This window comes from Myotis nattereri, assembly GCF_964212035.1.
Source record: "Myotis nattereri genome assembly, chromosome: 1".
Lineage (NCBI taxonomy): Eukaryota > Metazoa > Chordata > Mammalia > Chiroptera > Vespertilionidae > Myotis > Myotis nattereri.
In genome coordinates, this window is record NC_138075.1 from 27,531,579 (window position 1) to 27,791,619 (window position 260,041).

The window sequence follows — 260,041 nt, forward strand, 5'->3', positions numbered from 1 at the left end:
GGGATCACAGGGTCAAATGGGAGTTCCATTTTTAGTCTTCTGAGGTAGCTCCATACTGTTCTCCACAGTGGCTGCACCAGTCTGCATTCCCACCAGCAGTGCAGAAGGGTTCCTTTTTCTCCACATCCTCTCCAACACTTGTTGTTTGTTGATTTGTTGATGATAGCCATTCTGACAGGTGTGAGATGATAACGCATTGTCGTTTTGATTTGCATCTCTCGTATAATTAGTGACTTTGAGCAGGTTTTCATATGTCTTTCTGCCTTCTGTATGTCCTCTTTCGAAAAGTGTCTATCTAGGTCCGTTGCCCATTTTTTTATTCGATTGTTTATCTTCCTTTTGTTAAGTTTCATGAGATCCCTGTAAATGTTGGAAATTAAACCCTTATCGGTGGTATCATTGGCAAATATGTTCTCCCATGTAGTGGGTCTTCTTGTTGTTTTGTTGATGGTTTCCTTTGCTGTGCAAAAGCTTTTTATTTTGATGTAGTCCCATTTGTTTATTTTCTCTTTAGTTTCCATTGCCCTAGGAGCATTATCAGAGAAGAAGTTTCTTCGGCATATGTTTGCGATTTCGCTGCCTGTGGATTCCTCTAGTATTTTTATGGTTTCCCGTCTTACGTTTAAGTCTTTTATCCATTTTGAGTTTATTTTTGTGTATGGTGTGAGTTGGTGATCTAGTTTCATCCTTTTGCATGTATCTGTCCAATTTTCCCAACACCATTTATTGAAAAGACTGTCTTGACTCCATTGTATGCTCTTGCCTCCTTTGTCGAATATTAATTGGGCATAGTGGTTTGGGTCGATTTCTGGGGTCTCTATTCTATTCCATTGATCTATATGTCTGTTCTTGTGCCAGTACCAAGCTGTTTTAAGAACAGTGGCTTTGTAATACAGTTTGATATCTGGTATTGAGATCCCACCTACTTTGTTCTTTCTCAGGATTGCTGCAGCTATTCGGGGTCTTTTTTTATTCCAGATGAATTTTTGGAACGTTCGTTCTAGATTTGTGAAATATGCCGTTGGTAATTTAATGGGGATTGCATTGAATCTATAAATTGCTTTGGGTAGTATGGACATTTTGATGATGTTGATTCTACCAATCCATGAACACGGTATATTCTTCCATCTGTTTATGTCTTCCTCTATCTCTTTTTTCAGTGTCCTGTAGTTTTCAGCATATAAGTCTTTTACCTCCTTAGTTAAGTTTATTCCTAGGTATTTTAATTTTTTTGGTGCAATGGTAAATGGGATTGCTTCTGTAGTTTCACTTTCTGTAAGTTCACTATTGGTGTAAAGAAATGCCATGGATTTCTTAGCATTAATTTTGTATCCTGCTACATTGCCGAATTCATTTATTAAGTCTAATAATTTTTTGATGGAGTCTTTAGGGTTCTGTATGTACAGTATCATGTCATCTGCAAATAAGGACAGTTTTACTTCTTTTCCAATCTGGATGCCTTTTATTTCTTCTTCGTGTCTGATCGCAATGGCTAGTACTTCCAGTACTATGTTGAACAGGAGTGGTGAGAGGGGGCATCCCTGTCTTGTTCCTGTTTTTAGGGGTAATGGTTTTAGTTTTGGGCAACATACATTTTTGAGAATAGCTTCCAGGAGCTCATATTTTATCAAGATAGAGGGACAAAGACTTATTATAAAGCAGATTAAAAGGCCATTAGTGCTATAGAAACACAAATAGAACAGGGTGAGGCGCATTGGGGTGAGGGTGGAGCAGATGACAATTTATAAAAAGGCAGTCACAGGAGGCCTAATGGAAGACTTTGGATCCAGACCTAAAGGAGCAGAGGGATGTAGGGGAAGGGCATTCTAGACACAGGGACAAGACACAAGGTCGCTTGTTACTTACCTTATAGAAACCACACTGTTAAGTCAGCTCTAGCTTAGAAGGATTAGAAATGAAACCAAACAGAGTAAGGATTGCTGGCTGTTTGGGCTAAACCTATATACTGTATATACATTTTTTAAAAGTATTTTTATTTATTTCAGAGAGGAAGGGAAAGGAAGAGTGAGATAGAAACATCAATGATGAGAATCATTGATTGGCTGCCTCCTGCACACCCCCTACTGGGGATTGAACCCAGGACCCTTCAGTCCCCAGGCCGATGCTCTATCCACTGAGCCAAACCAGCTAGGGCCTATATTTACATTTTGACCTCAAGGCAGCAGGACAAAAGGGCCGTTGCTTGTAATGCTGGCTCGCTAAGATTTCAAAGGCACAGGAGGTATGTAGGCACTTTCCCCAAAGGCTTCTGTAAGAGGTGGCAGCAATCATAGTGCATGTCCTTTTCACCTATTCATGAGAGGTTTCAGAAAACATGTACCTCTGGGCACAATCTTTGTAACTTACGGTAGCACACATGATACATAAAGAAAACCAGCACAAAGTGGACCAGTAATAAATAATGGAATCTAATGACTAAACATACAAACTGCATATTTAAGAGAGATATTGCTGTAAAAAATGCTTATCTGTATATGAGTTAAAAAATGAGCTTCAGTACTAAAGTCCACAGAGAAAGAAAATATCAAGTTTACAGATTGCACTTCTAAATAAACCTGTTCCCAGGGTCAATTGTCCACAGCCCCCATGTCCTCAGAGAGAATAGCTTTACCCTTTGAAATGAATCCCTGTGATTGGGACCTGTTGCCTGCTTCTCCTTTCTGGGAGTAGATAACTACCTTCATAAATAATATTTGCTAACAACAATAGCAAAGCCAAAAAAAAAAAAAAAAAAAAAGGAAACTGCCAATGAATTGGTATGTTTGCGGGGAGATGGTGTATGGAATCCTTAGTGTCCCCTCCCCATTTCCTTCCCTCCTTCTCTAAAGGACGTGCACTCACTGGGTACATCTTTCCTCTGCCCTTCAAAGCTCTTCATTACCTTTTCTGCTGTTCAAATGTGGGTCAAGTCTGGTCATCAAACAGAAAAAACAAACTGGATAATTAATGAGCTACTCACATAAGGTATGCACTAATAAAATTTTAATATCAGAAAACAGCAAAAAAATTTTTTAACCATTCACAATTAAAGTGGAGAGACAAAATTATAAGGCAGCCATACATGGAATGATTTCATGTTTACAAAGGACCCAGAAAATGGGACATTTAAAATCACTGTTCAGGCCACTGCACCAGGGGAACTGCAGTGTATCTCATGAGTCTCCCAACTTGCTAGAAGATGCTATCAGAAAAAAGATCAAAGCCGAGCTCCTTACGTTAGGCTGAGCGTATCTGAGCATATCCCTAATGGCTGTTTTGTCCTTTCCTACAAGTCACAAATTTCCCTCGGGTCTCCGGAGGTGAGTCTAGATGTCTCAGGTACAAAGGGGCCACGTCAGTGGTTTTATTTCATGGCATCTCCAGCAGTGCTCTCTGGGTGATGCGAACCATTCTGTATTGAGCAGAAATTCCCCTGCAGGACACCCACAGAGGGTTCAGCAGTTTTGGATGAATCTGGTCATTATTCTCGGTCTATCAAGGGATCCTGGGGCCCCATATGCAAGAACATTCTTTGGGGTCTTGTGCTGTTGACATACAGTTCCCATGCTTAGTACTAGCTACCATGTGTCTAAGGAGCTTAATACACTCAATGCTGGTGTGTCCTCCTAGTTCTAATCCTTGAAAAGGAGACAAAACCAGGCAGTGACACTTCGTAGGAGGCCGGTAAAAAAACGCAATTACATTTTCTCCTTTTTACAAAGAACTGACCACTCAAAATGGCCACCTCTCTCTTTTTTCTAAAGATGATTCAAAATATAGGAACAAGGCTGACTCAGATGATTTGAACAGGGGGGAAAAAAGGTGACTTGGGGTGGGGTGGGAAGAGAGAACACAGCCTCTGTAGATGGTACCGTTTCTAACACTACACTCCAGTGAAGAACCTTTGCCTAAAGAAAAGAAATCGGCACTAGTGTGCACAGGAAGCCACCAGACCTGGAACATTGCTGCTCTGGAGAACGAGGGCCTGAGAAGCAATTCACTGGAGAACGAGTGACGGGAATGGATCAGTAGAATTTTTTCAACTTAATTTGCCACTTATGTGGAATCGGAAGAAAGTCTATTCCTACCAAGGAAAGGGAGTCAAATTGCAACTAAGATTAACTCTGGTTATGGGGAAGGAAAGGACTATACTTTTCATCATCAATTGCATCTTTGGTAGCCAATATTTCCATCTGTGATCATGGCAGCCACTTAAGTATCGCAAATGTTTTCAAATGTGTGAGAGCATTAAGGCATCCACATCTAAGGAGGCAGTTTAAACAAGACAAATGGAACTGAAATGTGTCAGTAAGTGATCATCGATGTGGCCTCTCCTGGGACACTGCCCACCATGGGCAAGTTCCTCCCCCAGGGAAGGGAGGCCTCTGTCGCGCTGCTCGGTTCCGTGCTGCCTGAAGATGCATTTGAGCCCTATGAGGTTAGTATGGCTATTTCTGTCTGCTGACCAGGAGAGAAATGAGTAGTTCCTGAGGCAGCAGCTTTAAAATCTGGGAAAGCCCACAGCTTCAGAGAGCTGATAGGCCTTGAAAGGTTTGCCTGTTAATGTGAGGTCCAGAGAGGAAGGCAAATTTGGAAGTTACATGGTTCAATCCTTGCCAGAGTTCAAGGCCTTAACCAGCAATATATTCTAGCCAAACTTTTAAGTGTGATGGCAAGGCACTGCTGAAAGGAGCTTTGGCCAGCAGAACACATTTCTCATCACTGCACACAACAATATGATAGAAAGTGCTACCATCCAAACCAGACACTAAAATACCCTACTCATTTAACAAAGTAAATATCCAGGGAGAATCAAGGCAACCATGTCATTCTGAAGGACCAGGTGAAACTCCATGACTCTCATAACTCAGTGTTATTGGGAAAGTCACTGAGACTTTCCGTACTATACCTTCCATTGGTTTTAAGATTGTATGCAATGGTTGCCAGCCACTATACAAAACTTAATCCTATTTATACTACTTTGGTCTACAGCCAGCAGAGGGCTCACAAGTTCTACAGCTGCTGACCCAGTGACAAATCTAGGAAGGAAAAAAATCATAGGCATGCTGGCATATGCGTCATAAAAGAATTTTTTACAAACTCCTAAATCCATTGCCCTTAAGAAAATATTATGGTTCCCTCTTTATGCAATGTGTTTTGAAATGGTATAGAAAATCAAAATAAATAATATATTATTATTATACATTTGTTTGATAACATAAGGTTTACAGGGATATTGGCAAAGACGAAAAAATCATCCTAGTTTTTTTAAAAACATTTTTACTATCTCAATTGTTTAAGTTACCAGAATATTAATGATTGTGTCATCTCATCTGAGAGAAAGTGCTATTTTAAGGGTTTAGCAAAACTGCATTTGACACAAAGGAACTTCATTGAAGGGAATAAGAATAAGGAATAGAGACAGTATTATCTTCATCATCACAGCTCGAGAAGTGGTTGTCCTGATGAGAACTGAACTCACACAACTACTGACATTGCCACCAGCAGTAAGCAGCAAATTGTAGGGAGGAGGGACTGGAGGGGAAAGTTAGAGGAGAAAAATATGGAAAAGATGAAGAGACAAAAGACATTATTTCAATAAGCTTTAAATGAACAGGCCAACATTTCCCATTTGTGATACATCTTGACTTTCTTCACTGCTGCAGGTGCTGAGGTGACGCTGACTGAGCACCCCCCAAGAGAAACCCAGTATTTTGTCAGAGGGACTGCTGGTCTGCTAAGATAAATACTTAAAAACAAAAAAGGACAGCTTAGGTTTTGATAATCTTACTTTTAAAAAGACTGTTACAAAGATGTCAGTAACTATCCAAATTCACTTAAAATTTAACACCACTTAATTTCCAAAGATACTTTGGGATCTGACTGTTCTTGAAGGAAAGCCTGGGCCTGAACCTACTAGAACTTGGCTCCTCATAAGAATGTGTCGGAGGCAGGTGTTCTGCAAAGGAGAACTTGAAAAGAAATGCTACTAAGTACTAGTCACCTCTTTAGAAGCCAGGCCACTGCTGTTGCTCTATGGCAGGCTCTCTTCAAAGAGGCACGTGCAGAAGGAGGTTAAAGTCCTCCAGACATCCCCTTTGCAGGGGATAGCTCTTGAGTATAAAGTCAACTTTCAATGTGTCCTGCCATCATTCTTTTGACTCGAGCCCCAAATTAACTACAGTTACCTTTAGCATCTCAGACAGCAGGCATTATGACCTTCTATCAAGGCATGTGGCATAGATGCTAAAGCACCAGTTTTACACGGTGAGACCCATCTTAAAAATCAATGCATAAAGTGGCAGAGCCTCTAAATGAAGAGATTTCGCTTAATTACAGAACACTGTACTGTCATAATTACTATTTCATTGTATGAAGTTCTCCACTTTTCCTTAGAACTGCATTCCATCTTCCCTGAGAATAGGGTTAAGAGAAACATCAAAACTCAAAATGCCCAGGGCCTTTTAAAAGACAACACAATGGAATGTCTATATCCACTTGCAATGTGTTGTTTCTATTCTAAAAGCTTTCCATTACTCCAGGTTTTAATCTCACCTCCCTCCAGACTCTAGGAATACAGGTGGAGATGGGCAAGGTGAGACAAGAGACTGAGAAAGTGAGCAGCTGTTCTGTCGACTGTTCTCACTGGATGGCAAACGGCCATGGACTGAGGTTGGAACCTGAACATTTAATGCTGGTGTCCTACTGACAGAATGAGTGGGATGATGCAACCCAGAACCAGGGCTGCCACCTCCAGGCGGCTGAGGCCTCTCCCTCCAGTGGCATCGGATTTGTGACTGTGCCCCATTCCGCCCACCTCAGGGAGGACATGTACTGTGGCAACATAAAGAAATGTCCCGGCAGAGAAAAGCATGGCCACTCCAGTGGCATTGACCTCTGAAAGGGCTTCTTTACTGCTCTGTGAATTCAGAAAGAGAGAGAAGAAAAATTAAGTCAAGTCTAGTTCAGGGTCAGGAAGAAATCCCAATGAAAAACCACTCAATATTCATGACTAGTGCTATCTGGGGACATCCTGAGATGAGAGCAATTTTATGTTATTTATGGGAAGCTTCCAAATAAGGTTTTAAGGCTATTGGTAATGTACAAACTCCAAGCCTGGTTGAACATGGTTAGCCTGTATTATTCATAAGATGGAATCAACAGCATTATTAATGTAGATATTAAATTTCATACACTCTATTTCATTTACTAATATTTAACAAATACTGCCTATGTACCAGGCAGTAGGCCAGCTGCTTGAGATACAGTGGCAATCAAATGCATACCTGCCCTCACAGAGCCTAGAAACATCTCATAAGCTAATTTTAGCTTTTCTATTTAAAAAGTGGACCTATGGACTGAGACAATTAAAATTTTAAGAAAAGCCCTAACCGGTTTGGCTCAGTAGATAGAGCATCGGCCTGCAGACTGAAAGGTCCCAGGTTTGATTCCGGTCAAGGGCATGTACCTTCGTTGCGGGCACATCCCCAGTGGGAGGTGTGCAGGAGGCAGCTGATCGGTGTTTCTCTCTTATCGATGTTTCTAACTTTCTATCCCTCTCCCTTCCTCTCTGTAAAAAATCAATAAAATATATTTTTTTAAAAAAGTAAATAAAATTTTAAGAAAAGATCATGCCATAAATATAACTCCATGCCTCCAGAATTATCCTACATTCCTGTCAAAAGTTCTAAAAACTTACACTCACCAATCAAGTGATAAATAGGGTACTACAGTATTTTAAAAGGAACTCTATATTGTTCATGGACTGAAAAAAGGCTCTTCAGGTGAACTGGAAAGGGCTTTATAGCACCTCATTTGATGGCACTCCATCCAGACCAACAAATTCTTGATTAACAGGAGCTTAACCACTCTTTAACCATCTCATTTCTCATGTTCCTTTTAATACAAGTTTTATTATATCAAGTATGAATTGAATGATACTCAGAAGACTCAATGACCTTCAGAGAGTGTAGGGGGGAAAACAGTTCCCATGAACCAGCCTTGAGTCAGTTTGGTTCTAAAATTTTCTCCTATTGCCTGACAGTTGACATTTCAGTAAAATGGGGAGGGTTGCCGCTAAGAACTACAGCCCTAATAGGCAGGATTATAAGGCATGGGAAGGTCCATCTTGAACAACAGGGTCTGAGCTGACAAATGACTCATGCCACTTCAGGTGATAAAGAACTGGATATTTATTTACTAGGGGCCCAGTGCATAAATTTATGCACAGTTGGGGTCTGGCCAGCCTGCTCCGATCAGGGCTGGGGGAGGGGTTAGGGATGCAGGAGGTTGGCTGGCCGGCCCCACCCCCGATTTGGGAGTGTGGGGCAGATTAGGGGCGGGGCCAGCCAGGGGGAGGGGCCCCAGGTGGTTGGGCTGGCCCCGCCCTACCCCCTTGTTAAACTTGGGTTGAACTCCTAGTCAAGGGGACAATTTGCATATTACCCTTTTATTATATAGGAGGATTATGTATCATTGGTATATAATATTGTATTAGTTTCAGGTGTACAATATAGTGATTCAACATTTATATACCTTACAAATGTAATTGCCTCATCAAGTCTAGTAATCATCTGTCACCATGCAAACTGATCACATTATTATTGACTTCATATTCTCCATCACCTTTTTCAACCATCCCCCCTACTCCCCTCTCCTCTGGCATCCATCAGCTTGAGCTGTTTCTATGAGTCTGTTTTTGTCTTATTTGTTCATTTGGTTTCTTAGATCCCAAGGCACTGGATATTTGATATTCAGTGGTATGAGAGCTGGGAGTAGAAGAACCTGAGTCTTAGCTGAATGTAGACATCTCTGCTCATCCCCTACTCTTCTCAAAGATGCTGCATGCTTGTCACTCACACTTCATGTGCCTACTTAAACATTAAGTATGCATTGTGATTTATTATGTATCTGTCAAATAAAATTAGCATGTCTGGTTAAGTTTAAGTTATATTATTTTATAGGTCATATAGGTCATATATTTGTGCAAATATTTTTGGAACTTATGGGAAAAATGTTTTCAAATTAAATGAATTAAGGAAATGCTCTAAATTTATGAAGAGATCTGGAATTAAGACATTTACCTTGTACAGGTTTTTACTCCTAATTTTATCTTGCTTTCTTTCCCTTTTTCTTTTATTGATTTTGTAGAGAGAGGTAGGGAGAGAGAGAGGGAAACATCGATGTGAGAGAGAAAAATCGATCAGTTGCTTCCCATATGCCCCCGGAATGGGATATATGCAAATTGGGATATGTGCCCTGATCGGGAATCAAACTCGCAGCCTTTGGTGTACAGGACAACACTCCAACCAACTGCGCCACACTGGCCAGGGCCTAATTGTATCTTTAGTTTGAGGGACTAATTTAATTAAAAATTCAATGTAAGAGACCGTAAGTTGTAGTACATAACAAAAGAATAGGAATGAGTTAGACTTACCTTACTTAGTCCTAGGAATGTCACCATGGACATAACTGGTGCTGCCAGTGCGAAGACCAGTAAGTGCTTTCTGATTCGATTCCGCTCTAGGCCAGCATGCATTAAGAACGAAACCAGCCCAAAAGCAGCTGGTGCCTGGAAAAGAAAATTTGCCCCTGATTACTCCCGAAGTATGGACTGCTTCTACATGAAGAAGTACGTGTCATTTGACTCAATTTTCATACAAAAAAAAAAAAAATAAGACTGACTAACTTTTAGGAATTAATGTTCTAACCTAAGAAAATATCATATTTGTGTGTGTGCATGTGTGCGTGTGTGTGTGCATGCATGTTTTTGGATAGCAGAAAAAGAGAAATAGTCAAGAAGAAAGTACAAGAAAAAATATTTATAAACCAAAATTACTATAAAATACAGAAATCTAGAGAGAATTTAACAGTTTGTGTAAAACCACAATAAATAAAACCCTTTTGCCCAGCTGGTGTGGCTCAGTGGGTTGAGTGTCTTCCCATGCACCAAAAGGCCCCAGTTCAATTCCCAGTCAGTGCACATGCCTGGATTGCAAGCTTGATCCCCAGCAGGGGGTGTGCATGAGGCAACCAATTGATGTTTCTCTCTCATCGATGTTTCTATCTCTCCCTCTCCGTCCATTACTCTCTATCTAAAAATCAATTACAAATATTTTAAAAATACAAATAAATAAATACAAATAAAACCCCTTTAAGTGAAAATTTAAGAAAATAATAGCAAAAAAACAGCTAGGACAGACTTATTCAATTCTCTAGAATGAACTGCAATCATGAAAATAACTAAAAAAATTTCCCATTCCAGAAAAACATTATGACCAAAGAGAAATTTTAATTATGAATATATTCAATAGTAAATCTTACACCAAAATTTTGCTTACCTTATGTAGCATTATTGCCACAAACACAATTAACTGGACACTAGTCTGTGAAGTAGAAGCTGCTGCTCCCAATGCAACACCATCAGCTAAATTTGAAAAAAGCAAAACATAAAGCACTATATATAACAACAACTATAAATAGCAACAACAACTATACAGTGTAGTGGTTGACTGTGTGGGCTGCAGATCAAATAGAGCTGGATTTAACTCTAAAGTTTATTTAACTTTTCTAAACCTTAGCCTTCTCATCTCTAAAATGGGTTCAATAAAGTGTGTATTCTTAGGGTTTTCATGAGGGTTAAATGAAGTAACATATGTAAAGAGCTTAGCACCGCTCTAACCGGTTTGGCTCAGTGGATAGAGCATCGGCCTGACTGAAGGGTCCCGGGTTCGATTCCGGCCAAGGGCATGTACCTTGCTTGCAGGCACATCACCAGTAGGGGCTATGCAGGAGGCAGCTGATCAATGTTTCTCTCTCATCGATATTTCTAACTCTCTATCCTCTCCCTTCCTCTCTGTAAAAATCAATAAAATATATTTTTTTTAAAAAATTAAAAAAAATAAAGAGCTTAGCACCTGGCCCACAATATTTGATAAGTCAGCTATTACTGTTGATGTTACTGGAAAAAGTATGATACTCAAAAAATCCACTGATAAGCCCTGGCCAGGTAGTTCAGTTGATTAGAGTGTCATCCTGACACACCAAGGTTGCAGGTTCAATCCCCAGTCAAGGCACATACAAGAATTAATCAATAAATGCACGATATGAGTGGAACAACAAATCAATGTTTCTTTCTCTCTCAAATCAATTTTAAAAAATGCAATGATAATCAAATTGTAATAACATAATATCAAAGAATTTCAAAGGAAGCATCTCTGCATCTTGCAGATCCAAAAACAAAATAAAGACACAAGACTCTGCATAGTTGGTATATACATAATGAGTAAATGTTGGTTGAACGAATAGATTTTTTGTTAAAAAAGCATGTGATACTAGAAAGGTCCAGATAATAGTGTGCCACCTTCCAGTCTCTGTCACTGACAGAATCCTACCATGGGATCGGTTTTGGGTTATGATTCTAAGGCAGCTGTGGGCAAACTATGGCCCACGGGCCGGATCCGGCCCGTTTGAAATGAATAAAACTAAAAAAAAAAAAAAAAAAAGACCGTACCCTTTTATGTAATGATGTTTACTTTGAATTTATATTAGTTCACACAAACACTCTATCCATGCTTTTGTTCCGGCCCTCCGGTCCAGTTTAAGAACCCATTGTGGCCCTCGAGTCAAAAAGTTTGCCCACCCCTGTTAAGGCATGCCCAGTCAGCAATGCTGAGACTTCTGCACTCTACAGCCCACTACTGATAAAGTGACACTTTGGGTATATACTGGGCAGCAGCGCTGTTCAGTATAAAAGTGCTGGGGCTCTTTCAAGATGACATTCTTGAGCAAAGATCAGCAAACTTTTCGTAAAGGGCGAGATAGGAAATATTTTAGGCTTTGTGGGCCATTTGGTCTCTTGCAACTACTTAACTCCACCATTATTGTACAAAAGCAGCCACAGATAGATAATATGGCTTTGTTCCAATAAAACTTATATATGGACACTGAAATTTGAATTTTATGTAATTTTCATGTGCCATGAAATAATATTTTTCTTAACTATTAAAAAATTAGAAAAAAAATACTTTTAAGTTGTAGACCTGACATGAGTATACCAGGGCTTGTACTTGTGGTGGTGGGGGCTTCATTAGGTAACCCTTTCCCTGAAGGCCAGCCCAAGAGTGGTTCATGTGGATGGTCCCTGTGATATAAACACTAAGTCTCCCACTATGCAACAGAAAAGAAAAGGGTTCCCTACCTGCAGCATGGACGACCAGACCCAGCGTGGTGGTGATTTTGGAATTGCTAGGCCTTGCTGCTTCTGGATCTGAGGGTAAAAATAAGCAAGGCAGCCATTAAGCAATGTGAAACAAAAACCATTAGATGCCCCCTAACCCGGAGGTAGATGAATCCTTTGAAAGCTCTTAAAGTAGATTATTTTTCTCACTACTGTCTTTTGTCTAATGCTTCAAACACTTAGAAGTTTTGCCTGTCCTGAAGAGGTGGATAAGAGGGAAGTCTTCATTTGACCCTCCCAGCAGTTGATGACTGCTAAATGTAGTAAAAACAGGAACTCACCTAGTTTCAAGTGTTGACTAGGGAGTCAGAATTTGCCTGCTTTAGGTCATTCTCCTGTGTCTAGTTGTTTTTAAATTTTGTCCAGAGTTTAGTTATCTGTAGGGAGGTTGGTCTGATAGGAACTTACTTGCCTACACCAAGAGCATAACACCAATGCCATTAATTTTGATCATCTAGTCAAGGAACTGTCTACTTTCCTCATTTAGTTACTTCTTTCCCCCTTGTAACTAAAAAGCAAATCAAAATTTACCCTCTGTGCCCTAGCCAGTTTGGCTCAGTAGATAGGGCAGGAGCCTGCAAACTGGAGGGTCAAGGGTACATGCCTGGGTTGTGGGCTCGATCTCCAGAAGGGGGCATGCAGGAGGCAACTGATTGATGATTCTCTCTCATCACTGATGTTTCTATCTCTCTCTCCCTCTCCCTTCCTCTCTGAAATCAATAAAAATATACGTAAGAAATAAATTTACCCCCCCCCCCCCAGATTTAACATTCATTGATGATACTTGCCTGAGACAATTTTTACTATGAAGGCTGCAAAAATGATAATTTTCCAACTCCAGCATTCTTTCTACATTTACCAGTTGGCATTCAGCATTCCACTGTTAAGTACCCTCCTTTCTCCTTTTATTTCCTTTCTCCTACCTCCCCCATCCCCTACCTGACCTACTTACCTACTCCTCCACCCCTCAGATGGGCTCATTGATCCCCATTTTTTCAATGCTTTACATTTCATTACTATTCTTAATTATTTTGGTGCTCTGATTGTCTTATATTTGGCCAGTGGGAGCCTCTTCAAGCTGGTTCATAATACATCCTGTGACATGTTTCCAACTTCTTTCTTCCTGCTTTTTTTGACCCTTAGATGTCCCAAGCTCATTTTGTAGCTTCCTTGCCCCTGTCCTGGAATTAGCCATTTCTCTGAAAAGCCTAATATGCTCATTGCTATTGGGGTATCTCTCTTTCTAGGCCCTCCTGCAGACAGAGCTAGGAGACACATACATCCATGTACATAAACATCTACAATAATAAAAGAGAAACATGCAAATTGGTGTCACTCCACTACACCCACCAGCCAATCAGAGCGACTATGCAAATTAACCCAACAAAGATGGCGGTTAATTTGCATGCATAGGCACGGAATGAAGACTGAAGACTGAAGAGGCTTGGCTTCTCTGCTGCGACCGGACCAAAGGCCTAGGTCCCGGGTGCCAGAGGAAAGCCGGTGCCAGCAGCCAGGGGAAGGAAAGCTTATTGCATGAATCTTCATGCAATGGGCTTCTAGTGCCATATATATTCCCCAAAAATGTATACACACTTTAAAGCTGATAAATCAATTTTCACTCTGTTTCAGGTTTAACTGATTTGAAATAATGGGTGAAGCCAGATTTAGCTTTGAACAAAGAAAATTTATGTGCCACTAGGATAAATGTAAGATAAAGTTTACGGTATAAAACCAACAATAGCCGAAACCGGTTTGGCTCAGTGGATAGAGCGTTGGCTTGCGGAATGAAAGGTCCCAGGTTCGATTCCGGTCAAGGGCATGTACCTGGGTTGCGGGCACATCCCCAGTAGGAGATGTGCAGGAGGTAGCTGATCGATGTTTCTCTCTCATCGATGTTTCTAACTCTCTATCTCTCTCCCTTCCTCTCTGTAAAAAATCAATAAAATATATTAAAAAAAAAACAACAATAGTTGACGAATTGAGGGCACACAAATACCAAATGAAATGATTCTTGATGTTTGCAATTTCATTGCTTCGAGTTATCAGCAGTTCCTGGACCAGTGCCTGAAAACAGGCATTGACTAAAATATTTTTCATTTCTGTAGATTCTTTTAAATTTTAAAAATGAACTGTATGTTAACAAACACTGACATTATAATCATTCAAAGTATGTATACCTTTTGGGGGGACACTGTATGTGTGTGTGTGTGTGTGTGTGTGTGTGTGTGTATGATTTCCATTTTATTTTTCTAATATGGAGAATATTAACATGTTTCCAAAAGTCAAAAAGGCATGCCCAGGAAGTGTCACACCTTCCTAAAACCATTCTGTCCTATCATGCCCTCCCATCCTACTCGATTCCTTACAGGGAACCAACTATGTTTTCTAGCTGATCCTATGTTTCCTTTTTTAAAAACAATAAACACATGTATTCTTGTTTTCCCTTCTTTCTTACACAAAATATAGTATATGATAGAAGGGAATTTACATTTTTGCTTTTTTATTCACTTAATAATATCTCCTAGAAATCTCTCCCTATCAGTTCAGAGATCTGATTCCTCATTCCTTTTTCATAGTTACACAGAACTCCATTATATGTACACACCACACTTCATTCAACCAATCTCCATTATTAGACATTTATGTGGTTTTACAATAATAAATAGTCCTGCATTGAATAAACTTGTACATAAATATTTTCATATTGGAGCCATATTATTGGAATAAACTACTATAGTGGGATTTTTGAATAACTACATATGTAGTTTTGTTAAATATTGTCAAATTCCCCCTCACAAGGACTGTGCCATTTTGCATTCCCACAGCAATAGATGAGAGCCTCTGTTTCACCATAGCTTTGCCAATAAAGTGTATTGTCAAGCTTTTAAGTTCTTGCCTGACAGGTGAAAAATGGTATCTCAGCAGAGTTTTGATTTTCATTGTTCTTATTTTAAGTGAAAGTGAAGAATTATCTCTTCATATGCTTAAGGACCATTTTTATGAACTATCTGGTTGCCTGATTTTCTACAATTCTTTTTAGGCCAAGGATTCTTAACCTAGGGTCCAGAGGAGAACACAGGTAGAATGCAGGGGTGACTGTGACCTTACCTTGAAAAAAATGCATTTTTATTTTTACTAACCTTTAATTAAAAATCAGCATTTCCTTTAATTATGAATGTAGACAATAAACCACAAATAATATGTGCACTATTTACATTTTGCCAGAACCAGAATTTCATATTACTTTACAGCTGTAGATATCTTGATACTATTGCTCTCACTCATCACTACTTTAAATTAAGCATGATTAGTCTTCCTGTCTGTAGATGCTCATGTGATAGAGCTGGGCAACTATCAGGCATCTCTGCACGTAACAGTCATTCAGCCGCCAAATGGTAAAAGTCATGGGATCGCTGCCCACTAGGGACCAAAATATCTACGCTGCTTTCCAGCAGTTCCTATCTGCAAAATTCTCTGTCAATGTATTTGAAAAGAGATATCTGTAAACCCCTATGTCTATTACAACTCTTTCAAGTTTATTTCTATTATGATGCTTTCAAGGTTGTATCACCGATCAAAGATGTTGTTGACTTCACCAAAGATGAATTCGGTGACCTTAAGACAAAAAAGTGACTATGACTGGCGTTACATTTTAAAAGTCTTAGAGAATTCTAGTTGTTCTTGAAAGACGCTTATCTTTCCTTGATAAGCAAGCCACCAATATGCCTACATATATTTCTAAGAAAATCTTTGTGAATCAGGGCTTTTTAAACTAGTGACCATAAAAGCAAACACCCAAATAACTGGATGTTCAACTTAACACTCATATTGCCTTGGTAAAGCCCATCTGACAATTTAATGTTTTTAGTCAAGCTAAGCAACAGTAGTAGCTGTCATACAGATATCCTAAAAAATAAAACTTAACCCTGCTTCTGATTTAAATGAATTATCTCATTATTTAATGCATTGATAAGGAAGACCTATATTACTAAATCACAAATTTGTTTTAATGTTTTGGTAACCATAATTCAATATAATTGGTTTTCTCTGTAACCCTACGCCAGTGATGGCGAATCTTTTGAGCTCGGCATGTCAGCATTTTGAAAAACCCTAACTTAACTTTGGTGCCGTGTCACATATAGAAATTTTTTGATATTTGCAACCATAATAAAACAAAGAATTATATTTTTGATATTTATTTTATATATTTAAATGCCATTTAACAAAGAAAAATCAACCAAAAAACGAGTTCGCGTGTCACCTCTGACACACGTGTCATAGGTTCGCCATCACTGCCCTACGCACTATGCTTTACATAATAAAACCCAAATATGCAAATTGACCGAACGGCAGAAAAACCAGTCGCTATGATGCACACTGACCACCAGGGGGCAGACAATCAACGCAGGCGCTGCCCCCTGGTGGTCAGTGTGCTCTCATGGGGGGAGCGCCACTCAACCAGAAGCCGGGCTGGCGAGCGCAGCAGCGGTGGCAGGAGCCAAGGAGCCCCGGAATGTGAGATGGATGTCTGACTGCCTAAGCCAGCAGGCGGACATCCCCCAAGGGGTCCTGGACTGCGAGAGGGCGGGCTGGGGACATCCCCGCCCCCCGCCTCAGTGCACAAATGTCACATACCAGGCCTCTAGTGCTTTACATAATTAAAAACATTATTCCCAAAAAAGGTCCACAGGCTTTTTAGAGCTCCATGGCACAAAAAGATTTAAGAACTTCTGCCCCAGTATGCACATATGCATAACCCATGCACACAGACAATAGGGTGATGAAGGCCTGGGATAAGGGGGTGAGGGTAGGGAGAGTGTCAGCAGGCTGGAACTAGAAGGGATCAATGGGGGGGGGGGGGCATATGTAATACTTTCAACAATAAAGGTTTTAAAAAATAATTAAAAAAAGAAAATTGATGAACCACTGTTACATGTAACTATATGGATGAATATTACCAACATATGTTGAGTGAAATATGCCAAATAAAAAAATACAGTATTTAAAAAAAAAAAAGACTCTGCCCCAGACTTTTAACTAAACTTGAATGTTTTAAGATAACCAGGGCAATACTCAATAAATACTCTCTTGTGTCACATGTCGCCACTCACTAGCTCCCCCAACTGAATAAAATGCTCACACAACTCACTAAGTTCTCCAAAGGAATAAAATGTTCACAGGAACCTGAAGACAAGTTTTAGCATAAATCAGGCCAGTGACATTAAGTTATTCAAGCATTTGTGCTTTTCTAAACTGCAAATTTAATGCACTGCCCAGAAAGCCTTGGAATCACTTACCATCAGTAGCATACACGTGGGAGCTGCCAATCTGGTCCACCAGCAACATGAAAACAAAGCCCAGTACCAGGGAAACACCAATATAGGCATGCAGCTGTGTGTGGTGGTCATGGCTGTGCTCATGTTCATGGGCAACTGGTATTACTGCTGCTTTGTCTGATGCAATCACATCCTGTGTTTCACTCCCTTGGTGGTGTTTTCCTAGAGCACAATGAACCATAAAGAGAAAAAATGTTTTCCTCTTAAAATGTTTTCACATAGAAGCTTTCATTCTTCTGTATTTCAAGCTCTACTTACTTTACTGCAAAATCATCCATTTCCTATATTGTAATCCAGCCAAATTCCTTCAACTTAAAGTTCATGATGAAAAAATTCCCAAGTGTCTTCTGCTTTCGGCATGCAGACTTTTTACCTGCCCTTTATCTCAAAACCTAGGAAGTGGAAGCAAATCACCAAGCAAGAAAGCAATCATAATCCCAAGGGATATTAATCTCCAAACCTTACTTTTAAGCTGAGAAATTCATGCCAATCTCATTATAAATCACAGTAAGTTTTATTCTGATAAAAACAGGCAAATGAAGAGCAGTAACAAAAAATAATTACAAATTTATCTAGTTTTATATCTTGGTCATTATAAAAGTTGCAAACGAAGAGCAAATTGAAAATAAAATTTAGCTTTAAAAAATGTCAGGGGGCAATCACTAACTAGAAACCAAAAGGGGAAGAGCAGTTTAAAAGAGGCACATCCTGCCCTGAACAGTGTGGCTCAATTGGTTGAGTGTCATCCCATGCACCAAAAGGTAACCTGTTGAATTCCTGCAGGACACATGTATGGGTTGGGGCTCCATCCCAGTAGGGGGTGTGCAGAAGGCAGCATCTCTCACATGGATATTTCTCTTTCACATGGATATTTTTTCACTCCCTTTCTCTCTAAATTCAATAAAAACATATTTTAAAAAAATAGAGGCACATCCTGCAGTCTAAATTTAGTTCTAGAATTATCATGAGATTCGGAATTACAGTAAATAACACCTGGCTAAGTAATACTATTAGTTTATATTCACATATATGACACGCAAAACAGAAATGTGTCAAGGCAAGAATCCTTATCTTTGTTGTGTTTCATAAATAGAGGCTGTACTAGACATTTATCATTTATAATCAGATTAAGCATTTTTACCTTTAGTTAAAGAAACTGAACTAGCAGCCTGTTGTAATATTTTAATTCTTTAAAAGTCATTTTTGAGGGGCACAAAGCACATGTCATCTGAAGGTAATAAAAACCTATATATTTTCCTAATTACTGAAAGATTTTCTTGTTTGTTTTTATAGCTTTTTTTAAAAGCTTCTTTTGATGTGGTAAATATACATAACCAAATCTACCATTTTAACTTTTCTTTTGTTGTTAATCCTCACCCAAGAATATTTTTCCATTGATCTTTCAGAGAGAATGGAAGAGGGAAAGACAGAGAGAAACATCGATGTGAGAGAAACACATCGATTGATTGCCTCCTGCACGCGCCCCAACCAGGGCCCGGGCCAGGAAGAAGCCTGCAACCAAGGTCTGTGCCCTTGACGGGAATTGAATCTGGGACCCTTTGGTCCGTAGGCGGACGCTCTATCCACTGAGCCAAACCAGCTAGGACTTGCCATTTTAGCATTTTTAAGTGTATAGTTCCCTAGCATTATGTACACTCAGACTGTTTTGCAACCATAAGCACAATCTATCTCCAGTATGGTATGTATTAAGTGTTAAGTGCTCACTAAATGTTCAGGAACGTAGTTATATATTACATGGAATTCATTTGGGAGAATCTTTTTTTTTTTTTTTTTTTGGTAATATATTTTTATTGATTTCCGAGAGGAAGAGAGAGGGAGGGACATAGAAACATCAATGATGAGAGATAATCATCGATGGGCTGCCTCCTGCACCCCCTCCCCTCGCCCCCGCTAGGGATCAAGCCAGCAACCCGGGCATGTGCCCTTGACTAGAATCAAACCTGGGACCCTTCAGTCTACAGGCCAACACTCTATCCGCACTGAGCCAAGCCAGCTAAGGCTTGGGAGAATCATTTTTAAACATTTTATGTTAAATATTTCACCTGAATATCTGGTCACATACAATACTTAGCAATAAAATAATGCTGGGGGAAAGGAAGAGGAGTGGGCAGGGAAAAAGCAGACACCAGGCATTTTAGCAGACAAAATAAAAGGTAGAGGAGATAGACCTTATTAGCCCATGATCATCCATGTTTTATTTTTTTTAATTTTATTTTTTTTACTAGATGTTTCCTGCATGGTTTGTCTCCTCAGTCATCGTCCACAGGACTCTGAGAAGCTGTAGGAATATGCAGATGCAGACTCTAGGCCCGGCTTTCTCTCCAACGTTGTGGAAAGGGACTGTACATCACGGGGCAGAGCCCTATGCTCCCCTACGCCACCTGGACAAAGCCCGGGGAGCGTGACCTCCCGGGGTATCCACGTTGGGATCATCCATGTTTTAGAATCCTGAGAGTAGAGCAGTGAAAATCGCCTGGTGTGCCACAAAATTTTTAAAACATGCAATACCTGACCTCTTTCCCCTTAGGTTGTCAAATTAAAAAACGACAACAGCCAACATAACAATAGTCGTCTGGTGTGAATGAATCAAAATTATAACTTTTTTTTTTGTCAGATTGGCAAAAAAAGTAATATATTTTTTGGTGTGCCTCAGAATTTTAGTAATTAATTTATATGTGCCATGAGTTGAAAAAGGTTGAAAATCGCTGGAGTATCCCTGGCAGGATGGTTCAGTTGGTTGGAGCATTGTCGTGTTCACCAAAAGGTTGCAGGTTTGATTCCCTGTTAGGGCATATTCCTAGGTTGCAGGTTCAACCCTTGGTCAGGGTGTATACCAGAGTCAACCAATTGATCTCTCTCTCTCTCTCTCTCTCTCTCTCTCTCTCTCTCTCTCTTCTAGTCCCTTCCTCTCTCTCGCAAATCAATAAAAACATATCCTCAGGTAAAGATTGAATACTGGTAAAAAAGAAAATTGCTGGAGTAGAACATAACAAGACTCTTAAAGAGCTCCATTCTTATTAATGAACTAGAGGCCCAGTGTATGAATTCGTGCACGGGTGTGGTCCAGCTGGCCCAGCCTCAATTGGGACAGATCAGGGTCAGGCCTGTCGGTAGGAGACGGCTGCGGAAGGTTGGCCAGCTCACCCCGATCAGATTGGGGCCTGATCAGGGCTGGACCGGCTGTGGGGAGGGGGCCAAGGGTGATTGGCCAGCTGGACCCGCCCCCAAATGGGGTGGGGGGGCCGATTGGGGGTCAGTGGCTGGGGGAGGAGCTGTGGGAGGTTGGCTGGCCAGCCCCACCCCCGATTGGTGTGTGGGGGGCCTGATCAAGGGCGGAGCTAGCTGGGGGAGGGCTGCGGGCAGATTGGGGTGGTGGGGGCCCACTGGAGGCGGGGCTGGGCGGGAGGAGGGGCTGCAGGAGGTTGGCTGTGTGGCCCCGCCACCTATTGGGGTATGGGGTGATCATGGGTGGGGCTGGCCGGGGGAAGGGCGCAGAGGTGGGGGAGGGTTGGCCAGCCACCCCACCCTCGATTGGGGTGGGAAAGGCCGATCAGGGGTGGGGCTGGCTGGGGGGAGGAACCGAGGGAGGTTGGCCACAGGCCCCACCCCCCCAATTGGGCGGGTTTGCTGGCCACAGTGGGCATCATAGCGACTGGTCGTTCTGGTTGTTATGGCATTATGGTCGCTGGCTTTATATACACATACACACACACACACACACACACACACACACACTAGAGGCCCAGTGCATGAAATTCATGCACTGGGGAGGTGGGGAGGGGAGGTCCCTCAGCCCGGCCTGCACCCTCTCACAGTCTGGGACTCCTGGGGGATGTCTGCCTGTGGGCTTAGGGATCGGGCCAAAGCCGACAGTTAGACATACCTCTCACAGTCCAGGACCCCTCACTCCTTACTACCCGCCTGCAGTGGAGGCAGAAGCTTCTGCCACCACCACTGTGCTTGCCAGCCATCAGCCTGGCTTCTGGCTAAGCAGTGTTCCCCTGTGGGAGCACACTGACCACCAGGGTCAGCTCCTGCATTGAGCATCTGCCCCCTGGTGGTCAATGCGCATCACAGCGACCGGTCATTCTGCTGGTCATTCCGCTGTTCAGTTGATTTGCATATTAGGGTTTTATTATATAGGATATATATATATATGATAGGATAAGAGTTAATTAAACATACTTGCAAATATAACCCAATCCTTTTATTTAAGTGTAGAACAAAATGACAGAGAAAAGCCGTAAGATGATAAGTGTACCTCTCTAAAGAATCTAGTATGTGGTATTCTCGGAGCAATTCATGGGAAATCTATCTTGAACCATTCCTGATGACAAGTTTTGATGATTATCTATTTACTAGAGGCCCGTTGCACGAAGAGATTCCTGCAATAGGCCTTCCCTTCCCCTGGCTGCCAGCACCGGTTTTCCTCTGGCAGCCGGGACCCAGGCTTTCGCTCCGGCCAAAGCCTTCAGTCTTCACAGCTCCGGACGGAGCCTTCAGTCTTCACTCCGCCGCTTCGCCCTACGTATGCAAATTAACCGCCATCTTTGTTGAGTTAATTTGCATACTCTCCTGATTGGTTGGTGAGCATAGCAGAGGGATGGTTAATTTACATGTTTGTCTATTATTAGGTAAGATGGATACATCACATTTATATTTGGGTCTTTGACCCAATAGCCTGCTTTCCTAAACATGTTGCAAAGAATTATGATGGTTTCAAATTTTAGCTGTACAGTAAACAAGCACTGCAGTACTCAAGAAACCATGTTCTTAAGACTTGTGTCTATAAAAAGACAGTTTTCTCACATGAATGCTGATAATCACCTCATTCCAGTGATTTTAGAGCTATAATTATAGAAGAACATGTGAGGTTCTTTTTTACATTAATTAGTATTTAATAGTGCTTATTAAAGTGTCAGAGCACTCAGTTAATTAACATGGTATACTGAGCTCTGAAAAAATATCTGTTAATTATCATAATTGCAGGGTCCACAAAAGAACTGAACCATGGACTGTTGCAACATGTAAATAAACTTCTTTATTGAAGTTTAGAGAAAAGTTGGTTTGATCTACAAATAAAGAAAGAGAGGGAAAAGGTGGGGGGGGGAGATAAAGTAGTAGAAACAAATTATTATGACTAAACTCATCAGTATGAAGAGAGATGTGGAAAATTTGGATAATTTAACTTAAATAAGCAAACATCATGGTTGAGCTACCACAAAACATTTTCATAGAGTGGAGTATGTGTATTTAGTATTTACTTTTTATAAAGAATGATGGGACTTGTGGTGCTAGCCAAAAGGTAGTGAAGTTACTATAAAGAGATCAACCAATGAACTTGTATGTGTTTACGCATAATCTGGGACACAGACAATGGGGTGGGGGGGGAGGGTGAAGGCTGTGGGGACGAGAGCAGGATGAATGAGGTTAATGGGGGGTAAAGGAGGACCTATGTAATGCTTTCAATAATATAAAGTCACTAGAGCCTTAGTCATGTACTGATTAAAATAAATATTCTGTTCAAAAAACATCTAACTATCTGAAGACTACATAAAGTAAACAATACCAAGAGGAGAGAGGGCAGCAAAAACTTCAAAAGAAACCCTGTCCTTCTGGCCAAAGAACCAGAAAAAGGGGCTGGTGAGAAGTATTGGTGGGGAGGGGAATCCCCTTTCCCCCTTTTTAAAAAAAAAAAATATTTTATTGATTTTTTTACAGAGAGGAAGGGAGAGGGATAGAGAGTTAGAAACATCGATGAGAGAGAAACATCGATCAGCTGCCTCCTGCACACTTCCTACTAGGGATGTACCCACAACCAAGGTACATGCCCTTGACCAGAATCAAACCTGGGACCCTTCAGTCCACAGGCCGACGCTCTATCCACTGAGCCAAACTGGTTAGGGCCCCTTTCTCTTTTTTTCTCTCCCCTCTTCTCTTTTCTTTCCCAGCCCTGACTTAAAGGCAGCCCCAGTTGCAGAACTGCATGGCAATAATGTAGTAGTTAAAACTCCAGAAAAAAACAAAACAAAACAACAAAAACACCATTTTTCTGGCACAGTAACTGGAAAAAATGGCCCCAGTGGTCTAAAAAGCATGAGGGAAATTCAGTTATTCTGTTTGTTCTCTTTTCTCCTGTCACTTTGCCCTGAGGGCAGCCCAAGTTACATGAACTATGCAGTGACAGTACAGGCAGCTAAAATTCCTACAAAAACTTTCTGGCCAGAGAACTGAGTGGTGGTCCCCTGGGAACCAGAGAATATGAGAGAAATACTGGAAAGAGCTGGGGGGGGGGCAGTGTTCCCCCTAATCCTGTGTATAAATGATACAAGTTCAAGAGGTACCCCACCCCTGAACTGAGTAGGGACATGACAGACCCAAAGCAGTATTGCAAAGGCTTTAAAAACTAAACTAAGTCCGGTGGCTTGGCTCAGTGGTTGAGCGTTGACTTATAAACTAGGAGGTCACGGTTCCATTCTGGGTCGGGGCATACACCTGGGTTGCATCTCTCATCACTGATGTTTCTATCTCTCTCTCCCTCTCCCTTCCTCTCTGAAATCAATAAAAATATTTTTAAAAAACTGAATTAAAATTAGAACCATCACCCAAAAAAGGCAACAGAGAACTGGCAGTCTGACCAAACCAGGTTAATTGCCTGCTAAAACAAACAAAAAACCCCAACAATAACAACAAAAAAAACAAAAACAGCCCTAACCGGTTTGGCTCAGTGGATAGAGCGTCAGCCTGCAGACTGGAGGGTCCCAGGTTCGATTCAGGTCAAGGGCATGTACCTTGGTTGCAGGCACATCCCCAGCGGGGGAGGTGCAGGAGGCAGCTGATCGATGTTTCTCTCTCATTAATGTTTCTAACTCTCTGTCCCTCTCCCTTCCTCTCTGTAAAACATCAATAAAATATGTTGTTTTAAAAAAAACCAAAAACCCAAAAACAAACAAACAAACAAAACATTCTTCAGAGGATTTTGAGAGGACCCAGAGTCTCAAATTATAATATTAAAAATGTCCAGGATACAATAGAAAATTACTTGACATATAAAGAAAAAGGAAAATATGGCCAATTACCAATGAAAAAGATTACCAACCCAACCCCAATATAGCTCAGATACTAGAATACTCAAAAGGCTTTAAAGCAGCTATAACTATGCTCTCTGAGGTAAACACCCTTCAAATAAAAGGATGTCCTCAGTAGAGAATTAGAAACTATAAAAAGGAATGAAATAGCAATTTTAGAACTGAAAAATATAATCTGAAACAGTAAGTTCACTGGATAGGTTCAATAGCAGAATGGAGATGACAGAGGAAAGAATCAGTGAACTTAACCACAAGGGCAGAGTTGAACAGTACCAATAGAGAGCACATGGCTCACAAAGTCTAAAATGTTCACTATCTGACTCTTTACAGAAAAGGTTTGCCAACATCTAGTTTAAACACACAAATTAGGCTCTGGTCAGGTAGCGCAGTTGGTTAGAGCATCGTCCCGCAGGTTCAATCCCGCCAGGGCACAATGAATGCAAAACTAAGTGGAACAGCAAATCGACCTCTCTCTCTCTCCCACCCCCTTGTCCTTTCTCTCTCTCAAATCAATCAATAAGTACAATTTTTAATAAAAATAAACACCCCAGTTAGAAGACAGAGATTGTCAAATTAAATTTAAAAAACATGATCCAACTATATATTTATAAGAAACCCACTTTAAATATAATGAATGACAGGTAGATTAACAGTGAAAGGATCCAAGAAGATATACCATGTAAACACTCATCAAAAGAAAGTTAGAGCCTAGCTGGTTTGGCTCAGTGGATAGAATGTCGGCCTATGGGACTGAAGGGTCCTGGGTTCGATTCTGGTCAAGGGCATGTGCCTCAGTTGCAGGCTTGATCTCTGGCCCTGGTCAGGGTATGGGAGGCAACCAATCAATGTGTGTCTCTTATATCAATGTTTCTCTCTCCCTACCTTCCACTCTCTAAAATTCAATGGAAAAATATCCTTGAGTGAGGATTAACCAAAAAAAAAAAAAAAAAAAAAAAAAAAAAAAAAGGAAAGAAAGAAAAGAAAGCTGAAGTGGCTATATTAATATTATATAAAGTAGACTTGAGAACAAGGAATATTACCAGGGATAAAGGGGGACATTACATAATGTGAAAAGGTCAATTCATCAATAAGACACAGCAATTCTAAATGTGTAGACACCTAACCAAAGAGCTTCAATATGCATAAAGCAAAAACTAATATAATTGAACAGAGAAATGTACAAATCCACAACTGTACTTGGAGACTTCAATACTCCTATCGCAGTAATCAATAGAACAAGTAAAAAATCAGCAAGGATATAGAAGACCAATATTATCAAACAGCTTAATCTAACGACATTTATAGAACACTCTACCAAATAACAACAGAATACACACTCTTTTTAAGTGTACAAGGAACATTCAGCAAGATCAACCATATTCAGGTCCATTAAAAAAGTATTTAAAAATTTATAAGCATTCAAATCATACTAGATATGTTCTTTGACCACAATGAAGTTAAACTAAAACTCAGTAACAGAAAAAATCTGGGGAAAGAATTGGAAATTTAATAACACACTTCTAAATAACACATAGGTCAAAGGAGAATTTGGAAGGGAAATTAGAAAATATTTTGCACTGAATAAAGATAAAAATATATCAAATTCCTGGGATGCAAATAAAATAGTGCTTAAAAGGAATTATAGCAATAACTGCTTGTACTAGAAAAGAAGAAAGATCTCAAATCAATAAGCTTTTACCTAGAAAAACTTGAAAAAGAAAAGCAAATAGGTGAAAGAGGGTATGGGGGGGAGGGGGAATAAACAATGATGGAAAAAATATTAAATTTAAATTTAAAAAGGAAGAGCAAATAAAGCCTAAAGCAAGCAAAAGGAATAAAGAGCAGAAATCAATAAAATGGAAAGCAGAAAAATCAACAGAAAAAAAAATCAATGAAGTCAAATGTTGCCGGGAGCCGGTCCATCCTTGCTGTTTCAAGGGACCTGGCATATATGGCATACTGTTCTTAATATGTTTGCTCACCTTCTAGGCACTATGTGTTTTAACCAAGGTCTCTGAGAAAGGTTGTTTCCCCAGGTAGGGATTTTCCCCTGAAGTTAGGGAGGGAATAAAACCTCTTAATAAGTGCCAGTCGGGTAATTAATCACTTTAACTATGAACAATCATGCTTAAGCTACATAATCTTTACTCCCTGGAATGGAGATAAGAAACGCCCTAACCTTTGAAATAGAGATTGATAGGATTGGAATCAACTGGTATAAATACAGATGTAAGAAGACAGGACAGAGAGAGACAGAACCTAGGCACAGAACCTACACAGAACGTTCTCTAGAGACAGAAGAACTTCGCTGGAGAGAACATGGCAAAAGATCCTGGACAGAAACTGGCCTCAGAACCTAGAGACAGAACCTAGCGAGAGAACATGGCAAAAGATCCTGGACTGAACCTGACTACAGAAATTGGCAAGAGAACCTGACTAGAACCTGGTGACTGAACCTGGCTGGAGAACCTGGACAGAACCTGGCTGGAGAACCTAGTGAGGAAACATGGCTACAGAACCTGGCTGGAGAACCTGGAGAACCTAGCAAGAGAACATGGACACAGAACCTGGCTGGAGATCCGAACCAGAACTTCGCTGGAGATCCAGACCAGAACTTGGCTGGAGATCCTGGCTAGACTGCTGATCAACTGAACACTGTCTCCGTGTCCTTCCTTCTTCGCCGACTCCGTCCACACCTTTGGGGACCCCTGGACCCGCTGGGGTTGGACCCCGGCAAAATGTAGTTCTTTGAAAAAAAATAAAATTGATGAACCTCTAGCCAGAATGGCCACATTAAAAAGAGAGAAGACAAATTATCAATATCAGGAATGAAAGAGAAGAAATTACTACAAATATCAAAAGGATAATAAAAGATAACTATAAACAACTTTATGCCCTAAATTCTTCACCTTAGAAGAAATGAATCAATTCCTTGAAAGACACAAACTTCCAAAGCTACTCAAGAAGGAATAGAGAACTTGAATAGTAGTCTCATATCTATTAAAGAGACGGAATTTATAGCTAGAAGCCTTCCAACATAGAAAACTCCAGGCCCAGATGGTTTCATTGGTAAATTCTAGCAAACATTTTAGTAATATATATATATTATTGATTTCAGAGAGGAAGGAAGAGAGAGAGAAGAGACAGAAACATCCATGATGAGAGAGAATCATAGATCAGCTGCCTCCAGCAAGTCTCCCACTAGGGATCAAGCCCACAACCTGGGCATGTGCCCTTGACTGGAACTGAACCTGGGAATTTTCAGTTCACAGGCTGATGCTCTATCCACTGAGCCAAACCAGCTAGGGCTAGGACTAAATATTTTTAACTCTATGCAGTCTCTTCCAGAATACAGAAGAGAGAACACTTCCCAATCCTAAGGACCCAGTGTTATTCTAATAACAAAAACCATACAAAGATATGGTAAGGAAAATCATAAGCCTATATTCCTCATGAACTGAGACACAACAATCCTCAACAAGATGATAAAAACTCTCAGCAAAGTAGGAATAGGAAAAAACTTCCTTAACCTGAAAAGGGAATCTATAAACAACCTACATCTAACATCATAGATAATGATGAAAGACTGGCTGAGAACAAGCGACACTGTCCACTTTCATTCCTAATGAACCTCATAATGGGTGATATAGTCCATGCAATAAGGAAAGAACAAAAGCATATTGGAAAGGAAAACACAAAATTGTCTTTATGTATAGATGACATGCTTGTTTATGTAGCAAATCCCAAAGAATCTATAAAAAACTTCTATAAAGAATAAGTGAGGTTAGCAAATTCTAAATACTAGAATACTGAAAAGAGAAAAATTTTAAAGTATCATTTACAACTGTACTAAAAACTTGAAATATTTAGGTATAATATTAGGTAACAAAATATTTATAGATCTATTAAAAATGATAACACTCACTAAAGAAATCAAAGAAGACCTAAATAAATGGAGATATATATTATGTTCATGGATTGGAAAACACAAAATTCTTAAGATGTCAATTCTCCCCAAAGTAATCTACAGATTCAATTCAATCTCAGTCAGAATCCCAGCATGATTTTTTGGGCAGATATTCACAAACTCATTCCAAAAAATTTCTATAGAAAGGCAAAGGAACTAGTTTAACCAAAACAATTTTGAAAAATAAGAACAAGGTTAAAAAACTCCATTGTCTGATTTCAAGATTTGCTATAGTGCTACAGTCTTCAAGACAAGGTAGTATTAGCAAAGCACAGGCAACATATATAATGGGGAAAATAGAGAGTCTAGAAATAGACCAAACACAAATATGGTCAATTGATTTTTGACAAAGGTGTAAAGACAATTTAATAGAGGAAGGAGTCTTTTCAACAAAGACTACTGGACACCTATCCATATGTAAAAAGCTAACCTTCATTTTGTATTCAAAATTAACTGAAAATGGATCATAGACCTAAATGCAAAATCTAAAATTATGAAACTTCTAGGAAAAAAAATAAGTCCAGCAAAGGTTTTTACATATGACACCAAAAGCACAATTCATTTAAGAAAGAACTGATAATTTAGACTTCATCAAAATTTAAAACTACTTTGTGAAAGAAGCTATTAAGAGGATGGAAAGATAAGTCACAGGCTAGGAGAAAATACTGGCAGATCACACATCTGATAAAGGTCTTGTATCCAGAATACATAAATAACTCTCCAAACTCAATAATAATAAAATTCAATTTTTTAAAAATGAGCAAAAGATTTGATATCACCAAAAAAAAAATATAACAATGGCAAAGAAGCACAGGAAAAGATGTTCAACATCATTCTTAATTAGGAAATTGCAATTTAAAACCACATTGAGATACCACTACCCTTCTAATAGAATGACTAGAATAAAAAACTAAAACAAAACAGACAATACCAAGAGCTGGCAAGGAAGAGAACCAACTGGAACTCATACATTAATGATGGCAATGCAAAATGGTACATCCACTTTGGAAAAATTTTGGCAATTTCTTATGATGTTAAACACACGCACCCAGCAATTTCACTTATAACTATTTACACAAGAGAAATAAAAACTCATGCTTACACAAAGGCCTGTACAAAAATGTTTATGGTGACTTTATTCATAATCACCCAAACTGGAAATAACTCATATGTCTTTTGACTGATGAAGGAATAAACAGATTAAGGTTCATCCAAACAATGGAATCTACTCAGAACTAAAAATGTACAAACCATCCTATATAATAAAAGCCTAATATGCTACGTGTCCGTAGTCCGTACAACCAATCAAAGTGTAATATGCTAATGATATGCTAAGGCCACTCAACCGCTTGCTATGACATGCACTGATCACCAGGGGGGCAAACAGACAACTAGTCGGTCAGTCGCTATGATGTGTACTGACCACCATGGGGCAGATGCTCTGACAGGTAGGTTAGCTTGCTGCTGGTGTCCGGCTGATTGAGACTGAGCCAGATGGGCCAGACACTCCCTGGAGAACCTCCCACAGTCCCTCCCCGGTTGGCCAAACTCCCACGTCCCTCCCCGGCCCCGATCGTGCACTGGTGAGGTCCCTTGGCCTGGCTTGCACCCTCTTGCAATCCAGGACCCCTCAGGGGATGTCAGAGAGCTGGTTTTGGCCCGATCCCACAAGCCAGGCCAAGGGACCACACTGGTGCACAAACTCATGCACCGGGCCTCTAGTTAATACATAGAACAATATGACAACTCTCAAATGCACTATGCCAAGTGAAAGAAGCCAGACTCAAAGGCTACAAGATTCCATATATATGACATTTGGAAAAGGCAAAACTATAGGGACAAAGAAGAAATAAGGTTTGACTACAAACGGGCAGCATGAGAGAATGTTTTTTGTGTGTGATGGAACTGTTTTGTATTTTGATTGCAGTGGCAATAACACAACTCTATGCATTTGCCAAAAGTCATAGAGGTGTACACGAAAAAGAGTGAATATAAATATCCTATCTAATAATAGACAAACATGGTAATTGACCATACTTTCGCTATGCCTCCCATTGGCTAATCAGCCCAATATGCAAATTAACTGCCAACAAAGATGGCGGCTAATTTGCATACTGCAGGCAGGGAGGGACAGCGCCATCCTGCCTGCCCTGCCGCCATCTGGGCCTGCTATTTGCGACCCGGGGCGGTGGGATGGGACAGTGCCATCCTGCCTGCCCTGCCGCCATCCGGGCCTGCTATCTGCGACCCGGGGTGGCGGGCGTCCCGTGTGTTGACCCGACCCGGGGCGGCTGGGCAGGGCAGCAGTGATCAGCCGGCCCGCCTGGGTGTCCCGTGTGCGACCTGCCCAGGGCAGCGCCCCAACCCCCGGATCGGCCCTGCCATGTGTGCGACCTGGGTGGTGCCCCAACCCCCGGATTGGCCCTGCCGTGTGTGCAACCTGGGGCGGTGCCCCAAGCTCCGGATTGGCCCTGCCGTGTGCACCACCCAGGGTGGTGCCCCAACCCCTGGATCCGCCCTGCCATGTGCGTGACCCGGGGAGGCAGGGCAGGCACCAAGGGATCGGGCCTGCCATCTGCCACCTGGGGAGCAGGCCTAAGCCAGCAGGTGGTTATCTCCCAAGGGGTCCCAGATTGTGAGAGGGCACAAGTGGGGCTGAGGGACACCTCCCCCCTCTCCTCCTCCCCCATCAGTGCACAAATTTTTGTGCACCAGGCCTCGAGTATGTAAATAAAAACATTAAAATAAATTTTAAATGATGGCTTACAGCTGGAGACTAATCCATGATGAAAGGTTAAAGAGACAGGAACGCTTATTTTTAGAAAAGTAGGTTTATAAAGTATCTATTTTCAGATGAATCAACAAAAATATTCTGAGTCAAAATCAGAAAAACTGAAAATAAAGGGATATAACCCAACACATAATAAACATTAAAACTATATCTGAAATATGGTATGTGAATTATATCTCTAAAACTATTATTAAAAAACAACAACTTATACCTTAACACATTGTTTGCGGGTAGTTTTTATCGCGCGCTAACAGGTGGCGTGAGCCATTTTTGCTAATTTTTTGCGCAAATGGCAACGTTCAGTAAAATTACGATAACTTTAGTTTTACATATTTTTTTCAATGAAACTTTTTGTGATTTACTATAAAATGTATACTGAATTATTTTTCTTAGAATAGCACTGAATGCATGGCGAGGCAGAGAATTGTGTGAAGGGATGACTCCATGCAGTTGAATAGATTACCATTATACCTGGAAGTACATACATAATTCACCATTGTATGTGTTAGAGACCCAAATTTTGTCCTTTGGAATTCGAAAATCTGCATGTTAGCATCCCTTTAGAGCAATAAAAAAGTATAAAAATAAACATATTTATACGTTACCCGCATTCTACCGCTAGTCTATAAAAAACGTATTAATACGTGTCCCGCGCTCTACTACCAAAGTAAAACATATAAATATGTTTCCCGCATACAATGTGTTAAGCACTTCTTTCCTTTACCCCAGTGTTTCCCAAACTTGTCTAATAAGAATTATTTGGCAATTTGTTAAAAATAGATATACCCAGGCCTTTTCTTTGGGGAGGCCAAGAAACTATATTTTTAAAATACACACCACCACCCCCAAGGAAATTTTATTATCAGACAAGTTTAGAAAACAACCCATAATTCTTTCTTAGCTACAAAGCCAAGAAAAAAATTGTAATTGTCTATTTAGTCATGGTCTGAATGTTCCCTAGTATACCAGGATATTGATCACTACAGTGGAATAATTATACTTAGAAAAATTCAAGCTGATCCACTGGGATATGAAAGAAAACTTTGACACATATTTACTTTAAATCTTAGTTTAAACTTTTCTATAATTTTAGGTATGAGTTTTATAATGAACACAATATATTAATAGAATAGTACACATATATCTTTTTCCCCAATAGGATGTGTGATAATAAGGACCACTGCTCTAAGGTTCCTTATTATTTTTCTCCCCCCAAAGCTGACAAATCCTCAGCCTGTTTTATTTTACAATAAGAGCCCTATAATCCTTACTCTTTACCATTTTGCCCATATGCATGCCCCAGGTATAAGAGATGTGAATAACTATTTGTTATAATGTATCTAGTAAAAAATATGGAAGGTGCATACCTCTTTATACTATTCTTAAAAGTCCAGTCGACTCTTGGCATTAAAAGATTCAGCTCACCAATTTAACAGCAGTGGTTCCTAATCCTTACAGGTATCTGTGATGTTTCATGACAAGTAGCAGTCTGACTTTGCTGAATCACAAATTCGAATCAAGTTATGTTTTCAAGCTGGTGTGAAGGACCAAATTATTTAGCAGGTGAGTGAACCAAGAGGACTGTCCAGCATTTGTTCTCACACAGGTATACTGTTCTCTGATTGTTATCAGTTAGTTATTAGTTAGTTATTAGTTCTCTGATTGTTATTGTTATTAGTCAGGAGAGTCTTCTTTAGATATTTAGTTGTTTTTTATTCTTTACTGCAGGGGTCCTCACCAATTATCTAAAACAAGCATGTCAAACTTGCAGCCCACGGGCTACAGGGAGCCCACAATGAATATTTTTGTGGCCTAGCCAATATAACGGTATGTAAGAAACGTTTTAATAAACATTTCGTAACTTAATTTTTACAATATCCTGTTCTACATAATTATTAATAATGAACTACAATGTTCACTAATGACTGATTACTATAATCATGTTGCATTCATTTCCCTTATGCGCCTTACGCACAGGCGCACCATTCCCCTCTACTAATATTAGCAGCGAATATTTTAGCAGCTGATTGCCATGTAATGCAAATTGATTTATTTGCATCACGCTTATTAATCTGTGCAGTTATTCAGTGTCTGGTAAGTTAATGTTCAAGAAAAAATATTAATTTTTATTAAAATGTTCTATTATTTTATGTTAACGATTACTCATTTATTTCAGCCCTTTGTGTTCAGCATGTCTCTATTGAAATAAACCTACGTTTCTATGAAAATTGAAGTTTTTGTTTTTTGCAGCCCACATAAACTTAAACCTTGTTTATCTGGCCCATGTTAGCCTTTGAGTTTGACATGCTTGATCTACAAAGTTTACTATAAAGAGTCCTTAAATCCAAATGTGTACTAATATATCTACATAGTTTTTCAATTAAAGAATACTAAAACTACCCATCATGTAGGATTTGGGGAGTTTTTAAGTAGGCATTAAAAAAGGTCAGTCAGACTTTGAAAGACTGAAATTCATGCATTATTGAAAATAAATCTTAAGTGGTACTCATGAATTGGGGCATTCAAATCACATACTGCTAAGGATGTGTTCAATGTAAAAAATGTCAAACCATCTATTTTAAGAACTCTTTTTAGAGTAGACTTCTATGGCAAATGTCAATTGAGTTCAGAAGAAATACCATTAAGCTCCTTTCAACCCTCCATGTCAATAACATATTTCAAAGAAGGCCTTTCTCTCTCTCACCCTCAAGAATATCTTCATAAAGTGCATGTACTCCTTCAGGCACGATGACTGCCAGTGCAGTTCCACAGAGAAGGCCGGCACCCAAAACAGTCACCAACTTTAGTCGCTCCTGGAAATAAAAAAAGAAAGAAAACTGTTGAAAAGATTGATGAATGAATGGGAAAAAATTTCTGAAGTATCTAATCAAAATTGTGAGCTCTGCTCATTTGTGAAACCAAAATCTACAATGGCTAGTGAAAATAAAATAGGGTCAGCTTCATGAATAATTAATGCCAGTTAAAACATAGAGATGCCATTTTAAAATTTACCAGATTTGCAATGATGTTGGAAAATTTTTCTACTATCCATGACAGGGAGAAATGATCATACTTGTCTAACACTGGCTATAATGTGAATTGCCACTACCTACCTTAACCAGAATTTGGCAATTTAGATTTAAAGTCTCAAAAATGTGAATTCTTTGGTCCAGCAATTTCACTTCTAGAAATTCATCCTAAGGAGTTATGCCCGGGTAATGTGGCTCAATGACTGAGCGTGGACTTATGAACCAGGAGGTCAGTTTGATTCTGGTTAGGCACATGCCCCCAGCTCAATCCCCAGTGGGGGGCGTGCAGGAGGCAGCTTATCAGTGATTCTCTCTTATCATTGATGTCTCTCTCTATCTCTCTCTCTCTCTCTCTCTCTCCCTCTCCTTTCCTCTTTGAGATAAATAAAAATATATATTTTTAAAAAAACATCATTGCCATGGGTTGTCATTTCAGTTTTTATTTTTTCTTAATTTCTTAACTACCTACATCATTTTAGTTGCAATCAGACTTATTTTAAGCACTACATATGTGGCTCCATGTTATTTATATAGATTATTTGTTCACATAATTTCACAGCTTGGGATTCAATCTCAAAACTGTATGTTAGAATTAAAATGCTGACAGGGTCTCTCTTTTGCTTATGGTAAATCACCAAAAAGGTGTATTTGAAGGAAGAACTACATATTCCAAGTGCAGTTCAAAATGAAAAGTGAGTTCCCAAAGTGATAGTTTCTGTCAGAGAAATGAAATATTTGCTCGAGAGGCATGAACACTGCAATGCATTGGTTTTATGATCTTATCTTACAATTTCACAGCTGTAGCCTGACTGAGCCAAAGGACTGACCAGACATATTATTTAAAACAACAGCTTGTACTCATTGCAATTAACTATCAGCTCAAAGCTTTGAAGTCAGTTTAATTTTCTTGGCAGACACCAAGACAGTTAAGTAGTTTTTCTTTCCTTGTTCACCGAAACAGTCAACAATTTGTTTGGTCACACTAAATATAAGTCAATAATTTTTAAAGCTCTTAATATTGAAAATAGTTTATTTCAACCCCCCTTGTACCATGCTCATTTCAGTATTGAACTCATCAACTGTAGTTTCCTAAAAAATTAAAGATGCATCCTTTGTTATAAAACTAATCCCTTCAAGGCTCTATGCACTGAAGAGATGAAACATTTAGGGTAGAGACTAAACTCTTGTTCAAGCAACAAAAGCTTTCTCCAGCCCTAACCAGTTTGGCTCAGTGGATAGAGCGTCGGCCTGCGGACTCAAGGGTCACAGGTTCGATTCCGGTCAAGGGCATGTACCTTGGTTGTGGGCACATCCCCAGTAGGGAGTGTGCAGGAAGCAGCTAATCGATGTTTCTAACTCTCTATCCCTCTCCCTTTCTCTCTGTAAAAAATCAATAAAATATTAAAAAAAAAAAAAAAAGCTTTCTCCATATTCTTACAAACAAACCTAACAAACCTGCTTTAAGGAGATACTTCCTAATGTCAACTTAACTACTACACTATCAGCTAATGAAGGAAAAGAAGGAAGCTCAAATACGAACTTTGTTTTTCAAGTCCTTACATCTGAGACAAGATGCCAAAAAGTTCCCTGCCTCTGAGTAGTAGCTGTGTGACCCTGAGCAAGTTCAGTGTCCTCTATAAGAAGGAGCTGAGCCCTGGCCAATTACTCAGTGGTTAGAGCATTGGCTTGATGACCAAAGGGTCTCACGTTCAATTCCGAGGAAAGGGCACATACCTCAGTTGCAGGTTGAATCCCTGGCCCTGGTTGGGCATGTGTGGGAGGCAACCAATTGATGTGTCTCTCTCAGTTAAATGTCTCTCTCTCCCTCTTCCCTCCCTTCCACTCTCTCTAAAAATCAACGGGGAAAAAAATATCTTTGGGAGAGGATTAAAAAAAAAAAAAAAAAAAGGAGCAGAGATGATGACTACTATTACTATTATTATCATGTAGGAATAGTAGCACACAGCACAAAGTGACTGCCATTATTGCTTATCTTTAACAGCCTCAGCAGCATGCAGAGGAAAGCTTCTAAGCCACAAGAACAACAAAGTAAAACCCAGATACTTGGCTAAAAGTTCAAGTACACAATGCTGTATTTGCCATTTTGCCAGCATCAAATAGGCTTTCCATGTCCTAATGCAATTGACACAGAGGTAATAACAAACAATACTTTATTAATGCCACTACCTCCAATCTTGGAAAACAAGACTAATTCCTTTTCTTTTTGTATAAGAGTCCTTTCTAAATATAAAAGAACTAAACAAAAGTGGAAATCCTATAAGACTGTTCAGTGTGACTACAAAAACGAAAACAAACAAAAGCCCATTGGGAAAGAACCTGGGAAAACATTGGCAATAAATATTGTTATTACTATATAAGATGTTCAACTGAACTGAGAAAATTAAAATAACAAAAATGTGTTTTTATCTATCAAATTAGTAACCAAAGCTTTAAAATTAACGATAGTACTCAGTTTATGAGACTACAGTATCGTTTGCATTTGGAGACGGGGTGAGGGCAGAATGCATTTTTAAAAAACTGATTGCCCAGCCCTACCCGGTTTGGCTCAGTGTATAGAGCATCGGCCTGCGGACTAAAGGGTCCTGGGTTCAGTTCCAGTCAAGGGCACATGCCTGGGTTGCGGGCTCGATCCCCAGTAAGGGGCGTGCAGGAGGCAGCCAATCCATGATTCTCTCCCATCATTGATGTTCTTCTCTCTCTCCCTTCCTCTCTTAAATCAATAAAAATATATTTTAAAAAAACCCCAAAAACTGATTGCCCAGTCAGCATGGCTCAGTGGTTGAGCGCGACCTATGAACCAGGAGGTCATGGCATTGCCGGTTAGGGCACATGCCCGGGTTGCAGGTTGGATCCTGAATGCCCCGGTTGTGGGGTGTGCAGGAGGCAGCTGATCAATGATTCTCATCATTGATGTTTCTCTCTCTCTCTCTCTCTTCCTCTCTGAAATCAATCCTATATAATAAAACCCTAATATGCAAATAGACCAAATAGTGAACCAGTCGCTATGACACACACTGACCACCACAGGGCAGATGCTCAATGCAGGAGCCGCCCCCTGGTGGTCAGTGCACTCCCACAGGGGGAGTGCCACTCAGCCAGAAGCCAGGCTCATGGCTCCCTCTCCCGCCTCTGAGGCAGCGCTAAGGACCCCTCCGGGGATGTCCGACTGCCGGCTTAGGCCTGCTCCCCTTACAGGCCAGGCTGAGGAACTCCCCCTCCTACCCTCAGTGAATGAATGCCATGCACCAGGCCTCTAGTAAAAATATACTTAAAAAGTTTTCAGCCGAAACCGGTTTGGCTCAGTGGATAGAGCGTCGGCCTGCGGACTGAAAGGTCCCAGGTTCGATTCCGGTCAAGGGCATGTACCTGGGTTGCGGGCATATCCCCAGTAGGAGATGTGCAGGAGGCAGCTGATCGATGCTTCTCTCTCATCGATGTTTCTAACTCTCTATCTCTCTCCCTTCCTCTCTGTAAAAAATCAATAAAATATATTTAAAAAAAAAAAAGTTTTCAAAATCAGTACTGAGAATAATGTCAACATTTAAAAAAATCTTTATGTTCTAAATACAGTGTTAAGGCCTATTATTTCACTACAGGCCCAGTGGATGAAAATTCATGCACTGGAGGGGGGGTCCCTCAGCCCGGCCTGCCCCCTCTCACAGTCCAGGAGCCCTCAGGGACGGGAGGTGACCTGGTGATCAGGGGAAGGCGATGCCCCGTCACACCTCTGCTGCTGCCACTGCAGGTAGCACAAGCCTCGGCCAGCCCTGGTTACCTGAGCCTAGGGCGGCCCTGGGCAGCTGGGGGACTTAGGGGACTTGGGGACTCCAGAGGCAGGCCCACCGGTGGGGCTGCGTGGACTGGGAGCAGTCATCTTGTGGCTGTGGGTGCCGCCATTTTTGAGGGTGGGACAGTCAATTAGCATATTCCCTCCTTATTGGCTATGGGTGCCGCCATTTTTGAGGGCGGGGCATCAATTAGCATATTCCCTCTTTATTTTTATTTTTTTATTTTTTTGTTTTATATTCCCTCTTTATTAGATAGGATTATATTCTCAAAACAATCCTATTAGGTCATTTAACAGAGCAGAGTTGGATGTTAAATAACTTGTTCAAGTAGTGACACTGATTCTGAACTATACTACCTGTCTCAGATAGTTCCTTTTGAAATTAGTGGCCATTATTAATCATCTTAAGTTCTTTATTGAAGTTATCTGCATACCTATGGATTTATACTGTTTTAACACATAAATAATGTGTCATCATAATCCAAACTAGTCTGCAATGAGAAAAGTACGAAACTGAGAGAAAGCCTTCAAAAATTTTATAGCAATACGATCATTATAATTACTAAAGGAGTTATTGTATGTCTCTTCAATTTAATAGCACTGCATTTGGGCCTGCATTTTACACGTTCCCCCTCCCCCCCCCCCCCCCCTTTATACTCTAAGTATTTCATTTTTACAAATATATTGGGTCTTCAATGAAATGGAAATTAAAAACAAAGGCTGGTCATTTACCAGATAGCTTGAGGAATATTGCCCTAGAGGTCTAGTGCAAACATAGCTTGTTCTCCCTTACCAGCTCTGTGACAAAAAGAAGACATGCTCAGATAAATAACAATCCTGAGATAACTGATCTAAAAATCCCACTTTAGCCATTGTTAATATCTGAACTTCATCATCAATCAGAGCACCTGCTAAGCTGGGTTTATACTTGGCAATGTTAAGTTGTAGGCTCTCAACACACACATGTAGTATTTCCATTTAGAGTCAAAGAAAACTGCTCATTAACAATTGATTCTAAAAAAAACAATACAATATACAGATGATGTATTATAGAATTGTATACCTGAAACCTATATAATTTTATTAACCAATGTCACCCAATACAATAAAAAAGAAAAAAAAAAGAAAAAAAGAAACAGCTCTGATTCTAGCATACTTCATTAATTTATCCAAGTTACATAATCTGAGTCCTCATCTGTATCTCACTGAGTTTTTAAAACAGTTAGGTAATGTATGCATTAAAGAAAAAATCAGCTCAATGTTGGTATTAGATACCAAAGGGAAACTGAAAAGAAGCAGCAGCAACTCAAGCCTCCCTTCCCCCTGGCTGTGGCGTTAACTATGCCGCAAACTCACAAGGCCTAGTCCCACCTCCTTTCCCATCACAGCCTATCTTCAAGGCCTACCTCACACCTCAGCTGTAACTTTTCCTTTCTACTTCAGGCCCTTCTGCTTTTCCCTATCCTGGGAAAGCACTTCCAGGACCCGCAGTAAAACGGCCTCTTTTACTCAACTCCAGGTCATACTTATGAAATCCTGTCGCCCCCAATGTAGCAGTTTTTCTCCCTAAATCTTTGAGCTCTGTGCACGTTGCGCACTCTTTATGGCAACCTGAAGAACCCATCTCCATTTTCATTGAACAACGCTTTCATCAGTCTTCCTTTCCCCAGTTAGTTTGTTCAGGTAATGACAATTAACCAAAATTTAAAAACATATTAACAAAAATTTCACTTCTAAGCAAAGAGATCTGAAAACAACTTCAAATATCCATTCCAATGCTCTTCTTTAAAAGGAAGTGTGAGTGAAAAACAACCTAATTAAAGTTTTTTAAAGAATATTTTCTTTCTCCATTCTAACACGGGTATCCAAAACACCACCTCTCTTAAAAACAAACACAAAACTATGCTTGATAGTCTCCAAAAAAGAAGTTATGTTGACATTAATTCCTATGAACAAACAACATTCGCCATTTGCATTTCTTCAGAGCAATCCGGAACCTTCATTCCTTGAAACTTCTGAGAAACCAAAAGAATGTTAGTTGGTGCCTCTCTCCAGGGAAAATGCACCGAGCTCCGGACTTCCGGCTGCGGTTCCAGGGAGCTGGGAGTGCTCCCGGACCTGCAGCGGATCCACCCACCCGGGCCCAGCACTCGGAGGCTGACTATAAGGCTTGTTCCCATTGTTAAACGTTGTGCCCCTTTTAAAAAGATGGTCTTCCTTAATAAGACCTTTAGCCCTGGGATTAACTGAGGCAGCGGCTTTCCTTCACCGCTCCCACTACTTCCCAGCGGCCAGCCGGCCAGCTGTCGAACAACTGCGAACTGCTTACCTCCGAGAAATTAACAGCCAAGGGAATGATTCCAGCCACGTAACACCCCGCCAGCATAGCCAGAGACAGCAGGCTGATGGAGACGAAATCATCCATTCTGCCCTCCTGTACGCGCCCACCACCACCGGACTACGGATTTTCAGCGGCTTCCACGGGTTCTTACACGCGCGTCGCGGCTCCAAGCGAACGAGAGGGACTTTCCAGTTCTTCCGTCCTCCCTGCCGGCGGAGGTGTTCCCGGAGCGCCTTTCTCCTGAGCGTACCTGGAAACAGCCCCTGTGGGCTGATGGTAGCATCAGAGAACTTTCAGCAATCTTAGGTCCCCAGCCCCTGAGTTTTCAGACTCCAGTCCCTGGATTCCGGTGCGTTAACAGAGATGGGAAAAGTCAATGGGGGACAAATACGCCGAGAAGCGATTCCTTCAATGGTCGGAATGAGAAGGGCACGATGGGCCCACTCTCTCCACAGACAAGTTGCAGGCGGCAGCAGGAAAAGGAGAAAAGCCCAAGCGAACTTGTTCGTCCTCCCGGCACCCCTCGGTCTTCGGGGCACCCTGCTGGAACCGGTGATCCCCCCCAGCTGGAACCAGCCCACCGGTCCCGGCAAACTCTCCTTCGAGTTTCGAATGAGGAAGGGAGTCCTGTACGTCTCTAACGACGAGGCGGGAGCTCAGCAGCGAATCCGATACAAAGCTCCCTCCGCCCTATAGCCGATGCTCCCCATATCACTCCTCTCCGCTGGGCTTTGACCCGGAGCCACAGATACTACCGCAGCCATGGCCGCCAAGTGGCACCTCTTCAGTATATCCACTTCCGGATTGCCTCATCGCCCCCGCCTTTAAATGGGTTCTTCCGGGTAACAACTGACCTATGGCCCGGCATTCTTACGCTGCCGCCATTTTTGAGCAACTATTTCCGACCCCCCTTTTTTATTGTGTGCTCTGCCTTTTAAATAGTGACTTGTGTCACTATTTACATCTGTGATCACGTTAGCCGTATGTCTCACAATGAGAGTAAGGCCGATAAGCGTTTTGGGGGGAAAAAAATTATTTTTCACATTCCAGAAGTTTCCCTGTGTAGCTCGTCGCCCTTATCCAAGATGGCTGAAACAGGGCCGGAATCCGCTCTAGTTGCCGGAAGTAGGTGAGACTCTATGGTCCCATTGGCTCTTTCGCGCTGCGCCTCTGACGACTTCCGGCGGCTCCTCTCGCGGGGGTTGGCTGTTGGCGGCGTTGTGGTTGAGCTCGTGTGTGGCGGTGTGTCTGCGGCGGCTGCAGTGAAAGAGTTTGGCGCGATGGTAAGAAAAGTCTGAGCGGCTCCTCGAGCCCCCGGCCTCCGGGTGACTCTAGCCCCGTCCATCTTAGACCTAGCCGGTCTGGCGCGAGCGTGCTGCTCCCCGGCCCTCCGCCTGGTGGGTCGACCCTTTCCCTTTCCCTTTCCCTTCCCGCCGCGGAAACGCTTGGCCTGGCCGTAGGCCCCGAGCCCGGGTCCGCCCTGCGGTTGCGCGCCCTCCTGCTGGCTCCGGCGGGGCGTGCGGGGCCCGGGATGCGCTTGTTTCTGACTCGGTAGGGTCACACGTAGGGATGCTGCTCTTTCCCTTCTGACGCCTCAGCCTTCGGTAGGAACAATGGCGAGGGAATGTCCGGAAACCTGTTCCCAGAGCTAACCGTTTGAATTGATTGCAGCCAGGGTTTGGGCCAGGAAGGGGCGTCTTTGCTTAGTAATGTGCTTTCGCGACGATTCTCCCCCACCCCCGCTTTTTTCATTCTGTGCTCTACCTTTTAAAAATATATGTAACTCTTTCTCTTTCCCAGGACCCTTGGTGCCTGGTCTGGCGTTACTCTCAGCCAGGGGTCCTCAAACTACGGCCACATGCAAATACAAATACTGTATTTGTTCCCGTTTTGTTTTTTTACTTCAAGCCTGTTCTTAGCCGCATTTACGTTCTGTTGGAAATGGAGGCTGAAAAGATAGGCCCGGGTAGTAGAGGAGTGGGCGGGCGGGCGGGCGGGCGGGCTTTTTTTTCCTTCTTTTTTTTAATCCCCAAAAGGGAGATGCTCACGGGGATTAAGGGGCTACTTCAACTTTCCTTTTCTGGCTGCTGCAGTTACTGTTCACAGGCTATGCCGCTGTTGTTAAGAAGGCACTTTTTCAGGTTGTACTTTTATGAATTAGGATATTTCAGTATTTGACCCAACATAGCCTCCCAAGGAGGACTACTCATTCGAAAATTGGGTTTCCAGTTCCTGTTTTGTCATAAGTAGCTATGTGACCGTGGGCGAGTCATTTTATCTCTGAGTTTCCTTCTTTCTCTACCTTTTATGTCACTGTTGGGTATTGTGTTACAGTGCTCAGGTCAAAATCTGAAAAAGTGGCAGCAGTTAATATTGACCTATTCTCGTTGGATAAATATCAGTGATGATTCCTTATAAAATTGAAAATTGGAATTCATATTTAAAATGAATGATTACTGCTTCAAAAGCCTTAAACACCTTTGCTTTTTAGTTTCTTTCAAAGCTAATGAGCAAATTGTATGTAATGTAGTATTTCTTCCTCCGTAGAATCACTGAGAATCTAGGGTTCATGTCTGTTAGAGTTGAAAAAAAGTAACACAGCCGGATTAACATTCATTAGAGTGAATCATAGCTGCTTGGTAAGCAGAGAAAAGGGATTTTATTAAAGGTAATTCTGCATAACTTTTTTTTTCTGATTAGGTTTCACAATCTTATTTTTCTATTGTGGCAGATATATTTATATAAATACGTATTTCTATTTGCCTACATGTAATGTTGACGTAAAAAAAAAATCAAACCTGTAAAGAATTTTTGTGAGTTTACTTGAGCCAAACTGTTGACAGTTGCCGGGAAGCAGAATCTCAACGTAATGGGATTATGCTCTGGAGCAGGGCAGTTTTTTTTATCTTGTTATATACATTACAATCAAAAGAGGGGATGTGAGTGACATGAACTCCATTGGTGATAGATTAGGGAGGCGGCAGAAAGCAAAGCGTGGACCTCTGGGATGGGATTCTTTTACTTAGGTGGGTGCGGGATAGTTAAAGTCAACAGTTAATAACAATGAGGGGTTTGTGGTCTCTGCAGAGCGGTGTCTGTGCTTTGAGGGGTCCAGAAAAAGGGAAATTACTTTGACACTCCATTGATACGTTATTGTAGATTCAAAAAGCAATAGGCTCAGTTTAGGTAAAGATTGACCTTTGTTGGGGAAGATAACCAGCCCAGGACGTGACTACCCACCATAACTGCTTTTAGTTAGTTTTAATTTCAGGCCGTCCTTTATGGTTACTTCAGGTCTTTGAGTTTGGGAGACTACCATGCAGGCCTTCCCTGAGCTTGTTACGTTAGTACAGCCATGGGCAAACTATGGCCCGGCCCGTTTGAAATGAATAAAACTAAAACTAAAAAAAAAAGACCGTACCCTTTTATGTAATGATGTTTACTTTGAATTTATATTAGTTCACACAAACACTCCCATCCATGCTTTTGTTCCGGCCCTCCGGTCCAGTTTAAGAACCCATTGTGGCCCTCGAGTCAAAAAGTTTGCCCACCCCTGGATGTGGCCCCTTTTTTGTCCACAGTACTTACAGTTTGTGTGTGTGTGTATATATATATATATATAATTTTTTAAAAATGTACATTTTGCAGTGGTGGTTCTCTCTCTCTCTCTCTCTCTCTCTCTCTCTCTCTCTCTCGAGAGAGAGAGAGAGAGAGAGAGAGAGAGAGCGCCATAAGGAAGCCACGGACTAAATCAGGGGTGGGCAAACTTTTTGACTCGAGGGCCACAATGGGTTCTTAAACTGGACCGGAGGGCCGGAACAAAAGCATGGATGGAGTGTTTGTGTGAACTAATACGTGTTAACACTGCTGCTGGTGAAGGAGCGGAGGGGAGAGCAAGAGAACCCTCCGCTCTTTCGGCTCCGCGAGCCGGATAGAACAGCCGAACAGGCCGGATCCGGCCCGCGGGCCGTAGTTTGCCCACGGCTGGACTAAATCTATCCAGAAGAAGGGAAAAACTGTAAGATAAATATATTGGGATTTTTAATAAAACCAAAAAGCTCCGAAAATAGCTCTAATAAGAAGAAAGTGACCAAAACTGGTTTGGAAAGTATTATGATTTTAAACTGGTTAACAGGAAAGCACTACCACTTAAAAAATAATCATTTTCGCCCTGACTGGTTGGCTCAGTGGATAGAGCGTCAGCCTGCGGACTGAAGGGTCCCGGGTTCAATTCTGATCAAGGACACATGCCTGGGTTGCAGGCTTGATCCCCAGTGGGGTCGTGCAGGAGGCAGCCGATCAATGATTCTCTCTCATCATTGATGTGTCTCTCTCCCTCTCTCTTCCTCTCTGAAATCAATTAAGATATATTAAAAACAATAATAATCATTTTGACTACAGTTGTAAATTTGGTCATTTCTTAGTAATTTTTAACCCTTACTTTTGAGCAGTAAGTATTGAAAATAGATTTGCCATGAAGGACTTTATATCATACTCTGAATTTCTCAAACATGATTAGAACCTTATATTGAAATCACATTTTTCCCTTGCAGTCTCACACTATTTTGCTGGTACAGCCTACCAAGAGACCAGAAGGAAGAACTTATGCTGATTATGAGTCAGTGAATGAGTGCATGGAAGGTGAGTTTAAACACTAATCAGGGGGTAGAAATCATTTTCCCCTGATATTCACTATTAGAATATGTCTCATTTAGGAATTGGGTTTGTTTTGTCCTCCAGATTTCTTGGATTCTTCATTTGAGCAGCAGAAATAGATATTTAGGGATGTTGTTAGAAATAAAAATTACCTCAGAGAATAAAGGCAAATGGAACCAAATCAGTGCAATTTGTTGTGTATTTGATAAGCTTATACTACTGCAGTGATAGTGAGCCTATGACACGTGTGTCAGAGGTGACACGCGAACTCATTTTTTTTGGTTGATTTTTCTTTGTTAAATGGCATTTAAATATATAAAATAAATATCAAAAATATAAATTTTTGTTTTACTATCGTTGCAAATATCAAAAAATTTCTATATGTGACACGGCACCAGAGTTAAGTTAGGGTTTTTCAAAATGCTGACACGCCAAGCTCAAAAGGTTTGCCATCACTGTACTACTGTGAAGAGAACTATTAGCCCTTAGTGTTTCTTTACTTGGTAAACCATTAGATGAGAGCATGTAGATTACAGTCACGGATTTTCATTCTTATATTTAATCATATATATAAGCCTAAAATGCAAAGTGTCCCTGCTGGAGTTTGACTGACGGGGAGTTCGATCACTTGCTATGATGTGCGCTGACCACCAGGGGGCGGCGCGGAATGAAGGAAGGCCCCAGCTAGCAGCTGCTAGGGACCCTACCCTTACACGAATTTCATGCACTGGGCCTCTAGTTACATCATAGAAACCAGTTGTACATGCCCTGTACCCTTTCTAGTAAATAGTCCATTGTTTTCCTATATGGATTTTATAGTCATCTTTTAGCTGCTGCTAGGCATGCCTCTGGATTTGTTGCTATCTAATGCTAACTGGATTCTAATTAAAATGTTCGTTGGGAGTCAGCAATGGGTAGACCTATGAAAAAAGGCTACTTATAATTAGAGACAGATGCTAGGTAGCTGGCACCATGCTTTTTGCCAATTTTTTAATTGAGTTGTTTTCTTATTGAGTCTTAGGAGTCCTTTGCATATTTTGGATAACAGGTTCTTTATCAGATATAAGTACTGCAAAGATTTTCTTTTTCAGTTTGTGACTTGTCTTCACTTTTTTTATTTTTATTGATTTTAGAGAGGAAGGGAGAGAGATAGAAACATCAATGATGAGAGAGAATCATTAATCAGTTGCATCATGCACACCCCACACTGGGGATTGAGCCCACAACCCCGGCATGTGCCCTGACCCGGAATTGAACCATGACCTCCTGGTTCATAGGTCAACGCTCAACCACTGAGCCATGCTGCCCAAGCCTTTTCACTTTCTTGATAGTGTCTTTAAAGCACAAAAGGTTTAAATTTTTATGAACTCTGGCCAGCAACTCCAGTACAATGTTGAATCCAAGTGGCAAGAACAGATAGATATTGTAATGTTCTTCCTAATCTTTGAGTGGGAAAGCATCTAGTCTTTCACTGTTAATTATGATGGTAGTTGTGGGTCAGTGCAAGTATTTGAAGCGGAAATGGACCGAAAAGGTTATGCTTGCATTTTGTAGGAACAAGAGAAGAGTGTGTCACTGAATAAAAAATAATGTGCCTTTTAGATATTTCTGTTAATGTAGGCTTTCTGTCAGTGATTTTGCTTGTTTTATTGTATTTTTATTACTTATATTTGAGTACTTATGTGCTTATTATTGTGCTAGTCGCTTTTTATGCGTTATTTCATACACTGTTCACAAGAGCTCTATGAAGGTACTGTTATCTCCATTTGACAGAGTTCAGGAGATGGAGTCAAGTCTGAATCCACAGTCAAGGATGTTAAATACTGTTATGATAATCTCTTCCTCGTTGCCTATTTTGTTTTGTTTTGTTTTGGGGGGGGGGGTGTTGTCTGTGGTGTCTTTTTTGCATTGTATCAGATTTTGAAAGCAAAATAGAAAAGCATCTGTTTGTCATCTATCATTCCTAAGTGGTGATTTCCTTTACTCTGAGGCTTTAGGAATGTTTATATTAAAAAGCCTGATAAGACCCATTATTTAGTCCTCACTTGTTGGAACCATCATATGATAAGTCTTTAAAGTCCTTTTAGATCCAATGGCTTGTAGTTATTTTATTATTAAGGCACAAAACACCAACATTTTGGTGAATTTATAAATTTTTTTAATATGGAACATTTCACAAATTTGTGTGTCATCCTTGTGCAGGGGGCCATGCTCATCTTTGTATTGTTCCAATTTTAGTATATGTGCTGCCAAAGCGAGCACTGTACTTTTTTTTTTTTTTAATGAAATAGCTGGTGGTAACAGGTAAAACAAATGTAGCCAACTTATTTTCCCAGCCCAAGTTTATGAAAATAAGTATTGTAATATCATATAACACTATTCATATTTAAAGTTTAAACAATTGGCCAAAACCGGTTTGGCTCAGTGGATAGAGCGTCGGCTTGCGGACTGAAAGGTCCCAGGTTCGATTCCGGTCAGGGGCATGTACCTGGGTTGCGGGCGCATCCCCAGTGGGAGATGTGCAGGAGGCAGCTGATCGATGTTTCTCTCTCATCGATGTTTCTAACTCTCTATCTCTCTCCCTTCCTCTCTGTAAAAAATCAATAAAATATATTTAAAAAAAAATAAAGTTTAAACAATTGTAAAATCTTGGTTTCCTCCCTCCCCCATTCTCTTAGGCGTTTGTAAAATGTATGAAGAACATCTGAAGAGAATGAATCCCAACAGCCCCTCTATCACATATGATATCAGCCAGTTGTTCGATTTTATTGATGATCTGGCGGACCTCAGCTGTCTTGTGTAAGTATTTACCACCATGTATCTTAAGTTGTATTTTTCTGTTGTTTATTCATCTATTTAAGGTGGTTTATGGTGTTGGGAGCTCACTCTGTGCCTGACACTGATCTTTGCATTCTGACTGCTAGGTAGTAACTAATATTTCCTCTACATATGGCTTATAAGTTATGTTGGCAACATAAAGACAGGAAAATGTAAGAACTTTGCTAATTTGATGCAGAGAGGATGCTAACTAAGAAGTTCAAAGTTGTGATTCTTTGTTCCTTAAACTAAACAATCTTTTTTCTTAGTTTTTCCCCCCTTGTGGTCTTTGTCCTTAAAACAAAGGCTTTGGCCCTAACCGGTTTGGCTCAGTGGATAGAGCGTCGGCCTGTGGACTAAAGATCCCAGGTTCAATTCGGTCAAGGGCATGTACCTTGGTTGTGGGCACATCCCCAGTAGGAGGTGTGCAGGAAGCAGCTGATTGATGTTTCTCTCTCATCGATGTTTCTGACTCTCTGTCCCTCTCTCTTTCTCTCTGTAAAAAATCAATAAAATATATTTAAAAAAAAAAAAACCAACAAAGGCTTTGGATTAAAACTAGTTATTTCGTCTTCATAGCACTATTTTTAAAATGTAAATATATGCAAGACTGAAATGGAATTTAATTTTAATCCTACCCAGTGTTAACCATGTATATTTTGGTATGTTAGAATGTGAGATTTTTTAGACCCATATTTTCTATTCTCAGATTTTTTTCATGCCAGACACTGTGCTAGAAGTAACTGGTTTTTGGTGGTGAAAAATATGTATGCCCTAATTCTAAAATAAAAAGCTTGGAAAGCTATAAGAGGCCAACAAAGCTGCAGGTATGCTAACGAGAAAAGAGGAATTGTAGGCAGCCAACAAGGAGAACCAAGAACTGATGACATGATCTAGAGTGAGAAATTGATGACTTTAGTTAGGATCATGGACAGTTCAGTAACAGTAAAGTAGGGAGTGCATGCAGATGTAGAAGTTGGAGAAAATTGTTTTCGTTTTGCCAGGAAAATAGGAAGCATGGACACCATTTAGAGTCAAGGGTGAGGGAGAAGGTAGTGAAGGTTTATGGAAGGTAGGAAATAATCCAGGAGGGTGAAGGGGTTAGGGAAATGTGTGATTTATGAGATATCTGATAATACATTTAAAATGAAATAAATCATTGTGATAATGGGTTTTTTCCTAGTCTTTTTTTAAAAAAAAATTTATATTGACTTTAGGGAGAGAGAGGGAAACATCAATTTGTTGTTCCACTTATTCATTCATTGATTGGTATGTGCCTTAACAGGGCATCAAACCCAAAACCTTGGCATTTCGGGATGACACTCTAACCAACTGAGCGCACCTGGCTAGAGCCTAGTCACTTTTAACCTGATGGTTACAGGTAGATAATTAGTAAATACACTGTTAAAAGTTGAGGGTATATGCAAGTGAGTATTGTGCAGGGGACTGAATGACCATGAAATAAATGTAAGTGGGGTTTGGGGTGAGGTGGAGACAGAAATAGGATCAATTAATTATAGGTCACAGTGGGGTCAAAGGGTTGTTGAATGAAATGCTTGAAATTGGGTTATTGATGTTGATAGTAATAAGGTAAAGTAAAACCTCTTCAACATCTACCATCTGGAACAATTTGGTTCTCAACAAAGTTGTTCACAAGACAGAAAAAATGTAAAAATGTCTCCTTTGGGGTTGACAACCCTTTCAGCTGATACATCAGCATGACAAAAAGCATCTCTCAGGACATCTTGTTGTGAATATTTTTGGGTTTTTTTGTTTTGTTTTTTGCTTTTGTTGCTGGCAAAATGGACGATTAGCACAATTTTAAAACATGAGGCCATCAAGAGTGCTGATGTTGCTAAGGGTGTGAAAGTGCTCTGAAACAGCTATCACAGACAATTGAATAAGTAGAGAAATTGTTAATTTGATAAATCAACCTGTGATAGCATTTAGAAGGAAAAAGCGAAGATGCTGCATATTGACTTCTTGTAAGACAACCCTACATTGAGTGCTAAAAGTGATTCATTTAAGGCTAGTAGGGGGTGGGGTTCGATAAATTTAAGAAAAGCGTTTGTTTATAGATTACAAACAGTACATTAGACATGTACTATATATAAGAAAGGTTAAAATGGAATCATTTGGAGGTCTTACATTATTTCTAATGGGGGAAAATGATTCTGTTTTCAAACAAATCCTTTTTTGAACAGCCTTCTGGAATGAATTAAGTTGGAGAACCCAGGTTCGACTGTAAAGGGATCTGGTCAAAGAAAGGGAAGGGACAGGATCATTGGAGGAGAAACGTTCAAGGCACTGAGAGGCCCAGATGTTGGCATTTCATGTACTGAATATGAAATCACCGATACCATATATTTACTTTCTAGAATTTCATGTGAGAACAGGGAGTAGGATGCTGAATTACTTAAATTTAAGGCTCATGCTTTAGTCACCATGAGAGGTTTTGGTTAAGAGCTAGCTGGAGTTTCAGAATTAGCCATAGCTATGCTTGAATGCTGGCTCTGTCTTTGGCTGGTTACCTGGGGCAAGTTAGTTTAATATTGCTAATCCTCAGTTTGCTAATTTGGAAAATTTAGATAAATTTACCTCACAGGACTACCTGTGAGGATCCAGTGCTTGCTTAGCACAACAGTATTGGCTAAATAACAAGAACTCCATTTTTAATCCTCACCCAAGGATATTTTTCTATTGATTTTTAAAGAGAGGAAAAGATAGAAATATCTATGTGAGAGAAACACATAGATTGTTTTGCCTCCTGCGCGCACCCTGACCAGGGCCCAGGCCAGAGAGGCACCTGCAACTGAGGTACATACCCTTGGCCAGAATCAAACCATGGACCCTTCAGTCCACAGGCAGATGCTCCATCCACTGAGCCAAACCAGCTAGGGCAGGAACTCCATTTTTAAATAGAGTGACAAAATTAGGGCAGGGTTTTTATTTATTTAATATATTTTTATTGATTTCAGAGAGGAAGGGAGAGGGAGAGATAGGAACATCAATGATGAGGGAGATTCATGGATCGGCTGCCTCCTACATGCCCCTTACTGGGGATCAAGCCCGCAACCCGGGCATATGCCCTTCACTAGAATCGAACCCAGGACCCTTCAGTCCGCAGGCCAATGCTCAACCAGCTAGGGCTAGGGCAGGTTTTTAAATTACAAATCGATTTATTATTTAAAATTTGCCACAAATAAGATGATAATTTTGAAATGCCACAGTTGAGTTAAATTGTACTGTTAACTAATAAAAAGGTGTTGGGGTTTTTTGACAGTGAAAATTACACAAAGTAAAAATGGTTTTAAGAGATATACTGCAGCCCTAGCAGGTGTGCTCAGTGGTTGTAGCATCAGCCCACAGACAGAAGGGTCTCAGGTTCAATTCCTCTCCAAGGGCATGTACCTGGGTAGTGCTGGTTTGATCCCCTTGGTTGGGGTGCAGTTGGGGTGCATTGCAAGAGGGAGCCAAATTGTGTGTCTCTCTCACATCGCTGTTTCTCTTTCCCACTTCCCCCTCCCTCAATTCCACTTTCTCTAAAACTCAGTGAGGAGAAATCCTCAGATGCGGATTAATAACAAATAGACACAGTGCAAGTATGTCATTATGACAATTAGTACATCCTGCCCCTCCCCTTTTTCTGGGATTCTGTCTTGGGCTGTTGTTTACTCCTTAGGCCAGGAATTGAGTTCAATTTTGGTTTGTTGTTCTTTTGTTTTTTTTAAATATTTTTTTTATTTTTATAGAAAGGAAGGAAGGGGGAGAGAAACATCAACGTGAAAAACATAGATTGGCTGCCTCCTGCCCACCCCCTACTGGGGATAGAGCCTGAAACCCAGGCATGTGCCCTGACAGGGAATCATACATACTTTCAACCTTTCAGTTCACAAGAGGACACCCAACCAACTGAGCCACAACAGCCAGGGCAAGCCCAATTTTGGTTTGTAAATTACTGTGTACTCATTAAGTTTATTTGGCAATGACAGGACTTTTTATAGGATGAAAGTAACAGCTTTTTAAATATGTAGGCTGTTTTTGTTTAAAGACAAAAGGGACATTTTTATTCTTAGTTATTGTAATGAGGAGGTACTCATCAGAAAGACAACCTGAAAGCAGTGAAGACACTGGCTGATTTCAACTCTCAGCCCCTAGCTTCTATTCTATAAACCTGCAGTCTGAGCATAACACTAGGCTAAATGATTCATCTGTGCCAACAACTTGGGATTTTATAAATGTACTTAACATTTAATTGTCTCATTTTCAAGCACCAGTTAGCAGCCATCAACACACAGCTTTCCATAAAGAAAGCGTTATTACTTTTTCTTGAGTTGAAAATAGTGTGCAAGTTGATGAATTCCTAAATGTTCACTACCAAAGTGATCTTATTGGGGTGAGGGTGTAGTCTAAATAAATAAGGCTGTTCCACCCAGATATTAGAGTTCTGAAAATTCCTATTCCTTTTTTAGTTCTTTTCCAGTGTTAATATAAATATTTTAGTCTATTCTGCCATACCATGAAATAGACTAGATTAGTACTTAATTAGGAAGGGGGGCGGGATTTATTCAGCCTGGCCAGCAGGACTCAGTGGTTGAGAATCAACCTATGAATCAGGAGGTCACGGCACATTTTTAGAGAGAGGAAGGGACGGAGACAGGAAGGGTCAGGGCACATGCCCAGATTGCAGGCTCTATTTTCAATGTGGGGCTTGCAGGAGGCAGCTGATCAATGATTTTATCATTGATGCTCTCCCCTTCCTCTCTAAAATCAATAAAAATAAATATTTTTTAAAAGAATATTTAAATAAAATTGTTTTACTTTTGTAACATACGGACATTAATAAAAAGCCAAGTGTTTATTTTTATTTGGTTAAGCATTTTATAAAAGAAAGCTTGTTCATTTTTAATAAACCACTCAAGGGAAGACTATGACAATTCCTTTTGAGTTTCTCTAGCCAAAAACTGGAGTGCAGTGGTACCAGTGAGGACTCTACTCTCACAGGGTTGTAAAAAGGATTGAATTTAATTTTTTGCTGACTTGACAAAAAAAAAGGTATAATTTTGATTCATTCAAAAGGGATGGCTATTGGTGTGTTGGCTCTTATTTTTTTATTTGACAACTAGTGGCCTGGTGCAGGAAATTCGTGCACATTAAAAGGGAATTAATTAGAGCAGCGGTTCTCAACCTGTGGGTCGCGGCCCCTTTGGCGGTCGAACGACCCTTTCACAGGGGTCGCCTAAGACCATCCTGCATATCAGGTATTTACATTACGATTCATAACAGTAGCAACATTATAGTTATGAAGTAGCAATGAAAATAATTTTATGGTTGGGTCACAACATGAACTGTATTTTTTTTTTTTAACAGAGAGGAAGGGAGAGAGATAGAGAGTTAGAAACATCTATGAGAGAGAAACATTGATCAGCCGCCTCCTGCACATCTCCCACTGGGTATGTGCCCGCAACCAAGGTACATGCCCTTGACCGGAATCGAACCTGGAACCTTTCAGTCCGCAGGCCGATGCTCTATCCACTGAGCCAAACCAGTTTCGGTGAGGAACTGTATTTAAAGGGCCAGAAGGTTGAGGACCACTGAACTAGAGGAAATATTTTAATATTGCTATTCGCCTTTTCTCTATAAGTGTCAGAGATGAAAGAAAATTAGTAAAATGTATATGAAAACCTTCCTCCTGTCAGAGTCTGGGGCTCGCTGCAGGACCCAGAGTCAAGTCCCCACCCAACTGTGCATGCCCCAAAATAGCGCGAGACCCAGACCTGGCTGGCCCCACCCCCATTGGGAAAGATCCAGACCCATCAAGTCCCACTAGGCAGGAAGTGCAGCCTCAGGTCCCCCATCAAGCCCCACTGGGCTGGGGGTGCAGCCTCAGGTCTGCTGTCAAGCCCCACTGGGCAGGGGCACATCCGCAGGTCTCCAGGCACACCCTGAGGTCCCCCAGCCCAGCACTGGGATGGGGGGCCTGTCTTGAGGTCCCCCGTCAAGCCCCACTGGGCAGGGGGCACAGCCTCAGGTCCCTGCTGATTGCTCGTTAAGGCTCGTTATGGGAACTTGGCCTCCACGGTGAGCTCAGCCATCTTGTGTTACGGAATCCCTGCCTCCCCTGTGGGTGCAGCCATCTTGACCGTTATGGTGTGACAGTCAATTTGCATATTCCCGCTTTATTAGATATGATATAAGGGAAAAGAGGTCAATCAGGTATTGCGTGTTCTAAGAATTGTTGGGGCATACAGTTGAAAATCGCTGTCCTAGGGGACCCCCCCCCTTTTTTTAGGCAAACTGCACCTTTGCATCTCTTAGATGCCATGCAGTGTTTCTACCAGATGGTACACATAGCTTAAAAATTCAACGTGTAATCAGCTCTTTTACATTTTTTAAAAATATACTATTGATTTTAGAGAGGAAGGGAGAGGGAAAGAGAAAGAAACATCAATGAGAGAGAATCATTGATCAGCTGCCTCCCTCATGCCCCCTACTGGGAATTGAGCCCGTAACCCAGGCGTGTGCCCTTGACTGGAATCGAACCTGGGACCCTTCAGTCCACAGGCTGATGCTGTATCCACTGAGACACACCAGCGCCCTTTCACATTTTCATTAAGTTCATGTATGACCATGTGTGTATCTGTGCCAGCATTGGGTAGTTATAATTTGAAGTTTAAAAAAAACAACCCAAAAACACATGACAATTATTGTTTATTACTTTTCTGTTCCTCAGTTACCGAGCTGATACCCAGACATACCAGCCTTATAACAAAGATTGGATTAAAGAGAAGATCTACGTGCTCCTTCGTCGACAGGCCCAACAGGCCGGGAAATAGTTGTGCTGGAAGCATTTGGGGGTTGGGGGTGGGCTTGGAACACAGGTGTGTACAGCTGTCTGTAGTGAAGTTTTGTATTATAGTAATCCTGTTTCCATTTTGGTACACTCTAGCCAGGATTGAATGTGTTAGATGATATGTGAGGATCTTGTTCAATCTGAACTCCCATCACCCCCCTTTTTTCTCTTTTTTTACTTAAACATTGTTTTGATGACTTAACTAAAAGTTTTTCTTTGTCAGTTAATGTTGATTCCAATCCTTCATATCTGCTTTATAACATTCACTGTACTAACCCTTCTTCAAGTTGGGGTGGGGGGTAGTGACAGTTTAATTATGTGCTAAGATAAAGTCTTAGTGAAAAACAAATAAATGTTCTTTAGTTATATTTTTCCCCTGGTTGCTTTTTATTTTATTTATTTATTTATTTTTCTACATTTTTTGGTCTCTAAACATGAACATTGAATTTTCTTGCAAAGCATTAGTCTCAAAACTAATAGCCTGCTACAGAATTTGAAGTTGAACTTGATGTGATTTATGTAATGCTAACAAGCTTTTTCTGGTCTTGTGAGTCTCATTTGTAGATTCAAGGTTTGCACTTACTGTGGATGCAAGCATTATGAAAGACTCTCTGGTGACGTGGCTTATCTGTAGCAGCAGGCCGGTTAGCTCCTTCTCAGCTTTGCTTATGTGCTCTCAGTGGGAAGTCCTGTGCCCTCTCATAGCCTTCAGCATTTGAATGGCACTCTTGTATGGCAGTGTAAGGGTAAGGGAAGGACATCAGAAAAATACAGGATAATCTTGCTTTTAATGTAGAATGTGGTCAGATTTGACTTGAACATACAGTATATTGTACCTCCAGTCGTCAAGTACGTGGACATTTCCTGATTCTGCTATTATGACTGATAGCCAATAGTATCTTTATGCACTATGAGTTTGGCAGGGTTTTTGGAGGCTTCATGAGTGCCCCTATATTCTCCTTGTCCCCAAACCCATTTCTACATTAGGGCCAAATTCTAAGTTAGTATTTATATGTGCACACTTTTTCTACAGAGTAATTGTTCTATCAATGTCATCACTGTATCAAAGGATTATTAAAATTAGGGTGCCTTACCAAAATTATAGCTGTAGTTATTTCATGTGAACCAGCCAATATTTTTAAATATGTGTTTTTAATTAATTTCAGAGAGGAAGGGAGAGAGAGAGACAGAAACATCAATGATGAGAGAATCATTGATCATCTGCCTCCTGTAAACCTCACACTGGGGTTCGAGCTCACAACCCAGGCATGTGTTCTAACTGGGACTCAAACCGTGGCCTCCTGGTTCATGGGTTGACACTGAACTACACCAGTTGGGCTGAACCAGCGAAATTTTAAAGCTAAGATATTTTCACAGGAAAAATAATCCAAAAGTAAATCAGATTGTCCTACTTCTCACTTGGCCTATCCTATTAATATAGTTTTATTTCTCTAACAGTAGAAATAAAACTATATTAATAGGATAGGCCAAGTGAGTTTTTTAATTTTAGTTTTTTTCAAAAACATTCTGAGCACATCTGGAAAGAATGGAATCCCTTGATTTTTAGATACAATACAGTTTCTATATTGGACTTAACAGAGGAAAATAAAATTTACTGTGGAATGTGAGAAAATATATGGGTCCTAGATATTGGGTGATGAGAGCAAAAAGGAGGGATGCATTATTTTGAGTCATACTTTATAAGGCTTAAGGTAGAATAGGATTGGAATAAATATGGAAAAATACAAATTTAACTATCTAGAATTACACAGAAGAGGAGAAGTAGCTTTTTCATTGTGAAGGTAAAGTCTGATGAAACTTAGTGGTCTGGCCAAGCTACAACCACTGTTATGTCAGGGAGTTGGAGTATTGATTGTGTGGCCTTTCCCCAACCACAGGTAAAACAGGTTTGATTTCTGTTTATAAAGTGACATTTTATACTGCTACATAAAGGTAAAACCTACCAAACAAATTAAAAAGTTCCTGGTTCTCTATTTCACCTGGTTTTACATACCTGGAAATTTCTATAATATTTACTGGCAGTACTATTAGCATTTGATCTAAGAGGTTTCTGGAGTATAAAAGAGAAATTTTAACTATCTCACTTTACTTGCAGTTCTGTGGCTTAAAATATTTCAGCAATTCACTAAATGCCTTAGGCACTGTTTGGATAAGTTATATATCTTACTCCTGTGTTTGGGTGGAAATGGTGGTGAACTGTTTACTTTCACCAAGGGATGAGCAGAAAATTTTTTGTCCTAAAAGCAGACCAGACTTTGGGTTGGAGGAAAAAGAGCAGGGCAGTTGTTAGTATGACACCAGCTTCATGTGAGTGTGGCACATCCTTTATTATAGGTGGAGAATGTCCAGCCTGTGGGCCATATAAGGCCCTCAAAATAATTTGGTCTGGCCCTACCAAGGCATTAAGGGTGGGTTAATTAAATGTTTGACCAAATATAGCAGGCTAATTTTTAAGTTGATAACTTCGTGTAGCTCTCAAATAATGTTATAAATATCCAAATGGCCCTTGGTAGGAAAAAGGTTCCTCATCCCTGCTTATCAGATTGCTAATTTTTGAAGATTGGAATGAAAATTGGGATTAATATATGAACTGTTTAAAAATAAATATTACTATATTTGTAGAGGTACTTTAGAAGAAGAAATATTAATTTATATATTAGCATAATGATAATGGCATTTACTAGTTAGGAAACATTTTTACATATTTAATCATCACAACAACCCTTTGAGGTAGGAAAAATTATTCCTCTATTGGTGAAAAAATAAGTTCAGATTCTTCAAGGTGTTCACCCAGATTACACAGCAATACCGCAAAAACTGTACTAAATGAAAAAGACATGGTCTTAACCTCAAAGATCTTGAGTGTTGGGAGCCTCACAAAATGAATAGTTGTGAGGTAAGTGATGGATCTCTGATGCCTATCAAAGGAAACTTTAGATTCATCTGGATTCATAAATACATGAATAGGTCACATTTGTCACCTATTTACTCAAAAGTAAACAGGAGACAGCTCACCAACCCAGCATCATCATTAAAAGTTTCTCTTCCATGGGAGTGAGTAGTCTTCATGGCAGTTTACACAGCCATCCAAGATTTATTCTCTGGACACACCACAAATGATAGCTCAAGTGCAAGAAATAAGACCGGTAAGTTTAAGAGTTAGCTTGGCTTAGAGACCTCGTATAAAACAGGTGCCACAATCCTATCTAATAAGAGAGAAACATGGTAATTGGCGTATGACCGCTACCCTTCCCATTGGCTAATCAGGGTGATATGCAAATTAACTGCCAGCCAAGATGGTGGCTGGCAGCCAGGCAGCTTGAAACTAACATGAGGCTTGCTTGCTTCAGTGATGGAGGACTCCAACACTCCCCGCCTGCCGCTGCCGGCCTCTGAGCTGCAACTCTAAGCAACTATGTAACAAATATAGAAGCTAAACAAAACCCCAGAAACCTGCATTAGTCCGCCGGGCTTCAGCCAGCAGGATCGCAACATTGTAAGCAAAGGCCAGAAACCTTTCAGCAGTGGAGGCCTAAGAGTTGGAGCCAAGCCTCAAAGCTAAAGCTGGCCCAGAATAAAAAAAAAGGAGCGGTTGGGAGCTTCAGTCACCCCCAGCCTGAAAACAGCCCTCAGCCCCTCACCCAGACTGGCCAGGCACCCCAGTGGGGACCCCCACCCTGAAGGGGGTGTGACCAGCTGCAAACAGCCATCATCCCCTCACCCAGGCTGGCCAGGCACCCCAGTGGGGACCCCCATCCTGATCCAGGACACCCTTCAGGGCAAACCAGCCGGCACCCACAGGTGCACCAGGCCTTTACCCTATATAGTAAAAGGGTAATATGCCTCCCAGCACCGGGATCAGTGGAGCCGCGAGGCCTCCCGGCACCGGGATCAGCATGACAGGGGGCAGCGCCCAAACCCCCTGATCGCCCTGTGGCTCTGTGTGTGACAGCGGGTGGGGCCACAACCTCACTATCCACCCTGCTCTGTTCGTGACAGGGGAAGGCGCCCCAACCCCCTGATCAGCCCTGCTCTGTGCCTGATAGGGGGGAGCTCCCCAACCCCCTGATCGCCCTGCGGCTCTGTGTTTGACAGGGTGCGGTGCCCCAACCCCCCGATCGGCCCTGCTCTGTGACAGGGTGTGGTGCCCCAACCCCCCCCCCCCCAAGGGCCCTGCTCTGTGTGTGACGGGGTAGAGCCATAACCTCCCCATCGGCCCTGCCCTGAGTGTGTGAGTGTGGTGGCGCCCCAACCCCCTGATCGGCCCTGCTCTGTGGGTGATAGAGGGTGGTGCCCCAACCCCCTGATGGGCCCTGCTCTGTGCATGACGGTACAGAGCCCCAACCCCCCTGATGGGCCCTGCTCTGTGCATGATGGGGTGGCACCACAACCCCCCCATTGACCCTGCCTTGAGTGTGACAGGGGATGGTGCCCCAACCTCCCAATCGCCCTGCTCTGTGCATGACGGGGTAGCGCCCCAACTCCCCAATAGGCCCTGCTCTGAGCCCGACCAGGGGCTGCACCTAGGGATTGGGCCTGCCATCTGCCACCCGGGAGCAGGCCTAAGCCAGCAGGTTGTTATCTCCCAAGGGCTCCCAGACTGCGAGAGGGCACAGGCCGGGCTGAGGGACCCCCCTGCCCCCCAAGTGCACAAATTTTTGTGCACCGGGCCTCTAGTCTAAAATAAAAGCCTAAGTGACAGTTAACAATGGAAGGACCAGAACAATTGGCCGCTATGATGTGCACTGACCACCAGGGGGCACTCAATGCAGGAGCTGCCCCCTGGTGGACAGTGCACTCCCACAGGAGGAGCACCGCTCCGCCAGAAGCCAGGCTTACCACTGGCGAGCACAGTGGCAGTGTTGGGAGCCTCTCCCGCCTCTGGCAGCGCTAAGGAGCAAGCAGGTGGGCGGTTAGGGGCGAATGGTCCCAGATTGCGAGAGGCCTTCCCAGATTGCGAGAGGGTGCAGGCCGGGCTGAGGGACCTCTCCCACTCACGAATTTTGTGCATCGGGCCTCTAGTCGGTTATAACTCCATAGACATAGCTTCTATGTTGCTGCAAAAAACATACTCCAGTTAAGAGTCACTACATTAGAGAAGCACAAAGCTATTTCCACCAGGTATTTACAGTTTTCACTCAACCTAGGTATAAATTACCCATTAGAGGTCATTTGTACCATATGCAGTCTTTTTTAAAATTTTTAATACATTTATTACTTTGCAGCACCAGTTTTCCACTAATGAAAACGACAAAGACATAATATAAAAACAGGTGCCGAAACCGGTTTGGCTCAGTGGATAGAGCGTCGGCCTGCGGACTGAAGGGTCCCGGGTTCGATTCCGGTCAAGGGCATGTACCTGGGTTGCGGGCACATCCCCGGTGGGGGATGTGCAGGAGGCGGCTGGTCGATGTTCCTCTCTCATCGATGTTTCTGACTATCTCTCTCCCTTCCTCTCTGTAAAAAATCAATAAAATATATTAAAAAAAAAAAAACAGGTAATGAGTCATAGTGAAATAAAATATATTAAAATCAATAAATTTTACCAATGGAAAATACAAATGTGACAAAGTTTGTAACACGTTCATTGCCGAGACATAGAAGCAATTCAAATATGTTAAGAAAAATTAATAAAAATATAGATACTTTATGAGATGACTATTCCTGGTGTCCAATGATGCCGCGAGAAGGGGGTCAATTCTCCGAGTCCAGGGAATGCGATAGGAAAAGCACGGGAAGCCGCGAGTCACAGATGTGCACACTCGAAAAGCTCGCCCAGTCCTACCGGTGCCAGAGCACGCCGCCAGGAGGAGCGTGGAGGCTGGGCTGGGTCCTTGGGAAAGTTCTGGGCAGCAGCTCTCCAGTGGATGCAGCACCAGCACTGAGAACCGGCGGCGAGGTCACGTGCGCCCTAATGGGCTCAGCCTGGACCTTGGAGAGAACAGGTGCACGCCACGCGCATGCGCAGTGGCCACCAAGGGGCAGAGCCCAGGCCACCTCCCCAAGGTGGATGCTTAGAGGTGCGCCGACTCTGCACAAGAGCAACTGGCGGCCAAGACGCACTGACCAGCGCTTCTCGCACCCGCGTGGGCACACACCTGGGTCCCCTCAGATCTCGCGGCATCTGCAGGACTTGGTGGGGACAGAATCCCTTAGAGATCCAGGAGCTTGTAAGGATCCTCCTCATTCTCAGCCCAAGGCTGGCGGGAGGAAAAGTGCCCCTCCCAGGAGCCTTTGGGTGAGCGCAGCTCTGTGACTCTCGGGGTCACAACAAGGTTGGTAGAGCAACTTAAGTCGTAGGGGCCCTGAGGCCAGACTCTGGCCTGGGCTGGAGCTGGAGCAAGTGCAGCGGGGACCGCGCCCTGGACGCCCTGCGCAGGGCTCCAGCAGGCCTGGCTGTAGCTGAAGGCGCAGTGCTCTGCTTCAGGGAAGACTTCGAAGGGGCTGTGCGGAGGGAGGCTGCAGAAAGCTGGGCCCCCGTGGTGCAGGGGCGCGGCGGGGAGCACAGGGCCGGCTGGGAACACTGGCTCCTCAGGGAACACAGGTGTGGCAGGCAGCACGGGGCTGGCAGGGAGCACAGGGTCCCCCTGGAATGCAGGGCCTGCAGGCGCAGGCTGAGGGGCGCGGACTCCCGGTTCTTGGGGCGCAGCGTGGACTCCCTGGCCTTGCTGCCCGCGCAGTCGCTGCAGCCTGCAGTCTTTGGCCCTGCGGTTCTTGAGCCACACCTGCACTTGGTGATCCTGCACGTTCACCTGCTTCGCCAGGGTCTCGCATTCCTCGTAGGTCCCGTAGCGTTTCTTCTTGTAGAATTCCTCCAGCTGCAGCCGCTGTTCTATGCTGTACACCCTGTACACCGTCCGCTGCTTCCTCCGATGGGCTGGGGAACGTGGAGAGCCCGGGGGCGACTCAGGGCTCATCCTGGATGCTGCTGGGTCCTCTGCCCTTGAAGCTCTCCGTACCATATGCAGTCTTGCCCTGTAATACATTCCATCATTTCTCCTTAGAAACACAGCCAGAGCTAGAAAATTAACCCAAGGTCAATTTTTGTTAATCTTTTATCCACAGGATTTAAGAAAGATGTCACATCTAGCTGGTTTCATGAAAGAGGAAATATTTGAGCTGGGCCTTGAAGAATGGCTAAAATTTGCAAAGAGGAATAATAAGGGGGTAGTAAAGAACTGGGGATGTTTGAGGAACAGCAAGTTAAGTCCCATGGCTGGAATAAAGTATTTAGGAGAGTGATGGTATAAAAGCCAGGACAGCTAATATTGGAGTGCCTTGAATGTGAAGCTATAGGGAGTTTCATAGGCTGTGGATAGTGTAAAGATTTTTAAGGCATTGTCAAATCTTTGCATTTAAGAGGATTAAACTCACTGCTCTGTGTAGACTAGATTGGAAAAAGAATATAATGTCCCAGAAGTCAAGAGATTTTTCCAGTGAGACAGGTAAGATGAGGGATTATAAAAAGGCTTTAGATTTGAAATTTAGGGAGTCTTCAGTAGTATAATATAAAGACAAAAACCAAAGAGTAGGGGAAATGGAGTGAGTAAGTAAGTATAGGCAAGGAAGGCAAAGTTCACTGGAAACTAAAAAGAGATTGGTAATATGGATGGAATTAAGTTGGAAGGACATTTTTTAAAAATACAATTTGTTCATATATAAAAACTAGATGCCTGGTGCATGAAATTCGTGCAAGAAGGGGGGGTGTCCCTCAACCTGGCCTGCACCCTCTTGCAATCCGGGACCTCTCGGGGGATGTCCAACTGCCAGTTCGGACCTGCGGGATTGGGCCTAAACCAGCAGTCAGACATCCCTCTCACAATCCGGGACTGCTGGCTCCTAACCTCTTGCCTGTCTGCCTGATTGCACCTAACCACCTCTGCCTCGGCCCCCACTGCCATGGCTTCATCCAGAATGACACCAGGAAGGTTGTTCAGCTATCGGTCTAATTGGCATATTATGCTTTTATTATTATAGAGATCACATTCTTTCCACCACAGTAATAGATCCCAAATGTTGGTCTACCAACTGATACTCCACAATCACTTTGGAAGCTTTTTAAAATCAGATTCCCAGACCCTTCCTCTGGATTAGGGGTCAGCAAACATTTTGTGTAATGGGTAAATAGTAAATATTTTAGACTACATGCCATATGTAGTCTCTGTCACACATTCTTTGCATTATAACCCTTCAAAGACGTAAAAACCATTCTTAGCCTGTCATCCATACAAAAACAGACTAGGCTGGATTTGGACAGTGGGCTGTAGTTTGCCAACCCCTGCTCTTGAGAATCTGATTCAGTCCATGTGGATTAGGACCTGGGAGTAGGAATTCTTAAAAAGCTCCCAAGGACTTCCACTTCTATCCATACAGAGTTAGGACCAGACTTAAGTGGCAAACGACAAACTAAGTGAAGGGACTTTTTCAGACATTGAGGAGGTAGCAAAGATACAGAGCGCCTGAGAGACTAAAATCAGGAGGACATTTGGGAAATGGAGAAGTTGGAAGAAGCTAGATGATGGTCTAAAGCAGTGGTCGCCAATCTTTCGGACTTCACACACCACCGTTTGGAGACCACTGGTCTAAAGGGAATTTCAGCAACAGAAACCTGAGAAGGGGGATTTCTTAGTGATTCACTTTGTCTCCTCCATTACACTGACTTGTAAGCCTGATCTAAGAAACATATTTTACCTTCAAAGGCAATAGTAATCCCTTCAGCTACATTTGGAGATCCTGTGTCAACTTATCTAGCACACTCCTTTCTAGTTGGTAATTATGTGTTTCAACTGGATGTTCAATTTGAGACATATTGGGAAGAGCTTGGTTTAAAAGCCTCTTCTGTGCCAAAAGTAATTTTCTTTATGCTTTTCAAGAGAGTAGGGAGAAGGCTAATGAGGACAGATTGCATCACTTACCTGAGACAGGCCCTCTATCCTTGTCAAGAGATGTTTGAATTTAAGGTTTGAAGGCTGTAATTTAAGAGAAATGGGCTAGATCATGGTTTCTTCCTTGGAAGTCTGAGGGGCGGGGGGGGGGGGGGGGTGTTGCCATGGTAATGCTAACTCCTACCTTCACCTACAGAGTAGGGGAGTACCTGCTATGTTCCAGGACCCCCCCAAGCGTGACCAACTATATTGCCCCTCTAGTCTTAGGGGAAAAGAGTATGGTTGAGTCTTTTAGTACCTGCTCCAGGGTAAACAGTTTGAGGAGCACCCAATAATGCTGGGCCTCTTCTCTCCAATGGCCCTGGCCCTTCCAGAGATACCTTTGTCCTTTACACTCTGAGCCCAGATGCCTGTTAGAGGCATGGTTACCCTACTTCCTTCCACGTATGAAGCAATTCCAGGAAGGATCATCATAATGCTCTCCCCAGTTATTAAGCAAATCCCAACAAGAGGTTACCGTTGTGAGAGAGGGGGATTGCTTCACTCCCTTCAGGAGTGTTATGAAAGGATTTGAAGGCACAGGTACTAAAAGACTGTTGAGGACAAATGTTCATTAGCATGAAGTTGCTTTCTGTTAATCCTCACCGAGGATATTCACACACACACACACACACACACACACACACACGTTGATTTCTAAAGAGAGGGAGGGAGGGAGGTGGGGAGAGAGAAACATTGATTGGCTGCCTTCCACACAAGCCCTGACCAGGCTGGGAATCGAACCTGCAACCCTTTGTTGTGCAGTCTGACATTCCAACCACTGAGCAACACTGGCCAGGGCTAGCATGCAGTTTTGATGCAGCTATAAGGGGTTTAAGGTGGAAAGCCTTGATATCCCCTTTGATGGCTTCTCCGAGCCAGCAGACTCTCAGTTATCTATTAAAATGGTTGGATTGAGAAATCACATCTTTCCTGCATGTAAAAGGCTAATGATCACACTTAAAACAACAGAGTATTTGAGGCCTGTGTGACCTGTTTGTGAAGTGACCATCGCTGTAATATTGACCTGGCTTATATACTGGGATTATAGTTTTTATAAAAGATTCAATATCACCACTTTAACACACCACCCAACAGTGAGTCAGTGTTGGTGCTCAACATGGAACATGCTGTCCTGAGCGCCCGTGGATAGTAGGATCACTGGGTCCCCCACATGGACAGCCTCCTCACCCCACCTGGGCTCTGAGGCCCTCCACCCAGCCACCCTCTGCACAGATATCTCCCCCTACTTGGTCCTGACTCCCCACTTCAGGCCACTCCTCATGGGGGCGCCCTTCCAGTCCTGCTCATCCACAGAGATGATTTCACATGGTAAACATTCATATGATTGGCTACCCTAGTAGCAGCTGTTCTGTTTACATCTCATTTTCAGTGGTTAACTTAGTCCTCAGGACAAACATAGAGCTCAGTCAGTGAAAATTAATATAAAGTAAGTGAACTTGAGAGTTTTTGTGCACTCTTCTATACATATTATACTTTAATAAAATTTGTTTCCCAGAAACATCTCATACTGACGTGTTAAAACATCACTACCAGAAGGAAGTCTAAAATATTTGTTACCACAAAGTTACCCCTGCACCTTGGTAGAGGCCTCAGACCCTACAGCAGCCTGGCAACCAGCTGATCAGAGAAGGAACACTTTTCTGTTCTCCAACGGCTTGTCCTTGCCACACTGGGTAGTGACAAAAGGTTATTAAAAACACAAGGGTTGCCCTAACCAGTTTGGCTCAGTGGATAGAGCTTTGGCCTGTGGACTGAAGGGTCCCAGGTTCGATTCCGGTCAAGGGCATGTACCTTGGTTGCGGGCACATCCCCAGTAGGAGGTGTGCAGGAGGCAGCTGATTGATGCTTCTCTCTCATCGATGTTTCTAACTCTCTATCCCTCTCCCTTCCTCTCTGTAAAAAAAAAATCAATAAAATATATTTTTTAAAAAACCAACATGAGGTATCCTTTTACCTTCTCTGATAGGCTACTTCAAGGAGTGTTTTAAACATATGCTACCAGAACGATCCAAGTATGGGCAAATCTTGCCTTGATCCTTAGTCTTTTTCAAGGCTTTCATTTGACACATTGTTCCTGTTAGAGATCAAGAAGGGTAGAGAAGGTAGTACAGGAAAGATTCCACCAGTACAGTATTAAGGAATTATTGTCAAGTGTTGTAGGTTTGATAATGAATTTGTTATTTTTAAAGAGCCACGTAATGAAATATTTACAGATAAAGTGACATATCTGTGATTTGTTTCAAAGGAATCAAGTGGAAGTATTAGATGAAACAAGATTAGCCACATGTTGATAGTGGTTGTACCTGGGTGGTGGGTATTAATCTGTCCTTTTTGATATGCTTGAAGTTTTCATAATGGTAATGCACGTATGACCTGTCTGGACTGCAGCACAGCTGTTGTGCTGAAGCCAACATGATCGTTTGGGAGGCTGGCGATGAGCGCTTGTCCCTTACTCCTCTTAGTGCTTTGCCGTTATTTACAGCATCTCAGGTTCACCACTCCATTCCACCCGGATACTCTGCCCAGCTCCCTCCCCACCACCTAAGCTCAGAAGAGAGAATGAAGCATTCTCAAAGCAGCGCATATTTGGGTCACACAAATCTTTGCTCTGGACTATCTGGCTTCTCAGGCAGGAGGCACTTACGGGAGCTGAGCTAGTTGCAGTGAGTGAGGCTGGGATTCTGCGAGCCTGGAGCAGCAGGGCAGTGTGGAGCCGCTGAGGCTGCATTTCTGACACGTGCTAATGAGCGTCGCCCAGGGATGTAAACAGGCACTTCAAGCTAAATTCTGGTGGAACTGAAACCTCTGCTTAACCATCTCCCTAGACGGCTTCTGACTGGACATGGAATGCCGAAATAAAAGGGGCATTTCCCACTTCTAACAGCTTCATAACGCCGGTTTTTAAAAAGCTGCCATCTATACCCAGCCTCCGTGTGGGCATCCCCAAAGGAGAAAAGCAAATGTGTTTTCTGAATACCCAATTTCAAGCTTCTCAATTCATCTCCATAATCTCCCCTAGTCTGGCTGGGAAGTAAGCTGTCATGTAGGGACCCTCGAGAGCTGTGCTGGGAGTCAGGAGGATTCATTAGGCTGACACTGACAGCTGATCTCGTCAGACTAACTTCAGGCTGTTCCTAATCAAGGACCGCCAGTCCCTGAGGCGGTTGTGATCATTGCTTACTTGCAAATTTAGGTCTTTAGCGGGTAAAGAGGCTTTGGTCGCACAGTTAGTTATGTGGTCAGAGCCAAGGAGGCCAAGGACAGGGATGAGTTAACTCCTCTGTTCCCTGAGACCAGCCACTAGACTTGAAAGCACATTCCAGTCATTCAAAACAGAGCTCATTACCCCAAATGATGGACTCTTGCCCAATGACTCCATCCAAAGCAGCTCTTCCTGTCTCAAATAGGGCTGCCAGCCAGGCAGCCAGTAAGGTTGTATGTCTCCCTCTTTTGGTCAGCAAGTCTTGCTTTTACTTTTGTCTTCCTGCCTTCATTCATTCATTTCATCATTCATTTCCACAAATACCTACTGATCACTTTGTTATGTGCCAGGCACAATTTTAACCTCTGCGGCTGCAATGGTGACTAAGACAGTCCCACATGATCCCTGCCTTCAGTTCCTATATGCTCGCCCGTTGGGCCCTCATCGCCATTCCCAGGGCCCGAGCTCAGGCCCTGACCGGTTAATTCTCACCTGAATTACTGCAATAGTTTCCTAATTGACTTGGCTGCCTCAGGGCGAGACTCTGGATCCATTAGCTGGTTGTCATTCTCTTGTTAAAAATGACAGAAACCCACCTTGAATTAGCTAAGGCAAATAGTTTATTGACTCCTGTAACCAAACTATAGGAATGCCCAGAGCACAGGTTAAACCAGGGACAAATGGAATCCCAAAGTGTGGGCAGTCAGGAAAGCCTACCATTTCTGGTCTCTGCTTCCCTTTAAGCCAGTGGTTCTCAACCTTGGCTGAACATTATAATCACCTGGGAATCTTTTTAAAATCCTGATTTCTGGGCCTCATCCTCCGGAAATTCTGTTTCTTTGTTATGGGGTGAGGCCACAACATTAGTAACAAAGAAACAGAATTTCTGGAGGATGTGGCCCAGGAATCAGGATTTTAAAAAGATTCCCAGGTGATTCTAATGTGCAGCCAAGGTTGAGAACCACTGCTTTAAGTGTTGGCTTCATTCTTCCCAGGGACCAGCTTCTTCCACTTAGTGAGAAACAAGCTTCCCCATTTTAGAGAGATGCCTTCCCGCTAGCAGAGCTCACAAATCCTGGTAGAAGTGCCCTTGTGTTTTCCCATCCCTTCAGAACACATGCTCCTCAGGGCCAGGGACCTTGTATGTATTGCCTACTGCTATATCCCCTGTGCCTAGAGCACTGCTTGGTATGTAGGAGGAGATGAATATTTATTGCATTGGTTCATTCAGTCAGTTAGCAGTTTTTTAATGTCTTCATGTGGCAGACCCAATGCCAGGTACCCAGATAAAATGGACACTGAGAATCCCAATGCAGGCAGCTTCATGGGCCTGCAATCCATGCAGTTGTACAGGGCCCTGTACTATCATCATTTTTTAAATTCTTAATAGTTTATGAATTAGGTGACCCATAATTTCATCTTGTACCAAACCCCACGAAGTACATAGCCAACCCTATCCTGACAATAACTCCAGAAACCTCCTTAGCACATTCAGATTTGAAAACAGTTTATGGACAAGTCAGTAGCCCTTGTTCATTACTGTTAATAATTTAACACACTGCCTTATATATATTAAAGCTATGTAAAGAGAAAGTGGTTTACAGAGATAGTATAGTTTAGAAATATAATTCTGGGACAGGCCCTCCGCAGTCCCCAGATCTGTCTCTTCAGTGTTTGGACAGAACAGAACCTGGGACACTCCTTCTTCTAGCCTCCTACCGCCCTCCAACCTCTTTTCCAGTCACCATCGTCAGAACCAGCTCGGCCATCCTTGGCCTCCAATATCAGCCAACACCATTTTTTGAGTTCAACTCCTCATTGCTGACCAACCATGAGCTCCCAAATTCATCAGAATTATTCCACTGACGTGGAGGCTGCCATCAACCGCCTGGTCAACCTGCACCTGCGGGCCTCCGACACCTACCTCTCTCTGGGCCGAGGGTCCCGAGCCTCTTTTTGAAGATGCAAAACCAGTGCGGCCACCACACCCTCTTCTAGGCCGTGCTGAAGCCTTCCCAAGGTGAGCAGGGTAAGACCCAGGACACCAGGGGAGCCGCCGTGGTCACGGGGAGGAACCTGACCAGGCCCTTTTGGAGCTGCAGGCCCCCCTCTCAGTGACCTCCTGGAGAACCACTTCCTGGGTGAGGAGGTGAAACTCATCAAGAAGATGGGTGACACCTGACTCACCTCCACAGGCTGGCCGGCCCCAGGCTGGGCTGGGCCATATCCCTTGGAAAGGATGATTAGCAGCCTTTGGAGCCCAGAGGCCTTTGAGGGGCCCCTCTGCATCCCCCTGGTGTCTGCCTGAGCGCCTCCCCAAAACCACTAGGCAGCCTTTTAATCACCCTGGAGGGCTCTCCCATGCCTTGGATCAAATGGAAACAATATAGCTTTTTGCAGAAAAAAGATAAAAAGAATGTAATTCCAAGAGCCACAGAGTTAGCTTCAGAATTAATCAAAGTAATACTGTACTTAAAACACTTAGGTCAGCCCTGACCGGTTTGGCTCAGTGGATAGAGCATCAGCCTGTGGATTCAAGGGTCCCAGGTTCGATTCCGGTCAAGGGCATGTACCTTGGTTGTGGGCACATCCCTGGTGGGGAGTGTGCAGGAGGCAGCTGACTGATGTTTCTCTCTCATTGATGTTTCTAACTCTCTATCCCTCTCCCTTCCTCTCTGTAAAAAATCAATAAAATATATTTAAAAAAAAACACACAAAACCCACTTAGATCAGGTTCTGGGTGTGCCCAGCTACTTCCTTCTCTGCTCTCCCTTCTTTGGCTCCTTCCACTCTCCTGTAGACACTCCTGGGGTGGAAAATCTGCGTCAACATTAGTGGCTGCTGAAAAGAATATTGAGAAAAACCAAGGAATTATAGCCTTCAGGGAAGCAATAATATTTTACTTAAAAATTGCTTGAGCTGAAGACTTTGTAGATGATTGCAATTTGTATGCAAATAAACTATATCCTGAGCAGAGACATGGCCCTGGGCGAAAACTTCAGGAAGACCAGGGCTTGGACCTCAGAAAAGCCTTCATCAGTTTCTCTTTGCTGCCAGTTCAAACTAAAGCCATAGACAATCCCAGTGCTGCAGTTTTCACTGCCTTAGCCTAAATTCAACGAATTCATTAGTATGTAAGCAGTTTTCTCACATGGTAGATGCATCCCCGCCTGTATTTGCTGCATCATCTCTGCTGTGATGTTTTTGTTTTCGCATTTGTTGTCTAATCAGGCACTGACTTGGCATTAACTTGCAAATGCTGGGTCTCCTGTGCCTGAGGAAAAAGAATAGTCACTGGTCAAACCTCACCTGATTCCTGGAAAACCCAGATCAGCGGACAGGCTTGAAGAGAGGCTGAGAACAAACTGCCATGCATCCCTGTGTCCCAAGACCAGACTCTCAGTCAGAACTGAGGGAGAACAGCAGTTTTAATTTACACAGCCACTCACTCCCCACTCATTACTGCGTACCTACCATGCACTGGGCACTGTACTGGCTGATGTGGACCATGCAGTGAGCAATCTAAGGGAGTATAGGAAAGTGCAGTCCAGTCCAGTCCAGCCTTGATTTGAGGTAAAGGGGGGAAGTATGGATACCCAGGGAACCCCTAGGAAGGCCCCTCCCCCAGTGGCTAGAGTTGGAGACGGAATCTCAGGGAAGCTTGAGATTGTTGTTCTTGCCCATGAATTACATCCATTTGTCCAACTCTCAACTTCATGCCCAACAGGACTCCTCTGTCTGCAAAGTTAACAAGCCTGATGTGCACCTATCTTGAACACATGCCCACTTTGGGAGTCCTGGGGCCCTGGGCTGGAGTCATGAGCCAGAGAGGCTCTTTTTCCTCATACAGAGCTACACTCTTCATTCATTCATTCATTCATTCATTCATTCATTCACAAATACTTGTTGACCACATCCTCTGTGCCAAGCTCTGGGGCTCCATCTGCAAACAAGGCAAATACCTACTCAGAGTCTGGACATTCCTTTGGCACCATGTCCCCTTTTCTTTACTCCAGCCCATTCCCAAATGTCGCCTCCTCCAAATCCCACAACATCCCTAAGGAGTAGGTAGTATTATCCCTGTTTTACCGGCGAGGGTCCTGAGGTCCAGAGAGGTAAAGTAACTTGCCACACGTCGCCCAGCTGGTAAGAGAAACATCCAGGCTTCCACCCCAGGTTTGGCTCCACTAAGCACCTCAGGTCCCTCAGGCTGACAAAGCCACAGGGGCAGGTAGGCCTGCCAAAGGGGAGTCCACCCGAACAAGCACAAAACTAGCATCTGAGGAGAAATGATGCCGAACAGAGAACCTGAAGGCCAGGGAGACGTTTGTGAGAGCAGGTTCCTGGCTGGGATGTGGGAGAAAGCAAGCATGGGAGCCCCGCAGCCTCGGCCTGTGGGCGGGATCGTGCAGGGGTGTCACCCTCCAGAGCTCCGGAAGAGACACCTGGCGCCAGGCAGCTCATCTGTCGCTGTCCTGTTCGCATCCTGACTTCTGGCTCTGGGACTGTCAGCCTATTTCTCCTGTGGTAGAGCCAACCCTGGTCCACTCTGCCTCAGGTTTCTGAGAATCGCTTGTAGGCAGTTAGACAGACAGGAGCAGAGCAAGAACAAGGACGGGTCAGGCACAGAAGGTCACCAGGGTGGGAAGCCCCAGGTGCCCGGCAAGGGGCAATCAATTGTAGGTGGGGCCTCGCCCCAGGGTGACGTTTCCTCCCCTAGCATATCGTTGGTCCTCCTGACCTTCCTGTCCTGGGGATAACATCCAGGCCTCAGTTGTATTTTGGCTCCAGGCCCAGATTAGCAGCAAAACCTGCCAGCTGCATTGAATAATGACCGTGCAGGCCAATCAGTGGAGACCACAACCCTGAATGCACACCTGGAAAACTGCTGAATATTTTATGGAGATCTTTCCCTGGGACCTCCCCTAAAATCTCCATCTTCAAAACCCTTGGGACTGAGGCCCCTGGTTGTTCTCTCTCCAGGGAGTCTTATCCTCCCCCCATCCTCCTCCCTCTCCCTCTCCTCTTCCCCTCCCCGCCCCAGGCACTTTACCATTACCTTCCTCACTCTAAACTCCAAAGGCCCTTCTTTTACCTCCATAATTTGTTTCCTAAGCCCATTTCTTCTAGGAATTACTTTTTCTACCTCTGTGATTTACCAAATAAATGCTTCTTACAGTTTAGGTCTTGGCTCTGAATTCTTCCCTAGACAGAAACCTAGTACTGAGGCTTGTGAACCCAGGTTTGGACTGACCCCCACCTGTCAGACACATGGTGCTGTTCCTACAACAAAAGGATGTGTAGGGGTGCAGGGGGACAAGCCTTGGGCTCCCGAGTGAGAAGGAGGGCTTTGCCTGGGACCCCATTTCCTTAAGTGCAAGATGGGAAAATAATACAAGTGTCAGAGTTGGAATGAGGATCCTGGGCCAGAATTCATGATTTTACATCCAGTTTCTACCCCTTACTAGCCTGGTAATCTTGGGCAGGTGTGTAAACCTCTCTGGGTTTTAATTCCCTAGTTTGTAAATGGGGTGACAATGAAAATACCTACCTGGTAGAGTTGTAAGGATTGAAGAAACTAACGGGTGGGCAAACTTTTGACTTGAGGGCCGCAATGGGTTCTTAAACTGGACTGGAGGGCCAGAACAAAAGCATGGATGGAGTGTTTGTGTGAACTAATATAAATTCAAAGTAAACATCATTACATTAAAGGGTATGGTCTTTTTTTTGTTTTATTCATTTTAAACGGGCCGGCCCGCGGGCCGTAGTTTGCCCACGGCTAAGCTAGAATGTGTGCACCTCAGTCACTGGCGGGGAAGTGATAGGGCTGGCTGTGAGTGTCCTCGGTTGGATGACCTATAGAAGAGCCTTAGCCACATAACCCCCGGGAATGTGTGCCCATCCCGAGCGCTGCGAGGCGCACCACTGATCCCTTGAGTAATGACTCTTCTGGGGCGGAAGCTTTTCTATAATGAAGTCAGCCGTATGTGGCTGGTGTTGGGAAGAAACTCATCAATCACACAAAGCAAGGTTGGCACGTGGCATCTGGCCCAGCCTCATGCGCACTGTCCTCCTCCCTGGAAATCCATCACAGCCCAGAGCATGGAGGCAGCCTGGCTAGCAGAGGCATGGCCTGCAGCACACAGCGTCTGCTCTGAGCCTTCTGTGCCAGGGGTGACCCATGCCCTCCTGTCAGGGGACCAGGACTCATCTCAGTCACCAAACCTGTGGTTCTCAAACCAGTGTGTGCCAGAATCCCCCAGGGGACTCTTCAAACTCGGATGGCTGAGTCCCACTCCCCGAGTTTCTGATTCAATTGGTCTGGGTGGGGCCCAAGAGTTTGCATTTTTACTAAGTTCCCAGGTGATACTGCTGGTCTGTGGGACCACAGTTCGAGAACCACTGACCTATACTTCCATGGGACTGAGCATAAACCTTGCTATTTGTCCTTGGGCAAGTTTCTTCTCCTTCATTAAGTGGGCATACCAGACCCTACCTCGGGGGAGGTGTTAGAGACTGAATGAGAGAATGCACATGGTACCAAGTTCTGGGTGCCCAGGAAATGCTCAATCCGTGTCAGCCCTTAGCATCCCCAATGCATGGTTGTTGAGGGCTTAGAGAAAAGTGGAATTGTGAAGATACCAAGCTTTTAAGAAGTGAGAGGAGCCCAGCCAGTGTGGTTCAATGGTTGAGCATCAACCTAGAAATCAGGAGGTTATGGTTGGATTCCCAGTCAGGACACATGCCCAGGTTGTGGGCTTGATCCCCAGTAGGGGGTGTGCAGGAGGCAGCCGATCAATGATTCTCTCTCATCATTGATGTTTCTCTCTCTCCCTCTCCCTTCCCCCCTCCCTTCCTCTCTAATATCAATTTTTTAAAAATTTTAAAAAAAGAAGTGAGAGGAAAAAAAATGAACAAATATAAACTAAGTGCTTTCTGAATGTAATGCACTAATTGCTAAGTGCTTTATCACACACACACACACACACACACACACACACACACACATACACATACACACCCCAAATCCCAGCTAGAATCTTTTATTTCGTTCATTCGGCAAGCCAACAATTACTGGAAGTCTGAGAACTACGCTCTGTGCTGTGGCTGTGGAAAGTATAGGGTGTCCCAAAATTCACGCACGATTTGAATTTTGCGTGAGCATTAACAACAACAACAAAAAATAAAAGCCTAATTTTAATTGAGTAGGATCAAAACCCACGAGAATGTTGTAAACATCTTGACCACGCCCTTACTTTGCCTCGTGGAATCTGGCTATAAAATAAAGACACGGCTTGCAGTCCGTGGCGCTGTTGCTAGCTCTCCACCAGAGAGGACAGCTTCCCACCCATACACAGCTTTTTTCTCTTGCCTGTCTTTTCTCCATCCTTCACAGCCCCCTCTCAGGGTCACTGAACCTGAGCTGGTGTGGCACCTAAGGCGCCCTGGGGCTGAGTATGCCATGGCTGTGCTCCTCATCTCCCGCCGGCCATGGGTTTGACATGCTTGAGCTAGAGGGTCTAGGCCAGTCATGGCGAACCTTTTGAGCTCCACGTGTCAGCATTTTGGAAAACCCCAACTTAACTTTGGTGCCATGTCACATATAGAAATTTTTTGATATTTGCAACCATAGTAAAACAAAGACTTATATATATATATTTTTAAATATATCTTTATTGATTTCAGAGAGGAAGGGAGAAGGAGAGATAGAAACATCAATGATGAGAGAGAATCATTGATTGGTTGCCTCCTGCACGCCCCTCACCGGGGAACGAGCCCGCAACCCAGGCATGTGCCCTCGGCCGAAATCGAACCCGGGACCCTTCAGTCCGCAGGCTGACGCTCTATCCACTGAGCCAAGCCAGCTAGGGCTAACTTATATTTTTGATATTTATTTTATATATTTAAATGCCATTTAACAAAGAAAAATCAACCAAAAAAATGAGTTCGTGTGTCACCTCTGACACGCGTGTCATAGGTTCGCCATCACTGCCCTAGACCCTCCCGGTTCTGCCTCAAGGTCTTTGCTAAGAGCCTGGCAGCGAAGACCTCTTAAGATGAGAGAAGCTGCCTGGGTCCCCTCCCTTCTGGAGGAAACTGACTCAGAGCATCTTAGGGGACACAGAAATACCAGATGCTTAGAATATAGTCAGGAACGAAGCTGTGGACGTTATGAAGTCCAGCCTTTCCCTTCCAGGTTTCCTGTCCTGTTCACCTGGTGGGAGAGGACCACACCCCATTCAGTGCTGGAAGACAATCCGCAGGCCTGCCAATGGGGAGCCTGAGGGGCCAGAGAAGAGTCTTTGTGAAAACAGCCAAGTCTCAGAGGCCCAGGGATGGAGGGAGCACTCCCTGCTGGACAAACCGGAGGCTGGCCTCAGAGTGTCCCTCCTGCCCTCCCCACCCCAGGTGCTCTGGGAGCCTTGCTCTTCTATCCTGTCGGGTTCTGCTAGGCCTGTTGTTACCGGCCAGCCAGGGGGCGTTTGCTGAGTCCTCCGGGAGCTGGCTAAAGGCTAACAGCCTTCGTTTGCAGGAAAAAGAAGGGGAGCGGGTGGGAGAGAAAATGGGCCTTAGAGAGGTGCGTTTGGAGAAGGCAAGAGCGTGCCTCTGGCGAAGCAGGACCAGAGCCCTGCAAGGTGGGAGTGAAACAGATGGAAGTGGAAAGCTGGCCCAGCCTGGCCGGGAGGGAGGCCCACGAAGGCGGTGGGCAGCGGGCTATGCTCCTCGAAAGGATGGACGATGGACAGACTGCAGCCAGAGTCCTGCAGTAAATTGCCACCTTTGCTCGGCTGAGCCCAAGCTGGGCTCTGCAGCCATGCTGTGTGCTGGAACTTGGCACCAGCCAGCGCTCTGCTCCAGGCCCTCAGGCCTGGGGGGTCATCAGTTCTGGGGAACCCAGATGAGCAGCCCTGAGCCAAGGAGGGGACAGGGACGAAAATGGCCGCATCCAGGAGAGGGTGAGTCTCCCACTACAGTTCACACGTGCACCCAAGTGTTTATTTCTACCTGGGCAAGTTCAGCTTCTGATCACACAAATGGCAGGGCTTTCTATTGGTTTCCATGGAAACATCAGGCAGAGCATCTGCTGCCTGATCAAACAAGGCTAGGCTGGTAGGAGTCTTTCCGCAATTATTTTACTGTTTCTATCCAGGAAATGGTCCCACCTGCCTTCTTACCACTGCCTTCTTGTGTGGCGGGGGCAAAGGGCAGTTCAGAGCGGCTGGGGCTGGCGCTCAGGGAAGGAAAGGGCTGGCAAAAGGCAGCATTTGGAGAAGCCCCTTGGGTACCCACCCATTCAAAGCCCCAAGCAGTGTCTCTCAGTGAGGTCCCAGGAGCCTGGCTCTGGTCCCAGCCTGCCCCACCAGCAGGGCCACCTGCCGGCTCCACCCAGAACAGCCTGTCATCCAGGAGGCCCTGGGGTACCACAGGCAGGTAGGCCGAGGAGCAAGCTCTCAGGTGCAGGAGGGGGTGAGCCTTGAATAGAGGCCCCAGCTTCACTCCGAGGCAGGGGAGGGTGGCTCGGAGGGGCTGGACTCTGGAGTCAGAAAGGCACTGGTGCACGTGTCGGTGTGAGAAGTGGTTTTATTCCAGGCGTGTGTTTCATAAAGACGAGGTCCTCAAGGACAGTGAGTGGCACATGCTTTGGTCAAGAAGAGGAAAAGCAAAAACAGAACAGGGCTGAGGCCCACAGATGGTGGCTGACAAGTGCCGAGCCTGGGCTGGCAGGGAAAGAGGGGCCTTTCTGAGCCGCTCTGAGCTGCAGTCCTCTTACATCCAAGAGAAGCCCCCACTCCCTGGCCCCAGAGGTCCACACTGCCCGCCGGGGTGAGCACGCACCACGGAGATGGTGGTGGCCGAAACACCACAGCAGAGGATGGGAGAGGCGCGGCCCCCACGCTGTGACCATGGGGTGCACGCTGGGGCACAGGAACACTGCCGAGTGGATGCCAGTGAGAGCCAGGAGGTGAGGAAACCATTGAGAGTCCTCCGGGTGGGTCCTGCCCCAAGGGCTGCATGGAGGGAGTAGGCGACAGCAGCTCAGGCGCACAAGGGAGAGAGATGGGCATGGCAGGTGAGGCGCATGGCAGCTCCAGTCCAGCGCCCTTTAGGGGTCAAGGGCCTCTGTAAGAAGCTGGGGAAGCCCATGGACGCGCTCCTCGGGAAACTGCGTCTATGCACACACATGCACGATTTGGGGGACAATTTCAGGAGATTCCTAGGCCCTCTGGAACCCATGAGCTCCCAATGCTGGCCTCAGGCTGGTTTGCTTTGGGAGGGTGACACCAGGGTCCTGGCACCACCAGTCTTTTGTCCAAGATCACACTGCCTGAGCCAGTGAGGTGGGAGAAGAGGAGCACGGGGAATAACAGAAGTGGTTCCGAGACCAGGCCAGGGGTGGGGGCAAGGCCCAGTGGCTGTGAGAAATACCGGGGACCTCGCTACACAATCGGGAGTCACCAGCCAGCCTTCCGCCCACTGCAGTGACTGACCTTCTGGGGCCTCCCTCCTGAGGTGCGTGGGGGGGGGGGGGTGTGTGAGGGGAGCATGAGGCTGGGCCTGGATGACTTTCTCCCTAATGACGTAGGGAGCGCTGATGCTCCAGACAGAGGTCCCATTCTTACGGGCCCCCCATTCCATCATGCTCTGTTTACAAAGGCAACGGCTTTGGAGAAGGCAGCGTCGCTGCAAATGCGGACGGGGCAGCTCAGTGGTGCATGGCAGGGTGGCTGCCTGTCCTTACGGGGTCTTCGTGGTGGGCCCAGACGAGGGGCACAGGGCGCCAGCAGGTCAGTAAGGCCCAGGGGGCGACGTCTTGTCCTGACACATGACCAAACAGAAGTGGGATCTGTGTAATACACAGTGTCCCAAGGCTGCCCCTGAAGATGGCCCGGCAGCCTCTTCCTAAGAAGTGGGGACCGGAGCACAGGACGGAGGCAGGCACAGTGCCCGGGGGCTGGTGCGGCCTGGGAGGTTGGGTGCCCGGGAAGAGACCCACTCTTTGGGTGCTGTGCCGCTTTCCTGTCCACGTCCTTCCGCAAATCACCCATCCTCTGCTCCCGACCCCATCCCTCCCACACCCAGCCCAGCACCTGCCTGGGACAGGCCACTGAGCTACTCACTTCCCTCTGGTTCTCCACCCACACTGCAGGCTGCCCCTCTCCTCCCAGCCTCAGTTTCTCCATCCATGCCACCTACATCCTCTCCCATGATCCCACAAACAGGGCCTGTGACACAATGGGGACCCTAGGCGGGCTTCTGTCCTTGATCTACCCAGACAACGACGGGAGGGCACCCAACCCACTGCCCAGGCGCCCAGGAAGGAGAAGGGAGGGGACAAAGATGTGAGGGCACCTGCCCAGTCTCTACCCAGTAGCGGTCCAGCATCCTGGCCTTCTTCTCTCCCGGGGTGAGGGCAGGTCGACAGCCTGGGCATCGAGGCACACCCCCTGCCCGCCCTGTGCAAGCTCTGGAGAATGGTGTCTCATGGCAGGGGTGTTTGCTGATGGTTCCGGCAGAAATGTGAGGAGATGGGAACGGCCCGCTTTACACTCCCCCACCCTAACCCCTTCCAGTCCCAAAGTCTCATGCAGAAGGTACAGGAGGCCCCGGGCTGCCGTCATGTGTGTGGCTGCGGCAACAGCTGCCACTGCTGGGCGGGGGCGTCAGCCTGGCACTTGCTGGTCACCAGCTGGGTGGGCTGGGCCTCCAGGCAGAGGCCGCTGACCGAATGCTGGATGAAAGAGGCTTTTCTCCTCCATCTCTGGGGGGAGAAGCAGGGGAGGCGGAGAAGGAGAAAACAGTGATTAACAGTGAGAACAGTGCTCACACCTTCATTGCACATGCATATGCCCAGGACACCCCTGCTCCCTGTTTAAACAGCCTGTGTGTCCCTTTCATAAGAGGCCCCCTCCGCACACAAGCTTTGAGCCGAGCCTCCCAATGCACGCTTGTTCTGTAGTTTGGCACGAAGTCAGTGTCTGGATCAGAGGCGCATGGGCTGAATCTAACCCAGAGATGTATTTTGTTTGGCCTGCACAGCGTTAATTTAAAAGTTGGCTTAGTTGCCACAGAAGAATCTGCATTTCCAGCTTCCCTTCATGGCTGCCTGGGGCTGAGGGAGCTGCTCGGCTGTAACTGGACCGTGACCTCAGTTCACCTGAGCCCCGCCCCGGCTTCCCCACTGCTCCCTGGGGACACTTGAGCTGGAGTTCCTGGACCAGGTGAATCTTTGACTCCTTCGGACGAGATTTCTTCTTCCTGCAGCTCTAAGCCTCGCCTTGGCCTATGACTGTGCAGCCGGGACCTACACCCCATTCGTGGGAACTGGCAGCCATCTCCGCAGAGAGGAAGAGTGAGGCCAGGGGGATGGAGGGGGCCCCCGAGTCCCCCAAGAATCATGGAGGGCCTCCGGGGTCAGTGCCTTCCCCTCCTGGGGCCTCCTCTTCCCCAGGCTTGACAAGGGGAAGGAGAGCTGTTCCCGTAGAACATTTTGGAAGTGCCTGGATGGAGGACGAAGTGTGGCTGGCAGGACAAGTTGGAAGTCACTCTGCCTCTGTGTCCCCAGTCAGCCAGCAGTCAAGAAATACTTACTGAGCATCGACTATGCGCTGGGCTAGGACTGTGGGCGAGGCATCACACTTACCCGGGTTTCACTCCGAGCTCCACCCCATCCCAGCTGTGTGAGCTAACACCGATCTCTCCAAGTTAGGGAGCCTCGGTCTTGTCCCCTAAAAATGGGTAGTGCTAGAGCCTTCGTCGGGGGTTGCTGGGAGGATTAGATGGGATGATCCATGTAGAACTCCTAGCAGAGCTCTCAGTAAAAGCGAACCTTTATTTTGGCTGTGGGGTTGTCAGAGGCCAGGGACGGTGCTGCCAGAGTCTGCCCTCATTCAGCTCCCAGCGGGCAGGGCAGACAGTTAACAAATACTTGCCTGAAGAACTTCCTCATGAGTAAGATCATGGATTTGACTCGGATAATGACTGAGGCCTGCACAGGTCCTCATTCCGGAGGGTTTATTGGAGTCTATGTCTCAGCCTGAGGTTCCCCTGCAAGGGGCTGCCACCCCCACTGCCTGTCTCCCTGCACATGCTGGTCATCCTGAGCCCAGGGACGAGGAGGCTTACCTGTTTGCCTTCTCTCGGGTTGCACGTCTGTAGTCCCACCGGGGACCCAGGGGAGATGGAGGCGGAGGTGGAGGTGGCGGTCAGGCACTTCCCCTGCTGCTGGATGAGGTGGTCACTGAACAGCCATGCCTGCAAGACAGGGATCAGGAAGGCTGAGTCAGAAGCACAGCGATGGAGCCCTAGCTGGTTTGGCTCGGTGGGGATAGAGCATCGGCCTGTGGACTGAAGGGTCCCGGGTTCAATTCTGGTCAGGGGCGCATGCCTCTCCCTCTCCCTTCCTCTCTGAAATCAATAAAAAAATATAGTTTTAAAAAAGTACAGCGATGGATGGGCAGGTTGGTTATGTGATATAGCAAATATACTGTATATTGTGGTAGAGTTTTCTAAAAGGGGTGGGTGTATGGGTATTCACTGTACAATTCTCTTAACTTTTCTATATGTTTGAAATTTTTCATAATAAAATAGGAGGGGAGCCTTGCTGGAGCTGGCCAGAGGGCCATGGAGAACGACAGGGCATGGGAACAGGGCAGCCATGACAGGGGCTCCGTGACCTGCTCTGGTTTTGACCTGGGTGCATCGGCATTCGTATTTTGCACACATGCCCTGCTCCCGCCATAAAAGCTGACCACAGCTGCGTCCCAGGAGAGAACTGGGCGCTGTTTGGGCAGCATTTCTCCCTCTGTAAGGGTACAGTGGGCGGGGCACAGAGGGCAACTGTGTCACAGGCTGGAAAGGAGAGGCGAACGTGGCAGGAGCAGACAGACGCAAGGAGCAGAGTGGGAGGACGGCTGGCAGGGTCCCTGGGAAAGTGGGTTTGTGGAGGGTGTAGGCAGAGAGGATGAGCATGAGCGGAGGAAACCCCCTCCCCCCACTCTGGGTCCTAAGCAACTTACCTGGGGTGCTGGCGGGTTCTTGGCAGACCCCCTGCAGGTCCCCACTCCAAGCAGGAAGTTACCAGCTGTGTCCTGGCCCTGGGATTCCAGGCAATTAACTCCTTGCTTAATGATGCTGGGGAGCACTTCCTTCACTGGGACCCTGAGAAAAGGCAGGGCCAGGCTTGTTTCCTGCCCTCCTCAGGGCTTGCCCACGCTTGCCCAGAGGGCAGCCCCTGAGCTCCTGGGGCATGGAGGTGTCAGGGGAATGGGGCACTGGGCGGGGGACAGACCTAGCTGGCAAGGAGGGGAGAAGGGGGAGAAGGGAGCAGGGATTTCTCGGGGAAGACAGGCCTGGGCCCCATTGGGTTCTGGGTAGCGCCAGGAGCCCAGGGACTGCCTGGAGGCTAGATCTGGGAGGACCCTGGGGGAGAGAGCTTAGGCCAGAAACCCAGGACTCCCCAGTCCAGAAAGAGGAGAACCGGGGAGGAGGGGACCTGAATGAGGGCTCAGTAAGCAATCTCAGAACAACAGGGAAGGGGCACTTTAAAGAGGCCAATCCTATATAATAAAATCCTATGCACACTGACTACCAGGGGGCAGATATTCAATTCAGGAGCTTCCCCCTGGTGGTCAGTGCCAGGTTCAAGGCTGGCGAGCACAGTGGCAGTGGCTGGAGCCTCTTTTGCCTCCATAGCAGTGATAAGGACCCCTCAGGGGATGTCCACCTGCAAGAGGGTGCAGGCCGGGCTGAGGGACACCCCCCCCCCAGTGCACAAATGTTGTGCACCAGGCCTCTAGTGTAAAATAAACAAAACAAATATGAAAATGTGTTCAATCTCACTAACCAACCTTAAAGAAGTACAGACTGGACAGCACTGTTTGATGACCACATCAGTATGTACATGTGTATTTATATACATATAAAATATAGTATATACATATGTAATAATACATGCAAATATATATATACTTAATATCAATGCCCAGTGTTGGCACTAGCTGTGCGATTGGATCATCTCATACTCTACCGGCGAAAGCACAAACTAGCCTAACTGTTCTGGAAGGCAATGTGTCATTACTGTTATGTATCAAAGGCCTTACAAATGTGCACACCTTTGTCCTGGCCGGTTCTTCAGTGGTTAGAGCATCGGCCTGTGGACTGAAGGGTCTCAGGTTTGATTATGGTCAAGGGCACACACCTTGATTGCAGGCTCAGTCCCTGGTGCCAGTTGGGGCATGTGTGGGAGGCAACCAATCAATGTGTCTCTCATATCGATGTTTCTCTCTGTCTCTCCCCCTCCCTTCCAATCTCTCTCTAAAAAAAAAATCAATGGAAAAGCAATCCTCTGGTGAGGATTAACAACAAAAATGTGCACACCTTTGACCTCATCATCCCCACTTCAGGAAACTGAATATCCTACGGCAATAATCGTAGATGTGTGCAGAGATTTAGTTTAAAAGACATTCATCAGTGCTCGCTTCAGCAGCACATATACTAAAACTGGGACGATATTCATCAGAGTGGCTGAGTACATGAAAACATTGAAAACCTGCAGATATCCAACAATAGAGGGTGGGCAAAGAAAACGGATTCATCTGCAAGATGGAAAACCCTTTAGCTATTAAAAATGACTGTGAAGGAATATCTGCTAATGTGGGCAACTGTTAAGTAATACAGGCATTTCAAAATACTGTATCATTAAAACACTTTATATGCACAGCAAAAACATGCATACACACACACACACACACACACACTGACATGAGACACAGCGTCTTACCCTGTGGGCAGTAAACCTAAGAAGGTGCCGGCCCAGCAGAAGCAGGTTTGTATACGTGGGTTTAAGAGGTTATACACGATCTTGGATTCTGGACCCATGTGGGTGATGGGGAACCAGGGGGGCTTAGAGTCTGGCCACGTGCCTAACCTTATCTGCCTCCTGTCACCTTGGTCAGGAAGAGAACTTGGGCAGGGACAGGGGGGACAGCAGAGCACTCTGGCATTCTTCGATGCAGACATCCTCCTATAGGGTCTCGGCCAAACCAGGTCTCCTTTCCTCAGCGTTTCTCTCCCGCACCCCTGGCAGCCGTGTGGGCAGCTACTAGAATCCCCTTTGGAAGGAAGTTGGTATCCTTAGGGCCAACTGATCTCCTTTCTAAGCCCTGGCCTCTCCCCCTGAGAACTGGGGCATGAGCAGTGGACTGGGGAGAACTCATCCGGATATGAATGAGGTGTGTGTTTTCTACCTTAACAGCAATAAATCATTTTTTACTTTCACGCAGTGACAGAACAAACAGAGGCTGACTTATGCTCCTCATTTAACACAGCTGGTTTCATCCACTGGCTTGCCTTGGGATCGATCCGTCCAGGTTTCTGACAGCTATAAAACACTTCTTCCTCTTGGTCCTCGGGGGATGACGTGAGACACTCTGTGGGGGGACTGGGGTGTGGACTGGAAGGACACCTTCGATCCCCCCTCTCCCAACTCCTCCCCAGGCTCCCCAGCTCCCACCAAGGCCTGGAGTCCATGGCTCCATCACATGCGGTGTGAACGCCAACAGAATGTAAAGAAATGGCTTTTCCCTCAGAAATGACACGTCTGAATGAAACCATCCCCTCAAAAGCGGTCACTTGAGGAAGTTGTTTATTATACTTTTACAAATGCATGTTCTTCCCTTCACAGCTATCATCCAGGGAGCTTGGCGTTATCCCAGTTGCCAACTCTGTTCTGAGGATGCTGCCATTGCTCAAATGATTTTGGAATTCCTTAGAAACTGCTCCCAGTGTCCATTTACTTCTGTGACTTGTTTCAGTCTTGTCACACTGTATTTGGGGCCCAGGATGATCTTATCTGGGTTAATCTAGCTTATTCACTAGTCTTGCCTCTAATGTAACTATGGCTGTTTTTCAAAAATCAAATCTTCCCTTCATAGATATGCAAGCTCTGGGGGGGGGGGGGGTGTGTTCTGGAAAGCTGCCCCGGCATCTTCAGGAGAAAGCCTCACAGTGGGTAACCCGCTTCCCAAGCTGACAGCTATGGAAGGAAGAATGCTAATTTCTAGGTTATTATTGAGGCTTATTGACTATGCAATTCATTCCATCAAAAATATTTATTGAGAGCCCATTCTGTGACAGACACTGTTCCAGGGGCTGGAGATAAAGCAGTGGAGGAAACAGATAGACACCTCTACCGTGGAGCTTACAGTCACGTGTGGGGAGAGGACCACAGAATTACCTGGCCAGGTGTGTGCCAGGTAATGGTGAGGGGACAGAGGAAAACGAAGCAGGAGTGCTGGGGACGGGTGTTCAGGGGAGGTATTCCTGAGAAAGGGACATTTGAGCAAGACCTGAAGGAGGTGAGAAAATGTGGATGCAGCCAAGACACTCAAAAGGATTTTGAAATAAGAAAGAAAGTATGGCTGTAGCCCGGCCAGCATGGCTCAGTGGTTGAGTGTTGACCTATGAACCAGGAGGTTACAGTTTGATTCTTGGTCAGGGCACATGCCCGGGTATGGGCTCGATCCCCAATGGGGGGCGTGCAGGAGGCAACTGATCAATGATTCTCTGTCATCATGGATGTTTCTATCTCTCCCTCTTCTCTCTGAAATCAATAAAGATATATTTACAAATAAATAAAAATATTTTTAAAAAGTGGCTCACGCCATTTTCAGGTTGCTTCCAAATTTGCTAGAGCAAGCATTTCCCCATGCCTTTCCAGTCTTTACAATTCTACTGGTAAGGGATGCATGATATTTGTCTAAGATTGATGAATCATGATTCACAGGAACCCAGCCCTCATTGTTGGTTGCTTCTTGATTTCTCCCCCGCAGCAGAGAAGCCTATAGTGAATGTGTACTTGTCAATAGTTTTTTGTGATTTTTTTTTGCTTCAGTTGCTTCATGTCCTTAGAATAAACTCCCAGGAGGGAGAGAACAGAGTGAAAGGGCATGCGGATTTCTGTGGCCTTTGCTACATAATGCAGTGTTGTTTGCCTAAAGAGACAATGTCTGCTTCTGGCTCTAAGACCCAGTCTGTTAACTCCTGGTAACATCCTTCCAGTTCCCCCTCAGCCTTCACATGAAGATAAACACGGACAGCTAGAAAAGCCAGCCGGAGAGCCTGGGATGGGGAGACTCGGGGTCGGGGGGGTCCCCCAAACTGCCGGCCCCCACCCAGGCCAGATGCACAGGCTGATGGCAGCACTCACGTGAGCTCTGGGTAGACGTTCTCCAAGTACCAGCGGAAGGACTTGCAGTTCATCTTCTTCCTCTGCTCGATCCTCGAGGCCACACTGCAGGAGGAGGCCAGGCTCAGGCTTGGGCCAGTGGGCACGGGAGGAAGCCCCAGGGAGGACTGGCCGGGCTCCCTCCTTAGGGGCCAGGCCAGGAGGCTGGGTCTCAGCCGGCCCTCCAGCCTCTGCCACCTGCCTCAGGTCATTCTCTGACTGTTGACTTCACCCAGGTCTCCTGGCCACTCCTCATTTCTCTCCTCAAATTCCTGCTCACCTTTTAAGATCAGCCCAGCCTGCAGGGGGCCCAGCTTCAGGCTCCTCACTCCTGGAGCCCTCAGTCAGCGTCACACATACCCTCAGCACAGGCTCTTACCCCCACAGAGAGCAGAGCCCTAATGAACTCGAGTTTCCCTTCTGTGCACAACAAGAGGAACAGGCGGTAGAGGTCTCGCGGGAATCCTAGCCAATCAGACCGTCTAAGGTGTTGGTGGGCACACAGGTTGGTTTCCTCACCTTCCTCAGCGACACTGACCATCACGGCCACTGACATGCCCCTCACCACCTCTCTGAGCTTCAGTTTCTTCTCCAGTAAACTGAAGCCGTAACCAGCCACCTCAGGAGGTTTTGGTGAGAATCAAATAAATGAAGGGATGTAAGTGCTTAGCACAGGGTAGATCCTCATAAAGGCTAGCTCCCACTAAAAGAAGTAGTCCGTGATAAAACTCTTTTTTTAAGAGATAGCTACAAGTAAATAGAGGGAAGAAGATTCATTGATGATCACTAGTAATTCATTCTGACCAAAGCCTTAAATAAGAAATAGATGCATCTTACATTACGATCCAGTTTCCCTATATGCAAACACACAGACGCGTATAACTGAAATAACTGAAATATCGCAAAACACAACACCACCCTCACTGCCATAGCCTGTTATTTTCTATTCTGTTCTGTACTGATCTCCAGTGTTCTCAGTCCCTCTCGTTTTTTTAAGACAATGCTAGTGACAACCCACTAAATTGATTTCATAACCAATCTGCATGTTGGAAATGCTTAACCAGACTGTAGTCATAACAGCCGGAGACAGTAAAATAGGCTAACAGCTCTCAATCATATTGGGAACAACAGGGGGTGGAGACAAAACCGAAGTGTTTTCTGCAGACAGTTCATCCCTAAGCGCTCCCACAGATGTCCCTCTTCCTGCAGGCGGCTTGTGCACAGACACTTTCCACAAACAGCCCTCTCTGCTTATTCCCGCCCCCCCCCCCCCCCCCCACGGACTGCATCCTCTTCAAGGAACAGTGTCTTGTCTCTGCATTGCACACGGAGCAGGGGCTCCATTACTAAGCACACTGAGTGCCTACACGCTGTACTCTGCTCTGGCTAAAGCTGTGCTAACCTGGGCGGAGGGAGGCAAACAGGGCTGGGGGAGGGCCCACCTGCCGAAGGCCTTCCCGATGGCCGAGGGCCGGGCCTCGTAGTAATATTGCTTGTATTCGTCCATCCACACCTCTGCAGTGCGCTTGGTATTCCTAAAGGAGAGGAAGGAGCAAAAGAAGGTCACCCAGGTGGCGACAGAGGTAGGGTTAGGACCAAGATCAGCTCTGTGCATTGATGAGACCATGGGATGGTGAAAATCTCAGGAGAGGATGCAGAACAACACTGATTGGGATGGTATAAATGAGCATAATCTTTTTGGAGAACAATCTCTCAATATCCACCAACTTATGTATACTCTTTGATGCTTCACTCCCAGGAATCTATTCTACTGACAGACCTGCATGTGGGCAAGAAGGACATGTACAAGAATATTTGTTTAATAAACATTGGCAACCACCTAAAGGCCCATCGGTGGAGGAGGATGAACTACTTCTGCATGACGGAGTACTGGGCCACCTTGGAAAACAATGCCACGCTTGATAAGCACTGATGGGGAAGGATGTCTGTAATTCAGTGGTGAGTGGCAGGACAGCGTGCTGCATAAAATCACAGAGCAGGGTCCATTTACATAAAAACACAAGCCCACGGTGTACATGCGTGTGTCTCTCTCTCTCTCTCTCTCTCTCTCTCTCTCTCTCTCTCTCTCTCCATGAATTGTAATGTGAAAATGTATGAAAAGGCCTGTGGCTAGGGATATGGATGGGCAGACGCTGACCAAGTCAGAGTCAGGACATGGCGTCCGTGCCATGTGAGTGGGGGCAGTTCCCAGTCGGTCATTTGGCTGGTTTTCCAAGACCCTCAAGGACAAAGATAGTCAAGGCAACAGCCCAACTTCATCCTTCCACCCTGAAAGTACCTGGGAGGGGAGGTGGGGGAACCAAGGCCCAGAGAGTGGGTGGCTGCCAAAGTCATTGACAGGACTGGCTCCCAGCTCAGAGCTCTTGGTTCTGTGACCTACCTGATGTAGGTGAGGGCGTTGCCCTCGGGGAAGTTGTAGGGATGCCGTTTCCTGAAGACGTGGCCCACCCGGCTGCAGGGCACGATCTCCAAGCTCCCTCCGCACATCCACACCCTGAAGGAGAGCTCTGCGGGAGAGGGGAGGGGAGAGGGAGCGTCAGGAGGGGAAGGAGTCCGTGGGCAAGTCCCTCTGAGTGAAGATGGGGAGGGGCTGGCCTCCCTTCCCCTTGTGTCTCACTGGAGGCACCTGCTGGGGCGGAGCTCCTGGGCTGTTCACATAGGTGCACTCACTCCTGACCTCACCACCCGCCTGTGCACACACACCCTCCCTACATAGCCCCCCAATACACACACCCTCCACACACACACCCCCCACACATATCCATCCCCCCACACCCTCCACACACACCCCCACACACATATCCATCCCCCCACACCCTCCACACACACCCCCCCACACACACCCCACACATACTACACATACACCCCCTCCACATATCCATCCCCCCACACCCTCCACACCCCCCCCACACACACCCCACACACACCCCCTCCACATATCCATCCCCCACACCCTCCACACCCCCCCTACACACACACCCCACACACTACACATACACCCCCTCCACACACCCCCCCCATACCACACACACACACACATACCCACACACACCCCCTCCACACATATCCATCCCCCCACACCCTCCACACACACACCCCACACACAATCCCTCTACAAAAACACCCTCCACACACATCACACACACACCCCTCCACACATATCCATCCCCCCACACCCTCCACACACACCCCACACACACACCCCCCACACACACACCCCCCACACACCCCCTCCACACATATCCATCCCCCCACACCCTCCACACCCCCCACACACACACCCCCCACACACCCCCTCCACACATATCCATCCCCCCACACCCTCCACACCCCCCCCACACACACCCCACACACACTACACATACACCCCCTCCAAAAAATCACCCTCTACACACATCACACACACATACTCTCCACACACACCACACACATCATACACAGACATCTTACCCACACACCCTCCACACACTCTGGGCTCTGGGGGAGCAGGGGGAAAGCTTTGAAGGAACACAAGACCACAAGTAGAAGGAAAAGTGAATCAAACGGCAGCATCACTTCCAGCCTCTGTCCAGAGAGCCCCCGCAGACACAGCCACATCTGCTCATCGGCCTGTCTGGGCACCTGCGAGGTTGGAAGACCAGCCACCCACTAAGCCGGCTGGCTGCCCCCACTCCCTCCTGCCCGGGGTTTCCACGCACAGGCTGCGGGCCCCCTTCCTGTGGGCGTGGTGGTGAGCTGAGCGAGCTTTGCACATGAGGAGAACCCAGTCTGTCAGGTGAAGGAAGTACAATGGAGAAAAGGAGGCCTGGGGGGTGGGAGCGGCGAGCGGCCCGGGGTGGGGCGACAATTGTAAGTAGGCTGCTTAGGGAAGTTTAACTAGGCTGTCCCTGAAGGGGACGTTCGCACTAAGGCCTGAAGGAGGTGAGGACGAGTCCTGCGGCTCCCAGGGGAGGGGCATGCCGGCAGAGGGAGAAGCAAGGGCCAAGACCTGGAGGGACGAGCATGGCCGGCAAGGTCGAGGCTCAGCAAGGAGGCCGGCGGCGGGAGCGGAGTGAGGTCGGAGTGAGGTCGGGCAGAGCCGATGGTGTGTTTGCCGGGGAAAGGCAGGCGTCAGGATTTGGGTTTTGCTCTGAGTGATGCAGGGGCCCCGGCAGGGCCTTGAGCAGTGGAGTGACAAGATCTGACTGCGCTTTGAAAGGATCCCAAATCTAACTCCCAAGGATTTCATATCCCCACGCCGCCCCCAAAACACACACACTCACACACTCACACACTCAAGGCGGACTCTGGCTCCTGAGTGTGGCTCTCCCAAGGCACACAGGAATGAGCCTGAGGTTGGGCAGCTCCCTTTCTTCAACAAAGAAACAAAATGAAAGGCCCCAACCACCAGCAGCAGGAGTCTCCCAGCTCAAAACTATGGCTAGCCAGAAATTCCTTTGAATTTCTTCTAAGAAACAAAACCGGCTCCAGAACCCTCCCCGTTCACCTTTCAAGTCTCCCCACCACTGAGCCCTTGCCTCAGGCAGAGTGTGAAGTTAGCTATTAGATCATTCCCTTGTTTCTCTGTCAGACCCCAGCCTTAAAAAAAAAAAAGAAAGAAAGAAAGAAAAGAAGAAAGGCCTCTGGACGCAGGAGTGACCCTTTGACCCTTGTTTCTCAGTCTGTAAGTCTTTACAGGAAACTGGCTTCACTTAGGCCTACCATGTGAAAGGAGGTCAGGATGCAAGGTTCACTGCACCCCAGGCCCTAAGTTACTCCTGGTTTTGGGTTGGGATTGGGCCTGGATTTTTGTTGTTGTTTTAACAATTTCTTATTGATTTCAGAGAGAAAGGGAGAGGGAGAGAGAAACATCAATGATGAGAGAGAATCATTGATCGGCTGCCTCCTGCACACCCCCCACTGGGATCAGAGCCTGAAACCCGGGCATGTGCCCTGACCTGAATCGAACCTCCTGGCCATGAGGAGCCACGCTGACCGGGTGGGATCAGGCCTGTTTTAAGCCCCACTGCTCATCTGTTTCCTGATCAGGGAGAGAGAAGAAAGACCTGCACCTCACGTCTCAGAAACACAGACTGATTGATCACACCTCCCGGCACTGAGGAGGCTCTGGGCTGGGTGTGCCACACACCTGTGAGACATGGAGTTTCCTGACTGAAATATGGAAGGCAGCGTCCACCTCAGTTTCCTCACCTGTGAAATGGGTGAGATACCACCAGCCCTATTTACTTCGGAAGAAGCCCTGGGTAGGATGGAAAAGAAAGCAGTGAGAAAAAGCGCTTCCCAGGACCAGGTCCCTGTACTAGAAAGAGCAAGAACAGGCCTCTGATTTACAACCTCAAAGTACCTGCCCTGCTTCTTGGACACCTGTAGGATCCCTTGGCGCCTTCTCCACCTGCTCCTAGTCCGGGAGGCTGCCTGTGTGGGCTGCACCACTGGGCTTCCTATCTGCGGGGCTCAGGTTCAGCCAGCAGAGGCACCAGCAGGAGATCAGAAGGGGGAGAATGAGGTTGGGTGTCCTCCCCTGACCTGGGAGCTGTGGGCTGGCTACAGGTGCCCCAAGACCACAATCGCTGTTGGAGGGCGCTCCTCCCCATCTTTCAGACCTGGGGGTGGTGACCCCTCAGGGGCAGTCCCCAGCCTTGCCCAATACCAAGCTGCTCCTGTGGTTCTCTCTCTGGCCCACACTATCCTTTAATAACCCCCTTAAATCATCCACGTCGGGCGTTCCACCTTTCTCTGGCCTTTATCTAACCCGAGCCTCACCAGCAACCCTGGGAATTCCCTGGTTCTTCCCTTTCCTTCTGGGGTTAGAGTTCCTACAGCCGCAGAAGTAGTGATAATGGCTGTCAGCACTGTGACATGCATTTATTTATTTTAAACATTTGTACTGATTTGAGAGAGAGAGAGAGAGAGAGAGAGAAACATAGATGAGAGAAACATCAATCGGCTGCCTCCTGCATGCTCCCTCCTGGGGATCGAGCCTGCAATCCAGGCATGTGCCCTGACTGGGAATGGAACCAGCGGCCTCTCAGGGCATGGGACACTCAACCAATTGAGCCACACTTGCCGAGGTGCCACGCATTTTAACTCATCGTCGCACTTAGTACTCATAACAGCCCCTTGAGTAAACTGAGGCTTAGGGAGGCTTTAAGTTGCCCAGGGATGAAAGCTTGTAGGTGATAGGATTTTCACCCAGTAACCTAGTAACCAGTAACCCAGGGTACTGGTTAAATGTAAGTGGTGGGATCAGATGGCCAGGATTTGCACCCAGGCTTACATTTAACCCGTGCCCTCTACTGAACACACTCCCAGACTTTCTGGCAGGGAAGCAACAGGTGTTCAAGCTGTGGTCCATGATGCAGCCTGTATGTTCTTCCACATACATATCTAGCCATATGGTCACGGGCTCCTCCTAATGACCCAATTCTCTTTGTTTATGAGCTGTGTGGTTCTGGACAAACTACTTAACCTCTCTGTGCCACAGTTTTTTAGTCAGTAAAATGGGGATAATAGTACTTTACCTCAGAGGGTCATTGTGAGGATTAAGTCCTTAGAACAGGGCCTTAGGAATAGAAAGCGCTCAGAGTTACCCGTTATTAATATTGCTGTTAACATTTCCCAACTTACCAAAGTTCTCTCCCCCCCAGATATCCATCTGGGCATCATACTTTCCCAAGTGGTTAAACCAGGACTTGTCGATCACAAAGATTCCTCCAGCTATGACGGGCGTCCTGGGAGCAAGGAGATGAGAGAAGCAACACGTGACCTTAAGAAGCTGGAAGCCCCTCCACATGGTCCCAGGGTCCCAGGACCCCAGGCATTGGCCCCAGAATCCCCTGCGTGCAGAGTCCCTGGGGCCTCTGCCCTCTCTGTCCCTGGGGCCCAGAACAGAGTGAGCACTTAGACTGTACAGCCTCAGAAGCCCCGGTGACTGATACGGCTTCCCAGCAGCCCCCCAGGCCCCTGCCCCAGGGGAAGAAGGCTCTCTCCGGAGCTCACAGTAGCTCTGACCTTATGGGCTTGGTGGGGTCTGTCCGGGCAATCTTCTGCTCCAGAGGGATCTGCTCCCACTTGAAATGCAGGCTCCAGTCGAATCCTAAGGGACAGACGAGGGTGAGGACGGAGCTCAGGGCTGAGCCTTTGGTGGCTGTTGCCCCCTCACTCTACCACCCCTCAGAGTCTCCCGTGTTCCGAGCCCAGCTCACAGAGGGCCCTGGAAAATTCGTGCAGTCGTTCCTTCATTCAGAATGAGACAGGTCTCTGCCCCTGTAGCGCTCCAATCTACTGGGTAGGATGGAGACTACAAGATCAATCAATGAATGGATAATATGTCCGTCGGGAGTGAAAAGTGCTAAAAAAAATAAAGGAAGGATGCCCATAGTATTCTGGTAAGGGCAGTCAGATGTTGCTCTCTGTTGAAGTGACATTTGAATATAGACCTGAATGAAGGACTGATCCATGCGGGTTTCTGGGGGAAGGGATTTCCAGGCAGTAAGTGCAAAGGCCCTGAGGTGACTTCCCAAAGGAGCAATGCCTGGCTCCCTTGAGAATCCCACTCAATCCCAAGAGCTAATTAATGGTTATGTCCACTTATTGGAAGTTGGGCCCCAAATATAAAATCCACTCTGCCCACGCGCTCCCAGCAATAGATTCTCTGGAACAGTCTGTTCCATAGAACTTGCTGCAGTGATTGACATCTTCCATGTCTGCACTGTCCAATATGGTGGACACCAGCCACCTGTGGCTACTGAGCACGTGAAATGTGACTAGTGCAACTAAGAAACTGGATTTTGGATTTTATTTATGTTTAATTACTCTAAGTTTAAGTAGCCACATGTGGCTTCTGTCTATTGTATTGGACATACAGCTCTCCAGTCTTGACCAGTGCTGTCCAAAGGAAATATATATAATGCAAGCCACAGTTGTAATTAAAATTTTCCCAATAGCCATATCAAAAAGCAACAAGAACATATGAAATTAAATAATACATATTTAACAAAATATATCCAAAGTATTATCATTTCAACTTGCGATCAATATAAAAAGTTACTAATTAGATATTTTACATTCATACTAAAACTTCGAAACCTGGTGCGTATTTTATACTTATAGCACATCTTAATTCAGACTAGTCCTATTTCAAGACTGCAATAGCCCAACTTGGCTTATGGCTACCATATCAGACAGCACAGGCTACTTCCAGGGAGTCCGTGTTAGGAATTCACGTAAGGTCGAGGGTTCCCCTCCCCCACCCCCAAACAGCTGTCATATCATGTCCATCTACCAGGACTTGGCCATGGTTCCTGGGCTGGCATCACTTGGGAAGGGTGTGCCAATGTTTGGGGGGAGGAAGAGACTGGCTTGACTGCCACTGATCATGCCAGGAGCCTGCCACTGCTGGCTCGGCCCTTTGTCCCCACTCCAGGGCTCAACCCAATCCTTTTTCATTTTCTGGAAGTAAGGGTATCATGAGATCCTCTGGCACAGCTGGGAAGAAGAGCATCACGCCAGGGCTGTGGCCTGCCCTCACCTGCCTGGTTTCTGGTCTAGAGCCCCTCCCTTGGGAGCAGGACCCACCTCCGCGAAGGTCAGCCGATGCAGCAAGGTAAGCAAAATTATCCAGGCTGATGACGTCAATGATGGGGCTCACCACGCGGGTGTGGTCCTAGGAGAGAAAAGGTGAGATGGTGTGAGGCCAGGGACTCTATGAATAAAGGGCCAGCTGCGGCTCTGGGAGGCGAGGCCTAAGGCCATGTACTCAGCATTTCCTGCAGAATAGTTCAGGCTCCCGGGAGGGGTCCTTATCATCACATCCAAGCTCCTGGAGGGTCCCACCTGGGTCCCACGGGCGCAATGCTCTCCCAGCCTCTTCCTCTCATGTCATGTTGAGCCTGCTGGAATCTCACCCCCTTGCCGAAGCTTTCCCTGATTGCTCCAGGCGGAGGATTTCTTCCTCTTTAAAGCTGCTCTCACAATTACAGTCTAGACCAGCCGTGGGCAAACTACGGCCCGCGGGCCGGATCCGGCCCGTTTGAAATGAATAAAACTAAAAAAAAAAAAAGACCATACCCTTTTATGTAATGATGTTTACTTTGAATTTATATTAGTTCACACAAACACTCCATCCATGCTTTTGTTCCAGCCCTCCGGTCCAGTTTAAGAACCCATTGTGGCCCCTGAGTCAAAAAGTTTGCCCACCCCTGGGGTAGACAATTCCCGGGACAGTGAATCACATGCTGCCTGAGGTAGTTCTTCTGCTGCTGGTTTGAACTGTTGTTTTATTCATCGCGCCCACCTTCATACATGTTTGGGTTGGATCTTCCCAACGGGGCCGCCAGCAGCTTGGGGGCAGGGACCCTGTGTTCCGTGGGTGTCACTCCTTTCATGCCGCATCCACTTCAAGGTCAGACTTACTACTCCCTTCGTCACCTCCAAAATGTCGGTGGGTAATGCCAATTTTACTAAAGTTCCTTTTTAAAAAAAATACTCACCCAAGGAGTGAGGATATTTTATTTTTCCCACTGATTTTAGAGGAAATGAGAAGGAGGGATAGTGGGGGTGGGGAGAGGAAGGGAGAGAGGGAGAGAGAGAAATGTCTATGTGATAGATACATATTGATTGGTTGCTGCCCACAGGTACCCCAACCTGGGACTGGGAATGGAACCTGCGACCCTCTGGGCGAAGGCCAACATTCTAACCATTGAGCCATGCTGGCCAGGGCTAAAATTCTTTTGGGGGGGGGGTAGTGGTGGTGGTGAATTTTCATATAGCACATGTGAAGCTTAGCACCTTCTGTGGAGGGAATGGGACAGAGCCCCTTCTTTCTCTCCTTTCTCACACTCTGCACTGACCCTGAACATCCTCTTGTCTGAAACTTGGAATCCAGCCCCGCCCCTCAGTTCACACCCCGTCTCAGGACCACAAGCCTGGGGGGTGGAGGATCAGGGAGACCACTCATGGCTTCTCTGTGGGGCCTCACCGTATTCTTCTTAGAGACTTTTATACTGAGATGTAATTCCCATTGTTACAGCAATTTTATTAGATATAATTGATATACCGTAAAATTCACCATTTAAAAGTGTGAAATTCAATATTTAAAATTTTTATTTATTGATTTTTAGAAAGAGAGGAAGGGAGAGAGAGAGAAACATCGATTTGTTATTCCACTTATTTAGGCATTCATTGGTTGATTCTTGTATGTGCCCTGAGCGAGGACTGAACCCACACCCTTGACGTATCCAGATGTAGCTCCAACCAACGGAGCTACCGGGCCAGCACTCAGTGGTTTTCAGTACAGTCACAAGGTTGTGCAACCACTGTCTAATTCCAGAACCTTTTCATCACCCCCACAAAAAGCCCTGGACCCATTAGCAGTCACTCCCCCCTACCCCTGCCCTCCAGCCCCTCACAGCCACTAATCCACTTTCTACTTCTATGAATGTGTTTATTCTGGCTATTTCACATAAATGCAATCATATAATATTTGTTCTTTAGTGACTAGTTTCTTTTACTTAGAATCAGGTTTTCAAAGTTCATCCCTGTTGTAGTATGTATCAGTACCTCATTCTTTTGCATGGTTGAGTGACATTTTATTGTACGGATATACCACATGTTGTTTTACCGTTCATCTGCTGTTTCCATGTTTTGGCTATTCTGAATAATACTGCTCTGAACACTTGTGCACAAGTTTTTGTGGGGATGTTTGCATTTCTCTCGGGTTATGTCCAGCAGTGGAATTGCTGGGCCGTACGGTAACCCTGTTTAAACATTGGAGGAACGGCCACACTGGTTTCCATAGGGCTGCACTGGTGGACATTCCCACCACCGATGCGTGACTATTTTTGTCCCCGTCCTCACCAGCACGTGTTACTGTCCATCTTTTTTATTATAGCCATCCTATTAGGTATCTCACTGTGGTTTGGACTTGCACTTCCCTAATGACTAAAGACTGTTGAGCATCTTTTCATGTGCTTGTTGGCCATTGTGTATCTTCCTTGAAGAAATGTCCATTCAAATCCTGTGCTCATTTTTACATTGGGATGTTTGTCTTTTGATAGTTGAGTTGTAATCACCTCATCTGTCCAAATCCTCCCCATTCTAGGAAACAGCAGGCACATAGGAGGGGCCCCCAGCCCTCATCTCTCCTTGAGAACACTGCTCTCTCCTCCCTCCTTCTCTGGCTTCCCAGCCTAACCCACCCACCCCCACCCTTCCCTGCCTCCCCGGGACGAAATCAACCATGCCCTTTTCTGTAATACCTTTATAGCTCACTCAGGTTTTCCTCCCGTTTAATCCTCACAGCAACCCGGTGGGACAAATATTACAATTATCCCCATTTTCAGATGAGAAGCTCAATGAGGTGGTCACTCAGGAGGTAGCAGACCATTTAGGCTCCTACTCTGCCTGCCCAACGCCAAAGACAGTTCACACACCCTCATGCCAAGAACCTGGCGGGCACATCCCCGAGCCAGAGCTCCCCCGGGGACAGACAGACTCACCTCCTTCACCCGCTGCAGCAGGGGCTGCAGCCACTCGGCGTTCACCTCACAGTGGCTGTCCAGAAAGGTGAGGACGGCGGCTGCGGCCACGTCCGCCCCGCGGACCCGGGACCGGATCAGCCCTGCAGGGGCAGCGGAGGGTGGTGCTGAGCCCATGTGCTGCCCAGCCATCCCACAGTCTCGGGGCGCTCCGCCCGCAGGAGCACAGGTTTCCGAGTCACCGTGATTAAACTTCACTTTGTACTTGTTTATTTCCTCTTTTTCTTTCTCTCGTCCGTCCAGTAAGCGCCATTACTCCAAGGCCATTCTCAGAATGCCCTCGGTATGCTAGACACTGTGCTGGGCTCTGGGGACCCACTGGTGAACAGTCAGAGATCAGGGAATGGGAATTACAATAAAGTGTGGTTTGACACCAAAGGAGAACCAGGAACCAAAAGCCTTTCCCCACCTCCGGGAAACGCACGGTGGTCCCCTGCAGCCGCACCGTCATGTGTGACGTGGAGGGACTCCTCTGCACGAGGACAGGCTGGAGTGAGCACGCACCCCCTCACTCACCTTAAGCATGTTATTTACCTGCTCTGAGCCTCAATTTATCACCTTGAGATTCAGAGAGAGCACAATCCCTGCCTGTCGGGGGGGGGGGGGGGGGAGGGGCAGTGCCTGATGCCCAGGAGGCCTACATGTGCTAGGTTCTGCCCTGCGTCCACCCCTTTCCCCACAGGCTCGCCCACGGCTCACCAACAATCAGACAATAGCCCGGTCAGGGGTGGGGAATTACCTGGTGAGGAGAGAGGAGGCCCCGCTGGCCCCGCTAGGACAGGCGGGAGGGAGTATAGCTACCCACTCCAGAGGTAGCTATAAAGCACCTAATTTAAACCTCCTTAATTTAATTACATACATTCACATCTATGTTGGGCAAAACCCCAGGGAATAGCACATTCCCACCTAAAGGCACCTCACAACCCTGTATAATAAGTCCTCACTTAATGTAGTACATAGGTTCTGTAACTTTAAGTGAAATGACATATAACAAAACCAGTTTTTGCCATAAGCAAGAACTAAGTTCCTATAGCAACTCATCAATGTTATAATGAAACCACATTATTTGAGGACCTACTATACTTAGAGATTTCTCTCTAATGGTCCATTCCACTGTGAAGGTCCCCTCAGCCTGACTGGCCTTTCTTAAATACGCCCATCACATAAACCCATCTCTCTCTCCCTTCTCTCTCTCTCTCTCTCTCTCTCTCTCTCTCTCTCTCTCTCTCTCTCTCTTTCTCTCTCTCTCTCTCTGACACACACACACACACACACACACACACACACACACCCCTACCTTCAGTGGCTCCCTACCATCTGCCTTATCAAGTATAAATGCCTTTCTCTGGCTTAAGGTCCTCTGTCATCTACCGTCACTCCGCCCACTCCCCCTGCTGACCGGCCGGATTCTCCTGGGGAGGGAGAATGAGCGGAAGGAGGTGAAGAGGCTGGGCTTTGGGGTGATCCCTCTCCCTGGGTTGGGATCTGGGCTCCTCTATTCATCCCCTCCCTGGGGAAATTACTGAACCTCCTCAAACCCGTTTCCTTATCTACAAAATGGGGGTTATGGGCTATTATGAGGACTGACCATGAAGAGCAGAAAAAGAAAACGCCTGCGACAGGATGAGCGCTCGCGCGGGAGGAGGGCTACTATATTCCCTGTGTGCCTCCCCGACCCTCGCCTCTGCCTGCAGCGTCCGGAGCCTGGAAAGCCCTCCCTTGCTCGCTGTCTCACAGCGCCCCTCACCCAATCAAGGCCCACTCCCTGGTCACCCGCCTTCCTCCGGCACCCTCTCCTCTGAGCTCCATCCTAATAATTATAACCAGCCTGTTGCTGTGAATTATGACTCCTCGGCTGCATCAAAGCTCTCCCAGGGTAGGGACCACGTTTTAGACTTCTTTTGTGTCCCCTGGAGAGCAGTCTTATGCTGTCGCTGATGCCTAAACACCTCCTGGTTAGAAATGAGGTCCGTCTGCTTTATTCTGCCTTTGACTGTCCCGAAGCATTTCTATGTGGCCTATCTCCATGCAAGGCAGAGAGGGGACTGTTATTATCCCCATCTCTCAGTAGAGCAACTTGCCTACAGTCATGCTGGGACAGGGGCGGACCTGGGAAACAGGAGGCTCCTTCTAGGGACTTTGGTTCTCGCCACAGGAATGCAGCAGGGCCATCCTGGTTTGCATGACACAACACCCAAAGGGAGTGGGGCGTGCAGGGGTCTAGGCCAACAGGGGTCTGCGCTGGCACCAGGGTCCAAGAGCTTACCTTCCCTCCGGTCGTTGCGCAGGCACTTGACCTTGGGGATCCTGGTCAGGAGCAGACAGTCTTCCGCTGAGGGTGGAGAGAAGGAGGCTCACTCAGATCACAGGGGGACTGGCCACCATTGGAACTGCCCAGGCCCAGGGAAAGGGCTGGGGATGGGCGGCATGGAGGAGCACGGTCATCTCCAGTGGCCCTGGGTCCACTCCCAGGCCAGACTAAGGACTGCCTGTACTTATGGCTTTGCCCCCAGGGACGCCAGAGAGCGCCAGCACCATCACCAGTCTAACATCTGTGGAGCTAGGCTGACAGGACAATCTTCTCCCCGTGACAGCTGTAATAAGGAAGGAGGCTGCTGATGCTTCAAATGTTTAAAAATGTCATCTCGCCATAACCGGTTTGGCTCAGTGGATAGAGCGTCGGCCTGCGGACTGAAGGATCCCAGGTTTGATTCTGGTCAAGGGCATGCACCTTGGTTACGGGCACATACCTGGTAGGGAGTGTGCAGGAGGCAGCTGATCAATGTTTCTCTCTCATTGATGTTTATAACTCTATATCCCTCTCCCTTCTTCTCTGTAAAAAAATCAATAAAATATATTCTTTAAAAATGTCATCTCATTGGTGTCCCATCAAAACAACACCACTCTTTCCCCTTTTTGCGGTACTGGGAAGGGAACTTAGAAAAGACTAAAGACTCCAGGGATTTGTGGGGGGTGGGCAGAGGCCAGCAGGTGATGGTCAGGGCAGCCTCAAGAGGGCTCGCCTCGGCATTCTGGGGAGATGGGGGTTTGGAGGGTGCAACGAAAGAAGGTGGATACTTACGATCTGAACTGAAGTCATCCACTAAAATGATCTCCTGGATCAGGCTGGCAGGAGTTCGGTTCAGGACACTGGAGCAGTGACGGGGACAGAGGAGCCCAGATTTAGGGGCCACTTCTGTTTACTTCTCCCGGCCATGGGGCTCCCCCCCACCCAGCTCGGCGGCCAGCACACTGGCCATGGGCAGCTGCTTGCAAACCTTTGGGCCCTGATCAATGAATGAGCAGCACCGTGTTCCTCAGGCTCTGCTAAGGGCCCGCTGACCTGCTATCTGGCCCCTCAGGCACCTGGAACGCCCCCCCCCCCCGGGTGGGGGGTGGATACTGTCCTAGTTTGGTGGTTGGGGCAGGACCTGCAGCTGCGCTGGCTGCGTCCGGGGGCCCAGCTGGACGGAGCTGCTACCTGGAAGGCTATTGAGGCTTGTTCAGGCCTCATGAGTCAGGAGAAGTGTTTTCAGGAAGCCCCCCAACGCTTTCCCTCCCATCACCCCCACCTTCCTCTGCTCCCCGGGAAAGGAAACCCAAGCTTCTTTTTCCCTGGAATACCACTGGGCATGCCTTTTGGGATCCTATTCTCACTAAGTTCATTAAAGAAGCAGGGTGGGTAGGAGTTAGACTTGACCACAGGGCCAAGCTCAGGAGGACAGAGGGGCACCTGTCTCCGAATCACTGACAGGCGCCGACTGAGCTGGCATCATCCACCCGAGGCCTCACGTCCAGCCCTGCCTCTCCCCATTCCTGACCCTGAATTTCTGCCCTCCTCCTAGGAACCTGGTCTTGTGTGGGGCTGTGCATCTGCTAACAACTGGACCTCTGGGGTGTCCCCGACCCTGATTCACCAGCCCCGGCTTCTCAGAAGGCAGGACTCCCCCTCCCAGGGCCCGCTGGTCTCCACCCGTCCAGCCACGGCACCCCATCTCAATGTCCTCCCCCGCCGAGGGCTCAGCAGAGCACCGGGCCTGGGGAGCAGGCCGCTGAGAGCGGTCCCGGGGGTGGGGGGGGGCTCACCTCTTCACCGTGCGCAGCAGGGTGGATCGGGCCTCGTTGTGGAAGGTGATGATGACGCTGGTGGCCGGCAGGTCCGAGGAGTAGGACAGGGATGGACAACTGGGAAGGGAGCAGAGAGGTCAGAGGGCAGCTGCGGGAGTGTCCTCAGGGCAGGTTTTGAGGCTTGTCTTTGTCCAGCCTGCTGCCCCCCGGAACACCTCTGTGGGACAGAGAAATAAAGCCTGCAGCCAGGACGTGGGTCTTGCCCCTTCACACCCACACTCCACCCAGCCTGGAGTCCTCGGAGGGACCCCACAGGCGGGGACCCTCATCAAGGTTTCGGCCATGTGCCCCAGGTCTGGTCCCACAGACAGAACTCCCTGCTGATGGAGCAGCCAAGACACAAGACGCAGGGGGGAGGGGGGGGAACGGGGGGGGGGGTGCGACTTTTGTTTGTCTCTGACACCCTGCAGCTTCTTCCTTCTTACCCCCCACTCCCAGTGACATTTGGTAGGATCTGGAGAGCAGTCACCCCCAGCCTGCTGTGCTGTGAATTCCTCCCTCTCACTGCCCGACCTAACAGCTGCCTGCTGACACCGGGCAGGGAGCAGCCTCGCCTCGCCTCCGCCTCTGCCTCTCCGGGGCTCCTGAAGGAAACTGGCCTCTGAGAAGACAGCAAAGGCGGCTCCCGCCAGCCCACTCCCTCCCCAGCTGCTCTTGCTCGCCATCCCCAGACACCACATTTTTGGCCCTTGGCTCCCCCTACCCCCCACCCCCACCATGAAAAGGGAATGAAAACACTCAAACACTCCACTCCTGCCAGCCTTCATCTGTCTTTCTGCGAAGGCGTTATTCACACTCCTGGGGCCTGGGGAAGGCGGCCACGGGGCTGGTTTTCATGGCAATCTTCTTTATTACAATTGCTCTCTGACTATTCCAGCAGTGACTATTTTTTCATTACAGCATTCATTCCACTGACAGCAGCTTACAGCCAAATTCCCAGGCCCATTTCTTGCAGAGCAGATGGGAGGCCCACCAGCCTGGGGCCCCCATGGGAGGAATCCTGAGAGGCGGCAGAATAATTCTCCTTGAGGGGGAATGCGGGGGGGGGGGGGGGGGGGTAGGAGAGGCAGGTGAAATTCACCAACCCACCACTACCTTGGCTTTGAAGAGCCTCATCTTAAAATGTGTGAATCCCCAAGAGGAATCTCTCATGTAAGTTCTTAGTGAATGACCACTGAGAGGTTCCGAGTGGGGGCGGGTGGGGGGGGGCAGTAGTGACTCGGGCAGCCTCTCAATTCACAGATTGGGACAGCAGAACCTCCAGGCCCGGGGTCTAGGTTGGCCATGGTCAGGGCTGCCCATAAAAGGCCTCTGAGTGGAGCTGCATGGACATAACCTTGCAGGCTGGTGGAGAAAAGGGGAGACTGCCCAGGACTGAGAATTCCCAGGGCCTGTGCTAGCCGTTAGACCTGGGCGGGGCCTTCCTGAGGAGCGGACCGCTGCCCTGTTTGGTAGCATGACTTGTTTCTGGAGGCCGACAAGCCTGGCTGGGGTTAAGGACAGGGAGGACAGTCTGGGGCTCCCCCAACCCCGCATTCATCTCACCTTGCACAGGCTGCCAAGCCCACTGGGCTTCAGGCACACCTCCATGCGCGACAAGGCAGGTCCCCTTATCTCACACGTATCTTTTATAGCTGCTTCCGCAGAGCAACTGACCCGAGTTTTCTCTCCCACCCTCAAACAGGGCCAGCCTGGCGCTGGGTGCTCGCTCACCCTCAAACCAGGGCCGGGTGCATAGCTGGGTCCAACACGGCCCTATTGCCATCCAAAGCTGCAAGCACATGGGCGGGTCAGCTACGACAGCCCCTTGCTGCTCTGCCTGGTGTCTGCACGGGGAGCAGAGAAGGCCCCCTTACCAGCCTGGCTTGGCAAGGAACCCTCCCCAGAGAGAGGACACTGAGGGGAATCATGAAGGTATGTGTGCGTGGAGGGGGTTCAGGAGAGGAAACAGTATAAAGGCGAGGAGGGCGGTGGGAAAGGCATAGGATGGGGAGCATCAGTGAAAGGAGCAGAGGCTCCGAGGGGAGAGGGGGCGGCTCCCACGTCTGGGTAAGGAGCTCAGACTGTTCCCGTAGGTGAGGGCAGAAGAGGAGAGACCGGAGGTGGCGACTCATGTAAACGAGACAGGACACAGGGCCTGAACCAAGGAGGGGGCTGACTTGCCCAAGGTCCGTCACTCACACTGGGCGGAGTCGGAGCTGGGATTTAACGGGGGAGGTGCCCTTGGTCCTGGTCTACAGTCTCTCCCAACTGCTACCCTGCGGGAACTAAGAACAAGACTGGGAAGCTTTCCTGGGAGTTTCAAGGAAGTGAGGGCAGAGGGGCGGGAAAAGAGGAAGGAAAGGGATGCCGTGGGCCATGCACAGCACCCCACGGTTTGCAGTGTGGGCAGGGCTGTGGCCTGTTTTCACCTGGGGCACCCCCAGCAGGGCACCAGGAACACCTAGGGGTGGTCCCCTGGCAGGTAAATCTCACTGGGACTTCAGACTGAGGTGCTGAGGGGCCTCCCTGGTCCCAGCTGGGAAGGTCTCCTTGGGGCCACAGGAGTCCATAGCCGAGGGGGAGGGTTTGCAGTCTCAGTAAGTAGACCGAGTCTGAGGAAATCTCCCTCATTTCTGAAGTCCATGTAGCTGAAGAAAAACAAGCTAACTGGGGTTGGCCCTTCCCTCCACCTTCCTTTCTCCGTCGGCACCCTGGAGGCCACACCTGTAGTGACGGGTGTCCCGGATGGGTCGGTCTGAGGTCAGCTTGTCGCTCTCCAGCTGGTTGAAGGCGTGCTGCCTGTAGGGGTCCTCTCCGGGCTTCAGCTGCTTGGCTGCCAGATACGCCTTCTCATCAAAGCCTCTGGAGGGTGTTCCTGTCACCTGCGACAAAGGTCAGCATCAGAGGGGCCCCAGGACAAAGTAGCCGCTGTGCAAGGTCCACTGACTGCCAGGCGGGAGCCAACAGCAAGACCTCATTTGCCCCTGACCCCAACTCCGTGAGCAGGAGATCATCGTTCCCCCCCATTGTACGGATGAGGAGACTGAGGCTCAAGAAGTCAAAAACAGTATTTGCATGTGTGTGGGCAGGGAATATATGGGAACTCTTTGTACTTTCTGCTCAATCTTGTAAACCTAAAACTTCTTTAAAAAAACAGACTAAAACTGCTCTTTAAAAAACGTAAAGGCTATTTTTAAAAAAGACTGCCCTGGCTGGTGTGGCTCAGCTGGTTGGAGCGTCACCCCATGCACCAAAGGGTTGTGGGTTGAATTCCCAGTCAGGGCACATACATAGGTTTTGTGTCCGATCCCCAGTCAGAGTACCTGCAGGAGGCAACCGATCAATGTTTCTCTTTCACATCAATTTTTCTCTCTCTCTTGCTCCCTCCTCCTTCCTCTCTCTTTAAAATAAAACATATCCTTGGGTGAAGATAAAAAAAAAAAAAAGATCAAGGTCAGACCTAGTAAGTCACAGGTTCTTGATTCCAACTAGTCGTTTTAAGTCTGAAACCCATGCTCTTTTTTTCTTTTTCTTTTAGGAGGGAAATAAGGGGGAGAGAGAGAGACAGAGACATTGATTTGTTATTCTGCTTTTTAATGCATTCACTGGTTGATTCTTGCATGTGTCCTGACTAGGGATTGAACCCACAAGCTTAGTATATCAGGATGATGCTCTAACCAACTGAGCTACCCAGCCAGGGCTGAAAACCATACTCTTTTGTTAGTTTGTTTATCTTCACCCAAGGATATTTTTCTATTGATTATTAGAGAAAGGGAAAGACAGAGAAATATTGATGTGAGAGAAACATATCGATTGGTTGCCTCCTGCACGAGCCCGGACCAGGGCCTGGGCCAGGGATGAGCCTGCAACCCAGGTATTTGCCCTTGACTGGAATTGAACCCAGGACCCTTGGGTCCACAGGCTGACGCTTTATCCACTGAGCCAAACCGGCTAGGGCCTGAAACCCATACTCTTGACCACTTCTGTATGCAGGATATGGAGAGAATGACTCTGAAGCACACCCGACCCCCAAGATGTGGTGTCCTGAGGAAATCGCCAGGAGATTGGAGGTTGCCAAGCTACCAGCAGATTGACAGTCTCTTAGGGGTGAACTTGGGCCTGACACTGGGCTGGGTCTGATCAGTAAAACCCAGGGCTTCGACAAGCTGCTACACAGAGAACTACCTGTGAGGACAAGCAGGCTCTCACAGGCTAATGCCAGAACTGCTGGGAGTCAAGTGCACAGACAATGATGCATCTTCTCAGGGACTTGCACTTGCTGCTGAAACAGCCTCACATCAGACCTACTGGGCCCACGGTGCTAAGTGCCGGGCAGTGATAGATGACAGATGCCATGGCCCAGACTGCCTCCTCTCAGCCACACCCTACTCTGTGCTCCCAAAGTCCCCCCCGAAAGACACTAGGGAAGAACACATCTGAGACGAATGGATGAATCCTGACATCTCATTATTTGAGCCAAACTGCTGGCCAGGCATTCCCAGAATGCCTTGAAATATCATCAGCTGTGAGCACCTTCCGACTCCAACCCTTCCAGCTGCCCAGCAGCCTGGGCTGGAGCTAGGGGTGCACAGAGGCAGCAGGAAGTCGTATGAGAATAGTTCATGCACAAACCCCTGCAGGAGGACTCTGTCCCAGGCCTGGTCCCTAGAGAGATGGTCCCAGGAAGGCAGCTGGGCCTGTGGGACAGGAAACCAATGTATTGGGTGAGGCTGGGGAACACCCACCAGCAGCCCAGGGCCTCTCCATGTTCCCGAGAGCCCAGCTCCCAACCTCACGAGTCGGAAAGCTCCAGGGAGCGCTGATCTCCCTGAAGGGCGCCACTCTGTGGTGTTCCCGCCCCCAGTTGCATCCCATCCTAAGAGCCAGTCCCTGAGCTCCCTGAGGTCAGAGCCAGGAGGGAGATTTCTTCCTGCGGCCACTGGCCCAGCCAGCCCCAGCTACACATGGATGCTCAGGGTGTGACAATGGCCACGCCTGTCGCACTGTGATATTCTGAGTTGGTGCTATGCCAAGGGCTGGACAGACAGCAGAGCCTGAGTGGTTTAAAAATCCATTTCAGGAGAGACTGGCGGAGGAAAGGAAGGAGGAAGAGAGAATGTTCTGATATGAACCCAGGATTGCTGGGAGGACTAAACTGTCCAACTTGAGAGTGAGAATGAGAGAGATCCTCTGTGCCCTTCCCACCCAGGAAAAGAATGGATGCTACCTCTGCCCCCTCTTCCCTCCTCCCCCCTCAGGGTCAGGGAGATGGAAAGCACCTCCCGCTGATGGTGGAGGAGTTATACAAGAACAACTGCAGAAGCTCCCACAGGGAGAGGATGCCACTTAATTATCCTTCAAGTTGAATGTGGGAAATAACATTTATTCATTCAGGACTGATGGTCACTCTGTGGGCTCAGAACACCTCCGAGCCCTCTTTTCACACCCACCCATCACCCAATCAACACTGACAGAGAGCCACCACCCGCCCGCCACGGGGGCAAGCTCCTGGGGGCTCCAAGGCACTGGAGCACCCGTTCATTTGCTTACAAGTGCTTGAATTCACTCCCTCCCTCCCTCCCTCCCTCCCTCCCTCACTCACTCACTCATTCACTCATTCATCCACCCATTCATTCAACAAAGGTCCTCTGAGCACCATTCACGCATCAGGAAGTGGAAGGAATACTTCTGAGACGGGTGTCCCACCCACGGCCTGCTGTCCTGCACCTCATCCACAGCTTCCGAGGGGCCACAGGGAATGCTGTGGAAGAGCAGCTGCTCAGGCCGCGGCTCTCGAGAGAAGTTCCTCTCGGGCCTTAACACTAAGCTAGATGCCCTCAAAGATGCTGTCAGGAAACCCTGCTGCTCCCGCCCGCAGACCCATCACCCCCAGGGGTCCAAGCCTCCTGTGAGCAGCTGTGAAGAAGGGTGCCGTGGAAACACCAGGCCCACCCCCTCCCAGAGGCCTTAGCCCTGCTTTCCGTGACCCAGCAGACCCCAGGGTTTGGAGCTGAAACTTCGCTTGGCCCTGTGTCTGCCAAGTGGAGGGAATACTGGGGAAGGGTGAGAGGTGACGTCGGCAGGGCTGTCACTTCCTCTCCATCCAGCGCCTTCCTGGCCTCACGCCAGTCACCGCCCAGTGCTCCTCTTCCTCGGACATCTAGCCCCAGTTCACACGCCCACACCACCGCTCATTCCCTCCCAGCTCGCCAGCTCTCCTTTCCCGTTGGCCCTGATCTTTGATCTGGAGACTTCCAGGCCTTTGAATGTCCCCTGGGTGCCACTAACTCAACACCTCAAAATGAATTCCTCACTGATCTCCAAAGCAGCTGCCTCTCCTGCACGGCCTGCTGCGGTCCCATCCTTTGGGTCCTCCAAGCCACAAATCCAGGGGCCCTGATGCCCTCCCCATGCTCCACAACCTGATTTAGACCCCTGTCCTGGGTGTCCATAGGCAGTATCCTAGGGGCATCCCACTGGTATTAACACATAGTTACCGAAAGCCTGCTATATGCAGTCACTGTGCAAGAGGCTATGAAGACAGAAATAAACAAAAAGCAGTGTGGCCCCCAGAAGAGGAATCTAGGAAACCGGCCCCCTTTCCGCCCCAATCCCACGTAAGGCTGGCCACGGAGGGTCATGAAGAAACACCCACCTCCAATGTTACTATTTTTTTAAAATATGTTTTTATTGATTTTTTTTTAGAGAGAGAGAGAGGGAGAGAAAGAAACATTGATGAGAGAATCATTGATCAGCTGCCTCCTGCACACCCCCTACTGGGGCTCAAGCCAGCAAGACTGGGAATTGAACCAGCAACCTTTCAGTGCATGGAATGATGCTTAATCAACTGAGCCACAGCGGCCCTACCTCCAGCCCCAGAGCACAGGTAGTCGGAGAACTACTCGAGGAAGGTCACCCCACGCCAACCCCAGCTGGAGCAGGAGTCTGGAAATGGCTCTGGCCCACGGACTGGGTGCCAGTAAATGCTGTTCCCCTTCTCCGCTGTCTGAAAGGGGAAGTGTGCTGCTTCTATCCCCTTTTCCCATCCATGGTGCTTACTTAGCACATAGGCATGCGAGGGGTTAATGCACCCTGTGGCTCTAGGCTGTGGGACCATGAGAAGCTATATCTGGATCAGCCTGAGATCCTGGGCTTGGAGCCACTTGGAACCGCCACTGCTGCCCTTTCTGGAGGGGGTGAGGGCACTTGAGGCTGTTTGTGGAGTTTTTGTATCACACGGCTCTGACATCTGTGTTTACTTCTCTTCCTTTTCCACTAGATGGTGGGCTCCTCATTTTTGAGCTCCCAGCACCTGGCATATAGTAGGTATTGAGCAGGCATTTGCTGAATAAAGGAATGAATGGGTGAGCGAGTGAATGAATGAATGAACACCTAAATGTCTCTCAACTTATTGATAATCAACCGAGGAGAAAACAGCAAACAAGTGGGATCCTTTGCCACATCACATGACTTTTGGTGGCTTTCACTGTCCCTCAGGGCAAGAGCCCGGGAGCTCACAGTGACCAAGAGACTGTATGTGGGCACCCTGTCACCTGACTAGACTCAGCTTATACTGTTGACCCCTCTCTGGTTCTGCCCCAGCCGCACTCACCTCCTTGTTCCTTGAGCCACTGGCACCCTTCCCCTTTGCCCTTTTGTTCCTTCTGACTTCTTTCTGGAAGGCTCTTCTCCCAGATGTCTGCATGGCTCCCTCCTTCACCCCTGCAGGGCTCTGCTCAAATGTGGCCTCTGTGAACCTGCCCCACCATCACCTGTAGAACTGCGACCCGACCCACCCTCAAATTCCCTATCTGCTTTAGTCCTGCCCTACTTTATTTTTCCTACAGCACTGTGTGCCATTCTGTGTGTATTTTGCTTGTTTATTTTATCTCTTTGACTGTTTCTTCCCACAAGAGTATAAACTTCACTGGGACATGTATTATCTATTTTGTTTAATGCTGGATCCCAAAGACCAGAGCAGTGCCTGAGTGATCACAGGACTCAAACACAATGGCTGATGAATACATGAACGATGAGCCATCATGACCTCAAGCATCTTCACCCCCTGCTCCTCACACACATTCTTGTCTAACACAACACTCGGAGCTGAGGTGGACCAAGGAGGTGGCAAGGTAGTTTTTGCCTGCCTCACGGATCTCCTTGCCTATTCACATGCTCCTGGCAGAGCTGTCAATCACTGTCCCCTGTCCCACCAACCACCTCGATCACTTCCACAGGGGCGGGCACAAGACCCAGGCTAGGCTGATGTTCTCACTGCACCCCCAGACACAGGGGTTAGTTCAGGAATGGTCATTTGACTAACTCTGAGCCAATGAGGATCTTCCGTGAGACTTTCCTATAAGGTAAGATCTTTTTATCAGCACTGCTGAGTTTGACAGGCGAGGGGCTTCTTGCCAATCACATGGAGAAAGCTTGTCTATATAATGTACAGCATGGGGACTTACTGTATTGTATATGTGAAAGTTGCTAAGAGAGTAGATCTTAAAATTCTCATCACTAGAACATGATTTGTAACTATGTGTGGTGATGGATGTTAATTGGACTTATTGTGGTGATCGTTATGCAATAATGTTCAGGGTGTCCCCCAAAAATGTATACACACTTTAGTAGCTGATAGCTCAGTTGATGTTTCTTTCTTTTCAGATTTAACCCATTGGAACTAATAATTATTCAAAGTGTGTAAACATTTTTTGGGGGACATCCTTTATAAATATCAAATCATTATGTTGAACACCTGAAACTTATATATTGTTATATGTCCATTTATTTATTTATTTATTTATTTTTTAAAATATATTTTATTGATTTTTTACAGAGAGGAAGGGAGACAGAGATAGAGAGTTAGAAACATCGATGGGAGAGAAACATCGATCAGCCGCCTCCTGCACATCTCCTACTGGGGATGTGCCCACAACCCAGATACATGCCCTTGACCGGAATCGAACCCGGGACCTTTCAGTCCGCAGGCCGACGCTCTATCCACTGAGCCAAACCGGTTTCGGCTGTATGTCCATTTAAAAAAAAGAAAAAATAGCCCAGCTGGTGTGGCTCAGTGATTGAGTGTCAACCCATGAACCAAGAGGTCACTGGTTCTCTTCTTGGTCAGGGCACATGTCGGAGTTGCAAGCTCGATCCCTAGTAAAGGGTGTGCAGGAGGCAGCCGATCGATGTTTCTCCCTATCCCTCTCCCTTCCTCTATCTCTAAATTCAATAAAAACATATTTAAAAAAGAGAGAAAAATATTGTCTGGAAAATGAAACCAAGAAGAAACAATCAGAGCCCAGCGATGGAAAGAGCTTCAGTGATATTGTTTGAAGTCAGTCATATCCATTCCAAATTTACTCCGGCTTGTTTTTTAAAATATTTATTTACTTATTTTATCCTCACCCAAGGGTATTTTTCTTCTTTTAAAAAAATATATTTTTATTGATTTCAGAGAGGAAGGGAGAAGGAAATAGAGATAGAAACATCAATGATGAGAGAGAATCATTGATTGGCTGCCTCCTGCATGCCCCCAACTGGGGATCAAGCCTGCAACCTGGGCATGTGCCCTTGACCGGAACTGAACCTGGGACCCTCCAGTCCAAGGCCAACGCTCTATCCACTGAGCCAAACCGGCTAGGACTACTTTGGTTTTTTAAAAAAATCTATGTATATATGTATCCTTTAAAAAATATTTTTATTGATTTCAGAGAGGAAGGGAGAAGGAGATAGAGATAGAAACATCAATGATGAGAGAGAATCATTGATCAGCTGCCTCCTGCACACCCCCCATCAGGGATCCAGCCCGCAACTCGGGCATGTGCCCTGACCAAGGAATCGAACCACGACCTCCTGGTACATAGGTCGATGCTCAACCACTGAGCCACACCAGCAGGGCTCTATTTTTTTCTTAAACTAGTTTCAGCTGAATGTTCTTCTCTAATGACCAAAAGTTCAGAGATGTCAGTCCTTAGTCCTTTCAATGAATAGAAAACCATTATCAAAAAGTGAGAAACAAAATCAGAAACAAAATGAGCCATTAATCACAATGACATGCTGTAGGTGGCAGCCATTCATTCCAAGATACCAGGCTGGTCTCTGGCATCTGGCCCAGTGACTTGAGCCAGGAGATGGGTGGGGCATTCCCAGCCAGCAGTTCTGTGGTCAGGCTTTGGGGGGGCGGGAGGTTGGGGGGGTGTTCCATCTGGACCACAACTTAAGAGGCCCTTGACTTGCCATGGCCAGGAACAAGGGTGGGGAGTCGATGAGTGACAGCCTGATGAACCTCCCACAGCCCTCCAGCCTTCCCTAAGCATCCTTGGTTGACATTTAGGCAGCAGCCTCCCCTCCAGACTTTGTTCTTTCGGGAAGTGCCAAATCCAGCCCTTCCATGTCCAATAAGGTCAATCACATCTGAAGTTGTTTAAGCTGAAATAATGACTCTGCTCTATAAAGTGAGAAGAATTATTTCTCTTCTTGGAGATTCTTCTTTTCAGTCCGTCACTTCAATTAAACTTTGAAACATGCCTGACTTGCTTCACTTTTTTTTCTAGCTAGATCTGCATATTTCTTCCTGACTTCTAAATTTAGAAAACAAACAGCAAAGGGGAAGGTTTAAAATAAGAAAGGAAAATATTTTCCATGTCATGTTCATAAAAAGCCGTTCAACCCAAATCCCCAGGCCTTGTAAACTTCCTTTTAAAACATACATGTACCCCTAAATTTTAGATTTAAATAACTCAGACCCCTTTTTAAATAACTGCTGTCCAATTTCCTTTTACTGCCAGTAAAACAGGTACCTGCTGGGTTTGCCTTTCGCTGAGTTTCAATGGAACTGCAAATATAAAGGCTCTGGTCCTATTTTATGGATGCCTCCTGAGTCTGCTTTAAACCCAAAACACCTGGAGAATAAAATGTGATTCCCTACCACTCCCCTGGGAACAAAAATCTCATCTGATGCTATGTCTGAAGTTGAAAGACTGCCATTCATTTTGAGAGCTGGGAATGGTAGGGAATCATGATTCGCCATCTCTCTGAGCACAAAGTCTCAGGTTCCACCTTTCCCAAATGAAAAGACAGGACCCCCAGGGCCTCCCCATGAGTCACTGGGTTCTGGGGAAAGAGCCAACCCCACTTGGCCTGCCAGCGTTCCTCCTATCCACAGGGTGGCACAGGGCCGGGAACCTCAGTTTGGGGACAGGGGAAACTCACTTAGGGCCTGCCCCAGATCTGTCCCCATCTTCCTCTTCACAATGCCTCCAAGGCTGTTATTATAGGGATTACCAGCCTGGGCTTTGAAATCTGACAGCCCTGGAATAGAACGCCGGTGCTCACTGCTCTGACCCTTTCTGAGAAGGCTTCTTCACCTGGAAAAATGGGAATTCATGGGAGGATTAAAGAAGAGAATGTAGACAATGTACTTGGCACAGTATCTGGCACATAAATTGTAATTTTATTGTTAGCTTGCCTGCCTTTTGCCAGTGGTTCTCAACCTTGGCTGCACATTAGAATCATTTGGGAAGTTTTAAAAAATCCTGATGTCCAGGCCTTTCCCAGGACTGATTAAATCAGAATCTCTGGAGGTGGGACACATGCTCCAGGAGTTCTTACAGCTCTCCAGGAGGCTCCAGTGCGCTACCAAGGCTGAGCTGCTGCTAGTCATGGGCGGTGAAATCACAGGACCAAGAACCAGGAGGGTCCCTGGAGCCCATCTCCCCTGGTCCCCTTCCAAGGACCCTCACCATGAGTCTGCTGTTTGGCGTCTATTTGTACTGACCCAGAGCTATACCCTTAGCAGAGCTGACTGCAACTCAGCTAGTTTCCATGGCTGCTATGGAAACCACCACCTTGCACCACCTATGCCCACAAGCCCAGGGAGCTCTAGTTTAATTACATACTTGGCAGCACAGGGTAGGAGTTGCCTGGGAAGCTTACCTCTGGCTCCCAGTTACATTTCCCACATGACCTGACTGTTCCAGGAGCGCTGATGACTCCACAGTTTTATGACACAAGTGGTCTCACCAGGAAAGAGGGGGTACACTGCCCATTCCCTTAGGGATCTCAGCCAAATAGGGTCCTCTATTCAAGGCTGGCCCAGGCATCAGGCCCACCATTCCAGATGGTCTCTGCTCAGATCCAGGGTCCAGGTCAAAACAAGCTCCCCAGGTCTCATTTCCTATGTTCTTCCCGCCCCAGAGGACCCCTAGGGAAGAGGGACTTAAGGGTGGTTCACCCTAGGGCAGGGGTCGGCAAACTGCGGCTCACGAGCCACATGGGGCTCTTTGGCCCCCTGAGTGTGGCTCTTCCACAAAATACCATGTGCAGGCGCACACGTACAGTGCGATTGAAACTTCGTGGCCCATGTGCAGAAGTCGGTATTTTGTAGAAGAGTCACACTCAAGGGGCCAAAGAGCCGCATGTGGCTCGCGAGCCGCAGTTTGCTAACCACTGCCTAGGGAATGCATGGTGTGACAGCTCAGTTTCTACTTGTTTATCAGTTTACCCAGCTGGAGCAGAGCATTCTTCGGTCTGTGAAGGGTACCCAAACCTTGCCTTACCCTCCCAACCGTATCTCTGCAGAGCATGATGAAGACTTAGGCCTTTTCTACAGAAATGAGTCAGTGCTGACTGCTTGCTGAGGATCTGCTCTGAGCTGGGGCTTCACTAGGTGCTTATTTCTGACTCCAAGCAGCCCTGCCAAATAGATGCTCTTGTTCTCATTTTCCAGGGTTTCATTTTCCTGAGGCCTGGAGAGGTAAAACAACATGCCCAAGGTCACACAGCTGCCGCGGGGCTGGGTTGGGACTAGAACTGAGGCTGTCTGGCTGCAGAGCCTAAGCACAAAGCTTCCTCTGTGTGCCTCAAACGACTCCTGGGCCCAGATGTGCCTGGCACCTCCCTTCCAATTCTGGGTCCCTTGGCTCCAAAGGAAGCTGGACACTGGTGCCCAGAACACAACCAGGTCCTGACAAGTGCAGCCTGGAGGCTGCCTCCCTCCTGGGCTCAGGGTCAGAGCATCAGTTCATGGCTCAGATGGGGGCTTGCCCAGGCCTGTCATCTCTTGGCCTGACACGGGCATGGAAACTTCTCTGCTTATGGCTAGGGAGGCTATGGAAAAAGTGAAAAGTACAAGAGTTTGTATTACTCAGACCAAAAAGCAAACAACCAGATATCCTTGGGTCAGCCCAGGCCCTTGTTGGTCTTCCCAGTCAGGGACACCCTCAGGGTCCTGATGACTTTTGCTGCAATCATAGCAAAAGGGGGAGACAAAGCCGATGCCTGTTTAGGTTCCTGTCTGTTTGATGGTACCAGCCCCCCAAACTACATTGCCATTCTCTGCAGCTGCGAGAAAGGAAACCAGTCCATAAACTGCAGAGGCGGGCAACCCCAAGGCTCCCTGGGCCCCAACAACACCCTCCTGGCCAACATATGGTGCAGGTCACCACCCGTTCTGCTCTAGTCGCGCAAGTGTAATATGTCAATGTTTATGCGCTAGCATGGCACTTCAGGTGTTTCATTTCAGAGTCTATTGAACTTGAACCTGCCAGATATTAACTGGAAAAATAAAAAGAATAATGGGCCTTATAACACACGGAACACATACAGTATGATTATTTCAAGGGTGGCGACAGCCTCCTGCCTCACCCACTGAGGTCGAGACCAGCTGGGCCAAGATCAAATTCAACCCGTTAGAACTCAGAAGAGACCCTGATCATGGGCTGGGCATCTCAGTTTATAACACTTTTTAGAACAAAGAATAGTAGCTGAGCCTGGCCAGTGAGGCTCAGGGGTTGAGCGTCCACCTATGAACGAGGAGGTCACGGGTTCGATTCCCGATCAGGGCACATGCCTGGGTTGCGGGCTCAATCCCCAGTGTGGGGAGTGCAGGAGGCAGCCGATCAATGATTCACTCTCATTATTGATGTTTCTATTACTCTCTCTCTCTTTCCCTTCCTCTCTGAAATCAATAAAAATATATTTTTAAGAAGAATAGTAGCTGATGCAGTACTTTATTGGTTTGCGGGTCAATTGTAGAAGTACATTTCCTATGGTTTATGACTAACACTTAAACAGGTTCTATCTACCAATAGGAGAAAGCATAACAGAGGCTGACTTTTAAAATCAGATTAAGCAAAAAAGAAAAAGGAGGAGGGGTAAGGGGATTGGGAGATAGCAGCCTGCCTTGGGAGTGATTTTCTTGGAGGGCCACCTCGGGGGCAGGTACAACTAGTCCTTCAAGAGGGGTCATGCCTCTGGTCTGGCACCTCCCCCTGCAGCCCAGCATTTTATTTAGACACAGTACAAAAACTGGTCATAACGTCTCGAGGCAGGAATAATACTAATATTTTCAAAGGATAGAGCCTTTTGATTACTTCTGGGATGTACCAAAGATGCAGTTTTATTCAATGAGAAATCAGAGACACAAGTCACCTAATCACAGTGCATCACAGGTACACATGCTGGGGCCAATGGAAACTCAGCATTAGGCATCACATTCACTGCAGTTTTTGCACAGGGCACTGAACCATAATTGTTAATGAGCAACAACACAATGACTGTGTCATGTTTGTAGGATAATCTAAATAAACCACTTATTATATACTAGAGGCCCGGTGCATGAAATTCGTGCACAGGGCCGGGGGGGGGGGCGGTGTCCCCTCAGCCCAGCCTGCACCCTCTGCAATCGGGGACCCCTTGGGGGATGTCTGACTGCCGGTTTAGGCCCAATCCCCTGGATCGGGCCTAAACTGCAGACGGACATCCCTTTCACAACCTTGGACAGCTGGCTCCTAATCGCTCACCTGCCTGCCTGCCTGGTTCCCCCTAACTGCCCCTCCTGCTGGCCTGGTCGCCCCTCACAGCCCCTGCCCGCCTGGTTGCCCCACCCGCCTGGTTGCCCCACGCAGCCTACTTGTTCAGTTGTTTGGTTGTCCCTCACTAACCCCCCTGACGGCCTGGTCATAGGCAGCCATCTTGAGAGGGCGTGAGGGTTAATTTGCATATTACCGCTTTATTATATAGGACTAGAGGCCTGGTGCATGACATTTGTGCACTGGATGGCGGGGGTGGGGTGGGGGGTGGTGGTCCTGTGCCCTTTCGCAGTCCAGGAGCCCTCGGGGGATGTCAATAGGACATCCTTACTGCTACCACGGAGGGGGGAGGGGCTCCCACCACCATCGCTGTGCTCGCCAGCCATAAGCCTGGCTCCTGCATTGAGCATCTGTCCCCTGGTGGTCATAGCAACCAGTTGTTCCCCCATGTGGTCAATTTGCATATTATATAGGATGTTCTTCATATATTCTCAGTGATATAAAGATATGTCCTCCCTGACTTCATCTACAAACTCAGTGTAATCCTGATCAAATAACAACTGTGTTGGGGGTGAGGGAGGGTTCCACTGGAAGAGTTCAAATACGAGCGAATAATCAGGGGAAAATCCGAAAACATCAAGAAAGGGAACTGGATGATCTCTGAGGGCTCCTCCGCCTGGAACATTAAGTGATCTGTAACAACATCCATTCACTCCATCAGTCTTCAGTACCCACTTACTGCAGACCACGGAGCACCTCTGAGCGCTTTGTCCTATGGGACCCGCCAGTGTGCTTGACACACAGTAGGTGCTCAGCAGCGTGTCACATCAAGAGGGTGTGTGCACTGTGCTCCAGGGACCCTGGTTCCCCCGGAACTGAAGGGAGAGGTCAGCAGCTCTGAGTGTCATAAAAATGGTGCTTCCTCCCTCTGGGGTCCTGAGGTTTGCACCGGAGGTAAGAATACAAAGGCTCTCTACATGGGGAGCTGCAGAAAGCAGGGCAACCTGGGCCCCACGGGCGGCTCCTGCCAAGTGCCTGAGCTAGGCAGATGGGCATGCTAGCTTTGGGCCTGGGAGGGACAGAAATGGATGCTTCATTGTGATTAAAGAGTCCTTTGTGGGAATGACATTACTGTGGGTTAATGGTGGATAGTGGTTTTCTTCCTTGACTAATATCTTTGAATATTACATTAAATTGTTTTTAAGCCACTAGAATGGTTATTAAATTAGTACCCTTTTGGAAAACAGTCTGGCAGTACATTTCTAGTGCTATATTTTTTGGCCCACAGCCTTTTCTGTTTTATTCTGCCCATTATCTTCCCCTAACCACGGTAGGCTGCCAATTGGGCCCCACATCTCCCATACACCCAGAAGAATTAAATTTAACCTTTGGAAAGGGAGTGACATGTGTAAATGTGCCACTCATTTAGGGTTCCTATTTTAATCTTATAACTAACGATAGACAATTATTAGGCGTAAAGATGTTCGCGACAGTCTTATTTATAAGACTGGAAATTTGAAAACGATCAAAATGTCAAGAGTAGGGAAATAAATAAGTAAATTATGTTCTGTGAACTGAAAAGAATATATGGCAACCATTTACAATAATTGGTATAGGCTGTGGGGAAATAAGTACACTCTTATGCATTCCTACAGGGAGTCTAACCTGGTATAAATCTTCTAGAGGTAAATTTACCAGTATGTATCAAGAGTCTGAAAAAGATGTGTACCTATGATTCAATTTTAGGAATCTGTCCCAAGGAAATGATTAAAAATGGGTGCCATTTACAGTAGCAAAAGATTGTGGAGGAAAAAACCCCCCCCAGATTTCCAGTAATAGGAAATCAGGTCAATGAATTATGGTACACCCCTTCAACAGAATACATTGCAACTATTTAAAAAGACATAGAAATGTATTCTGTTAAACAAAGAAAGATGTTCACCATCCACGGTTCAGTGAAAAAAGGCAGGCTATAAATTATTATGTGCATTGTGATACCATTTTTGTTTATCTGGATGTTCTGATTTGTCTTAATGAATAATTATTATCTGTGAAACCAAGAAAAAAAATAACATTAACCATAGTAACTATGAAAGCTCTGTAGCAGCACAGAAAAATGCTTGCTCAATAATGAGAGAAAAGAGCAGGATGAAAATTGCATATGCTCTGTGATTGCAGATATGTAAAAATTATGGACTGTGACAAGAAGGGAACACTGAAAAATAAAAACAGCGATTTGTTAGGATGGAGAGATTACGGGTGATTTTCCATCCTTTCGGTTATTACGATGTTTATGTCATTTTTATTTTTTTAAGTGGAAAAAAGAAGCCCTTTGAGACTTTTCCTCTCTAGCCTCTCCCCTCCTTGGAACAGTTGTCTTTATGGAACACAGGCTGCTTACTAAAAAGAATGCCTTACAGTGAGCCTGCCTCTTTACAGCTTGTTTCTACTTCTTGGTGGGAGCTGTCACTGTGACCTCTTCTCCTCTGACCGTACCACACACTTCTACCCTGTCTTATCAGCCCTGACCCTTGACCCAAAACACCCTGATAGTGTTGGACTAACCATCCCCTCTTGGGCACCCTGAACCCCACCAATCAAATTTGCCAGCACTGAAGCTTAATATCTCACCAGAGGCTCACCAGGGCAGCAAGCCAAGCCAACATAAACCACTCGTAATGGATTGATGCATATTTGACCCTCCCAAAACAGGCGCTCATATACATAGCTCTTGGGAGTATGTTCCTTTGTGGAAAACAAATTTGCAAATAAATCAAAAGCCTTTAACATGTTTACAACCTTTGGTCTAGCGATTATGATTCTAGGATGTTATAAAATAACTAGTGGCCCAGTGCACAAATTTGTGCACATTGAAAGGAAATTAATTAGAAGAAATATTTTAATATCGCTATTTGCCCTTTCTCTGTAATAGAAGTGTCAACCAAATTCATGATCAACATTGACAGATCAAAACACATGTGTGCAATTGGCACCAGCAAGAGCTTTATATATATTGTGCATGCATGAGTCAACTTAGCCTTTTATATATATATAGAATAAACTTGCTTAATTAGACCTGCTTTCTAATTAGGTAAACTTTTTCCAGCACAGTGAAGAAACCCAACTTCTCTTTCAGGTAATTGTCAGCAACAGAGCAGTAAATATCAACACAAAGCAAATTATTATTGTAGATCATGCAAGAAGAACAAAGGGTAAAATATTTAACTGCAGCAGTGTCTGACTATGTTATGTGCAGTGAGAAAACCTGAAGTCATTTTCAGGGTCCACTATTTCTTTTCAGCTGGGTCAAGTTTCCAAGCTTTCTAAATCTCTGTTTTCCAGCTAATGAAAAGAAAATAGGATTCCATCGAGTCTCCTATCTACTTACTCCAGGACTTCTATGAGGATCAAATGAGATGAGGCAGGGGAAAACACTTCACAGACATTTGGTTAAAGTGTAAAATGTTTCCACCTGGCTATAAAGCAAGTTGTGTTCCTGGGCTGAAGAAACTCCAAAGAAGCTAGTTGCTAGGGAGAAGAGGCCAGCCTTTGCTACATGACATCATTACCCGGCACCCACAGCCATCGTTTCTGGGCTGGGTTGGGCTGTGGGCCACATTTTGCACCATGGAGTCTTGGCAGTGCCGGCTGCAATTTGGTGGGCTGTCACTCTGGGGTGGTGGCGGGGCCTGTGTCCCACTTGGGGGAAGCCAAGTGTTGCTTTATCCAGGTCCGCGGTGCCGTGTCTCTGTAAATGGCCAGTGTGCGTCACGGCAGCTCCTGTGTTGAGCGGCTGCCCCCTGGTGGTCAGTGCACATCATAGCGACTGGTTGGACGGTCAGACACTTAGCATATTAGCCTTTTATATATACAGATAAGTATATGAGATGTGGGTACAAACATATACCACTTCATATTTTTTATACCAGTAAAACATTGGAAACAATCTAAATGCCCAACAATGGAAGCTTGGTTAGATAAACTATGGCACATCATAAGGTGGTCATGTAAAATAGAGGCTACCCAGTTAAATTAGAATTTCAGATAAAGAACAAATAAATGTTTTTAGGATAACTATGTCCCAAATATTGCATGGAATATACTTATTCTAAATAAAACCTGTTCATTGCTTATCTAAAATTCACATTGGAATATAGTTGTACTAAATAAATTATTCGTTGTTTATCTGAAATTCTAATTTACCTGGGCATCTTATATTTTTATTTGCTAAATTTGGTCACCTTGCACATCCAATAATAGAATATAGCTATTAAAAGTCATGTTTTGAGGCAGTGCCCTTGTGATCCCGGATCTGTCTCTTGCTTCAACAGTGTTTGGACAGAACACACCCAGGGACACCCATTCTTCCAGCCTCCGGACACTCTCCTCCATCTTATTGGGTCACCACCTTCAGAAACACCTCAAGGACCAGCCAACACGCCATTTTATTTTCTACCTTAACTCCTTATTGCTGAACAACCATGAGCTCCCAATTGGTCAGAATTGTTCCACCAGGGTGGAGGCTGCGTCAACCGCCTGGCCAACCTGCACCTGCGGATCCCGTACACCTACCTCTCTCTGGGCTTCTATTTCCACCACCACGCGCTCTAGGGTGTGGGCCACTTCTTCTGCGAGTTGGCGGAGAAAAAGCTTGAGAGCATCTCTTAAAGGGGCAAAACAAGCACGGCGGCCGCATTCTCTTCCCGGACGTGCTGAAGCCTCCCCAAGGTCAGTGGGGCAAAACTCACGACGTCATGCAAGCCGCCCTGGCCTTGGAGAGGCACCTGAACCAGGCCCTTTGGAGCTGCAGGCCCGGGTTCTACCCGCACAGACCCTCAGCTCTGTGACCTCCGGAGAACCACTTCCTGGATGAGGAGGTGAAATTCATCAGGAAGATGGGCCACCACCTGACTAACATCCGCAGGCTGCCGGCCCCCAGGCTGGGCGAGTATCTCTTCGAAAGGCTCACCCTCAAATTCGACTAGGAGCCTTTGGAGCCCAGAGGGCTTTCAGAGGCCGCTCTGCATTCCCCAGGTGCCAGGCTTTTACCTGAGCCTCTCCCCGAAACTACTAGCCATTCTTTTAACCACCCTGAAGCCCTCTCCCATGCATTGGACCAAATGAAGCAATAAAGCTTTTTGCAGCAAAATCAAACAACAAAAAAACCTCATGTTTTGAAAGCAGTGGCTTTCAAATTGTGTTTCTTCTCTCCTTGTACTCTAGCTAGAACTTCTCATCTTTCATCTATTTTATATTTTAGACTTCTACATAAGATTTGGTTGAAATCACATAAAACAGTAAAAAAAGAGTTTTAGGAAACAACAATAAGAGATGGTGCTCATAAAATAATATGTAGACAAAAATCATGTTAAAAATCAGTATGATTCTAGGTTTGCATCTACTATACATGTACATATGGAGAGAGAATGAGATACAGACAGATACCAGACATTCTAAAAAAAAACACAAAACAAAACACTAAAAAAACCAAAACACCCAAACAATTATTATCTCTGGGTGTTGGAATTGTAGTTGAATTTTAGAAGATTTCCAGAAGACTTTTCCAGATTTTCTGCTATGAACTAAATGCATTTACATTTTGAAAATAATTACTATTACAAATATTCCCTCTCAGATGACATTAATACCTTAACGTCATTAAGCCTTCATACCTATGATTCTTAAATCGGGAAGCCATGAACTCTTTGGCGATCTAATGCCATCTCTGTGTCCTCGTCTCAGGTGTATTCACACAAAAGTTTGCATACAGTTTCCCCGAGCATCTCTTGTTAAGATCCCCTCCCTAGATTCTAGAATGCCATTTCTTTACTTTGCCTGCTTTTGAAGTAGCTACTCACTCTGTGCCTGTGGCAGTGGTTCTTAACCTATTTGGGGTAGAGGTGAACAGCGGTCACACACCTGCTCTGCAACCCCGTTAAAAGCAGCACCCATAAACCCACACGCTGCTGTAGGCGGCTGAGGCTCACACACTCCCTGAAGTCCACTCTTGGGCTCCAGGTTCAGAACCTCTGGTGCAATCCCAAGCCTTTGGCACTCACTGGAGCCCTGACTAAGCTAATTCCCTTTAGGACCAAACTGATTAAATATAGATTTTGAAAAAAGGGACAAAGCCAGGGATAGAATCTAGCTCAGCATTTCCAGGGCACTGCCACACAGCAAGCACTTCTAAAGCAGTGTGTGTGAGTGTGAGAGTGTGTGTGTGTGTGTGTGTGTAAGAGAAGATGATGCCAAGGAAGAATTTCTTTCTTGTTGGTTTGTTGTTGTTTTTTGTAGGAAGAATTTCTTGCACACTGAGTACTGCTGAAAAGCATTGGAGTTGGGAGGGTTCCACAAACAGGAAAAAGAACCAGAAGGGAAATCCAAAGTAAGGGAAATCCTTACTTTGTATGATGCCTTGAGATGGCTGAATGGGGCAGGGAGGGGATGGTGGGGTGGGATACAGGAGTATTGTGCCAACTCCAAGCTGGCTGTCCACTCCCTTAAATAGCTCTCTCAAACAGCTGTACCATGAACCAACCTCATTTATGCTGCCTGAGAACCATGCAGGGGCCAACTGACAAGGGGAGGGAGACTGCTGAGCACCTGGGAGGACAACCTCATGGAGGGCTGGGCAATTTGGCAATAGCTAGTGGAATGTTAAATGTGCACGCCCTCCTATCCAGCAACTCTACCTCTTGGTATCTCTTAAAAACAAACAAACAAAAAAACCCACAAACAAAAAAAAAGCTTACCTACATACCCAAAGAGGCATAGACAGGGTGTTTTTTGCAGCATGTTAACCAACACAAATTTATCTCTGATCCATTTTACATTTTAAACCAAAATATAATCACCAAACTCTATGAATATAATGTGATTTAGACTTTGCTTTGGGCGATGGGCGCATGATGCAGTGCGCAGATGATGTTTTACTGAGTTGTACACTTGAAACCTGAATGGTTTTGCAAACCAATGTCACCCCAATAAACTCAATTACAAATATGTATTTGCATTTATTTTCCAAGGGGAAACCACAACAGTATTCTGCACAGGTAAGTCCTAAGCTCAGGCCCACGCTGCCTTTGTCTTTTTCTGCTCTGTACTCACAGGATCACAAGGCCAGTAGGTGCCTAAAAGAGCCTTTGAGCGGTGGCAGGCGCGGGCCTTCCAAACTCCGGGAAGACGAACAGCGATGCCGTTCCGGTGGGAACAACGCTCGTTTTCTCTCTCTTTGCTTTCATCTTAACAAAAAAGATTTTTAAAGTTCATCTGGAAGAACAAACATCCGAAAAGAGCCCTGCCTCTCTCTAGTCCCTCTGCTCCCCAACCCCCAAAAAGAAAGTAAAAAAAAAAAAAAAAATGTAAGAGGCTTGCCTCGCCAATTATTAAAACTCTTAGAAGAGCCGTTCGGAGCAGAGAAGGTACTCGGAGAAAGGCAAAAATAGCCGTGGGGTGTTAAAAAAAAAAAGGTTAAAAGTATGAGAAGATTTGGAAAAGCCTGGAATCAGGGAGACAGCAGGGTATCGAGGAAGGAGTGCCCGTGACCTTTATTCTGAGGAGCCAAAGCCAGCCTCCCAAGCAGAGGGAGCCGGACACATGAGGAAGTAATGACACCACCACCTCCTCCATTGGGCTTCCCGATGGCCATGGCTGTGGATTCTAAAACTTCCGCAGATGAGGCATTAGAGCTGCTGAGGAATTTGCCAATATTAAATAGGAGGAGGGGGTGGAATTGGAATTTAAACCACTTGTACTTATAGTACTAAATCAAAACTTATTCTTTATTCAAAATGAACTGGCTGATTTTGGATTGGCTTTTTAAAAACCACAGCTTTCACAGCCACAGTCAGAGTGCCCAACACTGCCCTTCCTTCGTGGAGAGCAGTCTCGGTAAAGCTGCATATAATTGGCAATAAGTAAATTAAGTGGTTGTACACTATTCATTTACTATGAGACACTGGACAGAAGTAGACGGCGCTGACCCGGTTGTATCTGGACAGGGCCACTGTAATAGGAATGGAAGTGTTACAGGGTTGGAAGCCTTAACTGATCTTTTTGAGGTGTGATCTTCCACTGAATTCCAGGTTAATATGATAGATTGCCAACCAGGTCATGAGCAAGCTACCCCGGCCCAGAGTATGGTTCTTGTTGTGACCAGTGGAGCTGTGAGGCTTGCTGGAAACAGACAGTCCTTCTTCAATCAGAACTTCCTGCTCAGACTACTCCTGACAACACTGCGTGGAAGACCCGTTTTCAAGAGTGGGCTAAAGTAGCCAATGGGGGCAAAAGTCCATTCTCCTTTGGTCCAGTAGTTTCAGCAACACAGTTTTATGTGAATTAATTCATTTCATTGTGGTTTTAATTCCTAGCAGCACCTTCTCTAGCACCTGCCAGTTTGGGCTATTGCCCTTGATGGCTTTAACAATAGTTTTTTACATGCCCTATATACCAGTGGTTCTCAACCTTCCCAGTGCCGCAACCCTTTAATACAGTTCCTCAGGTTGTGGTGACCCCCAATTTCATTGTTACAAATTGAACATAATTAAAGCATAGTGATTAATCACAAAAACAATATGTAATTATATATGTGTTTTCCGATGGTCTTAGGCGACCCCTGTGAAAGGGTCGTTCGACCCCCAAAGGGGTCACGACCCACAGGTTGAGAACCGCTGCTATATACATTTCAATAATGACATTCTTATAGTAATATTATAAACCCATGATCTCTGTACTAACATACTTCACTGTGAGCCCAGCCTATTGCAAAAATGAAATCCTTTTTATTAAAGTACATTTTTATTGATTTCAGAGAGGAAGGAAGATGGAGAAAGAGAAACATCAATGAGAAAAAACCATTAATCAGCTGCCTCCTGCACACCCCCCACTGGGGATCGAGCCCACAACCTGGACATGTGCCCTGACTGGGAATTGAACTGTGACCTCCTGGTTCATAGGTCGATACTCAACCACTGCACCACACCAGCTGGGCAAAAATGAAATCCTTTTATAATACTATCTATAGGATGTCAGCACAACATAACTCTCTGAAAGGACGCGGAGTATTTTTTTTTTTTGATTAGGTTAATTTTGTAGTGGAACACATAGGTATTTTCAGTAAACATTGGTAATACAGTTTTGGTATAAGGCTTTTTCAAATCAGTTCAATGAAAATATTTCTACTTTTGGTTTGCATAACTACTCTGACATATTAGAATCCTAGGTAGAGATGTTCAGTGGTCTTTTTTCATGTTACCTAACGTTTTCTATGTTGACATGTTCTTATTAAGTGAATTAATCTACTCGAGAGGTATAACATGTTCTTAGTTGATACCTGAGTATTGGATATACTCAGTGACTTAAAAGCAAAACTTGCTAAAAAGATTTTTCTTGGCAGCTCCAGGTTTATAACTTTAGGTGATGCATGGTAACAGCTTTAATGGAAGAATAGGGAGTGAGAAATAACAAAGTAGCCCTAGCTGATTTGGCTCAGTGGATAGAGAACTGGCTTGTGGACCAAAAGGTCCCGGGTTCGATTCTGGTCAAGAGCATGTACCTCAATTGCAGGCTCCTTCCCAGCCCAGGCCCTGGTGAGGGCTTGTGCAGGAGGCAACCAATTGGTGTGTTTCTCTCACATCGATGTTTCTCTGTCTTTCCCTCTCTCTCCCACTCTCCCTAAAAATCAATGGGAAAATATCCTTGGGTGAGGATTAACAAACAAACAAAAAAAGAAAGAGATCACAAGGTTGGCCAAAAGTTAGGAGGGGTGGCCAAATGGTCAATTTTTGGTACTTGTTAAGATAATAAGTATTGCCAAAGGGTCATGACTATCACTTCTGTTTTACAGATTATTTTTAAAGGTTTTTCCAGCCCGGCTGGCATGGCTCAGTGGTTGAACCAGGAGGTCATGGTTCGATTCCTGGTCAGGCAGGACACATGCCCAGGTTGTGGACTCGGTCCCCAGTGAGGGGCGTGCAGGAGGCAGCAGATCGATGATTCTCATCAGTGATGTTTTTATCTCTCTTCCTCTCTGAAATCAATAAAAAAAATATATATATTTTTAAAAAGGTTTTTCCAGTTCACCTCATACTTACCACCAATATAAGTCTCAATTCATTCAAGAACTTATGGAGGTGAAATGTCAGTAATAACCTGACCCTGCAGCAGGGTCTGCCAGGAAGCCTGGAAACAAAGCCATTGCTCTCTCTTTGGGACACCCTGAACTACTACTGCTTCTTCCTCTTTTTGTTAATCCTCACCTGAGAATATTTTTCCATTAATTTTTTAGAGAGAGAAGGAGGAAGGAGGGATATAAGGAGGGAGGGAAAGAGGGAAACATAGATGTGACAGAGACACATCGATTGGCTGCCTCCCACACATGCCCCAACTGGAGCCAGAGGTTCAAACCCGCTGGGGATCAAACCTGCCGCTAACAGTGATCCTACTTCTAGGAATATATCCCAAGAAACTAGAAACACCAATCAGAAAGGACATATGCACCCCTATGTTCATAGCAGCAAACAGCCTAAGTGCCCATCGGCAGATAAGTGGATTAAAAAACTGTGGTACATCTACACAATGGAATACTACACTGTGGTAAAAAGAAGGAATTCTTACCATTTGCAACAGCATGGATGGAACTGGAGAGCATTATGCTAAGCGAAATAAGCCAGTCAGAGAAAGATAAATACCATATGATCTCACTCATTTATGGAATATAATGAACAATATGAACTGATGAACAAAAACAGATCCAGAGACACAGAAGCATTGATCAGACCGTCAAACCTCAGAGGGAAGGTAGGGGAGGGTGGGGGTAAGGGGAAGAGATCAACCAAAGGACTTGTATGCATGCATATAAGCCTAACCAATGGACACAGACCACAGGGGGGTGAGGGCATGAGTGGGGGGGGGGGGTGGGAGGGCAATGAGGGGATAAGGACACATATGTAATACCTTAACCAATAAAAAAAATTATTTAAAAAATCTCAATTAAACACATACACACACACAAGAAAACAAAAACAAAACAACTTGACCGAGGATTGACCCTATGACCCTTCTGTCCGCGGGCCAAAGCTCTAACCACTGAGTAATCGGCCAGGGGGGGACACCCTTAACTTCTAAGTTTTCCATGTCAACTTCAGGCCAAAAGTCTCCTCTGTGCTCTCCACCCTCAGAGTCAGTAATTTCTTTCCTGTGTTTTACACTGTGAACTACATTATCCTTTCTTACTCATTAACATTTATTTAATTTTATGATTTGTTCTTTTATATGGCATTGTGAGCGCAAATAGAGTTGTTTTAAAACGTGTTCTAGTTATGTGGTTAAGACTTTGTCTTTTTAACAAGAAAACAGAGAACAGTAGATCTTCATTAGCCCATAAACTTCAAAAGAACAAACTGATTCATTTTATGTCTCAACATCTAAAGAGAAAGAAATATAGTTTCCGTTTTTGGTTAAACTTTAAATGTATTTTCATTCTTGAATTTGTTGTTTTAATGTTTTTAAGCTAGATGTACCAACTTTGCACATTGCAGCTCAAAGTTAATATTTCTTTTATATATATATATTTTTTATTGATTTTTTACAGAGAGGAAGGGAGAGAGATAGAGAGTTAGAAACATCGATGAGAGAGAACCATCAATCAGCTGCATCCTGCACACCCCCTACTGGGGACATGCCCGCAACCCAGGTACATGCCCTTGACCGGAATCGAACCTGGGACCCTTCAGTCCGCAGGCCGATGCTCTATCCACTGAGCCAAACCGGTTTCGGCAATATTTCTTTTTTTAAATATTACTTTCATTTTTGTCTTTTTTAAAAATTTAAATTCCTTATATGTCTCCTTTATCCCCCATTGACCTCTCTTCTGGCTGCTCCCACCCCCCAGCACATGCCCTCACCCCCTACTGTCTGTGTCCATTGGTTAAGCTTATATGCATGCATACAAGTAATTTCTTATCACTTTATTTGAAAACCAGTAATTCATTTACTTTTCTCTCAAACAACACATTTTATTTCTATATATTAACAAAATGGAATTAAATAGGAGGAGGGGTGGAATTGGAATTTAAACCACTTGTACTTATAGTACTAAATCAAAACTTATTCTTTATTCAAAATGAACTGACTGATTTCAGATTGGCTTTTTAAAAAACACAGCTTTCACAGCCACCGTCAGAGTGCCCAACACTGCCCTTCCTTCGTGGAGAGCAGTCTCGGTAAAGCTGCATATAATTGGCAATAAGTAAATTAAGTGGTTGTACACTATTCATGAATGGAATGTTTTAAGACTGTGTAGGAACTGTTTTTTCCAAATTCTGTATCATTTTTTAAATGGCTAGAACTACGCTTCTATGAACTAGACTGTATTTTTGACATGCACATATTTTTGTAACTTGAAAAAAATAAAATTTGCTTTGACAAGTTTTCTAAGAAACAGAACAAAAACAACCACACGAGCTCTAAAGCCACTATACTAAAAAAACAATTTGGTACTGGCTGAGCATGAGACAAACAGACCGGTGGGACAGAAGATAATCCAGAAATAACACATACAAGAACTCAGTATATGATAAATTAGCATTCTAATTTGGTGAGGAAAAGGTAGTTTGGCATAAATAGTGTTGGCATAACTGGCTATTTATATGGAATAAAGCAAAATTAGGCTCTCACTTCATGATAGATACTAAAGTAAATCTCAGATTAATTTAAAATATAAATATAAAAATCAATAAAAATATTATAATAAACCTTAGCACAATATCCAGTGTGGAAGACCCTTAAAGAGGGTAGGAAATACATAGCCATTAAAAAAAAAAGTAGACTGGATTATCCAAAAGTTAAGAATTTTCCTATGGCAGAAATACTATTAAATTCAAAAGACAAATGAAATATCATGTCAGACCTCAATATTTATAGCATGTTTGACAAATAAAAGGCTAATCCCTTACTTTGCCAACACCATGATCTTGGGATTTCCAGCTTCTAGAGCTATGCAAATTAAAACTCTGTTGTTTGAGGGAAAAAAAAAATAGGTTAATCCCTGAAATATGCTACGACTCCCTCAAACTGATATGAAAAAGGACAAACAAGCCAAATAATAAACAGACAAAGGCTATGGACAGCCCATTAAAGAGGAGATGCAAATTGCCAATGAACACACCAAACAACTGATCAGTAGGAAATGAAGATAAAGGAAGATGCCATTCTCATCCATTGAATGGGCAAAAATGAAGAAAGAATAATGATCTCCGCAGCCGGTGAGGATACAGGAAACACAGCAGAGGTATTCGTTTCCACCACCTTGGAGACCAATCTGGAGACGTAAATTCAAATTTAAGATAAACGGAGTTTTCATCAGAAATCCCAGTTTGGGAGCTTACGCGACAGAACTAAAGGCACGAGTATGTAAAGTCCTGCATAGAATAGTGTTTGTGTAGCATTGTGTGTGTTGGCAAAGGCTTGGGGCGCCCTGAATGCCCGTTAGTGGGCAATGGTTAGACAAACTGTGGTAGGGCCATTCCACTGGAGGAGGGTGATCTAAGCACACTGCCCTGGAGAGATGTCCCCAATATTTAAGGGAAAAAGCAAGTTGAGGAATCATTTGTAAGGTACAATTCCATTTTCTGTGTAAAGAGAGGGCAAAGGAGAGAGAGAGCTAGCTTTGTATGTACATATGCATTTCTATGATCCTAGAAAAAAGAATAGGAAATTACACGGCAGGCTGTTAATGTTTAGCTCAGGGAGATGGGATTGGAGAGGGGTGGGAAGAAGGGGCAGGGAGAGAGAGTTTTAACTTTTTCTTTAGAAATGATTTCTCTGTACTATTGCACTCGTAAAAACAGGCACGTGCTGCTTTTGCGACTTGTAAAAATCTAATAATCTTTTTAAAAGAATGTGGCTTTCATTCTTGGTTCTGCCCTCATGTTAGCTGGCCTTCTCAGAGGTGGGCAAATGCCCTTGGCCTCTGCCACTGGGCAGTTCAGGGACTCCACACTGAACCACTGCCCTTCCTCCACCTCCACCTCCTACCACCCACCAACAGCCTAGTCCTCAGCCCTCTTCCCAGGGCCCCAAACGCACTCCCAAGCCCTTCAAAAGTCAGTGAAACCCAGCAGGTCGTGTCTAAGGCCAACCCACCCCTCTTCCTCCAGCTCCACAGTGGATGCTGTGAAAATCCTACGGATGCTTCAGTGGCCATCCCCCCACTCTACCTGCAAAGCCTCTCCTGCCAGCTTCACCCATCATGCTGGGCAAAAGCAACAACAGTTTTCCCAGAGGTGAGAGAATGTCACCTCGCTTCCTGGAAAAACAGCAGCTCTTGGAGGTGGCCCTGGCCGCAACAGCATCCCCAACAGCCCTGAGCCCAGGGACAGCAAGGGTGAGAAAGGCTTCACTCCAGTCTGACTCTGGTCAGGGCTTCCCGTTCCAGGTCTGCATGCTTGTATGAGTCATGGTTGTACTGTATGTGTGCACATGGGCCTGTCTGTAAGTAGCATGGGTGTGCTCATGTATGTACATGGGCATGCTTGGGTGTACTGGGACGTACATATATATATATGTGTGTGTGCTGGTGTGCTTTAAACATACAAGCTCTTCGGGAAGGCAGAGGGGTTCACCCCCAAGGCTGTAGATTTGCTTATTTTGGCATTGACGTGTGTGTGTGTATGTGTGTGTGTGTGTGTGTGTGTGTGTGTGTGTAAATGTCTGAATCACCTGTGGCAAATGGCAGCCCCATAAGAAATGTCCGTCCCTGAAAGTGGCCTCTGGGACTGTTTGCATTTCATCACCTGAGAGTAGCTCCCTCAGACCCTGATCCATGGCCACCTTGGTGTCTTAAGAGGAGACAGAGAGGGTCCCTCTGGCACCACCTTCCACCACCCCAACCCCCACCTGACAGCCGCACACTGAAGCTGGAGGAGCTCAGCAGGCAGCCCCGGGGCACCTGGAGATAAGGGCGGGAGGAAAGGATGGAGACTGGGGGCAGTTGCTCCAGGCCTGGGTGCTGGGAAGGGAGAATCTGCTCGCCTGCCCTCATTCTCAGTCCCCAAATCTATTGGATGAAAGGATCGGTCAGTGCTTCTCAAAAGCAAGCCCATGACCCTCAAGGATATGAGGTTATCCATCCAGGGATAGGCACAGACATGAGATCATCACTGTGCATCTTCCTTTTGTGCAAAGATTGGGGAGACAGGACATTATTTTCCCATTAAACAAGAGGCAGACAAACTTCTCAGGCATCTTCAAACAAAACAAGAGACCCCCACAGCTTTGTGGGGCCTTAGGCCCCCACCCCAGACCTTGGGAGAGATGTGTTCCCTCTCCTGGGGGGGGGGGGGCTGGGGACAGAAAGGGTGCATGCTGGGGTGTCAGTGGTGAGGGTAGTGACAGGGCTGCAGACCGTGGCAGGGTCTCCAAGGGACCTGGCCCCAGAGTTGACTCAACATGCTTCTTAGAAACTCTACAAAGCAGAAGTGAGCCTCGGGTTCTGGGAGGCAGCCAGACTGGGTGCTTGAATAACTTCACCCAGACTCAACCTCTGCCCCCGAAAAACAGGGACCATGACAGACCTCTTCCATGAGGGCTTTATGAGAATCCCATGAGCTAATTCTCGCAAAGCACAGTGACTGGCACTCACAGATCCCAGATCTCTCACATCAATGTTTCTCTCTCTCTCCACTGGCTGAAGCCTTTGCTGCAAGAGCATCACAGTTCCACTTCTCCCCCCGTACCCCTCATGCCCAGTGAACCTGCCGCATGCAAGTCTCCGGCTCAGAGCCTGTTTCCCGGGGACCTGAGAGTCTAGGTGAGCTCCTTTAGGGAGCGAGTGAAGGGAGAACAAACAAGAAGACCAAGTCCTGAGTCAGGCCTGGGCCCTCCAAAGTGTCAGCATCAGGGAAGAGGACGCCCCAGTACAGAGAAGGGGAGGGGATGGCTGTCACCTCTCGTCTCTCGGAAACCAAGAGGGACAAGAAAAAGAGAGAGTGACTGACAGTGGCAACAGCAGCTCACAGAGCCCCAGCTGGGGTGGCTCAGGTGGTAGGAGCGTCGTCCCGCACACTGACAGGTAGGTTGTGGATTGGATTCCCGGTCAAGGGCACGTACATGGGTTGCAGGTTTGATCCCTGGTCCCGGGACAGGGGTGCACAGGAGGCAACGGATGGATGTTTCTCACATCAATGTTTCTCTCTCTCTCCATTCCCCACTCTTTAAAAATCAATGAAAATGTCCTTGGGTGAGGGTTAAAAAGAAAAAGTAGCTCATAGAAAAGAAGGATGAGGACCGGGACGTAACAAGGGGATCTAGGCCCAGGGAGGTCATGGGTGACCTTGACAAGAGCACTGAAGAGAAACGGTAGGGACAAAAACCTGCTTGGAGTGGATCGAGACAGAGTGGAAGGCCAGAGGCAGCACAGCAAGCACAAACCGCTCTCTCCAGGACTTTTTCGATTTTAACTCAAGTACAGAGACTCGGAAACAGCACGCCGCTTCCCCAGGCCACCACACGCCATGTAACGGGTCCCCAGGGGTGGACACTCGCCCTGCCCACCTCAATCTCGACCTCACACAGACGTCTAATACTTTGTCTAGACTTTCCTGTTGTTTTCAGAGGGAGGGCTGCTCTCATGCACCAAAGCTGGAGGCGGAAGTGCCAGCCCGTGGCTTCGGCTGATGCCTAGAGCTGAACCGTGGCATCTCTGAGGACACAGGATGGGCCTCCCATCCCCAGAGACAAACCTCTGCAGGACAAAAGCCTCCAGCCTCCTCAGTCACACCCTCTGTCTGTGCCACAGGGCCACAGAATGTACCCAATACAGCCTCCACCAGATCTCCCCCCTGGGCCCCGGAATTTGGCTTATTAATTTGTCTTCTGCCACAAGGACTGCTTACTCACAAGAACTGTTGCCACGGCAACCAAACAACCAACCTGCTGTTCTAACTAATAGTCATGAGCCTCCTGCTGCTACTTGGCTTGGCTAAACCCGGGGGAGGTACCCCCAAAGTCTGAGAGGCTGCAACAGGGAGGGATGTGGGAAGTGAGGGAGGGGAACAGGAGGGCATTCATGAAGGCAGAGTGCAGTGTTTCTGCTGTTGTTTCATAATTCCGCAACAGGTTGGGGCTGGGAGAGCTGCAAAATGACTCCTGCCAGAGGGGCCCCCACATCCTCTAGTGATGTTAGCCATTTTTCCACAAACACATCCCTCACTCCCTCCACTCCCCTCCTGGTAGCAGAAGGAGGGGGAGGCCCTCCAGGGGCAGAGAGGGGGCCACACACCACCAGAAAATCCTGCAAATGCAGCTGATGGATCTGAGACAGCCCCCCTCCCCCCCCCCCGCCACCTGGCCCCCACCAAGACAGAGTGGGCCCTCTGGAGCTGGTGGTGGTGAGCCCCAAAGTTGCTCTTGAGGGACTGTAACCCCTGTGTCCTCCTGACTCTTCCCCAGAAAGGGGTTATTTCTTGGAACCAGTCCCGAATGTCTTTAACCTGAGACGTATTTTAGTGGCCAGGGGTTCTGAAGCCACACAGATAAGAATTCAAGCCTTGGCTCCTCCGCGTGCTACCTGTTTAACTTTAGGCAAACTACTTAACCTCGCTAAGCCTCCGTTTCTTTAGCTGTGAAATGGGATGAGCACAGTACCAATATCACCAAATTATTTCAAGGAATAACTGAGACTGAGTCAGGTGTGCAACACGCAGTGCCTGGCACACAGCAAGCTCACAGTACGCAGAGTATTATCATTGGCATTTCTATTATTATCACCATGAATGATGACTATGTTGATTAACAGACCTAGAGGTCGAAGATATAAGTGAGAGACTTTAAAGAACTGAAAAAGAGCCTGGCTCAAGTGGCTCAGTTGGTTGAGCGTCGTCCTGTGCACCAAAAGGTTGCTGGTTTGATTCCCGGTCAGCGCACACACCTGGGTTGCGGTTTGGTCCCTGTTTGGGGCCCGTACAGAAGGCAACCGATCAATCCGATCAATGTTTCCCTCTCACAGTGATGTTCCTCTCTCTCTCTCTCTCTCTCTCTCTCTCTCTCTCTCTCTCATCAATAAAAACATGTATTTTTTAAAACTGAGAATGATGAAAGCAAACCGCAGCATAGTATATATGTTTAGTATCATTTTTGTTTTAAAGAATTAACAGTAGATATCTTTTGACAAAATATATTCTTATTGATTTCAGAGAGGAAAGGAGAAGGAGAGAGAGACAGAAACATCAATGATGAGAGAGAATCATTGATCGGCGGCCTCCTATACTGTAACCGAGGCATGTGCTCTGACTGGGAATCGAACCATGACCTCCTGGTTCAGAGGTTGATACTCAACCACTGAGCCACCACGGCCGGGCAACAGTGGATATCTTTAGAGGATGGCACTATGGTTATTTTTCTTGGTGGTTTTTTTTTTTCTTCCAAGTTTTTTGGACTGAATAGGTATAACCTCCTTAATAAAAAATTTTTTTCTAAGAGCATTTAACAAAAATAAAAATTTAAAGATTAGAAATGAGCATTAAAAATGAGCTACAGATTAAAAACCATTGAAGGGTATATTTTAAACAGGTAAATTGTATGGTATATGAATTATATCCCAAAAGGATTGTTAACAAAATGCCTTAAAAACGATTCAAGGTGTGCAGGGAATAACCCATTCAAAAATGTTTTACATAAAAATGTATAAGCTAAAGCAAAATAAGAAGAGAAAGAAATAAAATGAGGCAAGAACTAAAAAACAGAACTATTATGTAAAAGTTAAAAAGTTGAATGACTCATTCCATCGGTGAGGCAATAGAAACCAATACTTGTGTATACTGCTGGTGGGATATAAATTGCTGCAACTTCCAAAGAGAGAAAAATCAATGAAAATTACAAATGCTACCAAGGCATATACTCTCTGACTCAGCAAGTCCTTTTTAGGAAATTTTTCCTATAGTTATTCTACTATGAGAAATGATGGACCACAGCATTGCCTATAATAGTAAAAAACAACACTGGAAATAGCCCAAATGTCCACCAGTAGGTGGCTGGTGGGATACGTTATGGTACATCCATACAATGAAACAATATAAAGCTATAAAATAAAAAGAAAAGAATAAGAAAACTGATGATCTTCTGATATGGGAAGATTTTTAAGCTATATGATTAAGTGCAAAAAAATCAAGGAACAGACAGGATATATAATAGATATGCTTACCCTTTAAGTAAAAAGTGGGCAAAGACTATAGATTTATATTTCCTTACATATGCATTCTGGAAAAATACATAAAAATAAGAATAGCTGAATGGCACTGATATTTATTTTATATATTATCAAACTGAGCAGATGGGGGAATAGAAGTTTCCAGAGTGAAACTTTTCACTGTATATCTTTTTAACTATTTGATCTTAAAATCTTATGAACATACTACCTATTAAAAATTAAATAAAACTTCATATGCTTAAAGGAAGAAGCTAAAGAGTAAAATGATACGATAGTTGGGAGGGGTCTGGATGAAACAGAAGGGCGGATGTTAATGTTAAATGTTGAAGCTGATCTGTGGGGATTTGTGGTACGTTTGAAATTTTTCATAACAAGTTATTAAATATTTAAAAGGTCTTCATAATAGTCTAAAGATAGAAACAATCTAAATGCCTATCAACTGGCAAATGAATAAGGAAAATGAGGTCTCTCCATACAATTATTTATCGATAAACAGGAATAAACTACTGATCCAAACTACAACATGGATGACCTTCAAAAACATCATGTGACGTGAAAGAAGCCAGACACGTGACCACACACTATATGATTCCATTTATATAAATGTCTAAAAAAGGCAAATCCATAGAAACAGAAAGTAGATTAGTGGTTGCCTAGGGCTGGGGGTGGGAAGGGGAAGTGACTACTGGTATGGTCTCTAGACCAGTGATGGCGAACCTTTTGAGCTCGGCGTGTCAGCATTTTGAAAAACCCTAACTTAACTCTGGTGCCGTGTCACACATAGAAATGTTTTGATAATTGCAACCATAGTAAAACAAAGATTTATATTTTTGATATTTATTTTATATATTTAAATGCCATTTAACAAAGAAAAATCAACCAAAAAAATGAGTTCGTGAGTCACCTCTGACACGCGTGACATAGGTTCGCCATCACTGGTCTAGACTTTAAGGGATGGAGAGAGGAGAGAAAAGTCAACACAATTCCTAATGTGTACTTAAGTGCCTGGGTTTCTTTGCAAGACAGTGGGGCAATAAGCTGAGGAGTTTAGAGCCCAGGCTTTGGAGCAAGATAGAATATGGATTAATCATGGCTCCTCTACTGCTTTGGCCATCAGATCAATGACAAGATACTTCACTTCTGTTACGTCTCAGCTTCCTCATCTGTAAAATGGGTTGCAAAAAAAGGTACCAGCTTGAGGGGTGTAAGGATTACATACTGTAATATGTGTACAGTGATCAGCATGTAATTAGGGCTTAATAAATGGATGTGATTGTCTTCTATCTAATTTTCTTGTTGCCTACAGATTCATTTCTCATTGCAGATCATTAAGGAGGTATTGCACTTGGTTGAGGACAATTAACCAAGCTCCCAGCTCTATGCTCCAACTCTCTACATTGGGACCAAGCTGCCTAGTGGACCAACCCTGTCCTCACCCTGGAGGGACGATGCGAACTGCAGCCACTGTCCCCAAAAGGCATCTGCCAGCCTCTCCACAGGGACCTGCAAACCAAATGGGAGATGGGGAGCCAACCTCACTAGGCGAAAGAGCAAAGGCTGAGGGGCTTTGGGTAGATCTGTGAGTTTGGTAGAAGAAATATTATTATGGGGAGGATGGAGTAATTCTCCCCAGAGTGCAGAGAAAGAACAGCTGGGTCTAGGTTGGGGTGGGAGGCTGGCTGAGTTCAACATAAAGAAGGACTTCCTGCCCTGGCCAGTGTGGCTCAGTTGGTTGGGCATTGTCCTATGCACCAAAAAGTTGCCAGTTCGATTCGCAGTCAGGGCACTCAGACCCGCTCCCCAGGCTCTGGGCTGCTGCTCCCACTCCCTGCCCTGCCTGCCTTGGCTCTGGCCTCCCCTCCCAGGAGGAAGAGGGCCCAGCACAGGCAACACCACTAGGCAGCTGGCCCGCCTTTCCCCTCCATCCCAGGACAGAGATCATAATGGGAAGCACAGAGGTCTGGTTAGGGCTAAGAGCACTAAATTAAGAATGAGACAACCTGGAGGGCGGGGGGAACCCCAGCTCCGCCACTTATTAGCTGTGTAGTGCTGGACAAGTTACCTATCCCGCAGGGATGTTGGGAGAAGAAAGTGACATCATGTGTGTAAAATGCTTAGCACGGTGCTGGGCACATCGTTAACATTCCACAAACTGCAGGTATTAAACTAATGTTAAGGCTGAGAGAGTCACCACAGGTCCCCTTTCCCACCCCAGGTTCCTATGTTAAAAGGGACACATCAGGACACCACCCGGTCTGTGCCCGGGAGGGGCATCCAAACCCCTCCCAAGGTAGCAGTGCCTGTGGGGCCACACCCATTACAGGGCTGGGCCCCCTCTGCAGTAATGACCATGCTTCCTTAGGCTTTATGGCACTGGATGTTTTGTAAAGCAGTGTCGCATGCACTATCTCATTAGAGAAGCCTGTGTGTATCATCATAATAGCCATTTTACATATTTTAAAAGGCAGAGATTCAAGAGGGTTCCCAGCTGAGAAGAGGGACTGACACCCAGGGCATTGGTCTCCTGGTCCGAGTCATTCTGGGCCTTCCTGGCAGAGGCGAGGTTCTGTCCTGCCCTGTCACACTCTCTCTCCTGCCTGAGCGTCTGTGTTCAGTGGTCAGGCCAGGGTCAAAGTCAGGGCCTGGTGGATGTCTGTGGAAGGCACACCCCCTCCCACTGCCTTGGCCAAGAGCAGGAGAGGTGGGGACGGGTTCTGGTCTCACTGGGTTGCATCCTCACCAACTCAGCTGTCTGCACAGCTGGTACCTGGGGTCATCCGTGTAGAGATGTGGGGAAGTCGGTGTGAAGTCCCACCAGTGGACTTCGGGGACAAACCTCATACTAAGTAAACTTTTAAAATATTAAGTCTTACCAAAGTAACAAAGACAAGCCCTTCCAAAAAGAAGCTCCCTGCCCAGCCGGCGTGGCTCATTGGTTAGCTTTGACTTATGAAGCAGGAGGTCACAGTTCGATTCCCAGGGCACACGCCCGGGTTGTGGGCTCAGCCCCTAGAAGGGGGCATGCAGGAGACAGCCAATCAATGATTCTCTCCCATCATTAATGTTTCTGTCTCTCTCTCCCTCTCCCTTCCCTTCTGAAATCAATAAAATATATACACTCCCCACCTTCATTTTCAAGGGCCGGTAATTTTCTGAGACCAATACCATTTGGATGGAGATTTTGTTCCCAACCCAGACGTGAGGTGTACATGGAATTTCCCCCAGCAGGGCTGAGTACTGGAGGTGCTCTCAGGAACCACATTCTTAATATGAATCTTTCAATCACGCTCCACAACAGCATCTTGGGTCAATGAGAGCCTTACTATTTTTATAACCTTTTCATTTGCTTCTGTGAGTTTAAAATCAACAGAGAAACCAAAGGGCAACGCGCATTCCCAAGTCTTGTTGTCTCAGCTCCTCTGGGGAGGCACCAAAGATGGGTGACATGGAGTCTGCCCCTGCAGAGCTGTTCCCAGTGCAGGCGCGTTCAACTCTGATGTCTTGGGATAGTTTTCTGTCCCCCCCCCCCCCAACATCCCCGCCTTCCTGTGTGCCTGCAAGGCAATCCAAGATGTTGGTTTCCTGAGGCAATAGATGCTTCTCCTGGGAGCAGTGAATTGGGGTAGAAGGACTGCCTCCCAGGAACTTTGCAAAGATGGGCGAGATGGCGTGGGACAAAGCGCAAACTTGAGCATCTGATGCTAAATCTGCACACCTGGGTAGGCAACGGTAACTAGCAATGTGGCACTGTCTCTGGCTTTTAGGAATCTTACACATTAGATCACTGACACTGACCAACAAAGCACGTTTGTTAAATTAATTATAAAAATGGCCCAGAACAATTTCTACAAGGGGCACAAACACCAGCCTTTGTTTTGGGAAGCCCAGCATCCGTTTCCCCTTCCAAAGAGTACCCTGGTTTCCTTTTAGAGAATTCTCTCTTTTTATTTTATTTTTTTTATATATTTTATTGATTTTTTACAGAGAGGAAGGGAGAGAGATAGAGAGTTAGAAACATGGATGAGAGAGAAACATCAATCAGCTGCCTCCTGCACATCTCCCACTGGGGATGTGCCCGCAACCCAGGCACATGCCCTTGACTGGAATTGAACCCGGGACCCTTCAGTCCGCAGGCCGATGCTCTATCCACTGAGCCAAACCAGTTCCGGCTCTCTCTCTCTTTTTAAATTTTTATTGTTGAAAGTATTATATAGGTCCTCCTTTCCCCCCCATTAACCTCTTCCAGCCCGCTCCCATTACCTCCCCCCCTCCCAGGCCCTCACCCCCCATTGTCTGTGTCCACAGGTTATGCATATACGCCTACAAGTTCATTGGTTGATCTTTTCCCACCCGTCCTCCCCTGCTTTCCCTCTGAGGTTCAACGGTCTATTCATGCTTTTTATGTCTCTGGGTCTATTTTTGATCATCAGTTTATTTGGTCCATTAGATTCCACAAATGAGTGCGATCATGTGATACTTATCTTTCTCTGACTGGCTTATTTTGCTCATCATTAATACTCTGCAGGTCCATCCTTGCTGTTGCAAATGTTAAGAGTTCTTTCTTTTGTATTGCTGCATAGCATTCCATTGTGTAGATGTACCACAGTTTTCTAATCCACTCATCTGCTGATGGGCACTCGGGCTGTTTCCAAATCTTAGCTATTGTAAATTGCACTGCTGCTATGAACATAGGAGTACATATATTCTTTCTGATGAGTGTTTCGGGTTTCTTAGGATATAACCCAAGAAGTGGGATCACTGGGTCAAATGGTCTCTAAGAGCAACCTCACTGGGGTGGGAAGGGGACGTAAATCCAAAGGACTCACCCCTCTCACCACCAACATCACCATGGTCCTTGCAGGACCCTTTGAAGACCTCCCACTTCTTCCCACCGAAGGGTAACCACAGGAGTACGCTGGGCCAACAAGGCCCTCCCAGGCCTTGGGCTTGAGACCAGCAACAACTATAGTGTCTAAGCCTTCTTGCAAAGTGAACTTGCAGAGGTTTTGACCACCTGAAGCAGCTGGTTCCCAGCCTCCCAGTGCCCCAGCAATACAGTCCCCTAACACTTATTAGTAAGTTTGTCATGCTAACTCCAAAACGGCGGTCCCATCAAAGCAATGATTCCACACAGGCTCAGCCATCCTCAGCCTCTGCCACCGCAGCATCCCTCACTGGCCCCCAAGGGAAAACAAAGACCTCTGCCCACTGCTGACCTGGGCTTCTTATCCAGGAAAAAGCCATGTCAACATCAGACCCAAACACGAGCATGGGTCACACTCGCACGCTCCCTTTCCCTGGGTGCCGACTTTCCCAGACCCTGGGTGAGTTTTAAGTTTCTGATGCTACAGAGACTGACTAATTTCCAACCCACAGACTTCTGGGTTGATGGAAACCTCCAGAAACCTCCTGATCCTTGAGGATGTACCTGTGAGGTCCCCTGAATCTCCGAGCGATCCCAGGTGGTGAACTCGTGAGGTCTGGGGCGAGGCGCTCTCAGTGAGGAGGAGCGAAGGCAGTGCTGGCCCTGCTGGTGCTGTGGTCCCGTGGGACCGACATGTCGGTGTGGGTTGGGTTTGGTAGCCTCTCCACTTAATTCATTCACCACCGATTGCGTCAGCGGCTTCTTCACAGCTGGCTCGCAACTCATTCTGATTGCGTAATGGTTTGCCCTAATGCAGAACAAATGTCCTGTGCTTTTCTAAAGAGGAAGCAGGGTTTGTTGCGAAGAGCTGTGGCTGGGAGGCCTGGATCCCAGCCCTCATCTGCCCAAACAAGAAACAAGCTGTGTGACCCTTTCTCAGTCATTTCCTCCCTTTAAATCAGGCCACTAAGGGGCCTTCCAGGTCATTTCCTCAGATGCTACTGGCCCTTCTTCCAGTCCCTGCGGGAAGCAGGGTGTGGGGGACTGGAGAGAGGCAGTGGCAGGAACCTCTGCTAGTTTGCTGTGGACTTGCAGGATCACTGATTCCAACAAACATTTTGGTTTCTTAGCACCACAGTCTTTGAGGACTCAGGAGATTTCAGGGACAATTCAGAGTTCCTGGTCTATGAAGGGGTTTCCCCGAGTCCTCAGAATTAGTCACTCAATACCCAGATGTGGATCAAGTGGAGACTTTTCTAGTGGATTTGGGCCCTGTAGTTAGGTTAGTGTATCTCACTTAGAGGCAGTTGCATCATCTCATACTGATGAGTCTGCCGTTTTGGAGTTAGCAGATCTGAGCACAAGAGGTAGTGTAGCCCAGGAGAAAAAAACTGTGAAGGTAGGAAAGGCACGGTCTGTGTTGGCTTTGCTGCTGACCAGATTGCTGTTCACCTTCAGGCAAGTCACTTAACCTCTCTGAGTCGTTTTCCTCAACAGCAAAATGAAAGAATTGGATTTCTATTCATTTATTTATTATGTATTTCCTGTATCATTCAACACAAGGAGACAAGAAATTCAGAGTTTTGGAAAGGAGGGACTGGATACCCCCACTACCATTGAGGGACCCCAGGCTACCGGAGCAGTTGGAATTGCCCTGTTGAATTTCTAGCTGCACCAAAATGGAAGCACCGTGAGCTGTTCGGTTCTCACTGTTCACTAAAAGGAAGCTCACCCATCCGTCAGGAGAAAGAGGCTTCTTTTCTGCATTGAATTCTACAATCTGCTCAAACTTTCATTTAGACAGTGAACATTTACTGAGCATCTGGGAGAGGACCCTGTACTGCGCCTGCAACAGCAACCAGCCCGGAGGCCCAGGTAGGGACGGTGATTTCATCTTGGGGATTCTCACACAGTTGAGTAAGACAATGATGCCAATGGTGATCGTACAAAGAGGCTGTGCCAGGAGCCGGTCCATGCTTGCTGTTTCAAGGGACCTGGCATATATGGCATACTGTTCTTAATATGTTTGCTCACCTTCTTGGCACTATGTGTTTTAACCAAGGTCTCCTCTCTGAGAAAGGTTGTTTCTGGTTCTCCAGCCAGGTTCTATGTCCATGGTCTCTTGCTAGGTTCTCCAGCCAGGTTCTCCAGGTTCTCCAGCCAGGTTCTGTAGCCATGTTCCCTCGCTAGGTTCTCCAGCCAGGTTCTGTCCAGGTTTTCCAGCCAGGTTCAGTCACCAGGTTGTAGTCAGGTTCTCTTGCCAATTTCTGTAGTCAGGTTCAGTCCAGGATCTTTTGCCATGTTCTCTCGCTAGGTTCTGTCTCTAGGTTCTGAGGCCAGTTTCTGTCCAGGATCTTTTGCCATGTTCTCTCCAGCGAAGTTCTTCTGTCTCTAGAGAACGTTCTGTGTAGGTTCTGTGCCTAGGTTCTGTCTCTCTCTAGTTCTGTCTTCTTCTGTCTTGTTACATCTGTATTTATACCAGTTGATTCAATCCTATCAATCTCTATTACAAAGGTTAGGGCGTTTCTTATCTCCATTCCAGGGAGTAAAGATTATGTAGCTTAAGCATGATTGTTCGTAGTTAAAGTGATTAATTACCCGCCTGGCACTTAGTTGAGGGGTTTTATTCCCTCCCTAACTTCAGGGGAAAATCCCTACCTGGGGAAACAATCTTTCTCAGAGAGGAGACCTTGGTTAAATCACATAGTGCCAAGAAGGTGAGCAAACATTTTAAGAACAGTATGCCATATATGCCAGGTCCTTTGAAACAGCAAGGATGGACCGGCTCCCGGCAAGGCTGAGAGGGACTCGGTAACAGTGAGGGTGTGACAGCAGAGTTGTAAATCTACAAAGACTTCCCAACAGCGAGCAAAATCACAGATCACTGAAGGGTACGCCAGTGACCTGGCTTGATGTGGGGACTTGATCTGGAAAACCAGGAGTGTGAGCGACTCACAGGTCCTGGAGACTCTCTCAATCACTAATCAACTCCTCCAGCTTTTGACAGGAGTCAGATACTGGTCAAGAGATGCTGAGCGTCCTGCACAGGTCTGGTCCTAGGGCCTGTGCTTTTGACTGGAGAAAGAGCAAATCACATAGACTGATGCACAGAAATAGATCCAGAGACAGAGGAGCAGCGAACAGACCGTCAGACTTCAGAGGGAAGGCGGGCGGGGGGGGGGGGGGGGAGTGGGGGGGGCGGGTAAGAAATCAACCAAAGGACTTGTATGCATGCATATGAGCATAACCAATGGACACAGACACTATGGGGGTGAGGGCATGTGAGGGGGCTGGGGGGGGGCAGGGAGACGTCAATGGGGGGAAAAGGAGACATATGTAATACTATATGTAATGCTTTAAACAATAAAGAATTTAAAATTTTAAAAAATAACACTAAAAAAATAAATAAATAAAGAGCAAATCATGTTGCAGTGGCAGTCAGTGCCTGCCTTTCCTTCTTATTAAAACTTTTACATTTTATTATAAATATTTTCAAATGTGCTGAAAGGTTTAAAGAATTATATAGTAACCACCAAGTACCCACGACCTATAGTCTACTATTAGCGTTTTGCTGTATTTGCTTTATCATATATCTATCCCTCTATCCACTCTTTCATCCATCAATTAATCAATCCCTCTTAATTTTTTTGGTGTATTTAAAAGAAAGCTGTAGACCTCAGTATACTTCATCCCTAAATACTTCAACATGCATATCATTAGCTAGAGTTCAAAATTTGTTTTGGCAAAATATATTAATCTTAAGAGTGCCTTTAGATGAATTTTGATAAATGCATACACCTGTGTAACGTAAATCCCCACCAAGAAATAGAACATTAATGTCACTCCAGAGTTCCCTTGTCCACCCCTTTTTAAGGCACTCTGCCCATGCCCCCCCCCCCACCACCCACATGGCCCCTGCTTCCTAATCTGTGTTCTGTGCCCCGTGATCCTGGTCACTTCGCCACAGCTTGACCAGGGTGGACACCTGATCCAAAAGTGGTCATCCAGGTGTTGGCTAGTGGACCTTTAACTTCTGTGCCGGGCGCAGTAGGATGAGCTGGGCTCAGAGTCTCTCTCAGGAGGTGGGAAATGGAGAGACTGCCTGGCTGGGCAAGGACCCTGAGCTGAAGGCCATGAGGCCGATCTGGGGCTGGGTCACCATGATCACGGACCACATGCAAAATACAGGGAAGCCAGAGCTGGTGGGGAACTTGAGGGGACACACAGGGCCTCTGTGTGAGGGTCATGGCCCCTGAGGGAGGGACGGGGGAGAGGGCCTCCGTTTCCTTTGTCTGCAGCTGCAGGTCCAGGCGTCTTCTCTGAGCAACTGCCACTGTCCCCCTAAAATGGAAATGCAGATGCTGGCACATAGGACAGTTGATATGAAAATTAAAGAATCTTAAATGAACACCATCCCACTTTCATTGTTGATGGCACGGTGGCAGCAGCTCTGCTCCCTGTGCTGCAGAGCAGGCACCCTCCTTTGAGGAACCACAGTAGGTGTTGGGATGGGAGATAAGGAAGAGGTTGGGGTCTCCAAAGTTCCCTGCAACCTCTGAGAAGTTAGGGTGATCCTAGTCCCAGGAGAGGGTCAGAGATGGTGCGGGAGGGCAGGCGGGAGCACCCTGAGGTGGGAATCTACTTTTTCAAACCAGGAGGGGCGTGGCTGAGCAGAATCAGTCCTCTTAGGTACGTCCTCCTGGTATTTTTCTTTTTAATCCTCACCCAAGGATAAGCTTTTTTGATTGATTGATTGAGAGAGAGAGAGAGAGAGACATTAATTGGTTGCCTCCCATGGGCCCAGACCAGGGACTGAACCCACAACCTGAGTATGTGCCCTGACCGGGAATGGAACCCACAACTTTTCAGTGTATGGGATGACACTCCAACCAACTGAGCCACCTGGCCAGGGCTGTCCTCCCTGGCATTAATCCATGCCTCTGTCATCATCTATTCCCCCTCAGGACTGCAAGCACCTTGAAGACAAGGGCCAGGATGCCTTGTTCACCTCTGATTCCCTGGCACCCTGCAGGGTTCTTGATGCAGGGTAGGGGTTTAATGAACATATCTTAAATGAATGAGGACGCCACACAGGGAAGCTGAGAAATCAGAGTACATAATTAAGGTAGCACTTACTAAGTGCCAGGCCCCATTCTAAGAAACTACTTTTAGTAAATAATCAAACCCTTGTATCTACCCTGTGATGTGGGTACTGAGGCACAGAAAAGTTAAATAACTTGCCCACGGCCACACAGCTAGTAAGCAGTGGAGCTATATTTGAACCCAACATTTAGACTCTGAAGTCTGTGGTCTTAACTCCCGTGATGACCACCGTCCTATCTTTCCTGGAAAAGCTTCCTGGCATATTACACCAAGCTCCTCACCCACCTGAGCCCAGAAATCAGGACCTGTAGGACGCCAAGTATGAAACTGGCAAATACATCAGCAACCTGGCAACCAAGACATGGGTGACACAGCAGCCATACTAATCATGGTCAGCCTCCCTCCAGTTCAGTCAACATATAGCTCATGCCCGTTAGGTGCCCATTAGGTGCCAGCTCCTTAGATGTCAACAAGACAGACATGTTCTTTACTCTCTAGGAACCGAGTGAATGGCATTAGCCATCCATCATTTGCGATGTGCCTGCTCTGTGCCACACCCCATGTACCTTGAGGCACCAGCTCTTTCTTTCCTTTTAAAATGGTTTTAGATTTAGAAATGCCCCATATTAAAGACAAAGAAATGCCCCGTATTAAAAAGAAAAAAACTCTTTTTAACATGAGCCTCGTGACTAGTTATGCCCATTGTACAGATGAAGAAACACGGGCTCAGAGAGCTTAGCGGTCAGGTCACCTGCCCCATGGTACCTACACATATTTACAGGTGTCTGAGGGCAGCCCCTGCTCTGGTGGCACAGAAGTGAGTAGCACACACAGTCCTTCCACACGTGGGCTGTGCATTCTAGTGGCGGGGTGAGAGGGAGAGCAGTGAACACAGAAATAAAACCATTTCCAGGAATAAGTGTGGGGAAGGCTGGAGAGAGGGATGGAGAGAAGAGCCAGCACGGTCAGCTCCGGTGTGGGAATGGGGGCGGGGGGGGGGGTGGTCTGGGCAGAAGGGACGACCTGTACAAAGGGCCTGAGGCAGGACAACTTGATGTGCTGAAGGGAAGACAGGAGGCCAGTGTGGCTGGAGCACAGTGAATGGAGGGAACAATATGAGATCAGCAAAGTGGGGGATTCAAACCCAGGTCTGGCTGACTCCAACACACACCACCGTGCCCAAGCTGCAGTGTGCGAGGGGACTGCACAGGGATTGCCTTTAGAAGACCCGGGTGGCCCAGGTTCCAAGGCCCTCCTCTAAGGGTATGGAACCTGACCATGCAGCTTGAGTTTTCTGCATGTAAAGAAAAAAAAAAAAATCATTGCCAATTCTGATGCCTCTCAGAGGTCTTTGGGGGAAAACCCCATCAGGTAACTTATGAAAATTAATAGTCCTAACACTTGGTCTTTGAAGTGGTCTTGGTATGCAAGTACTCACCAGCAGGAAGCCATTTCAGAATTTAGCGTTTCTCTAATAATCATCACTGATGTCTTGGGGTTTTGACAGGCCCTGGGGACAGCTCAGCTCCTCCCCCACACCCCCACGCTCACTCGGGCAGAGGACAGTGCCTGCAGTGATAGGGGACTGTGAAATATCAGAAATGCCACAGGCCTGTGTCCTGGGAGAAGAGACAGCGATGCCAATGTGTTTGAGCAAGCCATGGCTCCTGGGTCATGTGGGCATGTGCCGGGGCACAAGGAGGAAGGGCCAGGCTGGTGGCATGACCGCATAGCCCGGCTGGGACAGAGAGGGTGGACTTCCACCGCTGAGCGCAGAGCACGGGAAAGTGGGGAGCGTACACACACAGAGCACGGGGGTCCACGGGCTTGGCGGTGCCTCCGGCCCTCCACTGCCCTCATTCTCCATCTTCGTGCAACTGACGCCCAGCAGCCTTGAGGTACCAGCTCTTTCTTTCCTTTTAAAATGGTTTTAGATTTAAGATTTTTTTTTTTTTAATTCCCCAAAGTACAAACACTAAGGATCACCTGGTCTGCCACCAGAATTCACAGTTTAACATTTTGTCAGATTAGCGTCAAGCCTCTCCTTTAAGAACACAACTGAAATCAGCGTTACAAATAAAGTCAGACTCCCTGTTGGTCCCCTCCCCGTCTCTCTCCAGCAACACTCGCTGCCCTGCTGTGCTGTGCATCCTCTTCGGTCCATTGTTATACTTTAAGATACACACACACACACACACACACACACACACACACACCCATCCAGGAACAAGAGACACAATTGTTTTGTATTATTCCAATTTGCATAAATGTATGATACTAAATTATCTGCACTCAGGGGTTTTCCCCCTCTGACATCATGTTTTTAAGCTCCATCCATGCTGATATATATTGCTTTAGTTCATTTATTTTATAACTGCAAGGTATTCCAGCCCAGGTGGGTGGGCCTGAGTCCTTTGTCTGGAGCTCAGGTAACGCCAAGGCTTCCCCTGACCTCAGAGGTTCTGCTAATCTGAGAAACTTAAACCAACTGCAGGGACTCTGCCCAGACCACATCCTTCTAGTCCATAAAACCCTCCAAACCCCACTCCCGCCCCTGGATCATCCCCCCAGCTCCTGCCCCACCCCACTGCTTTGTCCAACCTGTGCATACTTCTTTGACTTTTTTAGGTTTTCCATCCCAAATTCAAGAAATGAGGAAATTAAAATCCTTCACAAGTCTGTTTCCCCCCATAAGCCATGCCAACAGGTGGTGGGATCCTGAGAAGTTGGCTCTCTGCAGACTCTGAGGCCAGACAAGCCTGACTGAACCCTAGCTCTGTTGGCAGGTGACCTGCCCTCCCTGAGTCAGGCCCCTGTTTTGTAAAGTGAAGGTAGCAATACCCAGGTCACAAGCCAGCTGTGACAGTTACAAGGAAAAGTAGATGACACACAACTGGCACATAGCAGGCAACCAAAAAGGGCTCTGCCTTTGCTCTTCTCCTGTCTCTTCTCAAACCCGCAGTCACAAGGGTCTCTCACAATGCAATGAGATCACATTACCCCTTTGCTAATGTGACTTCCCAGATTAGGTCAAGAAGGCTTTGCAGAACCTGCCTTGGCCTCCAGGGGTGCTTGTGCTGGGGGAAGCCAGCCACCACGGCATGAAGACACTCAAGCAGAGAGGCCCCTGTGGAGAAGAACTGTGGCCTCCTGCCAACAGTCAGCACCAGCTTGCCAGCCATGTGAAACGGCCACCTTCGATCCTTTCCATGACTGCAGCCCCAGCTGACAGCTGACTGTTACCTCATGGAGAAACCCTGAGCCAGGACCACCCAGCCAAGCCACTCCCAAATACCTGACCCACAGACACAGTGAGGAAGAAGAGATGATTACTGTTGATTGAATCCACTATTGATTTGTGATGCAGCATTAAATTAGTAATATACAAGTTAACGTTTTGTCAGATTGGCTTCGAGCCAAAGACAAGTTGTGTTGTTATTACTAACTTGTGTATGAATGCTAGTATCGCCCTATGTGTTAGACCAGCGGTTCTTAACCTGTGGGTCGCGACCCCTTTGGCGGTCGAACGACCCTTTCACAGGGGTCGCCTAAGACCATCCTGTATATCAGATATTTACATTACGATTCATAACAGTAACAACATGACAGTTATGAAGTAGCAACGAAAATAATTTTATGGTTGGGTCACAAATGAGGAACTGTATTTAAAGGGCCAGAAGGTTGAGAACCACTGTGTTAGACACTATTCTAAATATTTTATGTGAGTTAATTCATTTAATCTTCATAGCAACCATCTGAAATGGGAAATCTTAGTATCCCCACTTTACAGGTAAGAAAACCGAGGCACAGAATGCTTAAATAACTTGCTAGTAAGTGGCAGAGCTGGAACACGAACCCTGACGCTCTGGCTCCAGCCGCTGTGCCCAAAACCACTATCTCATGCTGCATCCGTGAACAAAGCCATAATCAGACATGTGGCATCAAGAAGCAGGAAATGATCTCAAATTTACAGAGGCCAATTTCAAGGGAGGTAAGATGAGGGAAAGAAAAGAAAAAAAGCCAAACCTTTTCTCTTTCCCCAGATCTTCCAGATTTCTATCCTTCTCCTTGGATTTCAGCTCTAACCACCTCCTCTGCCACCAGTGGGCTGGTCCTGGACCAGAACCAGCTAACTCACCTCCACCGAGTAAGTAAAACATGTTACACAATGTCTACACGGTGTTTTAAAGCTCTTGTCGCATCTCCTTAGTTAGGGTTCCGATCCATGGAGGTGACTACTTTCCCCGCTGCCCATTTGCTGATTCAATGCAAGTCTCGTCCCAACTTCTTCAAATTGGCCAACGTCTTAAACCATATCAGGTAGAGCAAAATCACTCAAAGAAGACAACTTCATCAATGCAGGATCCGCAAATACAAAGCACACGTTCTCCAGGCCCCTTCCTTGCCCTTTGCAGACATGGCTAGTCAATCGCCTCTTTCCCACTCAGTCTGGATGCAGAAGCCTTCTGCCACCGCGCTCCCGACTGCCACTTCCACAGGTTCTGAGCTGGCAGGAGAGCTGAGGCCTATTTGTCATTCTGGCTCTAACAGGACAAAGATGAAACACCAAAAGCAACGGACTGGAACTAATCTCTCTCCTTCCCAAGGGAGTGAAAGGCTTCCGGTCTCCACTGCCCTTACTCCTCCCCCCAAACCCACTGTCATCACAGCCAGAGCTTAGAAGGGATTTTAAAAAGAGAGGACACTACAGAAAACATTGATCTGGGTTATAATGATGGGATGCGGACAAGGGCCCATGCTGAGAGGTGCCCCGTGCCCGTAGAGCAGGGGTGGGGAATGTCCGGCCCGCGGACTGTATAAGGCCAGAGAAATCATTTGGTCCAGCCCTGCCAAGGTATTAGGGGTGAATTAACTAAATTTTTGACCAAATATTGCAGGCTTATTTTTAACTTGATAATTTTGTATGGGCCATGAATTATGTTATAAATATCCAACTGGCCCTTGGCAGAAAAAAGGTTCCCCACCCCTGCCATAGATGCTAGTGAATTAAGAACTCAGCAGCAGATGGACCAAGAACTATCCTGAAGTCAAGGTAAACCAGGAACGCAGCCACATTCTTTATAAATAACTTTCCACTGAAACTTCTGAGCACTTTTTTTTTTAATATACATGTATTTTTATTGATTTCAGAGAGGAAGGGAGAGGGAAAGACAGAAACATCAATGATGAGAGAGAATCACTGACCAGTTGCCTCCTGCACGACCCCCATGGGGATCAAGCCCATAACCCAGGCACGCACTCTTGACTGGAATCGAACCTGGGACCCCTCAGTCCGTAGGCCGATGCTCTATACACTGAGCCAAATCGGCTAGGGCACCTCTGAGCACTTTAGAGAATGGCTGTGAACACATGAGAGACAAGAGCTGTCCAATGGAAATACAGTGCAAGCCACATATATAATTAATATTTTTCTACTAAACATATTTAAAAAGTAAAAAGAAACAGGTAATATTAATTTTAATAATAGTTTATTTATTTAGCCCAATATGTTTAAATATTATCATTTCAACAATACTCAGTATTTTTTAAAAACAGAGGTATTTTAATTCTTTTTTTTTTATACTAAGTCTTTGAAATCCAGGGTGTATTTTACACTTACAGCTCATTTCAATTTAAATACTAAATTTTCATCAAAAATACTTGATCTGTATTGCGATGTCATAAATTTACATTTGGAAATATAGATTTCACATATTGAAGTTCTTCTAAACACTCCTAAAAGTTTTCCAATAACTGAAATGAGTGTCTGTGTTTAATTTAAATCAATTAAACTTAAATTAAATGAAAATTTCAGTTCCTCCTGTTGCACTAGCTACAGTTCAAGTGCTCAATGGGCACATGTGGATGGTGACTAATGTCAGGGCCACCGCAGGTCGGGACCATGGGGGGCTCTGCCTACTCATGCCAGACGCTGACCTCCCCTCAGAGCCCCTGTGCCTATGCTCAGGGAAACGAAGGTCTGGCTCCTCTGAGCACTCCTGCTCAGGCCTGTCATCCCACAGCTGGCTTCACTCTCTGACCAGGCCCTTTCTCACTCTCTCTGCTTGGCTTGCCCACAGCACTGCACCAACACTGGCTCTCAGATCTCTGCAGTTCTCAGGCTCGCCCACCCCACCTGGCTCCAAGCCCCAGCCCCAAGGCCCTGCCTTATTGGAAGAGCTGTCCAGGTGATGCTATCTTCTCTGCTATGCAAACCAAAACAAAACAAAAACCAGGGTTGGCAACCATGGGGTGCATCCAAGAGGAGCCATTTCCTTTTGGTGTTTGGAAAGAGGGCCCTTACCATTTCATGCCCCCAAGGTGGCACCAAGGCTGTACTAAAGCATCAGCATGGGCAGTTTCTACTCTACCAGCCGAATTCCTTTCGGCTTTCGCTCCAAAAGGTCCTCCATCACCTTCCGCGGTCCCTGCAGTGTGTCTGCTCTGTCCCTTGGTTCCCTTTCTTCCTCTGGTCTCTGGGGCTGGTGAACTAGGTCAGGGCTGTGGTTCAGTCCTGACGCCTCACTCCTTCAAGGCACCAACACCACCGCAGACATCACTCATGGATCACATGTTCTTTCTCCTGAGCCTCTGGCTGGGCTCTACCTCAAACTCTGGGATACTGCTTCAGCCTCCCACAGTCCCCCCCAAAACCCTCATCCCAGTGACAGATTTCACAGGGAGGGGAAAAGATGGCTTTCAATGAAAAAACCTGGTCCCAGACATCTGAGGCACTAGAACAGCCGTGGGCAAACTTACGGCCCGCGGGCCGGATCCGGCCCATTTGAAATGAATAAAACTAAAAAAAAAAAAAAAGACCGTACCCTTTTATGTAATGATGTTTACTTTGAATTTATATTAATTCACACAAACACTCCATCCATGCTTTTGTTCCGGCCCTCCGGTCCAGTTTAAGAACCCATTGTGGCCCTCGAGTCAAAAAGTTTGCCCACCCCTGCACTAGAAGCTAACCTCCTAGAACTGACCACAGATTTGGCACCTTTGGAAGGTCTCCTCTGGCTGTGGCACTCCAAGGCCAGATTCTCTGGAAATGAAACACCTTGAAATGTCAGACGCTGTTTATTTAAAGAAGCCAAAAAACCAGAGCTGCTGTGAGAAGATAAGGGATGAAAATCTGAACTCTGAAAAGCACACCTAAAGGGGCGTGACCGGCAGGAGTCTGGGACTGAGTGTGTACTAGTATGACCTGAACCACTAACATAGAGCGCCCGCCTCCGCCGGGGACCCATGAAGCCATATCATACCAGTCACCAGGGCACCGGGGAAGCCACCTGAATGTCTCAGACACAGCCTCAGACAGGCCTGGCAGAGCCATCTTCCTGACAGCAGCCCTTTCGCCCACTGCCTGCCTGAAGAAAGCTGTGTGGGGTCCTTGATCCTGCCAGGCCTGGGTGCCCACCCCGGTGCAGGTGCCCACCTCTGTGCCCGAGAGAAGGTCTGGACACTTCTGCCTTCAAGGGTCTGTGAGTGCAGAAGGGGAACCTCCGGCAGGAAAGGCAAGAATTCCAGGTTACCACATGGCCAGGAAACATCCCTTCCAGAGTCCCAAATGCACGATGAGCCAGCCGAGAAGCACAGGGCAGCTGGATCGGGTACCACCGCACAGAAGAACTCTCCATCCCACACAGATCTCTCCCTCTAGGGCAGCGGTTCTCAACCTGTGGGTCGCGACCCCTTTGGCGGTCGAACAACCCTTTCACGGGGGTCGCCTAAGACCATCCTGCATATCAGATATTTACATTACGATTCATAACAGTAGCAACATTACAGTGATGAAGTAGCAACAAAAATAATTTTATGGTTGGGTCACTACATGAGGAACTGTATTTAAAGGGCCAGAAGGTTGAGAACCACTGCTCTAGGGGCAGAGCCCTCCCTATCCATACCTCTCCAAAATTTCAACAAGAAGGCCATTAACTTTTGACTTTTAAATCTCTTCAGGCACCAGCACCCACTATGCCCCCACACCAACTTCACACTCACACACACACACAAACACACACACACACACACGCACACGCACACACATGCACACAAGTACCACATTGATCTCACATTATAAAGAAATGAAGTGTTCGGCCATGGAACATTTCTCAAAGAGCTTAGGTGTACCTGTTTAAGGACCGACACTGTTTGACCATACTGCTGGAAAATTTCCTGAGCTGAATGACATAGGTCCCGGGTGTACCCAGCCCGTACACGGAATGTGATTTATCACTTCCTGGTGACTCAGGGACATGTTTCTGAGCCCGTCTTTACCTCAGCCTGTGAGGCCTTCCACTTGGGCCACTTTTACCCTTGCTTACGCTGTGCCAGCCAAGCGCACCAAGCACACGCCCTGCAGCGATGTGCCCACGGCTTTGGCTACCTGGCACACTCTCTCCCTAAATGCCTGCAGGGCTCACTCTTTCCATTCAAGCCGCGGCTCAAACACCATCTTATCGGAAAGGCCCTTCTCGGCCATCTTCCTGTCCCCTTCTACTGCTTTCTTTTATTATCCTCCATCAACACCCAGCTCAGGTACATGTGACCCGGCATTGCCCTGACACGCAATGGGCAGGGCCCTGGAAGGCAGGACAGGCTACCTGTAAACACTCCCCAGGTTAAATGAGGGAAATGAAAGAAGGGGCTATGGGACTGTAGGACTCAAAGGGCCTCAGAGGGGCAGGAAAACCTCTGTGGGCCTCTGTGCCCAGGAGCAGGGAAGATGCTAACGACCAGCACTTCCTCCTTCGCAGCTTTGCCTCTGACCAGCCTTGGCCCCTCTCCTTCCCGCTTGGCAGCTCCGAGGAAGCAGGGAAGGACAGCACAGCAGCAGCGAGGGGTTTCTTTCAGTCCACCCTCCGCCCTGACCTCTGCGCGTTTGGCCAGCCCTGCATCCCAGGGCGCCAGGTCTCATGTGGTGCAATAATTGGACACTATTTCAAACTGTTCCAGAGCTGCCGACATCTCAGGGGACAGTGCGGACAAGGAGCCTTTTCCTCCTCCTCCCACTGCTGTGGGGAGGAGGCGCTGACTGCTGACAGGGAGTGAAGAGAAACCCTGGGCGGCCTTTGGGCCGTTCGATGATGGACGGGCTCAGGGAGAAAGTTCTCCTTCTGGTGAAAGGAACTCTCTCTCGCTGCAGCTCTCACTCACTGACTCCAGTTCTGTTCCTGGGAACCTTACGGAATCAGTCAAAGGAGTCTCCTGCCTTTTCTGTTGGCTAAATGCGAAGCATTGATGGGGGATTCAGAAATGAGAAACACGGTTAAGAAGCGTGCCCTTTACTTGAGGAATCAAGAATGACTTTATTCAGTCTTCAAACAGTTTTAAAAATAATAATCTTCAGCCCTAGCCTGTTTGGCTCGGTGGATAGAGCATTGGCCCTCGGACGGAAGGGTCCCAGGTTTGATTCCAGTCAAGGGCACGTACCTCGGTGGCAGGCTTGATGCCTGGCCCCGGTCAGGGGGCATGTGCAGGAGGCAACCCATCAATGTGTCTATCACATCGATGTTTCTGTGTGGCTCACCCCCTCCCTTTCACTCTCTCTAAAAATCAATGGAGAAAGTATCCTTGGGGGAGGATTAACAACAACAAAAATAATTATCTTCATGCCTTTATCATTATAACATGAATAGGTGCTTATTATAGAAAATGTTGGGAGGAGCCAAAAGATGGAAGGGGAATTACCCATAATCCTACGTTACTACGGCTAACATTTCATTCTATATGGTTTTGTGTTTTTTCCCCAACAAATGTTTATGGAGTGAATACAAAGCAGGGGCTGCTTTTGTTGCTCCAGGAAAGACGTGCCGATGCATCAGACTTGGATCTTGCCCTGAAGATGCCTCAGGGGAAACGAGACACACGCATGGCCGTCAGAGGCAGAAATGCTGGGTGTCAGAGGCACGCACTAGTTGCCAGGTCATGAATCTCTGTAAGCCTCACTGTCCGCGCATGTTAACTGGATCGGGTAAATGGCACCTTCCTCACAAGTTGTTGAGGGCATTCAAAGCTTGTAAAGCACCTACCACAGCGGCCAATGAGTCAGCCACCATAAAGGTAATACGGAGGTAACAGCGATTACAGAGGCTGGGTGGGTGCAGAGCCAAGACCACAAGCACTTAGAGAGAGACTAAGCCACTTGTTTCCAGAGCAGGCTCTACACCAAGCATGTCAAACTCAAGGCCCATGGGCCGCGCGCCTCGTTTACTTGGCCCATGTTGGCCTTTGAGTTTGACATGCTTGCTCTACACCATCTATAACCGCTTCAAGCATGGTGTCTGGTTTGGTGAACTGAATTACTGCCCAGCGTAACCATCATTGACTCTTGTCTGAAAGCTCTGCTCCCTGCTCGCTTTGAGAAGTCTTGGGTGGCCTGTCTGTTTAGCTCTCTTGTGTCTTTGCCCTGCTGTTCAGCGGGAAGGTGTCTCAGGTCTCAAGAAGCAGATGGGGATAAAGCTTCAATCTTCTCACTGTAATGAACTGCTTGTCTCCAGGCTCACCTCTCACCCCAGGGCGGTTTCCTCCATTACAGCCAGACAGACAGTGCCCCGGGAACTCAGCCCAGCCTGGCCTCTCAGTGCCCCTCCACATGGACCTAAATGGCACTTCCAGGCCTCCACTCGCAGAGCCAACAAACAGCCACCAGACAAGAAAGCCAGGCCCAAGGCCCTGGGAGCAGCCAGGGGTAATCCCTGTTAAGGCACAAAAATAAGGGACCGGAATGAGCAGCGCCCTACAACCAATCCCGTGCCCTTGGGCTCCTCGGGGCCTCCCGGGGAGGTGACTCAGGCTGCAGGGCCCTTACCAGCCTTGGTGACTCTGTGCTGCCCCTAAGGCCCACGAGCAGGTCTCAACATGACCCAGGACGGGACCCCAGGATGGGAAACCAGGCCCTTTCGATCTGAACATTTGGCAAAAGGAGTGTTTGTGCTTCTCCCGCCCCACTCCCTTTCCCGTGTGCAGCACCTAGATAAATTTAATGTAAAATCACTTTCTGTCATTTAAGCAAATCATATTCCCACCGTTCAGAAATTCGCACGTTATAAATAAAATATAAACCCAGACAGATCTGATTGAAGCCTCTGCTCTCAGAGGACAGCGCCAGGAAGCCATTCTTTCCTGCGAGGTAAGGAGGGATCCCCGCGAGGCCTGGGGGTCACCGCGGGACCTTCTCCTGACAGGGGGTGTCCCTCCACAAGCCAGAAACCTTACAGGATCCTTTGGGACAACTCCTTTAAAGCTGTTTATCCACTTCTAGAACTGAATACGCGTATCTAAAGGTCAGCACATCTCAGAAGCCATTTCACACAGAGAATAACCAAGGCCCAGAGTCGGTGAGTACTTTGTCCAGGGCCCCTCGGCAGTACCTCAACTGGAGGACAAGAAACTCCAGTTCAGAAAAACGCTTGCCCAGAGCTCCCCTGGTTCCAAACAGGAAATGTTGCAAATGAGCACACCTATCTTGAAAACATGTCTTTTTAAAATACTTCTGTAAAGTGGAATTCCATGTCACACCTGAGCATCCCGCCTTAACCTGCTAGAGAATTCCTATATGGAAAACCTGGGTCCCAAACCCATCACACCTGTTCTTCCTGGCGGTGAGGCCTGAAGGCTGACGGCCGGCCCTGCCTGCTTCACCGCCTGTTTTTGCTGCCGTCCAGGCCCTGTGGCAGCGTGTATCCATGTGGACTCCAGTGGATATCCCCAAGCCCAATGCCTTGCCCATGAAGCGCAGCTTGGAGAAATCACAAACCCTGCCCCAGCCTAAGAAACCAATGAGGGATGCAGTCAGTATCTCCCTTTAGTTTTACCAAATCCATGACCAATTTTTCCCATCAAAATCTGTGACACATGGGCTGACAGCAGGACAGAATATTAAAAATCAGGGCCTCTCAGAGAAATCCAGGCCTTATGGTTACCATGCCGACACCCCACGATGCCAAACAAGTGCCTCTTAGGTCCAGAAGCAACTTGGCTGGCTGCGGAATAACCCAGACATTGTGAACGCAGAGCTGCCTCCTGGCCCGGCTGCTTTGCAGACCCTCCCTTTCCCAGCTCAGCTCTCTGATTCCCCAGGGGAGTGAAGATGACGATGCCTGTCTGAATTTTCTCATCCCCTGTCAGCAGGGCTGGCCACATCATTCCCTAAGAATCTAAAAATCCCCACGCAGCGTCCTGGCCCAACTAAAGAGAGCCGGCCGGGTTTAGGAATGGCAAGACTAGTGAGAGGTGAACCACAGAGTTCAGGGAGAAAGCCAATCCTCAGCTGCACCTGCCCCTTTGAAGTTAAACAAAGGGTTCAACTCCAGGAAAGGCTGAATCTGCATTCCCCTTTCTCCTTGGTTAAGTCGGGCTGGAGCTGGGAACGAATGAAATATGAGACGGGTGTGAAGCCAGGACCACTGACCGCTCCCAGAGATGGGCAGAAAGCTTACCTCACTCATCAAACCAGCACTTCAGTCTTGCTGAGTGCATCCGTGTGGGGATGCAAGAAGCTTCCCGCACAGTCCCTGCGTGATCGCTTACATTCAATGAGGAGACGCGGCAGACCACTGGAATAGCACTGAAGTGAAATACCTCAGAAGACAGGGATACGAGGCAAGGCTGTGACACAGTGTGTGCCTGGGGACCAACGACTATGGAGCAGACACCCAGGGCTAAAGCTTAAGAACAGACGGGAGCTGGCTATGCCCCTATGTGGCCCGAGAAGGCTCTGCCACTCTCCCTCTCTTCCTGCACCTCCACTCCCTAGCTCCTCACACTTTAAAGTTGGCTTCCAGTTCACGGCCCTTTTCTACTCTGCAGCAAGTAAAACCCCAGGGGGACCAGGACAGGGGGAGAGAGAGAGGATGTTCACTAGAACTGCCCCTGCCCAAGACCTTAAATTGCCCGCCCTCAAAATGAGTGCTGCATGCCTCCAGCAGTACCATCCCCTACCCCCCACCCCCACCCCCCTCCTCACTATCCCGGGGCCTCAGTCTGAGCAGCCTTCTGGGCTGATGTCCAAAGGCCCCGGGAGGAGCGGGAGGAGCCGGGGAGAGGTTCAAGAGCAAGGTCAGGATTCTGAGGCCGAGGTAAATGTGATGAGACCCAGCCTGGGGCTCTGAGCAGCAGCTTCCCTGTGCTCCCTTCCCTTCCGTGTGCCCTCCTCTCTCCCCTCCTCCTCCTCCTCTTCCAGCTCAGACCCTCCTCCCATCCCCTCACACAGAGGCCAGAACATCTGGCCAGCCTGCCTGTCTCCTGCCGCTCTGGGCCCACCTACCCTGAGACTCAGGATAGAGAGGGGGGCAGCCCTTGGCGTGGGGTTCCCTCAGGACCTGGGGCCGCTGCTGGTTTGGCTAGTCCCACTCCAGTCTGTCCGTCCACCCAGATCCCCACACTCTGGGGTCTTGACACAGGAGGCTTTTCCTCATCAGCCTTCCTGTCCAAACATCCACATGTGCTTTGGAACCAGTGTCCTAGAGGCAGGGACCCTCGGCCCAGAAAGGGACATTCCACCTAATCGGGCTCACTCCCAGAGTTCAACCAGGCAGGGGTCTGGGAATTGGGGGAGGGGGCTGGGGATAACCCCAAAGTCTCCTCAGGCAAAGCCAGGAAATATGGTTCCTTTGCAGGGGATCTTTACTTCTTCCCAGTGGGTAACGAGGAAGAATCTGGAACAGGATGGGAATATGAGAGCACTTCCACACCGACCCCCCCTCCCGCCCTCCCCAACCCACACACACACCATATTCTCGGGGCTCAGCTGCCTCTGCACAAACATCTCGAATTCTCCACACAAGCCTTGGCCCTCCTGACCCTGCACCTCCCTCCCCAGGCTCACCTCTCTGCACGTCAGAATGGCTGCCCTGCTCCACTCCCCACCCTCGGCCCCACACTTTGCTCTTCCTCCTCCAGGTCCTCGTCTGGCCAGGCCGCATCCGCCCAGCAGCTGGTCCCCAGGGTCGCCCAAGGCTCTCGCCCACCACCCGCCCCCGTTGGAAGGCTGGAAGAGCAAAGCCCGCAGAACGCGCCGCGGATCCCGCCTCAACAGGTGCCCCAGCCACAGATCGTCACCCCGCGCCCCGGCAGGCACGCCCCCTGCAGGACGGCGGCGACTCCGCACGCCCCAGCCCCGGTCCCCAGGGAGCCCAGGGCCCTCGCAACTCCACCGAGGCCCTGGTCTCTGCCGCCTTTGTTTCCCCGCTCGCCTTGACCTCTCCAGGCTGACCTCGTGAAAGGAAATCTCCGAGCCCGGGCACAGACACTGCCCGCTCACCTGTCGTGATGGGGTGAGGGGCGCGTACAGGATGAGACCTTGCCTCGAGCCAGAGAACCCGGGGGTGTTAGTGGAGAGTACTCCGCGCCGAAGAAGCAGGTTCAAGCTGAACCGAGCTAAGAAGGGGACGCAAAGCCGGGCGCAGCCCAGGGCGACCCGGCCTCACCTAACGCCCCTACCCCCACGTCCTCGGCCCCCAGGAGGTTGGAGAGGGTGTGCGGTGCGCATGGCCACCTACGCGCTTAGCCGAGCGCAGTTCCCACTGCCGGCTCGCTGAGCGCAAGGTCCAGCCACCTTCCCGGGCGGGCGAGGCACCGGCCACCCCCGGCTCCAGCCCGGCACCTCAGTGGCGAGAGAGCCGCCACGTTCCCAGTCGCGCGCGCACGCCGGGCCCACCAAACTTGCAGCACTTTCTCCCAACCCCCACCCGCTGTCACCCTCCCTCCATCCTTGCGCCCTGGCCTCGCTGGCCCGGTGGAGGTTGCCATAACAACATGCAGGAATGCTCCAACATATACAAAGCCAGCAGGGCGCGGCGGGCACACCGCCCCCGGCCCAGCCCCACGCCCTCGGCAGCCGCGCGGGGCTAGGACGCGCGCCGCGGCTCACCAGCCGGCCGCCCGGGCGCACAGAGAGGACTCACAATGAGCGGGATGGTGCGGTCTTCGCGGAGCTGCTCCGGCCTTCCGCCGGCCTTCTGCGCGCCCCGGCCGCCAGAGGATGCGGCGTGGGCTCGGTTGTCCTGCCATAAGTAGTAGAAAGTGCCCAGGATCCAGGCTACGGTCAGGATGGCGATGGCATTGGCGCGGATCTTCCTCATGGTGGGCGGGAGGGCGCCCCGAGTGGGGGCCCGGGCCGGCGAGCTCTAGGGGTCGGGGCGGGGGCGCTCGCAGCCCCAGCTGTTTGTTTTCGCTCGCGCCCGGCTGCTCAGTCCTGCAGAGCAGAAAAAGGAGAGAGGTGGGGGCTGGGGGGGGTGATAGGGAGAGACAGGCGCGCGGAGCGATCCTCACGGTCCTAATGCCCTTCAGCCCCGCGCGCGCGCTCCCCCCGGCGCCCATTCATTCGCGCGCAGCGCCCGCCCGGCGCTCCAGCCCCCTCCAGCTGTCCCGGCCGCTGAGCTCCGCTAGAGCAGCGCTACCGGTGCGAAGCGGCGAAGGAAGGCCCCGCGAGGCGGACGCCCGTGGCGGAATGGCGACGAGCCAGAGTCTGTCTCGGCTCCCAACGCTAGGCGACAGAGCGCCCGGCGGCTGCCCCCGCGCGGCCTTGGTTGGTCCCGCCTACCTCCATCCACCCCGCGGCCGAGCGGCCCGGAGTCACCGGCTGGAGATGCGCGACCCCGGCCCGGGCCCGCGCTGCGGAGCTGCGGGTCCGAGCTGCGCTTGAATTGCGCTCTAGCGCGGGGTTTAAGGTGTGTTCGGCGAGTCCTTGGGAAGGGGCGGCTTGGCGGGAGGAAAGTCTCGAAGTTTGCACCGGAATCCTCTTCGGCCTAGGAGTCCAAGCGTCCCGGGGACCCGCCTCAGGAGAGAAGGGAAGCTGGTGCACTTGACATTCGAAGGAAGGGAAGGAGACGCGACGCTGCTGCACAGCCAGTGAGAGGAGAATGGGGGTCCACCCCACCCACACCTTCCAGCTTTCATGGTGCTTCCCTCCATCCTGCCTCAGTGTCCCCTGGACAACCCTGAGGTCATTTTCACCATTCCATCAGGAAGAAGGGAGGCCAGAGAAGCTTGAAGATGCGCCCAGGGCCAGGCGACTAACTAGTTAGTGGGCAGAGCCCAGTGTAGAAGCCATTTCTCCATCTGACACTTTGGGCAAAGTACAAAACGCGGTGGTGAGAAACACAGACACAGAAATCCCTGAGATTCTGCCCCAGCCCTGGCGCCACAGAGAATCCCGCGTGAACTCCTTTCACTCCGGCAGAAGGCAGGGGGGCTAACTTGGTTCTAGGAGGCCAGCACAGCTGGAAGACACAGAGCAGACACTAAATGAATACATATTAACTAAACAAACCAAATGGCGATCACGGAGGAAGATGCAATGTATTGCCAGGTTAGGGAAGGCTTCTCACAGAAGGTGAATAAATCTTTGAATAAATTCTTAAGAGGCAGGGAAGGAGGAGGGCAGGGCAGGGTATGGGCTGCATGAGTAGCCAGAGGAAAGGTTCTGAGGAGGGAAGTATTTGATGGGCTCCAGGCAAAGAGCTGCCTGGCATCGCTGGGGTCCAGGATGCTGGGAAGGTCTTGATGGAAGTTGAGACTGGCCAGGTTGGGCAAGTCTGGACTCAGGAGGTCCTTGAATGCCGGGGAGTTTGCTTCCTGCTGGTGCTGCTGGGCAGTGGTTGATCTGAAGGCCCACAAAGGGTCCTTCTAAATCAGGGGTGGGGAACGTCCAGCCTGTGGCCCTATAAGGCCCAAGAAATCATTTGGTCTGGCCCTGCCATGTGGGAAACAGTTTATTACCTTCACTATCTGATAAGCATAGATAGAGAACCCCCCTCCCCCAAGGCTGGGTGCCTTTGAAGCCCTAGCAAAGGTTGGAGCTAGGGCCACCTCTGTTTGTCTAGACAGTGGTGGCTGAAACTACTCCCCCATTTATTATTGTGTAAATCCTTGCTGATGAGCTAGTCTGCCTGTTGCAGGGGGTCACCTGCCTAAGGGCTATGCTATGGGTGTATCCCAGATCAATAAAAGCATGGTGAGGCCTGAGCACGGGAGGAAGTCCTTCCCCTTGAGTTGGACTTGCCCGCCTGGTCCCCCAATATTCCCAAATTATCTCTTGTCTTTTCATTTTCATTTGTGTGTGGCTCTGCTTCCAGTTCCTGAACCCCTGTGCCAAATGAAGCCACCTCGGGAATCAGACAAACGGTGGGGGTCACAGCTCATGCCTTACTCCAGCCACCCCCATCATCACCACTCATTTCCCCATCTCTCCAGCACTCAGGACTGTTTGCAGGAATCATGGGGCAGACCCAGAGGTCATGCCCTCGGTGGGCAGCCAGGGAGTCCTTGCTCCTTAGGAATCAGGCCCCATAGGCATCTCCAGACAAGAAAGTGTAAGGGAACTGCCCTCCTGCCGTCTCCACTTCACACAGGCTTTCCATCAGCCAGGTTGTCACTGGCTGCTCCCCTCATCCCAGCCTGGTCTATGCATGTCCAGTCGCTTTTGGTCTTGAGAGAACTAGGTGAGAAGATGTGGGATCCCAACTCATCGGATTAACCCCCAGTGAAAGGCTCCAAACTCAGCCCTAGGCATGGGGGCAAAGCTGGACCATACCAAGCTGAAGTCAGCTGGTGGGGTGTCTGATGGCCCCAGAAGGGGGGCTCTATGAGGAGAGAGAAGGAAAGAGGAGCTGGAATTTGGCAAAATTTGGAATTTCTACAAGTCTCACCGCTTACTCCCCAGGGCTCCGTGGTGAGGATGCTACACATCTGCACCAAATTGTCACTCCCTGGCAGCTCTGTCCCAAAGAGAAGCCTTCCCCATTCTCCCCGCAACCCTCACCAGAAAACCCCACAGGAGCCGTGGCCTCTCTGGACGGTGTTAGACTTCACAGCCAACCCTTCCTTAGATGGACACAATCAACTCTCCTGGGGCCCGGGGCAAGGGGGCAGGTAATTACCATGCTCATGTGACCACGGAAATTTGACACAGAAGTTGAGTGATGGGCCTCAAGCCACTGGAAGAGATGGGCATGAGCAGCTGCTACCTCGGCTGCAGCCCATGGTCTTTCTTCCAGAGTCTAATCCCAAACAGGCACAGAGCTGAGCCTCGGCGTCCCTGATATGGATTTCCATGTTCAGAGATGATGGCGAGCACTGCTTCCTCTCCCGTCCTAGGAATGGATTCCAGCAGAACCATAGAATCAAAGCGACACCTAAGAGACAGTGTTGCCTAACATTCGTTGAACCTCTAAAAACAACAAGCGTGATAATAATAGCGGCATTTCACTGAGCACATAGCAGGTGCCAGCTGCTGCGCGGCATCTCACACACAGTATCTGTCACACACCCACACCCGCAGGCAGGACGCGGAGGCTCCGTGAGGCTCTCGACTGCCAAGTCCTACAGCAGGTAAGTGGTGGGGCTGGGTCTCAGTCCACTTTCCCTGCCCGTGTCTGGGCACTAGTGCAGGGCTTCGGAGGCCACTGGGCAGGCTGCAGGGAGGTCAGAAGTGCTGTTTGCAGGGACCCCACTCCTCCTCCTGGGCCTCCACTTCCCTCTCTGTAAAAGGAGGATGGCTCTGAGGCAGCGGTTCTCAACCTGGGGGTCGCGACCCCTTTGGGGGTCGAACGACCCTTTCACAGGGGTCGCCTAAGACCATCGCAAAACACATATATAATTACATGTTGTTTTTGTGATTAATCACTATGCTTTAATTATGTTCAATTTGTAACAATGAGAATACATCCTCCATATCAGATATGTACATTACGATTCATAACAGTAGCAAAATTACAGCTATGAAGTAGCAACGAAAATAATTTTATGGTTGGGGGTCACCACAACATGAGGAACTGTATTAAAGGGTCGCGGCATTAGGAAGGTTGAGAACCACTGGTCTAAGAGATGACCTCTAAGATCCCTCCGATTACACTATTTTGGGCTTCCAGTTCCTTAGGCATATTCTCCATTGTGGCTTTACTCTTGGGCATGGCCTCCTTCTAACACTGCTTACGCCAGCACTCAGGTAAGCTGGACAAAGTGCCATGTGTCCCTGGCACTCCCAGAGGCCCCAGGGAACTCTGCCCGTGTATTTGATGCGGGATTTGGGTGGTGGGTGGATAGCAGAAAGGAGAAAGCGTATACCTCAGTGTAAGGCCCTAGCTCTGGAGTTTGAGAACCTGAACTGAAATGCTGGCTCTGTCACATAGTAGGAGAGTGACGAGCAAATTCTTAACTCCTCTTAGCCTCAGTTTCCTCAACTGTAAAATGGGGCATGACAGCTCTTAACTTGCAGCATTGCTGGGAAAAGTAGGATGAAATAAAGCATGCAAAACCCAGTGCCTGGTAACCGGCCCAGTCCCCTGGAGGCCCCCTCTCACAGGTGCTGCTGCTGGCTGCTGAGTGAGGGGGACTCCTGAAGGGCTGCCAGGGCACACACACCGGATTGCTGCCCTGTGCTGAGAAAGAGTACAGGCCCCAGGCAGGCCTCTCAGCCACACCCAAGGTCCATCAAGGACAATCGCCTGCCCTGCAGTTGGGTGGCTGCCTCTTCCAGTCTCTGCTGCATAGACTGGAGGGAGGGCTGGAGAGTTTTGGGGGGAGGGGGTGTTGGTGTGCAAGGCCCCACCCTTTGCTGGTGTCTGTTCTTGATGGCATACCCATTGCCTTGAGACCCTAGGCCAGCTCAGAAGCCTCTTGTCCCGTCTGCAGCTGCAGTGGAGGCCCGGGAGCTGGATGAGGGGAACAGCTTAGACCCCCATGCCTGCTCTAAGCAGGAAAGGAGGCAGGGAGGGTGGACAGGATGTATGTTACCATGCAACAGGCACTGTGCTGATACACGGTCTCTGAATACTCCCTAAGAGCCTGTGAGGCAGGTGTGAGCATTTCCTCATCACAGAGAGAGACTGGTGCCTGCAGAGGTCAGGCAGCCACCAAGTGGTGCCGCTGCTCCCCACGGACAGGTGTCCGCATGTAATGCGCAGTGTGTCTAAGGAACAGTTATTTATAAGTTAAGTTTACATAAACTGTGATAGATGGGGGTGGAGACCTGGCTCTGTGTAAGGAGCTCAAAGAGTCTACTTATTAGTCATCATACTATTTGTCTGATAACCATGGCTTTTCATGTCAGTTTCGGCTACTGTACTGTCAGCTCTTTGCAGGGCAGGGGTTCTGATATGTTTTGATTACTGCTGTCTTCTCTACGCTTAGAACACTGCTTGGCATGTAGTGGTACATAGTACATGCGCATTAAGTATTTGTTGATAGGAGTAAAGAGGGGAGACAGAGGTCGGGAAAAGGGTAGGGTAGCTCTGTGAAACATGCACCTCTCTTTTTTAAAAATATATTTTTACTAGAGGCCCAGTGCACAAAATTTGTGCACAGGTAGGGTCTCTAGGCCTAGCTGGCAATCGGGACCTTCTGGCTGCCCCCTGGTGGTCAGCACATGTCTTAGCGAATGATTGAACTCCTGGTCTCCAGGTCGAACTCCCGAGGGGACAGCTTGCATATTAGCCTTATATATATACTAGAGGCCTGATGCATGAAAATTTGTGCAAGAGTAGGCCTTCCCTCTGGCACCCGGGGCCTGGGCTTCCCTCCTCCGGCCGCCAGCAGGCACCCAGGATCCGGGCTGCTTCCCTCCTCTGGCCACTGGCAAGCACCGAGGACCCGGACTGGCTTCCCTCAGGCCGCCCGCAGGCACCCGGGGCCTGGGCTGGCTTCCTTCTGGCCCTGGCTTCATCAGGAAGACATCCGGAATGACATCCGGAAAACGTCCAGTCTAATTAGCATATTACCTTTTTATTATTATAGATATAGATAGATTGATTTCAGAAAGGAAGGGAGAGGGAGAGAGATAGAAACATCAATGATGAGAGAGAATCATTGATTCAGCTGCCTCCTGCACACCCCCTACTGGGGATGGAGCCCACAACCCAGGCATGTGCCCAGACTGGGAACTGAGCCATGACCTCCTGGTTCATAGATTGATGTTCAACCACTGAGCTACACTGGCCAGGTCATGAACTTCTCTCTTAAGTCAAGCACTTGAGAGTCCAGTGCAGGGATGGAGCCCAGAGAAAAGGAGGATGCATCTAGGCTCAGCGTGGGCCAGTGTAGTGAGTAACCCAGGTCCCCTAGCAGTGCTTCCTCGGAAGCAGCAGACTCCCTCCCCCAACCATTGGCCTGAGGCCAAACCCTGCTGCCCCAGGATGAGGGGGTGGGAAAGTCCTCTCTAGTCCCATCAGAAGTCAGGGAAGGAATGACCGATTTGGTGGATAACTGCAGAAACCATGAACGTTATTACCGATCATGAAATAACCCAGCTGTTGCATTTAGGAATAATAGGATTGCAGAGTCTGAGGGCTAATTAGAAATGTGTCAAGTGTTTTTTTTCTTAACAGCAAGGAATTCCTACAAAGGGGAAATGCATAAATACTGAAGCCATCTGGTCAGCAGAATTGGTCTGGAGGCAGAGCACTGTCCAAGCTCCAAGTCCTTCCTGCCCGCCCCCCGCGCCCCCCCCTCCCCCTTACCACCGCCTTCTTCTTGGTCCCTTCCCCTCCTCCACAACCTCTGCAGAGCGAATGGCAGAGGTCCTCAGGTCCCTGTGGCCCACAGTGTGAGGCCAGTGCCTGTCACATGCCTGAACTCCCTGGAATGGGAGTTCCTCTGAGCAGGACCCGGCAGCTTCTTTTGTGTATCACCAGTTCCTCTTTAGGCATCACGGCAGCACTCGCTAAATATTTGTGCAACAAGCAAATGAACGAATAAATACCTAAGGCAGTAGGCTACTGCTTCTCCCCATTCTGTCCCATGGAAATGCTACGTTGACTGTACAGCCAATGCCTGTTTGCCCATCGGGGTGGTATTTGCAAGTCCTTTCCTTTCCACTCCTTCTTGTACACCTACTATGTCAGGCACTTCTAGGTTCCAGGGCTATAAAAATGAACGAAGACTGGCATACCTCTATGTGGGGTTGGGGGGACCAGAAGAGATAAACCAAAGAACTTATATGCTTATATGCATGGCCCATGGCACAGGGTAGGGAAGACCTTGGTGGGGGGGAGGGGGGGGGGAGGTAGCGGCTGGGATTAGGGGGGAAAGGGAGAGGGAATGGGAAATATCTGTAATACTATCAACAATAAAAAATAGCCCTGGCTGGTTTGGCTCAGTGGATAGAGCGTAGGCCTGCAGACTCAAGGGTCCCAGGTTCGATTCCAGTCAAGGGCATGTACCTTGATTGCGGGCACATCCCCAGTGGGGAGTGTGCAGGAGACAGCTGATCGATGTTTCTCTCATCAATGTTTCTGGCTCTCTGTCCCTCTCCCTTCCTCTCTGTGGAAAATCAATAAAATATATTTAAAAAAACAATAAAAAATATATTTTACAAAGTGAACAAAACCTGATCCCAGCTTCTGAGGAGCCCAGTAACTGATAATGGGGAAATAGAGATAAGTAGTCAAGATCATATAATAAGAGTTTCATGGAAGCCCAAAGGGGGCTTCTTCACAGGGAAGAAGTCATCTGAGAGCTGAGTCGTAAAGGATAAAAAGGGGGGCAAGATGTGGAAGGGAATTCTGGGAAGAGGAAGAGGCAAATAAAGGAACTAAGATGTGGAAGTGTACGGGAGTCAGGAATGGTGAATGGTCTGGTGTGTATGGTGTCGGGTGGTGATGGTAATGAGGTTAGAGAGGCAGGTGTGGACCAGTTAACTGGCATCTGCTATGCCTCTGTAAGAAGTTTGGACTTATTCTGGTAAGCCATGGAGAACCATCCAAGATTTTGAAACAGGAAATGACATAATCAGTTATAAGTTTTCATGAGGAGGCTGAAAACTAGTGGCAGGGGATCACAGTGATGTTGCAATTCTGTGGGCCCGGATTAGTGCGAGAACACCGGAGCTGAAGAGAAAGAAGGTGGACGCAAAGAATTTGATGATCAGTGGGAGGTGACGGTGAGAAAAAGGATCTGAGAAGAACATGTAAATGTCCTGTGTAGGAGTCAAGTGCTTTGGTGTAGGGTAATCATGAACTGACATGGGGAACACAGGAGGAGGTGCAGATTCCGGAGGCATGTTCAACTGAACTTGAGCCCTCTGTGATCCATTCAGGAAGGCAGCTGTAAGTCCAGGTCTGGTGCTCAGAAAGAGGAGTGGGAGAGGCCAGTCAGGCAGAGCTAAGGGAACCAGTATACAATTGGGGAAGGACATTGCTGGTGGCTGCCCATGTACCCAGCACCTAGGCACGGGGGAAAGGCCATGTGCATCAGAGATCAGGACGTCTGGATCTCTCATGAGAAGACGCAGAGAACTGAGATTTTTTTTTTTTTTTTGGTCCTGCCTCCATCAGATGCCCTGATTCAAGGCCCTGAACCAAGCTCTTAAGAATATTCATTTCTTTATCAAGGACCTCATCATCTTGTACAAAGAGAGGTTAGATGCTAAGATCAGAGAGAATATGAACTGAAAGACCCGTGGACCTGGTCCTGTGTTTCCTTCAGCCAAACAGTATTAGTATAAATGACACTTCCATTTTCCTTGAGAAACGGGAAGCAGAAATGAAGAGCCTGTTCCCAGGATTGGTCTATATTTTGAAGCTCTCAGCAAGGCTGAAAATATCCATCGATACATTTTGAAGTGTAATTTCTACTCCCTTACCAGCCGAAATAATTGAACAGGAAGAAAAAGCTGTTAATGCAGGAGGCGTGTAACATTAGATCCACACTGCCTGGAAACTTACCATTGCAACGCAATTGAGGGTTTTCACAGCCAGTGTTTACGGTCATACATGCCCCCGCTCCCTGAGCCACCCTGAGGCCATCCAAAGGCCCATCAATCTGGCTTGGACACTGAAACCATTCACAGTGTCAGGAGCTGATGTCAAAGCAGAGAGAATATTTTAGAAAACCATCCTGCCGTTTGCCAGTGTGTAAATCTTGGGGTGTTTCCTCCTGGTAGGTGGTATAAAAGGCTGGGGCTGTCAGTGCTCATGGAGCCAGGAGTGGCGATCTCGGCGGTGGCATGGCCACGCACATCCTCCCCTCCCTTCGCATCCCGCGGCGTCCATGCACAGGCTGTCCTCTTATCCTAGTCTAGGATGGCACTTCTCCCTCCAGCCCAACAAAACCTTGCCTGCCTCTGTCTGCACAGTAGATCCGAAGGATGCAAGTTCTTTAGCATGGGGACGGGGAGGCGGGGGGCATGTGCCGCCTCTAGACAGAAAATAGACTGTACGGACTTTCATCTTTTCTGTCAATGCCTCTGTGCGTGTGCGTGTGTGTGTGTGTGTGTGTGAGGGTGTGCTGTTTTCCAACTGAAATTTGACTTCAGGTTTTCCCTGGAATTTGACTTCAGGTTTTTCCAGGAATTACTGATTTCTTTCCCTATATTTATGTCCAGTGATAAAAATGTCTAAATCCATGTCCAATCGTTTATCTTTCCTTCCATTTCTGAATCACATGTTTCTGTAAAGGCCAGTATCTAAATATGGAGCATTTAGTGTGTTCTTGGGCAAGGGGCGGTGATCAGAAGGTGTGAGTCCCGGGTGTGAGTCCCAGGCATGCCACTAGCTAGACGGTGACACTAGAAAGTCGCCTGGACCTCTTTCTTGTGTTTAAAATGAAATCTTTGGTACAAAAGGGCTTGGAAAGTGCTTTCTAGTGCATTTTAGGATTCTATTTATTTATTTTAATATTTTAAACCTTTCCCTGCCACAGCAAGAATTATTGGCAATAAACTGAGCACAATTTTCTTTATTATCATTTGGCCCCCCTGCATATATTACATACCCTACATATACACCCCAAAATTTTAAAATATTCCATTGGATCCGTCTGAAAACATCTGGATTACAGAATACCTAAAAAGGAGAAATTAGAACAGTGTACAAGAAATTGGCACGTCCAGGGATCCTCCGAGAAGGAAAACTTGAGAACAGGAGTGGGAGACTTTTCACCGTACATTCTGTACCTTTTGAATTTTTTACCACATGCATTTATTACCCCTCCCATTAATTTATTTTAAGCAAGGGAAGCATTTTCCTGTTTCTTCTTCCATAGGCCTTTCTGAAGCTCAGTTCCTGGGGGAGAGGAGCCCACGGTGGGGCTGGCATCACAAGCTGGAAGCTGCCCCTCAGCCCAGGCCCTGCCTAAGACCAACTCCAGCCAGTGGCCAGCAGCCTGCTCCCCCGCTGCCCCAGGCACCGGAGGGGACCTGTGGCTGCACACAGTTGCTGGCTGCCCTTGCCACTGACACTCCTCTGGGCTGTCAAGCTGGTACAGGGACTCCATTCAAGGTGTGCCAGTGAGGGGCTGGCTCCCCTGGCCCCAGCAGCCAGATGGGCAAAGGAGCCCAGGAGTTCAGCAAAGGCAGACGTGCATGCAGCCTGATTCTCCATATCTCGCCATTCCTTCTCAAAGACAGGCTGCCTTTTGTTTTGTTTTTTGCTAATATAACATGAGGACAGGAACATGAAAAAAAAAAAACAAACACCAAAAAACAACATACAGAAAAACAGCAAAAGGGCCAGAGGTGAGTGGGGAGAAAGGGTCATGAAGGCTCCCTTTCCTCCTGGCCCCACCGCATGCCACTTGCCTCCACCTGGCAGAGCCGGGCGCAGCATTGCAGGGCCCCCTCCCCTAGTTGCATCCCTACTGCCCGCTCCTCCACAGCCTTCCCGCAGGGCACCAAGCTTCCACTGGGCCTTCCTTTCCCACCTCTGTTTCTGATGATCACCTTGGGTGGGTGCAGGCCCCTCACATCTGAGTCCCCCCTTCCCTCCACCTTTCCTCTGGCTTCTGACTCCTCCTCCTCTGGCTGACCTAGTGCACTGCTCTCTGCCAGGAAACAGCTGCCCCCTCTAAGGCCCATTTCCCAGACAGGAGCTGTCTCCTGCCCACCACTGGGATGGTCAAGGCAATTCCTCTACCCTCCACCTTCTTTTCAGATATGGGTGGGTGGTCCCCCAACAGCCATGGGAGGGTGGGGGCAAGAGGACAACTGAGAGCCTCGGCAGAGTCCGGCTCGGAGCAGCAGACAGACGTGCACATGGCAGAGCAGACAGACAGACTCCACGAGATGTAACAATACAGCCAGGAGGAAAGCAGCTGCAGGGAAAGAGGAAGCAGAGAGTGCAGACCAATGAAGTGTCCTAAGTACTAAGACCAGAAAGGCCTGCGGACGCCATCCAGAGAGCGGTGAGAGGGCAACCAATGTCGGTGGATGAGGTCAAAGGAGAGCAGGGGGACTGTGAGGGGCTGGAAGCCAGAGGAATGGCGCAACAGCAGTCTCTCAGGAAGGGGCACTCAGCCCACGCTGTTGGGCTTATTGGCTACAGCAAGCAGCATCTATTTAAAACATACCAGGCCTGTTGCCTTGTTCTGTTTCTCTGCCCAGAAAGGGCTGGAGCCAAAGGCTTAGGGAACCATTCCAGCATTAGGGCCCTGCACGGACCACAGGGCTGAGAGCAACGAGATCCCTGCCCCATCTGGGAATCACCTGCCCCTCCACCCCCACACAAGCTGCCAGCCACTAAGCTCACAGCATATTGATCACCGTCCCAGAGTTGCGTGTGTTAGCCACTTCCACTGGGAAAGACTCAGGGAGCTCCTTCCATCTTCAAGCTTGTCAGGAAGCAGATGCTGCTCAAATGTGACATCTGCTCTAAGGGGGGCTGAAGGGGAGCTCTCCGACCAGTGGGGATATTCTTAATGACGACTGGAGAGGCCCTGGTGATTGGATTACAGCAAGACAAAGAGGAGAGCATGAGAGGATGGCGAGGATAAAACGGCCCTAGGGGAACCATATGGAACTCGAATTGGGAAACACCACGAGCCTCCCTCCTTTCCCGGGACCTACTGTGTATCTTTGGGAAGCTCAAATCTGGCGAGGGCCTGACTCTGCATGCACCTGCCATAGAGGGGAACAAAGTAGGCTGGGAGCTGGGAGCAGTGGCCAAGGAAAGCCATTCGGCGAGCTTTGCTTCCCTCTCTGCCTGAGAGGGTGGGAAAGAGGGTCCTTCCTTCCCTGGCTGTTGAGCCCATAAGCTTTGTAAAATACTGCTCTGTGTGAGATTTATGAGTGATTTATTGGTTTATGATCAAATCAAATTTTGCCTGCCAGAGAAGTTGGCTTTTCAAAATAAATTTGAGGTCAGTTCAATCCAATGTTTGAAGAGGAGGCCTGTGGGAGGTGAAAAACCATCCCGGTTCATGTTGTAACTTTGGAATTTTGATTGTCTGATTTGGGTCAATGTGGGTTGAGGGTGGGACTGTTTATAGAGCCACTATAGTTTGCAATCAAGCATTACCTTAAAACAAACAAAAAACTTAGCTGGTAGGTGTATGCAGGAGTGACTGCTAAAGAAATAGGAAAACAAAAAACTTGTTATTGTGGAAACTTTCAAATATATATTTAAAAAGTAGTAAGCCTAATATAAAAAACTCAGCTTCAACTCGTGGCCAATTCTGTGAGAAATACGGACGTTGAGCCAGATGACAGAGACAATGAACTTTTCAGGTCAGGACATTTGGGTTATCCTACTGAGGCTACAGGATCCAAGTTTCTGCAAAAATGCCCCAGGCTAGAGCCTAGAGCATGAAGAGAAAGGCAGAGAAACACTAGTGCTGGTTAACAACCACAGAAGAAACCTGGGACTTAATAAACAAAATAATATCTCTATATATCTCACTCTCTCGTCTCTCTCTGTCTGTCTCTGAAGGAGATGCCATGCACCAGTAATAGTAACAGTGGTTGCCTTTAAGGACTGAAAGGACCAGCAAGGAGATTCCCTTTTCCTGCTACATGCTTTTGTTTTTTAATATATTTTATTGATTTCAGAGAGGAAGGGAGAGGGAGAGAGAGAGAGAGAGAAACATCAATGATGAGAGAATCACTGATCGGCTGCCTCCTGCACGCCCCCTCCTGAGGATTGAGCCCACAACCTGGGCATGTGCCCCTGATCAGAATCAAACCTGGGACCTTTCAGCCCACAGGCCAATGCTCTATTCACTGAGCCAAACCAGCTAGCGCCCTGCTACATGTTTTTAAAAGTGTTGTGCTAGGTGCATATATTACCTATTTTTTAACGTAACTTGCTAAAGACAAACATCATTAAGTTTTGCAGTAACCACGTCCACTAGGAATGGCAAAAGGGCAAACTGCCTGCACTCGGACCACCAGATCTTCACCATATTTTGACCTGTCTTAGAGCAATTTGCTTAGCTAGGTGAAGGTACAACTTTCTAATTCCAAACTGTACACCATCAAGAGAGATATTTCACATAAAAAAAAACACCCCAAAACAAAAACCAGCCCTCAATGGCTACATGGGTATATACATTTGTCAAAATTTCACCACGCTGTACTCTTAGGATTTGTACACTTTACTGTATGTTCACGATACTACAATCCAATAAAGTATTATTAACAATCTCAGCCTTTGTGTACAAACAAGGCAAAGAATTTGGGGGGTTATTGGGGTGGTGGTTCACAGAAAGCTGTTGTTTTGGGAAAACAACACGATGAGGACGTTTTGCAAAAACTTGCTCTTTGGAAAGCGCCACTGCAGCATGTGCTTTTGGTTAAGCATTCCACGGCTGGAACGCAACTCCATGCTGAAATGCCGAGAAGATGAGGCAAAATCTTGGCCAAGGTCAAGCTCTGCTGATGGCTGAGAGGGGATGGCAGCCAACTGCTCTGCACTTGAATAACATTTAAAAAAGAAAAAGTAACCCGGAGTCATCTTCTCTTCCTTTTCTGAGCCAACTTTAGCCCTGCTCGTTGTATCCAAGAGCTCCGAGGAAGCCATATGGGCTGCGGCGCAGGCCTGCCCATCCTCCCGGGCCAAAGAGACAGATCTTGATTAAAAAGAAACTAAGCCAACGGACTGAGGCTCCAGTTGGCCCTATGGGATGTAACGGAAGATGTCTGAGTTTTGGGTAAAGTTAGGGTCCCTGTAGGAGAGGGCAGAGAAAAACACGTTAGCGTCCCTTTAGGCTCTCTGGTCACTGTTTCTGGAATAACAATCAATCTGGCAGAAAATGGGGCTCACTGGTTGTGTAGGTGATTACTGTCACAAGAGCTTCAAGTTTAGCATACTTGTCAGACATCACACCACACCAGGACACCGCACCCTCTCTGGATAGAAAATAAGCCCAAGGATGGACTGGAAATGTCTTTTCTGCCAGGTCGGAGGGAATGGATAGAGGGAAATGTCTTTCAGCAGCTTATAAAATGCGAACTTTATAATTTGCACATGACTGTCGAGCCTGGCAAAGGTCAGCAGGACAAGTCCAAGGCGAGTCAGGGTTATACAAAACGCAGGTCCCAGACACTGCCCAGCCTCCCTGTGAGTTCATGTCTTAGAATTCATGATGGATAACGATGTGTTAACAGTGTGGGCCCCTCAAATTTTCTTAAGTAATCATGACGACATAAAAAAAGAGAATATTTTTAACTTATTGGCTTACTACTTCCCCTTTAAAGTCCCCAATTCTACCCAATTCTCTGTATACAGTATAGACTTAATTTCTCCTATCCTTAAAATGAGAAGCAGTCACTCTTTTTTCTCAGTATCCTCCCATCTATAATACTTGGAAAGCTTGCCTCATTTCCATTCTGCACTTATCTCTTATTAAACCTTATAGCACTAGTAAGGTGGCTGACGATAAAGATTTCTCTTCTTTCTTTACTGTTAAATAGTGAACTGAGTAGAAATGCGAGTTCCCTAAGGCCACACACACAGCACAGCTTGGTGAGAGGAGCATTTTGATCCTAGGGGGAGTGCCAGATGGAGGCAGCAGGCACTCCCCAGTCAGTGAGGCCAGGAGGACATGGTGTGGCATCCTGCTCCCCTCCCTCCCTCCTTTCCATGCACAGTCTCCGTTCCCAGGGCTGGGGGTGGGAGGAGAGTATGCAAGGAGGCAGAAGACTCACATCACCCCCGGGAAAGCGCCACATAAAGAAGCAGTGGGATGAACTACCGAATGCTACAGCTAAGAAGGCCCTAATAGCACATCTAATTCCAACTCCTAATTTTACTGGTAAATAAAGGAGCCCAGAAAAGTTAAGTGATTGGTCCAAAGATACCCAGCAATGGCCAGACCCAGAGCCCAGGTCACCAGCTCACCCCTCAGATCCTCCGCCTCATGACAGAACTGAGTATAGAAAAGAGCAAAATATAAAGCCCATGAACTGTACTCCCATCACCACCACCAAATAAACGTGCCTCTTTTAAAACAACCCACGTCTCAATCTCCCATTTCTTTTCATCCCATTAGCTCACTAAGCTCAAATTTCTGATTCCTCCCTGGGATTTCATCGAGATCCTGACAGCCTGAGTAGTCAGGAGCCCAACTGTGCCCAGCATGTTGCAGCCTGAGAAGGGAGATCTTTGCGAAGCAGGAGTAGAATATAAGTAGCCTCTTCAACTCAGGAATATTGTAGACCACACGTCATGCTTATAATAATGCCGACTCTAAACTCAGCAGCTTTTGAAGTTTACGCTGGCAGAATGGCAACGGGCGACCCATTTAGCAAGAGAGCAAAATCTAAGAATGAATAACCAATAAGGAAGGAGGACGATGCTTTGAGTTCAGTCTGGAGTGTGTGCAATTAACCACTCCATTCAAGAGAATGATCTTCAAGGCAGTGTGCCCCACATTAGAAGAGGGACAAACCAGGATGCATGAACCAGGTCCTTGACACTCCCTGTGTGCAAATGAAGTCAGTTCTTGATTCTCCCCCAGCGATACCCATTTGTTCCCGTCACCCAGTGTCTAGGGACCTCCAATGGGTTGTCTGCAGACAGCTGATGAGTAGGAAACAACGGGCTGATGTACTTCCCACCTTCCCAAAAAATGTACTGGGATTTAAGCAAGGGCCTTGGTACCTCAAGCAAAACTGCTCCAGGACTAGGGACAGGCAGAAGGTATTAGGCTCCAGCATGAGGAGGCAACATTGGTGCATACCTGAAAATTATAACAGTTCTAAACTAAAAATATTTGGGGGATTATGTATTATTTTTATGTTATGATCAAGAGTTAATCATAACAAGAATCATTCTTTTTTTTTAAATGTATTTTATTGATTTTTTACAGGGAGGAAGGGAGAGGTATAGAGAGTTAGAAACATCGATGAGAGAGAAACATCGATCAGCTGCCTCCTGCACACTCCCCACTAGGGACGTGCCTGCAACCAAGGTACATGCCCTTGACCAGAACCGAACCCGGGACCCTCTAGTCCGCAGGCCGATGCTCCATCCACTGAGCCAAACCAGTCAGGGCAAGAATCATTCTTATGCCTTCTCATCCAAAAAAAAACCACAACCAAACAAACTAAAAAAACAAAAACAAACTGGTTCTCACTGTTTTCCTAAGGGATTAGGTACTCTAAAAATGACCATCTGCACAACAGAAGAGACAAAAGATCAGAAAGAGGAATTCTTTAAAAATATATAATAATTAGTAAGTAGCAAACTGAGAAACTATTTCCTTTAAAAATAAAAAGTGAGCCCTAACCAGTTTGGCTCAGTGGATAGAGCGTTGGCCTGTGGACTCAGGGGTCCTGGGTTCGATTCCCGTTAGGAGCATGTGCCTTGGTTGCGGGCACATACCCAGTGGGGAGTGTGCAGGAGGCAGCTCATTGATGTTTCTCTCTCATCAATGTTTCGAACTCTCTGTCCCTCTCCCTTCCTCTCTGTGGAGGATCAATAAAATATATTTTTAAAAAATAATTTAAAAAATAAAAAGTGATACCTCTCATGAGGATGAGACATAATGAAAAAAAAAAGGGGGGGGGGGGGTAAATGAATGAGTAAAAAACTCAGAGGGGCAAGGTAAACTAAGAATTTAAATTATAGTCAAATGTTAGAGCCCGAACTAACAGGCAGAACAGGAAGCTGAACAAAAAAGCTCCTTCTGCCTGCTGGGTTCCTAAGAGTCTAAAATGAGGGATTAAAATGGCTTTATTTCAACAGAACACATTTTGTCATCTGATCTCTGTCCGTGACAGGGGTGAGAATAAGTAACTTATGTCTGCACTCTTAAGAAGCAACAAATCCCTGAATATTACACTTTGTTCACTTTCAGATAGTAAATCACCAATTGCTTGTCTAGGAGAAAAAAAAAATCTGTAAGTTTTATTTTAAAATAAAAACTTTCATTTTATTTTTACATTTTTATTTTCAAACAAGCAGTTTTTCCAAAAACCATTGACTGCAAAGGGCAAATGAGGTGATGGAGAGCAGGACACAGAGGGAAGCAGAGAAAGGACTCTGACCGGAACATGCAGAGAGGCTCTTGCTGGGAACTGTCCTCTGACCGCTACTCACAGAGAAGCTCCGCAAATGCACTGGAACATGAGCCATGGGGTCAAAGAGAAGCAGTCCCTTAATACACATCCCTAGAGATGCTTTCAACTTGTACTCACACCAGCAATGTGAGTCCCCTCCTCACGATCCAATCTCTAGGGTTCTATTCTAATGAAATTATTAAAGACATAGGCAAAGATTTATACATAAGAAAGTTCACCACAGCGTCACTGATATTAACTAACAAAGAACCTGAAACAAGCAAAATTTTTAAGTATGGGAATGAATAGCTAAAGTCAGGTAGAACCACGAGAGATCTACTTTCCAATATTGAAAGATACAGGAAATTAGTTACTTGTGATACCATGTTAAGTGAGGGGGGGGGGGGAATAGGATACCCAGCTGTATATATGTATGACTCTCAACTTGGTTTAAATACATATATTACATGCATTTTTATATACCAAAAGGAAACTCATAAATATATCAGCAAAGGTTAGCTCTGTTCCAGATGGAGGTAAGATGGATTATTTTTATTCTTTTTTCAGACTCATCTATAATAAACAAACATTACTTTTGTATCAGAAAAAAACAGTAAGTATTTATGGTATGCCTATTCTAAAATATCTCATTTAAAATATCTCATTTAAAATAGCAATTGTTATCTTTCCTTAGGGAAAGGCTGCTAAAGTCCAAGGCTGACTATCCCTGGCCAGTGTGGCTCAGCTGGTTGGGCATCTTCCCATGGACAGAAGGGTTGCAGGTTCAATTCCCAGTCAGGGCACATACCTGGGCTGTAGGTTTGATCCCTGGTGGGGGGTGTGCAGGAGGCAGTCGATCAATGTTTCTTTCTCTCTCTTTCCATTCCTCTCTCTCTAAAAATCTTTAAAAGTAAAGTCCAAAGTTGACTCAGTGAACAAAAGACTCAAATGTACACAATAACTTCTGAAAAGGATGAGACACCTCGTGTGCCACAGTCTAGCTTCCTCCTCTACCATGGCTGCTGGCTCTGTTACTGGGCTTTGCAGGAAGCTCTGCTGGGGACCTCATTCCTTCTTCTCACAGCAACCACTGCACCTTACGGTAATTGGCCTGCACCTTAATTGACCTGTACGAGTCTCTTACCTCTGAGCATGAGGATCACAAGGGAAGAGAACGCAAGAGTCCTAATACCTGTTTCAGAGGAAGTTTTTCTTATAAAGCTATCAAAATGACCCCAAATAAGGTACATGCATTTTTTAAAATCTATTTTTATTGATTTCAGAGAGGAAGGGAGAGGGAGAGAGAGATAAACATCAATGATGAGAGGGAATCACTGATCTGCTGCCTCCTGCATGCCCCATACTGGGAATTGAGCCCACAACCTGGGCATGTGCCATTGACTGGAATCGAACCCAGGACCCTTCAGTCCGCAGGCCGACACTCTATCCACTGAGCCAAACCGACTAGGGCTAAGGTCCATACATTTTGAAACATAAATCTTGAGTTGTGTTCGGGAACCATGTATAAAAGTCTCTTCTCAAGAAGGAATATATAACAAAATCTTTGAGTGCCACCTTGTGGCAAGTCTGACTACTGCATGACCACTTGTCCGTCTCCATGAGCTTCATGCAATATGGTCTGAGACACAGGCCCCATAATGACCTAAGGCATTGAACATAGGGTCCCCACAGTGCCTGGTACTATTCATTTTTAAGGATTTCTAGCTTAGATCCCAGAAATGCCTTTTTGAGGACAAGTTGGAATGAAGGGGCAGAGGAACAACATGTAAGATGTGCATGTGTGTCTGTGGGTTGCTGTTGACCTGCCAAAGCTGCACTGTGTGTGTGTGTGTATCCATCCATGCCCACATACGATGGTACTTCCACATGGACGACTATCTCTTCCCCCAAGAATGTTTACCAACTTTATAAAGTTATGAAGAAAAAAGTTTTACAGTTACAGTCCGTAAGTTTTGTGCTTAGAAGTTTTATTTATCAGAGCAACCATCACCAACTTGGGCACAATTCCCAAGTTGATTTCATGCTTAAAGTGGCGACCTCACATTTTGAAAGAAAAAAACACCACTATTTTAAAATCTAAACACATAAGTTAATCTCAGTGTTCCAGGCATGGGGGGAGGTGGAGAGATCACTGCAACCAATTGTCTCCAGGAGACAATTAAGTGCTGGCAAGAGGTCAGTACTGCAAATTGATGGAAACAGAACTCTGGAGGGACCAGATACTGATTCTGAGAAAAGATCATCTTCCGCCCAGGAAGGGATTAAGCTAAAAGCCTTGCAGTTATGGGCAGGAGGATGGTAACCAGCAGACAATGAACAGCATGAGAGGAAAAGCACAGCAACTTATCGAAGTTCCCTGGGGAGATGGTGCTGAGGCTTCTCTCTGCCACACCTGGTGGGAGGCCTGTCTCTAGAAAAACGATTCCCTCTAGTGTTAGTGTGGAAGCAAAGTAAGGACGTTGTCGCTTTGGTCCTTGACATGTCGAGGGGAGCAAGCTCAAGTGTGTGAAATCAACTGAAGTGATTCAGTTGGGAATGGATCCCAAACAGGTGCATTGTGGGAGAGCATAAGCCAAAGAATGTGTAATTATGAGGCGGAATTGGGAAAATTCATCTGAACCCTTGATCGCCTCTCCAACCCCCTGAAGAACTTTTTCTCCCCTCCTAGCCTGACGGGATTGAAATGCTTAGCCCGTTTGAGATAACTCAATATACTGAACAGGGAAGAAATGTATTAAAAAACCTGAGAGTCCTGACAAGTCACTTCAGGGAGAATCCTTCATTTCCCATCTGCACCGGGAAAGCAGAAGAGGAAGAGTAAAATAAATCCAAGACCCTCCTTGTCCACAAAAATAAAATAAAATGGAGGGGAAAAATAGAATTTTCATTCTGCCCAACTAAAATTTAAAACCATAAGCTCCCCTTAAAACAAGAGCCATGCTCCATCCACCAGAAGCATTCTGGGATCGGTATGGGTTAGTATTCGGAGTTGTGTCACAGGCTTTGACAATTAACAACGTATTAAAACGGGAAGAGGTGACGGTTCCACCTTGGCTCCAGCTCCCCAGCTGTCCTCACCTGGGAGGAAAGCCGCTATCACGACAGCTTGATGGGAAGGTCTTCCCCGTATTTCCGGAGCAGCTTCTGATGGTTGTGGTCCACTGACCACTGCTGGGGCAGGTGCTTGGGCTGCATGGAGTCCAGGAAGTGCTGACGCCAGCGGCTCTCCAGCTGCATGAGGGAGCGCAGCCCACCCCGGCTATGGCACTGCACCACCTTCAGCCCATGAGGAATGTAGTTTTCATTGGAAATCCTGCCAAGATACAAAAGTACACAGGGTCTGAGGGAAATGGGCACAGGACGGTCTCACAGACGGCCCCAAATGCTGTGGGCCACAGGGCTTCCGAAGTGTGAGGGAGGCTGCTAGACGCCTAACGGGGGTACTTTAATGTCTATGAAACAGCCTCTTTCTCATATATGCCTTTTTTTTTTTTTTTTTTTTTTTAGTTTGGGCATGTTGCCCACAATTCAACGGAGAGCATTTGGGGATTCAGAGCTGAACTTGAGGGAAAACCAATGCATCGTGCTCAGCCACTGTAGAGGGCCCTCCTGTCTGGCTGATGAGGGTGGAGAATGCTGGCCCTGTACGTACCCCAAGGTGCTCAGTTACCAGCTCACAACTCTTTCAAGTTATTCATCCTGAACCATGCCCAGTGTTTATATGAGGCTGTTAAACCAGGCTGTTAACCTGTTCCAGTTTCTCATAACAGTGTAATACCTGAATGTAAAATGCAAGTGGAGGCATTTCTTTAGGGCCCTCCTCCTCACAAAAGGAATGCCAAATCACATCCATGTAAGTATCACATCATGAGAAGCATCACATCATGGGAAGTATCACATCTATGACAAGTATCACATCCTGAGAAGTGCTTTAGTCACAATGAAATGCTGCGGTGGCTTGCTGTGCAGCTGGTGTTATTTTTTTTTAATATATTTTATTTTATTTTTTTGTTTGTTTTGGTGGGTTTTTTTGCTGGTGCTGTTTAATAGGAAAACAAATCCCTGCCTCCTTCCCAGCTAGGCTGAGGGGCCTAAAAACCTGCTCTGAAACCAGGTGAACAGTGTTTTCACCTCCTCTGAATAAAGATCTCCTTTCTCAGGGGTTCCCTGCCCCGCAGACGCAGCTCCTCTCCCTGCGCCCACGCCCCTCTCATCCTCCTCCCAAGACCCCACCAGTCTAGCAGCATCAGTACCTTCTGAGTATTTCTAGACATTGTACTAGTTAGCTCCCGAGCAACCCACTAACTAGTCTGTCTTTTCCCAAAACAGCTGTTCTCCTTGGTCCTAGACATCCAAGTCAGCAAGATAAATACTAGAAAGGTCTGTGGCTGAAAGGGGAAGTTTGGTGGCTTTAGGAAATACATTTGGGAATTGGTTAAAAGAGCCAGTGTCACTAATTTCTAATATGACCTTGGCAAGTTACTTAATTTTAATCTTAGGGTATCTAATATGAAACTTGGAAAACAACATGTATTCTAAAACCTTAACAAGGATAAAATTCAGTAATAAATTTTTTTAAACTCTGATTTTTTTAAAATTAAGATATAATGTTAGTTACCAGTAAGAAGCCTAAATCCTGCCTCATAGGGTCTGTTAGAAGAAATAATCAAAGCAAGTTATATAAAGGTTAGTAGCCTGCTAGATAAATATATCTATAAATATTTGTTCAATAAATATTTGCTGCTATAGTTAAAGTATTTTGGGGGTTTTTATGACAAAAACTGGGTGGGGGATTCCCTCAGCCCAGCCTGCACCCTCTCTAATTGGGGACCCCTGGGATTGGGCCTAAACCGGCAGTCAGACATCCCTCCCGCAATCTGGGACCACTGGCTCCTAATGGCTCACCTGCCTGCCTGCCTGATTGCCCCTAACCCCTTTGCCTGCTTGCCTGATGGCCCCTAACCTTTCTGCCTGCCTGCCTCATCACACCTAACTGCTCTCCTCTGCCGACCTGATCGCCCCCAACTGCCTCTGCCTCAGCCCCAACACCATGGCTTTGTCCAGAAGGAAGCCGGACATCCGGAAGATGGCTGGTCGACCCGGTCTAATTAGCATATTACCCTTTTATTAGTATAGATAGATTATATAGGATAGGATTGCTTAAATGGGGGGGGGGGCTTTTTTAGCAGGAGGAGATGCTCTTTGCAGACAAAAATACATAATCCCTATATCTGGACTGATAGCCAGCCATATGCACTATACTGCCAAACTGGTTATTAAAAAATTGAACCGCGCCCTAGCTGGTTTGGCTCGGTGGATAGAGTGTCAGTTTGTAGACTGAAGGGTCCCAGGTTCAATTCCGGTCAAGGGCATGCACCTTGGTTGCGGGCACATCCCCAGTAGGGGGTGTGCAGGAAGCAGCTGATCAATGTTTCTCTCTCATCGATGTTCCTAACTCTCTCTCTCCCTTCCTCTCTGTAAAAAAAACAATAAAACATTTTTAAAAATTGAACCGCTTTCTTACACCTTACACCAAACAGCTGTTGCCCTTAAAGCCCCTCCTCAGCCCTCACCTTAGGTTCTGCCTTCCCAGTTCACCCAGATTAGGTTCTGATTGGTCAGTTTCTATGCCAGTCAGCATCAAAAGCTACACCTCCTATGCAGCCATTGGCTCCTCGCAGTTCACCCAGATTTGGCTCTGATTGATCAGTTTCTACGCCAGTCAATGTCAAAAGCTCCACCTCCTAGGCAGCCATTGGCTCTTTGCAGTTCACCCAGATTTGGTTCTGATTGGTTGGTTTCTATGCCAGTCAGCACCAAAAGCTCCACCTCCTAGGCAGCCACTGGCTCTTCTGGGAAATCCAGAACGCCCGCTGACAGCTGTCTCTCTCTCTGAGTCTATCTCTGGACCTGATTCGCAGCAGCTGATGATCAGGCCCCGCCTCTCTCTTTCTCCAGGCCTCGCCAGTAGCCCCGGCGGCTGCTGATCAGGACCTGGCTCTGCCTCCAGGCTTCTCTCTAGGCCTGATCCACAGCTGCTGTGGCAGCGGTGAGGTCATTAGGCATCCTGCCCGGCCCTGGGAGGCTAATGACCTCGCCGTGCCTGCCTCACCCCACCCACCACTCCGCTGCCCTGGCCGCCCACCTGCCACCAGCCTTGTGGGCTGCAGAGGAGGACCAAGAGGTGCTCCATGCACTTCCTGGTGACTGGTTGTCTGTCTGGTTGTTTAGGTCCTGACGGCCCTAGGCTATTATTAGTAAAGATATTACAGGCAACTAGCATCACTAACAGGGTCTTGTGAACTTCAGTTCAATTATTTCAACCCCTAGGACTTCTGAAGAAAGTGAGTTGGGAAGCAGAACTATAGCAGGTGGCCCAGAGTTTTTATCATCTGAACTACGGACCCATTCATTTCTTAAGACCACAAACTTCTCATTGAGGAACACTGAGTTAAGGCATATGAATTCAACTATGTACTAATGGAGAAGGAGGTCTGAGAAAGGAAGGAAGGAAGGAAAGAGGAGAAAATAGTCATAGAATTCTGGCCAGCATTCCATCAGTGGCTCAGTACCCTGGAGTGCAGGTGAAACAGGAAACATGAATCCACTGTCACAATTCCCACAGACCTGAATGAGGTGAGACACAAAACCACACATACTGTATTTCATGGGCAACTTCAGTGATTTGAGGGTATTTACTACTATTTTCATTTTGTGTGCTGACTTGAGAATTTACTTCTGCACTGAACATATAAAGCACAACGCTACTGCATTTCAACTTTCCTGCTAATCATGAAAATAGATGTAAGTATATGACTTAAAGGGTCAAGGATAAAAGGAAAGTCTCCTATAGAAAGGAAATTCTCAAATAGATTGTTCCGTGATATTTTAAGCCATTAGATACCTGGATAATCATGAGATTATGCACTGCACCTAAATGACTAATGGCCCCTCCCCCCTATCCCCTCCTTGGCAAGTGTTCCCACTAAGTAGTCAAGGTTAATGACACTGGATTAATCCTCACTCCTTCTCTGACCAAAACTGCCCACTGTACCTGGTCTCCAGGCTGGCAGCCTCTTGAAGCATCTCATCTGTGACCGTGTCTGTGCTATAGAACTCTCTGAGAGCTTGCAGCAGCTCCTCCTTTCGATGAGCAGGCAGGCTCTCGGCGTTGAGCAGGGCCCTGGCCCCAGAGCGCATCTGCCGGCGCTCTGGGTCCTCCAGCAGGCGCAAGCCCTCCTCAGAGCCAATGGGGGCCTGGAACTCCTTGGCCAGCTGCTGCTTCAAGTGGTTGTCATAGTAGTTGGAGATGGCATGGCAGGAGGTGCAGAGCAGCAGCACGTCGTGGGAGTTGTGGTCCTTCATCTCAATGGGGAAGTGCTTCCGGTACTCGTGTGGGACCACGTTCTTCCTGAACACGCCCACCCAGAAGGCAGTGCTCATTAGCATGAGAACAGAACACACCTGTAGCTAGCATGGGGGCTGCTGGATTCTGATCTGGGCCTGAACATAACTGTGAAGCCTTGAGTACCACAACCCGACAGGGAGGACATAAAAACATACTACCTATTCCACTCGGCCCACCTACCTACCTATGCCCTAAGTTCCTTTAGTGAGAAAAGACTACCTGCTCTCAGGCTTCAGCGGAGGGTCAGGGGTAGGGGGAGGCTACTGAAAACCTTTGAGAAGGTTGTGCTCCCAGAAGGAAAAGTATCAGAGAAATGAAAAGAAATTCTAATGGCCTTTAACAGCTGGAAAACAACTCTCTCAAAGCATGCAGCAGGTAACCTCTACTCCTGAAATTCTGGAAGCCAGGTAACCGGAAAAAGCCAATTTCCTTCATCTGAAGAATCTCCTTACTCTAAGATTATTTCCCTGGTTCATCAAAGTCCATCATTATTTCTTAAAAACTAAGCTCTCAAGAAAAACTCTTGGCAGCAACAACTACTGTCTCACTTTTCAAGGGAGGAGGGAAGAACCTGAGTTACCCCCCAGAAGCCCAGGAGAAAGCAGCTTCACCTTCACTAGAGAACGGCCTTCCCAGACTATTCCAGAGGCAGCCTCGGGTCATCCGGGTACTGCACCAACAGTCCCACAGCGCAGAATGCCTGTGAGCCCCTCGGGGAGGCTTATGATGACAGAGAGAAAGGCAGCTCCTGAAGGAACTGCTCTCCATTCCTTGGTGAGCAAAAGGGAACCACTCTCTTTCTGGCAAGCCGTTACAGAGAAGAGCACTGCATTCCAGAAACTCAGAACTGGGCTCAGGAGGGGTAGGGGCACCAGAGCAAGGCCAGGCCGAGTGGCAAACTCTCAGGGAAACTGGCATCCACCCTCAGGACAGGTCTCGCAGCCAAGTGGGCAGATGCCAGCAAGGCCCCTGAGGGCTCTGCATGTGGCTACAAAGGCAATTCCCATGGAGACAGACAAGCCGGCAACCCACACTCACCGAATGTAGGAGTCTTTCTTGCCACACACTACACACAGGTTCTCTTTAACCATCAAGTAGTAGTCTCCTGGGGATTCAGGTCTTCCCGCAGGTTCAAACTGTAGCTTGACCACAAAAGGCTCTTCACTCACCAGCTCTTAGAGAAAAGAAGTCTTAGTTAGTATCTGCCTGCTCAGCTGTGCCCCAGAGAAGAAAAACAACCTTAATTGTTCTCGGCTGTCCTGGCAAACATCACTGTTTCTGGGTCTTGAATAGTCCCGTCCCATGTGACTCAAGGTCTCTCTGCCTTCTTCTATCCACTCCTCTCCCTCACCTCACTCTCCACTCCTGCCAGTGCCCACACGAACCTAATTTACAGATCAAATATGACAGCTGAATCTCAAACCTCCAATGCCTTTGTCCAGGTACCACTGAGCTTTTCTTCGATCACAAGTGCACAGGGGCTGTCCGTCAGGAGCATGGAGGAAGCAGTTATCGTAGAGCGGTGATTTTCTGCAGGGAAGGGAGAAAGAGGGCTAACCCTGAAAGCTAACTATTGGTCAAGGCATCAGTCATCTTCCCATGCTCTCTTCTGAGTAAGCCAGGCTATTCTCAACACCAGGGACAGCAACAAAACTAAACATGGGAAGAAAGCATATTAATGCCTCCCTCTGCATTGGGCTAGGAAACAGAAATAAAAATGAAGAGTTCCTACTTCTAGTTTTAATATGCATGGATTGGGACATTAGGGACTAAGTTCTATTGTGAAAATAAGCAGGAACAGAGCACCAAGAAAACTGCCCTATGGAGTAATCACTGGATTAAACAAAGTAAATTAAAATGAAAGAACTTCAAGTTAAAGTAATGAGGGCCACGTGGGTTTACTTCTGGCTCAAACGCAACACTTGCTTCAATTTAATTATCCAATTCCTGAAGGCACTTTGCTACAGGGACCAGAGATTATTAGTCATCTTTCTGTAACACGGGCATTGGCTTAGAGCTGATGCCATTCTAAATAGTCAAATACCAAATGAACAAGAAATCAGATGACACATTTCTCCTGAAAAGTATGAGGCATTTCATGTTATTCATTTTCACAGCTATTCTGAAGCAAGCAGGAATAATTAATTTTACCTTCATTTATAACTGGAGAAAGTACAGGTCTAAGGTCATCAGGGTCAGTGAGAAAGCTAAGTTAAGCTCTCCTCACTTCCACCCCAACTGCCCAACAATGAAGAAGTAAAAAGGGTCCTAGCCGGTTTGGCTCAGTGGATAGAGTATCAGCCGGCAGACCAAAGGGTCCCAGGTTTGATTCCGGTCAAGGGCACATACTTTGATTGCAGGCTCCTCCCCACCCCAGGCCCTGGTCGGGGCGCATGCAGGAGGCAACCAATCGATGTGTTTCTCTCACATCGATGTTTTTCTCTGTCTTTCCCTCTCTCTGCCACTCTTCCTAAAAATCAATGGGAAAATATCCTCAGGTGAGGATTAAAAAAAAAAAAGTGAAAGGAGGAAAGTACACAAATAAATCAAAGGATAGCTCCAAATGTCCTTGAAGGAAAGGAAGAATAATAAACCATGGAGAACCTTTGCTTCCTTACCACATGCCTCCTCCTATTCCCAAGGTGAGATATCACATGTGCCTTTTGCTGGAGGCTGGGCCTCTGACACTTTACTAGACATGAAACAAGTCAATTACCTGGCAGAATAGCCCACCCCCAGGGGCTTTCTTTTATGTTTTCTGGGGTCTCTCCCTTGATGGTTGCCTGGCACCGTTACATCGACCTTAGACTTCTTATTTCCTGGTTTTTGCTGAGAGTCTGTTGCTTCCCCATTAACCTCTTCTCCCAATCTGCTAATTCCTTTGCTTCGGAATGGGATGTCTACCAAATCCTGGCATTTCTCCAAAACTTTTCTCCAGCCAATGAGGTCATCATTTTCTTCTAAAGTTGGATTCCTAGAGAAAGGGTATCCAAGAAGATGGAGAAAGAGAGCCACTGAAATCTGGGCATCCCTGGCAGCATAAATTACCTGAAGAGAAAAGTCAGAGATCAGTGGAATCTAGAAGGCAAACCAGAGAGAGCAACTTCAAAGTCATCACAAAGATATAAACAATTTTCAGGTCTAATTCACGATGTATGATAACCTAGACATCTTCTTAAATTTTTATTATGAAAAATGTAAAACTATACAAAAGCAAATCAAATACTGTAATGAATTCTCATGTTCCCTATGTTTAAACTAAAATAGTTAAAATAATAACTTACTTTAAATGCTTGAAAATTCCAATCTATGTAAATCAGTGAGGTTTCTTTCTGTTTGCATAATTTTATTGTATCTGCTACCAAACCCACTGGACAGATTTTTTTTCAAATCTGGAGTAGGGTAGTTACCACAGGTGTGACAACTAGTACACGAACTTCACTTTGGGGATAGTCTCATCTAGAACAGCTGAGACCAACATTCGTTAAGAGGCCTGTGTGACTGCCCTAGCTAGTTTGGTCCTGGGTTTGATTCGGTCAAGGGCACATGCCAGGTTGCGGGCTCAATCCCCAGTACGGGGTGTGCAGGAGGCAGCCGATCAATGATTTTCTCTCATCGTTGATGTTTCTATCTCTCTCTCCCTCTCCTTTCCTCTCTGAAATCAATAAAAATTGAAATTGAACCTGTGACCCTTCAGTCCACAGGCCAACGCTCTATCCACTGAGCCAAACTAGCTAGGGCATACACACAAAAGTAAGCCTGGTAAATGGAACTATTAGTATGGATTTTTTAAATGCTTAATAAAATTTCCACCTAGACCCAACAATCTACGTATCTATCAGCAAGTTGTCTCCTACCGGAAAAGAGTGTACTTCAATGTGAAAAGTTCAGAGTGCTTTTTAACAATTATTTTTCAAGTGATAAAAAAACCAAGGCACTTGCAACAAATGGTGCTGGAACAACTGGACATCCACATGCAAAAGAATAAAGTTGGACCCCTACCTCATATCACCCAAAAATTAACTCAAAATGGATCATAAACCTAAGTGTAAGAGCTAAAACATAAGACTCTTAGAAGAAAACAGAGGAGCAAATGATTATGACTATGAGTTAGGTAATGATTTCTTAGATATGAAACCAAAAGTATGAATAATTTTTTTAAAAAACTGACCCCATCAAAATTAAAATCTTTTGTGCACCCTGGCTGGTTTGGCTCAGTGGACAGAGCGTTGGCCTGCGGACCAAAGGGTCCCGGGTTCGATTCTGGTCAAGGGCACATGCCTGGGTCGTGGCCTCGATCCCCACTAGGGGGCGTGCAGGAGGCGGCCATCCATGATTCTTATCAATGATGTTTCTATCTCTCTCCCTTCCTCTCCCTTCCCCTCTGAAATCAATAAAAATCTATTATAAAAACAACAACAACTTTTGTGCTTCACACAACTCCACCAAACCTAGCTGTTGGGGGAGGAGGGAGGGGAGAGTGACTGCTAATGGGTATGGTGTTTCTTTTTGGGGAGCTGAAAATGTTCTAAAATTAGATTGTGATGATGGTTGCATAATTCTGTAAATATACTAAAATTCATTTACTTGTACATTTTAAATGGGTGAATTTTATTGTATGTGAATTATGTTTCAGTAAAACTATTATACTTGATCTTAGTCAAAAGGCCGAGAGACAATTCAGTAAAACTATTATACTTTATCTTAGTCAAAAGACCGAGAGACATTTCAGTAAAACTCTTAAGAGGCCGAAACCGGTTTGGCTCAGTGGATAGAGTGTCGGCTTGCGGACTGAAAGGTCCCAGGTTCGATTCCGGTCAAGGGCATGTACCTGGGTTGCAGGCACATCCCCAGTAGGAGATGTGCAGGAGGCAGCTGATCGATGTCTCTCTCATCGATGTTTCTAGCTCTCTATCTCTCTCCCTTCCTCTCTGTAAAAAAATCAATAAAATATATTAAAAAAAAACAACTCTTAAGAGGAAGGAAGCAAAGAAGGAATGAATGAACAAACGAAGGCACAAAGAAGTAACTTACTCAGGGTCACAGCAAATCAGAAATGGCTGTAGAAACCAATTTCACATAATTTGATTCCTAGAACTCTCACAGGATAATATTAACCTTAAGATACTAATTATTGCTAACTCCATTAACAACATTTTGGAAGGATGAACAAGTGGTAACTGACTTGGCCACCAAGAGAAGGCTGAAACCTAGACCTATAATAGGGGGTAGAAGCCAAAAATTAAAAATCAAATTAATTTGAGCCACAAAGAATGGCAAAGCATAAGGAATGGGAGGCAGCAGTTGTCTGTGAAAGCAAGGATACACGTAGGGGTGAAAACAGAAGGATAAGGTGAAAGTCTCCATAAAGCACACTTAAACCCTAGACCTCTTTATACCACAAGGCCAATTACTCCTTCTCTAACCCAAAAGAGTAAAAGTTTGTAAAACCAAAACTAAAATGGAGTCATTTATGCCAGGGACAAAATGGAACGGGCCAAAGCAGGCACATTAAAGAAAACAAAACTTCACCTAACATAAATTGCAGGAATATTTATAGCTCTCCTCAGAAATTAGCAGAGGACACCAACCAATACCCAAACACCAAGTCTGTTCATACCATCTTTGGACTTCCTTGTTCCTGTCTCAGCTACCTGGATCCAAATAAGGAAGAAGACCACTAGACAACCAATAAGCTGAAAAAGCCAAATAACTTCCGCATTTACCATCGTCTGTGAGCAACTCAGAACGCATTGCTCCTGTAGCCTTGAATTTCCCGGCTTGCAAGTTGAAACTCTTACAATAAACTCATCTTGCCCTAACTGGGTTGGCTCAGTGGATAGAGCGTAGGCCTGCGGACTGAAGAGTCCCAGGTTTGATTCCAGTCAAGAGCATGTACCTTGGTTGGGAGAACATCCCCAGTAGGGGATTTGCAGGAGGCAGCTGGTCGATGTTTTTCTCTCATAGATGTTTCTAACTCTCTATCCCTTTCCCTTCCTCTATGTGAAAAATCAATAAAATATATTATAAATAAATAAACTCATCTTGTTTTATTCAATGTGTAGAATTTGGTTTTTGACAAGTTTAAGTCATATAATGGCTAAATCACAGAGGATCTGGACTTAGTAAAACCAGGCATGGTGGAGGTTGGAGGCAAAATGTCACCTGAAAAATAGGGGATTCCGGGAAAGTCTAGGTACTGAATGGTAAGACTAGCAGCACCTTTCCCTCACTCAGCCATCAGAATATAGGCTGTGGGGCTTATACCTCTTGAGCAGAAGACTAGAAGATTCATCTATGGAGAAACTGAGTAGACTGAGAAGAAAGACTTACAGTTACTGACATTTGACTGTAACTGATAATGTTATCTAATGTTTTATTATCTATAGTTACTGATAATAAAACCCACTAGTTCAAAAGCCCTGGCCATATGTGCTATGGTCTCAATCCATTTTTTTAAATGTCAAAATTAAAAATTATTTTCTGCATTTCCTAAAATTTCATTAAGCGTTATTTTAGACCAATTATCTTGGTTTCATCAGACAAGGAATCTATTTTAAGGCACTTCTGCCCAATACTTATATTTGAGGATTAGAACTTTAACAACAATTATACTTCACAACCAGTGTCTCTTCCATTCTTCAAGCACTCTGATAAGAAGTACCTGGTCCTCCGTAAGATTCTCAGCATCCCAGTTGCTACAACGAAGTACAAGGGACTTGTCAAGGGGAAAGTTCAAAACAGTCTCAGCAAGTGATTTCAGGCTAAGCCCATTACAGAGCAAATTGTTCCTACAAAAAAATAAATAAAATCATGTATCAAAAATGGAGAAAGAAAAAGAACAGGCAAATAAAAGAAACATAAACAGCTACTAAACAGATGACAGGTATTCAATTTCACTAGACATCAAGTAAGATAAAATCATACAATTTTTAAACTAGATTGCAAAGATTTATTTAAAATAACTATATCTAGTATTGGTGGAGCATGAAGAATCAGACAGTTTAACCTAACATTTGTGAACTTCGCATTTTTTACAACCTTTATGAAAAACAGTTTAACAATAAATAGTGATCAAAATGTTGAACATGAAAATTCTGATTCAACAATTCCATTTCTAGAAATTCAGCCTGAGGACAAATGTACATATAATAATCTTCATTACAGCACTATTTACTGTAGCAAAGAATCGGGAACAACCTAAATGCCCATCAATGGAAGGCTGGTTAAATATCCATGCAATTAAATTATATACAGCTATTACAAATAAGAATGTGGATCGCGCCGAAACCGGTTTGGCTCAGTGGATAGAGCGTCGGCCTGCTGACTGAAAGGTCCCAGGTTCGATTCCGGTCAAGGGCATGTACCTGGGTTGCGGGCATATCCCCAGTAGGAGATGTGCAGGAGGCAGCTGATCGATATTTCTCTCTCATCGATGCTTCTAACTCTCTATCTCTCTCCCTTCCTCTCTGTAAAAAATCAATAAAATATATATATATTTTTTTTTTTAAAAAAAGAATGTGGATCTATATTGATGTGAAAAGATGTCCATGATACATTAGTTAAGTAAAAAGAGACTGTGAAGGAAAACATATGCTATGGTCCCTTTATGTTAACATATATACTACATAATAAATGTGTGTATGTGTTTCTAGGTATGTGATCACAGAGAGAGGAAACACAAAGAGATAACTAGAAACAAATCAATCAAATGTGATATCTCTTGTTGTGAGACTTGGAATGATTATATATCTTCTTCATATTTTTCTATGTTTGAGTTGGCTACTGTTCAGGTATAACTTTTACAAATTTGAAAAAATGATAAGGCTATTTTCATCGAGGGATAGAATCTATATATATATAAAAGCCTAAGTGACCATTATGACCGAACGACTGGAACAACCAGAACCACTGGCTGACCAGTTGCTATGATGCACACTGACCACTAGGGGGCAGACGCTCATCGCAGGAGCTGCCCCCTTGTGGTCAGTGCGCTTCCATAGCCAACCTCTAGCTGCCCCTCCCCCCGGCCAGCCAACCTCCCGCTGCCCCTTCCCCTGGCCGACTAGCCCCCCCGATAGGCCTCAGTCGCCTGCCAGGCTAAGGGACCCCATCTGTGCATGAATTCATGCACTGGGCCTCTAGTATACAATAAAATTAAGTATCCTTTCTGCTCTCCAAACACTTTCTGGTTAAAATAGCTACGGGGTGATGAAAAACTTAACGTGTGCAAGAATAAGAGATTCCAAATAAGAGTTAACTGTGAAATTAAGAACATATTGGTCTACAAAAGTGAAGCTGGAGATTCCAAATGGCTGCAGAGTAAATGAAAGCTACACTGACATGCTCCCAGGACCAAACTGGAATTATAACTAAAATACAGAAAAACCTTCTTAAATCATCCACTGAAGACTAGCTGAAGTGAATGCTGATAACCAAGGATGGAAAGTGGAGACCACATAGAAACTGGTAGTAAATGTGGAGGCACAAAAGGGCTGGCCAGGCTCCCACAGACTGAAGCTCAAGTTCTGGAGGGATATCTCAGCTGTGGGGCATCTCCACTGAAAACTCTGGGGTCTAAACCCCAAGCTGGGTTCCCCAGCCCAGAGCACCAGAACTGAGAAAGGTGCCCACATGACATCTGGCTGTGAAAAGCAGTAGGGTTTCTGCCTGTCAGGGAGAGATGGCTGGAAATGCAAGCACACTCTTAAAGGGCCAACACACAAATTTTTGTGTGCAGCCACTCACCTTGGGCTCCAGGGGGAGGACAGAGTGGACTGGAGCTGTGTGAGCAGAAGCCAGGGTAGAGAGTTCTGGGGTTAGAGTTCAGAAGGCAGACACCCCAAATTCCTGTGCTGAATCATTCCCTCATATTGCAGAGGACATCTTTCTCTGGCAGATCTTTACCATTCAGGCTGCTTTTGCCTGGGGGGAGGCGTGTTTTGCAATTGCCCCACCCTATTAGAAAACCCCCTGCTCCACCCTGTGGAGTTTCTGAGCCCATTAAGAGACTGAGAATAACAATCTGCATACAGGCAGAAGCAATTGACCCACCCTGTTGGAAAACCTGTCACCCCACCTGTGGCTGATAGCCTGAGGTTAATCAAGACTAAATAACAATCAGACTGTAGGCAGAAGCTGGTCTCTGGAGGCTTTGAGTCTTTGCCTGATCTAATTCTTGGCCTGGGGCTAGAAAAAGCAGACCGTGGTGCACATCTTATTTCTTTCCAAAGGCACCCAGCCCTAGCAGAGGGAGCCATAAGCTGTGGATTGCTGATAGCTCCAAACAGGATGCTCAGGGCCAGTCACAAACAGCATCTGACATTGTCCTGCATTAGAGATTGGAAGTCACAGCAGATCTATCTAATGCATAAACAAAAACCCAAATAGGCAGGAAAAATGGGAAGACAAGAAAACAAGCCCAAATGAAAGAACAAGAGAATTCTCCAGAAGAGCTGAATGAAATGGAGATAATAAATTTATCAGCTAAGAGTTCAGAAGAATGATGGCAATGATGCTTAGCAGTATGAGAAAAGATATAGTAACTATGAAAAAAGAGCAGTCAGAAATAAGAATGACATAGTATTAATAAAGAACAGACTGGAAGGAATACACAGATGATTATGGGAAGCTGAGGATCAGATCAGTGAATTATAAGGGTAGAAAAAAATATCAGAGAACCACAATGAAAAACAGGAAAAAAAAACTTAAGGGAGCTATGGGACAATATGAAATGTAATAATATTCTCATCATAGGAGTACCGAGGGGAAGAAAGTGAGCAAGCGATAGACTAGAGAATGTATTTGAAGAAATAATGGCAGGAAGCTCCCTAACCTGGTGAGGGAAAAAGTCACACAAGTTCAAGAGGCACAGAGAGTCCCAAGCAAGAGGAACCCAAATAGGCCCACACCCAGACACATCATAATTAAAATGCTAAAATTAAAGACAAAGAGAGACTCTTACAAGAGAAAAGCAAGCTGTTACCTACAAAGGAGTTCCCATAAGACTGTCAGCTGATTTCTCATCAGACACTCTACAGGCCAGAAGGGAATGGTGTGAAGTATTCAAGGTAATGAAAAGCCAGATTACTGTATTTAGCAAGGCTATCATTCAAATTAGATGGTGAAATAAAGAGCTTCCCAGACAAAAAAAAAAGGCTAACGGGGTTTATCAACACCAAACCAGCACTGCAAGAAATGCTAAAGGGACTGCAGTATTGAGAAGAAATAAAGAGAAACATAGGCATAAAGAATTAAAATGGCAATAAATAGGTACCTATCAATAATGGATTAAATTCTCCAATCAAAAGATATGGTAGCTGAATGAATATGAAAACATGACCCAAGTATATGCTGTCTACAAGAGACCTACCTCAGAACAAAAGACTCACACAGGATGAGAATGAAAGGATGGGAAAAATTTTTCCCTGCAAATGGAAATGAAAAAAAAAAAAACCTGGGGTAGCAAAACTAATATAAGGCAAAATAGACTTCAAATGAAGGCCATCACAAGAGACAATAAAGGTCACCACATAATAATAAAGGGATCAATCCAACAAGAGGATATAACCCTGGTAAGCATATAGAGTACGTACCCAATATAGGAGCACCTAAATATATAAAAAAGCTTTTAGAGGACTTTAAGGGAGAGATTGACAGCAATACAATTATAGTAGGGGACTTTAACACCCTGCTGACTTCACTGGATAGCTCTTCCAGACAAAAAATTAACAAGGAAACAGTGACTAGATGAGTGGATAAAAAAGCTGTGATACATTTACACAATGTAAAATACATACTACACAGCTGTAAAAAAGAAAGAACTCTTACATTTGCAACAGCATAGATGGGCCTGGAAAGTATTATGCTAAGTGAAATAAGCCAGTCAGAGAATAAGTATTGCATGATCTCACTCATATGTGGAATCTAATGAACAAAATAAATTGATGAACAAACTAGATCCACAGACACAGAAGCATTGAAACAGACTGTTGAATCTCAAAGGGAAGGCAAGTGTAGGTGGGTGTGTGGGAAGAGAATAACCAAAGAATTTGTATGCATAACCCATGAACACAGACAATAGGGTGGTGAAGGCCTGAGGTGGAGAGCAGGGACAGGCCAGAAGGGGCCAATGCAGGATAAAGGGGACGTGTGTAATACTTTCAACAATAAAGATTAAAATAACAACAGACCCCACAGAAATACAAATGATTGTTAAACAATACTATGGATAACTCTACTCCAACAAATTAGACAACCTGGGGGAAATGGACATATTCCTAGAAAAATACAACATTCCAAAACTTGATCAGGAAGAATCTAAAAATCTCAACAGGCCAATAACTATGGAAGAAATTGAAGCAGTCATCAAAAGGCTTCCAGCATACAAAAGCCCAGGACCAGACGGCTTCACAGGGGAGTTTTATCAAACATTCAAGGAAGAACTAAAATCTATCCTCCTCAGACTACTACAAAAAATCCAAGAGGAAGGAACACTTCCAAGCTCATTCTATGAAGCCAGCATCACCCTAATACCAAAACCAGGTAAAGACAACACAATGAAAGAGAATTACAGGCCAATATCCCTCATGAACACAGATGCCAAAATCCTCAACAAAATCTTAGCAAATCGGATCCAGCAGTACATCAGAAAGATCATACACCATGACCAAGTAGGATTTATCCCAGGGATGCAAGGATGGTACAATTCCGAAAATCAATAAACGTGATACATCACATAAACAAATTGAAAGAAAAAAAACCACATAGTCATATCAATTGATGCAGAAAAAGCATTTGACAAAATCCAACACCCATTTTTGATAAAAACTCTCAGCAAGGTGGGAATAGAAGGATCATATCTCAACATAATAAAAGCCATATATGACAAACCCACAGCCAACATCATACTCAATGGACAAAAACTAAAACCATTTCCCCTAAGAACAGGAACAAGACAGGATGCCCACTCTCACCACTCCTGTTCGATATAGTACTGGAAGTATTAGCCATTGCAATTAGACAAGAAGAAAAAATAAAAGGCATCCAAATTGGAAAAGAAGAAGTAAAACTGTCCTTATTTGCAGATGACATGATATTATACATAAAAAACCCTAAAGACTCCATCAAAAAACTATTAGACTTAATAAATGAATTCGGCAATGTAGCAGGATACAAAATTAACGCCAGGAAATCTATGGCATTTCTATACACCAATAGTGAACTTACAGAAAGAGAGACTAAAAAAAAATCCCATTTACCATTGCACAAAAAAACAAAACAAAAAAAAAACAAGATTAAAATAAAAAGTGGAACTGGATTTCTGGTTACCAAGTGTGAGACTAGAAATTTTAGAGCAGGAAGCTTGGAGGTGGAGGTTCACGTCAGTGTTACAACATGCAGGATTGCTTCAGGTACTGTAGGAAATGAAATCATATTGATGAAGAAAAGAAAGTCTTTCCTTAAAAAGCAAGCAATAAATTGATGGATTTCATCACCCACAAAAGAAGTACTGACAAAAAAATATAAAAAGGTCCAGACACACTTAGGTAAAATGCATAAGGTCTTGGTTCATTAATGGAATTGAAGGATTTGGAGGAGACATAAAACTTTCTTCTGTTTTATTAGAAATTCTAAAGGTAATAAATGCTTATTTGTAGGGAGTGGCTACAGGGTCAAGCCTTGGACTGACCTGTGGCAGAGCCACATACAAGTCCCAGCTTGGAGGGCAGAGCTCTCCTAGCGCAATTAAGCTTGATCTTATAGTCCTCCCTTGTTCCTAGGTAGCTAATGGGTTACGGGAGGTGCAGCAAGTACTGCCAAAAAAAGGTTTGAATAACGAAATAGATTTGAAACTCGCAAGAACATTGTAAACATGTTGACCACTCCCCTTGTTTTGCTTTGTGTGATCTGACTATAAAATAAACCTTCGGCTTACAGGCTGGGTCACTGTTTCCTCAACCAGGCACAGTAATCCTACATAGCCCCAACTGTATTCTCTTTGCTGAACTCCTGGGCTCCTTTGCCCATAATTCTTAAAGTCATTTCCCTCATTGAAAGGACAGTACTTAATTTTTAGTTACTTAATTCCATTTAGGTCATTAGCTGTGGGAAACCACCTATTGTCTTTACTAGCAGAGAGGTGTAGACAGAGAACCGGGAAGGCTGGTGACCTTTGAAGCCCTAGCAAAGGTCAGAGCTGTGCACCACCTCTGTTAATCCAGATAATGGTAGCTGAAGCAACCTCCCCACCTTTAATCATGTAAATCCTTATTGATAAGAATAAGTCTGTGTGTCACTGGAACCTCCCTGCCTAAGGGCTATACTATGGGTGGATCCCGAACCAAATAAAAGCTTGGAGAGGGGAGCGGAAGTGGGTCGCTGTTGAGGTGTGGCGCCTGGCTGGAGTGCCTCTCCGCAGCCTCTTCCGAAGGTGTTTCCTAGCTCGAGTGCGTCGGCGGGGCGCCTACCAGCCCAGAGCAGCCCAGGACTTGGAGGACATCTGTGTGGCCCCGAATGCCGTGGCAGCCAGAGGATGAGTGAGCAGCAGGCATGAGTGGCTGAGAACGCTGGACGTCCCTGCAGGGCTTGGCTCAGTCACTTTCGTCTCTGCAGGTGCAGCCGGGAAGCACCATGAGCACGAGGAAGCGTCGAGGAGGGGCAGCAAATTCCAGACAAGCCCAGAAGCGAGCTTGGGAAGCAGGCCCCACCCCGGTGATGGCCTTGGAAACAGAACCCATAGAGCTCGTAGAAAGCGCTGGAGATGAAATAGTGGACCTCACCTGTGAGTCTTTGGAGCCGGTGGTCGTCGACCTGACGCACAACGACTCTGTAGTGATCATTGATGAAAGGAGGCGGCCCAGGAGGAACACTAGGAGGCAGTGCCAGGACCACGCTGACAGCTGTGTGGTGAGCAGCGATGACGAGGAACTGAGCAGGGACAGGGACGTGTATGTGACCACGCACACTCCCAGAAACGCCAGGGAAGAGACATCGCCGGGGCTCAGGCCCTCCGGCACAGTCAGTTGTCCGATCTGCATGGATGGATACTCAGAGATTGTGCAGAATGGGCGTGTCATTGTCTCTACAGAGTGTGGCCACATCTTCTGCAGCCAGTGCCTCCGAGATTCCCTCAAGAACGCGAACACTTGCCCGACCAGCAGGAAGAAGATGAGCCACAAACGCTATCACCCCATTTACATCTGATGCGCTGCGAGCTGCCTCGGAGAAGGACGGACAGTGACATCCGCGCGGGCTCATGCGGCCTTCGTGGGTTCTCTGCCTCCAATTTCCTGAGCTCAAAAGACTTTTAAACCAAGGCCTGATATGTAGACTGCTCCTTATTTCCAGCCCTCTGAGGTCCTCTCGTTACCTCCAGCTTGATGCCTCAGCCGGAGCCACAGCCCTGCCGGCCGGGTGCGGCCTGCTCCCCTGGCAGCCTGGTTCCAGGGCAGGCGAGGAGCTGAGCGCCTTCAAGTTGAGAAGCAGGTTCCAGCCTCTCCGGGACTGCACGTTTGCCAAGAAGCTCCCCCGCACAGGAGGTGTGCGCAGCTTCCCCCAGTGTTGTTGGGGAGCCAGCCCTGGTCAGGGTGAGCCAGTCCACCCCGCTCCTGCGGGCATGGTACCTCACCCGGCCTCTGCCCGCACAGTGACCGAGCCGACAGCCCCGGAGGACCAACCACTGGGCTCCTTCCCGACCTTAGCAGTGACAGGCAGGGATTTCTGCAGGGCCATGCCCAGGCCTCTGAGAATGAAACGTGCAATAAAGCCCGTCCACCGCCGCCTCCTCGCAGCCCAGGAGACGCAGCACCGTGAGTGTCCCTTAGGCCCCGCCCTGTTCTGTCACCCCGTTCTCAGGAACTGACCAGGCCCCAGAATTCCCTCCTGGCGCGTGCCAGGCACGGTACACAGGGCAGGCCTGTACTCGGTGTCCGCTCCTTTCTGATAAAATCCGTCCTCGTCACCATATGCCCGCTGGTCCTCAGTCCCCGCTGCCCACGGTCTCCTCACGTATGGACACCGGAAGGCGGCGCAGTATTTGTGGCCTTATCAGCCCATGTCCAGCTGGCCCAAGCCGCAGCCACCCCGTGTCTCAGAGCGTGGCCCACCTGACAAGCTGGGTCCTGCCTTGGCCTTCTCACCACCCCACCAACCCACCATTTCAGGAGCTGGTCCTCTGGCCATCTGGACTATGGCCCTCTGCAGTTCTGGTTGGCAAAGTTTGGTGGCCTCTCCTCACCAAGGGGCAGATAACACCCCCTGCCCACTCTGCAGGCGTAGGAGCCTCTGGTTTCCAGGTGGCAGCACTGCTCCTAACGCACAGGGCTGAGGGGTGACGGGAGTGCCAGCCTGCCCCACCTCCCCACCCTCCCCACAGGCCTCAAGCCAGACAGCAGCCTCTGCATGTGGAGCATCAGCCGGGGGAGAGGCCCTAGCTTTGCAGCAATAACTGGCCTTCAGTTCCCTGGAAGGAGCAGGGACTTGGCACAGTTCACTTTAACGGGGCTGAAGGAGTGTCCCTCTTCTGTGAAAGTTTTTTCTTCATTCTGCCTTTGTAGCTGTTTGGCTCACTTCCAATTAGTCAGTTTGAATGAAAGGAATAATGTTCTACTTGGAGGTGAGGAGGCAGGACATGGTTCTCACGGGGGCTGTGCCGTGTCTGCCCTCCGACCGGACGTGGTTGCCATCGCGTTTCTTCCGGGCTGCATGGGAGCGTCTCCTGTGACCTGACATTACAGCCTCCAGGAGCCGGGATGACCACGCAGCCCAAGCCCTGCTTTACATTTTAGGACAAACGATTGATCATGAAAGCTGTGCTTCTACATTAAATTGTGGGGGTGTTAAGTTTCTACTGTCAGAAACTACAAAATAGGAAAAGGTCGATATGAAAACCCCTCCTTCTCAGTGTACATAATCCAAATCTTTCTTTGTTACATTTAAACTTTACCCATAATGTCAGTCTTTTTCGGACCCCTGCTGTTGTTACAGATGGAAATAAAACCAGGACTTTGAACCAGGAAAAAAAAAAAAAAAAAGCTTGGTGAGGCCTGAGCACCAGTGGAAGTCCTTCCTCTTGAGTTGGACTTATCCGCCTGGCCCCCAATATTCCCAAATTATATCTTGTCTCTTCTCTTTCATTTGTGTGCGGCTCCTCTTCCAGATCCTGAACCCTGAACCACACGGGGCCGTGGGGGGAAACATTTACCACAATTAACCTTTTTAAAATGTCATATTTGGTGCCCGGGTTGGTGTGCTCAGTTCGTTGGAGTGTCATCCCGTATACCAAAAGGTCCTTTGATCCCTGGTTGGGCTCATGCAGGAGGCAACTGATTGATTTTCCTCTCACATCAATATTTTTTTCTCTCTCCATCCCTTCCTCTCTCTAAAATCTATAAAAATAAAAATAAATAAGAATTTCATATCTGGGAAGGTTTCACATTGAATTAAAAACAAGATGCCACCTTTGCCACTTCAAAGTTTCACTAGGAAAGATTCCAAAATCATACACAACAATCTCCATAATAAATAATCTTCAGTTAACATAGAATAAAAATATAAAATATGAAGAGTATGAAGAAAAGAAGAATTTTTTAAAAATACTCCTCCCTGAAGTCAATGAAAGTAACAACTACTTATGGCAAACATCAGAAGCAACCTATAGCCAACAGTGCTAAGTATAATTCTTGCATTAAAATGTCAGATTTCTTATACTACAGTGTCAGAAAGTTTTGTTTACCACTAAGGTGCTTAATAATACAATAATCTTTACATTTTAATAAAATTTCATTAAAATTTAAAAGTCTGATAAACGCTTCACTTTTATTTCTAGAAAAGTTCCTGGTCATATGCAGCTTTGGCCAAATTCTTATTCTGACACTTGGCCATTCTGCATTTAGCCAAACTAGTTTCTATATATTCATAATGAGGACTATAATTGCATAGAAAGAGATCTGGAAAAACAAATCAATCAGATGGTGATGACAGTGACAGTAATAGTTAAAATTTACACAGCACTCTCTATATTTCAAATACTATTTCTAAGTTCTTCCCATAGTTTAACTCATTCAATACATCAGTTCTTTATGGTGGGAACATTATTATTTCTACTTCACAGATGAGGGGACAGAGGAATGAATAGTGAGGTTCACTAACTTGCCAAAGGCCAAACAGCTGGTAAATGGCAGAGCAGAGGCTCCCACCCACACACGCTGCTCTGCTTAGCCACTTGTACACATTGCCTCTAACTACAGAGCAACAGTGGGCACATCCTGAGAGGTGGTGCCAAAGGGAGGAGGGCCCGATGAAAGGAGGCTTCTGCAATTATATTCCAAATACTTTTACAGAGTTCAACATTTTTTATAGTAAATATTTTAATATAGTACTTGAAAAAATTGATACTTATTTATGAGTTTTATTTACATAAGCCAAACTACAGAGCTAAAATAACATTTCATCCTATATAATAAAGAGCTAATATGCTAATTAGACTGAACAGCCGAACGACTGTCCGGACGACCTTCTGAATGAAGCCTAGGCTGAGAGGGCCGGCTGGGGCTGTGAGGGCTGGCCGAGGCTGTGAGCAGCTGCAAGGTCCGGCCCAGGATGCGAGGGCCAGCCGAGGCAGCCAGGGCTGCGAGGGCCGAGCCCCTTGCACGAATTTTGTGCATCAGGCCTCTAGTTTTCTAATAAAATATTATGATTAGCATAGATTTTAATCAGGCCTTTTCTTAGTTGATTAAATCCTCCAAACTTTTTTTAAAAATCTATTTTTACTGATTTTATTTTTTTTTAATGTATTTTATTGATTTTTACAGAGAGGAAGGGAGAGGAATAGAGAGTTAGAAACATTGATGAGAGAGAAACATCAATCAGCTGCCTCCTACACACTCCCCACTGGGGATGTGCCCGCAACCAAGGTACATGCCCTTGACCGGAATTGGACCTGGGACCCTTCAGTCCGCAGGCCGACACTCCATCCGCTGAGCCAAACCAGTTAGGGCTATTTTTATTGATTTTAGAGAGGAAGGAAGAGGGAGAGAAAAATAGAAATATCAATGATGAGAGAGAATCACAGATAGGCTGCCTCCTGCATGCCATCCACTGGGGATCAAGCCCGCAACCGGAATTGAATCCTTGTGTCCTTGACTGGAATTGAACCCGGGACCCTTCAGTCTGCAGGCCGATGCTCTATCCATTGAGCAAAACCAGCTAGGGCCTCCAAACTTTAATGTCAGTTTCATTTGAGGCAGGGAGAGAGGCTGTTTCAGTCCATATTATTAAAAGGAGGACTTGTATATACATACATGAAAAGGTTATTGCAACTCAATTTCTGTAGAAGTAGACTTCTCAGTGAAAGGGATATCTCTTTTCTTCCAAGTAAAGGATTAGAGCTACCATCATTTTGGCCTACAGCAGGTTTTCCAAACTCATGCTTCAGGATGACCCCCAGTTACAATGGGAGAGGTGGGGACTCCGGCAAATTGAATAGAGCTTGTTCATCAAAAGTGGACAGGGTCACCCAGCCAATTGTTGCCACCTAGAACTATTCACCTAGTATATTCAAATCACCTAATTTTTTCAAGAGAAATCAGAAATAAACATCTTCTGCATTTAAACTAAAATTTCCTAAAAATACCAAATGGGGAAAAACAAAAAAGTAATCTGCGGCCCTCATTTATCCAGTGGGGCCATTAGTTTACATCTTGTAGCTTAGACCAGGTGTACTGGTTAATAATGCAGATTTTGTAATCAAAGAAAACATGGTAATTTCAAAAGAAACATCAAAAGTGCTTTATTCAAAGTAATGTCCATCACGAGCTACACATTTCCCCCATCTTTCAGGTAATTTGTGGATACCGTCCCAATAGAACTTTTCTTGTTTTGAGGCAAACCATTCAGAGACCCAATTTTCCACTTCTTCATACGTTTTGAAGTGCTGTTCAGAAAGTGCGTGTGTAATCTGAAGGAGCAAGGTCTGGTGACTACAGCGGGTGGGTTAATACTTCCCAGGCAAGATCTTTTAACATGTCTTTAACTGGTTTTGAAGTGTGTGATGGTGCGTTATCATGAAGCAAAATTACTTTGCCGTGTCTTCTGGCACATTCTGGTCGTTTTATGATCAAAGCATGGTTCAAATTGATTATTTGTTGTCGGGATCAATCAGTATTAACGGTTTCATCTAGTTTTAGAAGCTCATGATACACCACACCTTCCTGATCCCACCAAACGCAGAGCATTGTCTTCTTTCCAAAGCGATTTGGCCTTGTAGTTGATGTTGATGGTTGACATGGATCAACCCATGATTTTGTGCGTTTGGGACAAACGCTCAAAATAAATCCACTTTTCATCGCCAGTCACAATTCAATGCAAAAAAGACTTTCTTTCATGCCGATGAAGCAACATTTTACTGATGACTTTTTGGTTTTCCATTTGTCTTTCGTTCAGTTGATGTGGCACCCATTTTCCTTCCTTTAAAATCTTTCCCATTGCTTGTAAACGATCAAAAATTGTTTGCTTAGCAACATTTAATCTTTCTGCAAGTTGTTTTTGAGTTTGACATGCATCTTCATCCAATAATGCTTGTAATTGTTGGTCTTCAAACTTTTTCGGTTGACCAGGACATTATTTGTCTTTCACATCAAAATCATCACTTTTAAAGCGTTTAAACCAGTGTTCACAAGTATCCTGAGATGGAGCATATTCACTATAAGCTTCCTGAAGTATTCAGCAACACTTTTCTTCAAAACAAAGTAATGAATTAAAACTTCCTGCAAATGCTCTTTTTTTGGCAAGAAATTCAACATTTTTTGTTGGGGTCCAGCCCTATCAGGTCCAGGGGTTCCCAAAGGTGTGGACAGAGTCCGTGAAGAATGAAGGACACGGAGGCAGCGTTCAGTCGATCAGCATAGTTGGGTTCTCTCTTTATTGTCCTGTTACATCTGTATTTATACCATTTGATCCTATAAGCATGCCTCTATAATCACATCATGGTATGTTTTGGGTAACGTTCTACAGGTCCTTGTTTCTTATCTGACCTTTGCCAAAAATCCTATCTCTATCTAGTTCTGTTGATTTTAATCTTGTCTAGGTTAATCTCTGTGTTCCATTACAAGGACTATTCCAAGGTCACTGCTCTACTGATAGGCTACAAGGAAGTGACTGAAGGAGATTATCCTACCTGGTAAAGGTTATGTCCTCCCAGCCTCACTGCTTGCCTTCCCTGGGACTGCCCTGTGTTGGTGGATCTCCAGGGGTATAGGCTTTGGTGCTTTCCCTGGTGGGCAGACCCCTGGGGATGTGGGCCCAACAAGTCCCAAATTTATTGCCAACAGTCTTAGTCCAAGTTCTTCATTAGTAGTACATGGTATTTCTGTAACACTAGGGGGATTTACTGATTTATTCTCTTCCTTAGTCCTGTTAACCCCTAACCTGGGGAAACAACCTTTCTCGGGGAGGTGGTCCTGTTTAAAACACATAGCGCTAAGAGGGGGAAGCAAACATATGCCATATACTCCAGGTCCTTTGAAACATAAGCTGTGCAGATGTTTCTTCCCTGCAGCGACTGTGTCAAGCAGCAAGGGTGGACCAGCTTCTGGCAATTTTTAAGCGTAAAAGTATCTATGATGTTAACACCCTCAGAAAGTTTGACATATGAAGTTTTGAAGCTTGCTGTCAATACAACAAAATAGCATACATATCAAATCGCATATATATCAACATATGTGTAACGCCATCTATTGAAAAAAATTTGCATTGTTAACCAGTACACCTGGTAAAGACATCTTATTAATGTTTCATTTAAAAAGACCAATTCTGCCCTAGCCAGTGGGTACAGCATCGGCCTGCGGACTAAAGGGTCCTGGGTTTGTTTCCAGTCAAGGGCACATCCCTGGGTTGCAGGCTCGATCTCCAGTAGTGGGCTTGCAGGAGGCAACCAATCAATGATTCTCTCTCATCATTGATGTCTCTGTCTCTCTCTCCCTCTCCCTTCCTCTCTGAAATCAATAAAAATATATTTTAAAAAGATAAAAATAAAAAGGCCAATTCTAAGAAAAATAAAAAATAAAGATAAATAAAAAGATCAATTCTGGGTAACTAAACTTTTCTCAGAAGTTGGAATATTTCCTTACAAATTTAATATGCATCTCAGAAGCCTGTAGGCTTGTGACGAATTTTAGATGCTTCATTATTGAGTCTTATTAATCTATAAACTTGCTAAAATATTTGCCCCACAGCTACAAGAATCCTAGCAGCATTCATACAAACCATACCTCTGCCTCATGACTAGGTATCGGAGGTCCAGGCACCCCTTAACAAAGAGGCCATAATCCTGCAGAAGCTTGCTGGCATCTTCCGAACATCCTACTCCAACTTTTAAAATAGTGCCATCTGCCAACATGTTCAATAATGTTTTTGGTAGTGTTTTTCCTCCACAGATCAGCTTGGGCAAGCGAACCAAGACACAGAAGCCACTTGGGGAGGCCATTTGAAGAAGCGACAGAGGATTGGCTTTCCCTTCCAAATTCACCTGCAACAGAGGAAAAAAACAGGGCCACAGTTCATACCCTAGCACAGTACCAAGTACAACATGAAACTGTGGCAAAAGTCTAAGAGGAACATCCTTAACTTCCCAAAGGGAGCAGTTGACTAGATTTTGGTTCAAATCTAAGAATCAGCTTATGCTAATAAATGCAGTGAACTTTGTAAAGCAGCAACTTAAACAAAGGATACTGAAGGCCCAAACTCCAGAGCCTGAAATAGGAGCAGTCCATAAATAGTGACCAGCTGACACAGAGGCGCCCTGGGACACACACTGGCAGAGTCAGGTGAAACATACTGGTTTTAAAAGGCTAATGGGGAAAAAAAAGGCTAAGGAGCAGAGTGCCAGATGATAAACATAACTCTTTTTATTATCCAGACTCTCTTATGTTACATGCTAGTGACTTTGACTCATTTACCTTATCATCACTGCTTCAAGATCCGATGTTTAAAAAGAGGTAGGAAATACAATGCTAGTACAAATAAGTGGTACCTGTCATTATAATAAATACTGGCAGCACAGAATGCTTTCTCAACATTTTATGGTCACAAATATTGGTCATAAAAGAAGAAAATATATACTGGCATAAGCTAGGATCCTTATACCTTAAGAGATGAAAATAACTACATATTAACTGATCTAGTTTTAATCTTTTTTTGTTTTGCTTTGTTTTTTAATTTTATTTTTCAATTACAGTTTACATTCAATATTATTCTGTATTGCTTGCAGGTGTGTAGTTGTTTTAAGATGTTTTATTTATTTTTAGAGAGAGAGGAAGGAAGAGGGAGAGGGGGAGCAGGAGAGAGAGAGAGAGAGAGAGAGAGAGAGAGAGAGAGAGAGAGAGAGAGAGAAACAATGATGTGAGAGTGAAACATCAATTGGCTGCCTCCTGCAAACCCCTTACCAGGGATCAAGCCCACAACCTGTGCATGTTCCCTGACCAGGAATTGAACCAGCAATCTTTTGGTGCACAGAACAACACACAAACAACTAACCCATACTAGCCAGGGCTCAGGTGTATAGTTTTAATCTTTTTGAGGTAATAGATAAGTTGGAGAAAATGCTTACAGCTAAAGAAGCTATTCTCAGAAATATTTACATACAGAATTCACATGAATTAAAGGTTCCTTAGTATCCAATAAATTCCAATCCTCATTTTCCAAGAGAGGAAATGTAAGCCCTATGGGTAAAGCAGTTTGCTTAATCATGGAAAGAGAATGGCAAAGTCAGGACTAGAACCTAAACTTCCCTATGTCTAGAACAGCAGTTCTCAACCAGCATTGATTTTGCACATACACACCCCACCCAGGACTTTTGGCAATATCTGGAGAAATTGCTGGTTGTCACAACTAGGGAGAGAGTGCACTGGTATCCACTAGTTAGAGGGCAGAATGCTGCTAAACACTCTACAATGTACAGGATAGCCCCTCACAACAAAGAATCATCTCCCCAAAATGTTACCAGTGGAGAACCCTGCTCTAGGCAATGCTATCCTCTTACTACTATAGAATCAGTATGTAAGGCATTGCACCAGGCGCCACTGTGGATATAAACTTATATGAGATGGAACCTGCCTTAAGGATGACAACCTTTCAGGTAGAGTACTATACAGCTCACACCCTTAGAAACCGCATGGTAAATAAACTAAGGGTTACAAGTAATCAAGGGAATGATACATCATTGTTGAGATGACCAGTATCACAAAGAAGCAGCAATCAGGATCACAAAGTTGTTGTTAAAAACAAAATTCAGGAGGGCCTTAGCCCTTAACTTGAACTTCAATGCTAAGTAAAACCATGGCTTAACTCATAAAAGCCTTAGGATTTCCCTGCTTAGGCACCGATTTATCGATGAGGGCTATTTCCATATCCTCAAAAGAAAGCATGCCAGTTTAATCTTTAATGTGCCTATTTCTTGGGGCTCAGACAAGGTAAAAAAGACTATAAGAAATTGACTATTGAGTCCTGTTCCAAAATAATTCATCTGGATATGGCCAAATTGCCTTTTTTATTGAGTAATTCCTTTCCTCTGTAATACCAGATCTTTCTATTAAAAAGCTATAAATCTCCACTTCTAATATTTATCCCGCTAATTTGACACAATACGCACTGCAAATTCCTAATGCTGCCTCTCTTAACATCTTTTTCATCAGTCCCCCTGTCTAAAATACATTAAGTAAATAACTAGCTAGGTGGACAGATATACAAGTTCTTGTCTTTTTAATACTGTTTCTGGATTGTGCTTAAGATCCAGTATATTACAATTAAGGTTTTCCTACTAGGAATCCACATGTTTATGATTCCAATAGGTACACAATTTTTTAAAAAATATATTTTATTGGTTTTTTACAGAGAGGAAGGGAGAGGGATAGAGAGCCAGAAACCTTGACGAGAGAGAAAACATCGATCCGCTGCCTCCTGCACACTCCCCACTGGGTATGTGCCTGCAACCAAGGTACATGCCCTTGACTGGAATCGAACCTGGGACCCTTGAGTCCGCAGGCTGACACTCTATCCACTGAGCCAAACCAGTTAGGGCTAGGTACGCAATTTATACTAAGTGCATAATTGGAAAAATAACGCCTCTGGCAGAGTCAATATGGCTTAATTAATAGAAGATCTAGTTTTTCTCATATGTTTACCCCTTTTGCTTTCTGACATCTTCGTGTCTCGGTATCACTTATTACTCATGGAAAACAATGAAACCCTTAATGGGAAAAGACATGACATATTTTAATTTTATTAGCATTATTTAATTCAGTGGTCTCTGATTTTTTTTTTTAAATTGGTCAACTCATAAAAAATATTTGAGCTTGGCCAGTTTGGCTCAGTGGTTGAGCATCAACCTCATGGTTCAATTCCTGGTCAGGGCACCTGCTAAGATTGCAGGCTCAGTCCGCAGTAGGGGGTGTGCAGGAGGCAACCAGCTGGTTTGGCTCAGTGGATAGAGTGTTGGCCTGCAGGTTGAAGGGTCCCGGATTCAAATCTGGTCAAGGGCATATGCCGGGTTGTGGGCTTGATCCCCAGTAGGGGGTGTGGAAGAGGCAGCCAATGATTCTCTCTCATCATTGAGTTTCTATCTCTCTTTCCCTCTCCCTATCGCTCTGAAATCAATAAAAAATATATATTAAAAAAATTTTTTTTAAATATTTGAGCCCAGGCCGGTGGTTAGAGTGTCAGCCTGAGTACCGAAGGATTCGATTCCCCATCAAGGATACCTGGGTTTCAGGTCCGATTCCCAGCCCAAGTCGGTCAGGTGTGTGCAGGAGGCAACCAATCGATCTTCCTTCCTTCCTTCCTTCCTTCCTTCCTTCCTTCCTTCCTTCCTTCCTTCCTCTCTCTCTCTTCTCTCTCTCTCTCTCTCTCTCTCTCTCTCTCTCTCTCTCTCTCTGTCTTTCTCTCCCTCTCCCAACCCTCCCCGACCTCCCTTCCACTCTTTCTGAAAATCAATACAAAAAATATCCTCAGGTAAGGCTTTAAAAAAAAAAGTTTGGGACATACACAACATGTATGCCTCGGTATTTATAATTATATACATGCAGTAATATATATATTAATGTGTTACATCATTATATATACACAAAAATAACAATTTTAAATGAATAGTGGCATCAATCATACAGACAAAATTTCTAACACTTTTTTCCATATTTCGGTAACTCACTTAGAGAATACTGGTTTAGAATCCTCTTTCCTGAGGGCCAGTGGATAATCCATTTTAGTTTCAGGATTCTTTTTCTTTTCTTTTTTAAAATAAAGCACTGCATATTTATTGCCAAAAACATACAATTGTACAAAAATTAAAAAATATCCAAACTCCACAACCCAGAAATAAGCACTGTTAACATTCTAATATTTTTTCCAGACTTCTTTCTTTGCATCTAAAAATACTTGTAGTTTTGCCAGAACCAGTTTGGCTCAGTGGATAGAGCGTCGGCCTGCGGACTCAAGGGTCCCGGGTTTGATTCCGGTCAAGGGCATGTACCTTGGTTGCAGGCACATCCCCAGTGGGGGGCATGCAGGAGGCAACTGATCAATGTTTCTCTCTCATTGATGTTTCTGGCTCTCTATCCCTCTCCCTTTCTCTCTGTAAAAAATCAATAAAATATATTTTAAAAAAAATACTTGTAGTTTTAACATATTTGTGATTATATATTCTGGACTATTGTTTTAATTTTTATATTTTATTGTCTCTATTATGTTTTTATATATGTGATACATCAAAATGATAGACTTGTATGTAATTTATAAAGCATAAATAATATAATGAACACCTGTGGAATTCCTAAAAGTCCAGAGCTGATAAGTTTATAGAAAAGCCAATGATTCTTTATGTGACCCCACGATGGCAGCAGAGAGTAAAGAAGGATTTGATAACCATGTTCTGGGCTTGAACAGGTAATATAATGAGCACTCCTAGTCTGTGGCATTTATATATCAGTTAAATTTAAACCGTGACTTTGAGACAGGAATGAGATTGTTCTGTTCAAGCGATATAATGAAGGCCCAATGAGGCTGGAAAGTAATGAGGAGGATGGCAAGCAACTAGGAGAAAATTTCAGATGTTGGGAGAGACCAGAGCATATACTAGTCAGTCCTTAAGAACGTGTAAGTAATTAAGACATCTTAGTTTTATTTGAAGCTACAGAAAGGTTTTAAGTAGAGGAGTGACATGATCTGATTTGCATTTTTAAAATATCACTTTGGTTACTGTATGGGGAAGGGACTGTAAGCATACAAAAGTTCAAGCAGGGTGGGCCAGTCAGGAGGCTACTGAAAAGATCCAAATGAGAGATTCTTGAGGCTTAGACTAGGGAGGACTTAGAGGAAAACACAGAGCAGATGGATGCAAAATCTATTTTAGAGGTAGCACTGCTAATACCTCCCAAATGGGAAGGGAAATGTAATAGTTAGAAAAACAGTGGACCTCGGGCAAGCCCAAAGCTTGGGCCTACAGAAGGATGCTGTTGGGAAAATGACCTTCACTTCATTCAATATTTATTGCACCAATTATTTGTACCTGTAAATAAGCAAAGAAGTCTGTAGCTAGAAGTTCCAGAAAAAATCAGGTATGAGGGGGGTAGGTATGGGCTAGAGCAGATCTCTGGGGGAAAAGGGGGGACATCTGTAATACTTTCAATAATAATAGAGACACATTTTTTAAAAATCAGGCATGAGTCAGGGACAAGAAACATATTTAACATCTCCATCCCCACATCCCCAGGAGAAAGGCAAAATAATGCTTCTAAAACATGGCAGCATCCTCATTTTGTACAGGTGATTTAGCCATAATTGTACATCATCATAGGTAACTCAGAGGGATCTGGAAACCCATACCTCTATCTGGTAGCATGCTATGTTATTTCCTGGTTTCTATAACCATTTGAATATCAGTATATTTTGCCATTAAAGAAACATAACATACTATAACTGCCTGTTTGTGTCTTGACTTTCAATTATATCACTTCTGTTGAACAACCCTTAAGGGGAGGATGTATCCCTGATTTTAATCTTAAAGATGGAGAAGACTAGGGATAATACAGGTTTTGGAAGAAAATTAAAAAATTCTGTTAGGAACATTCTGTTAAATTTGAGATGACTATTAGACATTAAAGGGATGATGTGAAGTAGACAGGTAGCTATAAAAGGTTGGAGTTCTACGTTTCAGCATGATCAGCCCATTAATTATATTTAAAACTATAAAATTAGATGAGATCACACAAAAAATTAAAAATAGAACTACCAGATAGCCCAGAAATTCCACTTCTGGGTATTTATCCGAAGAAAATAAAAACACTAATTCGGAAAGATATTTGTATCACTATGTTCATTGCAGCATTATTTACAACAGCCAAGATATCGAAGCAAGTAGTCTTGATTATGATGAGTGTCTTGGTAGATGAATGTTTAAAGATATGATAAATGGCCCTGGCTGGGTGGCTCAGTTGATTGGAGTGTTATCCCGTACACCAAAAAGATTGCGGGTTCAATTCCTGCACATCCATAGGTAGCAGGTTCCATCTCTGGTTGGGGCAAGTATAGGAGACAACAAATCAGTGTCTCTCTCTCTCTCTCTCTCTCTCTCTCTCTCTCTCTCTCTCCCTCCCTCCCTCCCTCCCTCTTTCTCTCTCTCAGAATCAACAGAAACATATCCTTGGGTGAGGATTAAAAAAGAAATAAGCCTGGCTGGCGTGGCTCAAAAGTTGAGCATCAACCTATGAACCAGGAGTTCACGGTTCAATTCCCAGTCAGGGTTGCGGGCTCGACCTCCAGTGTGGGGCGTGCAGAAGGCAGCTGATCAATGATTCTCTCTCCTCATCGATGTTTCTATCACTCTCTCCCTCGCCCTTCCTCTCTGAAGTCAATAAAAAATATATTTTTAAAATAAAAATAAATAAAAAATAAATAAATAAACCCAGCCCTAGCTGGTTTGGCTCAGTGGATAGAGTGTTGGCCTGTGGACTCAAGGGTCCTACGCTTGATTCCGGTCAAGGGTTCATGCCCCGGTTGTGGACTTGATCCCAGTAGGGGACGGACAGGCAAGAGACAGCCGATTGATGTTGATGCATTGATGTTTCTATCTCCCTCTCGTGCCTCTCTAAAATAAATAGAAACATATTTAAATAAATAAATATGTGATATATGTGTCATACACACACACACACACACACATAAATACAATGGAATGTACTCAGTAATAAAAAAGAATGAAATCTTGCCACTTGTGACAACATGGGATGGACCTAGAGCAGCGGTTCTCAACCTGTGGGTCGCGACCCCTTTGGGGTCGAACGACTTTCACAGTGGTCACCTAAGACCATCAGAAAACACATATATAATTACATATTGTTTTTGTGATTAATCACTATGATTTAGTTATGTTCAATTTGTAACAATGAAATTGGGGGTCACCACAACATGAGGAACTATATTAAAGGGTCGTGGCATTAGGAAGGTTGAGAACCACTGACCTAGAGAATATTATGCCAAGTAAAATAAAGTCAGTCAGAGAAAGACAAATATTGTATGATTTCACTTCATGTGGAATTTAAACAAAAAACAAACAAAACAAAAACAGCCTCACAGATTCAGTGAACAAACTGATAGTTGCCTGAGGCAAGAAAGGGTAGGAGGATGGATGAAAAAGGTAAAGGAAAATAAGGGCACAAAATTCCAGTTATACATTAAATAAGCTACAGAGATGTGGTGTACAGCACAAAGAATATAGCCAAAAATAGCATAACTTTGCATGATGACACTGTCAGGTATATAAGTACTGAAGCACTGTTGTACACATAAAACTAATATAACATTGTATGCCAACTATACTTTAATTAAAAAAAAATTAAATAATCAGTTCTCCTAAACATTAGATGACATCACTTAGAAAAAGAATGTAGATTAGAGGACATACTAGTAAATTAGTGGTCCATGGACCCAACTGCTGATACACAGACATGTTTCATTTTTTTGTCTCCACATTTAAAAACTTGTGCCAGAAGTTAAAATTAGTAGAGTTCACATTTTAAAAAATCTATATTCCAAGTTTTTCTTTAAAGAACTGAATGATCTGGCAACACTTGGCTTGAACAGTATAGCAGCTTTCCCATGTCTTCTCAACACTGAAGCCAACTGTCATCTTCCATTTATCATTATATTTGTATACCACTGTTTTTCTAGTACAAAGAAGTATTTCTCAGGGTCCATGTCTCTCTCATAACTAGGAAAATGAAAGATAGACCATAGAGGCCTTGTGTTTAAAGAAGAAAAAGGGAGGAAACATATTTCTTTGAAATTTAAGAATGTTCCTATGCATTCGAAATACAATCACTCTACATCATTCATTTGCATGTCCTATCTGGAGCTTGTAGGCATCTGAGTTTGCTATCCCTGGGGTGGAGAGAGAAGAGACCAAGCCTGAGCCATCTCAGTATTTCGATGCAAGGTAGAAGAGGGATAAGAAAAAAAAAGGAGGAAAGAACAGTAAGATAGGAAATAGGACAGTGTGAAGGTATGAAAGCTAAGAAGAGACTGTCTTGCGTAGGAATTGTGCAGATGTTTTTGAGAACTAGAATAATATGAATCCAAATAAGTGTTCACTAGATCAGAAAACAAGAAAGCCACCAACTTGACCAGTTTCAGTGGAGTATGATAGAATGTCATTAAAGTAGGGTGAAGATTAAGGTACAGCAAATTATGCCCAAGAGACTAGAAGAAAAGAAGTAACAGAGAAAAAGTAGAAATCAATAAAATAGAACATACACAATAACGAAGATCAACAAAGCCAGAAGTTGGTTCTTTGAAAAGACTAATAAAATAGATAAACCCATGGAAGGAGTAATTAAGAAAAAAAGAGAGAAGCACAGCCCTGACCGGTTTGGCTCAGTGGATAGAGCGTCGGCCTGTGGACGGAAGGGTCCCAGGTTTGATTCCGGTCAGGGGCACGTACCTTGGCTGCGGGCATATCCCCAGTGGGAGTTGTGCAGAAGGCAGCTGATCGATGTTTCTCTCTCATCGATATTTCTAGCTCTCTGTCCCTCTCCTTTCCTCTCTGTAAAAAAAATCAATAAAATATATATTTTTTTTTTAAAAAGAGAGAAGCACAAATAAGCAAGAATGTCAAAAATGAAAAAGATGCCATCCCTACATATCCATCAGACAGGGGAGGAAAAAAACTGTTGGAGGATATTATAAACAAGTTTATGCCTATAATTTAAAATTTTGATAAGACAGATTTAAATCAAAAATATAATTTATCAAAACAGACATGAATAAATAAAAAATATGAATAGCCTGAAACTATTTTTTAAAAAGTGTATCCATAATCCAAAAACTTCCCTTAAAAGAAAACTCCAGATGGCTTCACTACTAGATGCTAATCAAAAATCTAAGGAAAAGAAAATGATAATCTTACATAAACTCTTCCAAAGAACACAAAAATAAGGAGCAGCCCTAACTCATATGAGGCCAGCATAACTTTTTAAAAAATCCTCACCCAAGGCTGTTTTTATTGATTTTAGAGAGAGAAGCAGGGCGGGGGCGGGCGGAAGGCACATCGTTGGGAGAGAGAAACATCAATCAGTCAGTTGCCTCCTGTAAGGGCCCTGACTGGGGATCGAACCCACAACCTAGATATGTGCCCTGACCAGGAATGGAATCTGCAACCTTTTGGTGTATGGGACGACACTCTAAGACATGCTTAGAGAGAGGAAGTGTGTGTGTGTGGGGAGAGAGAGAGAGAGAGAGAGAGATTGATCTGAAGGAGAAATATCAATTGGTTGCCTTCCGTGCATGCCTGGACCGGGCCCTGCTGGGTAGCTAAGTTGGTTAGACTATTATCCCGATACACCAAGGTTGAGGGTTTCATCTCCCTGGAGAGAATGAAAGAATCAACCAATGAATGCATAAATAAGCCGAACAACAAATCAATGTTTCTCTCTAAAAAACAAAAAACATCAAAAACAGTTGGAAACAATGAGCACACTCATACACTACTGAAGATGAATTAGTTCAAACTAACTTATAAACAATTTGGTATTATCTATAAAAACTGTATATATACAAACTCTATGACCCAGGACTCCACTCACAGATAAACATGCCCAATAATACAGAATTCAGCATTCTTTGTAAGCGTCCCAAACGGTAAACAACCCGAATGTTCATTAATGTTAGGATGGATGAATAAACAATGATATATTTGTATAATGGACTATTGTATATACGGCAATGAGTCACAGTCACACACAACATAGGTAAATCTCACAAACTAAAAGTTGAACAAAAGATACCAGACACAAAAGAATACATACTTGATTGTTTCAGTTAGGTTAAATTTAAAAAAGCAAAATTAAATTACAGTACATGCTTGAGTAGTAAAAGTATAAAGAAAAACAAGAAAGTGAGTACTATAAATCAGGGTAACCTTAGAGGGGAGGGAGGGAATAATGATTATAAGAGGTACAAGGGAAGATTCTGGGGTACTAGCAATTTTGTTTCTTAACCTAGTTTCTAGATACACAACTACTCTCTTTAGATAAATCATTTCGCTGTTTATTTTTGTTTCAGGTACTTTTCTTGATACTTTATTTCACAATAAAAAAGGTTTAAAGAAAAAAGATTCGGGGAGCAAGTTAAACAGCAGATTAAACAAAGCTAAAGAAATTAAAAGGGGGAACTGTGAAAAAGACTCAAAGAAATTGTATAGAATAAATCCAGAGAGATTAAGATATATTAAATGTAAAAGTGATTACCAGACATGTAGGTTAGCATAAAAAGTTGAAAATGTAGCCTGGCCGGAGTGGTTCAGTGGTTGAGCATCAGCCCTTGAACTAAGAGGTCACTGGTTCAATTGCCAGTCAAGGCACATGTCTAGGTTGTGGGCTCGATCCCCAGTAAGGGGTGTGCAGAAGGCAGCCTATCAATGGTGTTTCTAATCTCATTAATGTTCGTATTTTTCTATCCCTATCCCTTCCTCTCTCTCTAGAAATCAATAAAACCTATTTTTTAAAAATGTTGAGAATGTAGCTGATCAAATTCCAGCAAGAAAAAGGAAGGGAGAGGGAGAGGAAGAAGAGAAGGAAGGGGAAGAGAAGGAAGGGGAGAAGAAAATGGAGAAGAAAACAGTGTAAAGACAATCTTTAAAGAGAATTTTAAAATTGCTAAAATATATCAATCCTCGTATCGCTCTGAATCCCAAGCTGGAAATTCAGAAAGAAAACACCTAGTCTCATCATAATGAATTTTTAGAACCACAAACTCAAAGAGAAGACCTTAAAAGGAGCTACAAAAAATTAGATTACCTATAAAGAATCAACATGTAGACTAGCAGTGATTTTCAATAGCAACAATAGAAGCCAGAATATAATGAAAAACTAGGTTAAAAATGATGACAAACTGCCGAACTAAACTTTTAGATCCAGTGAAAATATCTTCAAGATCAAGAGCAAAATAAAGACATTTTCAAAACAATGTTTATTATCAATGAGACCTCAAAAAATGAACTTCTAAAGTATGACCTTAAAGAAAATGACCCTAAAAAAAAAGGTCTGAGGTATAAAGACAAACTAGGCCCTGGCTAACTTAAAGCATTGTCGTGATACACCAAGGTTGTAGGTTTGATTCCCGGTAAGGGCACATACAAGAATCAACCAGTGAATGCCTAAATAAGTGGAACAATAAGTCAATGTCTCCCTCCCTCTCTCTCTCTCTCTCTCTCTCTCTCTCTCTCTCTCTCAAAATCAATAATTTTTTTAAAAAGACAAACTAAAACTAAAAAAAGGTAAATTCTTTGACTGTAAAACAAGAGCAAAAACAGTAACTAAACAAACGCACCAAAGTAAATGAAAGAGAAAGGGCAACAGAAATGGAAGAAAGGTTGAACAAGGATGGATGACTTTTTCATAAAGTTTTTCAGTGGCAGCAATCGGAGAAATGCAATCACTCCTCAAGGGAGAGGTGGCATCAAGCATGAAATTAATACATATCAAGAGCCAAAATGAAGTGGGTTTTGTATTATTTGCCACTTTAACTTTTCCATGCCTCTGCTATAATTAAACCCTATTATTATTATAATTATTTAAATATATTTTATTGGTTTTTTACAGAGAGGAAGGGAGAGGGATAGAGAGCCAGAAACCTCGACGAGAGAGAAAACATCGTGCAGCTGCCTCCTGCACACCCCCGACTAGGGATGTGCCCAAAACCAAGGTACATGCCCTTGACTGGAATCGAACCTGGGACCCTTCAGTCCGCAGGCCGACCCTCTCTCCACTGAGCCAAACCAGTTAGGGCAAACCCTATTATTATTAAGTCAATGGCTGTTAGTAACTATTCACTTCAGAATACCCGGTTGTTGTCATGTTTATACTTCATTTAGTTAGAATAATCAAGGTATTTGACAAATGTTAATTTTCCTAATCTACTAAAGCTCACTGTTTACTAATGTTTTCTTCTACTGTTGGTGTAAATATTTCTAAAAGGATATCATTTCTTATATAAAACTAGAGGCTCGGTGCACAAAAATCTGTGCACTTGGGCGGTCCCTCAGCCCAGCCTTTGCCCTCTCGCAGTCTGGGACCCCTCGGGGGATGTCCACCTGCCAGCTGGCAGTCAGACATCCCTCTGACAGCCCGGGAGCCCTCGGGGGATGTCCACTTGCTAGCAGGGAGCAGGCCTAAGTTGCAGTTGGACATCCTTAGCACTGCTGAGGAGGTGGGAGAGGCTCCCGCCACCACCACTGTGCTGGCAGCCATCAGCCTGGCTTGTGGCTGAGCAGAGCTCCCTCTGTGGGAGCACACTGACCACCAGGGGGCAGCTCCTGCATTGAGCATCTGCCCCCTGGTGGTCAGTGTGTGTCATAGTGACCAGTCATTCCTAGTCATTCTGCTGTTAGAGTCAATTTGCATATTATCCTTTTATTATATAGGATTGAAGCCTCGTGCACGGGTGGGGGGCTCTGAAGGGTGTCCCGAATAAGGGTGGGGGTCCCGCTGGTGTGCCTGGACAGCCTGGGTGAGGGGCTGAGGGCCGTATTTAGGCTGGCCACACCCCCTTCAGGGTGGGGGTCCCTGCTGGTGTGCCTGGCCAGCCTGGGTCAGGGACTGATGGCCGTTTTCAGGCTGGCCATGCCCCCTGGCAACCCAAGCTCCCAGCCTCTGCTTTTTTTTTTTTGCTTTTTTCAGCACCTCCTTGAGCGGAGGACAGGGCAGGCTGGAAGCAGGTATCTGGGGTTTATCTATCTTCTATAATTGAAACTTTGTAGCCTTTAGCGGAGACCAGGGCCAGCCAGGGCAGGTGGAAAGCTTGGCTTCCTCCATCGCCAGGGGCAACCCAAGCATCCTGCTCACTCCAGCTCTGTGGCTGTCGCCATCTTAGTTAGGTTAATTTGCATACTAGCTCCTGATTGGCTGGTGGGTGTAGCAGAGTGGCGGAGTGATGGTTAATTTGCATTTTTCTCTTTTATTAGTGTAGATAAAAGTGCCTAATTCTGTCTTTCTTTTATTTATTGATGTTTTTAGAGAGAGAAAAACATCAATTTGTTGTTCCACTTATTTATGCATTCATTGGTTGATTCTCGTATGTGCCCTGACCAGGGAATCGAGCTCACAACCTTGGTGTATCGGGATAATGCTCTTACCAACCAAGCTATCCAGCCAGGGCCTCCAATTCTTTTTGATGGTCCAAGGTCATTTGTATAAATTACTACTATTGATGATAAAAGAAATACCCTCAGTAGCTAAGGTGTAGGACTGTGTGACTACTAAAATATCCCCACACTGTCAGGTGTTCTCTTTTTGGTCATCATTGTATTGACATCTAGTAGGCACTCCTATCAACCTTGATCTGATTTTGTGGCAACTATTCTGCTTAAAGCTTCTTTTGATTACATTTTCTGGTTCCTGGCTATATTCTAGATATCCAGAAAACAAATAACAGAGATTCTTGGTAAGGTGTAACACTGAATTAGTAAGATGATACTTCTGAGTAATTTATATTTTTGTAATATCTTCTGTTTCAAGATTAAAGTTCACTCTGTGAATCAGAATGACAGAAGCATAAGTGTGCCATATTATCATCATCACAACCATGCAACAACTCCCCCAAAGTTAATAGTCATTAGAAAAAGTAACCAGATGGTGAAGAAGGCCCTTGGCCTCCAATGCTAGTTACCAGTTTTGTGGCCTTTGGTTAGTAACTAATCCTTTTTATGCCCTGATTTCCTATCTGTAAAAGTGAGGATAGTTATAGCATTTCCCTACATAGAATTATTAAGAGAATAAAATTAAACTAAATGAAATCATCAAACAAAAAGGCATATTACCTGGCTTAGAGTAAACAATATTTCAAATTACCTTTTAAAATTCTGACTTGTATAATAATTCCCATTTAATAGACTTCCTTAATGAACTTCTCCATGGCATCCTTACAAAAATACTATTAAAAATATTAATAGTAGCTAGTATTTAATGATCACTTATTATATGTTAAAATTGTGCTAAAGGCTTTATAGAGGCTATCTGAACCCTTAGAAATTCCCTGTGAGGTAGATACCATTAAATTACAATTACAAAAAAGTACACTGGGGCTTGAACTTATTTAAGTAGCATGTCCAAGTTCACAGAACGGTAAGTGGTGAACATGGAACTCATATGGATCTGCTTGACTTCAGAATCTATGATTATGAGCATTCCCTTATCCTGAGAAGCAACTTCTGTTAAAGTCTACTTACCAGCAAGCTGAGAACAAGCTAATCTTTTATCTTATCCTTTACCTGATGACTCAAGCCCTCTAGTTGGAAAAGCAGACATGATTTGTCTTATTTTTGCTTTTTAACTTACCCACTCACAGTCGATTCCAAGTACTGGAATATCTTCTAACCCACTCCTAAGCAAGGGTTCAACTTGATCCCACTCTGCCTCCTGAGACACAGTGACCACCTTTGCTTCCAGGATCCTCTCCTCCCATGAGGCTCTGGGGGCACTGGAAGGCAACTGGTCCGCTTCTGGCGGGGGCAGCTCGCTCCTGCTTGGAGCTTGCTGCTGCTGCAGCTGGTGCTGCTGCTGGTGGTGCTGCTGCTGCTGCCACCAGGCTCCACGGCTGCTCCTACTCCTCCGGCGCTGGATGCCTTTCCACAGGACAAATGCCCCCACTGCCGCACCAAGAAGAGTGGTCACTGTCAAAGCCACCAAGTGTCTAGACATCTTCAACTTTGCTGCTGTTTAGGAAAGCATATCACTAATCCCACAATCTGCAAAACAAATGGTAACAATAATTTTAGACACAGAATTTAAGCCTATATGGAAAGACGTTTCCACTAAAACTTGGGGGTTGTTCCACGTATAATCCATGTGCCTACAAACTAAAAAATTGTTACAAATTTTGACATGAAACAGTTGTATTTTAATTTTTTCACTTTTTTACATTCACTACTTCATCTCTATCTCCATTCTCTCCTAAGGAAACCCTCCTGCCCTCTACCAGTTTCCCAGGGCTCTATTAATCATATAAAATCATATAAATTAAAACAGAATAAGCTAGCCCAGCCAGCATGGCTCAGTGGTTGATTCCTGGTCAGGGCACAAGCCTGGGTTGCAGGCTCAATCTCCAGTATGGGTCATGCAGGAGGCTTCTGATCAATGATTCTTTCTCATCATTGATGTTTCTATCTCTCTCTTCCTCTCTGAAATCAATAAAAATATATTTTAAAAAATAATAAAAAATAAAACAGAATTACGCTATACTCTGGCTTTCACTTACTGATATGTTAGTGAATAAATTTTTGCTAATGGACCTTCTTCAAGGTGTTTGCACTTTAAACCTTCAATCTCTAACAAGAATTGAGTGGAAATTTCTGCTTCAATAAAAATCTAATCATTAGCAAGTTGGTGGGGAGATATTTTTACTTTTCTGCAAGGTGTAGGTAGTGGGAGAATGAAGCAAATGGGCTTGAGAAAACATGGATCTTCTTGCACCAGAAATCTCAGTAGTTCTCCATAGAAACAGACTCGGATATTGAGGGTAAGCTAGGGCAGTACAAAGGAACGAGGGGGCTCCAAAAGGAATAGGACAGAACCTTGAGAGAGTTCCAAGATGCTCAGGAGGAGGTTGCAAATTAAAATGTCCACAGGGTCAAGACAGGAGAATATACATAAGTAAAGCAAGCCAAGTGAAAGAAAATGGACACAGACACCCTGTTAAATAGTCACCTACTGCATAACAACATTTTGGTCAATGATGAACTGTACATACAACGGTGGTCCCACCTATACTAATAAAAGCGTAATATGCTGATTAGACTGGACATCCTTCCAGGCAAAGCCAAGGTAGGGGGCCGAGGTAGAGGCAGTTAGGGGCGATCAGGCTGGCAGGGGAACAGTTAGGGGCCTATCAGGCTGGCAGGGGGGGCAGTTAGGGGGCAACCAGGCCGGCAGGGGGGCAGTTAGGGGGTGATCGGGTTGGCAAGCAGAGGCAGTTAGGGGCGATGAGGCAGGCAGGCAGGCAAGCAGTTAGGAGCCAGTGGTCCCAGATTGGAGAGGGTACAGGCCGGGCTGAGGGACCCTCCCCCCCCACCCCTGCACGAATTTCGTGTACCAAGCCTCTAGTAAAATTATAATTTAAAATTCCTACTGTCTAGTGCAGTGGTCAGCAAACTGGTTCGCGAGCCACATGCGGCTCTTTGGCCCCTCGAGTGTGGCTCTTCCACAAAATACCACGTGCGGGCGCGCACATACAGTGCGATTGAAACTTCGCGGCCCATGCACAGAACTCGATATTTTGTGGAAGAGCCACACTCAAGGGGCCAAAGAGCCGCATGTGGCTCGCAAGCCGCAGTTTGCCGACCACTGGTCTAGTGACATTGTTGCTGTCATAATAGAGCACAATGCATGGCTCACGTGTTGTGGTGACACTGGTGTAAACAAACCTGCTACACTGCCAGTTATAAAAAAGTACAGCACATACAATCACGTACAGTACATAATACTTGATAACAAAGGACTATGCTACTGGATTTTGTATTTACTACATAATACGTTTTGTTGCTATTTTAGACTGTACTCTTTCTACTTATTAAAAAAAGTATGCTATAAAACAGTGTGCCGTTATGCCAGTAGCAGCCTTATACATCTCGTGTTTACTGTGTCTCTCAATGGCCATCATTTCGTCTTGTGCTTGATTTAATCTAGTGTTGTTTTGTACAATAACATACTGTACAGGTTTGTAATCTACGAGTAATAGGCTCTACCATATAGCATAGGTATGTAATAGGCTATACCAGTGGTTGGCAAACTCATTAGTCAACAGAGCCAAATATCAACAGTACAATGATTGAAATTTCTTTTGAGAGCCAAATTTTTTAAACTTAAACTATATAGGTAGGTACATTGTTATTAACTTAATTAGGGTACTCCTAAGGCTTAGGAAGAGCCACACTCAAGGGGCCAAAGAGCTGCATGTGGCTCGCAAGCCGCAGTTTGCCGACCACGGCTATCATTCCCTATCCGATAGGGAATGATAGCCAGAAAATACAAAATACACATGAAAAAGATTGGTATATTTAAACATAAAATTTAAAGCTTTGGTTCAACAAAGATGCCACATGGCTAAAGACAAGCAACAACTTTTCTTTTTTAAAATAAGTTTCTTTTTTAAATATGTTTTTATTTAGCCCTAGCTGGTTTGGTTCAGTATAGAGTGTCGGCCTGCGGATGGACTGGCTGCCTCTTGCACACCCACTACTGGGGATTGAGCCCAGAATCCCAGCATGTGCTCTGACCAGGAATCGAACCAGCAACGTCCTGGTGCATGGGATGACCTCAATCAATTGAGCCACACGGACTGGGCAAGACAAGCAACTTTAAGAAGCACTACATTGGAGATGAATATTTAAAACATATATAAATGACAAAAAGATTATTATCCAGAATATATAAAAACACTACTATCCTATCTAATAAAAGAGAAACATACAAATTAGCTATCCCTCCACTATGCCCAAGCCACGCCAACCAGCCAATGAGGAGTGAGTATGCAAATTAACCCAACAAATATGGCGGGTAATTTGCATACACAGAACAGAGTGGGAGAGCTGGCAACTTGGGGGGGACAGGGCTCCCTCAGTCAGGGAAAACCCAGAGCGTGGGGAACACCAGGAATTCTGGGAATAGTAGTTTTGGTGGCAGCTCCAGGACCAGAAGCGGAAGCCCAGAGCGCAGGGAGCACCAGGAATGCTGGGAATCGTAGTTCTGATGGCAGACGGATCTCCTAGACCAGCGGTTCTCAACCTGTGGGTCACGACCCCTTTGGCAGTCAAATGACCCTTTCACAGGGGTCGCCTAAGACCATCCTGCATATCAGATATTTACATTACGACTCATAACAGTAGCAACATTACAGTTATGAAGTAGCAACGAAAATAATTTTATGGTTGGGTCACAACATGAGGAACTGTATTTAAAGGGCCAGAAGGTTGAGAACCACTGTCCTAGACACTAGAGCAGTGATTCTCAACCTTCCTAATGCCACAACCCTTTAATACAGTTCCTCATGTTGTGGTGACCCCCAACCATAAAATTATTTTTGTTGCTACTTCATAACTGTAATGTTGCTACTGTTATGAATCCTAATGTAAATATCTGATATGCAGGATGTATTTTCATTGTTACAAATTGAACATAATTAAAGCATAGTGATTAATCACAAAAACAATATGTAATTATATATGTGTTTTCTGGTGGTCTTAGACAACCCCTGTGAAAGGGTCGTTCGACCCCCAAAAGGGTCGCGACCCACAGGTTGAGAACCGCTGCACTAGAGCAAAGTGAGCCTGGAGCAAGTTACTGTTGCGGTGGGGGATGGAGGGAAAGCAAAGGTGAGAGACATAAGTAAAATCAGAGTGTCTAGGAAAAATTAAAGGGAAGATATCCTAAAACTTCCAGGAAATCTCCACCAATTGAGCAAAGAAAAAAAATGCCTCTATTATTCTGTGAGCAACAAACCAAACTGGGTTGGGGGTCTCAGACAATTCGCTCATATAATTGCAAAGTCAGACAGAAACTCCCGGATTGGAGAGGGCTCCCCTGAGGGCTCCCAGACTGGAGAGGGTGCAGGTGGGGCTGAGGGACCCCCCCTCCACCACCACCCCACTCCCCCCAGTGCACAAATCTTTGTGCACCAGGCCCCTAGTATGCATATAAAAAGACAACCCAATAGAAATGAGACATTTCTCAAAGAGAAAATACACCTAACCAACAATCATGAAAACGTAATTTCACGCCCTGGCCAATGTGGCTCGGTTAGGTGTTGTTCCAAAACTTTGGTGGTTCAGTTCCCAGTCAGGCACATGCCCAGGGTGTGGCTCAATCCCTGGTAAGGGATGTGCAAGATGCAGCCAATGCATGTTTCGATCTGACATCAATGTCTCTCTCCTTTCCTCTCTCTCTAAACACCAATTTAAAAATATTAAAAACAACAATATAATCTCACTAGTAACTACTTGAGACATGGTCATATGGGCACACAAACACATGGAGGATTTTCTATGCAACACTGTGTCTTAACAGTGAAAAACTGTAAGCAAAGTAAGGAATCTCACATACTACGGAATCTTCACATACTAGGGAATTTACAAAGTTGAAAGAATAAGGTAGATCTCTACATAATGACGAAGAAGAAGTTCTAAGACCAATTTTTAAGCACAAAAAGTCAAGTTGCTGAGTAGGTACAATACATCATATTTGTAAAATATACATTTGTGAAAGTTTAACACAAATATATTTCATATGTGCAAACACCTGTCCATATATATAAAGAAAAAGAAATAGAAAAGCACACTCCAAACAGTTCTTCCTTTTGGGCAAGCGACTAAAGAAGAAAAAAATGGAAATGGAAAGACACAGGTCAAAGAGCATCTATCCTGTTTTTAAAATTTTCATCAGTTTTTTACAAGACTGTATGCACACACTACAACTAAAATAAATATAGAAGAGTAAGTGCATTATTGCCCTGGCTGGGTAGCTCAGTGGTTACAGCATCGCTCGCCCAGGCTGCCTTTTCCATCCCTGGTCAGGGAACATACAAGAGTCAACCGGTGAACGCATAAATAAGTGGACCAACAAATCTGTGTTCCTCTCTCTCTTTCTCTAAAATAAATTTTTCACAAAAGGACACTATTAAAACAAGGTCAACTTGACCAAAATTAATCCTTCCTCCTCCATATTAAACCTTTCTCCCGCAATTCTGATAATGAACAAAACCTTTCGGTGCCATTCCTTCCGTCCTTACAACTAAAACAGGCGATATAATTAATATGGTGTTTAATAAGAGAGTTCGTCTGTGTCCCATGGTACGTCAAAAGCTTATAAAGGTTTGGGTTTGTTTACGTCTTAAAGACCGGGTATCGATTTTGTAACAAATGCTCATTAACGATCTATCCCAGGGATGCGAAAACAAACAGGTGGCTCCCCAGCCAGGCCCGAGGCGGCGGGCGTGGCCTGGGCGGAGAGGGGTGGTGACCGCGGGGGGCGGGGGCAGGTCCCCACGAATCGCGCGAGGGAACTGCGACTGGACGCGCGGAACACGCAGCGCCCGAGGAGTTGCCAGGGGCTGCAGATGGCGCTTCCTTTTCACTGGTCAAGAGCCATGAAGGTGTGGTGGGTGCTTCTGAAGAGAGAAGGGGTGCGAGGGGTTTCCCTGCGAGGGCGTGGGAGGCCCGTGCGCTTGGTGCGAGGAAGCCGCGCCGTGGGGCGGGGAGAGGGGCAGGGCCAAGTCGCTCCGGGACGGCAGGGTCCCCGCGATGAGTCGCCCCCACACACGGTGACATCATCAGCTCCACGACCCCTCTCCTCCATCCGCGCTGGAAACCCCCTCCGCCCCTCGCACAGGCCGGGTGAAGGGCCTCGCGGGCCGCGGACCCCCGCTTACCTGTGGCCCGGATCCCACCCGCACACCTGCGGCACCTCACGCCGAGGAGCTGGAACCTCCGCAGCCACCTGCGCGCACCCACCCGGATCCACTAGGGCCGAAACCACTTCCGGTCCTGCGACGGGCTCGGGGGGACGTCATCCCCGCCGGGGTGAGCAAGTGGGCGGCGCCATCTTGTACGGAAGCTGCTATGGGCAGCGGTTGCCTGGCCAGTTTCTTCACTGGGGAACAAAGGGTCGGTTACAATTCGAAAAGCTTATAACGTCTCTTGAGAAACATGGTGTTTTCTTTTTGTTTCCAGGGTGAAGTTTTTTTTCTGGAACCCTCACAAATGCCATAGGGAAACATCTAATTCTCATTACTAATTAGCTCCAGGAGTGTTTTTCTGCTGTATTAATTTACTTAACTGTTAAATAATGAAAGTAAATAGGGGGGACACTTGTTTAAATAATGTATTGCTCATTAGCAGTGTATTTTGTACTATAGCCATTATAATAATTTATGCCTTCTTTTATAACAACCACAATACCTCCCGTTTATATTGAAAATAGTTCACTCAGCCAGTCTTTATCAGCAATAAAGTATGTGCTGCAGCTGGTGTGTGCCGTGTCAGAGAATGTGTAAATCAGAAGGAGAAATGAGGTGTGCATAAACAATATAAAGTATACTGATAGCTGCCATTGGTTGCGTATGTAATCACAGTGTGCTAGGAACTTTGCATATTTTATCTCACATAATCTTCATAATAACCTAGTAAAGCAGTACTATTTTTAGTGCTATTTTGCATAAAATTAAGAAGGTTTAAGTAAATTTCTCAAGGCAACAAGTGAACATTGGAGCTGGGCATCAAACCTCAGTGCGTCTGGGTGCAAAGCTTGTTGCCCTCGGCCGCTGCAGTCTGTCCCCTCCAGCACAGGAAGAAGGCTCTAAGTTCCATTAGATACTAACCATAAAGGGGAAATTTCTGGCAGATGTAGGGGATTAACTCCCTCGTTTTAAAGAGTAAATGCAAATAATTAAAACCACAATGAGACACCATTACATACCCACCAGAAAGCCTAAAATGAAAAAAACAAAACAACAAAAATCACAGTATAGATCAAGTATTGGCAAGCTTGTGGGGCAACTGGAAATGTAATATGCTGCTGAAGGGAACATAAATTGGCACAATCCCTTTGTTGAAATGTTTGGCAGTGTCAGCTAAAGCTGAATAAATGCAAGCCCTTGTCCCCACAGTTTCACTCCTAGGTATGTACTCAACAGAAAAGTGTCCATATGTTCAGTAAAAGAACATGTATAAAAAAGGTCACACCCATACTTTGTACTAATCCTAAACTGGAAACACCCAAATAGCCCTGCTGTTAGAAGTCAAAGTGGTCATTAGCCTTGGTGGAGCAATGACTGGAGGAGAACATGGGAGGTTCATGAAGTGCTGGCAGTGTTCTATTACTTAGTCTGAATGCTGGTTTACATGTATTTCAGGAGGCATATTTGTGGTCACTTTTCTGAATGCATATATACTTCAATAAAAAATGTTGCCCTAACCGGTTTGGCTCAGTGGATAGAGCGTCAGCCTGCGGACTCAAGGGTCCCAGGTTCGATTCCGGTCAAGGCCATGTACCTTGGTTGCCGGCACATCCCCAATAGGGAGTTGTTCAGGAGGCAGCTGATTGATGTTTCTCTCTCATCTATGTTTCTAACTCTCTATCCCTCTCCCTTTCTCTCTGTAAAAAATCAATAATATATATATTTTTAAAAAAATGTTAATGCCCTGGCCGGGTGACTCAGTTGGAGCGTCGTTCCATACACCAAAAAGTTGTAGGTTCTATCCTCATTCAGGGCACATACCTAGATTGCAGCCCCGATCCCTGATGTTTCTCACTCATGTTGATGATTCTGTTTCTCTCCCTCTCCCTCTCCTTCTCTCTTTCTCTCTCTCTCTAAATCAGGTGTGGGGAACCTTCTTTCTGCCAAGGGCCATTTGGATATTTATAACATCACTAGAGGCCCGGTGCATGAAATTCATGCATGGGTAGAGTACCTAGGCCTAGCTGGTGATCAGGGCTGATCAGGGCCATCCAGCTGCCGGCCAGGGCCTTCCTTCATTCCACGCTGCCCCCTGGTGGTCAGCACACATCATAGGAAGTGATGGGTCTTCCGGTCGAACTCCCACAGGGACAATTTGCACGTTAGGCTTTTATACATATAGATTTGTGTGCCATACAAAAATATCTATTTAAAAATTAGCCTGCTGTATGTATTTGGTCAAACATTTAATTAACTCACCCTTAATGCCTTGGCAGGGCCAGACCAAATGATTTCATGGGCCTTATACAGCCTGCAGGCCAGACATTCCAAACCCCAGTTGTAAATCAGTTAAAACTTATCCTTGTGTGAGGATTTTTTTAAAATATTAAAACAAGTGTTTAATGAAATTAAAGGAGTGTCAAGTTTATAAAACCGATGGAAAAAAAGATCAGGAGAGAAGATAATAGCAGAAAACAAATGCCAATATAATTGTAGAGATAGATTAGAATGGCAGAATATTGACGTGTGAGGGATCCCATAATGAACTGTCTGTGTCCATAAGCAATCATCCTACATTGAAAACCCAGTCAACAAGGCTCATCTGTGCATAAAGAATTTCCAATCAGCTTTTTAATACTTCACTCTTTGTCTTAGTCCATTTAGGCTTTTATAACAAAATACCATTGACTAAGTGGCTTATAAACAGAAGTTTATTTCTTACAGTTCTGGAGGCTAGGAAGTCCATGATCAAGGAGCCAACAGGTTTATTGCCTGGTAAGTGGCTGCCTCCTGGTTTATAGACATCTGTCTTTTTCATTGTGTCCTCACTTGGCCAAAAGAGTTGGGAACTCTGTTGGGCCTCTTTTGTAAGGTGCTAATCCCATTCATAAGGGCTCCACCCTCATGACTTAATCACCTCCTAAAGCCTTTGCCTTATGATACCATTATATTGGAGTTAGTTTACAACATATAAATTTTGAGAGGACATAAAATATTCAGTGTATAGCACCCTTAAATATGAAGATATCCAAGAATTATCAGTCATTGCAAGAATGCCTTCAATACTATTAACATTTTCTTTTTTAAAAATTATTTAATACATTTTATTGATTTTACAGAGAGGAAGGGAGAAGAATAGAGAGTTAAAAACTTCGATGAGAGAGAAACATCATGCCCCTTACTGGGAATCAAGTTGCAACCAAGGTACATGCTCTTGACCAGAATCAAACCCGGGACCCTTCAGTCCGCAGGCCAACACTCTATCCACTGAGCCAAACCAGCTAGGGCTATTAACATTTTCGAAGGAACACATATAGATCTCCACCCAGCATTTTGAGATCACAGCTGTTTTTCAAACATACCAGGAAGATTTAAGAAAATTAATTTTTATTTAGGCCATTGTGCAACTTCCTACAAATTGGGGGGGGGGGGGGGAGGGGGAAATGCTATCATACAGATCTCATTCTCTAACCATATTACAATTAAGTTAGAAATCAATAATAAAGTTACTATTTTTAGAACTCCATATATTTGGAGATTTAAAAAAACAACTGAAAGATCAAAGAAGAAATCTCAATGGAAATTTATATTAGATTTGAGAGGTAATAAAAATACTATATATGTGAGATTTATAGGTATAGGTAAATAATCTATGATTTTACACTAGAAAATAAGACTCAAAATTAATTATATAAGTGATTGGCTTAATACATTAGAAAAAAAAGCAAAAATCCAAAATTCTGTAGAAGAAAGAATATAAAGATCAGGGAATAAATTAAAATAGAAATAGATATAAGTAGCCAAAAAAACTAAGGTTAGATCATTGCAAAGATAAAATAAAGTCCTGTGGGATGGAGCCAGATAAAAGATAGTAAGAGCAAATAAATAATATTAGGACTAAATAATGTCCTGGCTCCTGTGACTCAGTTGGGGATCATCCCATGCATGGAGAGGTCACGGGTTCGATTCCCAGTCAGGGAACATGCCCAGGTTTCTGGTTTGGTCTCCAGCAGGGGCTTGCAGGAGGAGGCTGCCATCTCTCTCACTGAGTTTTCTTTCTCTCCCTCTCCCTTCCTCCTTCTCTCTCTCAAATCAATAAAAAAACACACCAAAAAACAAAAAAACACTTTTGTTTTAAAGGGTGGGACAGCCCGGCTCGTGTAGCTCAGCGATTGAGTGTTGACACAGGAACCAAGAGCTCACTGGTTTGATTTCTGGTTAGGGCACATGCCCAGGTTCCGGCTCGATCCCCAATAGGGGTGCATGCAGGAGGAAGGCAATCAATGATGTTCCTTTCTCATCGATGTTTCTATCTCTCTATTCCTCTTCCTTCCTCTCTCTCTCCAAATCAATAAAAACAGTAAAAAAGCCACTTTAAAAAGGGGGGACATCACAAAATACAGCAGAGATTTAACAAACAAAAAAATATGAGCCACTTCATGCTAAAAATATTGATTATAGAAGGGAATGAAAAGACAAGCCACAGATTGAGAGCAAATATCTGAAAAACACACATTTAATAAAGATTTGTTATCCAGACTATACAAAGAACTTTTGGAAACTCAACAACCCAATTAAAAATGAATGAGAGACCTGAATAGACACTTCACCAAAAAAGATATGTGATATCCAAATAAGCACATGGAAAGATGTTCGACATTACATGTTATTAGGGAATTGCAAATTAAAACAACAATGAGATCAGAATTTCACTAAAGTAACTAAATCTTATTAGAATAGTGAAAATCTGCCCTAACCAGTTTGGCTCAGTGGATAGAGCGTTGGCCTGCGGACTGAAAGGTCCCAGGCTCAATTCCGGTCAAGAGCATGTATCTTGGTTTCGGGCACATCCCCAGTAGGAGGTGTGCAGGAGGCAGCTGATTGATGTTTCTCTCTCATCAATGTTTCTGACTCTATCCCTCTCCCTTTCTCTCTGTAAAAAATCAATAAAATATATTTTTTAAAAAATCAATAAAATAAATATTTTTTAAAAATAGTGAAAATCTAAACACTGACAACACCAAATGCTAAGGATATGGAGCAACAGGAACACCCATTCATTGCTTGTGGGAATGCAAAATGGTAGTCACTTCTGAAGCTATTTTGTCTGTTTCATACAAAATTAAATATAGTTTTACCATACAACCCAGAAATCATGCTCCTAGATATTCACTCAAATCAGTTGAAAACAAAAACCTACACACAAATGTTTAAAGCAGCTTCAGTCATTAATTGAAAGTAACCAAGATGTCCTTCAATAGATGAATGGGTAATCAAACTTTGGTACATCCATACAATGGAATATTATTCAGTGACTAGAGGCCCAATTCACGAAATTCGTGCAAGGGACTTGGCCCCCTGCGGCTGCTGCCTTAGCCCCTGCCACCGAGGCTTCATCGGGAAGACCATCCAGTCTAATTAGCATATTACACTTTTATTACTATACATAAGATAATGAGCTATTAAGCCACAGTAAGGCATGGAGGAAACTTAAATGCATGTTGCTAAGTCAGTGGTTCTCAACCTTCTGGCCCTTTAAATACAGTTCCTCATGTTGTGACCCAACCATAAAATTATTTTCGTTGCTACTGCATAACTGTAATGTTGCTACTGTTATGAATTGTAATGTAAATATCTGATATGCAGGATGGTCTTAGGCGACCCCTGTGAAAGGGTCGTTCAACCGCCAAAGGGGTCGCGACCCACGGGTTGAGAACTGCTGTGCTAAGTGAAAGAAACCAGTCTGAGAAGGGTATATTGTATGATTCCAACCATATGACATTCTGGAAAAGGGAAAAGTATGGTGACAGTAGAAAGATCATTGGGCCCTGATCAGTGTGGCTCAGTTGGTTGGGTGTCATCCCGTGCTCTGAAAGATTGCCAGTTCGAATCCCTGTCAAGGCACATGCCCAGGTTTCAGTTAGATCCCTGTGTTGTGGGGTGTGCAGGAGGCAGCCACTCTCACACCAATGCTTGCTTCTCTCTCTCTCTCTCTCTCTCTCTCTCTCTCTCTCTCTCTCTCTTCCTCTCCCTCCCTCCCTCCCTCCCCCTTTTCTTTCCTCTCTCTTTAAATAAAAAAAAATCAATAAAAAATATTTTACAAAAAAATTGTCTTTCTCTTTGAAAAAAAGATCAGGGATTCCTTAGGAGGATTTTTAGGGCAGTGAAACTATTCTGTATGATACTGTAGTAATGGATACATGATGCATGTGTCAAAACCCATAGAACTCTGCAAAGTGAGAAAACCTTAAAAATAAACTGTGGACTTCAGTGGGTAATAATGTATCAATATTAACAAAGATCACACTGTGTTAATAATAAGGGAAACTGTATAAGCGTGGTAGGGAGGTGTATGGGAACTCTCTGTACTTCCTGTTAAAATTTTCTGTAAACCTCAAATTGCTCTAGAAACAAAATCAATTAATTTTTTTTAAAAAGATCATACTGTGAACTGCTTGATTTATCTATAAATGCATTGTGCATTTATTCACCGATTCTAAGGACAACTTCATGACAAGCATTGGGAAATCATGTACAGAAAATTCAAAAGGAACTGTGGCAGGGAGTGGCCTACCTCATATCCATCCTCCCCTTATGCTCAATAACAGAAGGCAGGAGCATTTTAAAATTGCACTTAAAAAAATGTTTTGTCTCCATTGGGAATGAGTATGACCATGTCACTTAAGTTCTGGCCAATGAGGTGTAACTAAAACTTTTTGCATTGGACTTATGATAAAGTTCCAAAAAAAAAAGTGCAGACAACTACCACAGGGGTGTTTGTTTTTTTTTTTGTTTGTTTGTTTGTTTAATATATTTTATTGATTTTTTACAGAGAGCAATGGAGAGGGATAGGGAGTTAGAAACATCAATGAGAGAGAAACACCCATCAGCTACCTCCTGCACACTCCCCACTGAGGATGTGCCGGCAACCAAGGTACGTGCCCTTGACCGGAATCGAACCCAGGACCCTGAGTCCACAGGCCAATGCTCTCTCCACTGAGCCAAACCGGTCAGGGATCCATAGGGTTTTTTGTGTGCTTTTGTTGTTGTTTTGCCATTTTGTCATTGCCTTTCCATTCATTTCATGCTAACACTAGGGTCTGACTGCAGAGGCACCTTGACGATGGAGCCAAAGGCTTAGAAAGATAGAATGGAGAAGTAAAAAAGCCTGGATCCTTTATTCCTCCTGTCGTTTTCATATTAACACTGAACCACCTAATTCTGGACTTTTTTTACATGAGAAAATAAACTAATTATCTTTTTGTTAATCCTCATCAGAGGATATTTTTCCATTAATTTTTAGAGAGAGTGGCAGGGAGGGTGAGACAGAGAGAAGCATGGATGAAAGAGAGAGACATCCATTGATTGCCTCCCACACACACCATGACTAGGGCCAGGGATCTAGCCTGCATCCTAGGTACCTGCCCTTGATTGGAATCGAACCCAGGATCCTTCAGTTCAAGGGGTCTATCCACTGAGCCAAACCGGCTAGGGCTAAACTAATTTTTTAAAGCCACTGCAACCAAATCTCTGTTACCAGGAAAACAATCCCTGATACAGGAAATGAAAGCTATTAATAATGAATGAGTGCCACACAGGTCAACTAAAACCTGTTGAATAGAGTACCCAGTGCTGAAGCTACACAAGAAAGGTTTCTAATATGGTACCCTTTATTGGATTTGTTTAGTGTGTTGAAAATAAAGGTCAAAGCTTAGAAGAACCACTATTTAGGTTCTTTCTGAAAAACTATTTACTTCCATTGAAATTCTATTCATACTTTCTGCCCACTGATCTCTTCTATAAACTTTTGTAATATTATTAGGCATTCTAAAGATTTGTAGCAAGGCACTCAAGAAGCTTGCAAGCTCGTTGGAGACATAAAAGACTTAGCAAGTGAGGAAAATGTATCCTTTTTTTGGTAGTTTAGAGATATAGGGAACTGTTTTTCTCCTAAGGAACTGGAATGAGACTACCTCTTGGGAACGATGCCTGTATTCATTTAGAAAAACTTTCATGAAGAATGAGGGTGCAACACACATGTCTCCAATGGGACAAGTTCACCTAATAATAGGGGTTGGAAGGCTGATGAATCAGCATTTCTTTGGTTCTGCAGTGAGTGGTGTGATTGGGTTGAGTGTTGATCTATGAACCAGGAGGTCACAGTTTGATTTCTGGTCAGGGTATAAGCCTGGGTGGTGGGCTCAGTCCTCAATGAGAGGCGTGTAAGAGGCAGCCAATCAATGGTTCTCTTCATCATTGATGTTTCTATCTTTTTCTCCCTCTCTCTTCCTCTTTTAAATGAATACTAAAAAATATATCTATATATATAAAAGGTTAAGTGACAGTCCAACCATCTGTCCGACCGACTGGCCGGTACATATCACGCGCACTGGCAATATAAAAATAAACGCTGACTCACGTATGCACGATACATATAAAGCTCTCACTGCCACCAATCGCACACAATGCCAGAATGTATCTGAAGACCAACGATTGGCACAACGTACCTCTGAAGCCGAAAGAAAACGACCTTGTTGACAGAATATTGTTTATTAATCAATTTATATATTATTTTCATATACATTTTACTAATTTTCTTTCATCTCTGACACTTCTATTATAAAGGGCAAATAGCGATATTAAAATATTTTGTATTTTATTTCTATAATACTATATTATATATACTATTTTGACATGTAATTTTTTTTTAGTAATGTAATTACTGCATGAATCTTTCTTCTAATTAATTTCTTTAAATGTGCACAAATCCATGCACCGGGAGATATAATTTTGTTGTTGTTGTTGTTGTTGTTAATCCTCACCCAAGCATATTTTTACATTGACTTTTAGTGAGAGTGAAAGAGAGAGGAAAAGACAGAGAGAAACATCGATATGAGAGAAACACATTGATTGGTGACTCCTCTATGAGCCGACCAGGGCCCTGGGCTGAGGAGAAGCCTGCAACCAAATTACATGGCCTGGACAAGAATCAAACCCAGGGCCCTTTGGTCTGCAGGCTGATGCTCTATCCAATGAGCCAAACCAGCTAGGGGTATAGATACACACACACACACACACACACACACACACACACACACACACACAAACACACACACATTTTTTAAGAAGCAGAGGTAGCCTTGGCCAGTATTCTAAGTGGTTAGAGCTTTGGCCCACAGATAGAATGGTTGCAGGTTAGATTCCCAGTTAAGGGCAAGTACCTGGGTTGCAGGCCCCCATGGTTGGGGCGCATGTGGAGGCAACCAATTGATGTGTCTCTCACATCCATGTTTCTCTTTCTCCACCTCCCACCCTTCCATTCCCTCTAAAAATCAATGGACTAGAGATAGAGAACCAAGATGGCGGCATAGGTTAACACCGGAGTTTGCTGCTTTGAACAACTACTTCAAAAGTGAAACTAAAAGACGTAGGGACATCACCCAGAACCACTGGAACGCTGGCTGAGTGGAAGTCCTACAACTAGGAGGAAAGAGAAACGCATACGGACACTCAGAGGAGGCGCAGTGCTGAAGTCAAATTCTGAGGTGCGGAGTGCGCTGAGCGGGCTGGCGGCGGAGGGCGCGGTTGGCGTTTTCAATCGGGAGGGAGTCGCAGACTCTGAGCTCCAGATCCGGGCGAGTCTTTAGGGACCCAGACTCAAACGGGAGAAGCGGGACTGCCTGGCTTCGGTCAGAGCGAGTGCAGCTTTCTCTCCGAGCTTTGCAGCCATTGCTGGGACTCAGAGAGGCAGAGCCCCTGGGGACAGGACTGAGAGCCGCCATCACTGCTCTCTCCAGCCCACCCTGTTGATCCTGTGCGACCCGCCCCGCCCAAGCCCTGCACAGAGGCATTTGCCGGATAGCCTCAGGCAAACGCCAGATTAGCACCTCCCTAGAGGTCAGAAGTTCTCTCACTGCTGACACAGCTGATTCTCATAGCCACTGGGCCTGGAGGTCAAACCCTCCCTGGAATTAGCTACAAGATTTAACTATAAGACTGCGCACAAAGACCACTAGGGGGTGCACCAAGGAAGCATAACAAAATGCGGAGACAAAGAAACAGGACAAAATTGTCAATGGAAGATATAGAGTTCAGAACCACACTGTTAAGGTCTCTCAAGAACTGTTTAGAAGCCGCCGATAAACTTAATGAGATCTACAAGAAAACTAATGAGACCCTCGATGTTATATTGGGGAACCAACTAGAAATTAAGCATACACTGACTGAAATAAAGAATATTATACAGACTCCCGACAGCAGAACAGAGGAGCGCAAGAATCAAGTCAATGATTTGAAATGCGAGGAAGCAAAAAACACCCAACCGGAAAAGCAAAATGAAAAAAGAATCCAAAAATGCGAGGATAGTGTAAGGAGCCTCTGGGACAGCTTCAAGCGTACCAACATCAGAATTATAGGGGTGCCAGAAGATGAGAGAGAGCAAGATATTGAAAACCTATTTGAAGAAATAATGACAGAAAACTTCCCTCACCTGGTGAAAGAAATGGACTTACAGGTCCAAGAAGCGCGGAGAACCCCAAACAAAAGGAATCCAAAGAGGACCACACCAAGACACATCATAATTAAAATGCCAAGAGCAAAAGATAAAGAGAGAATCTTAAAAACAGCAAGAGAAAGAAACTCAGTTACCTACAAGGGAATACCCATACGACTGTCAGCTGATTTCTCAACAGAAACTTTGCAGGCCAGAAGGGAGTGGCAAGAAATATTCAAAGTGATGAATACCAAGAACCTACAACCAAGATTACTTTATCCAGCAAAGCTATCATTCAGAATTGAAGGTCAGATAAAGAGCTTCACAGATAAGGAAAAGCTAAAGGAGTTCATCACCACCAAACCAGGATTATATGAAATGCTGAAAGGTATCCTTTAAGAAGAGGAAGAGGAAGAAAAAGGTAAAGATACAAATTATGAACAACAAATATGCATCTATCAACAAGTGAATCTAAGAATCAAGTGAATAAATAATCCGATGAACAGAATGAACTGTTGATTATAATAGAATCAGGGACATAGAAAGGGAATGGACTGACTATTCTTGGGGGAGAAAGGGGTGTGGGAGATGCGGGAAGAGACTGGACAAAAATCGTGCACCTATGGATGAGGACAGTGGGTGGGGAGTGAGGGCGGATGGTGGGGCGGGAACTGGGAGGAGGGGAGTTATGGGGGGGAAAAAAGAGGAACAAATGTAATAATCTGAACAATAAAGATTTAATTAAAAAAAAAAAAATAAAAACAAAAAAAAAATAAAAACAAAAAAAAAAAAATAAAAATCAATGGACTAAGAGTCTATTTCATAAGTAGTTAAATCACCAGATTTCCCCCTGGCTCCCAAGTAACTGTCCCTCTAGAGCAGTGGTTCTCAACCTTCCTAATGCCGCAACCATTTAATACAGTTCCTCATGTTGTGGTGACCCCCAACCATAAAATTATTTTCGTTGCTACTTCATAACTGTAATTTTGCTACTGTTATGAATCCTAATGTAAATATCTGATATGCAGGATGTATTTTCATTGTTACAAATTGAACATAATTAAAGCACAGTGATTAATCAGGAAAACAATATGTAATTATATATGTGTTTTCCGATGGTCTTAGGCGACCCCTGTGAAAGGGTCGTTCGACCCCCAAAGGGGTCTCGACCCACAGGTTGAGAACCGCTGCTCTAGGGCCTTTGAAGAACGCTTAGGATTGATTCCCTGGAAAGGGTAAAGTAGAGGGTACCTTGTCTGGTTAAGATTAGGGTGCCATACTAAAAACATGAGGATTCAGTGAAAATTATTTACTTTCAAGACTAGTGCCTTACTCTCTCACATCAACAACTGCATGAACAAATGCTAGAAGCCAAGTATTCAAGAAAAATTTCCAGATAATTTTGTTAAGAGCATATACCAAACTTTTGTTACTATCTTGAGACAAGAAAGAAGGCCTATTGTAGGGTATAGGATAAAGTATCAGATATTTCTAAATGGACCAAAAGATTATTGGGAAATAGAAAGCTATGCATTGTTTTAAGCATAACCTTCCCTTGTTTCAAATTCATTGATATGCCTTTTATTGTTTTTGAACTAAATTTATCAACCCCAACAGATCTTTTCACACGCTCCACTCAAGTTCCTCTCTACTGCCCACTTCACATATATTCTAATTCTTTCTCCGTTTTTCATTTAGTTACTGATGCTAGAAACTTGTGAGATGCCCTAGACTCCTGCCTCTCCCTTATCCTTTTGGATGTACTCTGAACAATGTTCGTCCAACTCTGCTGGTCATAAAGAAGTTGTTCCTCAGCTTCCAACCTGCCCGTGGTGCTGAGGCTGGGTCTCTGAAATTCCCTTTTTCCTCTGCCCGGCTGACTCTGTTAGGTTCTGCAAACAGTGGGAGATCAGAAGCAGGAAGAAGGGAGAAGAAACTTGCTCCTTCCTGTTTGCTTCCTGTTTCTATCAGTGTCGCCCAGGCAACAGTTCTTCCTGCCAGCAGCAGCAGTTGGTTCTAGCTTTGGATTCTTTACATATTCCCAGAAGGAGCCTCATCACATTCCTCAGAGATACCAGTACCAGTTAGTCTGCCACCCTCCTTAGAGGTCAGGGTCCCGACGCCACACGGCCCTCCTCTGAGCCACTGAGGTGCCAGCGGTAAATCGGCAGCATGTTCTCCTCTAGGTCTAGGTTCTGGCTCTCTGGGGCCCCTACAAGTGTTTGGTCCCAATAATCCCAACCTTGACCCTTTACGATCCCATCTACTTCTTGCAGTCTCTACTTCTTTGTTCCACCTTTCCTTTTCAATTCTCCAATACCTGTGATGTCTCCAATAGCTCTTTACATTAATTTTCTTAGTTAAGATAACTGCTATAGTTGTCGCTTCTTTATAGAAACCTAATAGAGGAAATGGTCCCAAGAGTGGTTTTAGGAAATAGACTTTGAGATAGAGGATTGTGGGTTGATTTGGTCATATCCTTAAACTCAAATTCAATGTTGAGCAACTTGTCAGTGGGAAATGGGATGTAGTGGCATCATAAATAATCAACTTCACACCTTCAGCAAATGCTCTAGAGCAGTGGTCGGCAAACTGCGGCTCGGCAAACTGTGGCTCACAAGCCACATGCGGCTCTTTGGCCCCTAGAGTGTGGCTCTTCCACGAAATACCGACTTCTGCGCATGGGCCACGAAGTTTCAATAGCACTGTACATGCGCGCCCGCACGTGGTATTTTGTGGAAGAGCCACACTCAAGGGGCCAAAGAGCCGCATGTGGCTCGCGAGCTGCAGTTTGCCGACCACGGCTCTAGAGCCACATTTGACAATTTCACAGTAAGTGACTATAATAGCTGCGGGCTGGGAGTGGTAGCATTTGATTGCATGAAGAACTTACATAAAGGAGAAAAGGAAAAAAAGAAAACAAATGGAGCCCTAGCTGGTTTGGCTCAGTGGATAGAGCGTCAGCCTGTGGACCAAAGGGTCCCAGGTTCGATCCCTGTCCAGGGCACATACCTAGGTTGCATGCTCCTCCCCAGCACGGGCCCAGGTCAGGGGGCATGTAGGAGACAATCAATCAATGTGTCTCTCTCACATCGATATTTCTCTCTGTCTTTCCCTCTCTCTCTAAAATCAATGGGAAAATATCCTTGGGTGAGGATTTAAAAAAAATAAGAGAGAAATGGAGCTTGGGCAGCATGGCAGAGTATCAACCGATGAATCAGGAGGTGGTGGTTTGATTCCCCGTCTGGGCACATGCCTGGGTTGTGGGCTTGATCCCTAGTGTGGGGCATGCAGGAGGCAACCCATCAATGATTCTCTCTCATCATTGATGTTTCTATCTCTCTTTCCCTCTCCCTTCCTCTCTGAAATCAATAAAAACATATTTTTTAAAAAAGAAAAAGAAATGGAGCCCAGCTGTGGGACTCAGTGTTAGAGCATTGACCCATGAACTAGGAGGTTACAGTTTGATTCCCAGTCAGGGCCATGCCTGGGTTTTTTACTAAATTTTTAAAAAATATATTTTATTGATTTTTTACAGAGAGGAAGGGAAAGGGATAGAGAGTTAGAAACATGGACGAGAGAGAAACATCGATCAGCTGCCTCCTGCACACTCCCTACTGGGGATGTGCCCACAACCAAGGTACATGCCCTTGACCGGGATTGAACCTGGGACCCTTGATTCCTCAGGCTGATGCTCTATCCACTGAGCCAAACCAGTCAGGGCCATGCCTGGGTTTTTCAGCTCAATCCCCAGTAGGGGGTGTGCAGGAGGCAGCCGGTCCATTATTCTCTCTTATCATTGATGTTTCTATCCCTCTCTCCCTATCTGAAATCAATAAAAACATATTTTAAAAAAAGAAATAGAAAGTTCAAGTCATTAAACATTCAGTTCAAGTCACAGTCAAAGAACAAAAGCTTCAATAATAGCCTTAAAAGAAATCCTTATTTTTGTACCTGCAGACTAATCTTGCTGGAAATCAAACACAAAATTGGGCAGTTTCAGAATTACAACATTAGCTGATTTCATAGCCTTGCTACAAGTCTTTAGTAAAATATAGGGCATTGATTGGGAAGGGTGTGATACTGAAACTTGAAATGGGGATCATACAACAAAATCAAGATTCTAGAATGCCTAAACCTCTCTAAACCTCCAGTATCAATGGAAAGTATAAGCATCAGCGTCACCCCTACATCCCTTGCTTAAAAGCCCTGTAATAACATCATCTGAAGGATTTCTATTTTCCTCAAGTTTTACCCCAACCCCTCATTGTTACCTATAGATCAGGGTTTCTCACCATGTTTAGCTCTGGATTATTTTTTTTTAATATACTTTTATTGATTTCAGAGAGAAAGGGAGAGGGAGGGAGATATAGAAACATCAATGATGAGAGAGAATCATCAATTGGCTGCCTCCTGCATGCCCCCCACTGGCGAGAAGCCTGCAACCTAGGCACATGCCCTTGACTGGAATTGAACCCGGGACTCTTCAGTCCTGAGGTGGACACTCTATCCACTGAGCCAAACCGGCCAGGGCTGGATTATTCTTTATGGTGAGGAGATGTCCTGTGCACTGTAAGATGTTTAGCAGCATTTACTACCTATGAAATACACACTTTAAATAAATAAAATATAAAGACACATAGTTTGAAATAGAGAAAGATATGCAACAGTAAAGCATAAGAAAGTGGAATGGCTATATTAGCATCAGATAAAACAGATTTCAAGACACAGATACTATGGGAGATAAAGAGGGGTATTTTATAATAACAGAAGTATCAATATAATAACAAATATCCTATATAATAAAGAGCTATTATGCTAATTAGACTGAACAGAAAAACCTTCAGAACGAAGCCAGGGCTGTGAGGGCCGAGCCCCCTGCACGAATTTTGTGCATCGGGCCTCTAGTACTATATAATAAAAGCCTAATATGCTAAGTGTCCAGTTGTCCATTCAACCAATCGAAGTGTAATATGCTAATGCTATGCTAAGGCTGCTCAACCGCTCACTATGACATGCACTGACCACCAGGGGACAGATGCTCCAACCGGTAGGTTAGCTTGCTGTTGGGGTTTGGCCAATCAGGACTGAGCAAGACAGGTTGGACATGCCCTGGAGCCCTCTCGCGGTCCCTCCCTGGTTGGCCAACCTCCTGCATCCCTCCCTGCCCCCAATCGTGCACTGGTGGGGTCCTCAGCCTGGCCTGCACCCTCTTGCAATCTGGGACCCCTCAGAGAACCGGTTTCAGCCTAATCCTGCAGGCCAGGCCAAGGGACCTCACTGGTGCACAGATTTGTGCAGCAGGCCTCTAGTAATATAATAATATAATAAAATATAATAATAAAATACATAATAATCATAACTATGTATATGCCTAATAAAAGAGCTTTCAAACATGTGAAGCAAAAATTACAAAATTAGCCCTGGCTGGATAGCTCAGTTGCTTAGAGCCAAAGGTGTGGGTTCAATCCCCACAGGACACATACAAGAATCAACTAATGAATGCATAAGTAAGTGGAATAACAAATTAATGTTTCTCTCTCTCAAAAATCTATGCATAAATTTTTTAAAAAATAAAATAATTAGGTTGGTCTATAAATACCAAACAAACTGTTATTTCCTCTCAGAAATGAGAGAAGAGTGTAATTATGAATTTTAGCTTATTACCTAAGTTTAAAAAAATTTTTTTTCAATGTTGGAGATACTTGAACATACTTTCCAACTAAGGGGAAAGGCCAGTAGTACTGGAGTGGATTATTTGGGGAAAGAGGGGGTAACTGATGGAACAGAGTCCAAAAGAAGGTAACATGAGATGGTTCCAGAGCACCGTGAAAGCACTGTACTTAGGTAAGAGGAGTTTGGCCACAGGGAGACCTGAAATCGAGGAAATTCTGGACGGATGGCCTCCATGATCCTTGTGAAGCAGATGGAGAGGTCAAGGGTTGGGGAGTGTGCTCGATTTATGAGGGTTTAAGAAAGATATTATGGTAATCCTCACATCAGTCCCTAAGGGGTTATTATCTTCACTTCACAATATTATTCCATTTCACAAATGGAGAAACAGAAGCACGGAGATTATATAATTTGCACAAGCCTGATGAATGTTGGAGCCATTTTAGGAAGCTCTATCTAACCAAGGCCTCCCTGGTTTCAATTTACTGCACCTGTCTAGGCCTCACATTCCTCAGCAATGAAGTGGACATGGTCTCAAGCTGCCCCAGCCTCTATAGCAGCGGTTCTCAACCTGTGGGTCAAGACCTCTTTGGCGGTCAAACGAACCTTTCAAAGGGGACGCCTAAGACCATCCTGCATATCAGATATTTACATTACGATTCATAACAGTAGCAACATTACAGTTATGAAGTAGCAACAAAAATAATTTTATGGTTGGGTCACACATGAGGAACTGTATTGAAAGGGCCAGAAGGTTGAGAACCACTGCTCTAAAGTAATGGCCCCCACAGTGGAGTAGGATGGGCAGGCACATCCAGGGTGTGCATGATGGATGGTCCATTGGGATGTTAAAAGAAAATGTTAGATTTCTATTTATATTTTTTAAAATCTAAAATTGAGCTTTGCCACTGCTTAATATACAGATGGACACAAGAGTCCTTATTTAGTCTGGATGCCAGCTGGTTATGAGTCATTTTGGTATCTTGAGGGAGACAGGAGTTCCACAGTGCAGATGGATTGATAGTGGTGCTTGCCCATATTATTTTTTGCGGTTAAGGTATGATGTCAATGTGTTCATTTCTGTAGGGGAAAAAAAGACTTTTACATAGCAGAATCTTTATTCAGTGGTGGTCTACGATGAAACAGGATTGATGAAAAAGATATTTGGCTCCACTCAGAGACTTGCTGGTGTTTCTTGTCTGAGTATTAAAATAGTTGTCAGAACCTATAAATAACCTGCACTTTTCTTTTACAAGAAGACAAGTGCATTCAAATTTTGCTGACTTTTTCAATGATGATGAGGTGGCTGTTAGTAGTATGCTACTTTATAGATACTAAAAAACAATGCTCTAAAACTGTTCCTTCAAGATAAAGTTAATAGTGTAACAAGTGAGAAAACTGCTTTTTTGAAAGTTATTGCAAATGAATAGTTTTGAAAAATTATTTGGTGGTGTTCTTTTTGCAAAAATGTATAGAAGTATGTCACTTCTAAATATGAGAAGTATGCTCATATTTGCACACATAAAACCTCAGGAATAGTTTTCTACTATTTTTAAGTATATCCTAAATAAAAGGGAATCAGTAGATTCTAAATATATTTGTTAAAGGTACAACATCTTCTGATTAATTTGCAAATGGAACTGATTAATATCATGGAAAATAAAAATTAACTAGCTGAATTTCAATAAAATGGAATGGGATTGAAGATTAGTTTCATGTTTGAATAAGACCAGTCTCACTCTAACTTCTAAACTCTTCCACTGTGACCTATAAAACTAATGATTCATAAACTGCAAAAACCCTTGCATTGTCAAGCTTTTTCTCCAATTTCCGACTTTATTAAAATCTGACTCTCTTTTTTTTTAATCCTCTCCCCAGGATATGTTTATTTATTTGAGAGAGAGAGAAACATTGATGTGAGAGAAATATCCATCAGTTGCCTCCTGTATACACCCCCACTGGGGATCAAACCTAAAATCTAGGTATGGTCCCTGACCAGGAATCAAATCCACTACCTTTTGATGTACAGGACAGTGCTCCAACCAACTGAGCCACCAGGCCAGGGCTCTGACTCTCCTTTAGAGACATCATTTTCCATTTCCCACTCACATAGTACTTTCTATACTCTCAGGTTCCACATATGTCAGGCCTGAGAAGTGTAAGGAAATCTGAAATAAGAAAAACTATAACTGGTAGTTTTAATGGAAAACTATGCATTCTCCAGAGCAGACCTTTCCAGATTACGGGATTCTAGCTTTTTATTGCTTTTGAGGTATTTTACAACTCTGTAAACTGTAGATAACTGATAGTAATGCAAAATAATTCTCGTTTATAGAAATGCAAGTAAGTTCTGTCCAGTGGAAGTTCAATGGACTTGCTTCCCCCGCTGAGGGAAGCCAGTTTTGCCTACATTTTCAAGTTCATTTCAATTTTCCTGACGTATAAATATGTATACACCTTTGGGCATCTTATTGGTTCTCTCATTAATAATGGTTAACTAGTCCTGGCCGGTGTGGTTCAGTTGACTGAGCATCGTCCCATATACCAAAAGATTGCTGGTTTGTTTCCAGGTCAGGGCACATACCCAGGTTACGGGTTCATTCCCTTGTATGGGGTGCATATGAGAGACAGCCAATTGATGTTTCTCTCTCACATGTCTGTCTCTGTCTCTGTCTCTCTGTCTCTCTGTCTCTCTCTCTCTCTTCCTCCTTCCCTCCCTCTTTCTTCCTCTCTCTCTAAAATCAATAAAAGCATTTGAAAATAATAATGGTTAACTAAAATCTTCAAAACATTTTATATTTGTATGAGAGCTTTTGGCGGTGTTGTCTTGCTAGCCCTGCGACTTTGCTGTCATAGCTGGAAGGGCTGTCTTTTCTACCCTGGCGAAGAATGCTGGGAGGTGCATCAGGTCTCTCTGAGAGTTATGATGTTACCTTTTCTGTTTTTAAAATGTTCCTTTAACAAAAGGGGCGGGGGCTGTTTTACTTCTCACTGGTATTCCCTGTACGTTCACTTGTACTTAAAAAGAAAGCAAAGAGCCAGCTTCTTGGAGGTCCATGCCATGCACGACCCAGCTCTTTTCCTTTCTGATTGCTTTTATTTGCTGCCCTCGCTCTCACTTCCCATTCGGTCAAGCAGACGTTGGCCCGTTGCTCCCTTCCAGCACAAGCACTGCCATTATCCTGAGTGATTTCAACCATCAAAAAGATGACCCCATACATTAGTGTCTGGGCTGCTCGTATTTAAAAAAAATTTTTTTTAGAGAATTATTGATTTGAGAGAAACCATAAGTTTGTTGTTCCACTTATTTATGTATGCATTCATTGGTTGATTCTTTTTTTATAAAGAGCATTTTATTTATTTAAATATATTTTTATTAATTTCAGAGAGGAAGGGATAGGGAGAGAGAGAGAGAAACATCAATGATGAGAATCACTGATCAGCTGCCTCCTGTACGCCCCCTAGTGGGAATAGAGCCCAAAACTAAAACCAGGGCATGGGCCCTGACCAGGAATCAAACTGTGATCTCCTGGTTCATAGGTCAACGCTCAACCACCAAGCCACACCAGCTGGGCCACTGGTTCATTCTTATATGCGCTCTGACCTGGGGATTGAACCCACAACCTTTGTGTACCAGGATTATGCTCTATTCAACTGAGCTACCTGGCCAGGGCTGGACTGCTCAATTTTTTTATCTCCTCCACATCCTTCTCCTTGACTCCACCTGAGCCGCCCACTCCTCCCATCACCCCTTGGGCCCTGTCTTCATCTATAATTGTGCCTGTTTCAGAATCTCTAATTAAAGCATCTTCGTCAACCACAACCTCCTCTCTCCCCAAATTGCCTGTTAGCTACTCCTACAACTTTCTTTGGACACTTACTCATTGATCCTGATCAGCTTTCTTTCTATTCCTTTCTTCTCTTCTCTTCTCTTCTGATTTAGCTTAAAGTACAGTGGTCTATAATTCTGTTATTTTGCCAAAACCCTAAACTCCTTTGTTCCTTTGTTTAACTTCATCTACCTGGAAAGTCCCCAAATCTGAATGAACTAAGTTATCTGCTTTCTCTACGGCCCCGGTTATGAGCAGTTTGTGCACTGCTCTAGAAAGCCAAACAATAAGGGCAGTTTGGTTCCAGAGAATCTCCCAATCAACCCCAACATCATCCAAACTAGGTCATCTCACTTTCCTAGTTTTCACTGTTAATTCAAACAGTCTCTCTTTCATCAAACTTTGGTTGCCCTCTCCTCCCCCACACTCTCCGTAGATGACCTTGCCCGCCTCCTTCACAGAAAAAAATAGAAACCATCATCTGTGCACTTCACATCTTCTTACAAACATATAATCCTGCCTTCGCCTGCACCCATCCTGTCTTCCTTCACCAGGTTTTTTAATAGAGATTGTTTAAATTTTTATTTTTTGTCTACAAATGTTTTTATTGATTTTGAGAGAGAGGAAGTGAGAGGGATAGAAAGATAGAAACCTCTATGAGAGAGAAACATCATCATTCAGCTGCCTCCTGTTGGGGAGCGAGCCTGCAATGCCTGACCAGACTCGAACCAGTGACCTCTTGGTTCATGGGTCCATGTTCAACTACTGAGTCACACTGGCCAGGCTAAAAACTTAATTTTCAATTACAGTTTACTTTCAATATTATTCTGTAGTAGTTTCAGGTGTACACAGGGGTTAGACAATCATATAAAGTGTTCCCCCTGGCATTTCCAGTATCCACCACGCACCATACAGAGTTATCGCAGTACTATTGATTATATTCCCTCCGCTGTGCTTTATTTACACCCCCAGGAGAAGCTGTCCTTCCTCCTAATTAGGACCAAATTCCTTTCCTGTGCTTTGAATCTCCTCTGCCCTGCTTTCTCAGAACTCCTCCCTGTATACTATACAGTCTAGTTTCATATATACATCTTTTGCACTTCTCCATTTTTTTCTATTAAAACAAAAACAAACAAAACTCTTCCTGAATCCTAGGTTCCTCTTTAGCTACTTACCTAACAGCCTCTATTTCCTTTCCTTCCACTCACTATTCAGTCAGTTCTGTCACACCTCTGAAGGAGTTCGGACTGAGATCCCTGGTGTCTGTCTCACTGGAAAATATCCCTTCCTCCAGCTTCTCCTAAAAATTAAGCTTTATTTTATATCACTGGTAAAATCTTGGTGTCAATAAACCCAATATATTTTAGTCATCTCACTGACTTTTCAGCAACAATTGATACAATTGGCCACTCTTGTCTTGAAATGCTTTCTGGTCCCAGCTTCCGTGACAATACTCTTCCAATTTATTTCTTACTAGAGGCCCAGTGCACAAAATTTGTGCACGAGGTGGGGGGTGGGTCCCTCAGCCTGGCCTGCACCCTCTCCAATCTGGGATCCCTCTCACAATCCAGAACCACTGGCTCCTAAGCGCTCACCTGCCTGCCTGCCTGATGCCCCTAACTGCTTCCCTGCTGGCCAGATCCCCCTAACTGCTCTCCCCTCATTTTCTGGGCCCCCTAACTGCCCATCTGCTCTCCCTTCCTCTTCACGCTTTCAGACCCCAGCGCAGGAGTGTTGAGAGCTCTCCACCGAGGCCCCGCCCCCATCCTGAGGCCCCTCTCCAGGCCAGGTGGCGCAGCAGGCCTGTGCACACCTCCTCTGGGGGGGCTGTCGCAGCCAGTCCTGACACCCCCCTCCAGGCCGGGTGGCATGGTGGGCCTGCGCGCACCTCCGCCAGGGTGGCTGCCCCCAGCAGCAGCCTCATGTCCTGGTGGCGCAAGTCCCTGCCCCCCATCCCCACCCACCAGCTCCTGTGCACGTGCAACCTGTTGAACGGTCGTGACTGGGACACCATTAGGACCAATTAGCATATTACCTCTTTATATAGAGAGATACTTCTGGCCACTCCTGCCTTCTTGCAAGTGTATCTTCCTCTGCTCAAGCATTAACCCTAAGCATCTCTCAAAGCTCAGTCCTAGGCCTTCTTTCTTCCCCCTTGATAATTCTAAATATTCTTGCCCATGCCTAGGACTTGACCACTTCACCACAACCTCTGTCATTGACACCAGCCTCAACCATGCATCTGAGCTCAGGCTACTTGTCAACTCTTTTCAGAAGTCTCAGAAGCACCTCAAATTCAATGTGTATATAACTGAACTCATGGTTTTCCCCTCCAAACAGCCTTTTCTAAGGATTCTATTTCAGTGAATAGTTATGCAAATCAAAAACCCTGGCATTTCCTTGATGTCCTGTCCTTCATCCCACACTCTCTCTAATTCTATCTTTGTATATTAAACCCATTTACTTCTCTCCAAGTCCATGTTCACTAACCTTATCTAAACTACCATCTTTTCTTCTCTGTGCTTCTTAATCACCTATGCTAATCCACCCTTAGCCCTCTCCTATCCTGTCTTCATAGTAGCCAAAAGACCTTATCAAATGCATATCTGATCACTTCAACCCTCTGTTTAAAACCCTGCAGTGATTCTTAGATGAAGACTGAAATCCTTAACATGGCTAGGGTCCTGCAGAATCCAGCAGCTATCTAATTGCATCCTCCACTGATATCTCATTTCCTGTTCCCTACATGCCTCAGTCACAATGGCCTTCTTCTAGGTTTCTCCACCCATAGAGCCTTTGCATGTGCTGGTACCTTTGCTTGGAGCACGCTTTCTCAACCACCCACTTGGCCTCATTTATACCTACCTTTCCTTCAGATCATAGCTCTCCTTAATCAAATAGGATTCTCCTATTTTAATCTATTACCATCATCACAGCTAATACTCAGATGTGTTTGTAGTCAGGCACTGATCTAAGGGCTCTACCAAATGTCTTGAATGACTTGATAATTCATGTCCAACCACACAGGATTTTTATAAAGACAAAAACATATATAAAGGCCCTGGCCGGTTTGGCTCAGTGGATAGAGCGTCAGCCTGTGGATTCAGGGGTCCTGGGTTCAATTCCGGTCAAGGGCATATACCTTGGTTGCGGGCACATCCCCAGTGACGGGGGTGCAGGAGGCAGCTGATGGATGTTTCTCTCTCATCCATGTTTCTAACTCTCTATCTCTCTCCCTTCCTCTCTGTAAAAAATGAATAAAATATATTTAAAAAAAAACATATATAAAGTAATTTTAAAAATCACACATGAGTAGATGAGTGGATAAAAAAGCTGTGTACATTTATACCATGGAATACTATGCAGCAGTAAAAAGGAATCTCTTACCCTTTGAGACAACATGAAGGGACCTGAAGAGTATCATGCTAAGTGAAATAAGTCAGAGAAAGGCAAGTATCACATGATCACACTCATATGTGAAATCTAAGTAACAAAATAAACTGATGAATGGAGTGGATCCAGAGACACAGAAGCATGGAACTGAGTGAGGAATCTCAGAAGGAAGATGGGGGAGGGTGGGAGGTAATCAACCAAAGACTTTGTATGCATATATGTAGAACACATGGACATAGACAATAGGGTGCTGAAGGCCTGGGGTGGGGTGGGAGGGCAGGGGCGGGCTGGAGGGGGTCAATGGGGGAAAAGGGGAACATACGTAATATTTTCAGCAATAAAGAATTATTTAAAAAATTACACATGAATATAAAAATGTTAAATATTTAGAAGGTAAACTGTGATGCCAACTGTAAGCATGACAGGAATCTTAGGACAGGAAAACTAATGTAGCCTAGATTTGTTGAAGGGGTTCATGGAAGAAATAGACCTCAAAGTACATATAGGATTTGGGAGAGTAGTGTGAACATAGAGATATTTAGGGAAGAATGGGCTGCCAGCCTACTTGGTTGGTGTATGATAAGTAATAGGAAATCTAATTATAGATATGGTGGAAACAAGTCAAGGAGGGACTTGACAGGCAGATAAAGAAGTCTGGATTTAACATGACAGAGAAAAGGGAGACTCTTGAGCAGAGGAATTTCAGGAAGATTGCTTCACTGGGGAACCAGGAACTCTTCTAGATTCAATGGTGATCAAAACATCCTATATAATAAATGGCTAATATGCAAATTGACCGAAAGGCAGAACAGCCAATCGCTATGACATGCACTGACCACCAGGGGGCAGATGCTCAACTCAGGAGCTGCCCCCTGGTAGTCAGTGAGCTCCCACAGGGGGAGCACCACTCAGCCAGAAGCCCTGAGCCAGGTTCATGGCTGGTGAGTGCAGCAGTGGTGGCCGGAGCCTCTTCCCCTGAGGGATCCTGGACTGTGAGAGCATGCAGGCCAGGCTGAGGAATACCCTGCCTCACCCGAGTGCACAAATTTGGTGCACTGGGCCTCTAGTGAGAATATAAAACAGAAATCAACAAACAAGTCCTGCACGGGTAGCTCCCCATATGCCAAGGTTTCGGGTTTGATCTCAGGTCAGGGCACATGCAAAGGATCAACCAATGAATGCATAAATAAGTGGAACAACAAATTGATCTTTCTCTCTCTCCCCATTCCTCTATCTCTCTCTCAAATCAATCAATAAAAAATTGTTTAAACATCTACAAACTCATAGACACAAACAACAGTATGATGGTTAACAGAGAGGAAGGAGGGTAGGGGGAAGATGAAGAGGCTAAATGGGGTCAAATGTATGGTAATAGGAGGAGACTGGACTTTTGGTGGTGAGCACAGTGGAACATACATTTGATGTATTACAAAATTGTACACCTGAAACTTATATAATATTATTAACCAATAAATTTAATTAAAAAAATAAACCCTTGCCCTAACCTGTTTGGCTCAGTGGATAGAGCGTCAGCCTGGGGACTGAAAGGTCCCAGGTTTGATTCTGGTCAAGGGCATTTAAAAGAAAAAAAACAAAAACCCCTAAATACAAATTGATGCATTCCTACACAGTACATTATTTTGCTTTTTAGCTTTACAAAAATAATGCTATTCAATAAATAAACTTCTGAGCCTTGCAGTATTTAAAAAAAAAACACATGAATGGTAAAGGAATTTGACCAGGTGATTTCTGAAATCCCATGGGCTTTATCATTTTGTGATTTGAATAATGATTATCTTCCAGAAGGCTCATAGATAAGACAGATATATCACCACTCCAACTTAAACGGGATCCAACTTAGTCAATAATGCTGATTAAATGTACATCATGAGTTCATGTAGTTTGTTCAGAAGGATATGATGTTTATAAACATGTGTTGTGGTTAGTTCATTTTCTAGTAGCCTGTCCTGCATTACCACGGAACCCATAGAAACAATTTAAATATGATCTCTGTACCAAAAATCTTCTTGCTTCTCCTTGGACATATTTTTTTTGTAACTGCCCTTTATTTTTTTTTATTTGCTTATGTATTTTTTTAAAATAAATCTTTTTTTAATTAAATCTTTATTGTTCAGATTATTACAGTTGTTCCTCTTTTTTCCCCCCCATAGCTCCCCTCCACCTGGTTCCCACCCCACCCTCTGCCCTTACCTTACCCCCCCCCACACACACATTGTCCTTATCCATAGGTGTATGATCTTTTTCCAGTCTCTTCCTGCACCCCCCACCCCTTTCCCCCCAAGAATTGTCAGTCCACTCCCTTCCTCTACCCCTGATTCTATTATATTCACCAGTTTATTCTGTTCATCAGATTTTTTATTCACTTGATTTTTAGATTCACTTGTTGATATGTACTTGTTGTTCATAATTTTTATCTTTACCTTTTTCTTCTTCTTCCTCTTCTTAAAGGATACCTTTCAGCATTTCATATAATACTGGTTTGATGGTGATGAACTCCTTTAGCTTTTTCTTATCTGTGAAGCTCTTTATCTGACCTTCAATTCTGAATGATAACTTTGCTGGGTAAAGTAATCTTGGTTGTAGGTTCTTGGTATTCATCACTTTGAATATTTCTTGCCACTCCCTTCTGGCCTGCATAGTTTCTGTTGAGAAATAAGCTGACAATATTATGGGTACTCCCTTATAGGTAACTGACTGTTTTTCTCTTGCTGCTTTTAAGATTCTCACTTTGTCTTTTGCTCTTTGCATTTTAATTATGATGTGTCTTGGTGTGGTCCTCTTTGGATTCCATTTGTTTGGGGTTCTCTGCTCTTCCTGGACTTGTAAGTCTATTTCTTTCACCAGGTGGGGGAAGTTTTCTGTCATTATTTCTTCAAATAGGTTTTCAATATCTTGCTCTCTCTCTTCTTCTGGCACCCCTATAATTTGGATGTTGGTTTGCTTGAAGTTATCCCAGAGGCTCCTTACACTATCTTCATATTTTTGGATTCTTTTTTCTTTTTTCTTTTCCAGTTGGGTGTTTTTCACTTCTTCGTATTTCAAATCGTTGACTTGATTCTTGTGATCCTCTAGAAGCAATGGTGAACCTTTTGAGCTCAGCGTGTCAGCATTTTGAAAAACCTTAACTCTGGTGCCTTGTCACATATAGAAATTTTTTGATATTTGCAACCATAGTAAAACAAAGACTAATATTTTTGCCTTTTATTTTATATATTTAAATGCCATTTAACAAAGAAAAATGAACCAAAAAAATGAGTTTGCGTGTCACCTCTGACATGAGTGTCATAGGTTCGCCATCACTGCTCTAGTCTGCTGTTGGATCTCTGTATAATATTCTTTATTTCAGTCAGTGTATGCTTAATTTCTATTTGGTCCTTTTTCATATCCTCGAGGGTCTCAGTAGATTTATTGAGGGTCTCACTAAATTTATCGGCAGTTTCTATAAAATTTTTGGAAAACCTTAAAAGTGTGGTTTTGAACTCTATATCCAGTCGTTTGCTTTCCTCCATTTCTGTCATTTGTGACGTTTCTTTGTCTCTGCATTTTGGCTGCTTCCCTGTGTTGATAGGGTGGCTTTCTGTGCTAGGTGTCCTATAGGGCCCAGTAGCTCAGCCTTCCCAATTACCTGAGGTGGATACCCTTGGTGCACCCCGTTGTGGGCTGTGTGCACAGTCTTGTTGTAGTTAAGCCTTGATTGCTGTTGGTATCACTGGGAGGAATTGACCTCCAGGCCAATTGGCTGTGAGAATCAGCTGTGTCTATAGTGGGAGAACTTCTGTGCTAGAGACACCTTTATGGGGCAAGACTTCCTTCAGTGGCACTTTGGTGCTCACTGAGTCTGCCCCCTGAGTGTGTCCCTATGGATCTGAGGAGTTGTAATCTGGATGGTCCCACTCTGACCACTGGGTACACTGGCACTTGGATCTCTAAGGAGGTGCTAATTTAGCCTCTGCCTGAGGCTACCCAGCAGGAGCTACAGAGAGATCTGCAGATTCCTCTTTTTTGTTTGGGATTTGGAGGTGCCCAGATGAGGCCCAGCTGTGAAGCAATGCAAGCTGCTGTGGGGCCTTGGGCCTTCTTTTGGATGTTCTGGGTCTCTCTGACCCAGCTGCAGTTTGTTAGGTAATTTTAGATTGCAAAGGGCCAGGTCATTCATATGCAAAAGCCTCTGGGCACAGCTTGGGTGGGCCGGGGTCTCAGGGAATCAACAGGGCGGAGCAAACAGCTATGGCTGACCCTCAGTCCTACCCTAAGAGGCCCCGGGTCTCAGTGTCCTGGTAATTGCTGCAAGCACCTCTGAGAGAAAGCTGCCCTCAAGTTCCACCCGCTGCCAGATAGTCCAGTTTCTCCCTGTATGAGTCTGGGTCCCCAGAGACTCGCCTGGAACTGGAGTTCAGAGCAGTTGGGAGCTTGAGACTCCCTCCCGATTGAAAAAGACAACCGAGTCCTCAGTTGCCAGCCCTTTCCGCACACGCACGCCTCTGTACCGCTGCACTTTACTTCCGCACCTCCTCTGAGTCTGTGGGCTTTTCTCTTTCCTTCTAGTTGTAGAATTTCCTCTCAGCCAGCACTCCTGTGGTTCTGGATGATGTTTGTTTTATCTTTTAGTTGTATTTTTGAAGTGGTTGTGCGAGGCAGCAATTTCAGGTGTTTACCTATGCCGCCATCTTGGTTTCTCTCTCCTTGGACATATTTTACTTTGGGGAAGGATTATTGCCCAATGTTATTTTCTAAAAGGCGGTTAGTACACTGAAGATGCTTAATAAACATTATATACCCATGAGCTCATCTCTGGAAAAGAAATCTTGGCTATATGACTACACACCCAGTACAGTAAACAATAACTATTTTTAACAGTTTCTTGTGCCATTCATCAGGGGTTACTCATGTAGAAGCCTAAAATTAAAAATAAGTAAAAACAGCTGGCTCATAATGATCTCTGTCAAGAAAACTTCAAATATATAAAACCCAATTGATTGGCATAGAATAGTACAAAAAATATCACTGATAAATATTAAATGAATAATCCTGGCTAGTGAGTATTTCTGTTTACTGTTACTCCATAAAGGTTATTTCAAACTAGATTGCTTCATTCACTATGAAGAATTATGCATGGTAAACTTGAACCAAATGTCTGGAAAGTATGTTGGAATGTAATTTGAAAATTCTAGTAACAAATATTCTGAATTCAACTACTTCACAGACTGGGTATTCACTTCAAGACCTGTGAAAAATGCCCCCTTGAAAAAAATGAATTAGTCCTGGCCTGTGTAGTGCGGTTGGTTGGGCATCATCCCATGTACCTAAAGGTTGCCAGTTTAATTTCTGGTTGGGGCACATTGCGGGCTTGACCTCCAACAGGGGGCATGCAGGAGGCAGCCTATGGATGTTCCCTCTTACATCGATGTCTCTCTCTCTCTCTCTCTCTCTCTCTCTCTCTCTCTAAAAACCAATAAAATATTTAAAAATGAATTAGAAATCAATAACAAAAGAAAATTTGGGAATTAAAAAATATGTGGACATTAATCAATGCACTTTTTTTTAAATCTTTACCCAAGGATATTTTTCTATTGATTTTTTTAATACTGCTGCATGACTCTCTTAAAAATATGAACAAAATCACAATGTTATGCAGCTATAATCACACCTCACAAGATTAATAACACTTTTAATGCCATCTAATAGTATTCAGTTCATATTCAAATTTGTTCTTCTCAATAATAGCCATTTAATATTAATTTGTTAGGCCTTAAGTCTCTAATCTAGAGCCACCCACTGTCTCTTCCTTTCTTTTTTGTTGTTGTTGTTGTTGCTAATCCTCACCTGAGGATATTTTTCTATTGATTTTTAGAAAGATTGGAAGGGACAGGGAGAAGAAGAGGAGAGAGAGAGAGAGAGAGAGAGAGAGAGAGAGAGAGAGAGAGACACTGATTTGAGAGAGACACATCGATTGGTTGCCTTCTGCACATGTCCCGACAAGGGCTGGGGACTGAGCCTGCAACTGAGGTATGTACCCTTGACCAGAATCAAATCCAGGACCCTTCAGTCTGAGGGCCGACACTCTATCCACTGAGCCAAACTGGCTAGGGCAATACACTCTTAAATAACCAATTGGTCATGGAAGAATTCACAAGGGAAATTAGAAAACACCTTGAGATGAATGGATCTGGATATTTCTCCAAAGAAGGTATGCAAATGGCCAATAAGGACATGAAAAGATGCTTAACATCAATAGCCATCAGGGAATTGCAAATCAAAAGCATAATAAGAAACCATTCACACACTTATATGGTTATAAGAAAAAAGATGGACAACAGGCATTGGCAAAGAAATGGAAAAATTGGAAACCTCATACATTGTTGACGGAAATATAAAATCGTCAGCTACTTTGGAAAAACAGCTTGGAAGTTCCTCACGAAGTTAAACAGGGTTATCATAGTGATAGTAGGTATATACTCGAAATATGAAAACATGTCCAAACAAGAACTGAAACACAATTGTTAATAGCAGCAGTATTCACAATAGCCAAAAAGTGGAAACAGCTCAAATGTCCATACCTACATAATGGAATATAATTTGGTTTAGAAAAAAATGGAGTACTGATACATGGTACAAGGAAGAACCTTGAAAACATGCTAAATAAAGAAAGCCAGACACAAGGCCACATATTGCCATGATTCCACTTATACGAAATATCTAGAATAGCAAAATCTATTGAGACAATAAATACCTAAATTGTTGCCAGCGGCTAAAGGGAGGGAGGAATGGGGAGTGACTGCTAATGTGAATGGGGTTTCTCTTTGGGCTGATGAAAGTGTTCCAGAATTAGATAGTGGTAATGGTTCGACCACTTTGTGAATATACTAAGCCACTGAATTTTGTAAACGGTGTCCCAAAATTCACGCAAGAAGTAATTTTGATAGAAAACACAGGTTTATAATTAAAATTTATAAATTTTTTATTGATTCATAAAGTATACAGTATACGGTTACGTATGGAATAGCATATCGGGTAAATGGCCTCCACGGCTTTGCTGGCACATACACACTCTTTTATTATTGCCTGAGCAGCCATATTTTTGAAGAAGAATGGTCCGATGATGCCTCCAGCCCAAAATCCGCACCAAACAGTGACACGTTGTGGATGCATTTGTTTCTCAACAATTACTCGTGGATTTTTCTGAACCCCAAATGCGACAATTTTGTCGATTAACCAAGCCATCAAGATGAAAATGAGCCTCAGCGACATTCAGCCGCATTTATGCAAAACGGTCATGGAAAATTTCAACAAAAGAGTGCGTATGTGCCAGCAAAGCCGTGGAGGCCATTTACCCGATATGCTATTCCATACATAACCCTATACTGTATACTTTATGAATCAATAAAAAATTTACAATTTTTAATTATAAACCTGTGTTTTCTATCAAAATTACTTATTGCGTGAATTTTGGGACACCCTTTATTTTAAAAGGATGAATTTTATGGCATGTCAATTATACCTAGTAAAGTTCTTATTTTAAAAATGAAAGGATGTAGGTCCTATAGATCTTTTTGGAGAAATTTGTATTTAAATAGATCAGTTTTGCCCGGTTGGGGAGGCTCAGTGGTTGAGCATCAAACTATGAACCACGAGGTCACAGTTTGATTCAGGTCAGGGCACATTCCCAGGTTTTCGGCTCAATCCCCAGTAGGGGGCGTGCAGGAGGCAGCTGATTGATGTTTTTCTCTTATTGATGTTTCTATCTCTCTCCTTTCCCCTCTCTGTAAAATCAATAAAAACATATTTAAATAGATCAGTTTCTTCCCTCCAACCAAATTTAGACTGCTATTTGAAATGACCAATGAATAACGTATCCTTTAAAATTTAAATGACATTACAATTAAACTATATATATAATAGGTATTATTTGTCAGAATTACTGTCATCTATGCGTAGCAGTTTATTTTAAAGTTGAAAATATTTTTATTATTTTTTTTAAATCCTCACCTGAGGACATTTTTTCCACTGATGTACAGAAGAGTAGAAGGGATACGAGGAAGACTTGAGAGAAACATTCATTGGTTGCCTCCTGCATGCACCTCAAATATTAAACCTGTGACGCTTCGATCCGCAGGCTGACACTCTAACTACTGAGCAAAACCAGCCGGAGCAAAAGTTGAAAATATTTTTAAGCGAAAAATTTCTGAGCATGTTAGTATCCATATGTAGCTCTTAATATATTAACATCTAGTAAATGTTTGAGAGTATTTGAATGTTTGAATATTTTCTTAGTTTTTTTTTAAACAAACAATTTCTAATGTTTGAACTTTTCCTTAGCATTCAGTCAATTTTTAAAGATTCTTTATGCTTTTACCAGTGATATCAGGGCCAAGCAAAATAGAAGTCAAAGAGCAGATGAATTCTGGGAACTCTACATTTGATCAGTATTCAATCCTTGGTGGAGCGATTAAGTAAGGGTTAAGTAATTTCAGTATCTTGATTTTTCCATGATGAATTTATAAAACAGTGTTTCAGGGCTTCCTGAGTATGAATGTTAATATACAGGAGTTTCTTGGCCTCAGTAAGAAAAATAGGAATTTTTCACTTTTCTCTCTCTTCCTCCACACATTCTACACACTGGAAAGATTACTCACGTGTCCAATTCCACTTGCTAAGTACACTGCCCTTTTCACTATAAATGTCTTTATCAGAAAGGCCATCCTCATGTGGTCACTGAAGTTGATGAAATGTTCGTGTTATATAGTTATGTACAATATTATTAGTTTGCAATAAATGACCCAAGGGAGTATGTTAAATTCTTAATAAAAGCAAATAGATACTATGGGACTTGATCTTCTTAAGTTGGGTTATGTTATAGGTAGGGTTGCCAGATTTAGCAAATAGTAATTATTGAAGTAATCATTCACTGTTCATTTGAGATTCAAATTGAATTGGGCAGCCTGTGTTTTATCTGGCAACCTAATTATGGGAATAAGGAGAGAGCGGTTTTATGTACTATCCTTACAGAGAGTGGTCCAGAGTAGCTGTAGGATATAGACAGACTGAGTTGTCTACATATCTGTCCTCGCTGGTCAGTGAAAGTTAAGGAAGTTTCCAGCAAAATCCTGGAATTGGGCTGGCATCCGACCAGGTCCTGGTCTATTTTTAGGCTGCGGTAAATGGGGCAGTTATTCCAGAGACTGGGGAAAATCAAGTCTCATTTAAAGCTGGGGAGAAGAGATAAGTGCTGAAAAAGGGGAGAGGAGTGTGTGTCTTCAATATTGCCACAATGAAGGCCACTTCAACCACACCATTACCATGCCCATAACCCTCACCCCAGGCAAATAAGATAGGTATAAATGATGCTCTAATAATTGAAAGGAGCTGGAGGACTCCATTTTTTAATGTGTAGAGTAAGTATGCCAAGCAAAGAAACAGTGAAATGGAAAATTGGCCTTGAAATTGTCTGCACTGGAATGAAGACACCTCAAACTCAACACACCCATACCTGAGTCATTACCTTCCTCTCCAAATTCCTCCCCACTCCCTAAGTGCTGGCATGTGTTGGCTCTGGACATACACCCATGAGCAGAACAGACATGGTCCATTCCTGCTCTCAGAAAGCTTATAGCTGATAGCAGAGTGGAGGACACTACGATATAATCACAAAATAAATGATTAATTATACATTACGATATTGCTATTTAATCACGCTGGTATAGTGATTTTTATGAGGCTATTATATTAAACACTGATGAAGCATCCTGAGAATAAAATAAGCTTTTTTAAAGCACTATACATTTTCCTATTTAGGGAAATAATATCCCATTTAAACCATAATTTCTGGGATTTGGTGAATTGCTGTTAACTTCAGCATTTTTGGTGATAATGTTGACTTTTAAACATTTACTTGCATATTTGTCATTAGTTTATCAGTCATCTTGTTGTCATTGTACAAAAAAGTAGAAGTAGGTGATTTTTCTTGATGGGTGAATGTTGTCCATGTTCAGCCCATCTTTTATGGCAG

General features: G+C 45.3%; 5 protein-coding genes across 8 annotated transcripts; 2 read left to right on the top strand and 3 right to left on the bottom strand.

Moving 5' to 3' along the window:
- Positions 1-482: 482 nt before the first annotated feature.
- On the bottom strand, positions 483-41,345 carry SLC39A9 (solute carrier family 39 member 9). 3 transcript variants are annotated; one of them, XM_081099167.1, is made up of 7 exons: positions 40,611-41,345; positions 34,149-34,257; positions 17,539-17,739; positions 12,200-12,268; positions 10,341-10,426; positions 9,437-9,571; positions 483-1,552 (listed from the first exon to the last, which is right to left on the bottom strand). In XM_081099167.1, the coding sequence occupies exons 1-7, from the start codon at positions 40,704-40,706 to the stop codon at positions 1,508-1,510; spliced, it is 741 nt and encodes a 246-aa protein (XP_080955293.1). In that variant the 5' UTR covers positions 40,707-41,345; the 3' UTR covers positions 483-1,507. The 3 variants fall into 3 exon arrangements, with proteins under 3 accessions (XP_080955293.1, XP_080955292.1, XP_080955294.1); XM_081099166.1 differs by lacking the exon at positions 483-1,552 and adding an exon at positions 5,271-6,919; XM_081099168.1 differs by lacking the exons at positions 483-1,552; positions 17,539-17,739 and adding an exon at positions 5,271-6,919.
- A 458-nt stretch (positions 41,346-41,803) lies between these two features.
- Positions 41,804-55,316, top strand: ERH (ERH mRNA splicing and mitosis factor). Its single transcript, XM_081098248.1, has 4 exons — positions 41,804-41,905; positions 45,176-45,263; positions 47,957-48,077; positions 54,829-55,316. The coding sequence occupies exons 1-4, from the start codon at positions 41,903-41,905 to the stop codon at positions 54,929-54,931; spliced, it is 315 nt and encodes a 104-aa protein (XP_080954374.1). The 5' UTR covers positions 41,804-41,902; the 3' UTR covers positions 54,932-55,316.
- Positions 55,317-76,683: 21,367 nt separating this feature from the next.
- GALNT16 (polypeptide N-acetylgalactosaminyltransferase 16) lies at positions 76,684-161,887 on the bottom strand. The gene is made up of 15 exons (XM_081087609.1): positions 159,907-161,887; positions 103,738-103,895; positions 100,990-101,088; positions 99,986-100,053; positions 99,170-99,235; positions 96,865-96,986; positions 93,944-94,031; positions 92,378-92,462; positions 91,994-92,097; positions 87,747-87,873; positions 86,788-86,880; positions 85,328-85,411; positions 81,138-81,279; positions 80,245-80,373; positions 76,684-78,880 (listed from the first exon to the last, which is right to left on the bottom strand). Exons 1-15 carry the CDS (start codon positions 160,081-160,083, stop codon positions 78,737-78,739), a joined length of 1,686 nt encoding a protein of 561 aa, XP_080943735.1. The 5' UTR covers positions 160,084-161,887; the 3' UTR covers positions 76,684-78,736.
- An 11,404-nt stretch (positions 161,888-173,291) lies between these two features.
- On the bottom strand, positions 173,292-226,692 carry EXD2 (exonuclease 3'-5' domain containing 2). Of its 2 annotated transcripts, XM_081087709.1 has the most exons (10): positions 226,600-226,692; positions 220,518-220,927; positions 205,911-206,167; positions 191,306-191,432; positions 187,358-187,689; positions 186,065-186,171; positions 185,680-185,815; positions 184,288-184,644; positions 180,312-180,546; positions 173,292-173,875 (listed from the first exon to the last, which is right to left on the bottom strand). In XM_081087709.1, the coding sequence occupies exons 2-9, from the start codon at positions 220,878-220,880 to the stop codon at positions 180,330-180,332; spliced, it is 1,896 nt and encodes a 631-aa protein (XP_080943835.1). In that variant the 5' UTR covers positions 220,881-220,927; positions 226,600-226,692; the 3' UTR covers positions 173,292-173,875; positions 180,312-180,329. The 2 variants fall into 2 exon arrangements, with proteins under 2 accessions (XP_080943835.1, XP_080943834.1); XM_081087708.1 differs by lacking the exon at positions 173,292-173,875 and having other exon boundaries at positions 177,783-180,546.
- LOC308532816 (E3 ubiquitin-protein ligase RNF4) lies at positions 198,274-198,846 on the top strand (the record flags this gene model as incomplete). Its single annotated transcript, XM_081110441.1, has 1 exon — positions 198,274-198,846. The coding sequence occupies one exon, from the start codon at positions 198,274-198,276 to the stop codon at positions 198,844-198,846; it is 573 nt and encodes a 190-aa protein (XP_080966567.1).
- Positions 226,693-260,041: the final 33,349 nt, after the last annotated feature.

Coding starts and splice junctions, on each gene's coding strand:
- SLC39A9 (XM_081099166.1), bottom strand. CDS start 40,706: ATGGATGATTTCGTCTCCATCAGCCTGCTGTCTCTGGCTATGCTGGCG. Junction 17,740..34,148: donor TTATGAAGATATTCTTGAGG/GTGAGAGAGAGA, acceptor ATTGTGCTCTAG/GAAAACACCACCAAGGGAGT. Junction 12,269..17,538: donor CCACGTGTATGCTACTGATG/GTAAGTGATTCC, acceptor TTTTACCCTCAG/ATCCAGAAGCAGCAAGGCCT.
- EXD2 (XM_081087709.1), bottom strand. CDS start 220,880: ATGTCTAGACACTTGGTGGCTTTGACAGTGACCACTCTTCTTGGTGCG. Junction 206,168..220,517: donor TTGGAATCGACTGTGAGTGG/GTAAGTTAAAAA, acceptor CCTCTGTTGCAG/GTGAATTTGGAAGGGAAAGC. Junction 187,690..191,305: donor AGAATCTTACGGAGGACCAG/GTACTTCTTATC, acceptor TTTTCTCTTCAG/GTAATTTATGCTGCCAGGGA.
- GALNT16 (XM_081087609.1), bottom strand. CDS start 160,083: ATGAGGAAGATCCGCGCCAATGCCATCGCCATCCTGACCGTAGCCTGG. Junction 101,089..103,737: donor CGGGACACCCGTCACTACAG/GTGTGGCCTCCA, acceptor CTCCCTTCCCAG/TTGTCCATCCCTGTCCTACT. Junction 87,874..91,993: donor CTGGGGGGGAGAGAACTTTG/GTAAGTTGGGAA, acceptor CCTCTCCCGCAG/AGCTCTCCTTCAGGGTGTGG.
- ERH (XM_081098248.1), top strand. Junction 45,264..47,956: donor AGTGAATGAGTGCATGGAAG/GTGAGTTTAAAC, acceptor CCATTCTCTTAG/GCGTTTGTAAAATGTATGAA. Junction 48,078..54,828: donor GCGGACCTCAGCTGTCTTGT/GTAAGTATTTAC, acceptor TCTGTTCCTCAG/TTACCGAGCTGATACCCAGA.